Raw genomic sequence first — 273,212 nt, forward strand, 5'->3', positions numbered from 1 at the left:
GGTTTCTTTTTCATTAACCGTCAATCAAATTAGCTGTACCTGAAATCAATTTAGAAAAGGAATGCTTGCGTAAATGAATGCACAGGTAACGTAATTGGCCGTCTGTTTCTCAAAACCGAATGCATGGACAATGAAAACGAGTGAATTTTCGTTGAATTGAAATGGGATTAAAGACGTTCATTCAAATTCAGACGAAAAGAATGACCGATTTTCAGAAGTGATTGAAAATTTCAGGAAATTGGCCGGGAAAACCTATACTTTGCTGTCGCAAATTTTCTTTTCTTTAGTGACTCGTTGTTGTGTCAGTACATGGCAGTAAGCCAATTAATGAGCAAACTTTTCTCACAAATCTTTTCAAAGAACAGGTTCACAATTTGAACAGAAAACACCTAAAACGAACAGTATCTTCCTGAAATGACATCATAGCAACAGCGCCCTATTGTCCGGAAAAGCATAGACACTGTTGAAAGTTTAAAGAAATGCACTTTTAATTAACTTTAATCAAAAAGGGATGTCAAATAGTATTCAACTATTTAAGAGGATTAGAAAAGTTGCACAAAATATTTTACTTAGAAAAAGTCTCTTTAATGGCCCTTTAAAAATAGATCCATGCAAGCGGAATAATGTAGTAGGCCTACATTCCATCCGTGCATCTGTACTGCTGCTGACACGTATACGATCGGCAAACGCTCTATCGGATCACGTTGCAGTTGTCGGTAACTGATAGATGGAAGGATTAGCTCTGTGTTATATGACGCACACTGCATCTCGTCCAAACAATATTGCCTTTGCAGAAGTCTATGAATTTTGTGGATGATTTTTTTTTAATTCTAAAGTAAGTTCTCCCGTCGTGTTGTAAATGCCAATTAATGCTGATGAAAAGATTATTTTTTTAATTCCTCTTTATTGCTTGCCGGGTTTATAGCTGGGTTTATTGTGAATGTGAGTGTCAGCATTTAGGTCTAGAAGTAGAACGGTACATGTCAAACTTTTCTCCCATTTCGAAGCACTAATACACACAATTTAGAACTTATTTTGCAATATAGGCCCCATATATATTTGTTATACCCCTGCCTTGAATACTGTATTTGCATTGGCCTACTATAAAGATCACGTGTTAAGTTTACAAAAAAATCATGGCACACTCCCTGTGGGACGTGATATCCCACAGGGAGTGTGCTATGACTTTGTACGTACGGTGTGAAACGCTTCTATCGTTGGCACCCTTGCTATTTTCACCATGTTTTCACATTATATGAGTGGGAGCAGTGAACTAGCGGACTATTAGCTGTTTCGAGCACGCGACATGCATGTGAGTTGTTCGATTGTCATGTTTGTTGTGTTCCTGCAGTGCTGTTTGTTTTCGTGATTTGTACATACAAATCGAGAGAATCCAAGACAGAGGTATAGGCTTCGCCTCGGGTGCTTTGCGTACCTCGGGTGTTCAAAACGACATATCCACGCCACAGCAGTCACCAATTGTTAAATATGTAACCAGGAATTTTCGTTCCAGTGAATGACTTCGTTCATCTGCTACACGACTCATGAAAAGCACGACCATCGAACTTTTTTGATCAGAAGGTTTCCTATTTTGGATATTTCCATTTTCAGATTTCGAATTTCAGATATCTCTATATTTACACCCATATTTTTCAGAGATTGCTTTGTGCATCAAAACCTCGTTCCCAGACTGTGGCAATCAGTGCACCGGACACAATGGCGCCGAGACATTAGTTGCCAGGGGGAAAAAATCAATTACGGAAAATAAATCACTGAAATTAGAGTTCCCGTCGCCATTCGGCGGATCGGACACTTGAAACGTTTTCCTTGATCGGAAAAGCTGATAATCATGAATTATGATAGCCTTACGAGCAACTAACCTATCTATATTTTATTTTTTTTTCTCTCTCTCTCTAAAAAATATTAGTCCGGTTCCCTGACCAGACGATCCCCTGACGTAAGTTGTTAGAATACTCAAAATCTTTTGATCTTGGAACCAGACTATCAACATGTTTGCAATTATGTACCATGGTTTTGCAATTCGTAATCTTAAAATTGATATTGCCCGTATAGAAAAATCATGACATAATCCCTGCACGGTATAGGTTCAGTGGCACTTCCCCCTTTTTTTAATAAGTTGGTCTATTCGAAGGCCATGCATGAATCTCAATGAATGTATATATTAAAAAATACAATACATAATGTTAAACGTTGTAGTTCGTTCCCTTGTTGCAAAAGTACACGGCTCTAGGTAGTCATGACATAAAGGGAGATATTTTATATTTTATTCTATTCTATTCGAAGATATTTTAATTGCATGGAAAATGATACGGAATGAGCCAAGGGTCTCTTTTTTTAAATCGAGAAAAAAATAAGATTGGAAATTTGGCTTCTGACCGCATCACTGAAATTACGAATGCAGAGGTCATCATAAGGTGTGTGCCGATAATAGGGGACAGATGAGAGACACTTGCGAATTAGGAATATTTTTTTGTCAATTTTCTAAACGAACCGCGATCATTTCCGCACTTTCTAAGGCCACAGATGTCTGGTTTTCATCCTTATTTCTTCTTTCACAAGCGGCGTCCCGATTGGGGAAGAAACTGTGATTAATTACGGCAGGCGAAACGAGCGATCTTTATAATGACCCCAATCAGAACCGTTGTATCGGATTGTTCAGAGAAAGGGCATGAAATTGGCGGGCTGACGTCATCCGATGAAAATATTCATTTGCACACTGGGAGTCGGTTGCAATGTGTTACCATCCAGCACTTGTCCCGACTCAAGAAACCATTGAGTTTCAAGTACATAGGTAGGTCTAGGATCTGGATAAGCCAATGTACAAGTTCCCTGATGTCCGTAACCATCTTTACTACTTTTTTTTCTTTTCGTCGGCATTTGCATAGTTCACGCTGGTGTTCTGCGGTCAAGCAAAATTTAGAAATTAAAGGGTTTTTCCCCCTAAAAATATAGGTTTTTATATTTCCCCACAAATTAACTGAAGACTGCTTTCACCATGTTATTAGGTCGAGGGTTATCTCCGAGTCAAGACCCAAAACCCTTACACCAATGAGTTAATCTAAAGTCCCGGGACAGGATTGGGGTCAGATTTGACCTGACACTCCTCCAGGTCAAAGTAACACTTCTCTGAGTGACTTATCTATGTCCATTTGACCCGGGAAAAAAGTAATTTTGACACGAAAAAAATGCAATTTTTACCCCAAAAAGTGTCAATTTAACTCTAAAATATATTGACCCTTTAGAGTGTCTGAACAAATCTGAACCAGATTCCGGATTGAATCTGACCCGCAACTTTTTTTGTTTATAGAGTATAAGGTTTGAGATGTTTTTCCCCCAATGGACAGCCCCTTAAATGCTATCCAGTGATCCCAAACCCTTTCGCAATGAATTGACACAAACGTCCAGATTCAGGGTCGATCCGGAATCGAATCCGGACTTCTCTGAGTCACTTATCCATTTATGCCATTTGACCCGAATATGGGACCACAAAGAGTGCCAATTTGACTCTAACAATCGTCTTTTTTTATCCAGAAGATTTCCAGGTCCAGTCTGACCCTTACACCATCGAATTGATACAAAAGTCCGGAGTCAGGGTCGACCCGGAATCGAATCTGGGCCAGACTTGACCTAACACTCTTGGAGGAGAAAATTATGACCCGGGTCATTTGCCCCGGGGAAAAAAAGTAATTTTGACACAAAAATGTGTAAGTTGACCCCCCAAAAATGTCAATTTGACTCGAAACAAAAGAAAAAAAGAGACCCAGAAGGGTGTCGGGACAAGTCTGACCCAGATTCAGGATCGAATCTGACCTTTTTTTTTAATTTTAAAATATAGTGTATATATAAATAAAAAAAAAGTGTATATTTTGAAATATTCTACTTCCCGGTCGGCAACCTTCAAAGGTTAGCCAATGCAGCCATGCTATCCCGCGCTATGGAGTTTACTGTTTCACAGCATGACTCATATTCTATTGAATTGAAGATATATCAGGGAAGGTATGTGACTTGGTGTAATATGTTATGCAAAGCTAATATACGAGTTAGACTTCACCTGTGGGAGATTAATACCCCACGGGAAAAGAATCGCTTTCCAGGATTATGATCTCGAACATTTTCCTTCCGATGGTTAATTTCCCACATCTGGCGAATCAATTTGCTGGAACATGCGTCATGAAATGGTGTTATTAACTTATTCCCGGCTGTGGATGGACCGGAAGCCTCGAACGCATGCCCATATGCATACAAGGTGTTCGAGACGTCCCACGCGTATACCTCCTTCCCGTCTGTGTTCATCAATTTGTAATTGCGCCACAAATCACAAGGGAACCGCCGCCAATAATCGGGGAATGACTCTTTCCTGAGAAAGACGAACAGTCGCCATTATTTTTTACGGTACCCAAGGGATCAGGGATAATTGTTTTTCCTCGGTTACCCGAGACCAGACCAGACTAAAAAAAAATGTTTCTAATAAACTGGGGCGCGTAATCAATCACTGAAAACAGAAAATGAAGAAGAGCAGCATAACGAAGATCGAGCAGGGCCCGTCGGGCTCAAAATTGAACCATATCTATAACGTGAGGTCAACACTGTGCATCGATGCTATAGAAACAATGATCCGTGCCTTTTTTTGGTCGAGATGTGACGAGTTCGTGCTAAAAATGGACAATCGCGCACGATCATAGACGTGTCTGGAGGGGTATTCGGGGGAGGATACTTGCCTTAAGCGCCAATTTACCATGTTTCTGCCATTTAAATTGATTACATTATAGACCTGCTTATTGTAAAGGACTTGAAAGAGCCTACACCCCCTATCCGGTGTCATGTTAAATGTTGAGTTTGTTGACTCCTATGAAATATTGTTTCTTTTACCTTATGGACTCTATATAGTTGTCACGAACGTGACTCGCCCTTGGTCCAAATCTTTTCACTAAAGCATGCCCAATACAAGCAACGAATCTGTATAAGCCTCTGTACTGCTGACGTCACATTTTGTTTACATGTGCACTTTCCTATGGAGCCAGTGGGGGCCCACGGTCCACTGAGCACCATAGGAAAGCACACACGTCAACAAAGTGTGACGTCATCAGTACAGAGGCTTATTAAGAGTCCAAATTTCGCATTAGCACACTACACAACCTCTTTTAAAAAATACTGTTTTGGACGCAGACAATAGGCTTTTTTTTGTAGAAAAAAAAATCAAATAAACTTTATGTGTAGCGGCGGCCACCTTAGACTGGCATCTGTTGCTATATTTATTCAGTGACAATGAATGCTCAAAAGTTTCACTCATGCATATGTTTGCCCTCTATTAAATATGGCCGCCACGCATACGGTCTAGCCACGGAATCGAATCCATTGTCCACCACTGCGCACGAATCAATACCTCAGAGTCTACCTGACAGACTATTCTTCCAATGCCACTACAGTTAGCCGTACTTTTGCTACAAAACATTTTTGAATGCTTTTCATGAGAAGATTTCGTAAAGAATGGTTATGTAACACCGTAAAACAATTGACGTAACTCCTTTGTGCGTTTTGGGGGAAAGTAAGGCTAAGAGTCAGTTCTCATTGGAGCGTGTCATTTGAACAGAAATGAAATAACACGTAGGCCTATTAGTTTTGTGGCGCTATCAGCTCGGTGCGCCATAAGGGGCACAGATTGCTATCATGGCACATTGCTCTTACACAAACTGCATTATGGGACCAATTTGGGGTGATCAAGGCAACTGATTTCCGTCTGATTTTACTGGTGTAAGTACCCGAACCAACATGGAATTAATCTAGTATGGATGAGATACCGGGAGGTGTGCAGTCACCACACGTGGAACAGGTTAGGTGGCCGCGCCCATCCGGGAAGTTTTTACACTGGCTTATCTGGCTCCCAGACCTATATGTTCATGAAACTCATGATAGTTCATGAGTTTGGGGAGCAGAATGGTGACACAGCAAACCGATGAAAACTAGGGTGCAGATGATGTTTTCATATGCCGTCAGCCCGCCCCCACCAATGGAGGTTGTCAAGAAAAGCACGAAAATGTAAGTTCAAATGCAAAGCAAATAGGCTTATCAAACTGTGCAATGGTCTTTTGGGGTCTGCTATAACGTAAATAAATTGAAGTACTCCCAGTTTTTCTCTCAAGTTTCAATATTTTGTGCTATTTGACGTCACACATTTTAATATCATTTCGGTCAGAAACATCGTTGGTAACAGTTTATCATAAACCTTTTTGTAACATGGACATGTAATGTGTTATTGATATTTATGTCCACATTATATCATCCTATAATAAAACATCCTACGCTGTCTGTCTGTCTGATGGATGTCTGTGTGTCGCGTTTTTTGCGGCCTAAAGAGTATGCGCAAGCACAAAATACAATGGTAAATGGATAGGCTTGGTTTAGCCCCATAAATGTGGCCTATTTACTGGACTGCCTCCGTAAACATAGGCCACACATCCACATGTACAAAAACGTGTCGACTTTGCCAAATTTTGATTTTCACATTTAGGCTTACTTTGTAGGTTTTTTTTGCTTTAGAAGCATTCTCACCCTCTATATAGGCTAATCAGAAAGTGCTGCCTTTTTCAGATGTCCATTTTTCGTGAAATTTCCAGATACATTTGCCCACGTTTGCGTATCAAAATTTCAACATGAAATTTCACCAAAATTAGACATCTGAAAAAGGCAGCACTTTCTGATTAGCCTATATAGAGGGTGAGAATGCTTCTAAAGCAAAAAAAAACCTACAAAGTAAGCCTAAATGTGAAAATCAAAATTTGGCAAAGTCGACACGTTTTTGTACATGTGGATGTGTGGCCTATGTTTACGGAGGCAGTCCAGTAAAATAGGCCACATTTATGGGGCTAGGCTTGGTTATGCAGGTCCTTAAATAGCATCTAATATATGCTCATATTTCACTACCCTCTGAAGTCACGGTTAGCACATGAAAAAAAAAACAGGTTTTTTTTTTCTTTTTGCTTTTTTGGCATTTTTTTTCTTTCAGACTTTGAACAGACTTATATATTCAAATTGCATACCCCGTGCTCTTCAAAAATGTGTTTGATTCTTCTCACGAATTTTCCAATACGGGGCGTTTATAGCGAGAGCCGAATTGTTGTCTCGCAACTAATACAGTAGAACGCCACTATGATAACGAACTTGATGGGGTCCATAAAAATGTGTTCATTATAGTGGTCGTTCGTTATAGTTTATTGTGCATTGCAATATAATTGACTATTTCGAGATCAAAAGGGGATGTTCGTTATAGCCAAACGTTCGTTATTTAGCCAACTGTTCGTTATTTAGCCAAAAGTTCGTCATAGCCAAACGTTCGTCATAGCCAAATTTTCCTTATAGCCAAATTTTCGTTAAAGCGGTGTTCGTTTTAGCGGGGATTTTGGTGTAATTCAAATTTTGTAAAGAACCAATTCAATAACTAAACGTCAGTTGATTTGTTTTCGTTCGATGTCTCATTCAAAAGTGAATATTGTTATATTGAGGAAAAAATCTGAATAGCACAGGGAATTATCTTTAAATCGTCAGTGCCAGAAGACATGCTATAGGCCTATAATAACGCTCGAAAATCTTTTGAAATAAGATGCGAAATAGATTCAGGCTTAATATGATTCGGGCAAACTTAGGGGGTATATATACCAAGTGGACCCAATAGACAAAAAAATGCATAAAATTTTTGCCCAGTGGCTCTCGGGGGACATCTCAAAGAATAAGTCACCATGCTAAAACGCAGTAGACGGATGCGAGGGCGTCTACTTAATGATTAAAGATGGCACCGTAATGGCAGCATGATACGGGGAAAGGTGTCGGCGAGTGACGGGGCGAGACCGGTCAAGGGGCCCAGGCATTAATAATGGACCTGTTTGTGGCATGGCTTAGGCCTACTTTCCCCTTGAATATGATACAATAATTCATATAACGACAGTCATTTATCATCGTTTCTGACGACAATCCGTGTATAATACATTGTGTCTTATCGGCATTAGCTCAACAGTCATCGTCCACTGCGAATGCAGCAATACCATAACGGTGCACATGCTTATTTTATGACTTAGAGGGTGTCTAATGCGAAAAATGGTTAGTCTTTCGAATTCAGATTGTTGCATTGAACATAATGCAAGTTCTGACCACTTTAACCATTTTTTTTTGAGGAAAAGATGACAGTGTCTGCCTTTATTGCAACGTCACTTAAAAAAAAGAAAAATTGGGTTCTTTTTTTTTTTGGGGGGGTGGCCCCCGTTGCCCCCCCCCCCTGCGATCCACCCTTGTAAATTAACAGCAATATGACTTCGCAACTATCCCCCCCCCCCCCTTTTTGCCCTTTTTGTCCTTTTGGGGGTTGGGATGGCTTTTCCAGGGGGGAAAGCGCCCCCTTGCACCCCCCTCGCGACGCCCATGCCTTTAATCATGTTACAAGCGCAACTCACAGCATGCATAAAATTTAACTTGTTTACCTCGTTATGTTTTGTTGGGTATTATTTAAGCGAGTTGGGCTTTTTTGCTCTAACCAATGACGCGTGCATGACCTAACTCACAGATAGATTGTTTTTGCTATCAAAAACTTTGACAAAATTTCGAAGATAATGCGAGGATAAGTCATTCTGTCTTTAAAACCATACAATATATGACTTTCAAACTTTCAAACACGAAAAGAGTGCCCTTAATATGCCCAGAAATGTTTTATCTATAAAACAAAACCCTCAAATTTTCTAGTTAGGCTGATTCGCCAGCCAATGGCCGGGCTGGTGTTGCCAGACACCTCCGTCACCCAACCAGTAAAATAAGATAAATTGGGGACCAAAATTTCACTTTTGTTGAGCAAAGAAACTTTATTGAAAATTATTCCGACAGAAGTCACAGTACGACTTCGTCATTAAAACTGGACAACTTTAAAGTATATTGTCTCTCATACTAATTAAACAAAAATGTCATCACATCTGTCAAACATAAGTATACATGTAGTTTGGATCAGCTCCATTTTCTTCCAGAGATGTTAACGAACAGATCAAAAGAGAATACATTTCCAAAAACTGAACTTCTAGTCAGAGATTGAATAATTTTGTTTATGGCAGAAACATCTTTTGTAGGAAAATAAATATTGAAATTAATGACATTTGACACATACACCATACATTCTCAACCAAGTGGCAAATGTCAACAACATTAAAGGCTTTTTGGTTCAAAACAACATATGCATATTTGTTAAATAAAATTACTTGATGTTTTTGAAAACTTTACTCTGACAAAAGGCTCTTTTTACAGGTTTCATATTGAAGTCAATCCGACCATAATATGCACTTTGCTTAAACAAACTGGTATTTACTTGAAACTCTTCATGCAAATGAATCTTTAATTTCACACATTTCCAACTTTTCCAAATATAGAAACTTTTCTAAACAAAATTTACTTGGTATGAGTAGTTTTTTAATTTAAATTAATATTATTTTCAAATCCTGTATTAAATAGTTACCTGTAAACGAAAAGTCAAATTCTTTTTAAAATCTGTTTATGGGCAATAATCCATTTGCGAGTGACCAATATCCTTTGGGATCTAATTTTGAAAAACATCTGGTACACTGACTTGCTCAGAATGCTTGGCACATTTTAACTTTGAATTCTCTAGACCAAAGACACTGTTGCTAATCACATGATTCGGGGCAAGCTCTTGCATAGTTACGTACGAGACGCTCAGCACCAATACATTGTTCACAATGGGTGAGAATGGCACAAAGACGCCAGACCATGCCAGAGCTGGGGGTTGCTAGCATAAGGCTTGCCCCGAATCACGTGATATAGTAACAGTCTCTTTGGTCGGGAGAATGCAAAGTTAAAACATGCAAAGCATTGGATTAAGTCAACATTCCAGATTTTATTCAAATTTGACTCGTAAATGGCTTATTCCATGCGTTACGTAATGTCTGTGACAGAGTTTTAAGAACTTGGTGAATAAACCTGAAAATGCAGTTTTCAAATCTTATACTTTTACATCCAGCATCTAGTAATGGTCCAGGAGATTACAGACTAGAAGTTTCCCATCATTTCTCGAAATCATTAATTAGATATCGCTGTTAATTGGCTCTGTCACGGACATTACATGTCCTTTAATAAAGCTGGAATAAACCACAAAGGAAACAGATTGTGTTTACTTTATAACAAACACTTGTATTGGGTTCAGCAAAACAAAACTGAATGGAATAAGATTTTAACTCTGGAGCACCGTACGACCGTTATGGCATCCGAAGGCTGCGGGTTCAAGTCCAGCAAAGTTTATTATTTAATAATCATGTGTACACGTACTCAGTAGAGCAACGAAATTGCCCCCAAACACTATTTGATCCTCTGCAGCGTCTCAACGCCAGATAGCTGGAATCAGTATTGTAGTCTGGTCCATCACAAGTCCAGTCACAAGTCCACTCACAAGTTCAGGCACAAGCAACAGTGGATGAACAATAACAAAAGGATGTCTTAAGCAAGGTTCATTTGAGTAGTTTGTGATTTGAACAGGGACTTGGGGACTTGTGATGGACATGTGATGGACATGTGATGGACATGTGATGAACATGTGATGGACATATGGACATGTAATGGACATGTGATGAACATGTGATGGACATGCATGTGATGGACTTGTGATGGACATGTGATGGACTGGTGATGGACATGTGATGGACATGTGATGGACTTGTGATGGACATGTGATGGACTTGTGATGGACATGTGAAGGACATGTGATGGACATGTGATGGACATGTGATGGACATGTGATGGACATGTGATGGACATGTGATGGACTTGTGATGGACATGTGATGGACATGTGATGGACTTGTGATGGACTTGAGATTGACTCGACTACAACACTGACTGGTATGGGGTCCCAGACGTCGCAGGTTCAATTCCTGCTCAAGTTCTTTGTCTTTGCTTACACCAGTATTTATAAATCAGTAAACTGTTTGTTAAATACACAAGTAAATCTCTGAATCTAAATAAGTCTTGCTGTTGACATCTACATTAGCTTGGCCCAGTTTGACTGGAGTTTCTTCTCTTCTCTAGAAGGTTCTTCAAGAAGAATTCACCTGTAGAAAGACATTTAAAAACTAGACTTAAGTTTGTGGACAAACACAGGGCTGTTTCGGCAACTTTTTGTGATATTTGACATGTAACATTTTTCAACCTACTGCTAGAAGGCGCTCTAACATATGCTGTTCCTGGTAATTTATTTGGTAAAGTACAACCTAGCCAGAGACTGACATCGTTGAAAGTAAGTTCACATCTTTTTCCACTTTCAAATTATAACGCACTTCCGGTTTGGTCAAGGAAGGGTCATGTGATTTAGCACACATGAGATAAAATGAAGATCCTGGATTACCCAAAGTGCCGGGAACAAAAAAACGTGTACAAATGCTATGGGCAAAAAGACTGAAAAAGAAAACAAAAATCTTAACGAAAACAAAGGCTGTTTCAGCAAATACATTGTATGCCGAAAAACCAATCAGTGCAGATCAAAGAGATATGTTCATTGTGAACTTTACTACAGTACTAACTCACTGCACTTTAGCCTGCAAGCACATAAGAACAATCCCAGTATCATGGACATTACAAATCAGACATTTTTTTTTATTTCAAGAGCTTAGTGAATAAACCTGAACATGTCTTTTTTCAAATCTTATACATCCATCATCTAGTAATGGTCAAGGAGATTACAGACAAGGAGTTTTGGGGTCAATTCTATAAATCAAATTATATTTTCTTCCAAAACGCTTGATTTGCCGTACATATTTTTCCATAAACAATTCAATCTTGGAATTTAGTACGGTTATCTGCATAGCTGCATTTGTAATTAATGCCATAATTATTAAAGCCAGTATGCCCCACAGCAAAATGCGATCAGTACAGGATAAATTAGCAAACACTTGCATTGATCTCTGCTGTATACGATTGTTGCACATTGCAAAAAGGGCATATTACAAGTATTCATAATTCCATTCATTGTATAAATTATCATCTTTGTTTTTGTGCGTTGGACGCCTTTCTAAGTATTTTTTTTGGAAGGTTAAAATTAATCGGTCCTTTTTATTACCAAGAAAAATGCTCAATGCAGTACCAGCACAAATCTACTTTATGGCTTAATTGTCAACTAATTAAAATGCCCATGGCCATACTGAAATAACAGGTACAGGCCATATACAGTTCAGAAGGTGAAATTGGACACACTAAGTGCTCCGACAAAACGTAATGGCACAATCAATTTTGATCTGTTATATGATCAGCTTTTGATCTCTTTGTATATTGAGGGTCGTGTGCAGTTTCAATTTTTTTTTTCAATTACCAACCGGTAGCTTATATGCGTATGAAACCGAATACAAATTAAAGGCACTAAACGATAAGGGAAGAATACAAAACTAAACGAGTGGTAACTTGAGGTTAAACCCAAAGGCACCCCATAACACCTCATAAAACCTCGGATAAACCGAAAGGTTGAACCCTGAGGTACCCCTTAACCCTAACCTCACCTGTAGTAGAGTAGAAACCTGTAGTATGCATTTCTTTCCATGTAAGTGCGCACAAAACATGTAGTATTCTGTGGTATTTTGTCATTGACCCCAAAAGAGCCTTTGGGATGTTAGGGTTAAACCCTGTAAAACCTCACAAGACCTCCATAAACCTTGATGTTAAACCCTGAGGCACCCTGCAAAACACTGTAAAACCTCATAAAACCTCGGATAAACCTTAGGGTTGAACCCTGAGGTACCCTGTAAATCCCGTTAAAACCTCACAAAACCTCCATAAACCTTGATGTTAAACCCTGAGGCACCCTGCAAAACACTGTAAAACCTCATAAAACCTTGGATAAACCTTAGGGTTGAACCCTGAGGTACCCTGTAAATCCCGTAAAAACTCATATAACCTCAGATAAACCTGAGGTTAAACCCTGAGGTACCCTGCAAAACCTCATTAACCTCATAGAACCTCAGATAAACATTGAGCTTGAACCCTGAGGTACCCCGTAAAACCTTGGATAAACCTCACATAAACCTTGTGTTTTTGCCTATTTAATTAAAATTGCAATCGCCCCTAAATTGGCCATTCAAATAAAGGCTGGTGCCACTTCACAGGCAATTCGGGCGATTCACAATGCAGTGCACCATCAAGAGTTTGCCACGGAGAGTTCATTTTTCCCAGTGCATTGTGGGAGATTGTCGACAAATTCGCAGCGCGGGACATTTAAAAATTGTTAGTTTTTCCGGTCAGTGGTTTCTTAAGCGTATGATTCGAGGATCTGTTTGCCCATTTCTTTTCTTGTTATCAATATGGTGTTTTTTGTAAGGCGGCAGAACGCTATCCTCCAATCTATGACATATTAGCTCAAGTTGTCTACCGACACTCATTCAAATGAGCCACGTTTTGTCCACCGTAAACTTGAAAAATGGACTCTCCGTTGCAAACTCTTGGTGGCGCACTGCATTGTGAATCGCCCGAATCCATCCCACTTTTAGCGCATTAATTTTAGTAATTCTTTATGTGTGTGTGAAATGAACTTAATTAGACAGTTCTGCCGTGATTATTTGTAAAAAAAACAAAAAACATTAAATTCAATTCATTTTTCAAGGTTAAACCATTTGCCGCAAGCGCTTTACGTTTGTACGACATTCAGACTATTTTAACAGAGCATTTGATCTTTCACCTCACCTGCTTTATAGGACGATCTGACCAGGGGCCCGCTAGCCGTGTAGGCAAAGCCCAGTTTGTTGCCAACTTTCTCCCAGTAGTCAAACTTGGCCGGCGTGACGTACTCCGACACCTTGAGATGCCTGCGTGTGGGCTGCATGTACTGGCCGAGTGTGACGCACTCCACGCCCACTGCTCTCAGATCTGTGTGGGGCGGACAAGAAACAGTAAGCCATTTTTGTCTCTCCACTGCATGTGCGCACACCAATAAGTGACCATTTCTCTTTTGGGGATGGAATGTTTCGCCGTACGTGTGCGAAATCAAGGCAATTGCTGCTTAAGATTTATAACTTTGCATGACGGCAGTGGCGAGGTGCTATGGCCTCGTGGTCTGGGGCACTGAATTTGAGGTCTGCGGGTAATTCTTCAGGTTGTGGGTTCAAGTCCAGCCTGCGGCTGTGGTGCGTGTGCCCTTGGGCAAGGCACACTGTCACAATGCTTCTCCCCACCCAGGAGTATATTGGGTACCTGTGAGGGCAGAGATGGTTATCGTGGCTGATTTTAGCTGCTTTGCGCCAAAATGGCAGCCTCGACCTGCATACTCTCCATGGAGCTGAGATGGTATTTGGAATGTTTCATTGGCCCAATGAGCAGGGTAATAATGATGTAGCGCCTTGAGCACCAATACTGGTGGATACGTGCACTTTATAAATACACGTTATTATTATTATAAACTCTCAAAACAGCGCTATCCAAGAGACGAGAAAATATTTTTTTCACAAGCTTGCTCGTTTGAACATTCCAACTACTTCCAACAAACTGACTAACCTTTCATTGTTTGGAAGACTTCATCGTCTGTCTCCCCCATCCCTAGCATGATGGAGGATTTGGTGATGACGTCGGGATGAACCTTCTTGGCGTGAGACAGCACCGCCATGGACTGCTGGTAGTTGGCACGCGGATCCCTAACAAAACTAACACACAAATGGCAACAAGAATAAGTAACACGTATCAAAATGACACCCCTTTCATGTTTAAGCTCAGGGGTGTGGCCGAACCAATTTGAATGGGGGGTGTGGCAACAAATGTGCAGACACATACCATCCGTGCTGAAAAGTATCCAGGATTTTTTTGCCGGTCATCCGGCTGCCGCAAACTCAAAAAGTGGGGGTGTGGGTGGAGTATGTCGATAGGGAGGGGAAAAGCACCATTTGGTGGACAATAAATGGTACTATTTGTTGAGGAATATTTACCGACTGACACATGATTTTACCGACAGAAAAGGATGATGATTTCACCAAAAAACAGAAACCAATTAATTGGGGGGGGGGGGGAGGTGTTGAAATAAGGCTTTGTACAATAGTATTTTTTCAGTCAGCACCACTAACATGTACATGCATACATGTAATCAAACTGAAGTAAATTACAGCAGCTGATATTTAGATGATGAATCGTGCCCACATTTATCTGCATGTAAAGCTTAACCCTAACTTACCTCAATCCTCCAAAATCTTCCAAAATCCTCCAAAATCTTCCTGGCGGTTTTGGAGGATTTTTGGAGGATTGAGGATGAATGGCGTTGGAGAAACATGAGGATTCTGGAGGATTGAGGATGAATGGTGATTGAAGCACATGAGGATTTTGGAGGATTGAGGATGAATGCATTTTGAGAGGTAGGACTGTCCTACGATTTTGAAGGATTGAGGTGCTGGGTATCCTTCATTTGTACACAAGTGCACACATGTGTTGGGTTTTGGAGGACTGAGGATGGTTCCCAGCAAAAAGGGACTGGGGGTTAGGATTAAGCAAAGATAATTGATTTGAGTGGAGTTTGATTGACTTAAGTGAAGTTTGAATCTGCGACCTTTGTATTTAATACCATACCAGTGCTCAACCGATATAGCCCTCCGTTGGCAGTCTCCTTATTTGCAAATTGATGTTCTTTGGCCAAATCTATAGAGGAAAAGCAACTATTACTGCTTATTCCCTTGAGTCTGGAGTGGGAGATGCGGTATTCACTCACATTTGAAGTCTTTCCACGGTTTCAATGTTGTGGGCGTAGACGTCTAGTCCCGACAGCGCTACCCTCTCCACTGCTTCCATATCACCCCTGAAGTCTGGGGTCAAACACTCCACTAATATGGAGCTCCTGTGGGTGTGGAAACATTGGGGAATCTGATTGGCGCAGAAGTACGTTCTTCGCCTTCCACCTCTGTGGCTGCATTTCAGATCCAGGCCACCATAGGGATTGGGTTCTCAGGCTCTATCTGATTCCATTTTTTGGTTTTTATGGGAGGTTTTCCTTCTACCTCTAAGATTCAACCATTTCTTTTCTTTTCCTTACAGGTTTCTTCATGCATTATGGAGGAATGTGTTTTTTATTGAATTTGGATTGAAAAGAATTTAAGTGGAGTTCTGTGGCCTCGTGGTCTGGGGCATTGAATTCGTGGTCTGCAGGTAATATTCTGCAGGTTGTGGGTTCGAGTCCTGCCTGCGGCTACGGTGCGTGTGCCCTTGAGCAAGGCACTTTGTCACTCATTGCTTCTCTCCACCCAGGAGTAAATGGGTACCTATGAGGGCAGAGATGGTTATTGTGATTGAATTAGCTTCCTTGCGCCGAAATGGCAGCATCGAGCTGTATACTCCCCAGGGAGCTGAGATGGTATTTGGAATGTTCATTGGCCCAATGAGCAGGGGTAATAATGATGTAAAGCACTTTGATACTAATTAAAAGGGCTATACAAGAACCCGCTATTATTTACATATTCAAATTTGCAGAAATTTCCACTCGCTTTTCCGCTTTGTTATTTATTGATCATGGTGCTGATGTTCTTAAGCAAGGCAGTTTACTACAATAGGCCCTCGCTACACGTACCTCTTCTTGAGTTCAATGACCGTATTTGCAAAGTGGGTGGAGCCTCCGTCTGGTAAATCTGTCCACAACACAAAATTTCAACTTTCATCAGTCAAGTCAGTATAAATATCAGCATGAGTACAAGTAAGAATAAACCTACAACTTACAAGGCATTTTTTAAAAATTGAATGCGGTGAATAAGAGTATGATGTCCCCTTACATGGCTCGGCCAAGTTGTCCTTTCAGTCAAAATCAATCAAGTGACTGTTTTCAACAGTTAAGAGCTCCCAGCCTACATAAAGCAGGATTGACTGGCTGTGACTGTTAATGTAACTTGATATAGCTGTGCTTTGACTGTAGCTGATTGATAAGACAGCTGATCCACCAGTTTCTGCTTTTTGTCTGTTGACTGAATTTGACTGGTCACAGTGCTTGCTTGACATATGATCTGACTGCTGGTGACTAGCCTGTGTTAAAAGTATAGCAGGGGAAGTGGATGGACTGTGTGTGACTGTTTAAATAGTAGGAGGGTTAATCTGAGTACTACAGCACTGTTTCATACCATCTCTGTCTACAGACGTCAGCACCACATAGTCTAGTCCCCACTCAGCGATGGCCTTGGCCGTGTTGGCAGGCTCGTTGGGGTCTGGAGGGGGCGGCTTGCGGGCCGTCTTCACTGAACAGAACCTGCAACCTCTTGTGCATGTGTCTCCTAGAAGCTGTTGAGTAGAACAATAATCAGAGACAGATTCAGGTGTAGAATGGGTATTTGAATAAATGTGGACTACCCGCTCTGGTGTTCTATATGTGCATTAAAGCCAGAGTCCATCATTTGCAGCTATCCGAAAAGTAACTGGCGTAATTATTGTTGAAAAACATACTAGATTGAAAGATAGTAAGGGGACTAAACTCCCTGTGAAATTATTCTTTCTGGCAAGCTGTCATTTTGAAGTAATCAACGAAAGAAGGCCTTTCCAACGGTGCTTCTTAAGACGCACCGTAGGAAATTTAAATTAGTAGTTCGTTTTGTTATTCGGCGAAGCGCACGCAAGCATTGGCACGACGCACACGCAGTTGCTGTAATTCGTCGGATCAGTGCGCGACATCGCGTAGCTGCAATCGGCTCAGTGAGAACGCGTCTCGGACGCTGAACTCAGGCCCAATTCAAAACATGATTCAGCAACTTTTGATTTGAAATTGAGATCCTAGAATGTTGTTTTTCTCGGAATATACAGCTGAAGCTGAGCTGAAACTTCATCAGGTTAGTTGTTCAGTACCCTTCTTTAGATTTTGTGCACTTTTGTTGCTTCAAACGAACAAAATGCACAAATTACAAATGATGGACTAAATCTTTAAATTCTATTCTAGTACTGTTCAATTGCCATTTTGAATATCAAACTTGCTTCGAAAGCATAACAGTGTAGTATGAGTAACTATTTCCAGAGTTTTAGCCATGTCCATCATAAGTTAAAAAACAAGTCTATCACAAGTCAATCACAAGTCAAATACAACTAGTCACCATAATGTCTTCACCCGTTCTTTGGAATAGCTTGCGATTTGGCTGGAGACTGATCGACTTGTGACTGACTTGTGATCGACTTGTGACCGACTTAGGATAGACTTGTGACTGACTTTTGATTGACTTGTGATGACTTGTGATCGACTTGTGATCGATTTGTGAGCCACTTGTGATCGACTTGTGATTGACTTGTGATCGACTTGTGATCGACTTGTGATTGACTTGTGATTGACTTGTGATTGACTTGTGATTGACTTGTGATTGACTTGTGATCGACTTGTGATCGACTTGTGATCGACTTGTGATCGACTTGTGATCGACTTGTGATCGACTTGTGATCGACTTGTGATTGTCTTGTGTGTGACTTGTAATTGACTTGCGATTGACTTGCGATTGACTTGCGATTGACTTGCGATTGACTTGCGATTGAATTGAGATTGACTTGTGATCGACTTGTGATCAACTTGGGATCGACTTGTGATTGACTTGTGACTAACTTGTGATTGAGTTGTGATCAACTTGTGAACGACTTGTGATTGACTTGTGATGGACTTGTGATTGACTTGTGATTGACTTGTGAGCGACTTGTGATTGACTTGTGATTGACCTGTGAGGACTAGACAACAACTCTGCTTACTTTTACTTTTCAAAACAGATTTTTCGTTTTTTTTGGAAATTGTTTACCTCGTTCCAATTTTATCACAAAAACATAGACATTAAAATTCAGGTCAACGTTGTTCATGCATGTATTTGGATGTCGATAGTTTTTTTTTCTGCTACCATCTTTGTCCGGTTGCCTGACTACGCAATAATGATCACTTTGAGCATGTGAAAGGCACCTGACTCCTCAGAGCAACTTTTATACATTTCTCACCATGATGGTTGCCGTCGCTGTCTGATGTTCCCCTCCTCCCCAGCACTCGCCAATGTTGGGACACCGCGCCTCCTCACAAACCTGGCAAGAAACCATGAACGAATTTGTTAAAAGGTAAAAAAAAAAAACAAGTACCAAGTGGTACAACCCACAGCGGCCGGGTAGCAGCGGCGCTGGGTAACGTGTGAAGACGGCCATACGGCACTGTCCGTGCATCCGGGCCATACCGGTACCTTGAGAGTACAGAAAACGAAAAGGAATGGGGCGTGATCTAATAAATTCTTTCAAATGTTAATGGCATGCAGGGGAAATCCAAAACAAGACTATCAGTAGATCCAAGGAAAAGTTCCATGCCTGCAGTGACTAAAACCAGGTGGTAAATTCGAGTGATTTTAGAGGGTTAGTGATACTGCAAAGTTCTGCTAAAAAAATCGGCTGTAGTTCTCACTTGAAAGTTTTGGCAACTACAATTTCATGAAAAGCCTCTCCCATTGGTTGATGCAATATATCGTCACGTCAGTGCAAGAAGGTCGTAACTCCTCTCTGCAACAAAGTCGCATCTCGCGCGAATACGCTCCGTGCAACAAGGTCGTATCTCAACGTCCATTGACTTTGCATGTACATCCGGGTTAGTTTAAATGAAATACGACCTTTTAACATTCTGAACCTTGCGTTTCACATACGGCCCATGTTAGCAGATACGACCTTGTTGCACGAACATGACGATATTCAATAAAAATTCAGGATTGCAACATGTTATAAAAGACTGAGCATGCACTCGAACAATTCATGACTAAAGTTTCCGACTTTTTATGTTCTACGCACCAAATGTTATCAGTCTTGGTGTGTTTCAGAAATTGATTCAAGTTTGACTTACAGTGGTCAGGTTCAGTCCCCGCAGGCTCTCCTTGATTTTGCTGTAGTTCTTCCCGACTGGAATTTCCGTCTTCAACCACGGTGGCAGCCGTAACCTAAAAGTTATACACGCATTAGCACCGTCGATATCAGAATTTTCAATAATTAACATATCGGAAATCCAATATTGAGAATATCTAATACATCGATAATCCCATGTAAAAGTTAGAGACCATAAAGATCACGCTTTGATTTTAAAAATAAAAATCTTTAAGTCCCAATTTTCCACGGTTTTCTCTGGAGCATATTGCTCAAACTTTTTAATACAAATTTCAGCAATGACAGTTTGTCCAGAACAGGCAGTTTCTTTTGAGGTTTTACATTGGGGAGACCGCGAATTCCAGCGAATGCAGAGTTTTTGATTATTACATTAACCCTAACTCCCTAGGCCTTTTTGCTAGGATGTAGCCTCAATCCTGCAAAATCCTCCAATTGGCCTCATGGGAAAATAGCATATAGCCTCAATCCAGCAAATTCCTCCATCATTTATTGAATATGGTCCATGGAGGGGTGACCACTGCCTGAATCCTGCAAAATCCTGCAGCAGTGACTGTCAATATGTTGAGGCTTGGCCAGTGACATCCTGGAGCAGTACGGAGGATTTCAAGCATAATCCAGGCTTATATTTATGCATGGCTGAGCAAAACAACACAAAGTCCGGCCCAAGACCTTGACAAAGTGCATCCTACAAAATCAGTAACGCACTTTTGCCCACGTAACCTCAATCCTCCAAATTCCTCCACTTTGGCAAAGAGGAGTTTGAAGGATTTAGGGCGGTTAGGGTTAATATTGGCCTAAACAATTGATGTGCACTTCATCGCTACCTCTTCATGCCTTTTTCTTTGACCAGTTTGCCGCTGTAGCCATCAGGGGGGCCCTCTGCGGTGTGCAGATCTTCTGTGATGAAGTCGGCCAGGCTGGGTCCCTGTGCCAGTCGCTCCTTTTGTTCTTTGCTGAGCGAGGCGTAGTGACGACTGCCTGATGAAACCGAGGCCCATCTTTGCCGGAGAGGCTGAACAAAAACAGTAAGTTAAAGGTACAGTCCACCATTTGTAATTTGTGCATTTTGTTCGTTCGAAGCAACAAAAGTGCTCAAAATCTAAAGAAGGGTGCTGAACAATATAACCTGATGAAGTTTCAGCTCAGCTTCAGCTGTATATTTCGAGAAAAACAACATTGTAGGATCTCGATTTTGAATCAAAAGTTGCTGAATCATGTTTTGAATTGGCCTGAATTCAGCGTCCAAGACACGTTCTCACTGAGCTGATTGCAGCTACGTGGTGTCGCGCACTGATCCGACGAATTATGGCAACCAGGCGTGCGTGTGCATCGTGTCAACGCTTGCACGCGCTTCGCCGAATAAAAAAAACGAACTACTAACGGAAATGTCCAACGGTAGTTATTAAGAAGCACAGTTGGAAAGGCCTTCTTTCGTTGATTTTTTCAAAATGACAGCTTGCCAGAAAGAATCATTTCACAGGGAGTTTAGTCCCCTTACTATCTTACAACCAAGTATGTTTTTCAACAATAATTACGCCAGTTACTTTTTGGATAGCTGCAAATAATGGACTCTGGCTTTAAAAAAATCAAATGTAAAGGTGCATGTATTGCTCAAATGACCTGTTTGGTTGAAATGTTCCTGTTGCATCTTAGAACAGCAAAGGCATCAAGTGAACAAGAGTGGGGGTTATTATTTTTTTTCGATTCGGTAAGAATACCTTACATAGATGGTGTCTGTGGTCGGTTCCCAGACCAAAAGACTCTGATGTCACACCAACAACGCTTCGCGTGCGTGCACATTAAAACTCAAACTGTAGCTTCGGTACGGAAATGGTACTGTTTTCATCATTTTTTTTGCACCATCGGGGTCGATTCAACCCTTATATTTTTAACGAACAGAACGTGAGTATGTCAAAAAGTACTGGGCATAGTCTTGGGCTAAAATATACAGCAGCCACTCCAAAACTCAACTGTAGTCTTTTTGGTCGTTGCCTGTTTATTATTATTGATAAGAGTATACAGCATGTTCGCAATGATATGCCTACCTATGGGTATTGTGTAACAATTAGACCCATAGTTCTAGGGGTAGACATCACTCTTTGTTCTGTTGTCGATATATCATGAAATATGTTTACAAAAGTTGGACCTATCGTCTAACAATATCAAATATGTGCTGCCCAGCAAAATCTGGGTGATCGTGTACCTACCCTACGGGCCTGGTTCCTAGGGCTAGGCTATAATTTTAGGGAACAAAATCCACTTTTAAACTATTTGACCTACCAAACTAGTAGTCCGAGTAACTTGGACCCAACTTATCGCCTTTTTAAAAATTTGGACATGGTCTGGCGATCGCCAGACCATGTCCAAATTTTTAAAAAGGCGATAAGTTGGGTCCAAGTTACTCGGACTACCAAACTAGTACTAGTTGGCGACATTATTCACGTAAAGGTATCATAGATAAAGGGCAGGGTTTTGAATTTTTGATGGAAATTTGGGAGTAAAATGACGATAAGAACGACAAAACGCAACACCAAAATAAAGATGACGATCACTGCCCGATGTACCGTGAGCACGCAAGTCGCGCTGCACGGCTCCAACTACTGGCCCGTAAACCGCGCAGGAAAATCGTAATTTCTACGCCAAGAAACTGTTCAAAAATTACCAAAACAGCAAAAAGGTGTCAGTGCATTGAGAGAAGTCTGGGTTTTTTTTAGGTTGAATGACAGTCATTTTTTACTTATTTTAGTGTCACTATTCATGCTATAGGCAGACAGGGGCCCTACACTACACGATCGCCAAAATCTCAAGAAGGCACTCTGCTCACTTATTTTAGTCCAATTAAAAAGGAACATAAAATAAAGGCTTACAGTGACAAAATTGGACGATCGACATCCCGAAGAAATGACCCTGATACAGTGCCTGTGGGCTGCCATTTTTACATCATTAATAGTTATACTTTCATACTGTGGATTTTAAATGCCGCCCTCTGTTGATATAATGCATTATGACTTTTGTAACCCAGACGTATTCAAGTAGAAAACAACGAAAAACAAAATGTGGAAACCTGACCAGAATTTTTTTCACAGGTTCCTTGCATAAACTTGTGTCAGTCTTTTACTATCACGGCAATGACGTAAACTGAGTTTTCCGTTGTGTGAAGTGGGGTTCATTTTCCGAAACATAATACTAAAATGATTGCGTACAAGTTTATTATTGAGGGGATTTTTTGTGTGTGCTTTATTGTTAAATTTGGCAGAAGTCGTCTGCGCGTTGTTTGTACGTGTTGTGGGCCGGGTTACTCGCTGGCGGGCCGCTCGTTCGACCTGCCTTTTGTGCCACCGCTCACTTTTCTGTCGGTGTCACTTCAGTGATGACAAAAAACACCGAGACTGCTGATGGCGTTGCTGACTGACTGATGAGTTCAACATAGTTCAACCATAGAGCAACTTTCATTCACAATAAAGGTACGAAACGATGTCGATGCGATGGTTGAGTGAGTGAGTGAGGTCACTCAATCTCAAGACTCAAGTTGAGCATGTTGAGCCCTTGACCCTTGAACGTGGCTTGTACAACGCCACGTTCACGGGTCTAGTTGAGCCCTGGCCTTGTTCGGCGCAGATTTGGAACTTGCGCAAATTTATTGTCATTATTCCTTCTGTTCAAGAGTACATTATCTTAGGTCATGTATGTCATTTTTGTCAACACTGACTGCGCTTGCTTAGGACAATAAATTTGCGTGTGGTCCAAACTTGCGTTGAACATCGTTACTGTATGTTTAATAATGTTGGCCTATGACTTACATTTTTATTTACGTAGCCGCTATCGTTAGGCAGCTGTAATGTAACACCATTCATGCCATTTTCAACTGCCAATTTTTACGGCACTACAAAGTACAAACACGATTGCAAAGAAACGTGTATATCATTCATAATTCATATTTATAACTTAATATAACTGCCCTTCCAAGCAGGCTGCTTTGATTTGGTATTTTGATTGGTTAAACGTAATGTGTGACTACCATGCAGAAGGTCCCGGAATCAAATCTGCACTTTGTCAACTTTTTTGTCTTTTTTGTTCAAGAAAGATCTTATACAATAGGCCTATATTTTCTGTATCAAATTTTGTTTTTCATTGAAGTAGGCCTATTGTTTTTCTTGGTTACAAGAGACGAAGATCCTGACATTGATTATTATCAGGTCAGGAAACCAGACGGTCGACTGACGACCGTCATATTAAACGATAGCCACTGTGTCACTCTAATTGTAGGCCTAAAGCAAACCAAAGAGAGTTTTCGTCCAATATAGGCATAATCGACGTGTTTGTTATGATTTATGCCAGTATTCGTGGATTCGTCCATAGTGAGCATGTGTGAGTCGGTTAGAACAGCCATAGGTTACTCCCAAAACTTAGGAAATTCAGGGTATTCCTTAATTGCTCCTTGTTTCCTTTGTAAAATTGTGATATCCAAAGTGTAAACATTATTATTCCGTAAGCCGTTTCGGGGATACCGCCATCTTGCTTGAAATCGTGATTGCGCAATAGCCTCGGGGGGCACACGTGACCCACGCTGAAAATCAGTAACTTAAAAGGCATGGGGAGGTCAGACCAGTTCTGAAAAATCTATCTTTTTTTCCATGAAAAGAACACAATTTCGGATACAATTATTTCGGAAAAAAATATTTAAAAAAATATCACATGCAAAGGCACCAAGCTCGAAAAAGGAAAATATTATTTATCGCGAAAAAGTAGAGCTCTATCTTGTCTTGTCTTGATGAATACTGCACCAACACCCCTTCTCAGGGGTCACACGGTTAGCTTTGATTAACGACGACAGAGGCTTTGTGTTAGCAACCATATGGCCGTGAGGGCCAAGACCAGATGAACAAGTACACCAACCTAGTCAGGCTGTCTGGCCTAGACCGTTGACAAAGTACACATGTGTCGTCCTTATCCATTGTGCTCTGTAAATGTCAACAAAAAGTGGTATTTGTTGAGTAAACCCATTTTGCAAGGATTTTGTTTTGAACCTTGAAAGTCCATTTTTTTATTGGACAGCACTAACAGTTGCCCATATCATCCACCAAACATGTGAAACCACTGGAGTGTGACTTTACAAATTACCCTTCAACCACAACAATACAAAACGATACTGCAGTAGGTATTCACTACACACAGCACAGTGTGCTTACAAGTACAAGTTTGTATGTATGTACTATTTCATTATTCATACGGATACATGTGGGTTCAGATCTAGATACATTGTAAATGTACAAAGGTCCATTTTAAAGATATATAGTCCATCATTTGTAATTTGTGCATTTTGTTCGTTTGAAGCAACAAAAGTGTTCAAAATCTAATGAAGGATACTGAACAACTAACCTGATGAAGTTTCAGCTCAGCTTCAGCTGTATATTCCGAGAAAAACAGCATTCTAGGATCTCGATTTCAAATCAAAAGTTGATGAATCATGTTTTGAATTTTTTTGAATTGCAGCTATACGCGATGTCGCACACTGATCCGACGAATTATAGCAACTGCGTGGACCTGTGCGTCGTGCAAATGCTTGCGCGCGCTGCGCCGAATAACAAAACGAACTACTAATTTAAATTTTCCTACGGTGCGTCTTAAGACGCACCGTTGGAGAGGCCTTCTTTCGTTGATTACTTCAAAATGATGGCTTGCCAGAAAGATTAATTTCACAGGGAGTTTAGTCTACTTACTATCTTTCAACCAAGTTTGTTTTTCAACAATAATATGCCAGTTACTTTTTCGGATGGCTGCAAATGATGGACTATAGCTTTAAGCAAGAATCCCAAACCATTCAACCCTAACCGCCCTGAATCCTTCAAAATCCTCTTTGCCAGGAATTTGGAGGATTGAGGTTGCGTGGCAAAAGTGCGTTTACTGATTTCGTAGGATGCACTTTGTCCAGTCTTGGGCCGGATCTTGTGTTGTTTTTGCTCAGCCATGCATAAATATAGGCCTGGATTATGCTTGAAATCCTCCGTACTGCTCCAGGATGTCACTGGCCAAGCCTCAACAGATTGACAGTCACTGCCGCAGGATTTTGCAGGATTCAGGCAGTGGTCACCCCTCCACGGACCATATTCAAGAATAGTCAGGTTGCATACGGTTGGAATCGTGACCGATTGGTCCAAAGCACTAAACTTGGCAGATATATTCTTATGGCCCCAGAGAAGATATTTAGAAGGGGTGACACCAGAAATTCATTTGGGAAGGGTGCCTAATTTGCATAAAGCGTTAATCCCTGCCGTGTAATATATTTATTCCCATATTTGGTTAGATGTTAATTTTTTTATTTTTTGAAAAGTATATTTTGGGGATTTTACTTACATATCCTTACTTAAATAACATTTTTTAAAGCATATCAGAGACTTGAAGATTTTGAGGACATAATAAAGATCCAAAATGGCTGCCATTATACCCAAAAGTTGCGCGCATTTCCTTTTCCCTCTTATATCACCAAGTAGTCTTGCCAAACCTCAGTATTGATGAGCTTCAAATTCACAAAGATACTTACTGGCACAGTTACCCCAACAAAAATAAATGGGAAATCATGTGAAAAATTATATCATCTTGATATTTAGCCCACAAAAACAAAGAGAGGGGAAATGAGGTGTCCGTAAATAGGGCTAAACATTAGGCGAAGCCTGCCTAACGTGAGGGACTTGATCGTTTTTGTTTTCTGGGTTAAATATCACAATTTTATCATTGTTCACATGATTTTCCATGAAGTTTTAATCGAGTTACTGTGCCAGTAAGCAACTTGGTGAATTTGAAGCTCATCAATACTAAGGTTTGGTAAGACAACTTGATGATATCTGGAGACAAGATAAATGCGGGCAACTTTTGTGGTATAATAGTAGCCATTTTGGATAGTTACTTTGTCCTCATAATTATTCAGTCAGTCTTAAATGCTTTAGAAAATGTTAGTGAAGTAAGGATGTGTAAGTGGAATCACCAAAATATACTTTTCAAAAAATAAAATAATTAAAAATATACTCAAATATGGGAGTAAATATATTACACGGAAGGGATAAATGATTTATGCAAATTAGGCACCCTTCCCGAAAGAATTTCAGGTGTCACCCCTTCTAAATATCTTCTCTAAGGCTATAACAATATATCTGCCAAGTTTGGTGCTTTGGACCAGTCGGTCACGATCTTGTCAAAAATTAGGCCTAAGCCACCTGACTAGAAATAATGGAGGAATTTGCAGGATTGAGGCTATTCTATTTTTCCATGAGGCCAATTAGAGGATTTGCAGGATTGAGGCTACATCCTAGCAAAAAAGCCTAGGGAATTAGGGTTAAGAGTAAGGATCTAGGCCTGGGATGGCACCTTTTTTTCTTTTGTTAGCCTCGTCTAGGTCGAGACCTTGGATTTCTTTATATTTAAGTTGTACCCAATCGCCCAATTGTCAATCAAACTACACTGGGGCCTGAATTCACTTGAAATCGACCTCCAATCTTTGAATGGCCAGAACCAGACATAGGCCTACAGGTACACAATACAATAAACAATACGATAAACAATACAATAAACAATACAATACATGCATACTATAGTGTATAGTACAGTACAGTGTACAAATTGTATTACTCTTTAAAAAGAGTGTGTTTACAAAAGGTTGGTTGTATACCGGGTGAGTAAAAAAAAAAAGGAAACCCAAATGATTCACCCCTATTTTGTAAAGAAGGTCTGCATGCAGCGCTTTTCAGATATGAAAGCCCGATTAATAATCTTTCCTTTAGTACAAGAATCATTCAAACCACTCATGTACTTTTTCAGTTATGGAATTTTGAACACAAACACCGTTTAAAAATTATGTCCACAGATCACATAAAAGGTACTGGTACATGATATTTCAGTAAGATGAAACCTTGTAGTATCATGGAAATAATCCCATAAGTCTGTGGGTAGCCAAGTAGAAGGCAGGGCGAGACTATAACTAAGTGACATTATAATGCATGTTGTTTTAACATTGGAAGCAGACGGTGTTGAAATAAAGGTTATGATAAGTGCCAGTTATCATGGTTACATGACTGTTATGAGAGTGTTCTGATGTGGTTTTTTTTATATGTGAATTGTTTTCAACTTATTAATTTGTTTCAACTTATCATTTTTTTTTTATCTTCGGCTTCGGCTTTTAAAAATCATCCCTCCATCCTGATATAACTTCAAACTCTTCGCTTAATTAATGCTTTTACTTTGCTTTTACAATACCATTTCAGGGGAGTAATTTCACAGGGTATTTGGTACCATCCCTAACGGTACATGTATCTTTACTTTGAGCGAGAGTTTTCTTATTAATTTAAATCAGTAGTGTTTCCTGGTAAATGCCTATGTTCCTACTTGCCATTAACTGCATTTTGTACAGTACTGTTGTCAGATTTGTTGTTGGAACACAATTAATCTTTATTTACTACTGAAGTTGTAGGTTTCTTGCCAAAAGCCTCTCAATTTCTCCAAGAAAAATGAAGGACAGAGCACAGAATAATGAGGACAGATAGTATAGAGTACCGAAGTGTGACGTCGGCTGTCATTGTTCTAGTTCACTCTGGTTCGCGCGCTGACGTCTTCACACATTTAAGCTTTGCGCGCGGAACAGAATACGCGGCGCACTTCGGTACTCTATACAATTAATAAGACAAACAGCGATCACATTTCTGTCATCAGATACCAAATTGAAATTCTTTTCCAGCTGATTGTAAATGTGATTCTAGAAATATTCCAGAGATGAGAGAAAAGAAAACAGGATCAATGCTGTAACTAATGACTCTATGTACTCTGTACTTTACTGTTCTCCAACATTACCAGTTTTTTTGGATACATTGTTTATGTGATGATTTCAAAACTAATGCCAAATTTCTCCAGCATCTTTTCCTCAAAATCGTCTGGATGCAAAACTTCCACAGCCGATTTGCAGTGAGAAGATTTGTTGTCTTTAGATCAATATGCTTCATCTGCACCTCTGCAGCCGTCCGCAACAGCTGCTGTTGTTAACAAAGACTGAAAGCATTACATTGTATGTCACAACACGTGTGCGCTGGTCTACGCATCCTGCATTCAGAATTAAAGTGCGGTGGTGCATGAGCGTCATTCATTATGTGGCTTTTGTTGTACTGTCTGAGGAAATGTACTGTTTTTAATTTGAAAAAGTGCCAATTGAAAATTCAGTGATGGCAGGTGTACATAATGTATCCTTGTTGTATACAGTAATGTACATGTAGCTCTAAATAGCAGAGATTTTGCCAGATTTTTCCTGATTTCATGATATTTTTGTCAGGATTTTTACTGACTTTTAAAGAATCAGTTTTGAAATCCGGGATTTCTGAGGATTACTTCAAAGATGTTTTTACCTATAAAAAGATTATATAGTATACAAATACTGAATGCTTTGAGTGGTGTAGTAAAAACTAGCCTTACGAGGTGATCCATCGCCGAGGGAAAATAGAATGCTCCATGGATCACCGAGGGAGGCTAGTTTTACCTCACCACGAGATAAAGCATTCAATATTTGTTTTATAACACTTCACCCACAGATTCTGCTTGGTTTTAATATTTTAAATTATTTAAATCTAAACACAGTTGAAATAAACTTTAATTTCAATACAAAATTGGTGGAAAATGTATTTCTCTATTCCAAACTACCCCTTCACGAAATGTTTGAACCCAACTCTGCGGCGCGCTTTCTTTGGAACAAAATGTGCTACGCGCAATGCGCAACACACACACCAGCATGCATTTGCACACAAATACCGCGCCGTGGATATAGTACTTTGGTTGGTAATGGTATAGTACTTTGGTTGCTACGGGTATAGTTCTTTTGGCCGTGCACAGAAAGATAGGAAAAATAGAAAGTATCATGTGACTCGCTCTTGGCCAATCAAGACACAGAATCTGTGGGTGAGGTGTTATAAAAGAAAAGGTTGCAGACTAGTAAATAAACTGCCATATAGCCCAGTGATAAATATGCCCACTTCCAAAATTCAAGACAAAAATACTCAAAAACTCTCCAAGGTGTTTGAGACACACAAATGTACATCAAATTAAAGCGTATTTCATCATCTTTCACTTTCTGTTCACTTCAATTTTTTTTTGGGGGGGGGGGGGTAATCCAGTGACTTTTGGCCAAAAGTTACATCCAAAGATGATCACCCCTAAAAGTAGTCCTGAAGCCCATGGCCCACAACATGCTCTAATAGCAGGAATTTTGAGGGCATGCAGCTGATCATGATATGGCCGGTGTAGGCAGTCTGGGGCAGATTTTTTGCTTACTGAGCCTCTGTTTATTATAGAGACCGTAAGCAGTAAGTAAGCAAAAGCATGCTTAACCCCAGAGGAAAAAGTTGCTTAAATCAGTGACGTAACAATAGAAATCTCCATGCACACGCAACCATTAGCATATCCATGCCATGAAATAGTGCTTAAGCAGCATGATTTTCTGCTAAGCACAACTTTTCTGCTTACTGTTAAGCAGCGTCATGAACTTGGGTCCTGGTGTGCAACCAAAAGAAATGGGTATTTTAAAGGTTGCCTTTTAGGCACAAAATACGAATAGACCCTATGCTGCATGCTCTGACTGAGCCCTCTGCAAAACCTCAAGCCCTCTGCCAATTATTTCATGGAATTTTCATTTTCCCCAAATCTCACCCTCTATGTAAGAGTCCTGTATAAAGTGCTTTCAAATAAACAGCATTCATTTTTGGGTGCAGATATAAACATGATAATCCATCTAGGATCAGTACCACAGGACCCTAGACTAGAAATTTATACTGTGCATGGATTAGCATGCAGTTTTACAAAGTAGCTTATTTACAATTCAATGAAGACTGGATTCTCTTCATCCTTGTATAAGTACATGCAGAGCACTCCTTTTATCGATCACCAGAGGTTCAGGCAGACAAACAACATACACACCGGAATAAATGATCTTGAATGCTTCCAGCTGTGGACATACGGTAGAGTGTATTTGTGTGACAGAAATTTAAGTACAATCACATAGTAAATTATCGTACATGTACAGTGACTCATTGTTGAGTTACTTTGCTTAAAAAAGAAGAGGATGTTTTGTCTCCTCACTCTGTTGGAGATCTCTGTGTGTTCAGAAAAGGTGTATGCAAACGATCATCTTACCTACCCGTGTTAAAATCAACACCGATCCATCATCAGCAGAACAGGGTCCCTTGGAACACGGGTACTTAGGCAAGGCATGCCGGTACCATCCACACTTACACCGGTGTGTGCAAGAATCAGCATAGATTTTGCATTTTCTACCCGGGTAGAGCCTCTTAACAACCAGGGTTTCATGTAGAATGCTGGACTCTTGTAGAAGCCTGTGCCCAATTTCACGGCGCAGCTTAAGCAGAAAAGTTGTGCTTAACCTTAAGCATATATTTCACGGCGTGGATGTGCTAACGGTCGCGCGTGCATGGAGATTTCTGTTGTTACATGTACGTCATTAAGTTAAGCAAGTAAGCGTACCTTTTGCTGTGCTTTTGCTGTGCTTTTGCTTATGGTCTCCATGAAATAGACGGAGGCTCTGTTAGCAGAAAATTGTGTGCCTAGCAGCGCTGTGAAATTGGGCCCAGGTTGGATTCTTTCTAGCGTGAAAGGAGTTCCAGAAGTCGCCTTTGGACCCTGGTCCAACACTGTGAGACAGGCTCTAAGTTGTTAAACTGCATCTCTTCTATCTCTCGATTTTACAGCTCCAGTCCACCCATGCACTGCCAGCATTTCTTCTCACAGATGCCTGAGGGTACTGTGTCCTCACCACTGCATGGATGAGTGAGCGCGGAGTGCCGATCAGCCTGGCCTTAGCGCCCTAGGGAGGTCTCCCCTTGGCCCCTTCCCCTCACCCCCTCCCCATGGATCGCCAGACTCAGTCCGTCGCGTTGGAGAAGCAGCACGTGCACGATGTCTACGAGCGGATCGCCCCGCACTTCAGCGACGCGCGGTACAAGGCCTGGCCCCGGGTGAAGGAGTTCCTGCTGAGCTTGGAGCCGGGCAGCATCGTGGCCGATGTCGGTAAGTAACACAACCTGCAAACCATTTTCAAGTGATCAGGAACATTGGGATTAACCCAATGGGCCCCACGTGTGAATAATGGATGATGCTTTGGACCACTGTCGAGAGTGGGACACACGGTGTGCGCATACTGGTGTGAAGTACGCACAACTTACTTGTATTTTATTCTGAAAGTGCACAAAACTGTAACATCTTTTGTGAGCATCAGGTGCTAATTTCACGGCTGCTAAGCAATAAAATTCCCTTAGCACAACACAATCTTGCTTATAAAAGCAGGTTACCAGCCAAAAACAAGTGCACGTATATTGCTCGTGATTAGTATTCAGCTGTTGTTTGCTAAGCATGAAAATCACATGGAATTTGGCTGATAACCTGCTTTTATAAGCCAGAATTTTTTTGTGCTAAGCAAATTTCTGTGCTAAGCAGCGCCATGAAAATGGGCCCAGGCGCAGTCGCAAATGCCTTCAAATGTCCCTCCCTGTGGTCTCATTCAACTTTCCCATGTTAAAGGGGCACTAGGTCCTGAAATCCCGAAAATGTTGTGTTTTGGATTGTTAGCCTATTTCAAACATCTGGTTGAAAGGAAACCAACCTAATGTCTTACCGTTCCCGAGAAAAAACCTGCTTGTTTACATCGGACATGACAGAGTACGAATACGTTTTTTCGTGTCGTTCTCATGTACGCTACGCGTTGTGTGTCTCGGGAACAGCGCGCGGTGACCAATCACCAATGCAAAAAATTGTGGTTTCTTCAACGTCCGCAAAAGGCGAACACTTTACGCATACGAATGAAATCACAACTAGCATCCAAACAGCTCGAATTTTATGGGGTCGCAAAAGTGGACCCCGAAATTCGCATGCATAATACAGGAATAACACAAAAACGCCCAGTTTGAAAGGATAGTTGTGAGGATATTTATATCCTACTTTTAAATGTTATTTCCGATTATCATCATCTCGTTCAAAGCACGTTTTGTAGCCCAATTGGGCTGTTCCGGGACCTAGTGTCCCTTTAAACGTTGAGAAGGTACAATGTACAGTGTGCGTGTGCATGGAATCCCAATCACTGACCCTTCCTCTCTTTGTGCATGTTTTGTTAGAAACCTTCCTGCATCCTCAAAAATCCTCCACTGAACAGGAGATCAATGGCACATTCTCTCAAAAGTGCTCCTTTAAAAGTAGCACATAGGCGTACCGGTACATGTACAAATGTACGTACATGTACATGTATGTAGCTCTGTAATTCTAGGAGTTCATGCAGATTTTCATTCAGTCTCATAATAATGTATGTGTCTTGTAAGACCAATATATACAATGTGTTTGACTGGAACACATTGGAACCTCTAGAAGACAACTTACATACATCATGGAGTATCGAGCAATTGCCTGGATTTGTTTACATGTAGTATCAACAGGGTTGCCTGATTTAAATCACGTTGATTTAAATTTTTAAAATCTGATTAAAATCAAATAAATCCGATATTTTAAAAAAAGAAGATTTTTAAACAATACAAAAAAATCACCAAGCTTGAGTAGGTATTAAGTGATTGCCTGGACTTGTTTTTCTCCAAATGATATCACATCAAACATTGTTTTTGCCTTACAGAAAAATCAAAGCTTCACAAACACAGAGTACATAGACCATTCCCAGCACGCTATCACTGTACACTCACGGCCCCTTTCAATGGCGTAAGCATTGTGTCAGCTGTTGTTCCAGGTAATCCCTCATGAGGAAGTTGCTTTGTACAATGGCCAGCACAATGCTGAAGAAGGCCTCGGTGAATAACACACTCAGAATGGTCCATACACAATGAATTACTGTATCCATTCGACCATAATATAAGGTTACAGTTTCAACATAAAGATGTGACAATGCGGAAGCTGCTTTTCAAAAAGGCCTTAAAAAGTCTGAGATTTATTTTGAAAAGCTCCGGGAAAAAAAAGATCGTTTCCTGCACTCTAACTAGTATAATACGTTTATTATCATTTCAAGAAGTCGCGGCGTCGGATTTCCTTCTCAATTACAGGAGCTCATTCAGTCGGGCGCTTCCTCTTTCAACATCCTTGTGTCCAAATGCTGCAAAATCTAGGCTGATGATAACGTCTCAAAGAAGCTTTTCATAGGCCTACATAACTTGGCCATCGGAAATCTCATCGGAGCAGAAGACTCTTTTCTGTCATCATTCTAAATCCTCTTCAGCGGTTTGCACTTCTTAGAATCATTTGGGGAGAGTGGGGGGGGGGGGGGGTGGAGAGGGGGGTAGCGTGCTTCAACTTTATTGGATTTCTGCTCTGTCCGTGTTAATACACAAATATAACCGACACCGAGAGGACCTTGTATTTCATAAAGCCTGTCTTCTCCCCTAGGGGTTGGATTCTAGGTGCTCATTTCAGCGGTTTTGTGGGAAATTGCTTTCCGAGGAAGTGGGCCGTGTTTAGTTACAAAATATTGAACAGCACAAAAATGTTGTCATTCGAAATGTACGTTGCAGTTTTCCACAGGAATTGAACATTGTAATGCTTGAAATCAGCTGTAAATGTACATTACACAAATGTATGCATACATGTACCAGTACAACATGTACAATGTTCAATCTCATAACAATTTCACCTTAATGGCAGTTTTTCCCTTAGAAATTTCCTGTGAGGAAAAATCACTTCTAGCAATTTTTTAGTCATATCGAAATATCTAAATTTTCAATACTGAGGAATGATATTGAAAATATGTCAGATTATCGTCAAAATGAATCTCCCTTTTGTGCTTTTAGTTTTACTTTGTGTTTAACGTAATAGAATAAACCTCGGCGGCAACTTGTGCTTGTGACTCAAAATAAACACATCGCGAAATGCCAAGCGGCATCGCTTTGTGCGCTGCCTTCGCTGGAATTCACATTCTCCCCTTAAGTAAAACCTCAAAAGAAACCGCCAGTTCTTGACGAACTGTCAGTGCTGAGATTTGTTTTAAGAAGTTTGAGCAATATGCTCCAAAAAAAACAGTGGAAAATTGGGACTTCAGGTTTTTTCTGGTTTTTGGGGTTTTTTTTTTAACTCAAAGTGTCATTATGGTCTTTAACTTTACATGGGATAATCGATATTGAATATTCTCGATATTGGATTTCTGATAATAATTATTGAAAATTCTGATATCAACGGTGCTTAGTTAATATACTCGTGTTGTACAAACATACCCGGTATGTGTACAGACACTCTTGTTTTACTATATTCTCGAGGACAATGCTTTGTGTTTCCCTTTGTCCCTGTAATATAACACTCTCCCATAGACTAAGCACTCAAACTTACTACAGAGGACCATTTCAAACAAAAGACCCAACTCCCGAGGACTGAAAGGATCTGTTGTTCTCCCTTTGTGTGTCGGTCCTCGGGGGTTATGTAGAACACGTACATGTACCGGTACATGTATGCAAAGAGCAATTGGTGCGTGGCACAGGTACACATACACGTTGGAGTTACATGCACCCTTTAATAAAAAGTACATGACCAAAATGTTTTTCCTTACCATGTATTATTATTAATTCGCTCAGTTCTACGTTATAGTAAACAGGTTATTACAGTCATCCGGCTCGCCCCCGCCAAGGCTTTAATCTGAAACCCTACGAGGCGAAGGCTTTAATGAATCCTGAAAGCAAGATGTGTACTAACCGACCCTAGAAACCTAATAAGAAGGGAAGAAAAAAAATCAATTTGTTCTTAGCAGGGGAGCAAGAGACAACATCGCCGGTACGTAATTTTCTTCTCAGCATCCTTGGGATGCTTCCAAACACCTTGGGCCGCAGACGAGATAATTAATCGTTGTCACAGCAACTGCATCCTGTATCTCTGCGCCGTTCGTAAGCTTTCGCTGCTGCCCTCGTCATTAGATGATACCTCATTTCCGGCAGATCTGTTTTCCCCCTTCAGGGAAAAGGGTTGGGGGGGGTGGGTATACATGTAGGGCCTCCTTGCATGCGTGCGTGTGATTTTGTCGTATCTGTTTACGCAAGAAACGGAACCCAGTCTACATGCATGTACACGTACTAGGTCTCTCTCGTTGTCCCTGTGTATTTGCAGTGATATCCCCCCCCCCCCCACAATGTAAGTGATTTTTCTCGTTTGAGTTGCTTGTGCTGATTGAGTCTGTGATTGAATCCGTCCTGGCTTATCAGATTTGTTCACCTTCAAGGAAAAATGAGTTTTTTTTTCCTTTCGTGGAAAGCAATCCATACAATGTAGTTATGTATCATTATTTTTTTAATAGTACGCACACATGTAGACGTATGGCAGATGCCAGACTGTACATGTGTATACAATGTAGATCTACATGTATGTATTCAGTGTACATACTTGCATACATTACATAACTGCATAGCACTGGTCTGCACTTTCGTTTCTGGTGATTAGTTTTAATGAGTCTTGTGTTATTTGATTAATACTCGCGAAGTACTATTGTGGCAGACATTATCACAAGTGTTACTACTGGTAATAACGTTTACAAGCGTCAAGGTTTTAATGATTTGTTTTTTTCATCGACAGTCTGCTAGTGTGATAGCTATTGATTCGCACTGCATTTTAACACCGATCCTACACACAAGGATTAACGACTCGGCCAAACGCCTGATTAGACGCCTGATAACGGCCTGCACAGGTGGGAATACCATGAACACTTGTCATCAAAGACCCCTGCGCCTGGCGGCTTTCAGATTTGGCTCTGCACCCGATCTGGTGTCGAAGTCAGTCAAGCCAGCTAATTATATTTTTGAATATTCATGATCCTACGCTTTTTGCCTTTATTGTTGAATTCTGATAAGTGATAACTACATAACCATGTTAATGCCGAGCACAATATCTTTAGATTTAAAATAAACCATGAAATGTCGCATTGTTTCAATCGGTTCGGGACCACATCTCTCTAAAACTTTTTAATGAAAGCCTAATTAAAAACATGATTTGGGTAAACGGTGTTCTCCTCAGAAAAGGTGTCACATTTGACGTTTATTTCCTGGGTATGTACTTCATCTTTGACGACAACAACTGCACAATACCATCTGCCCAAAGCCAAGAGTACTGGACATATATGGGCCTACATACAAAATGTACAGATTTTGTGGAGTGCTGTGGCCTCGTGGTTAAGGGCACTGATTCGTGGTCTGCGGGTGAAGCCGCAGGTTGTGGGTTCGAGTCCTGGCGGGGTCATGGTGCGTGTGCCCTTGGGCAAGGCACTTTGTCACTCATTGCTTCTCTCTACCCAGGAGTAAATGGGTACCTACATTGTATTTGCGGGCAGTGATGGTTATTGTGATTGAATTAGCTTCCTTGTGCCTAACAGGCAGCATCCAGCTGTATACTCCCCAGGGAGCTGAGATGATGTATATGGAATGTTTAATTGGCCCAATGATTAGGGGTAATAATGATGTAAAGCGCTTTGATCTTAGTTAAAAGCGCTATAAGAACCTGTTGTTATTATTATTATTATTATTATTACAGATTACCACCAAAAAGGTAAACAGTTAAACCTGTTTATTCCTGTCCTGGTTGTGTTGTCCAGTTGATTCATCTCTCAAAATAACACAGGATTTTTTAGGTTTGTAAGTTTTCCAGCAGTTGCATGGTGTTGGACATACATTTTGGACAATTCAACGGTGTGCATTTAATTACTTAAAATCGTAAAGTGGATTTTAACTCTAATAAGACATATCTGATGCGCGTAGTTACTAATGACTTAAAAAAGAAGTCATTTATGCAACTTTTTTTGCGGTAGTAGAGATCGGCTCAAGAACACTATGGTGTCAGACTTACTTACTCAGACAAAGTGAAATTTGTGTGTACTTATTAGGCCTAATTTTTCAGTTAAAAGTAACAGCTAAACTGTTGAACATTGGCAGGAGAAAACTTTATTTCAATAAAATACAGATAATAGGCCTAAGTTTCAAAATGATACATTTTTCATTTGTGGCATTTGGATTTTTTTAAGTTTGGCAATGAAGTTTATAATTCTGTGGAATTGCCCATTTTTTGTGGGGTTTTTGTTTTGTTTTAGAAAGCAGATTTTAATAATTTGCGTTGCTCATTAATGTCTCCAATTTCCATGTACATGTATTCATTGTGCAGTACATATGGCAGATCTTGTATGTATATATGCAGCAGCCTTGTTCACCACTGTTCAAGTGAAGCTTGAATAATTTTTAAAAGCATTAACACTGCATTCACTGTTCCTGCATCTACCGGTATGCCCATTACAAAAAAATCAGCTCATCTGGATGAACGATTTCATTAACAAACACGCTCAAGTTTGAAGAATTCTGCCCTGACCCAGACAAACACACACAGCATTTGTTTGTGCTGGCTGGCTGACCATGCTCACTCCCCATAAATATTCGACTTTGGTATGCCCGGGGCAAAAAAAAAAAAAACAACTGTCTGACCAAAATTCATGAAGAAAGAATTGCATCTGTTTGGCCAGCAAATTAAATTTGTGGTGTTATTCAGTTACACCGCATCGCAGTATCACACGTTTTAGTGCATGGCAATTTTTGTGCCAGTAGCATTGAACCCTTTAAAGGTGGGGTACACCATTTGCAAACCAAACAAATTACTGTTAAAAAGCTTTTCTTGGTTTAAAGACACGCACTTCACTCCCTGTGAAATTGTTCCTTCTGGCATGCTGTCATTTTGAAGAAAGCAATAAAAGACTGTCATTTCCAAAGATGTCATTTCCAAAGATGTGTCAAGTGACACACTTTTGGAAATTTCCTCTGGCAGCATGTTGACACAACGCGGATGTGGTTGCTGTTATTATAATTTGCGAGAATTGTCAGTTCAGTGTGTGACATCACGTACTTATGTAGCAACAATCAGCTGAATGAAAATCATTCTCGAAATGTAACGTTAGTTACGGCGTCAACTTATACGTTAGTTACGGTGGCCACTTTATTAGTGAATAAACCTACTTTTCAAGTTTTTTCTGCAAGAAATGGATCTTGACAAGACTACCGGGGTACAAGAAGCCCACAATTGCCTTGTTTGATACTTGCAGAAGATTGCAGCAGTGGAAAGTGGACACCATGTAAAATACCATTATAATCTGAAAAATATTTGGCCTATTGTCTTTTCAATGTTGTTTTCCACTTAAAGGGATGTTTCTCCCAACAAGTTAAGTTTCTCACAACAATTTAAGAGAAAACTAACAGCACGCAGCTTTCATCTTGTTTCAGATCTCTAATGTCCCACTTTTGGTTGGCAATATTGTGAGTGTTGTGACCATGCACAAATGCATTTGAAAAAAACTTGGTGTCTAATTAGGCTATGTTTTGATTTAACTGAACTTGGTGCATATGTTTGATTTTTTGCCATGGGTGCCATGTAAATAGTTTATGACCTTGGCCCATGCTTAGTCCTGAATTATTTAACGATAAAAGACCAGGTCAGTCACTATTAGAATTAATGACCTTACCCGGCCAGTCTCACCTTTATTCCCGGCCAGTCACAGCTGGTCACTAACCATTTAAAAATAAGACAAGAAACACTGCTTTCAAAAGATGTACAGTTCAGTGCACGTAAATACAGAAAATATAATGGAAGGCTACTGGCTGAAAAATTAAAATTCCTGAATCAGAATTTCCCATCCACTGAAGTTCATGTAGGTTTCCAATTTTTTTTTTAAATTTCTCACCATCAGGCTCGTATGGTCTGAGGTGCAGGGGCACTCCTCCTCCACCTCAATATAAAGCCAACATTGATGATGTACCGTAACGTGGCGCGGCCCCTAACATGATGCACTTTGATGTTTTGCCTTGCTATAGCAAAACTCTTACATTGTGTACCTCAAATTTCACAGTAAGTGAAATTTCATCAAGCTCTAAACATTTAAATCTTGAGTTTACGTACCAGCTACAAAGTTCCAGAGAAATTTTATTTTGGCGTGATTTTCCGGTTTAATTTTGAAGTGCAAAATTAACACTTTTGAAATGCCCACAAATATACGAAAATAATTTTCTGACAAACTTGTACTTTGGGTATGTGATTGGAGATAATAATGATTTAAGTCAGATTTTATCAACTTTAAAGAAATTCTTAAATGTTAATGTGGGATTTGGGTTTGTTCACTTTATTGTCTGTCTACGTAGGGTGCGGTAATGGCAAGTATCTGGGAATCAACAAGCAGATCTACAAGGTGGGCTCGGACTGCTGCTCCAGCCTGGTCAGCATCGCCCACCGCGCCGACCACGAGGCCATGGTCTGCGACAACATCCGTCTTCCCTACCGCGACGACAGCTTTGACGCGGTCATCTCCATCGGGGTCATCCACCACTTTGCCACCACGGAGCGCCGGGCCCAGGCCCTGACGGAGCTGGCCAGGATCTGCCGGCCCGGCGGGCAGATCATGATCTACGTCTGGGCGATGGAACAGAAGCTGAGAAAGGTAATAGTTTGTGAGGTTTTGAGGGATAAAAAAGGCTTATCAGTTCTTTCTTCCCCTGTCTCCACTGTCACGCTATTGTCTACCCTAACGATATTGAAATCAACATGGATCAACCTTTACAGGAAGAGTATGTCATTTGTCATTTGTGCATTTTTTTTTTTATTTGAAGCAACAAAATTGCTCATAATCTAAAGAAGGATGCTTATTAAACAAAACGTGATGAAGTTTTAGCTTGGTAAATGCTGTATATTCCGAGAAAACAATATTCTAGGATCTGGATTTCAATTCAGAAGTTGCCGAGTCATGTTTTGAATTGCGCCCGAATTAGCGTCCAGGACATCTTCTCATTCAGCCGATTGCTACGCGATGTCACGCACTGAACCGACAAATTATAGCAAGCGCTTGTGCGTCGTGTCAATGCTTGCGCGCACCCATTCACAGCTTCGCCGAATTAAAAACTAACTTAAATTTCCGAAAATGCCTCTTTAAATGCATCTTGGGAAATTACCTTCTTTTATTGTTTTCTTCAAAATGACAGCATGCCAGAAAGAATAATTTCACAGGGAGTTTAAAGTGCCATTACTATCTTTAAACCAAGAATGCTTTTCAGCATTAATTTTGTCAGGTTTTTTTTGGATAGCTGCAAATGGTATACTCTACCTTTAATAAGTGGAATCAGGTCCCATCGAACATGGGCATGATGGGTAGACAAGGCGAACTGTTCATGCCGGGGTGTACATGTGTCGGCTGTAGTTTTTTTTTGGATTTTCTACCTGGGTAGAGCCTCTCAACCCTGGTCCAGACCAGGATTGGATTTTACTTGCGTAGAACCCCGGAAATTTGGAAAAGGCGGGTTAGATTCTTGCTAATATGAAAAGGGTTTCAGAAAAATCTCGGTGTTGGACCCGGGTCCAACACTGAGATTTTGGATACGTGTGAAAGGACCTCTTGATTCTGTGGGTTTTCTCCAGACATTCTCTCGGTGTTTCCTTCCACATCTAACTGTAATTTCCATCATCTCATCCTTTCCACATTCTACCAAGGGACCCAACTGGGAAGGATTTGATATTCTTGCATGGGCTTTCCAGGTCAAATGCAGTAAAATCCAAGCCCTGTGTTGAGGCAGAGCTTGATATATTACTCACTGGACCAAGACCAGGTCTGGTGAGTTTCAGGTCTAGTGCTTTCTATGGCTGAAATAGACCAGCAGTCAGGCGGTTTTGCACACTACTGATCACCAACAAGTGTCCCGTTCAACAAAGTCGCAAGTTTATATTGACATTGTACAACTAAATTCAAGGTTCCTCTGTACTGCAATTGTTGTCATTCATTTACATGTACCATGTAAAACAGAGCAAAAAAAATGTTCTTCTAAATCACTTGAATGGAATTTTTCAAACAGAAATCTTTGCATTTGCTGATAATTTCTCTTTTTTTCACAGTTTGATGCACAAGATGTGTTGGTCCCGTGGCACTTGCAACCGAGAAAGCTGAAAAACAAAGGCAAGCTTTGATGGTCAAAAACTACAAATTGTCATTTTAACCCTAACCACCCCGAACCCTTCAAAATCCAACTGTTTTGTTTTGTTTGATTATGTTGGAGTGAGGACTGTACTAGTAAACTGACAGTTAACACTATCATAAGTAAGATGCCCTGCTAAATGCAACAATCCAGCACAGCTGAATAGAGAGCACCCTGCAACATGTAAATGAAACCAAATGCAGTGGATTCTTAGGGCCGGATTAAGTGTTCCGTAGGCCCTAGGCACCAGTGATCGGTACGCCTTCGCTCGTTCCCACCCCCCCCCCCCCCAGAAAGAACCATTAACTAAAGCAAAGTTTTAAATATCTTTTCTCCTTACAGAAGACTCAAGAAAATATGCACCTCATCATTTTGTGAGCAGCGGCTCTCCCACCGAGGAAACTTCCAGAAGAAAGCTCCACCAGAAGTCCAAGATGCACTCTGCTGGGAAGGGCATCTCCTCACATCAAGGAAGAGCACCATTCATCCCTCACCAGCACTCTGCCGAGTCCATGAATGGGTCCGGCAAGGCAAGGGCCAACCACAGCAAGGGGCTCCTCAGGACCCAGTCCGATCAGAGTAATGATCAACACAGCTATGCAGAGAAGAACCACTTCAAGAGGTTGCTTCTCCCGAACCGTTCTGCCTCCGTCGACGAGGTCTTCCTGAACATCAGCCGGGAGGAGAACGGCATCTCCTGCCGAGAGGTCTGGATGAATAAAACCAGGAATCTGGGATCTAGCAAACCGGGCCGCGAGATTGCCGGCCAGAGAAAGCGAGTGCTGCCGAGGATGTTCTCGTTTGACGAGAACCTACCCAGAGAGACGGGCGAAGCAGTAGAGGAGACATCCCTGATTGAGAGCCTGGCTTCCACAGCCACTCAGTTACTACGTGCAATATCCAGGCAAAACAGCCTGGACATGGACAGACAGCCACCGGTCAAGGAGTTCCAAGGTAAGGGGGTGGAGATGTCCACATTCAGTAAAAGTCTAGTATTTCGGGAAGAAGAAAAACCCACACCATGCAGTCAAAGAGATAAAGCTGTGAACTCTTGGTGTGATGGTGATATCCGAGGCATGAAGAATGGTTACTCTCAGGGAAATAGCAGAAGTCGAAAAGTTGATGTAAACAGGCATGCGTTGGTAAATGGCGACAAGGCTCAACCACTTAACAGCGACTCGGAGGACAGAAGTGACACCCAGAATGACACCAACAGGGTGCAGCCTTCTGACTATGACGTCAAGACCTTCAACTCAAAGGCCTCTATCCAACTGAAACCCTATTCAAATGCACAGCCCGTCGTAGGAATCAGCTGCCTGACAGCTCAGGGCGAGCTCTACCACAAATCCCGTCCCTCGCATAGTCTCCCTCGCAGGAGCATCAGTAGAGAGCGAGACTCTTCCCTGGACTCTGTCTCCTCCTCTGACGACAGTCTCACTGCCTTCCCCGTGGAGTTGGCGAATCCGGACGCCTGCGACAGAGACCACACAGGCAAAACCTCAACTCATGCACTCCCTGACAATCCGTCCATGAAACCCAGCAAATCACAAGTTTGTAATGGATCCAAGCATACCAATCCAGGTGCCTCAGTCACTGATGGTCAAGTCCACGCTGAGAGTCCAGTTTCATCAGATAGCGAACTGAAGTCCAACAGTACGCTAGCTGAATACGTTCTCCTATCCCAAGATATGACACAGTGCAACGGCTGTGCTTCCACAGTTCCAAAATCCAACTCTACCACTTCCCACAGACATCAACACCCTAAAACAACAGAATCAAGTCCAGCAGAAACAGATAGTGACCACAACTCAGAATCCAAACCGACTAGTAGTGGACCACTCACTGGGGAATGCCAGGATCTTAACTCCTCCACGGATGACAGTTCAACTCCAAATGGTCCTCTGGACGAAGACAAACCTCACCCTACGAGTCCCAAGGTCCGGCCCTCTCCCACCACTAAGGACGACCCCTCGCTGTATCTACGCTACTACCACGTGTTCCGGGAAGGCGAGCTAGCTGACCTCATAGAGGAGCACGTAGACAGTCTCCACATCTTGAGAAGTTACTACGATCACGCCAACTGGTGTGTCATTGCAGAAAAGGTCCAAGTATGGACCATATGAATGGGCAACTTGAGAATCAGGACCTAATACCCTAACCCTCCCAGACCCTTCAAAATCCACTGGTAGGTTTTTGAGAGGACTAATGAAGGTACATGTACATGTAGATCCCAGCCACTGTTACTGTACCTTAAGCCCCAGTCACACGTTTACGGTTTGGAGCTACAAATATCCACGGTTTACCAAGAATCAATCGATCTTGATGAACCATCGAGATTCGTGGAGAAATCGACTTTCTAAGAATGCACTACAGTTTTAGGACGGAAAGCCTCGACTGTCCTACGGTTTCTCTACAAATACACCACGGTTTCCTGCAAATAAAGCGTGGATATCCGTAGTACAACCTTTAATAGCAGAACCCTAGAGCATCCATGCATATCCGTAGGTCATTCATACCAAATTCGTAGAGATTTCTACCATGAATGAGCTATGAATCTCCAAGAATATGTACGAATAGCCACGAATAACACTACGAATCAGTACGGTTGTCCTACAGATATCCCATGGTTGTACTACGGATTGATTTTCATGACGTTTCACCACGCAAGTTTTGAACAGTTTAAAACTTCCGTAGCCCCTCCACGAATACCCAAGGAAGATGACGGATAACCACGGAGGTACTAAGGATGAATACGGTACTCCCAGGGTTTATCACGAATTTCAAACCGTGGAGATCCGTAGCTTCAAGCCGTAATTGTGTGGCTGGGGCTTTACACTTTTAGCCTTTTGAAAATTTAAGTTCAAAGAATGTGCCACTGGGTTCCTCCATCATGGTGGATATTATGGAGGATTTAGGGAAGGCACCTAGACGATTCCCAGGTTTCGTTGCAGTCTCGGCACAAATTTGTTCTGTAGTTGGACCAAATGATACATTCCTCTTTGCAACATTTATACTTGTTGTGAATATCGTTTGCATACAAATTGTATATCCATGTACATTTTGCATTTTGTATGGACTTACCATGTACAGGTCTCCATACAAACAGGTGCATAATTAGTAAATTTGTCTCCAGAAAGTTGGCGATTTTAATAAAGCAGGACCATCTGGTTAACAGAAAAAATCAATTTGGCAGGACCACTTGAGATTTTATCAGGAGAGATTTTCTGCTGATATCTGAAATCTGAACAGTTCCCACTGTATATTACCTCATTTGTATACCATCATTGTTTATTCACTAAGGCTTTTAGTTGGTGACAGATGGTTTATGTTATTGTTCACTGTTAACTAAAATGCTCATTTGAGGAAAAAAAAATTCAGGGTATGTACACGTACAGTACATCAAACTGAAACGTTCACATTATTAAAATAAACAAGGGGAAACTGACTAGGCGCATTTACAGCTCGTCCCAAAATACCCGCAACATTTGTTTGTGAGGCTCTAGCGTCGCCGCGGAAACACGTCCCGCCGTTGTTTTTATATCACTTTAAAGCTTGGAATCTTAAATTTATTCCTGGTAAGTATTGGTTTGATTTTCAAAAGGGTTTTGAAATTATTCGTGATCAAATAAAGACATGTCAAAACAAACTCAACCGATTTCAAGGAAAATCAATATCATGTGCATTTTTTCTAATATGGAAATGCTTCATCATGTTCATGATGTGACGATCTTGTTGCCTTTTACTTTCGGTGCTGCCTTTTCTTTATGATCAAATAAATTCACAACATTGTTCTTCGTTTCAAGTTCAATGTGTTTTGAATATATATCAACTTTTTTTGTGTTTTTGTTACTTCAACAGCTTGTTGACTTGAGTTTGCATCTGATGTTCCGCATCATCAATTTTCCTTGAAATCGGTTGAGTTTGTTTTCAACATGCCTTTATTTGAACATGAATAATTTTAAAACTCTTTAAAATACCAAACCAATACTCGCCAGGGATAAAGTTAAGATTCCAAGCATTAAAATGGTATAAAAATACTGACGGTACATGTTTCCGGGCCGACGCTAGAGCCTCGCAAAAAAAAGTTGCGGGTATTTTGAGACACGCTGTGCAGTATAATAATTATTGCAATTGAGTGGAGTGGGCATTGAACCTTGGACCTCTGGAGGACCACACAGGTGCTCTACCAACCGAGCTATAAGCAGCCCTTTGTTGACGGATCACCAGTTACTCAGTTCCCCTATTTGTACTAAAGTATTTTCTCATGAGTGATCCCCTATTTGCTATCCGCTCCGTTCACAAGTACCCCCTCGCCGGCAAAGAAAGTACAGTTGGGGGTGACCGACCGACGCCATCTTGCCTGACTGCAATTTTGCCACAATGCGCGGCCGTACCACTACGTGTACCTAGTACAAATCCCCTGGTGTACATGCGTCACACACAAGGAACGGTGCACGTCAACCAGCTAAATGTCTCGCCCATGGGACGTCGTTGCTAGGTTGGCGCATGGAGCCCATAAATGTCCTAGGTTTGTAAGCATTGGTAATGTTGCTAGCATCGTGGCTTTGGGCGTGAGCCCTGGCTACATGGCTGATATGGGTTAATGGCTTCGGACTAGCGGCCGTGAACAAAGACATTGACAAACTGGGGGACCGCCAACATAGGGCTTGGATAGCTTAGTCAGTAGAAAGCCGCTACGGTATTCTAGAAGTCATAGGTTCAAACCCCTCTCCAGTCAATGGTCAATTTTATAATTTTGAAATTTCACAATGTGATGCTGGTCGGTACATGCATACTGTCGGCCACTATTTTTTTTTTTATATTTACACGAAATTCTCAATGATATATTTGGTGTGTGATTCGGTGCTATATACTCTCGCGTATCAAGTTTCGAAATGACATCATGTCCGCCCCTCCAGAGTTGATCTGGTTTTTGATAACGCTTTATTTGAAATCATGCAATTTTTGTGTGGCGATCTGAAGTAGTCATTTTTTCCATGCAGCAAGATTTGAGAAATCTTTTAGTATACGTGAGGAGCCCATGAGCTCTGCCCTCCCCCAGTCTGACGATCAGACATGCACGTGTGCAGAGCAACACCACAATGTCTGATGTATCCGTGCATGTTAATTTTATGCAAAGTAACGCTGTGCGCCAGCCAATAGGAGCTGCCTTCAGAAGTTGTGACATCATTTAGAGCAGAAATTCATCCAAAGCTGTTGATTGGTCAATATAGCTGCCATGACTTTTGTCATACAACATCAGGTTACCGAAAACATGATAGAAGGTGCCTGCTGAATGGTCAAAATCTGGAGGTCAAAGGGCAGTGTTGCTTTGCATAATCTGCATGCATACATATCATAGACGCTTGCCATGCAAGTGTCTATTCCATATACCCCCCCCCCCCCCCTTCACTTAAAAAAATGTATACAGACTTTCATTTATTTTTTACTGGAAAAGATTTGATACAATAAACACAGTTGTTCCCAACAAAAGAGGGAAGGAATTGAATTGGCAAAAAATCGGCCAAATACATCAGTCATATATGAAAAGGTTACTGCACACATCCTACATGTACCGCATGTGTAGTGTTTTTTCCCAACCATCAGTTTGTGTGTTCCTATTAGGCCGAATAAAAAAAACAACATGTTTCTCGTCCGGGTTTTCGAAAAAAGGAGGAAACGGGGCTTTTTATTTTTTATTTGTTTCAAGATGGCCGCCATTTAAAAATTTCCTGCAATTGTTGGTGTTTCCACTGTTCAAAGACACTTTTAAAATGAAAGATAAGTTGGACAAAAGAACTGAACATATTTACAGTGTCATTTAGACTTGTATTGGTCTACAATTTATTTTCCGATGAATTTGTGGACTTTTCCGGTGTTTTTTTTACTGCATTTTTCAAAAATAAAAAATAATAAAAAAATCCAGGCGGCCTCCAAAAAGGAAGCGGGCGGGGGCGAGAAACATGTTGTTTTTTTCACTTCGCCTTATCAGACGGAACGCCCTCTGTGTCGAGCCTTAGTCAGTGAATTTGTTTGATTCTATAAAAGTTGGACAAGGTTAAAGTCACTGAACCAATTTACAAAAGATCCCATATCAGATACACAAAAAGAATTACAGGTCATTGCCTTGTAAAAGTACACAAGATGCAATAATGTACATGTAGGTCGGGGTTATAGGGGGTCATAGAACTTCGGGTCAGAACAATTGCATATCAAAGTAGTTCGGGGTGAGCTTCTTCACGAAGCCAACTCCAACTATCTATAGAATATAATGAATTTCTTTTTTAAAAACAACACCACAAAAAACCACCAAAATTTAAACTGCCCTGTGACTGCACAACCAGCCAAAAAGGTATCACTGTGGATGTATTACTGTTTTTGGTAAAACGATCCACCCAAAAAAAAATTGAAAAAAGAAAACTGCCATTTTTATGTACAAATATCCTCTCTAAATAAAATTGATGTCAATGGATATATATTTTTTTTCTGTGTGATGAAAAATCAGAAGTAAAATTGTCAAGCTGGTGAACATCTGCGGCCCATACTTTGTATTTGTGTAAATATTGATTAGACTTGAGTGTGCTGATCTTTATGCATCGTTTATGCAAACCAACCTATGTGTATTTGGTTTTTTTTACCTTTTGTATAAAAACGCTGACAGTGATGTTTTTGAAGACCTTTTTTGCCTTTCTCAACTTTTGACGAAAAGCAATATCGATCCACTTCTTAGGGTGTACAAAACTGTATTTTGGGTACCAAAAGGCGTTATGTCTATTACGAGAAATGGTGCTGGAAAGGACTGACACAATGTCTTCACCTGTACATATTTTGTTGAGACCACACTACTGTGATAATAGACCATTATCACGTTGCGGCACAAAATGGGTTTCTTAGCTTTGCCGTTATTCAAACATATCTTTGGATTTACAGAAGTAATCTCAATGAAACAAACGGTATTCTCAAGCTAAATCTATTACCTTGAAGATGGTGTAAACATTTTGGTTGTAAATTAGCAAAAATGGAGGGTTTACATGCACCAATTTTTTTCAGGACGCCGTGTATATGATTGCCTCACACACATTTGTACATCATTGTAATGACTGTGATCATCAGTGCTTCACTGCGCACAAATTTGTGAAAAAAAATGCCATGTGCATTTTGATCGTGAACAATCAAGTCAGTTCCTGCACGAACAAAAAAGCAATCTAAATGCAATGCTTGATCGCTTATGGGAATTCTGATGTGGTATTGAGGATGGTCCAAATATTGTCTTATATTGGAATCAGATTTAGTTCTACTGAGAAACTACCGGTAGGCCTACAGTAGGAGGGAAAACACATTTGTCTCCCGTATATGCCTTGTTTCCATGGTAATATTTTCTCTCCTGGGATGACTGGCATTGTTTTTACATGCTGAGGATCACATTGATGAGGAAGTTATAGAAATCGGTTTGAATATTTTTTTTATTTTCCAGGAGGTATTTTGTAAAACTCGTTCTTGTGATGGTTGATGCTTCAGCGAGGCTGTTTGTCTGAAGTAAGTAAGGCTGGTGTAGTGTGAAACTTAGACTCCATGGAATACAGACTCATTGATTGCATTGCACATGCCTTCTAAAGTGGACATACAGTCATTAGAACAGTGTGACAATTGAAGTCTGTATTAGAAAAAAGAGACCAGATTTCATGGGGTCCAAATTTCATACCGCACCAGTTCATACTGCGTGCGAATGCGAAGCAACTTTTGACGTCACAAAGCATTCGCTGCCAAATTTGCCGGAGTCGAAATGCGTTCGACCTCTGCAAATTCGCAACATGGAAAACTTAACGTGATGTCACAAATTCGCCTGTGCATTTGCTTTCGCGCCGGGTACGAACTGGCCTTTAGATTGGAATACTTGTTTTAGATTTTATTTGGTTTTATCTGCGACAAAAGTGTTCCTGTTTTGTTTTAGATTTATTGTGCAATGATAATGTATTCAAGTCTATGTTTGGTCCTTCTTAATTTAAGTACATGTATGTCTGCAAACTATTGGATTTATTGTGTCTGAGTGGTTTTTTTCTGCATTTGCCGTAGAATTATTCACATTGGTGAGAAGGGGCAAGACAAAAACTGTAAAAGCTGCATTAACATTTTATGAAAGTACTTAACTTTTCCCCAGCGTTATGGTCATATAAAGTTAATATTGTTTTAGCATGCTGTTTTTTGTGTTCTGTGTTTTCAAAAAAACCCCTCGTATTTTTATTACAACTGCTTTAAAAAAAAAACATACGTGAATGTTTGTAGGTATAATTAATAATTTTTGCCTGGTTTTTGGTGGGTTTTTTGGCTACTGAACATAAAACTACAATATGAGGTTGAATATTTAAATATTCCTTTTGGGAATATAAGGCTCTTTAGTTATTTTGTATGAGCCCAATTTTATATCTCTGCTTACCATTAGTGAAAAAAATCCTCTTTTACTGTAAATTTCCGTGCCAACAATAAGCATATTTCACAGGTTAGTGAGGATTTTTGCTTGTGTGTATGCATACATTGTGTTGACATAAAGATTCTGTGCTAACTGGGTTAGGCCAAAAAAAAAAGTCTCCGGTTTCTGGTATGGAGCTTGTCCAAAAAGTGGTGCGGCGACGCGGCTTTTTTTTTTTTTTTACCTGACTTTTTTTTTTTTACCTGACTTTTTTGCTTCAAATGTCGGCTGGTGACTGCAAATGGTGCCCTACTAAACTTAGCGCAAATATATGGGAGTCCAGAGAGGCCACATAAAGCTTATTCTCGATCATAACCCAATCTAAAAACACGTTGAAATTGCGCAGCAGCAGAATTCCAGTCAAACCAGTGAGTTTGGCGGTTTTGAGGCATCATCTTTCATTGAAAAAAAAACTTTTTCATTTTGCCGACGCGCATGGCTACGGCGACGCGCGCGCATACCAGAAACCGGAGACTTTTTTTTTTGGCCTTAGCTCAGATTTTTTTTTTTTTTTATTTGCTGGCACTTTTAGCACACACTTGTCTTCTTAAAGGGGCCATGACATGAATTTTTCTTAGGAACAGATTTTGTGCAACTTTCTTCACCTCTTAAATGTATAAAAGCTATTTAACATTCCTTTGGGGGGGGGTAATCTTATTGAAAAGTGCGCTTTTTAAAACATTTAAAAGTTTTCATGCTTTTCCTGACAATGAGGGCGCTGTTGCTGTGATGTCTTATCAGGAAGACACTGTTCAGTTTAGGGGTTTTCTCAGTGTTCAAATTGTGAACCTTAAATTTGCTCATTAAAAACGTTTGTGAGAAAACTGCTCATTGGCCTACTGCCACGTACTAAAACACCCAATCACCAAAGAAAAGACAATTTACGACAGCAAAATATCCGCAATTCTGGCAAATTTTGGTGCTGAAATAGCTGTAACATGGCGGTTTCTGCCTGAAATGACATCACACTTTTGCTCATGAATACGCAAATTTTCATTAGCATAAAAACCCAAAAGGTTAACAAAATGCCCTTAAAATGGCAAAATGAAAATTGAAAATGTGGTTAAAATGGGACACAAAGGTGCATTTACAAGGACTGTGTTAAAAAAAAATACATTAAATGACCCCTTTAAGCACGGAACTCTGTGGTTAGTAGAGCCATGAAATTGGGCCCTAGGGATCGAGGAGATGTACATGTAGCCCCAGCTGGAGACGAAACCGAGATTTGAAAAACACCTGAAGAGCTTAGTTAATGTAGTACTCAATGAAATCCCCACTTTTTAAAAATGGGAATTTACAGTCTATAGAGATAAATATACATTCCATGGTGTGAAACAGTACTTTGTCATTTTGCAATAATTTGTATGTGGGGCCATTACTTAACGATGCACAACAATATATTGACTTCGTTAAAGTGTGTTTGTATTTTGTTTTCTAACTTTGTATTTAAATGATATGGGGATATAACATGGTGCTGTTGCTGATATAAGAACAATAACAAAGTCATAACGTGGAAAGTGTTTTTCCCATTTGCTACTTTATATAAATCTTGAATGTAAACGAGTTCTATGAATCAAATATTTATTCTGGCTGTTTACGAATTTGCTTTCTTACGTATTGACAAAACTTCAGGCAATTTACGGTAAAGGTGATTGTTTTGTTTCTTACCAAAAGAGTGCCCAAGATCAAAATATTACCCAATATTGTTAATGAAAATATGACCAGGTTGTACCAATTCATGTTATGGATTAAACTTGGGAACAAAATGTGAAAAATGACTTGTGTATGAAATTGTAATTCATGTAGCACCCAGAATCTGTTGGCACTTTAAATAATATTGAAAGAACTGAGTGCAAAGTAGCTGATCATTGTTTTGCATTCTCTGTAAGTTGTTGTTTTTTTCTGTGACTTTTGTGACTTGTTATGAATGGTCATTAAGTTAAGTTGGTTGGCTTTTTTTTTCTCAACACATAACCACAGGGGTGCTTGTGTCCCTCAGCAAGCGAATCAGCCTCAATCATGCTGTGAAAAGAGGAAATGCTGCCAATACAAAGTGGACTTTCCCAAATCTTCCAAAATCCTCTTTGCAATTTGGAGGGTTTTGCAGGATTGAGGCTATTTGGCAAATGTATATGTGGCTGATTTCTGAGGATACACTGTGCCAAGGTTTTGTGTTGTTTATGCTCAGTCGTGCATACATTTTCGACTTTATGGTACTAGAAAACCTCCGCACTGCTCCAGGATGTCACTGGCTCTGCCTCAACATATTGACAGTGATTTCCGGAGGATTTTGTAGGATTGAAGCAGTGGTCGCCCCACCAAGGACCACATTCACGAAATAATGGCGGATTTTGCAGGATTGAGGTTACATCCTAGCAAAAATGACTATAAGGAGTTAGGGTTAACTTGCACGGTCCTGAGGTTTTTTAATCAATCACAAAATAATAATAAAAAATATCAGTGCTACCCTACCGTACAAGGCGATCAGTAAAAAACAAATAATGAGATGACACAAAATCAGGACCAGTGCTGTAAAATTGCCTGATCTTAAGACTACAGCTGTAGTACTGTTCACAGTAGCAGGGTATTTGTACTAAGTTTGTAGTTTTTAATGTATCTTTTGTACCTGTTGTTTTTGTTACTTATCCGTTTCATTGCATGTTGTGAGGCTTATTAAATATGTCACAAGCTCTTGACATCACAAGAACTTTCCTCCTTAGAACAGATATCCGGGTATTACATCATCAAATTTCTGATAAAGTGTTAAAAAGCACAATCCTAGTAACAGATCGATACACTAAAATATGCATAGACCTTGTTTATGACATTTTTACGACCTTTTTCCTGCTTTATTCATGACAACTCATTGTTTAATGCATGTGTAAGTAAAATTGTAAGAAAAGTTTAACACTTATTTTGATTTCCAATTCTGAAATTTACATTGTCATATTTAATCAAAACACGACCACACATAATTTTATGTAAATCTAAGTTGATAAAGAACCATTCGTATTGTATGTCATGTAAATAACGTCACTTTGTTGTTTAAAAGAATGGGAATTAAAAGTGTGTGAAATTTCAAATGACGTCAGTATTAACTTCTTCCTTTCATTTCCAGAAGTTTTCCCTTTAAAATCGAAAATGCAGAACGTTGCATTTTTTCCCAGTATTGTTCCGGTACCTCATCGACGTTTTTATCGCCGACATCATAAAAATAAATGGTAATTTTGTCATTGATATTGAAGCCAAAGCGTGCGAGACGCCATCGTTTGATTTAGTAATTCGCCACAGTACTGAACTTTCCAGTATTAAGGTGCGTTGGTGTTACGGTCCTAACACAAGCCATAAATAAAAGGGTATATATGGGCAGAGTACTCTGTATATATTTCGTCAGTACCCGTGCGGAAAAAAGTTACAGTTTTATCTCCCTGGTTTTTGACCCCCCCCCCCCCACCACCACAACTAAACAGCCTGAGGCAACACGTATAGATAGCTAAAAAGGATGAAAACCACCTGCTTCCAGGCTTCAAGACTGGTCCTAGTGACAGGGTGATTGATGTCCTTGTGATAACAGCAGCTATACTTCACAAGCCTTGTGGTTGGAGCTGGACAAAACAAATCCTATGTGAGTTGGCCTGGGTCTGATCTTTGCCTCCGAGATTCTGGGTTTAAAGTTCAACCAGGTTAAGGGGGCACTTTTACGATGCTTTTAAGCTATGTCTCAATAGAGAACATGTGGGGTATGAATATTTGTTGACAAAAATTGACGGAGTAATAAAAAAAATGATTTTAAAATGTACTGACAATGTTAGTAGCCTAATGTTACACACTTAAGACTTAATATCGGTTGTCGTCTCACAATCCACACGGTATAGGACCCTCATGTCTGGTGTGTAGAACCCTGAGGAAAAACATTTAAGTATTTTGTAGCCTTGGTCAATGCTCTCGTTGTTATTCGTCCCGTACGCGGTCAATCGTCGGCATATATCCTCACGCGCTATGCACATGCATGTAAAAAATACAGCGCGAACAGCGACCTCATGCGGCCACTAATTTTGTATGCAAATCAGTTGGGGACGATCTCGAGCCTTGGTTCAATCGTCGGCAAAAGTTTATGTTTTTCTTTATTTTGCGCTGGATTTCTGGCGCACGACCTCGTATGCGAATACAGATAAGTGTAGGCGGGGCTAATATGTGGAGTGTCCAATCACACCTTGGTAAATCCGGACGTCATCAAATTATTTGCAGCTATTCGCCTTTTGCGGACGTGACAGGAACCACAGTTTTTGTGCATTGGTGCCGTGTGCAGAGACACACAACGTGTACGTGTATGGATCATGTACGGTGCACGTTTCACTATGCAAGTTTCCACGCAACGATCGACCAATAAGAAAACGACATTTAAGGTCAGCTAAGGCTATTAACATAAATGAGCACCACCCCCAAAACCTCACATGGACGATTGAACCAAGGCTCTCGATCGTCCCCAACTGATTTGCATATAAAAATAGTGGCCGCGTGAGGTCGCTGTTCGCATGTGCATAGCGCATGAGGAGGATATATGCCGACGATTGACCGCGTACGGGACGAATAACGACGAGAGCATTGACCAAGGCTAAGTATTTTGCGACATTCGAAAAACAAAATGTGCACCCCTTCGTTTGAAAAACAAAATACATGCGGAGTTCCCTTATGTGACGCACATCGTTTCCTGTTCCCGGATTGTTATAAGTCATCATTCAGTTTGAAAACAATACAAAAAAAAAGAAAATTTATAAAAAATCGATATCATCATATTTTCTTGAATTGTGTGACTTTTTGAGTGGTCGGGCACAACCCGACCACTGTTAAGAATTGGTCTGATGAATCTTCTTTGTTTGGTTTCTTTCTTTTTTGTTCCGGACAATATTTCTCTGGGGGTTTTCTCCTAAACGGTTTATGGTATATATTAACTTGTAACGTTTAACACATATCGACCCTTATCCCTAGTGGTGCATATTACTCTGACGTCACGATGACGTAATCAGGTATCAAATAACAAGCGATTTTGTTCAAAATATGACAATTTTCCTTCATGTATAACTCATGAACCAAATAAACGATCACGTTGATACGTTGTGATCTGATGGACCAAACCTTGATAAAAAAATTTGTCTTGAAGTGAAAGCCGTTTGACCTTTACTTCCGGGGCTACCGGAAGGTCAAAGTAAGGTGAATTCAAAATAAAGGCATTAGCCTGAAATCAAAACAAAGCAAGCTTTCTTCTGATCGGTTAAGGGATGATCATAAAACGGACGTCATCATAACGTCATCAGGTATCAAATTACAAGCGATTAAAGACTTCTAGATTTAATCTTTGAAAATCAATATAAAATCTACCGTGAGAGACCTGAAGTCGGCTTTTGCGGGAATTGATAGAATAATCCAGTATCTTCATTTTATCTCGTGTGTCTAATCACGTGACCCTTCCTTCGGTCGAAATCGGAAGTGCCTTATAATTTGAAAGTGGAAAAAGATGTGAACTTGCTTTCAACGATGACCTCACATCTGAAATGGATATTATCATATTATGCGTTGTTTTGAATCCCGGGACATACCGTTATTTCGGTTTACCGTTTTGCATTTCCTCAAAACAAAAACAGTAAACAAACCATTGACCGTTTTGTCGTTTTACAGTTTTGTAAAACGGTCAAACGGTATTAAGATAAATACGGTTTCTCTGTTTTATAAGTTTAATAAAATTTATTACAGCATAACGATCAATGATTTTTGTGTTACAGTTTTACACAAATAACTTTGAAAAACAGCAAAACGGTCAGTATTGAATACAGACTGGTTTTTTTTTCTTCAGTGTCATAGTGAGCAGTCCGTGGTGCATTTTGTGGTGCTGGGCAAGGGGGATGGAGGGGGACCATGCTTTACATGAAAAGTGTTACCTCGGCATAATGCGTGGTGTGATTCCTGGCGTGACCGTGACCCCCTTCTCACGCGATTCAGTTGGTGGGGCTTAAGAGTTGCAAGCAAAAACGGCGCTGGAAAACTTCAAGGGGGACATTACTTTTTACAATGGATACAGGATGGTAATACGTTTGAAGAAGTTGCAAATATTTGAAGGAAATTGGAGTTCGGCGCGGCTTTTCAATAGCCAGTTCGAAAACTATATAAGTCGTGAGAACGAAATGTGAGGAGGGTAATTTGGGTCCCAGGCAATGACTCGATCCCACGAGGACGCATTAACATTCATAGGTGCATTGCTTAATTGCCGAACCTAAATCAAAAAATGGTCGACAGGACTATTGACCGTTTTTCATTGTCATGTTCTTGTAAAACAACACTCTGAAATGAAGCAACTAACCGTTTATCGCTTTCAACAATCAAGAAAAACATCAAAAAGTTCACTGTGTTTTGTGACCTAATACCGTTTGACCGGTTTACAAAACTGTAAAACGAAAAAACGGTCAACGGTGCGTTTACTGTTTTTGTTTTTGTTTTTGAGGAAATCCAAAACGGTAAAACGAAATAACGGTATGTCCTGGGATTGTTTTGTGGCCCCTACACTTTCACTTATACAGTGTCGTCTTTTGTGTTTAAAACAAAAAAAATATTTTGTATATCGTACATTTTTGTTTAGTTTTTGTTTTTCATACCGAGTTTGTTCATTGTGTATTGTTTTGGTCGAATAAATAATAATAATAATAAAAGATGCCAGCCCGACCACTCTGCGTTTGTAACTCAACAAACGCTAATCTCTAGTTTCATGTTTTTTCGTTTCATGACTGTAATCTCGCATGGTTGGGTCGAGTTCAAATGCGGAGACCCTGTTTTACAAACAATTTGTATGGATGACTACGTTTCTATTGTATTATTTTCTATACTCGATAGGGTTGTGTATACTCACAACTATTCCAATACTCCAACGCGTTATACGCCCGTCGCCATTTTTGCATCCTTAGTCATCATATATAGCTAGTACATGTACATGTATACACCAATTGATATTGCAAAAGTGGATATTGTGGTCAACGGATGCAAGCTATCTGCGAAGCGATCCCATCTGCACAAGTACGTAAATCTCTTGAAGCATTGATCCAAACGTGTTGACATATTTTGTCATAAGGAGTAGTTTTGCTTACATTTTTATGAATATTTCCGTTTTAGATATCATGCAAAAACCCGACACAATGGCACACCTGGAAAATTCGCGATAACAAGCCAACGGGTATTCATGCCGGATACGCCTCTATGTTCCGACATTCCTATGTTTCGACAACTCAAATTATGTTCCGACACCCCTATGTTCCGACAACTCAACCTATGTTCCTTCATCCCTATGTTCCGACACCCCTATGTGCCGACACCCCTATGTTCTGACACCCCCTATGTTCCAGCACCCCTATGTTCCGGCTGCACACATTGTTATCCCTATCCCTAACCCTAAACCTAACCCTAACCCTAACCCTAACCCTCACTGGGAGTAACACAATCTTATGTGCAGGTTGTCGGAACATATGGGTGTCGGAACATAAGTTGAGTATAGTCGGAACATAGGGGTGTCAGAACATAGGGGTGTCAGAACATAGGGGTGTCGGAAGATAGGTTGAGTTGTCGGAGCATAGGGGTGTCAGAGCATAGGGGTGTCAGAACATAGGGGTGTCGGAACGTAGAGCAGTCAACATTAATGCAAGTTATCACGCCTCTAACCAATTAAGGCAAGTCCGCTCAAGTAGAGCTCAGGACAGTCGTGTAGGATCTTTCTTTTTCATTAGCGGTTCTTTCGTTTTAGATAACCCGAAAATTGTCGGTGATTCGGATTAACAGGGCTTTTGAGAAGATGTGTGATTCTGAAAAAAAACCGGTTGGATGTGAAAATCGACGTTCCGATCAGTATGCTCTGATCGTCTTTGGGAGGTAGCCGGACTATGAGGCTGCCTGTAGTAGGGCTGAATGATTGCCGCGGTGTGGAGTGGAGGATGCTGAACGCTGATATTGCGATGAGGATGCTGCTGGAGGTTGATCGCTGAGGCGATGCTGGAGCAGGCGCGGTCCTCCGGGGGGGGGGGGGGGGGGGGCTATAGGGGGCCTTAAGCATCCCCAATCATTTTGTCTAGCCCCCCCCCCCCCAAAAAAAAAATCCATAAAAAAATGGCAGTAGGAAATGTTAAAAGGTGACGTCATATGCGAACGGTCACCCCCCAACAAATACACTGAAAATTATATTTAGTCAATTGACCAAAAAAAAATAGTCATGCACAGTGCCTGGACTAATTATTAAATAGTTTGTCATTGTGGGTCTTTTTGACTAATTTGTGAAATGATCAGTAATGCAAGAAAATTAATTAGTAAGGGGCCATTCAGAATTTTCAATGTTTTAAAATTTCGATCTTTTTTCCAAATTGTGGGTGGGTGGGTCAAGCTAAATAATTGAAAATCGAAATTCATTTCCATGGAAAAAGAAAAAAAAGAAAAAAAAGAAAGATAGATCTTTTGACTTGCCTGAACTACGCGCAAGCGTTCCGATATCGCGATGCGTGTTTCTTTTCCAACTTCGTCCCCTGTATGTACTGTCAGTGGGGGAGGCGACTGGGGGGGGGGGGACAAGGTTTCATGGGGGTGGGGCTGTCGCCCCCCCCCCCCACCCCCCCCCCCCCCCTGGCTACGCCACTGCAGGTCATACAGTTAAAGTTTATGTAAAGTTGTATGAAAAGTCAAAGAAAAGTAACTCCCATGATCTATTTGACACCAAGTTTGTGTTAACTTGCCGGCCTAACGCCCTAAAAAATTATCCAGACATCTTATGTTCGTCTGTCGGTCTTATATGCTGTTATGTTTACTTTTAGGTACCTTCAATGGTACTATGTTTAATTAACCTGTTCATTTGTTTAATTAAACTAATAACGCACATATAGTTGCCAAATATGGCACTAACAAGTTTGAGGTCGGCAATTTCGTCTTTAAAAATCCGGGTACGTCGGGTTACCGTACACACAATTGTCCTGGAAACAACAGTACCAAAGTACAGAAAGTCGTACGCAAGAGCTCCCCAGCAAGTATCGCTGACGCCATTATGATTCCAACATTTCTCACTGTGTCACACAGTGAAATAACTAAACAGCGTCGTTGTATTGTGAACACATAAAAGCATTCAAGTCGCGTTCCTGCACACTTTCTGCAAGTCGACATAGATATCCTTGAACCACTGCCCCTGCTTTGCATAACAAGTGCACATGAATGAACGATTCGACTTTTATTCAAGGAAATTTCTATGTACAGTCACCAGACTCTATTCAGTAAAGTCCCACGTGCATAACGCACGGCTACACCATCGTACAGTGGCGGGGACACCAACAAGTAACACAACAACTAATTTTTTTTTTTAATTGATAAATATTCTGATTGAATTTCGTTAAAAGATACTTGTTGGTGAGGTATCACATATTCTAGCAAATTGATAAAAATGTACAATATTACAATATGCAATTTTGAGGGAAATGGGCAAAATACTGCATAAATAATTTCACTTGATCATATTCATAATACACAAACCGACAATTTTCAAAAGATAAATACCCCAATTTAAACAAATCGGGGAACATACTCTGAACCCTCACAGGTGATCAAAATATACATCAAATGAAAGCTGAATTAATCCTCTTTACCTTTTTGGAAATTTTTTTTTTGGGGGGGGGGGTTGACCTATGACTTTTAGGTGATTTTTCCCTCCAACGATGATCACCCCATCGCCATTTTGAAAAAAAAAAAACAGATTCCTTCCACTCCATATCAATATAGATTCCATTCAAATGTTTTGTTCAGAAATCCAAATTCAGGAACATGGACCCTTCACTTCTACAAATACAGACCCTCAAGTGCAGGGGCCAAAATTCTTTATTATTACAGATAAACTAGTATACAAATCGTAATTTGGCCGGATTAGGTCGCGCCTATTCGGGCTGCCTCTCATATGTACTGCGATCGGGAAATCTCCAGCGTAATAAAGACTTGAAGAAACTTTATTTGATTTATTTGATTCAATTATTTTATTTTAAATCTTAAAACATAAAATAAAAGCTAAAAGTTGGACAGGCTGCCACGGATATGTAAAAGTAAAAAAAACCAATTGTCATCAGACATTTATCCAAACCCCTGCCAATAAAACAGATTTAAAATTCCATTCATAAAAATTAAAGTACTATTGAAAAGTAAATTGTACAAATCATACGAGACGAGACATGACGAGACATGACGAGACGAGACAAGACGGGGGAGATGAGACAAGACTCAGCCAAAAAATCATAGAGTGAAACATTGGACAAGCCAGACAGATACACAAATACAAAAACGAACTAATAAATAAATACTCTTACAACCCAACAAACAAACTAACAAACAAAACAAACAACCAGACTCAATAACGGGAATGAATGACAAACGGGCTAAAAAGATTATTACAAACAAAACAAAACAAAACCGAGAAACAAAAGCAATCCCATTCCCCAGAGAGAAAAATGCAAACCATAAAAACAAACAACCTAGTTGACATAGATAGGTCTACACTCACATTAAATACACACACTAAAGAAACAACACGAAAATACCCGGGAATAAAAATGAAATAGACACAATTTTACATTGACGATAAAATAAATATGACTGCAATAATTCCTCCCTCACTTTTGAAAGAAAAGATTCACAACCTTCCATAGTTAAAACTTTTTCTAATTTTAACACGGTGACTTCGGAGAACATCAATGAGGCAATTGAACAGTTCTCTTATCTTGTAATCCATGTGTCTATCAGTTCTAAGTTTCAAGTGGTGAAACGTTAAAGTCTGTGCGACGGAGCTGCCCTGCTATTCATTCCTGAAATTATTGTTGCATTCCCTATTAGTTCATTAACTTTATATTAGAATCAACATTATTATCTATGATAACGAATTTGGCGGGAAACAGAGCTTTCACACAGTGACTTTAGTGGTTTATTTAACTTCGTGGGGATTCCTCCAACGTCAGGCTTTTCCTTGGTTTCAACACCGGTGTCGGAGTCTCACAACACTAACTGGGGGAACCAAGTATGCCAAAGATTCTAGCTGAACCGAGTGGGCACGGTACGAGCTATCGCTTCGCAGAGACGGCCGGACTGAAGCGGGAGCGGACCGCTACAGAGACGGGGAAGCAACAGCTGGACGGGGCCAGCGAGTGTACCGGATCACACTATAGTTCGAGCCATATGGTGTGCATGGTCAACCTGGGCCAGTGGCGTAGCCAGGAATTTTTCAGTGGGGGGGGGGGGGGGGGGGGGGGGCGCTGGAACATTTCATGGGGGGGGGGCGTCATATAGATCAATGATAATTTTTTTAGAAACTCAAAATCTCAGTGGGGGAGGGGGGCCACTGGGGGAGGGGGGCGACAAGGTCTCATGGGGAGGGGGGGGGGCTGTCCCCCCCCCCCCCCCCCGTGGCTACGCCACTGTGTACTGTACATGTACGTCATGTAGGCCTACGTGTATCCAATCGCTATAAAAACTGGACTTTTCAACCACTGGACTCCAAGACTACGAGGACCGCAGCCTGTGATGTGATGTCTGATGTTTTCTTTCGCTCGTACCCCCCGCCCTGCAAACAGGGCGGGGGGGGGGGGGTACGAGCGAATGTTTTTCCCAGCTACCTCACATGACAGGCACAACCTCGTATGTCACATGTCATCCACCTCATCCAGAAAACGACAAAACCACGGTCATCTTTGTGGCTTCCAAACTGCAACCTGTCATTCCCAACAGCATATCAGCTGGCAAAACACAAGAAAACTGAAGGTCACCAGTGCAAAAGAGGAAGACCGACAACTTCACGCCGTCACTGAACTAGACACACATGTACATGGTGTTCAAGTACATGTACATGCAAGTGCAAGTGCATGTACATGTACATGTTCAGTTTTTTATTAATCGAAATTAGGGGTGGGTGGGTGGGTCAAATTAATTTGGAAAAAAGTCGAAATTTTAAAACATTGAAAATTCTGAATGGCCCCTAATGCGAAACAAAATTAGTAATGCGAAAAAAATTAATAAGTAATGCCAGAAATTCAATTAGTAATGCAAGAAATTCAATTAGTCACAGTATTTATTTGTCAGCATCCACGGTGCCTCGCAGAGTACCAGCTCTTTTTTTTTTCGTGTTGTGTTTTGTCGTCTTCATCGTCGTTCACCCCAGCATTTCCCTAACTGCCCTCATAAGTCAAATGTACAACATTCCGGGTCGTTTTAAACATCACCAGTTGTTGGGTGAGTCGAATAAGCTAAAAGTGGACTTGTGTTCTCTTATAGGAACGGTGCACGCTAAATAGTCTGGTTCCCAGACCAAAAGATTCTGATTTCCTGATGAATCTTAGGTCCGGTAGCCTCCGGTAATACATTGTATTACAATTCACATCACGTGACTAAAACGGGAGGAAGTGCTCCTTTTTCCGAAAATTTCCGAAGTTTGCCGAATTCGTTTCGTCGACAATCGGATAGCGCCCCGAGTATTTCCGAGTTTAATATAGGTTTAATTAACTGCTAATTGTTTATTACAATTTTTGTAAATGAGTTGATAATTAATATTCATTGTTTTCATTTAATAAACTTGAAATTCAACGACGATATTTTGCATCAAATATACTCGGATCGTATGGGCGAACTTTTTGCTGCGTCATGTACAATTTTGAATTTGACGACCGTTACCGAGATTTTCCAAAACTCGGTCTTCATTCGGCTCCGCCTGCTAACAGTGCTATTTGGGTGCCTAATTTTGAATATTCCAGATCAACATTAGACAATGTTATCTTACAGAAACATCAAACTGTACTATCATAACTGTATGATATTACGAAGCAAGTGATTTATTTTAAAATTTGATCAGAACATTAAAACCTAAAAGTGATAAAGGGAAATCGGAAACGAAGCCGAGCTTCGAAAAATGGCCATCAATGTTGTCGTGTTTATTTTTAGCCACGGAGGCTGCCTGTACGGAAGTGTATTTAGGACATGACCAAACAAAAATATTCCGGCCCTCTATTTCGCCCGGGCGGATTAATAATTCGCCCGGGCGGATTACTAATTCGCCCGGGCGAATTACTATTTCGCTCGGGCGAATTACTATTTCGCCCGGGCGGATTACTAATTCGCCCGGGCGAATTACTATTTCTCCCGGACGGATTACTAATTCGCCCGGCCGGGAGAATAAGTAATCTGCCCGGGCGAGCAAGTAGTCTGCCCGGGCGAAATAGTAATCCGCCCGGGCGAAATATTAATCCGCCCGGGCGAAATAGTTATCCGCCCGGGCTAAGTAGTGGGCCTAAAACATATATTCGGTCATGTCCTAAATACGCTTCCGTATTACGCCGCTTCCGTATGCCTGACCTACAATTTTAGCGTCGGGAATAATTGTCAGGTCTGGGAACCAGACTACACGCTAAATACACAATCGCCTTTAGCACAGGGTTTACTCCAGTGCGTAGCCATACAGTAGAATACTGGTGTGACCGTGTATACATAGCGGTCTGTTTAGGCCTAGCCCTAACTATTCTTTAGGGCACATTAAATGATCAATCCAGTCTAGGTATAGGCCTTTATACTGGCTAGTAAAATCATGGTGCTTCGGACTATATTCCTCATCTGCAAATTAATCAGTAATATTGAGATTTTGCTTACCTAATTGAAAATCAGCTGCGCACGTACATGTATACGTCGAGCGGGTGTAACTAATGACGGCTCATATACAGCTAGATTAAATCTGCCTTTATTGCGACTTCACATCAAAAAAGGGTTCTTTTTGGGAGGGGGTGGCCCCCGTTGCCATCCCCCCCCCCGATCCGCCCTTGCCCAGGGAGCTGATATTGTATCAGGGGTAATAATAATGTAAAGCGCTTTGATCTTTGTTTAAAGCGCTATATAAGTACACATTATTATTTTTCATTAAAAATACTTTAAAAGTCATCCAATCGATTCGTCTCCAATCTTAAATCTCAATTTTTTTCCTCTGTGAAGTATAGGCCAATGTTTCCCTTTCATGGATTGCGGTAAAATGTTAAACCATCCGTAAACGCACACATTGGAGATGGAATTTGATATGCTCTTTCAAAATGAGGCTTGGAGCCATGGGCGTCGCCAAGATTTTTCTAGATGGGGTCAAAGCACATTTTTTCCCCCCCAAAAAATCCCGGTACTTTTCTAGCATATCGAGGGTGGGCACGGGGACATGTACCCACCCCACCCATGAAATTAACAGCAATATCAATGCTTTTCTTTCTTGTCTCCCCCCCCCCCCCTCGCGACACCCATGCATGGAATTTTTTCCAGCGGGGGCAAAGCAAATTGTTCCCCCAAAATCCTTGTACTCTCTCTAGCATGTTCTCAATTGATCATTTTGTTTTTGGGTGGGCGGGGGGACATTTGCCCACCCCACCCCCATTGACACCCCTGCAGACGCCCATTTTGTTAAATGTGCATTAAACTAATAGCAAATATGACTTCAAACCCCCTTTTTTTTTCCGTCTCCCCCCCCCCCGCCCCCCTTTTGGCTTTTCCAGGGGGGGGGGGGGCAACCCACCCCCTCGCTACGCCCATGTCGAATGCAACAACAATGGAAACTGAAGCCCGGTTGCTCACTTTGAATGAGATTATAGGCCTATAGTGCGGTAGTTTCTAAAGGGGTGCACGAGGCGCATACCGCGCGGTGTGAGATTTATGGTGTGGACATTTCAAACTAGGCAGGAGGCATATGTCGCGCAATGTTTAGAATTCTGAAAGAAAAGAATTGCGAAAAAAACCTCTTTCATGCAGGCACTGATGAAGTCGCACAGAAAAATGAAGGATTACGGGGTGTATTGCAAAAGTGGCATTTTAGTGTTTGAATCCACATGTACGTATAAACACATGCACTGGGTTCAAACTACATGTAGTGGTGAAAGTTTGCCAATTTATTCTCGCAATAAAAAAAACAAGTCATGTATACAATATTGCCACAATTCTGGTTCGGAAATAAAAGGCTTATAGAGGACCTCGGTACCGTAAGTGAATCCGAACCAGAGACGTTTCTATTGTATTTTTTCCATACACCATGGGATTGTGTAAAATACACACAATAAGTCACTTGCCAGTTAAATTTGAATAACATCTGGAACACTGACTTAATCCGGTGCTTTGCACGTTTTAAGTGTGCATTCTCCCGACCAAAGAGACTGTTACTATATCACGTGATTCGGGGCAATTAAGCCTTATACGCTAGCAACCCCCATCTCCGGCATGGTCTGGTGATGGCTTTGTGCCATTCTCACCCATTGTGAACAACGTAGTGGCGCTGAGCGTCTCTTACGTAACTATGCAAGATAGAGCTTGTCCGGAATGGTGTGATTAGCAACAGAATGGGGTACACCAGCTCCGGCTCTTTACCCATGACCATCTTTCAGGCAACAGCTAGTGGTTGGCCGTCTACAGGTGTGATACAGGTGAGTGTCTTTGGTCTGGAGAATTCAAAGTTAAAATGTCCCAAGCATTCTGAGCAAGTCAGTGTACCAGATGTTTTTCAAATGTAAATCCCAAAGGGTACAGGTTACTCGCAAATGGCTTATTATTCCACTACTCCAACGCCCGTCGCCATTTTTGCATCCTTGAGTTATCGAACTATGTGTACATGACTGTATTGATAGTGCAAAGGTGGATTTTGTGGTAAACGGATACAAACTTTCTGCGAAGGGATCTCGTCTGCACTGTACGTAATAGACTAGGCGATATTTAAACAAATGTTACATGAAGAGGCATTTTCGAGTAGAAGTTGGTAACAGCTATTTTACCTAATTTTGGGGTGCTAAATCTGAAAATGATGGTTACCAAGCTGTATTTTTAGTGGAAACATGCCTAATATGCATAAATCTTTAATACCTGTCGAGTAATAGCTGTTAAGAACACCGGACTCATGCTCTGGTGTTTCAGAGGCAACAGTGGCGTGGGTTCGAGCCCGGGCCCGGACACTTGTGCCCTTGAGCAAGGCACTTAACCATTATTGCTTCGTCCTTCGGATGGGACGTACGTAAAGCCGTAGGTCCCATGTGTTGTGTAATGCACGTTAAAGACCCCAGTAACAGTTATCGCTACGAGAAGGGGTTTGCCCCGGTGTTTCTGGCAGTGGCCGCAATATGCGCCGCAGCACCTTGTAACCCTTAAAGGTGCTACATAATGGGTCTCATATTTCTCATATTGAGGGCCTCCATGGAAAGCAGTGCCCTGCACTGATCGGAGCTACCCTCACTAAAGATGACGTAATATATTTGTTCCCATATTTGGGTATATTTTGTATTATTTTAATTCTTGAAAAGTTTATTTTGGTGGTTGTACTTACACTTCCTTACTTCATTACCATTTTCTAAAGCATATTAGTGACTGAATGGTTATGAGGACATAGTAACAATCCAAGAAGGGCTACAATTGCACCCTGAAGTTGCGCGCGTTTACCTTGTCTCCAGATATCATCAAGTATTATCTTGCCAAAACTCATTATGGATGAACTTCAAGTTTACCATGTTGCTTACTGGTATAGTTACCGTATTAAAACCTTATGGAAAATCATTTGAACAAAGATTACATTGTGATATGAAACGGGGAAAAACGAGGTGTCCGTAAATTGGGCTAAAAAGTAGTTGAAGGGTTGCATGCCGCCTAACGTGGGAGATTTGAACAAGTTCAAGGAAATTCCCAAAATAATACGTAAGAAAACGTTTTGACGTTGACATAATTATTGTAAGCAGCAATAATCTTTTATTTTGGGGATTTCCTTGAAGTTGTTCAAGTCTCCCACGTAAGGCAACCCTTCAACTAATGTTTAGCCCAATATACGGACACCTCATTTTCCCCCGTTTCCTTTTCTTGGCCTCTTTGGCCTAAATATCAAAGTGTTATCATTTTTCACATAATGTCCCATTTATTTTTGTTAGGGTTGTTGATGTACCCTAATGTGGCGCGGCCCCTAACGTGGCGCACTTTGATTTTTGGCCTGTAGCGCCTACCTAGAGCAAAAGTTTTAATTGAAATTTCCCAGAAAGTGACATTCCATCAAGTTCTAAACACTCCTGTTCATAAATCGCGAGTTTATTTACCCGTAACAAAGTTAGAAGAAAAATTAATTTTGGCGTGGTTTTCCGATTTTATTTTCAAGTGCAAAGTGAACCCTAAGATGCCCCGAAAAATAAGAAAATAATTTTCTGACAAACATCTGGCTGGGTTTGTAAGTAGAGATAATAATTATTTATCAGAAATTATCAAGTTTACAGAAATTCTTAAATGTTAATTTGGATTTTTCCGAGATTTATTTTAGTGCGCCACGTTAGGGAACACTCCGCCAATTTGTGCCCAATTGCCGGACGCCACCGTTTTTGAATTTCGGATTAAAGTTTATGAAACTGAAATTGTTCACAGAGGTTAAATAGCAAGCATTAATAAGGTAAAAGTACTAGTGTTTTACTGCATGAATTTGAGGTTTGTCAACAAAGAGGTTTGGCAACACTACACGAGGAAAGTCGGGTAGGCTTCGAAGTGCGCCACGTTAGGGAACACGACTGTAAGTAACTGTGAATTTGAAGCTCATCAATACTGACATTTGGCGAGACTACTTGATGACATGTGAGGAAAACTAAATGTGCGCAACATTAGGGTGTAATTAGCAGCCATTTTGGATTGTTTCTTTGTCTTCATAATTATTCAGTCACTTATATGTTTTAGAAAATGTTATTAAAGTAAGGAAATGTAAGTAAAATCACCAAAATAAACTTTTCAAAAAATAAAATATAAAAAATATACCCGAACATGAGAAAACAATATATTACACGATTTATGCAAATTAGACCTATTTCCACTTAAAATCCTGCTTGGTAACCATTATTTTCGGATTCGGCACCCCAAAATTAGGTAAAATAGCTATGTTACCAACTTCTACTCAAAAAAGGTCTACTCAAAAATGCCTCTTCTAGCCCTAAATGGGCTTTTTTTTTTATTATCGCCTAGACTATAAATCTCTTGAAACATAGCGACTGCCTGTCGCCCCACGTGTCGGCATGACGTCAGAGGCCAATTCTCTATTTAATTGTTTTTCACAAAACATCTAGGCTTTCATTCACGCAATATGCTTCAAGTCCTAACTTTCTTTTTCATTTCAAGTTAACGATTCCGGCCAGCTAGCGGAAGCACAGCATCCCGGCGGTAGTATACGTTATTAATTAGCTGTCATAAATCCCTGTGATGATATGATAATGCCCAATCAAACAAACATGGTGAGACAGCAAGGTATAGGTTTGCGGAAACACCATGTGAAGTTCTTCTGTGATTTTGTGATGGTTTTGTGATTGTTCTGAGAAGAACCGGTTTGGACTCAACGTACTAAAATAATCCCGACTCTCCAACTACGTACATACGTACGTGTATCGTGCACACATCGTGGGGGTTACGTTACCACACCACTGATGATGACTGTGGAATATGGAGTTGTCCCGGCGGAGTATAGTTCTCGGACAGCATGCTAGTCAGCCTTGGAGTAGGCTTGACTGGCTTGGCCCTGCGGAGAACTTCATTGATCTTAATCCGGATCCCATCTGCACTGGTCTTGGCAAGTTACCCGAGAGCAAGTTCCGTGGACTGGATGATGTCTACCTTTGGGGTGGACCGAGATGGGTCGGCGAAGTTCATGCCTTGACATGACGAGAATATTGGCGATGCCCGAGGGTTTGGTTTGCATTTTGTTTTGTTTGGTTTGAAATTTCTTGTTTTGGTGCGTTGGTATCGAAATATTTTATTGTTTTATGATTGTTCTGGAAAATTATGCTTGCCGTGATTTTGTTTTATTTTGTTTCTCCAAAAGTTCAACGCGGTGAAAACCACATGTGTGTGTACATCCTCGTTTATATCCATCAATACACACCGATTGCTTGCTGTTAGCACTCGTACACGTAAATTTTAATCTTTAATTTTCATTTGAAAAGAAAAATCAGGAAGGCCGGATGTCAAGTAGGTAGGGATAAAGTTCACTATTTGCTACTCTTAGGTCGAAACAAAAATGGGATCTACTTCAGTGGCTCCATACTGACTAAAAAGACAGATCTAGCCTTCAGATTTAACTCTCTTTAGCTTGGGGATAGGTGGTTGGATAACTTGGACAAATTCCTTATCTTCTACTTTAGATGTGGGTTGCTATACTTACTACCAGTTGTGGTTGTGGTCTTCATTGTGGTAGTGCAGTGTGGTGTGGTTTGGTTTGGTTTTGTGCGATAAGTGCTTATGAGTTTGGACCTACCACCACTCTTGAAAGTTCCGTCTTGTTTGGCAAAAGAGTCCAACTGTTCAAAGCGAGCCCCTTGAATTTGGGTAAGTAGCAGACTGAGAAATACGCGTATAGGCCTATACCGAATAATTTCCGAAAATGGGCTAACATTACTCACCAACAGCGAGCTAACAACATTTTCCCAATTTGCTTTATACAACGCATGTACTCGGTAATTATTTCACTGGTCCAGTTCGAGGTCTCAATTCGAATTATAAAGTTGATTTTTTTTGGGGGGGGGGGGGCGAGGGGGAGGCATCAGATGTTGTTGTAAAGTGATCGAAGCCGAAGCTTTCTTTCCCCCAGAATATTTGCGATGAAGGAGTACTCCGCTTTAGATGTGTGCAAGGACGAGTCCAATCCACCAACCGCCGGCAAGGCAATCGAGCTGGACTCGGAAACGACGCCAGCTATCGCCCACGACCAGCGAGATGGCGAGGGGAAAGGCGACGGGGCGAGGGGCTCGTGGGGCGGCTGGTTGGAGTTCATCCTCTCCGTCCTGGGGTATTCCATCGGGCTTGGTAATGTGTGGCGGTTCCCGTACCTGTGCTACGAGAATGGTGGAGGTAAGGCAGAGGAAATCCTTCGATTACCAAACTAAAGACCTTTGAGCTGAGATGGTATTTGGACTGATTCGTTCGCCCCATGAGCAGGGTAATAATGACGTAGCGACTTGGGCACCAATTCGCTCTTTTCACGCTCCACCATGGGCGTGCGGAGCCTCGATCTGGCAACTTTGCACAATCAAAATAGCCGGTTCAGTGATCTGAACCCCGACACGGGAATCACTGAACCGGCTCATTTGTGTACAGTTGCCAGATCGAGGCTCTGCATGCCCATGGCGGAAGTGTGGATTAAAGAGCGAATATTGGTGGATACGTGCGCTTTATATATAGACCTTACATATTATTATTTTTTGACTTGATCTTTATTTCTCACCACTATTCAAAATAGTCTTACACACAAGTAGAGTTCTCCCTATTAACCTTTTCCCTTTTCTTTGTTCCTGTTAAGAAAAAATCACCACAAACAAACGAACTTACACCCCCAACAGCCCAACGAACGAACAAGTTTCACACCCGACGTTTTCTCTTCCAAGATGGACCATAAATGATCATTTACAGAAAATCACGATATTTCGAGCTTTTGAACAGGATGGTTGAGTTCTGTTAGCATAACAAGAAATGCCCTAGCAAACACGTATGTTGATCCTCCACATTGGCCTCCCAAATCGTCGCACCTTGACTCGGTAAAGAATTTTTTTCACACGACTCTTAAACAGGATATAATTATCAATGAACATATATCAAAGGTCTATTTTTAAACAAAAAAAAACCAAACAAACGTAGGAGATTGCCTCGTGCATTGATATTGTCAAGAGGTACAACAATACCGATTGTGTCTAACCCAATTATTCAGATAAGCGATTTACGTTCAAACTGTGTTAGTTTAAGGGCAGCGGCATACTTTATGAAGTGCTGAAGTGCAGCAACTTTATACTGCGTACACGCGCTATTAAGGTTTCTCAATTTTCAGGACAATTTTACATTAATTTTTTTGAACATGCGGTTTTAGACTGAAATTATAGGTTTGGCGGGCAAACGGGTCGCTAGGCCCCCCGGCCCCCAATTCAAGCGTACTGGTCGACACCATGGGGACGAGGCTGTACCCCTATACGATAGCACTGCCCAGCTCTATTCACCATTCTACAACCAGTCTAAAGCACATATGACAATCAGTCGGTCGGTCGGTCGGTCGGTCAGTCCGTCAGTCAGATGAGACAGTATACAAAGAGGACACTAGCTTGGCCCTCTGGGTCCAGCAACAAATTGAATATGTTTGTTTGATTGTGCTCTTTCGCAGGGGCGTTCATCATTCCCTACTTGATCATGATAGCATTCGTGGCGCTACCTATCATATTCCTGGAGATGAGCTTGGGTCAATTCTCCAGTCTTGGCTGCATCAGCGTATGGCGCCTTAGCAGGTTATTCAAAGGTACGTGTAGCCCGTCGCCAAGGCCATCGTGGCTTAGAGCGGCGGAGCTGCGAAAGCACGAAGCGACTGGAGCAAACATTAAGTTAGCACGCACGAGTGGCGAAGCCACGAGGCCTTTTCGAACTTGATTTTGTATAATTATTCATTTTTTTATGCAAATAAGTAGAGTGCTGAAAGGTTAACCAATCACAGCGCGGATTTTGCCATAGTTGCTTCCATTTTTGAAAGAAGGGTGAGTAAAGAAAACGTGAGAGCAAATAACTATATGTTCAGATGAAAAAATAATAAGTTCACCCACTCAAATAAATTCTTGAAATACATGTACTTCAATAAGTAAAATTAAAATAAGATTATGAAAGAACAATTATTACACGGCCACGATCTCGTGGAAAACTAGACTCGCATTTTTTGTTTTTAAATTTTGTGCAAGTATCCAGGCGCGTGGACGCGTCCTGGTAGTAGCCACACGCGCCCTGAAAAGCTAATGATTGGTTGGGATTTTGCTATACCCTTTTGGGGTAGCAAAAATCGACATTATAAAGAAAAACATAAGAAATGTTTGACAAGTTGGAAAAGGCCTCGTGGCTTCGCCACTCGCGTGTGTGGTCTCCCGCTCCAGTCGCTTCGCTTCTATGTCGCTTTGTCGGCAAGTTAAGCCACGATGGCCTTGGCGAAAGGCTAATGTACGTGCCGCACGTAAATTTTCTTCTTCGGGTTATTAAAGTCGTTTACTTTAATGCTCATGGGTGAAACATATCGCGTGAGTGACTTTTCTTTCTAAATTGTGTTTAATCAAGTCCTATACTGGTCGTGGAAAGAAATTTCACGTTTCCACCCTTATTCATGTCTTTGGAGATTATCATTTTTAAGTCAGAGAACCATTGCGTTCCTAACTGACGCATGGGCGTTGTGGTAATTGACTATAGGTGGTTGCAGAAAAAAATAATAGTTGCGTGCTGCTCAGACTCGTATGCATTGATGAAAACAAGTGCGAGTGCACAGTAAGCTCTGTTCGTGTTGTAAGAAGTCTTGCATCAAAGTCTTGCATAAAATCGATCATAATTATCCCTGCCAGAGCTTACAAATGCGACGCCGACGGCACATAAACGCCACACTTCAATTCTGACACGACTTTTGTAACAAAAGCTGTCTCTTGTTTTCCTAACTGTACACGTCACACGCAGGCGCGGTTCTACGGGGGGCTTTAGCCCCCCCCCCCCCCAATTTTGTTTTTGTCTAGCCCCCAAAAATAAATTCCGTAAAAAGAAATTGTATTAGCAAAAAGAAGGATTGTGATGTACATGCGAACGGTCTCCCCCTAAAGAAATAGTCGTGACAAGGGTGCATTTGTAGTTAATATAGTGTGAAAGATTTTAGGATTTTATTGGCGCTCCCCATTGAAAATATGGCATGAGCCCCCCCCCCCCCCCCCCCCCCCCACCTCCCCCCCCCCCCCACCCCACCTATTGATTTTTGGAGGCTTAAGTGTCTGAAGAAAATAACCGGTCTACATTTCAGAACCCCTCCCTGAAAAAAATTCTGGAACCACCCTGCTAGCCCCCAACAAAATATTGGTTCTAGAACCGCGCCTGGTCACACGTGACTTGTCACTATTCCAATTCTATCCACTAAGACGTACATGCACAGTACAAAAAGTGAGTCCACATTACATTGTGTCTTAATTACTACATCGGGACTGTTGCTTTTCACGGGAGTAGTAGATTTGGTTGTTGATGAAGTTCAGATGTTTTTAAAATGCATTTTGGAGGTATTTTTCGTCCCCTTTTTTGTTTCAAAAGGGGTTGGTTTTGCAATGACGAGCATATCGGCATGTTTCTGCCTGTACTACAACATCGTCCTCGGCTACTGCATCTACTACCTGGTCGTGTCCTTCTACGACCCGCAGCCCTGGGTAGGGTGCGACCACGAGTGGAACACCGAGAACTGCTTCGAGAGAGGGTCTCGCGTGGACGAGGTGGACGGGCCGCTGGCCGCCAACTCCTCCGCGAGCACGCTGCCGCCTTACGCCACGGCAACAGCAACGGCGATGTACGGTTGGAACGTCACCACGCCAGCAAATATGACCCGGACCCGCGTGCGGGCAAGCGAAGAATTTTGGAAGTAAATTGAAAGCTTTTAATGCCATTTTTTAACATGCTAGGTTTATTTCGTATGATGAACACAATTATGCCACACAAGTCAGATAACACAAAAAATATATATCATGATACGCTTGTCTCTGATTTAAAAAAAAAAAAGAAGGTTAAATGCATCATCAATACTGAAAGTATTCTCGAACAACTAAGGTCGGAATCTGACAAAAGTTGCTTTTAAGGAGGAGTTTTTTTGTAAATCAACAGATGTTGTGCTTAAATTTTTTTTGCGCGAAATTCAACTTTTAAAGTGATTTTGCCTAATGGCTTTCGTCAGATAATAACGGGGTTTTTTTTGGGGGGGGGGTCTAAAGTTGCTTTTTTTGCCATTTTTTTCCCGATGTACATTGGGATAATTTCGAGATTCAAGTTCAAAAATATAACTTACTTCCCCTTTCCTCCCAAAGATTAAAGGGAGGCAAAGTGGATGCTGTATTATGATCAAATCCCCACAAGTCATCACAATTGATGAAGTAGAAAAGCAAGTCACAAGCTATTCAAATGAATGTTGACACGGCAAAACGTTGTCAGTCCTCATCCCGTGGGGCTTTAGTATCGACCTTAGACTTGTGATGGACTGCGAATCTGCAATTGACTGCAAATCTCCTCTCATTCTATTCAATCTGCACGAATTGTATTGTACCCAAGACGACAGGTACTCGGAAAATCGGACGGTCTTCACGATCTGGGCGCCATCCGCTGGCAGCTGCTCCTTGCCTTCCTCGCCGCCTGGGCTCTCATCTATGTGTGCGTCTCGAGGGGAATAAAATCCTCTGGAAAGGTATCGGCAATGTTGTATAGTCGAGGCATACTTGTGATGGATCAGAAGTCATCACTAGTCCATCACTAGTTCATGTCTAGTTCATAACAGTCCATCATTAGTCCATCACTAGTCCATCACTAGTCCATTACTAGTCCATCACTAGTCCATCACTAGTCCATCACTAGTTCATGTATAGTTCATCACAGTTCATCACTAGTCCATCACTAGTCCATCACTAGTCCATCACTAGTCCATCACTAGTCCATCACTAGCCCATCACTAGCCCATCACTAGTCCATCACTAGTCCATCACTTGTCCATCACTAGCCCATCACTAGTCCACTAGTCCATCACTAGCCCATCACTAGTCCATCACCAGTCCACTAGTCCATCACTAGTCCATCACTAGTTCATCACTGGTCCATCACTAGTTCATCACTAGTCCATCAGTAGTCCATCACTAGTCCATCACTTGACCATCACTACCCATCGCAAGCCATCCAGTGTTTAGTCAACATAAAAAGGCCCTTCCAAATGAACTGCCACTAAGGCATTCCTTTGTATGTTTCCCCATCCCTTGTTGCTTGTGACTAAACTTGTGAAGTGACTTGTGATTTACTTTGGACTTGACTTGTTATGCGCCTGTGATTCATCACATTTACCTCGACTAATCGTCAGACCTGAGTAAAAAAAACCACACACATGCAACAACAACCTCTTATTAAAGCCAACCTAGTTCTCCAGAATCAGTTATAGATGAATTCAGGTGAAGTTTTTCATTAGCCATGTTTTGACGGTGTCAATCTTTCTGAGAGTTTTCTCACTACATTCAGCGCTACGGTGATCTAAAGTTAAAGCGTAAGAATAGACTTGTATACATGTCCAACTTTATTTCAAAAGTTGGAGCGTTTTATAGTGGCTTGACTGTGAATAAAATGTAAGAGTAAAATAGAACAAGCACTTCTAGATGCTCCTTCTGATACTCTTTACTTATGCTGTACTATAGTAGTGGTGGACTAGTTGTTTTATGCGCCAGTCTATTTTCTGGTTTTGCTGTTTTTTAGTATCGTAGGTTTTTAAAGTCTCCATACAGTCATTTCCATTTTTCAACTTTTAGGCAGTGTATTTCACAGCTACCTTCCCCTACGTGTTGCTCTTCATTCTTCTGGTGCGCGGCGCGACGCTGGAGGGCTCCATGCAGGGAGTTCTTTTCTTCATCACACCGGACTTCAAGAAACTCGGCCAGGCAAAGGTATTATACTTCAGGGCGTTATTGCAGCATTGTACTGCCTGAAAAGGAGATAGCCTTTGGCGTGGATCCCAAACAAAACAATCCTGAAAATATCTAAGACAAGCCTAGCCTCGAAAAGCTGGTCCCGGAGTACACAATATTCTATTCATTTTGTTTGCAGAATGGCATTTTACTGGAAGTCATCTTTTCATGGTCTGCACAATAAATCGGATTTAACAGGTAAACCTGTACAATAGCACTACCCGGTTCACAAGTGACCGTCAGTAAGGCAGTGAGTCGGTCAGGCACACAAAGAGGATAGGCTGGCCCTCTGGTGCGAAAAACAAAAACTCATGAGTTTTCTGTTTTCATTTCCCCAACATGTAATAAATTAAGGTATGGCAAGCTGCAGCCAACCAAGTGTTTCTTTCGTACAGCCCCGGCTGGGGCGGCATGCACACGCTGTCAAGCTACAACAAGTTCAACAACCGCTGCTACAGGCAAGTACATACAAACACCAAGCAATCAGAGATGTACATGCACGAAATGTTTCATTTTACAACTTCGTACGTGCCCATCTAGTCCATGGTACATGTATGTCCCCTTGCACAGCAAGGGTCTATGATAATGCGAGCAGATTCGACGATTAATTATGCAAAACAAGACTGCGTCTTGACCTCGAGTTTCTGACCATTCAGCGGGTGCCTTCTATCGGGTCTTCAGCAGTAACCTGTTGTTATACTTACAAAAACGTGGTAGCCAAATTGACCAAGCAACAGCTTAGTCCACATTTCTGATCGAAATGACGTCACAATTTCAGAAGCTAGCTGACTCCATATTAGCTGGCGCGCGGGGTCGCATAAAATTGGCATGCTAAGATTATCAGACGTTCGTGGCTCTGCACACGTGAAATTCATGGCTGACACTCACAGTGCACATCAAGATTTCACAGTTTTCCACTTTGGGATGAACAGAGCAGATAATAAATACCCGCAAGTCTAGGGGAATGATGGTTACCGAATGTGCAGTCTGATGTTTAAATTAAACAATAAGTTGAAACACAAGACATAGACCGATTGTCAATAAAACATGGTGGAGTCCAACGTTTTCAGCATTTTGTACTTAAACTATTATTTTTTTTATCAAAAACGTTTGTTCGATTTATTTTGCATCCTGTATCACTTACGAATTCGGATGATGCAGCAATAAAAATCGTCGCGCAGTTTATAACGAACTAGCTTAATGTGTCTAATTAACAAAAGTTAGCATAATATTTACTGATGAATCTTATGTAAACGCAACTCTGTATCTGGGATGATAAATGAATTTTGCCGTCTCGATTTCCATTTTTTTCTCGTCATGCAGGGATGCCTTTATTTTCTGCATCTCGTGCTTTTGTACAAGCATCTTCTCCGGATTCGTCATCTTCTCCATTTTAGGCTTTATGGCCTACGACTCCAACACTAACGTCGAAGATGTGGTAGACGCCGGTAAGTGCCCGATCAATACATTTTTGTTTATATCTCACCAATTTTCATTTACAAAAAGGTATTGACAGCTATTTAACAATTGTTGACTGGTATGATGTGGGATATGACGTTTTGAACACCCTCGGGCGCATAGCACCCGAGGCGAATGCGCCCAAAACGTTATACCCCACATCACACTAGTCAACAATTGTTTTGTTATACCTCTGTGTTGGATTCTTTGGATTTTGATGTAAAAATCACGACAACGAACAGCAGTAAACACAATCGAACGTCAACTCACATGCATGTTGCGTGCTCGAAACAGCTGATCGTCTGCTAGTTCGCTGCTCCCACTCATGGGTGAAAACATGGTGAAAATAGTGTGGGTACCAACGATACAAGCATTTCACATCGTATGTATACCGGTACCGTACGTACCAGGTCATAGCACACTCCCTGTGGGATATCACGTACGTGATATCCCACTATAGGGAGTGTGCCATGAGTTTTTATAAACTTCACACATGATCGTTCTAGGCTTATGAAAATGCAGTATTCAAGACGGAGGTATAAAAATCCTCGTTGTTTTCGTGCAGGTTATGGTTTGGCATTTGTTGCGTTTCCGGAGGCAGTCACCCGAATGTGGCTCCCGCAGCTGTGGTCTTGTCTTTTCTTCTTCATGCTCATTATCCTGGGAATGGATAGTCAGGTAACTAGACTCAACTTGCACTGAATCCATTATACCGATTGCAAATCGTTTGTACTCTTTCTCGATTAATTTTTTTTTTACAGAATTTTTGGTATGGTATATAGGCCTTTTCAGAAGTATAAAGGCATATAGGATCATTGTTTTTTGCAAAATTCAAAAACCAAACTGCTACAATAAATAATGAAATATCCTACTTAATAAGGGGAGTGTGGCCTAGTGGTTAGGGTTCGTGACTCATGATCAGAGGGTTATAGGTTCGAATCCAGCCGCTGGCAATAATTATGTTGTGTCCTTTGGCAAGCCACTTCATCTCCACTTGCCTCTCTCCACCCAGAAGTATAAGTGGGTACCGGCATTAGCTGGGGAGTAACCTGCGATGGACCAGCATCCCATCCAGGGGGAGTAGAAATATTCTCTGTCGTTTCATGCTACTGATACCGGAGATAAACGCCGGCCTGATGGGCAAAATTGGCTCCTGACAGACTTGACTTGCTAAGTTTGTTTTTACTACTTAATAAGTAAATAATAGGATCAAGCAATCTGTAAAATCCTTTGGCGTAGCGTGCTGTCATTTTCAAGCAAAGAGGAATAAAATCATCATTTCATCTTGATGGTTATGACCAAACCTTCGCGCCGTCAATAGAAACCTATGCTTTGCGTCCAGAAAATGAAGATGCATTTTTGCAGGTTTTTTTTCAAAAAGTGTAATATCCACTGAGCTGAAACTTCAACAGGTAAGGTTTTCAACTTTCTTCTTTTGATTTTAAGGGGTGTTATTATTGGAATCGAACAAAATGCATGAACAGCAAATGATGCTATATGCATAGTAACCAACGGTCGGTTGAAGTAGGCCTTTAAATGACGATTTTTCAACGAAAAAAACAAAAAACACACTGATATTCGTTTGATGCTTGTAGTGTGAACGAACCGGGACTATTTTTTTTTCAAAAAAATGTTGACCTTTGAAGTCAAGAATCTCCACTTTTCAGTCTTTACACTTGTTTTGATTGCAGTTCGTGTGCTTGGAGACCCTGATTACGGCTATTATTGACGAGCTAGCGGATGTTTGGCCCAATGCCAGGCGATGGAAGGGAAGGTTGATCTTCGCAACGTGCTTCGTCATGTTCCTTATTGGTCTGCCTCTTGTGACTGAGGTGCGCATCTTCAAATCTGGGCTTTGTAAACCATGTGTGATCAATTTTACCCCCCAAAAAGGGTATAGATTTATCCGACATCCAAAATAAGAAGCCATTTTTAAGCTCTGGCTAGAGCTTCTAAATGTCACTTGGTGGTCGGTCGATCAGTCGGTCCCCGGAACATTGGCCAAAATAAACCCCCTAAGTTTCCCATAAAATATAACTACCAAATTTTAGTTTTCAAAAAAGCAAACGAAATAAATTAAATACTTAACAAACATTGTTTGTAACAATTCGGAAAGATATTTATGAACAATTTGTAAATGGAGGCAAAATATTTGCAGTAAGGTTATAGTCACGTGGTATTTGTCACAAATCGCTATAAATCTAGGTATAAATCTAAAGTATGGTGTTCCACATGTGCCATCGGCGTCGCATTTTTGGGCGGTGCATTTTTACGTTCTGGCAGAGATCATTTTGATAGATTTAAATTCAATGAAGACTTTTATGCAAGACGGCCAGAGCTTATTGTGCACTGGCACGTGTTAAAGTGGAACCTCGCTTGTACCCATGTCGCAGGTGTTAAGGCGATGTGCGAGCACATTTTGATAACATAGATAATAATGAACCCTGTTGATCTCAGGAGCATGCGCAGTGCGTGCGTACAACCTTTCGCTCGTACCCCCCGCCCTGCAAACAGGACGCTGGGATACTCTGATGAATTCACGCTCTGATTGGTTGGATTTTGCGTGACCAGTGACCTGCGCGTCATCACGGTCATGACTCTGCAAGGTTTGAAACGGCCGTTAAGACTGATTCATTACTCTTTTATTCCAGTTTAGAGATGTTTTTTTTTCCTTGAAAAGCGTAATAATGTAGGAAATTCTGTAAAACTTATCTGTGTTGTAAATTTACAATTCCCGTCACTTGCTCAGGCTCCGTTTCGACTCACGAACGGTCGGATTGCATTATGCGACGCTCAAAATTTTGTCCACATGGTCCGCAACGAAACAGAAATCACATCCGGTATGGAATGTGCGCAATTCTATAGGAAGTTTTCGGATAGCATTTGCGCACATTGTCTTACTGCGGTCTTGAACAGCTGCAGCCAGATGCTTTATACATAGGTCATGGACCACTTCCTTCACAAGATTCTGTGAAGCTCATCAGAGTATCCCAGCGTCCTGTTTGCAGGGCGGGGGGTACGAGCGAAGTACAACCTAAGCTCGAACGTTGCTGTACATCACAGTAATGACTTTTGTTTACCAACCTCGTTCCCAAACTGTCTTTGGCAACTTATTTGTTGACCATCATTGCAGAAAAACATAACCAAACAATTGACTCGGTACCAAATAATTATGCAACTATCAAAAACGTAATAATCAGGAGGCACCTTAAAAAAAATCAATGAAGATATGGCAAAATCCTTGGGCTAAAATGTGCAATTTCAAGCTTTTGTCATCCATGGTTGACTAAGAACGCCACTATAACGAACACGATGGGGTCCATAAAAAAAAAATGTTTTCTGATAGTGGTCGTTTATAGTGATTGTGCATTATAATAAAGGATATGTTCGTTATAGCCAAATGTTCGTTAAAGCAGTGTTCGTAACAGCAGCGTTTCACTTTATACAAACTTAATGTTGCCCATTCAAAAGGCTTTCTTGTTCTGTCAAATTACTCTGATTACTTTCTCCTTCGTTCTGTAAAGGGTGGTATTTACGTGATGGAACTTTTGGACTGGTACGTGGCGGGCTTTTCGCCGATGGTAACGGCGATGTCTGAAGTTCTGATTGTATCCTACGTCTATGGTGAGTTCATTGAAGTTACCAATATTGGAAGATGTATGGTAGGTTTATGCGGAAGCTGTACAAGGCAAATTGTTACACGAGTATAATGGCAGTCATGAGCAAGTACGGACCATTAGAAAATGGTGCGAGTACGGAAGGACGTATGCGGCTCGGGATAAAGTTGCCGATCATCGCTTATGTGTGGTAATTTCATCAGGTATACACGCTATCGACAACTCAAGATATTCACATATACATGGTGGTTCAAAATTAAAGAAATCCACTTTTGACAGCATTTTCACCCGTTATTTTAAGCTTTTATTTAGTAGCTATTAATAGGCGTAGCCAAGGGGGGGGGCCAAGGGGGGCCACGGCCCCCCCTGCTGTAAAAAAAAAATGACATTTTACCAAAACCCGACGTTAATTACGAGTACGAAATACGAGTATGTGTATTTGATTGTCCGAAAATCATGTAATGCCTTTTTCTATAAACAAAAAAAGTCTTAAAAACTTTTGCTCAAATAATTCAGGGGAAAGGGACCAGAAATGGCCTCAGACTGCACCACAGAGCATGGAGGATCAAAAATGTCCCGGGGCCCTGAAGCGGGGCCCTTAAGCGGGCCCCGGATCTCATGCCGTATTAAACACGTTCTTGACCAAGTTGAATACAATGAAAACCTCTTTATACTGTATTCGAGGTAAAATCAGTCAAAACAAAGGAATACCAAAAACATATAAGGCCAAATAAGAAAAAAAAACATGTTTCTCGTCCGGGTTTTTGAAAAAAAGGAGGAAGAGCGGCTTTTTAGTTTTTATTTTTTTCAAGATGACTGCCATTTAAAAATTTTCTGCAACCGTTGGTGTTTCCAATGTTCAAAGACACTTTCAAAAGGAAAGACAAGTTGGACAAGAGAACTGAACATATTTACAGCGTCATTTAGAGTTGTATTGGTATTGGTATTTATTTTCCGATGAATTGGTGGACTTGTTCGGTGTTTTTTTACTGATTTTTTTCAAAAGTTAAAAAGCCTCCAAAAAAGGAAGCGGGTGGGGAGAGAAACATGATTTTTTGTTTTACTTTGCCTAAGGCAAAAGAAAAATGTATTTCCAACGCAACGCCTTTAGCTGAGAATATAAATAGGCCTAGCTTATTCAATGAATTCAACCTCGAAAATGATGTTTAAATAATATTATTATCTTTCGCTAAGAAAATATTGGTTAAAGTAAATTGCCGCAGATCGCAGCACAGAGCATCTATAGAATCAAATTTTGGGGGGGCCCCGACCCAAAGCCTAGCTCAGAATAGCTGATTCAATGACTCGAACATCGAAAACGATGTTCAAATTATTTTCTTTTGCTAAAAAAATATTGGTTAAAGTGGTCAGAAATGGCTTCAGATCACACCACACAGCATCTAGAATCCAATTTTTTTTCGGGGCCCTTGAGCGGGCCCTGAACCCAACGCCGTAAGGGCTTCGCGCTCACATTAGTTCTGATCAAGGTATGTCCCCCCACTTTTGAGAAACAATTGACGCCCCTGCTTAAAGTTGGGGTATCGTATCGTTTGTCCCACCCACTTTTTTTCATCACCGAATAAATCTTGTAGCCTACTAGTACTACAGTTTGATTTTAGAGTTTTCAGGATAGCTGATTCAATGACTCCAAACTCGATGTTTAAATGGTGATCTTTTGCGAAAAAAATTGGTTAAAGTGGTTAGATATTGCCTGAGATCGCACCGTGTAGAATCTAGAATCCAATATTTTCCGGGGCCTTTAAGCGGGCCCCGGACCCCACGCCACGCATTACTTTTCATCACCCCCCCCCCCCCCCCCCCCCCCACTTTGGCCTTCAGCGTAGGCGACACAACTTGCCTACACCACTTGCTGCTTGTGACATTTCACACACCCCCTTTTTGGACAATCCCAGATCCGCCCCTGGTTGGGGTTTGTACAGGCCGGTCGGACTTGGCCCCCCCTGCTCCAAATTCCTGGCTACGCCTGTGCTTGCCTTTAAGCATAAGTGACGAAGAAATCGTTGCAGTTGCCTATTTTGTCTCCGAGCTATGGTAGTTTTGAAGATTTCATGTGCGTCCATGGAGGTATACATTCCATCCGCTTGAATGCGCTCAACACAAAATGCACCAATGCATGCTTGAACATTACCAGTTGAAACCCACGCTACATATATAGCCATTTTAACATTTGAAAGGCTAACAACCGTGACATTTGATTGTTATAATATTATGCAACAATGAACTTAAGCCTAACAGCTCCTTGGGTAGATGATCTTAACACTGACATGAATAATCGGACAGCCTCAATAAAAGTTACCAGGTCAAAACATTTTGTTGGCAAGGTTTCTGCTTTTTGTTGACGTCCACTGTACATAGAATAATACGTGGACAAGACTGATTTGGGGGACATGTATTCAAATTAGCTTAGGCTAATTCACTATTCTGGCGACTTTTACTAAGCTTTTTTTCACCATGGATAGTTAAAGGGCTACACTTTACTACTGTGTGAAGAAACAATTGAAATTAGTTAACTAAGTAGGTGAAAATCGCCGTCAAAAGTGGATTTTCCTTTATTTTGAACCATCCTGGAGTTTCAGGTATACCTCTACGGATAATACGTTATGGTCAGTTACTTTAGTGTTCGCTATAGCGCTTTATACAACACCTGAATAAATCCCCGTCATCTGATTGGTGAATTGTAGATCACGTGACATATTATTATTCGGTATAATGCACGGTGCGACCATGTGTTATACCCATGTGTTATACCGTTTCACTTTGCGCTTGTTCCATGACGCGGTATTTACGTGCAAAATGCATGCTGGTGTGGGCGTTCAGCGTAGCGCGTATTGTTCCAAAGAGCCAGCGCTACAGCGTTGGGTTCAAACAATTTCGTGAAGGGGTAGTTCAACATCTTTAAAATCAAAATAAATTGTAGTTTATAATTTACCAATCACATGACGAGAATTTATTCAGGTGTTGTATAAAACAAATAACGAATGTTTTACGTTCGTGCGATGGAAAGAATAATTTCATTCGGTGACAGATTGAATGTTCTATTCCACTCGGCTTCGCCTCGTGGAATAGAACATTCAATCTGTCACCTCATGAAATTATTCTTACCATCGCACTCACAAACATTCGTTATTTGTATAATGCAGTAGTTGAGATCGGATAGATGCTGTACTTGACATTGTTCTTGTATTTATATTCTGTGTTCTCCAGGTGTCAAACGGGTCGTGCGTGACATCGAAGCGATGCTTGGTTTTACCCCATCGATGTACTGGCAACTGTGTTGGATGTTGTTTTGCCCGGCGTTGCTGACGGTATGGTTTATGGCTGTGGCATAGAGAAGCCATGTTGGAGCCTTCCTTTCTTTATATGGTTATTAGCAGATAATTGGATAAGTTCAGTGTTGCGCATGTACAGGCCGAGTGGGAGCCTTTTTTTTGTTTGCCCGTCCGGTTCGTATTCATCATACACTCTCGCGCACAACTGATTACTAGCGCCCATTGGATAAAACTCAAGTTGTGTTAACCCTAAGGGCCGGGTTATTTTGACCATCTCACAGCCGGGGGCGGATTCGGGTGACGAAAGATTATGAAACTCGGTACATGCATAGAACAACTTGATATGAATACCCCAGAAATGTCATGACTATAGGTCAAATGGTTTTGGAAATAATTATGGCTAATTAATATTATGCACCAATGGTAATTCTGCTTTGTGTACCCTGGGAAATTCAGTTTTCACGGCACGTAGCGCCGGAAAAGTTTGTCGCTGCGCGGCAAGCCATGGTCCGAATCTTATGCTTTTGGTATTAAAAGATGCGCAAGACTCGAGGCTAAAAAGTCAGGACAGCTTTGTTCGCGAAACAATGTTTGCAAGGGTATCGCAAATAGTAGCGCGCGAACCCGATACTTAATGTGCAGTGGGCGTGCTTTAAACTGAAGTGACGCGCTAACAAACCGGATATATAGACGAAACTGGCTATGTGATCACTGTACACTCACGATGGAGAAACCATTGTGCACGACATTGTACAAAGCTATAGTGCCCCATGTCAGATTATTTGCTTTCGCCATTGAAGGAAGCCTTCGTGATATAGCGTGTCTGTGGGTTGGTCTACAGGCGGAGCAAAATATACCGCCCATTTGCCGACCACGCCCACATTGTAAAAGAAGTTTGACTGGAACCACTTCAACACCGTAATATCCCCAAACGTGTCTTTACCAAGATAGCCCTGTATATACAGTGTCCCAAAAAGATGCAAACAAAATATAAAGGAATGCCAGACGTAGAATAAGTAACCAACATAGATCATATAGGTATGGTTTGAAAGATACATCTTTCCACTTTAAAATGAGACGTCAAACGTTCAAGTCTGAAAATTTTTGACAGAGTTATGTGTAACTTCCCGAGAGAGGTCAAATTGACCATGGGACCAAGTTTTCAATGTTAGGAATTGGGACAAAGGTAGCCTAGTGTGGGTAATTGCCTGGCCTACAAAAAAAGTGTGTATACGAGTAAACACAATTCTAAACAATTTCTTGCTATCAGTTTGTAAACATGTTTACATGCTAGACATGTTAGCATGAGAGACGTTGTCGCCTGTGTATCGAGCGAGATACGAGGGAGGTCATGTTGAGGGGGGAAGAGATGTAATCATCCACAGTTCATACACATTGCAACACTTGCACATCCAAACAAAATCGATTATCACTGCATTTAAAACCACGCATACTGAAATTTGTATCCTTGTGGAGACATTCCTTTGTTCTCATGTACTAAAGATTTCGAGTTTGAAAGTGTAGTTTAAAAATGCTCTGGTTTTTGAGTAAAATGTCGTGAAAACCTTGTGGGGACCTATTCACCTATAGAAATTGCCCTGTGGAGACGTATACAATCTTTTGTTCCCTATTGTGTGCATGTCTCCAGAGGGCACGGTGCATCAGATCACAATTCTAAAGATTTTCTTGCTGTCAGTTTGTAAACATGAGAGACGTTGTCGCCTGTTCATCAAGCGAGAGGGAGAGCATGTTGAGGGGGAAGGGATGTGCATGTAAGCATCGACAGTTCATCCGCATTGCAACACTTGCACATCCAAGCAAAATCGAATAACACTGCATTTAAACACTTGGTCCATGTTGGTTACACACTCTATACGTCTGGCATCCCGTTATATTTTGTTTGCATTTTTTAGACACACTGTATATCAGTATTATAGATCTGTTTTTTTTCCCCTTCAGTTTATCGTTGTGTTCGCCTTCGCCGACTACGAACCTCCTAAAACCGCCGACTACACGTTTCCGCCATGGGCCGATGCCATAGGCTGGTGCCTCGCCAGCATTGTATTGGTATACATCGTCGTCTATGCCGTATACTACCTGTGCAGGGAAAGTGGCACGTTTGTTGAGGTGGGTTTCCATGCGTTATGAAGTCCACACCGGCAACAACGTCACATGCAGATTCGTCTCTGAAATCCGGGTCAGACTTGACCTGACACACTAGTGGGTCAAAATGGCAATTTAGCGAGACTAAATGACACTTTTGTGGGTCAACACGACACTATTCTGGGTTAAAATGACCATTTTTTCCTATTAAAATGGCACTTTTTTCCTTGTCGAAGTTTTGAACCGGGTACCGTCAGGTCAAATCTGATCCGGATCCGGGTCGAATCTAATCCGGTGTCATATGGAATATGGACTCCGATGAAATTTGGTATCTTTTACGTAATATGGACACTAACCCACACACGTACGTGACCATGTCCTAATCTTCACCTAGGCATGAGCAATACCGTGCATTTCATAGTCCAAAATGTCACACTAGTGTACACCCTTACTTTTATTGAAGAGTGTGTGGACAAAAAATGTTAGGATAGGTCTTTCAACTTTCTTCGTTTTCGTTCACCTCTTAAAATTTGTCCTAATTGCAATGCTGAGCTTTTTTTTTTACCCCTGTGAAGTCGACAATGGCGACATAACTCCCATTATTTTCTTTACAGCGGCTGAGACGTGCAGTACAGCCATCGCCTGACTGGGGTCCGCACCTGAATGTGAACCGAGTCAAGGCTGGTTACGCCCCGCTGCCCGGGCGTGGACCGTATCCGAAGATTAACACCAGTGACAAGGAGGACGCAATATGCTTGCCTGCCTCTGACCTGATGACCAAGCAAATGACCAGTGACATAGACCTTGACCACCATCAAGACGAGAGCATTGTGTGATTAAAGATTGGACTGATAATACATGATGACCTCGTGGGGCGTTTTCCAAACCCCGGGTTCGTTTCAGGTTCGGATTCACTTACGGCACCGAGGTCCTCTAGAAGCCTTTTATTTCCGAACCAGAATTGTGGCAACATTGTAGATACATGACTTGTATTTTAGAAAAGTACCCTAATATGATAGTATTTGGTATTCCTGAGGCATCCGGAGTGCCCAGATCAGGGGCCTAAAAGGCGAACCAGGGGACGAAGCTTAGACGAAGCTTAGACGAAGCTTCGATTTGGAAAACCTTCCCTTACGGGCAGCGACTTCAGGGCATAATACATTTTGGATTTCATTGGTTGCTAAGCACCGTGACGAATCTTCCCAGTATTAAAATCATTGGCCAATTAAGACTGTAAATATATTGCGTATTCTCACAGGCCTGCTGCAGATCATGCAAATGTACATACTGGTGTCATATCGAAACTGGTCCTGCTATAAAATCTGGTCCCGTTTACATTAGGCTACATGGACTCTAAGACTCACACGTAGCCGGAGTTATGCATCATTAAGGCATGCGCAATACAACCAATGAGTCCGTATTTCCAGAGTCTAATTTTTTTTTTCACATACACCTATTGTTAGCTCTTTGGGAGTTGTGTGGTTCTGAGAAGAACCAGTTGATTTAACTCGACGTTTCGAGTAGTATGCTCTGTTCGTCATCAAAATACCTACCCTATCTTTAGGTTGGAACATTTTACTGAAAAAAAAAGGAACAGTGCAACCTCATCCCCAGGGCCTACCTTAGTTTTAACCTAGAGCAGTTAGTGGGAGCGTACTGGGTTATATTTTGGAATTAGATTTAGATGTAAGTAATAGCAGTACATGTAGTTTTGGTCTGATATTTGTATCTTTATATTAAAAGATGAACCACGTGCCAGTAAGCAGCTGGTTACATGTCATATAAAAAAATTGTATTCAAATTTATTTTAATAAATGGGGCTATGGGTATTGATATCGTTTAGTGCCGATGAAATAAAGTTAGAATAGAATCATCGGTTTATATATATATATAAGCTATCAATATAGTATTAACTTAAGGTGAGATTTCACGCATTCGCTGGTAAAGGTCCACTGACAGTTTAAGTTGTATGTTTAACTTTGTTTTAATATTAAAGGGAATATACATCATTTGCTTTTGCTGTAATTTTCAGAAATGGATGGAATTGGGGGGTTGGAAATATATAGCAAATATATAGTTACACTGACTTTTTTGAGGTTTTAGGTTCGAAAATGCTATAAAAACCAAAAAAACAATCATTTTCCTGTAGTCTGGTTCCCTGACTCCATTTAAGAAGAAACAGAGCAGTTTACATATATTGGGGAATTGTAAGGTCAGGGAACCAGTCTAGCTGGCTTGTACCCGTTCATAGGTGTGTAATCGATTGCAAACAAGTGCGATGGTCAACTGGGGCCAGTATTTGAAAAAAAGCCAGTTTTTTTCCAACGCTGATCGGCCGATCAGCGTTGGAAATTGATACAAAAATACCACTTTTCTTGAAAATGACAGTATACCAGGTGCCATGATTTTACAGGATGCTTTACACTGTCATTCACTAACAGTCCAGCAAGGTATTTCAAAATGATTTGGTAGTTTTATTTTTTGATGTTTGCAAATGTTGTATTTTCCCTTTAAAACTGCCGAAAGGTTTCTGCTAAGAAAAGGTTGTTTGATGGTACAAATTATTCTTTCCAAATATTTACGCTGTATATATTTTCTGAGCAGGTCTCGGCTAGCGACTTGTCCTCACGTCTAGGTTGATGAGGACTTCTTGCTTGTTACTAAACTTTGTTGCGCAAATCCCTAAAGAAACAAGAGAGGGCGCACTTTACTTTCACTGAAATTCCCGAGCAAAAAGTTAAATTTGATAAGTTAACGCATGGAGTTAGGTCCAAGGTTAACGTGACGGCAGCGTGATAGATTATCATAGTACACATTACGCAAATTTTGCCCGTGATTGTAGATAATATTTAGGGTAAATTTTGTACACTTGTGATCCTAAAAACTGGAAAATGCTATTTATATTAAATTAATTAATTGTGGTTATACATTATTGAAGTTTGCACGCACTGTGGCTCGAGTCCCACACGAGCGATGTTTTTTCTCACAGTCGCTCGGGACAATACTGAGTGACCATCGGTGAAGGGCAAAAACCACAATATTGAATTTACATCATGCACCCGACGCAAATTCTATCTTGTGGAAGCAACTGCTCATGGGGAAGGGCGCCATCGCGTTCCTGGTAGGTAAAAGGCAGATTTGCTCCAGTCACTCCATGTGATAAGTTAGTTGTGCAAAGCAACTGAACGTCTATTTTTTTCTTTAGTAAAATAATCTTTGAGATATGTTATATTTTAAAGCAGTTTATTCTCTGATTTAGCGCCAATCGGGTGCTTCAGGGGGAAATGCCCAAGTGCCTCATTTGAAATTGACAGTGTAGAGTATATGCTGTAGATTACATGTAGCCTAGTGTAGTGGGTTATTTTTTTTTGGGGGGGGGGAGAGGTTTAAACAAGGCATATCTGGGCCTTAACAGCTAGAACATTGTTAATTAATAGAGACTGCTGATGGCTTGTAGCCCAGATACCGATTCAAATCCCTCTTGAAGCTGGCCAGATTCCTGTTAGTGGGTATGTGGGCAGGAAGAGAGTTCCCTTCAATTATTTGTATGTATAATAATCAGAATAATGACAGTTATTATTAATTATTTAAAAGCAAAAACGTTTTTCATGTCACTATGAATCAGAGATGGGGGTGGTGATGTGAACAGTTTTACGGCTTATTCTCAACAACAAAAATTTAAAGTAAAAAGCACAACAGTATTTTTAAATAATTAATTGCTAATTATTTTTAATTAACTTTTTATTAATGACTTATATATTTTTTTCCTTTTTAAGAATGTGTGTAGTTTGTTTAATTGTACAGCGCTTGTGATGTTCTAGTGACATGAAAACGTTTTTGTTTTTAAATAATTAATAATAATTGTCATTATTCTGATTATTATACAAAAAAAACTAAAGGGATCATACAAGTATTCTATTCATGTTATTAGCAATGGGTTCTACTAGGAAACTGATTGTATTCATAACTAAAAGAATGCGGATTTTCTTTTTTTCACAACGAAATTACTTGGTGTGTCATATTTTGTTATTGACTGTCTGAAGTAGCACAATGGACCGATCCAGTAAGCCCCTCCCACTGCGCACGTGGGCAAATTAACACGTGCTCATCTCCACAGCCACACTGCATTTTCCTGCCGCGCGCATCATACGCGCGTGCACGCGCATGTCGGACTTTTGTGCACGCATGTCGGACATAAATCACGGCTGTGATTGGTCAGAATACCATGGGGCGGTGCTTACTGGATCGGTCCATTGACGGGAATCCACAGGGGAACACGTCTTGAATTGCCAAGTTCAGATTTCGTTAATTTTTTTCGGTTGCTTCGTTTCCCTAACAGTTCATTCAATCGTTCAAGTTTTACTTTAGTCCAACATGACTGTTACTTCATCATTAACTTAACTACTTTGGAGATAATTATCGTGGTAAAAAACAAAGGTGCGTTTTCTTTTTGAGTGTGTTTTTTCCTTCACGGTTTTCCACTTATAATGGATGCATAAAATCTGAAACCTGCCTACTCAGCAAAACCAATTTTACATGATTTGAATCGGTTTCCACGTTTGAACAACTTCCGGTAAGTTGTGGACTCTTGATGCAATATCTGCTTTAAGTCCTTAATTCGTTGCATTACCCCGTCTGGAGCTTCTCCCCTCAATAACTAATATTCTCTTATTTGATAAACATTGCAAAATCTCAACATTGCCAAATCTCAACATGTTACTGTCTTCACTGACAGGTCTACTTTTATCCCCCTTTCATTATTTATTCGTTCATTCATTTACTCCTTTATTCGTCACTTCATTTCTTCATTTCATCATCTGTAAATTTTTGTTGAGTCGATGTATAATTCTCGTGTTGATTCTCTGTAGCCTCTCACACGCGTTTACCTACCCAACGTTTGGGCGCCCTTTCCCATAGCCCAATGACGTTTAGTTTCATCGGGCGCTGTACAAAAAGATACTCATGTGTCCTATCTTCGCCATATACGATTTGATATAGCCATCTCATTAAGTATGAATTCTCCTAAAATTAAAGTTGTAGTTTGAAGATTAAAAACACCATGAAAGAATGATAGCACAGAAAAAGTGTCAGAAAAATATGGCAACTTATTACTTTGTCCTAAAACAGATGACACAAGGCTTCTGCTAGCTTATGAAATCGTCACTTTGGGGAAATATGAATATAATATAATGTTTTTATGAACATTAAAACATGGAGAAATAAAATGTATCCATAATGAAATTAAAATAAAAATCATGCAAATATGATCTACTAATTATGCGCGTGCGCTTGGGCCGGGGCCGGGGGGGGGGGGTATTGAAGACGTCACAGCATGACGGTGTTTTGCCTGTACTTTACTATTCTCAAGGCCAAGACTCCGTTCAAGCTTGCGCTTGCACATTCTCTAAATTACTAAGAGTTGTACTCGTGCTATGGAGTATATTGGAATTAACACTTGTATCTGTCAAGTTAGAAAAACTTATGAATAAAAGTTTAAAACGCCCTAGTTTTCCTTTTCGTCCTTGAAATCTAGAGCAATATTCACTAAGAAACTCAAACGTTTTGAACTAAGTCTAGTAAACGATCGTCTTATGAATATACCTGCCTAATTATTTACGTTCGCATAATACGTACACGTGCGTGATGTTTATGCATGATGCGCGAATGATATGCGCGCATACGTGACAAAAGACAGATCCGCATATCACTTTATCAGGAATTGCGGGAACGTTTGGTGAATTATTTTCCTGCTTTATTTACTGTTTCAGAGAGTCGGATCGTCTTGTCTGGTGTTTCCAATAGAGTTTGGTAAGTTGGTAGGTGAAGCAGGGATGTCTTTTTCTAGTTGAATCGAAATGAAAATGCTGTAAAGTGCGATAATTTAGAGCATGTTTAGAGGTGACTCCGTTCTAATTTTAGCACGTGCAAGACTTGAAAGTGAGAGCGCAGTGTGAGTATAGTGACCGCGGGTACCGTGTGGTCATTCACATGCATGTTGTACGGGGGGTATGCGCTGTTTGCGCATTATCGTAGACAGGATGGAATTGAAAGGGAAAGGTTTCCCATATCTGACCATCACAAATTTTTGCCTTCAGTGATCTATCAGCCATCAGAAAGTGATAATAAAATATGGGGAAAAATGTTGCAACTTGACGCCACTTCAGCGGTTGTCATGGTTGTGTACAAAGTCTATGAAAAGTCAAGAAAAAAAGTAGGCCTACATGTATTTATTTCCTAACACAAAATTGAAAATGTTTCTCAGTCAAAAATTCATGTCTTAATCTTATCATCATTTTTGCAATGATAGTCCTTCATCATGTTCATTGAGATGATATATGAAGAAAAAAAAGTGGCGTCAGGTTGCAACATTTTTTCCATAATATCCTTAAAAGTCAAAATTAGCAGGGAAAATATTGAAGTACATGTATTTACTGAGAAAACACTTGAAAATGTTCAGGCCAGTCTCATAGGGTTTGTGCACAGGCATGACAAGGTGACAAGCGATGGCCAGATATGGGAATCTTTCCGATGGAAGAATTTAGTTCAGTTTTTCTTTACTCTCTTTACTACGTAACCATAGCTGTATAGTCGTATACTTTGTACATAACCACGAAACCAAGAAGGTGTGCTTAATTCATAATTGGAATGTTAATGTTTGGGTTGAATTTTGTTGTTGTTGATAACAGATATTTGCAATGCATTTTGGGTCTAAATGACAAACAAACCAGGCAATTTGTGCACAAACGTGCAAACCTATGGGCAGATGGGTGCTGAGTGCTAGTTACAACTTTCATTTGATTCCCTCCTCATTTCATATGAAAAAGTCAAGAATTTAGCGGTTCTCAATTTGGAACAATCATTTTAAAAATCATTTTTTAAGCCTAGGGCTAGGCTAGACCTGTGAACCTGGCGTCAATAACAATGCCACGAGTAACTGTGTAATAAAAACCTTTGACGTGTTCCAAATTTTCTACATATGTGTACATGTCATTTGTCCTATGATATTACGTACTTACATTTTGTACACATCAATGTATAATTTAGCATTCAATTTATTCTAACTTGAACTTGAACGAATATTCGAAATGCACTGTAATAAATCAATTTTACAACATGCTCCAACATAAAATGGCTGCTGACTGGAGTTTGGTTGTGAAAAATTGGCAAAGAGCGTATTAAAATTATATAAATAACACGTAGCAGGATGGCTGATACTTGACTGATCAATAAAAAAAAAAAACGTGATCAATACTTCATGGCTCCTCTCACTTCAAGGCTTTCAACAAAAGTGTGATTTGACAAACAAAAGCACCACGCAACTTCACTGGCTTCCCGTCCAACAAAGAATTCAATTCAAAATGGCTCTTTTTACAGTATCTTCAAATGTATTCACAGCTCCAGGCTCAATACCTTGAACACTGAATCAAGCCCTACATGTATGCATCCGGTCGACCTCGCCTTCGTTCCAACTGTAATACCACACGCTATTAGTACCGAAATTGAAAAACAGCTTGAACGACAAAGCCTTTACAATTGCTCCATTGTTACATGTAGATCTGTGGCAACTCTTTCGTCATAAAGAGCAGCTCAAAACTCCCTTATTTACAACAGAAATATTTTGTCTGTTCCCTTTGTTACTGTTGAGCGGTTCCATATACACTGTAGATAATGGCGCTCAACTTGAGCGCCATTATCTACAGTGTATATGGAACAGCGCTAAAGAAATCCTGTTTAACACGTTGGACCAAGTTCTATGCAAACATACATTCTGTGCAAAGTTGTCCTTTCAGTCAAATTCAATCAAGTGACTGTTTCAAGTGACAAGTGACAGTTAAGAGCTCCCAGCCTACATACAGCAGGATTGACTGGCTGGGATTGCTTACGTAACTTGATACAGCTATGCTTTGACTGTAGGAGATTGATAATCCAGCCGTGCCTACAACTTGCCCGCTTTTGTCTGTTGGACTGAATTTGACTAGTCACAGTGCTTGCTTGAAATATGAACTGACTGTTGAAGGTGACTAGCCTGTGTAAAAGGCATGGCAGGGGAAGAGGATTGTTTCTCTTCACTGTCTGTAACTGTTCAGATAGCAGGAGGGATAATAATGATAATAATACACTTGAAAATAATATAGTCAACATTTTGTTGTATATTGAGGGGTCATTATCTTCTCGACACCGCTCACTATTTCAAATACTTGTATTGAAAAAAGCGCCGTTTGGATATTCGATTGAGATCAAATTGAATATATTCGACACAACCCTAGGCAAATTTTCCCCCTTCGGCCTTTGCAGCGATTCCAGTAGGAAGTAACGGCAGCTGCTTACAAGAATCGCCGTGGCAAATCAATAAATTTCATCAGAGAGTCCATCTCTTTGCCATGTAAGTCCAAGTGGACATTTGCTATCATTAACTGCATGACCACCAGTGAAGACAGTGGACTTGTTTGGGTGATGCCGGACTAAATGTCAAGAAGAAAGGAAAAATCAATAGACCTTGTGTGTTAAGGCGGATTTAGCATGTTTAGAGGGCAATCGTTTTTGTGTGGCCGGGATCGGCATGAGTGAAGCTCCTGTGCATTTATTGTTAATGAATTAAAATAATTGCATAAAATTGGATGGCTTTGAGGCTATATTGTTATAGCTCGTGCAATATAGTCTTGTATCCCCCGAAAAAAGCCATCCAATATTGTAATTATTAATTATATCATTATCAGGCTGACTTGATCCGTAAGAAATAATTTCGAGACACTGTCTTTATTTCTCAAATTTCGTCGAATATTCTTCGCTTACCGAAGCAAATTTCGCGCCGCTCAAAGCTGGCATGATGGTTGTTGATGGGCGTATACCCTGCTGCGTCTGCGTGTGACAGTACAGAGCTCCGTTGACTGGTTGACCATGTTGGCAACTGAGATTCTATGCTCTTGATTGTGCGGGAACCAGTGAAATTTGTTAAAATGCCCGGATGAGGACAATATAATATTAATATTGTCCCCATCCGGGTACTTTTACTGACATAATATTGCAGTCATCCAGGTACTTTTTGTGAAAGCATACAACACGCTGATTTCTTTTTGTGGCCACTGAAAAACTGATATAAACAATACATTATAAAATCGAATATTCTCTGAGAAACCCGCATATACAAAAGGTCTTTAAAAAAGGAAAGGACGTGTCCTATTTTATACTTGTGACTTAATTTTGAACTTGGCACCCGGTCCATTAAATTTATGAGGGGAAAAAAAGCATGACGGATGAAATGGATAAAAGTAACACATGATTTTTTGTTTTAACATGTTTAAACTGACTTGTGAGATTTAATTTAAAAAAAAAAGGGTTTACGATTGTCCTAAGCCCTAAACTCCTACTGTCATGACTGTAGTCCTTTTTTTTGCCAGGATCCATCCTCAATTCTTCAAATCTTCTGACTGGCTGCATGTTAAAATTGGATATGCATCAGTCTTCCAAAATCATCTGTTATTTCCTTGAATTTGTTCAGTGGAGGGCCGACCACTGCCTCAATGATCCTTCAAATTCACCAACAATCATTGTTATACATTGAAGTTCCGATGATATCCAGATTCCAGAAGCAGTGTGGATTACATGTATGTCCTTATAATGATTATGTCCGTTAATTTTTGTCGTAAAGTTTGTTGATTAATGCTATAAGACATTTTTTTGGGTAATTTTTGTAGTTTCTTTCTTTGTATTTTCAATAGAACTTTTATCATTTCAATTCATTAATTATTTTTTTAAAGTGTATTTTTTAAAGAATGTTAACATGAAAAGTGCATTTGAACATGTTTTATGATGGAATTTCAATACAAATGAATAAATAGTTATTCATAAATATCTCAGACAGTCTCAAAACCGCCAAACTCACTGGTTTGACTGGAATCCTGCTGCTGCACAATTTTAACGTGTTTTTAGATTGGGTTATGGTTGAGAATAAGCTTTATGTGGCCTCTCTGGACTCCCCTATATTTGCACTAAGTTTAGTCGGGCACCATTTGCAGTCATCAGCCGACATTTGAAGCAAAAAAATCAGGTAAAAAAAAAAAAAAAGCCGCGTCACCGCACCACTTTTTGGGCAAGCTCCATACCAGAAACCAAAGACTTTTTTTTTTTGGCCTTAGAGTCTGGGTGCTGATAATTACCCTCGCCTCCGGCTCGGGTAATTATCAGCACCCAGACTCGAAGCAGTCTTAAACAGAGTGATAAAAACCTCCGGAGCACACATTTATTCCCTTATTATAATTTATTATAATGTACTGTATAAATGTATGCATGGCTGAACACGAACAATGCAGATAGGACGTAAAACCTTGACACGTTGCATCCTTCAAAATATACCAACACTTTTTGTCATACTGTACGTACAATGCACGTTAGTAGTAAACAGTGTACATGTATGTATTTCCCAATTCAACAAGCCTAAAACCATTTATGACATGGTATGATGTAATATACCTGTATTTATGTATTTCTACTTGCATTGTGTTTTTCGTGAGTGATTTCAACATGGTCAGTAAAAATCATGATACCTGGTGGCAGGCGGAACATGGGTGGTTCCAGAATTTAGAATAACACATTCGTAATTCAACTGATGCAAACAAAATGTCGGATTTTGTTACTTTGTTCCCCTTCATATATTTTTTTCCTTACTAAATTATTTCACTTCAAGACTAAAACTAAATTGTATTAACCCTTACTCTCTGAGGGTAGTTTACTGCATGTCAGTTGGTTATGCCAATGCCCTCCAGCTGCAGTTTATTGGCAGATAGTTTGTCTTAACAGTGAAGGCTCCAATTGGCAGGAGTTGGAGGCCCTGGAGGGTGCCTGATACTGACCAGCGGGGGGCACTCACTTTGTTATCAGAGGACTCTCATTGTTCTCTGTGGCATGTATTGGAGTGCCTGTCCAGTTACCCTTGAAATGACATGGCAGATATTGGAGGGCCATGCAAAAAACAGGAGATTTTCTTGAGGCACATTTTGGCATGCGTTGGAGGGTCTAGTAGGGTAAGGGTTAAGCCATGAAGTGGCTGGGGTGCATTCCACTAGCACGAATATATTCCCAATATTTGCAGTCTTGTGCATATTTCTTTGGAAATTGTGTGTACATATATGTACATGTACATATGTACATGTACATGGAACACACGCCCACCTTTTCCGTGGGTTGTCACAATTAGGGCTGTAGGCCTACCCTATTGAACAGTATTTTTCCAGTTCCAATATTTGAAAAGTGAGAGCAGTCTTTAACCCTAACCTTCTCAAATCCTCAAAAATCCGCTTTGGAGAAAGGAGAATTTTGCAGGATTGAGGCTACATGTACATGCATACTGTATATACATGTACATGTACATGGCTGATTTTGGCAGATGCACTGGGTCAAGGTCTTGGGCCGGACCTTGTGTTGTTTATGCTCAGCCGTGCATAAATTTGGGCCTAGATTATACTTGAAATCCCCCGCAGGATGTCAGTGGCTCTGCCTCGACATATTGACAGTGACTGCTGCAGGATTTTGCAGGATTGAGGCAGTGGTCACCCCTCCAAGGACCATGTACAAGAAATGATGGAGGATTTTACAGGATTGAAGCTGTATGCAATTTTTTTGCATTGAGGCGGTTGCAGAATTTTTGCAGGATTGAGGTTGCATCCTTTAAAAAATGCCTTGGGAGCTAGGGTTGAAGAGAAATAAATGCCTGTGATGTCATTTTTGTTGTATACAGTATAAATTTGGATCTGTCAAATCTTTCAGGTATTAGCAAGACAGCTGTAGTGCATCAAAATATAAAGACATCGATACATACATGGCGTTTTTAACATTGTATGTAAAGCTCTCATTGTTCATGCAAATCCTCATTTAATCCTGTTTAGTGACTAAACAGGATTAAATGAGGATTTGAAGTGGACCATTTAATTCCTGAACGATGCGCGCAAATTTCAACCAGGGCATTACGTGTGCATTCACTTCCTGACTGGCACATGTGATTTAGGTTGGCGCATGTAGCACTTGTCTGATGCACGATTGGATCCAAGTTCAAATAATCAAATGCTAAATTATTTGAAAATGCTTCTACATTTGTATTGCCCTTCTCCTGTCGAATCCCTTTTGTAGGTAGAACTAAAAGGGGTATTGTTATAAGCTATCTACAATTTCCAGAAAAAAAATCAATCAATCGTGAACACAAAAGAATTCTGAAGAAATATTGTCACAAAAGCTCATTTGAAGCATAACATATACTTTACCCCCTAGTCAGGCATGCAACTTTTCCTCGGATCAGCGATTTTTTCTTTGTTTATTCCCATTTCTGTCATTCAATATAAAAAAAACACTGTACAAAGTCTTCTGAATTTTGGAATTTCCTCTTTTTTGGTGAATGTACAGTTGCATGCCTGCCTAGTACATGTACTTCCTCAGGACTACCCTGCTAAATCCAACAGAGTCCAACCGGACTTTCCTGTTCAATCCACTGTGCCTCATTTTCAGTTGTCTGCTGAATCCAACAGTGTCCAACAATGCGTTATAATGCGGTTCAGTTGCCTGCTGAATCCAACATTTTGCATGAGGAATGTACACAAGGGGTTTACTGCTCATTTCAACAGGCTCCATCGGGTATGTGACACAGTTGGATCCTGTTGGATTCAGCAGGGTTAGGGTGAAAAACTCAACTTTTCTCCCACCCATCGCGCACGTTGCCATCTTTGGTCTTCTGAACCCAACTCCCAGGCAGGATCCGTTAATACGTGATCCACAGCAGTTATCTACTCGTTGGATCACTGATCCCGATCAGGATCTGCGCAAAACAAACAGGCCCTAAATATCTACATCCTATATCAGTGTAGTACTTGTAGGACTCGAGTCACATTTTTCGTGACTCGGACTCAACTCGAGTAACACAGGAAAATGACTCGGACTCAACCATGATGACTCGGACTCGAACTTGGTGACTCGTAACTTGAGTCACGTATTTTCATCAAAAGAGAAAACTTAACGTTACGTATTTGTGCGACGAACATAGCATTGTTTTTTTACTCCATAGACAAAACACGGCACCGTGGAAAATCGTATCCAGGGGCCGCGCACGGGGTAGGGATGGGAAAGGATCATTGAGGAATAATGTTTGGGTGATAAAACATAGAGGGAAGGGATGGAGGAGGTTTTTTTAGGGATGGGAATTAAAAGGAAAACACATTTTGGGTCTAAAAAACATGTACACACACAAGGTACGATGTAAGCTATACACATGGGATTTACTTAAAAGACAATGGATGATTGAAAAATAATTTTACAAAAAATTTGATTAGTTTGGTGAACAACTAAGAACAAGTGACTCGGACTCGAGGCTTGCGACTCGGACTCGGACTCCAGGCTTGTGACTCGAGACTCAGACTCAGACTCGAGGCTTGTGACTCGGGACTCGGACTCGACGTTGGTGACTTGACTAAAACACTGTCCAATATACAGAACTAATCTGAATTTTGAAACACCCCCCCCCCCCCAACAGATTCCAAGTACCATTATGACGAAGAAAAGCAAAAAGCTGTCGACTGAGGGCAGTTCTCGGGACACCTGGGGCAGTCATCTGGAGTTCATCCTGTCCAGCATGGGCTACGCCGTGGGGCTGGGTAACGTCTGGCGATTCCCCTACATGGTCTTCGACAATGGCGGGGGTGAGTTTTGCAGTTCCTTTGGACCGTTAACCGTAACTTTCCGGGTGTTTTTTGTAAGGAATTTCCCATAATTGTCTGAACCTTACGAGTCTCATTGGGAGGGACACGTTTCGTGGGCGCACGTAAGACTTTTGGTTGCGTGCGGTGGGCGTGAAGTACGCATGAGTCATTTCTTCAATAGGACCCATGACATGAATTTTTCTTGGGAGCATATTTTATGCAACATTCTTCTCATCTTAAATGTATATAAACTATTTGACATCCCTTTTTGGTTAATTTTATTGAAAAGTGCACTTCTTGAAACATTTTTAAAAATGTCCATGCTTTTTTTGACAAAGGAGGGCGCTGTAGCTGTGATGTCAGTTCAGGAAGAGGCTTTCAAGCGTTGGAAATTGATACAAAAATACCACTTTTCTTGAAAATGACAGTATACCAGGTGCCATGATTTTACAGGATGCTTTAGGCTGTCATTTTCTAACAGTCCAGCAAGGTATTTCATAATAATTTGGTAGATTTATTTGTTGATGTTTGCAAATGTTGTATTTTCCCTTTTAATGACCCTCCTCGTTTCGATTCACCAGGAGCCTTCCTGATGGTGTATTTCTTGATGCTCATCCTGGCTGCCATACCCGTCATGTTCCTTGAGCTCAGCTTTGGTCAGTTCTCCAGCCTGGGCTGCATCAGTTGCTGGAAAATCAGCCCTCTCTTCAAAGGTAGATTTTTATATTTCCTTAATCATATCATTTTGTAATTAAGAAAGGTTCAGTGACTGGTCTTTGTATCTTAGCAGAAGTATCTCGATGTCTCAAAGTGCCTCGATGGCAAAGAAAATATTCGGCCAAGGAAAATAAATGTTTGTGTTTCCTATTACGTTGAAGAAAAAAACAAACATAGAATGAGTGGTTGGGTAAACCTTTTTAGCTGGGTACAGCAGTCTGACAAATCATCGTGTCTCTCCGTTACTCCGTACGTTAGTTAGTTCGTTAGTTAGTTAGTATCAAACGTTCTGCGCAGCCACAGCTGAATGAAAGGCGATAATCCGGGGGACAATAGCCGCATGGCCGCTGCATAGCGGCTCTCGAGATCTCATTCATAGACAACGGCCGTACACATTCCCCCCAAAGTGCAACAAAAATTCGCTGGGAGTCCGCAGCTTCTGAGATCATGTCCAGCTTGTTGGTTTTGCTCTTAATTTTCATGGCCTGAACCATTCGGAAGGGATGATGGTTGATTCATTTTTATTATTTTGTTTTCATGCATTTGTATTTAAATTAACTGTTTATTCTACATTTGCTGTGAGATTTGTATGCTTTGTTGTGTGGTGTGGCAAAATTGCATTGCCTAGCAGCTAACAAAAATTGAAATAAATATTTTTTTTAAATGTCGGCCAAAACTAGGATGGCAGTGTCATCATACATGTAATTTTGTTTTTTAATTACAATATTAAGTTTCTGAATGGTTTGGAGCATGGGCCGGGTAATCGGATGCACAGGTATATATTTTATTTGGCCTTAAAAATGACCTTCCCTTTACAGACGGTGGTTTTCTGATGGCTCGTCTGACATTTTCCCATCGTTTACATATTTGTCTGAGCAAAAAGTGACATGATAAATTAGAGAACCCTCTCAGTGTTTGTCAGGTTTTGAGGTCCGCGTAGAGTGTAGGTTTTTGTGAGAATGTTCTTTTTTCAATCTATCTGCAAACATCGATACAAAAATTCAAGGACATAGATTACACTGCAAAATAAATACATGTACCAGTATGCCGTGCATATTACCGTGACTGATGACTGATTGTACTGCATGATTAAGCTTCCGGCATGGTCAGTGTCCATTCTCTGCCTGCATTGTCTCCAACCTTCATGGCCTTGGTCATCGTCATTTTGTCCACCATGTTTCCTTCAATGCTAAAATTGAAGGTGTGTGACTGTTCACTGTTCAGTGTACATGTTATACAATAATTTAAAATACATACATGAAACAGCCATGCAACTTTTCCTCGGGTGTTCTGATTTCCTCATTTTTTACTTCTCATAAATGCCATTACAAATTGAAAAACACTGCACAAAGTCTTGTGTGGTTCGGAGTTTCCTTGTTTTTTTTGTAAATTCCCAGTTGCAAGCCTGATGAAAGAAACCGTAAAGTTAGATGTATGCATGCTTTTCCTGAGACTGAAGCATACATTATTTTAAGTAGAGTTAAGATCGAAAAAGTAGGAACTTTGGTTATGTCTAAAATAACGAATATGTTAGGTGTTCTGGCAAAATGCGATGGAAGTGGGCACAGGCCGCAGTGGAGAAAAATGCACAAAAAATTTGTGGGCGTAATTTTTTTGCGGGTTTCAGGTTTAACGATATTTGTAATCTTTGATATGTCTGCTGCGTATATTTTAAAGAAATAGTATTAGAATCGTGGAATATGCCTAAAAGTGTTTTTAAGGAAAACCAATCGGCAACTTTCATTTTCACGACTAAAGTGTTGCCAACAAAAATCGAACTTTAGCCCTAACAGTCCTGAATCCTCCAATTATGATTGTTCACACTCACTAGGGGGTTGGACCTTTTTCTCAGCATTTAAATTTTTTGACATGTCGATAAATGCAAATTTTAAACAGCCATAACTTGTCAACAGAATTTTGTAAGGAGAAGTATTCTCTCTCCTAATACTGATACGTGCCAGGGGTCGATTTAGAGGGGTTTTACATGCACAGATGCATGTAACTTTGGCTCTGTGCATGCACAATTTTATGTTTTCAGCCCATTTTCAAGGAAAAAATCTCAGTTGTGCATGCAATTTCTATTTTCTAAATCACCTCCTGATACCTGCCCTAACGTACCAGGGGTGCCGGTACGTGTACATGTACCTGAATCCATCAAAATCCACGACCCTGTTTTGGAGGACTTTGGCGGATTCAGGATACCTCCATATTGAAAAAGTTGGGATTTTGATGGATGCAGGACAGTTAGCCTAGCGGTACTGCAGGATTTTGATGGATTTGGGATACCTCCATATTGAGCAGTTGGGGGACTTTGATGGATTCAGGATCTCAACAGATTAACTCCTGTATGTTTGGTGAGAACGAGGTACATGTATACACACTGGTGGATTCTGATGGACTCAGGACACCAACATTTTTTTACATGACGGTTATCCGGAGGTTGCAGGTTCAAGGGGTTTAGAATTAAAATCCTTTAACCCTAACCCTGCCAGACGCATCACAGTGCATCAGGTGGAAAAGTCTGGTGCACTTTGATTGAAAATGCTACCAACACCAGTGCATAAACCGGCCACTTCTGAGACACTGAGGGCTAGTCCCATAGAACAATGCCAGAGTTGTATCCTGCTGCGTTGGGGGACCACAGACTCTGAGGCGGTTTGGCCTTGAGACTTTTGGCCTGATGGATCTTGCTACACTGGGCAGGCTTGTCATTTTGACAAGTGTGGCATGTTGCTGCGTTTGGCAGGGCTTCAAGCCAATATACCCTGGAGGGTTAGGGTTAAGGATCAGCTGCATCAACAAGAAATATATTGATACATGTTTACCTGATGTTTTGAATATTCATAAGCTCATTGTTCATGCTAATCCCGATCAGTGGACCAATTAATTCCCGATCGATGAATGCAAATTTTAACCATGGCTTACGCACGCATGTCTTAACTGGCATACGTGTGCAATTTTCGACTGGCGCCTGCAGTTCAAATGTGCCGGCTGTCATGTAAAACTGTCTGGTGTGTTTTGAATATTCATGAGGTGATTTTCCCTTTTAAAAACATTGGACTTTTCATACCAGGCTTTCGATGTTTATCTTTCAAGAGTCCAGTGTAAGGTTATCTGGTTAATCCCTTACAGCAATTACCGGTAGTTGCACCATAGGAGGCCAGTCCAAATGGAACTGTTTTACTTCCTGATTGATCTACATGTACCAGGGTACCTTTTGGAAACCCCATGTGGGTGTTTACATAAATGTGGAGGCCAGTGTGTGACATTAGGGTCAAATTTTCAAAATAACTAAATTAAATTCAGCTTCACATGGTTTTGCAGATAAGGGTCTATATTTTGTCAAAAACAAAACCATTTTTCTGTAACATGACCCTTTTTAGAGTAGCAACATGATGAACTGGCATATGGGACACAAATTTCACCTGTAACAGTGACACCAAATTGTTAATTTCTTATAGAGCTCTCACCAGGTTATTGTTCAGGTATAATAAAGACATGTTGCTTTTTAAGCAATTATTTGCAACACATATAAGTTAAAAAAAACTTTAACACTATCCTTGTTCAACATTTGTTGAAAATCAAATATCAAGTTTTAGGAAATTTGACATACATGTATTATGATGATTACAAAAATGTAGCTCTCACTTGACATGAAATTATATTATTTTAAGACAAACACTCACTTGTTCTCTAAAAGCAAGTTTGACAGCCAAAACTGCAACTATGAAGAACAATGAAGATTTACAAACACCACTAGAAAGCATGTTATTGTAAGTTAAAGCCTGGTGTTAAAGGGAATATACATCATTTGCTTTTGCTGTAATTTTCAGAAATGGATGGAATTGGGGGGTTGGAAATATATAGCAAATATAGCTACACTGACTTTTTTGAGGTTTTGGGTTCGAAAATGCTATAAAAACCAAGAAAAACGATCATTTTCCTGTAGTCTGGTTCCCTGACTCCATATTAGAAGAAACAGAGCAGTTTACATACATTGGGGAATTGTAAAGTCAGGGAACCAGTCTAGCTGGCTCGTACCCGTTCATAGGTTTGTAATCGATTGCAAACAAGTGCGATGGTCAATAGGGGCCAGTATTTGAAAAAAAAGCCAGTTGTTTCCAACGCTGATCGGCCGATCAGCGTTGGAAATTGATACAAAAATACCACTTTTCTTGAAAATGACAGTATACCAGGTGCCATAATTTTACAAGATGCTTTAGACTGTCATTTACCAACATCCTATTAAGGTATTTCGCAAAAACTTGGTAGTTTTATTTTTCGATGTTTGCAAATGTTGTATATTCCCTTTAACCAACATTTCACCTGTAACGCTGACACCAAATAGTCACTGTTACTGAGTGACAATCCTACAACTAACTAATAATAATAGTAATAAATGGTATCAAACCATTTAAACCTTTCTATTTAGTGATAAGCTTGATGGTTTCTACATCAGATACTTGTTTCTGAGACTGGAAGTTTAAGTATCAGAGTTTGTTATAATAATCATTTCACCTGTAACGCTGACACCAACACCAAAAACACTTTTATCACTTTTCTTCACTGTACCGTAGTTCTACTTTAACCTGTCCTATGCCAAAGTTTTCATTGTATTAAAAAAACTAAGTCATTATTTTAGCTAAAAACTCATCATCAATCAAACAGGTGCTTTTGCTTCATTGTTTCAGCTGAAAATAGGTATTTCACCTGTAACGGAGTCAGTGTTGACACCAAACCTTTATTGCCTCTTATTTCAAATTCTAAGAGAAGGATTCAAAATTTAATGACATTTATATTCCAAGCCAACATCCAGGATATATTTTTACCTAAACTTGTTGACAAATACAGTTTGACAAATTCAGAGTGCAGCTGCAAAGTATCACACTGTAACGTTTTTTGAAGACACCAAATTGATCTGCCAATATTTAAAATTGGTATATTTCTTGTACTTCTTTGAATTTCACTTTTGGTCTTCTTTAGTCTCTTTATTTAATAAAAGACTTCAATAATCACTTAAAATTTAGAATAGTTGACAGTTTCTACAAATATTATAATCAATGGTAAAGTTCACTCTGTAACAGGATTTGCTGACACCAAATGTTACAGAGTGATGGTATTTTTAGCGGGCATGTCAAAATGATACAAAGTTGCCGATGCACGAACGTTGTGTTTATTATTAAGCTTTGGGTTATCATCAATCATTTAGAATTAAAAAGGACCAAATTTATCAATTGAAAGAATGAAAACTGTGCACCATTGGACAAGCTGTAAAAATGTCACGCAATTTTACCTCATAATTCTGGCTAATTTTTGATCAAAATTATTCAAATGCATTGTGGTGATTTAATTTTTTTTTATTTCAGTGGGTACATAGTGATATGGGCAATAAAGTAAAAACACAAATATTAGCAAGCTGGTTATTTTAACATGGAAATGCCCCATGAAAGGAAAGAACATGTGAATTATACCACTGGCCTCCACATTTATGTAAACACCCATGTACATGTACATGTTACATGTACATGTTACATGTACAGGCACAGTCCGACAAATTCATGATTTCCGTTGTTTGTGCATCAATTTCAATGATCAAAAAAAGAAAACAGGGTTTCATTTCTGGGTAAAAACGAATATTATGTTGGATATTTAATTCATGAAAAGAGAGATAAGAGAGATCGCTAACCCTGGTCAGAAAACCCAAATTGAATGGCCCAATTCGGGTTTTACTTTTAAAGAGGATTCACGGCATGTCGAATATTTGATTGAATCCCAAGTTCGAATAATCAAAGACTGAAAATGCCCAACCCTAGTGACAAGGCCAAAAAAAAATGACATGCTTCCGATTATACATGTACATGGCACTTGAAAATAGGGTTGATAGTAGGCACTTCAGTGGGGTGTCAAATTACAGGAGTCTTAACCTCAACACATGCACACGCGGAACCAAGCACACAGCCTCAAATGTCCTGATGAACTTTGAAAAATCATAACAAAAAAAGTGCTCAACCGATCGTTTTCAAATTTGGAGACATTCATTCTGAGTATTTCATGTGTACTTCCACCGAAATTCATTGTCAAATTCTTCGTTGATCTGGTTTTATGGCGACAGAAGTAACGCGGTGCCCATACTTCGCGATCACCTTCTCGTGCCGATCTTGAAGGTCATGACGCGGCACCGCTTTTCGCGGCACTTCGTATGCACTCGGTTTCGGGGTGAAATTTTCCGGAGGGAAACCGGGCGTTCTGATTGGCTGGAGAGTTTCATCGTGAGCTTTTCCGAATAGATCCGAAGACATGCTTTCACATGGTGTGTGTTCTAGGTCGATCGGTTCACAAAGAGTGGAGATACGAAGTTTTGAAAAATTCAGCATCGTTTTTCAAGATGAAAATTCATGTTATTTACCAGGGAACAAGGTGTGTGTAAAACATTGATATTCAAGCTTTATATTGATATAAATGACAACGATCTACGATTTGAAAAAAGTCAACGGAAAGGGAAACGAAAATGATAGCACTTTTGGAGAGTTGCCTGTACGCACGTAGTTTGTGTGTACGGCGTGCGTGCACACGGCGCACCGTGGCTTTCCACTGCATGCCTGCCTGGATGCGCTGCGTTGGTCGGCCCGTCACTGGGCCACGTGGTGCCGTTTTCCCGTGCCGTGGGACAAATGTTGCTTTAATGCTTGGATCGTTTCGTCCGTGTCTGCGTCCAATTGCGGAGCTTTATTTCAGTGAAAATGTTCACTGGGGATAGTGAAAAGGGCACTAGCTTATATTTTAGTGTAAATGAAAAACAAAGATGTAAAGTGACTATGTTTTTCACCGTTTGTGACGCGACCGTTCCAGTCATCTACTTCGCCCCCAAAATGGACTCTCAACCACTTCGCCCCATATTCAATGCCGTTATAGTACTAACAGCCATGTTGCCCCAATGTCAGTTCGCCCCAAATATTTCTCCGCGTATTAATTATCCGAAAATCATAAAAACAGAAGTCTATATTCCGCTATTAAATTCATCATGATCATGTACATGTCATTCCTACTTAAATATGGGTAGTGGTTTTTTGGGGGTAGTTTTTGGTATATAAACTGCAACTTTCAAGTTTCATAAGTTCTATTCCTCCATTCCAAGTCTTAAGCCTTTTTTAAGTTTATAATTATCATTAATTAATAACTCGTTGATATAATTATATTCAAATTACATGCTCGGTTGTGTTACATATGACAAACAAAAAGGCAGTAGGGGGCCTATATCTCCCATTCGAAGTTTTAAGTGTTCGTACACAGTCATGCAGGCCTACTTAGCTTTGGCTGTGCTTTCGCATCAGATTGATAACATTTTCTAATTAGAGGCAATTAATTAATAAGGTTGTGACTTTTTGAGCATGAGAACAAGTAAGGCACTTTTCCTTTAACATTCTGGGAATATTAAATAATGTGTACCTTGTATATCTTGTTAACAGCGCACAAGTTTGCTAATTTTAATTAATTAATATGCAAATAAGATGCAGGACTAATTAATTCTTTTGATTTTATGTGCCGAAAAGACAGCTTGGCATATGTAGATTATATTCTGAAAGTTTCATGTACATGCAATAAATATATTTCAAGTTATAAGCCAATAAGTGCATTTTCATGTGAATTCAACGGTGCCACCCTTAAAACAAAGAAAATAAAAAGATTGACCTTTGACACGGGACTTCTTTGCCATTGACAAAAAGTGGAACAAAAACGTCCGTATCTCCGTAACGGAAGGTGCCATTTCAAAAATTTAAAAAGATTTTTAATGCCATTGACCTGCCCTTTCATCCTATAAACATTTTAAAAACAAAAGAGCAACAACAAATTTTCACCTAAAGTGCCTATTGATAGGTAAGGAATTTTTTTTTGACAATTTTTTTTGTGTACGATCATATGGAGGTGTCGGCGTGTAGTCAAGGGTAAAAGGTAGTAATTGATGGTTTTCGGTTTTTTTCCCTCATTCCCCCCCCCCCAAAAAAAAAATTAGGTTAGGGGCTGTCTCAATAGGGTAGGTAGGGTACGGTACATGTAACCTGAAGCAGAACTATTATTTTTTTTGGCCCAAGACGTGGGGATGAAAATTGACGTGTATTCAAGTGGTGTTTTCGTACTGGATTTTAACCATAGTAAAAATACTTTTTTTTACAAGAACATCATTCAAAATATCACCCAGTTTTTTACATTTTCTTCTGACAAAAACCTTGAATCCTAATCTCATCTCATGCTTAATCCGGGATGGACGTTTCCGTGACAGTCAAGTCAAGGTCAGAAACAACATTGTGCCTTCAATGAATGCAAGGGAAGCAGTAAATTATCCTGCATGTGCTGCACTTGTCCGAGATTGACGACAGATGATCGCAAGAATTCCCCTAGTCCATTGTGTCAGATGTGAAGTTGTTAATGTTAAAAATCCCTATTTGTACTTTCAGTTCATAAAATCTTAAATGTTCAAGTCAAGGTCTGAATCAATATTGTGCCTTCAATGAATACAAGGGAAGCAGTAAATTATCCTGTATGTGCTGCACTCGTCCGAGATTGACGACAGCTGATCGCAAGAATTCCCCTAATCCAATGTGTCAGACGTGATGTTGTTAATGTTAAAAATCCCTATTTGTACTTTCAGTTCATAAAATCTTAAAGGTTCAAGTCAAGGTCTGAATCAACATTGTGCCTTCAATGAATACAAGGGAAGCAGTAAATTATCCTGCATCCACTGCACTTGTCAGAGATTGACGACAGCTGATCGCAAGAATTCTCCTAGTCCATTGTGTCAGACGTGAAGTTGTTAATGTTAAAAATCCCTATTTGTATCCAAATCCATTTATTGCTGAAAATTGCAGCAAAAGCAAATGTTGTACATTCCCTTTAAGATGGAGCAAACATTCAGGCAAAGTCCAAGCCAGTTACATTGAATAGAACGTCCTTTCATCCACCCGCAAACAGAATTGCGTTACGCTCTTGCGGTGGACATTAGCATGTCTATATTTGCTCCAACATAAATTGACCTAGATTTGTGTACGTTGGGTTTGCCATTTGTTTAACGCTGCATCGACCTTTAGTGTGCGTCACTTGCATGCCCTGCAGTGAGCATGCTGTACATGTACTGGTGTGTCCTTATACTGACCAAAAAGATGCCCATGCTCGTTGTCAAAATACCATCATGACCATTTGGAATTTAAGAAATTTATGTTCATTTGAATGGATATTTTGTCAAACAAAATCCATTTGCAATCCATACAAATCGGAAAAAAAAATCTACCTACATGTACATGTAGAAGTAGGGTAGGGCCCTGCGCCAAATATATCAAATGTACATGGGGAGTCAAAAAAAGCGGAACCCAAACCTCCAAAAATTATTTCATATTTAAAAAAATATGTAGCACCAAAAATGATAATGACTGGAAAGGAAATTTCTTAAGCTACATTTAGATGAAAAAATACTGAAATTGCTCAATCCGTTCAAAGAATATCACTTTTTAAATTCAATAAATTACTTTTTTTGCGTGTAAAAGTTGATTTTCTGTAAACGGATGGAGCAATTTCAGTAATTTTTTTCAATCATCTAAAAGTACATTTTTTGGCTTTCCAGTCATTATTTTTTGGCGCTACATATGTTTTTAAATATAGATGAAATATAATTTTTGGGGTTTGGGTTCCGCTTTTTTTTCAAATCACCCTGTACGATCATCCACCATCAGGGTTGCAAATTCCCGGGAATTTTAGATTGGAAAGTTTTCACCAGGAATTTTGGGAATTAACAGGTTTTTTTGATGATTTCGGGAACTTTGGATTTGAAAAAATAATAAATTATTCAAAATTGAAACATGGGAATCACTGTGTAGATTAGGGTACTAAATAACCGAAATACTTTATTATAAGAACATACAATCATAATAAACAATGGGGAATGATTAATAATCATGTCTCATTTGTTTTATTAAAGAAAAGACTACTTGTCTAGATATTGCTGCTCTGTCAAGTTTTTGTTGCGTAACACATCTTAAACGAGTACAATGATTTTTAAACAAGAACCACAGACTCAACAGTGATAATTATAATGATCTTAAACCTTATTTAAAAAGGCCATTCTATTTTAGTAAGTTAAAGGACTACTTTATCAACTATGTTGTGGTAAAATTCCAAGAAGAAAAAAAAAAAATCTTCAAAACCTAAACCAAAAAAACCCTATGGGCATGATGGGGGTAGCTCCAGGATGTCACTGGCTCTGCCTCGACATATTGACAGTGATTGCTGGAGGATTGAGGCGGTGGTCACCCCTCCAAGGACCACATTCAAAATCCTCCAACTGCCTCCATGTAAAAATTGCATACAGCCTCAATCCTGCAAAATCCTCCCAAATCCTCCGTTATTCCTTGAATGTGATCATTGGAGCCAGTGACATCCTGGAGCAGCGCGGAGGATTTCAAGTTTAATATATGCCTAAATTTATGCACGGCTGAGCATAAACAACACAAGGTCCGGCCCAAGACCTTGAAACAGTGCATCCTCCGCAATCTGCCACACACTTTTGCCATATAGCCTCAATCCTGCAAAATCCTCCATATTGCAAAGGGGAATTTGGAGGATTTTGGAAGGTTAGTGTTAATCAGTACTCTGCGAATAGAGTTGTCATTGTCTTTCATTTTTCGTATTTTATTTTTTGTTTTTGTTTTCAGGAGTGGGCGTGGCTATGGCGGTCGTGTCGGGCTATTTCTGCCTGTACTACAACCTGATCATCGCCTGGACCATTCGCTACATGGTGGTGTCCTTTCAGAACCCACTCCCGTGGGTAGGCTGCAACCATACCTGGAACACCCCGGACTGCTACGAGAGAATCTCATTAAGCCAAGGTAAACTTGATTTTTTGTCTTTTTCCCATTTCAAATCTATTTTTCCTTTCCCTTCATTTCGAAAACCATTACTTGACAATAAAATTCTGTCAGAAGAATTCCATTCTCGCTTCATGTGTTTGTCATATTAGCGGATGTCACCTGAAAATGACAGTGAACAAAAGTTTTCTTTCTAACAGTTTTGCTACAGAATATAAATAAAATAACATCATGCTTTGAATTGAAAAAATGTTAAGAAATGTTTCCTTTGTTAAATTCTATAACGTTACACTTGTGGGTTCCGCCTTAGTGTGGCTGAATGTGTTTTCAAAAGGGGAATGTAATACTGTTCCGTTTCATTGAAGCGAACAGTCATGCTTTACTGGCAAGAGTTTGAAGTTGTTTGTTGTTGCCGCCGGTCTTTGTGCTTAATCCCTCCTAAACACTCATTCATGTAGACATCCGGCAGCTTAAGCTGTAAGAATGGCACTGAAGGATCGCTGTTAGTCTACATGCATGTGTATATATATGTAGCAGCCTCAATAGACTGTATTAGACAGGCATGCAACTTTTCCTCGGATCAGCTGATTTCCTCGTTTTTCACTTCCCACTTATGCCATTCAAAATTGAAAACCACTTGCATTGTTGCTACAAAGAAACCCAATAGAATTTTGTTCTTATGCTCAAACAGATTCAAAGTGTCACTACATTGTAGGTTAAAAAAAATTATTCCTTCACCTTGGTTAATGTACAATGTAAGACACTGATCTTCGGCTAATTTCATGGTGCTGTTTAGCACAGAAACTTGTTATCGGCACTCTACCAACTGAGCTATCCAGCCCTATGTTGGCAGTTCCCCAGATTAGTTTTGATGAGCATGTAAGGAATTACATACATCCTTATTTTGATAACAGGAAGTGCATGTACATGAAAACATGTACGTACAGCAAAAGTGCTCCTAATTTTCATAATTAGTTGTTCCGTGTTTTCTTTGCAATTGATTAGACAACTGTAAAGGGGTACAAGCCTACTAGACTAACTCTCTGACCTTACAATTCCCCAAAGTCTATAAAGTGCTCTGTTTCATCTTAATTGGGGTCAGGGAGCCAGACTACCGGTACAAGAACATAAATGGTTTTCTTGGTTTTACCAGGATCTACAAGCCCAAAACGTGAAAAAAAAAGTAAATTTAACAATATTTGCTATAACATACTAATCCTCAAAATCCATTTATTTCTGAAAAATTGCAGCAAAAGCAAATGTTGTACATTCCCTTTAACAACCCTAGGACCATTGTAGCATCAAAGTCGTGCCAGCAAAGCAACCAACTAACCAAAAAACTTGACATAAACATCCGCCCATAATTGGAAAAGACTTTCGTGATTCATAAATTCCACCTTGGAAAAAAAAATCCAATTTGTCATTATTCATGTTATTCCAGGCTGCCAAGAATGCAGCAAGACCTGTTAAAAAATGTAAACGACATCAGGTGGGGTAACAGGCACATGATGAGTCATAGGGAACATGGTGGCGTGAGGCCAGAATCCTTCTAAACATGCACTACCAATTGCAGCAACATTCAATTCTGTGGCAGCTGTGGCACTTTTTGTTTCTTCTTCTGCGTGTTCATGTAGCTCCGGTACATGCGCTTAAAAGGGAATGTACATGTACAACATCTGCTTTTGCTTCAATTTTCAGAATAAATGGATTTGGAGGATTAGTACATGTACATGTATGTTATAGAAAATAATGTTGAACTGACATGTTTCACGTTTTGGGCTTGTAGATGCTGGAAAAACCAAGAAAACCTATCATGTTCTTGTAGTCTGGATTCCTGACCCCAATAAGATGAAACGGAGCACTTAATACACTTTAGGGAATTGTAAGGTCAGAAAATCAGTCTAGCAGGCTTGTAACCCTGCAGAGGTGTGTTATCAATTGCAAAGAAAATTCAGAAAACTAAATATGAAAAATTAAGAACAGTTTTTGAAAAAAAGCCAGTTTTTTTCCAACGCTGGTTGGCCGACCAGCGTTGGAAAATGCAGTTTTTCTTGAAAATGTCAGCACACCAGGAGCCATGATTTTAAAGGATGCTTTAGACTGTCATTCCTCACAATCCAGTAAGGTATTTCATGATAATTTGATCATTTCGTTTTTTGATGTTTGCAAATGTTGTATTTTTTCCCTTTAATTTCAAATTCTAGATTTCCTATGAATAATCAATTGGCTTACTGCAAGATGCTTGAATTGGACGGTCAAAAGATATGCAGTGACCTTCCGCATTTGCCATCAAAGATTAATAATTAAAGCAAATGAACTATTTTACAAATTTGTGAGAAGAGTTTTTATAAACCAATGAATCAAAAAATGTTAAATTTTAAACAAATTTTTCCGGGTCCCTTATTTTTGTATGCAGGTACTCATTGATGTTTACAAATTTTGTTCCATTGTTAACAGTCTAAAGATATCGATATCATTGCATGTTGACAAAGAAACAGATAATCTTCATTTTCTTGGTAGAATAAGCCTTTTGCGGAGTTCCAACTTCGCATTCATAACCTGTGACAATGCGCATTGTTTGTCTCAAATGGCCTTTGACAACATCGCGCCACTGACTTTACAAATAGGCTGTTTGTGCATTGTGGGTACTGTCAAAGGGCATTTGAGACAAACAATGTGCGTTGTCACAGGTTACGAATGCGCGCAGTTGGAACTCTGAAAAGGCTTATTGCATTTTTGTTTTATTTTGAAATATCCACAAGTCACAATTTAGTACACTGTATATCATATGTACATGTACATGGTTGTATGTGTTTTTGCCAGAACAAAAACAGATAGGAAGACAGTAGTACCAGTATGGTGTTCTAAAATGGACAGGCAAACGTCGTGTGCGAGAGTTTGAAATGTTGTGTGTGTGGGCTTGTTAAACGTCGCGTGTGAGCTTAAATGTCGTGTGTGTGAGTAGGGCTCGCGCACTCGCTGTTTGCTGCCGGTGATCACTTTGTGTACAAAACATCAAACCCCAACGGCATGTTTTGTTGGAATCTGTCAGGATGGGCACAGTACCCCTAAAACTGACAGTCTTTTACAATGGGTTGGCACACCTCCAGAAACTAAGTCAGAAATATGTGTGCACAGTTTCCCATATGGTGTTGGAATTTGCCAGGATGGGTATGGTTCCTAGTAAATCATGCCAGGGAGTTAGGGTTAATACAGCTTTGAACAGTGCTCCCAAGCGTCAAAGATGTCAACTTTGCCCGTTCTTTCGATACTTCTTCTCTCACTCCCCCCCCCCCTCCCCCTTCCACCAAATCCTGGCTGGGCCCATGCCTACTGGACAACAAAAATAAGCTGGGTTGCCTACCCTCCTTAAATCCCTTGTGGAGACTAACATAAAGAGGCTTACATAAGAAATATTTGTTTTTTCTCCACTTCCTCTTCTAAAGGAAACGGAAGTGTCCCGTCCGATTATCTGATGACCTATGACCCTGAGGACCTGAACGAGACATCCACACTGGACAGCTATGACCTGTTCGTGAACGGAACGGGCAACGGAACTCTGAATGCAACGGCGCAACCAGAGCAACGCAGAGTCCGGGCAACTGAGGAGTTTTGGAAGTAAATTTATTCATTTTTTTCCTCACCAATTCTCCAGTTGTTACACAACTATTTCTATATTTCCTTACTTTTATTTATAACGGCATTATTGGGCTAGCATAATTCTGTCATTCTGTCATATGCAGAATGAAAAACTCGCGCTAATTTGCAGTATGAAATTTCCGTTGAGGCGTTGGGTAAATCATCAGAAACGTTCTATGCCCAAACATAATTTCATCATGTGGTATAATGCTTAAAATAACCTTCCCCAATCCTCCAAAATCCTCTTTGCAAAATGGAGGATTTTGCAGGATTGAGGCTTAATGTTAAAAAGTGTGTTGCTGATTTCCGAGGATGCACTGTGTCAAGGTTTTGGGCCAGACCTTGTTATGTTTATGCTCAGCTGTGCATAAATTAAGGCCTAGATTATACTTGAAATCCTCCGCACTGCTCCAGGATGTCACTGGCTCTGCCTCAGCAAATTGACATTGATTGCTGGAAGATTTTGTAGGATTGAGGCAGTGGTCATCTCTCGAAGGGCCACATGCAATAAGTAAAGGAGGATTTTGCAGGATTGAGGTTGCATCCTGGCAAAAGAGGGAGTTATGGTTAGGACTTTCAAGCCTAATGAAATTGGTATGAGAATGTGTTCAAAATATGCGCATATTAAGAAGTCTTTTTTTGCACGTGAACTGCAGTTTGTGGTACAAGCATTGTTTGGTCTTTTTAAAACTTTTCTCTCATGATTCTGTTTGAATATAAAATGCCTGATTAAAGCTAAATAAAAAATTTGCTTTTGCTGTAATTTCCAGAATTGGACGGATTTGGGGGTTAGTATTTTATAGCAAATATCGTTCCACCGACCCATTTAAAGTTTTGTGTTCATGGATGCCGAAAAAAGAAGAAGAAATAATGCTGTTCTTGTAGTCTGGTTGCCTGACCCCACGCTTCAGACGAAACAGGGCAATTTATAGATGTCGGGGCAATTCAGGTCAGGGAATCAGACCAGCTGGCTTATGGCCATTCATGGGTATGTTACCAATTGCAAACAAAATGTGGACTAACTACAATCGGTCTATTGAGGGCAGTATTTGAAAACAACAACATTTTTCCCCAATGATAGTTGGCCAAAAATGATACAAAATTCCACTTTTCTTGAAAATAACAACACACCAGGTGCAACGATTTCACAGGATGCTTGAGACTATTTACTTTAACCCTAACCGCCCTGAATCCTCCAAAATCCTTTTTGCAAATTGGAGGAATTTGCAGGATTGAGGTTACATGGCAAAAGTGCGTTGCTGATTTCGGAGTACGCACTGTGTCAAGGTCTTGGGCCGGACCTTGTGTTGTTTATGCTCAGCCGTGCATAAATTTAGTCCTTGATTATACTTGACAACCTCCATACTGCTCCAGGATGTCACTGCCTCTGCCTCAGCCTATTGACAGTCATAGCCGGAGGATTTTGCAGGATTCAGGCAGTGGTCACCCCTCCACGGACCATATTCAAGAAATAACGGAGGAATTTGCAGGATTGAGGTTACGTGTATATGCTATTTTTCCATGGGGCCAATTGGAGGACTTTGCAGGATTGAGGCTACATCCTAGCAAAAAGGCCTAGGGAGCTAGGGCTAATACAGTCAAGTGATGTAGGCCTATTTCATAATCATTTGGTAGTTTCAATTTTTAATGTTTGCACATGTACATGACCTTAACAAGCTTTTTAATGCAATACATCAAATTGTACAACTTTCTGTAGTCTTGATTGAAAATCAATGTTTGTCAAGTGCTACTGTATCTGTTGGCAACGTGCCAAGTCAACATGCTTATCTGCATTTTATCTGTTATTTTTTGAAAGTAAACAACCACCTCACGCTAAAAAAAATGTAAAATCTGAAAAGCTAAAAAAGTTTCCTGACATTGACTTCAATCCTTTTGAACAGTTCAATACCCACCCAGTTTTAAACTGTTTGTTTATTTTGAAGACATTTGTTATTATGTTTTCAGTTGACCTTTGAAATTCTAAAAGTTTTCACGACATTCGTTTAAAACCTAATATTATCTGTTTGTTCAGGACCTGACCTAAATCTATATGTACATTTATAATATTGGACTTGTTAGTCAAATATAAATATGTATGATTGCACCACTTTTTGCCTACCGGGGGATTTCTGTGGAAGCTTGTTGAGTGAACAGTCAACAAAACCCTTGTGATCTACATGTAGCTGAATAGATCTGTTTACATTTTTTATTACCATTAACCCTATTCTTCTAGAGTGATTTACTAGGGACCTTCCTTACTCCTACAAATTCCAACACCATATGGTAAATTGTACACTTGCACTCCGATTATGGTATAGGCCTAACCCCATGTAAAGCATAATCAGTTTACTAGTGCAGTACCCACTCCAACAGATTCCAACAAACCCTGGTGTTGGAGTATGATTGGATGGGGATTGTAACGGTTAATAGAAAGAGAAAAACCAAATTTGTTCAAGAGTGTGGGGAATGCAACATAAATGATAGGAAAAAACTTGTTGGTGGGATAACATTTTGTCATTTCCATTGTTACGGACTTTACGTGTACATTCAGAGGCTACTGACCAAGTTGAAAAATTGTAGTGGAAGCAAATTTTATTGTTCGGCACAATTTTAGTTTAGGCCATAATGTACAACAGGACTTGGTTAATTTGCAGTTTAATAGCTCAATTAATTGATGAGATATTTATATAAGCACTGTAAACAACTGTTATGGATGTCACACATTCTGACATAGGTTTTGATGGTCAGTACTCATTGATAAAAGTCTGTGACGTTTCTTGTAAGAATTCAATGAAATAAATATGTTGTGGTAGATGGCTTCACTCTATTCAAACACCAATGAAATTTGGTGGATTTTGAAAGATGTTGGAAGATTAGGATTGGAACTCAATTATTCTGCCAAAGTTAGTGTCCGAGCTCTACCTTCCTCAATCTTACAAAATTCTCCAACCTCTTGATTTATTTTGACGGATGTTGGAAGATTGTGGTTGGAACTCAATTATTCTGTCCATATTATTAATAGTGGCTGTTCTCTACCTTCCTCGATCCCACAAAATCCTCCAATTCCTCCTGGTGGACATTGAAGGATGTTGGAAGATTAGGGTTGGAACAGGAATTTTGTTAATCAATTGTTCATTTTGAGTGGTTTGGGGTTTTTGTTGCAGATACCGCGTTCTGAACATTTCGGAAGGACTAGACGACATTGGCTCCATCCAGTGGCCGTTGCTGCTGTGTTTTGCTGGAGCGTGGGTCCTGGTGCTCTTCTGTATCATCAAGGGAGTCAAATCCTCAGGAAAGGTATTCCATATACACACATGTTTATATGCAACTGTCCTTGAGCAGGATGTTTTATCGCAATAGACCTTATTCACAAGGAAGATATTTTTGATCATGTTCCCTTAATGTATTTTGTATACTGTAAACTGTTGAATAGGATTGGTGCCCGACTATTTATGCGTTCCACATGTTTTTTTAAAATGTTGCTTAAAATATAGGTATTTTAATCACATTTTAAATTATTCATCAAAGCAGGCTGGTTTTAATTTGTAATTAACCGTATGTCATTGCTTTCGTTTACATTCGCAAGTTCCAAAAATGAAGATTTTGACCTTACTTGCAATTTGATATGGCCGACATTAAAATATTGGTATTTTGATCACATTTTAAATTATTCATCAAAGCAGGCTGGTTTTAATTTGTAATTAACCGTATGTCATTGCTTTCGTTTACATTCGCAAATTCCAAAAAAGGAAGATTTTGACCTTGCCTTAAATTTAATATGGCCGACTCGTGAAAAAGCCTATTGTACACGCGGCTTTCCACTAAGGAGCAATTGTATAATGCTTCATTATATGCGCATTGGCATGGCACTGCTTCATCAGTGGCACTGCCATATGGTTTTGACATTTTACTGCAATTGTACAGCAAATTATGTACATGTAATACTGTTTAATTATGCGTGCTGCCTCATGGTAGCATTGTGCATTATAACACCTCGCCCACAGATTCTGCGTCTTGATTGGTCGAGAGCGAGTCACATGTTACTTTCTAATTTTGCTATCTTTCTGTGCACGGCCAAAAGTACTATACCCATAGCAACCAAAGTACTATACCATTAGCAACCAAAGTACTATTTCCACGGCGCGGTATTTGTGTGCAAATGGATGCTGGTGTTCGCATTGCGCGTTGTGCGTAGCGCGTATTGTTCCAAAGAGAGCGTGCCGCAGAGTTGGGTTCAAACATTTCGTGAAGGGGTAGTTTCAAAGAGAGAAATACATTTTCCACCAATTTTGTATTGAAATTGAAGTTTATTTCAACTGTGTTCAGATTTGAATAATTTAAAATATTAAAATCAAGCAGAATCTGTGGGTGAAGTGTTATAAAACAAATATTGAATGCTTTATCTCGTGGTGAAGTAAAACTAGCCTTCCTCGGTGATCCATGGACCATTCTATTTATAGAATGTCCATGGATCACCTCGGGAGGCTAGTTCTACTACACCACTAGAAGCATTCAATATTTGTATACTATTCTCAGAAAGGTGAAAATATTGCCATAATTTCCCCGAGATATTTCTGCATTTGTGTTTTCCTTCAGTGAGTTTGCTTCAATAGTTTGCATAACTGGGCCACCGGAATGCATACTTGCAATGTATATTTACCCTCCAGATAACCTCTGATAGATAATGTAAACATTCAAGAGGTGTATATTTTTGTTAGTGAATAGGACTTATCTGAAAAATTGGTAATCTGTGTACATGTACGTGTACGTACCATGCATTGCATTGATAATATGTGCATAATGTGTATTGCTTATGTTTATATGTTTGGCTCGGTTTTTTTTGTTGGGGGGGGGGGACCACAGGGGAAAATGAGCTGTTTTCAAGACTTATTTTTAGAGGATGAGCCTTCTACACATTGATTTCTATGTGGAAAGTAATGAAAAACAGAAAAGAAACACACATACTGAAATTTGTATCCTTGTGGAGACATTTCTTTGTTCTCCTGTACTAAAGTTTTCAAGTTTGAAAGTACAGTTTCAAAATGCTCTTACCGGTATTTTATAACCAGAATTACATATGTACCGGTAATTTGCTTGGCTGAAATTCGGACTTAATATCCCTTTTCGAAAACTCTACCATTTGCGACAGATCAACGTACCTTGGAAATTCCTAGTTTTTGAGTATAATCCATATATCTATTTCGTGAAATCCTTGTGGAGATGTATTCATCTACAGAAATTGCCCTGTGGAGACGTATACAATCTTTTGTTCCCTATTGTGTGCATGTCTCCAGAGGGCATGGTGTATCAGATCACCCCTCCTCCCCTTACTTTCTTACCTTGCAGGGGATACCTCTGAGTGGAATCCACAGCGGCCTTCTCTTGAAATAACATCAGAAGTAGGTTTTGTTTTTGTGCACTTTCCCTCATGGCGGCTTGACTTGTCTCCTTTCGCAGGTGGTGTACTTCACGGCCACTTTCCCGTTCCTTGTGCTGTTTGTTCTCTTCGTGCGCGGCGTGACGCTGACGGGAGCCAAGGAGGGCATTATCTTCTTCCTCACCCCCCAGTTTGACAAGCTGCTGTCTGCCAATGTAAGTCTGCAATATTTCATATTGATACCTTATTTTTTATTGTAACCTCCTTTGCAGTTAAAGAGGATGTGGAATGCTCGAAGACATTTCCGTCATTTTTCGGGTATATGTAGCCTAAGGTGTGATGAAATAAAAACGACTATTGTTTCTGTCATGAAATGAGTACAAAAGGTACTTTTGAGAGCTGTTTTTCAGGTCCAGTTTCGACCCGAACGTGCAACTGTGTAAATGTCGTCGTTGCGGGCAGCAAGTCGTGACGTAATAAACAGGACTCCCGATGCACAGTAGCATACACGAGTCCTGTTTATTACGTCACGATTTACTGTGTTTTGTTTGCTGCCCGCAACGACGACTTTTACACAGTTGCACGTTCGGGTCGAAACTGGACCTGAAAAACAGCTCTCAAAAGTACCTTTTGTACTCATTTCATGACGGAAACAATAGTCGTTTTTATTTCATCACACCTTAGGCTACATATACCCGAAAAATGACGGAAATGTCTTTGAGCATTCCACAACCTCTTTAACTTCCTTTTCAACTTTAGGCCAACCCGGTGTTTATCACAGCTTTTTGTTGACCAAGGTTTTGGGGCTCATTAAATGTAAAAAAAAGAAGTAAAAGTGTATCTAGCAAGGCCAACTCATGAACCATTATCCCTAACTCCCTAGGGGGTGTGCAAAATCATATTAAAATTGGAGGATTCAAGACTGTTAGGATTATTGCATGTCTTTGTATGTTCATGTGACATGTACTCTGTTGTTTCTGTATGGTGTGTTCCGACTGATTTGGTGAGATTGCCTCACAATGAAGAGATAAAGATTGAAGATATTGGGAAAGTACATGTAAGGTAAGAGGATGTTTATGGCACTTCTGAAAGTCATTCTCCAAACCATCCATCCGAATCCTGTGGGTTGGACTGCCACTGGACCGGCACTGGTACCGTCCTATTGTCTCCATCCACACATGCACCATCCATCAGGCATAGTTTCATTGACAACCTCGTTTCCATGGGTACGATCTTGCTGCGCCCTGTTGGTTCCCGTCATGCATTGTGCGATCTTAACCCTTGGAATTGTGTCATTTAAAAATGTGCCAAATATTGGCACATTTAAATTAGGACCGCAGTCGATGTATCGCAGTGCTTGACATTTTGGAAGTTTTGTTTGTGTAGAATTAACAATCCTTTCAAACATGAGATTTCGACGTCACATTATTTAGCAAGGATTTATATTAAATGTACGTACCTCTGTCGTCCCTTTACAACCAAGATGCATGTTTTTTGGGGTGAAAAAAAAGAGATTTCCATAATCCATTTCGTACAGGCATCGCACAGTCTTTTTAACAAAAATGCTCGTACGTAACGTGACGTGCAGGAGATAACGCACGAGTACATATATGGAGTGCAGTCTTCGAAATACGCTTGCAGTACGCTCTGAATAGCCGGTTGTTGTTGTTTACATGCTCCTCACGGCCAGGGTTTAGTGAAGGAACGCGCACGCGCCCATTTGTCGAGGCTGGTTCATTGAGATCTAATAAATGCATCATGGTGTCAAAGGTGAAACTGAGCCTGCGGTCATGAACTGTGACCTAACGCAAACACCAAGGATCAAATGTTACAACCTGGACCCAAGGTCGTGGCGGGCGACACCAGTGACCCAAGGTCATGACATGTGACCCAAGGCCATGGTATGTGACTCAAGGTCATGACATGTTTAATTCAAGGTCATTACATGTGACCCAAGGTCATGACCTTTAATCCTAGGTTACGACGTGACCGAAGGTCACAGCGTGACTCACGTTATGACTCAGGTTATGACATGGCACCCAAGGTCATGACATGTGACCCAGGTCAAGAACAGTGATTCCATGTCACAACTTGTGACCTTGGGTCGGTCACAGGTACTGTTTATCAACAGCTACTGTTCATCAACAGCTACTGTATCAATAACCATCTGACATTTGAGTGCATTGTTTTGATTTCCATGTACCAGGTCTGGAAGGCAGCAGCCACGCAGGTGTTCTTCTCCTACGGGGCCGGATGGGGTGGCATTCACACCCTGGCCAGCTACAACAAGTTCCACACAAACACCTTTCGGTAGGTATCCCGTCGGCGGGGACCTGTGCAATGTTGGCTTGAGCAGGAAGAAGTTTCAAACCAGTAGTGGAATCAGGGTGGGGATTCTGGACAAGAAGTCTAACTTTTGAAAATAACTTTGATACTTTGGTGTTGTTCTGCTTATTCTGGAGTCGTCTAAGAAAAATTTTAATTTTCAAGGCAGAGAAATTTTTGAAGAAAATAGGGGGAAAACCTAAAAAATTGTTTTGAAATGAACTAAATACATATTTATCAACTCGGCCAAATCCATTCAGTCATTAAAAACCCTCATGACTGCTGCTGGTATGAACGCATGCATGAACATCATGCCTCCTCAAATGTACGGTATGTCGTCAGAAGAAAAAAGCGCATGGAAAAGACGTCAATTTAAGGAGAATGATTAAAAATTGCGAAAAGTTTTGGAGAAACTTTTTTAAAAGAAAATCATCTCATAATGCAATCCTTTTTTTGTAAAATTGTCACGGAATTTTACTTCACACATTTTTTTTTTTTTTTTTGAAGACATACCGTACAATCAGCCCATCCAAAAACATGTCAAGGTACTTCTGTTGAGCTAATAAGTTGAAAAAAATTGTTTACGATTCACACTTTGGGGCATACTGTAAATATGCCATCATTTGGGGGAAACAATAGAATTGAAGACAAACAAAAATATCATGAGATTTTACTTGTGGCGCAAATTATAAAGACGGGCGTTAGTCACTCCAAAATTTTTGGACGGAACAATTTGTTCACTGGTAATTTTTTCATATATGCTCCCACAGGCATCCGAAGTACTTTTCACATGTTTTTGTTTTGTGTACAAATTTGTCATTCCAGTTTGACATTTTCAGACGCTTGAGAAAAAAAACATGTCCAGTTTTCGCGGCGGAATACTTAAATCGTTTGCTTATTCTTTTCATTGGTCATACAACCAATGCTTCAGTCATATTCTCCATAACCCAACAGAAGTGATTAAAAATCCTCATCACCATGGTTTGATTATCGCAAGCAAGACGAATATAGAATGTCACAGATGATTTTTTTTTTCCCACGTTGACAAGATTGAGTTTTATTCACTGGAATATTTTCAAAACATTTAGCGAATACTCCCAAAACTGTCCAACCAGTGTGTTTTTTTTGTTTTGTTTAAATAAACCAGTAACCCATAAACAAATGATTGCAATCATGCGATAAGTCGGTCAAAGTTGGAAATGGCGTGATTCGTTCTGGCATGTTGCCATTTTAAGGTTCAACTTCTGAAAAGGTCAAACTGCAAACTTCAATGTGTTGTTGGTAGCTGTTGAAAGTCCAGAAGGACTCTTGTAATGTATGGCCAAAAAATTGTGAGATTGCGTTTGAAATGAGCCGCTACATGAAACAGCCGTCTGGCTGTTGAGAAATTCTGTGCAGTTTCATGCGCGTCCAAATGGGGAAACATTGTATCGCCACGGGTTTGCGCAAAAATGACAAAAGAATTGCGATGTGATCTAGGTGTACATGTGAATCTATGATTCATTAACTTGATGGTTCTGACATGTTTGCTGTTTGGGCCCCAAAAAAAATATGACAGGCAGTGTTTAATTGTAGTGCACAATTTGTATAGACGTTTTTACAGACTGCACAGAATCTTGGTAATTGTTTGAAGCTTGGCTTTATGTGCACTATTTCAGTCAGTAAGTAGTTCTTTACTTAAAAAAAAATATTGAAAAGCAGGAAAACAAAAAATTGTTGATTTGATTAAGGGCCCGTTTTACTTCGTATCCGGGACGACTTCCGAACAAGTTGCGGACATTGTATTTGTATATAAGTTGCAGGATTCCGAACAACTTCTCGGCAATCTTCCAGCAATGAAGTTGTCAGTCACGAGTCCAGCAGTTATGAGTCGAGCAGTTGCTAATATTTGATGCAATCAAGTTAAATAAGTCCTTTGTCGGGAACTTTCATTTGGAGATTCAGGCCAAAATAGGGCCACTACATCACATTCGGGCCAAAATAGGGCCACTTCATCACATCACTTCATCACAACTCTTGGTGTTTTCCGACTTCCATAATTTTTCAATTAAAGATGGTATCAACATGCGGTTTTCACAGCAGTAATGCTGAGATTGTGCTCTTTTCAAATCTGTAAAAAAAACAAAAACTAAAAAAAATTACCAGGGTCGATAAACGACTTAATTAGGTTGATTGCATCACATATATGTTTCTCCGGAACATGTCCGGGACAAAGGCAGAGCTTCCTTCGGACAAAGTGAATGATTCTACCCGCAACTTGTCAGGAACTCGTCCCAGATATGAATTGAGAGAAGGGCCTTAAGGAAAACTAAATCTCCGATTGTACAAGTGAAGTGAAAATGCCTGCAATATACAGGGCACAATTCCATACAAGTTTCAAGCGATTGTTGTAGCAGCTCATTTTGAAGGCAAGGCGTTTTGAAAACTCTCTACTAATGAATTTTCAAATTTATATCTTCTTGAAGACAGGCAGGACAACTTTGGAAGACAGCCTACGTGTGTGTTTTGCCCACTTACATAAACAGTCACGCATATGATACTACAAACACTGGTATATATTGAAGCTTTTCGGGTTATTCACACAAAAAAAACTTTTAACAGATAAAACAGATTCTCTCAACTTTATATTAAACTTTTTTAGATTTGAGTGTGGGTATACATGTAATATATAAAAAAAAATGTAATGAAACCTTATTTAATCATTGGGCTATCTAACCAACCAAAAGGAAATCTATGCTTCTCCGCTAAAAATTTATTTTATTGTATAATTAAGTATTTACTAAAAACAAAAACTATGCTGATATATACTGTTTGTAGTATCATTCACAATATAACAAACTATAACACATAACATTATTACAAAACTGAATGATTTCCATAGGATCCGAGCAGTCAGGTAAGAAAAGAAACAAAAAAATATTTCCGACCTCAAAGGAATTGGTTGCGTGGGGATTTGGTTGAAAAAAATTTTTTTAACTAAAGTTTGTACAAAGCCTTGAAGGATTTTCTTCGTGAAAAACTTTATAATATCCAATTTGGTTTACTTTGATTATTTTTCGTTTTGCCAGATTTGGCATTCTTACTAAAATCCCCTGCAAACATTGAGTTTTTGGTCCGCAGTGACATTTGTACACACCACTGTGAAATATGCCCTTTAAATTTGAGTCAACTGGAGCATGAATTGTTTTTCTCTTTTTTCTTTTTTCTTCTGCGCCAGTCTATGGTTCGCCATGGAGGCCATGCTTTGGTTGACGGTTTAAATTTAAAAAGTGCACGGCTTGTTCACATACAAAGCATAATGATGAAATCGCGTACGACAGAGTGCAGTGTTATCCACAAATTTTGACTAATTCTTGTAAAACTCAGATCTATAATCCATCGCACAATAGTCGTTCATCTATGCACCGCAAAGAACATACAAAACTCGCATTCAGATAATCACTACATGCCATCTACATTACGAGGCATAGATGTGAACTGGGGAAAAAAAACGCTCACCGTTTTCTTCATTACGGTCATTTACATGTACCGTACATGTACATACATGTATGTCATATGGCATAGGTTTCATCATTGTGCGTTTTGGCTTCTTACAGTTGATGATAAAATGCAACACAAAATCACGAGCTATCTTGGCAACTCCTTCAGTACATAATCATGCTATTCATTTATTTCCTATTCACATGAAAAGTCGGCCACTGAAAACTAAGGTTACTATAAGCTGTAAAAAAAAAAAAAAAAAAAAAGTGCTGAGAAACAATGGAGTAATAGTTCCCTGTGTTTTGTAATGCAAATTTGTCATCAGCTAACCTTCCATGTGGACAGGCCAGCAGACAGACACAACATCAAACAAATACAATGGGCAGTTTGCAACAAGTGACGTTTTGCGTCTGCCCATTGGTTGCAAACACAAAAAAAGAGAAAAGTGTTCTGCAGGGTGCTTACACGGTAAAATAAATATCTCTTTGATACGGCAGAAGGCTATAAAACCCTGTGTCTGCAAGGCCGTGCTGTGCCGTCTACCACGACAATGGGACACGTCGATCGTGCCTTTGCGATTGTTCCATTGTGAGGTAAAAACCACCATCAAATCAGCGACCCCTCTTGTTTAACAAAAATTGGAGACGCACGGGCTCCGGCGGCGGCTGTATGGATCAAGACTTGTGGTTTTTTGCGTGCAAAGGATAAGAAAAAAGGAGGACAAATCATCTGGATTTTTCACTCAACAGGTTTCCTGGACACTTCCTAAAAGCTGGCCAAAAAAAATTATGGACACTAGACTTGGAAATATTTCACACACGACACACTTTTCACTGTTGCGTTTGTCCCAAATGCCCTGTAGTAGTTAGTTTGTTTTTGCACATACGTGTCCGTGTATGAACTATGAAGGACTTTACACAACTTACGAAGCTTGCCTTGTTGCCATCGTCTCACAGAAAGTAGCTTGGAAGCTGTTTCAAGATTTCAAGGGGCAACTCTGTGTCATGCCATTTGCTCTGAGCTATAGATCCTAAAGCACAGTTTTCTAAAACATCTGCGATCATCAGTGACCAAAACTCTGGGAAATCTCCCTTTTCTTCCTATTCTCTGAGAAAGCTTATTGGAAGGGTCCAGGAAACCATTTTGAGAGAGAGCGAGAGAGAGAGTGTGTGTGTGTACAAGGTTCGCATGCGAGTGCAGCTCTATCAAGCTTGTCCACAGGACTCCAGGAACTACCCCGCCAAGCTCCCAGATGCTTCCAAGAGACCGTCGGAGGGGAAATCTCAAGGGAGATTTTCCTGGAAGCATCCACCACAGCTCTCCAACAAATGAAGCTCATCAGAACATTTTTCTGTTTGGTGCCTTCAAGCTGCCACCAAATTTACGCGAATCGCCTCCCCTCCCCCAATTGTTCCCAAATCCAGCTCTCCTAAAAGGGAAGCTGAACGGAAGAGTTACTCCTTGTTTCAGCATCTTCAAACTATGTCTTGGAAGCCTCTGGGAGGTGCGCCTAGTTCCTCGGTAGTCTTCTGGAAAGGCTTTTGGAGTCCTTACAGGATTCTGCGACCCAAAGAGTTTGTAAAGCATACAATCTCCGGGCAGTCTGTTCCATCTTCAGAGTAGAGCAAGGAGCTTCGCGGCCTCCAAGTATCTGCTTTTTGGATTTACATTTTTTTTTTGTATCTTTCTTTTTTTTTCTAGCTGGAAACTCAAAACTTGCATTCTCCAAATTTGTTTAAAATGTTTCTTTTTGAATGAGATTGTTTCCTTGCACTAATCGATTCTTTTTTCTGTTTCATCACCTGCCCTCCTTCCTCCGATTGACTAAAAATAAAACAGAGATACCTTGGTCATCAGCCTGTCCTGTGCTTTTACGAGCGTCTTCTCGGGTATCGTCATCTTCTCCATCATTGGGTTCATGGCGGTGGACTCCAACCTAGAAGTCAAGGACGTAGTTGCTGCAGGTGAGAAAGAATAATAATAGTAATAATAAGGGAATAAATATCTGCTTGGGAGGTTTTAATCACTCTGTTCATGACCGCTTGGAATTTGGGTGCTGATAATTACGCGAGCCGAAGGCAAGGGTAAGACCAGCTAGCCATGTCTTTATCATCCGTTTAAGACCGGCCACGTGACGGTCTCTCGACCAATAGGAATGGGTAAACTGTCTAAGGTATTTATGAATGTGTATTATAAACACATATATCCACAGGTATTGGTACTTAAGGCACTACATCTTTATTACCCTGCTCATTGGGCCAGTGAACATTCCAAAGACAATCTCAGCTCTCATCGAACTAGATGAGTATATAGCTCAATGTTGCCATTTTGGCACAAAGCAGCTAAAATCTCTGTCTCTAACAGAGTTGTAACAACTCACTGATTCTTGCGACTCGAGTCCAGTCGAGTAATTTACCCATAGGGACTCGAGGTGATTCGAATCACCAAAAATTGTGACTCGGGTCAGACTCGAGTCAGACTCGAGTTGAGTCATTGACTCGAGTCATTACAACTCTGGTCTCTAATGTCATTTATCCTGCTGTATTAAAGGGAAGTGAGGCCTAGTGGTTAGGGTTTGTGAATTATGGTCAGGGGTTCGAGTCCAGCTGTTGGCCATATGTTATGTCCTTGGGCAAGCCACTTTATCCCCACTTGCCTCTCTCCGCCCAGTAGTATAAATGGGTACCGGCATTAGCAGGGGAGTAACCTGCGATGGACTGGCATCCCATCCAGGGGGAATAGAAATATTCATCAGTCTTTTCATGCCTAGGAAAACGGTGATGAACGCCAGCCTGATGGGCCACCTTGGCTCATGACTTACGTGACTACTTACATATACTTATCCTCCTGCTGTACAGGTCCTGGTTTGGCATTCGTAGCGTACCCGGAGGCAGTCTCCCGCATCTTCGCTCCTCAGTTCTGGGCCTTCCTGTTCTTCTTCATGCTGTTGACTGTAGGCATTGACAGCCAGGTAAAATATTGTCTTATATTTTTTTCTCAATTGTAACTTTCCACTTGTGTCATTTTTAAAAAAAATTGCAAAACTCAGTAGAAAATCTCCTGCGGCTTGAAATGTCCTTGTCTGTGTCTTCAGAATAGGCCATTTTTGGAATCACGTCAGAATCGGGTCAACGCAGCTTGTGAAATATTGTCCAATTGCATGATATACAAATGGACGCGGAACGCGCAAAATCTGAGACAAACAAAAAGTTGTCGAGACAAACGACAAACATAGGGTTGTCTATGGGGCGTGGCCAACTCGCAAACGGCGATAGGTCAATTCAGCAACTTGACTTAAATTGTCAAATTAAACATCGAGTAAAAATATTTTGTCTGAATTTTAGCAACGTGTGAACTTGCCTCAATAGATATCTCTCAAATGACGGCCCTGCCTACAGATTGTCACATGCATCCGCATTCTTGGAGTCAAATTTTCGTGACACGCATCGGCTGTGTCGTACTTCAAGTAACTTTGAGCAACATGCGCGCATGTTTGGAGCATTTTGCACACTACGCATACGCGTACCTGATGGTGTTGAACATGCATTTGTAGTTTATCTTGCGACTCACCAATAAGACTTAAGACGAGTCCCTGCTCTAAGATCAATCTTAGCTAAGATGCGTCCTAAGACCAATTTCACTAACGTCATCTTAAAGGGAAGATACAACATTTGCAAACATCAAAAAACGAAACGATCAAATTATCACGAAATATCTAACTGGATTGCTAGGGAATGACAGCCTAAAGCATCCTTAAAAGTTGCGGCTTCTGGTATGCTGACATTTTCAAGTAAAAGTGTATTTTTCCAACGCTGGTCGGCCGACCAGCGTTGGAGAAAACTGACTTTTTTCATATTTCGCTCCTAATTGTTCATATAGTTCGTCTACGTTTTCTTTGCAATTGATTACACACCTGTGAAGACTACAAGCCTGCTAGACTGATGCTCATGATCTTACAATTCCCCAAAGTCTATAAATTGCTCCGGTTCATCTTAAGTGGCGTCAGGGAACCAGACTACAAGAATATGATTGGTTTTCTTGGTTTTTCCAGCATCTACGAACCCAAAACGTGAAACAAGTCAGTGTAACAATATTTGCTATAACATACTAATCCTCCAAATCCATTTATTTCTGAAAATTGCGGCAAAAGCAAATGTTGTACATTCCCTTTAAGCAAGACGCATCATGTTTCATGTTTGTTTTCACCGCTTTTACGAAACAAGTTTTACTATTAGCTTGCCTGGTCGTTTTTTTTTGGTTCTAGTTTGTGACATTGGAGACGTTGATCACAGCCTTCATCGACGAGTTGGAGAGCATGTACCCTGGCAGGGTCCGCCGCTGGAAATCTTGGATCATCACCTTCGTCTGCTTGTTCATGTTCGTCATTGGTCTGCCTTTCGTCACGCAGGTAATGTGAAGTCAAATTCCGTATTTTTTGTTCTTGCCCTCAGGCACAGAAGCAGCCAATTTTATTTGGCTTCAAGGCAGAGGAAAGCTTATGCATGTATCCCGTTCTTAGTAAAAATGTCAGACGCGCCCTGATTACTAGCGCCCATTGGGTACACATGTAAGTTGTGTTTAACTCCCGGTTCCAATGGTTCCAATGGTTCCAATGCTACTTAATGGGCAGTGGGTGTGGTTTAAACTGAAGTGACGTCACACTAACAAACCGGATACTAGTCACAAAATGTGGCTTCAGTGATGTCTTTTTTTAACCTGTTCCAAAAGTTAAACAAAGAAATTGACTGGAGCGGGGATTGAACCTGAGACCTCCAGATTGCCATTCCGGTGCTCTACCAACTGAGTAGCCAGCCCTATGTTGGCGGTTCCCTATTTTGTCAATGTCTTTGTTCAAAGGAAGCTTTGTTGACCTGTTAACCAACTTCAATCATTTCTCTTCCGTTTCACTAGGGCGGGACCTACGTCATGACCCTCTTCAACTGGTACTCTGCCGGCTTCGCTCCATTACTCCTTGCTTTCGTTGAACTGATCGTCATCTCCTATGTCTATGGTACGTTAACCCTCACTCTTTTTTTATATTTGGCCAGGTTACTTTTATTGAAGCTGTCCAATTATTCATGTCAGTGTTCAGATCATCTACTCAATGAGCTGTCGGCTTAAGTTCATTGTTGCATAACATTACATAACATAACAATCAAATGTCATGCCCTTTCAAATAAAGCTCCGATAGCTGAGCTCAGTCAAGCGAAGGGAATGTATACCTCCGTGGACAAACAGGTTTCGCACATGAAATGTTCAAATTAGCATAGCTCAACGACAAAATGTGCAAATGCAATGATTTTTTTCGTCACATTTGCTTAAAGGCCAGTACTTTAATAGCTACTAATCGACAGTTAAAAATGATTTTTAAAAATAGGTGAAAATTGCTGTCAAATGTGGGTGTCCTTTTTTTGGAACCACACTGTAGTGTAGTATAGCATTTTTTTTGTAGAGCTTGTTGAAGCTGTTTACTTGAACAGTGAATTTTTTTGGGTGCTTTTCAGGTGTGGACAATTTCTTGCATGACGTGGAATCCATGCTGGGCTATCCTCCTAGGATGTACTGGAAGATCTGCTGGATGGCCGTCACGCCCGTCATCATCGTGGTATGAAAAAAAACACCTGTTATATTTTTTTATCATAATCAACCTCGTTCCCCTGGGTACGATTTTGCTGGGCCACGTTGTTTCCCACCATGCCTTGCACTATCTTAACCCCTGGAATTGTGTAATTGAAATATCCAACTATTAGGCCAAAATAAAATAATAATCGGTCTCTGGTCAGACCGAAGTTCCGGAATTGATGCGGCGATGTGGGTTTTTTGGGGGTTTTTTTGGTGTTTTTTTTTTTTTTTCAAGCTTGAATTGTACAGACAAGGTGGTACTATTTTGCTTTTTTGTGTCCTCATTATACATTGGTGTCCTCCATAATTTGCCTTGGTGCAATTTCCCAATTCCTTGGTGCTCCTTGGTACAAAAAATTGAGGAGGTGCGGCAATAGAGGGTGCTGTTGTAGCTTCTGTGTTAATTTGAAGGGAAAAAAAGGTTGACGCGCATGATTAAAATCGACGCGCGCGCTGACCAGAGACCGAGTATTTTTTGGGGGGGCCTTAGGGAGATGAAGTAGTTCTGGTCAAAGGTCATTCGGGGATAACATCGCTTACGTGATGTGACGCGAACGCCCATTCTGCTCGTAAGTCACATGCGAGCGTCGTGCGCCCGTCTCCCTGCACGTTAATGTGCGTTCGATGAGTCCTCGATTATCCCGATTGACCCATGACCCATATCATTCTGCGCATGCGCAGTTGAAATGTTGAACTGGCTTATTACAAGTCAAGTCACCAGTGTTCGCCACGAGGGGTTTTAGCAGGGCGGGCCGCCCTGCCAAAATTCTATGCCGCCCGCTAAAGTTTTGCCGCCCCGCTAAAATTGTCACCACCCTGCTATTTTTTTTTCTTCATTGGGGCGCATAGCACCCTCGGCTTCGTCTCGGGTGCTATGCGCCCCTCAGGTGTTCAAAACGTCATATCCCACATCACAGCGGTCAACAATTGTTAATTGCACGCCAGTGTATATTCACATGTGATGTATATGTACATGTAATATGTAATGTACATGTACATGTATATATTGTGTCTGCCGCCCTGCTAAACTTTTAAGGCCGCGGAGAACACTGAGTCACTAACGAGTCATCAATCACAATAGAAACCACAAGTTCAACCACAAGCCAAATCACTCTTCAAATCACAGTTCACACCAAGAGTCGAATTACAAGTCACATCGAACAATGTCAGAAGGAACTGGGTCATTCCACCGGGTTGGGAAGCAGTGAATGTTACATCCATATATTTGGTTATATTATTAAAAGTATCAATGCATTCTAAACAATTGCTCAACATAATATTTGTCATAGGGTGTTTCAATATTTGAGAAAGTTTGAAATCATTTGAAAGTACTTTGACAAAAATATGAGCAAAAATGTATTAATTTGGATGTAACATTGACACCGTGTCAATGTTACATCCAAAAATTCGGTTTTTTGCCATATTTTACACGTACACATATGTAAAATGTTACCCAAACTGACATTGCATATTTACAACTGGACACCTAAGCATGAAGAAAAACTTTTGTTTTGGTATAGTCAGGGTTCAAATATAGCAGAAACAATACCTCAAGTGTGGATGTAACGGTGTAAAAATCACTCAATGGAAGTGTGACATTTGGGTTTTACACCGTGTCCATGTTACATCCACACAACCAAGCTATTATTTCTGCTCCATTTGATGTCGGACTACCATAACAAAAGCTTTTCTTATTGTGTTGCATCTATAGTAAGAAGTACGCAAAGTAAATTTGGGTAATATTTCGCAGAATTTTTTTTAAAAAGGTACAAATTCATATTTGGACATAACACTGACACGGTGTCAATATTACGTCCAAAATGACATTTTTTGCTCATATATTTGGCAAAATACATTGAAATGATTTCAAACTTTCTGCAGTAGTGAAACACCCATCAACAAATATTATGTAGAGCAACTGCTAGCAAGGCATTCATACTTTTCTTAATATGGTCATATGTCACACTTTGTTCCCCAACCCGGTGGAATGACCCAACTCTGGCATTCTGTAGCTTGTCACTTGAAGACCTTTGATTGATTCATGACGACTTGCGATTGACTTGTGGTATTTTTTTGTGTGCAGACTTGCTGAGAACTTGGTCATTCAAAATAATTTGTTAAATTTACTGTCAGTTTGAAAATAATCGCGCAAGTTCAGTTTCAAAACCTATTTACCTAAACGTGAATGTACAAGTGTTCACCAGCCCAGGCCAGTCAAAGTATACCACTTCTAAGCAGTCAATATTCTTTATATTCCCATCCCTGCAGGCCATCTTGGTTTTTAGTTTCATTGACTACACACCGGCCGTCAACGGTGACTACGTATTCCCACCGTGGGCCGAGGGCGTTGGCTGGACGCTGACGTGTTCCTCGGTTGTCATCGTCGTCTCTGTGGCCGTGTACCAACTGGCGACGACCAAAGGAACCCTAGCCGAGGTGAGTTGTTGCATTGGTGTGGGTAGCTAGATAGAGTCCAGTAATTGACTTTGCGTAAAAAAAGAGAGGGAGTTTCGTCATCTAGCAACGATATTGTGTGTGAAGGACATGAATTGGCACTCTGCTTGGCTCAATTTCATGGAGTCACTAAGAAGAAAACACCGCTTCGCGAAAAGAAAAAAAAGAAGCTTAATCATAGTTTTGATCGTTTGGTACCTTTAACTATGATTATTTTTGTCAAATAAGTCAAATCTTTATTCCAATTGCACATGTGCATCAGCAAGATTTGATGAATTTTACTTTGAGATAAACGCGGCAGGAAAATGCACACGTCTTGTTCACGAGGAGGTCATTTTTGATCTTGTTCCCTGAATGTATGTTATACATGTAAATTGTAAACTGTTGAATGGGATGGTGCCAGACTATTTATGCTATCAAAGCCTCACTTTCAATTTTTTTTTAAATGTTGTTTTAAGCACAAGGGTATGTTTTATCACAAATTAAAAATTATTCATCAGAGCAGACTGGTATTAATTTGTAATTAACTTTATATCATTGCTTTTCTATTATTTTTATTTCTTTTATTAGGCAAAACCTAATTTGATTATTTCTATTCGCAAGTTCCAAAAATGAAGATTTTACCTCGCTTTCAATTTAATATGGCCGACTTGTGACTAAAGCCTATGGGGGACGTGGTAACCAAATCTGCTTTCTGCAATTTTTCATGCAATCAAAAAATACAATGGAAACTTTCGTTCGCCCAAAAGTTGGGGCATACAAAACACCTAAATCCCTTTGCTGATCAAGCTTTTTGAAATGTGGGGCCAACTTCACAACCAGACAATTTCTTTAATTTTGTTGGCAACCACTATATAAAATTTTGAGCACAATTGGCAAATTGTTTATCCCGAAAAAAAACTTGATGAGCACATGCGTAGTTGCGATACCGTTCTGGCTTATTATATTAATTTCTTGAAGTTTAAATGTTTTTTATCTGTATTGACATAACTTTGTTTTGTTTACCATATTAATCATATTTGCATAAACCATTTTCATAATAATACAAATTTCATTTGTAATTATTCACAGCGCTTCAGGAAATCAGTTAAATCCACCAAGGACTGGGGCCCCGCCCATAACGAGGACCGGCTCACCGCCGGGTACCGGCCGCTCCCTGGGGCAAAAGACGACTTGGAATTGACCAATCTCCAGGCTGAAGTGGAACCACCTGAGTACACTGATAAGCCAGTGGTACCTGAATCTGTGTGAGCTTAAGACGTAAACCTATTTAATGATTTTACTTTGCTTTTTTTTTTTTAAGTTAAGGTCCTTTTTATGACGAAGGCAATTTTGAGCCCGTAGAATTGCAAGATAGTTGTGGATAGTTCTGTTAACAAGTTCCGTTCCCAACTTTGTCAGTATTCATTGTTATTGTACCTCAAACATTTTTGTAACCGCCCACTCCAACATGTCAGGTTCAAATTTTCCCCTTTTTTGAGGTCGATGCAAATGTGGAAAGAGTACCTATAAAAGGATAAAATGATACCAAACTCGATGCAAAGTCACTTTTTTTTCGCAAAAGTCGACCAACCGTTTATATAATTTTCCATAAAAACCTTATTTTGTGATGTCACAAAATGCGTAATGTGTATATTACTTTTTTGCCCCCTGCGCCGCCACGGAATTAGATGTGACAATAAGTAGATGACGGGATGTCGTGAAAATTAGCTCTATAAATAGGCTTTAAAGTTCACCAAACCCAAATTCACCAAATAGGAGAATTGTCAGTCGTTCATAAATGTTCAGAACGTTAGAAGAATTCTACAAACTGTCTATTTCTGAGAAGAAAAAAAAAAAAGTCAAATCGGACAACGAACTGATTTTTCCACGCTTATGATGTCATAGTAGAAAATCATTTATCTGTGCAATGTTACATTCCGTCGGTAGTGGACGGGCAAATTTATGATCCGAATGAACTTCGTTCATTGTGCCAATGTTCCAAATTGTCTGTGGAGCGAAACTTGCTTTCAACCAGATGTGTGACGTACGAGGCACGTCCCGGTTGGTCAGTAGTACCCAGGATTAACTCCTAGACTCCCCACCACACAGCACTGGCCAACACAAGCCAGCTTGTTAGTGGTACCATTCTAAAAAATACAATCTTCTGTCAAAGATGACAATTACACTCTTAGCGGTGTGAACATTTATTACAAAATTTTGTAAACTTTTCAAATTACTTCATATTGAAGTGGATGAGGTGTAATGAAACTTTAAATTGTTTAGTTTGGAGTAGAACATATAGTGCTAAATTTACTGTTTCTGATGTGAAACGGAGGAAGGTAGCCCGAATCATCATACAACTCAAAAACAGTAATTTTACACAACTCTTCCTCAACGTTGTATTTGTGTGCTTGTATCAGTAGTTTAGAAATAAGTGGAATCCCGGTTTCCAAAGTTCGGAAATGCATTGTTGTATACAGTTTGGTGTTCCGTGTGTGATTACATTTTTGGGGTGAGGGGAGACATGTAGAAAGAGTAAAGTTTATGAATTACCTTAAAAGTTTATTCACTTAGATTTTATATTCCAGGTAAAATAACCTTTGGAAAGAAGTATCTGTCCTTACCAATTTTTTGGGTATTATTTATTTCAGTCTGTATTTTTTTTTTTGTATAAGATTTGTATATCTGATGGCGAGTACAGGTTATCCCACAAAAAAAACCCAACAGTCGAAAACCAGTTAAAAAAGGTATATTGCATGGGAGTTTTGGAATATTTTGAAATTACCTCTTAAAAGTCAGATAACTGATCTACCATACAAACTTTATTTCATTCAAATCGATGCATTGGAACAAACGCTATGCTTCATCGAACTCAAGGGTTGAAAATCGTCTTGGGCCACTTTCCGAGAAAGTGCAGTTAGAGAAACACACAAAGCATTTATTTCCTTTGTTCAAGACTAACGTGAGACTCGTTCTACCGGCTTTGATCTGTTAACTTGATAAATTAAAAAAGTGGTCCAAGTGGGCGAAGTGAAAAAAAAAAATCCTAATGAAACCAACTAAAAAGCATATGGAAGACCAATTATTGTACTCAACAATACATCAAACACAATTTTGAATACTACCCCCACTTTTCTGAAAACATGCCCGATGCGACTGTTTTTTGGTGGGACAGCCTGTATATAAATTATAAGGGGAACCTTGCCAAAGAAATTAGTTTAAAGATTTTACTAAAATACCATGCAGTTTCAGACTTGAAGTAAGTGTATAATGTGAATTTTATTTTGTGAGATACTTTAGAATTACAAAGTTTTCTCTTTAAAGTGAATGATTTGTTTACTACCCAGTATTGCTGTATATTTAGCGTTCTTGTGGCGCGGATTATTGCGTATCGCGATGTATCGTTAACCCTCTAATATTCTTACACGTTCAAATCGTTGCGGTGTTTTTTCCGCACACTGCATTTGGCAGGAATGTTTGCAGGACCTAATCAAAGAATCACTCGTGCCGATTTTGATACCTACACAGTTGCCAAACTTGAATACAAAAGCTGCATTCAGACTAAAGTGCTGGGCGAGTCGTGAATTTTTTACCTTGAGTATTCTTGACATTCGCCTGGCGGGATGCTGAGATAATTTTATCCAAAAAATTGGCATGTCATCGGACAAACGTCTTTCTGGCACTGATCTGCATCATTGTGTGTATTCTTCCTTTTCGACTAAGTGGTGCTAAATACAAGTTTGTACAATCGTAAATTTGGGTACTTGTATTTTTGTAACTTAAAAACTGACATTTGCTGTGTAGCAAAAACCCACAGTTTTCTTCTTAGAAGATAAGGTTTACAAAAAATCTTTTGAAAAACTAGAGATATCAGCCCACCTTTTCCATACAAGTTTCAAAAATTTCAAAAGAAAAGTACACTGTGGATCACTGTGCCATATTTTGCTTATGTCTTTAACACTCGGTTTTCTGAAAAAAATTAGATTTGTGTTGGTGTCGGTAGGATTGTGGACATTGGTTTAGCATTGTGAAGTACACAAATTGAGATGAGAGGGCTAGAAACATAAAAAGAAATGCTCGCTTAAACGTTAACGAGTTGCAAATATGATAATGGAAAACGGTGAAAAAGTAACGTAAAAATAAGCTCATTTCATTTGTTTTGCTTGGAAATAAGTATGTCGGATGATAAGTGTTAGAAGTGTTCTTGGGTAAACTTGTCGATTCTTGGCGAATTAACAACTGCACTCTGCTTATGTACATGTACATTCCTTCAATCGTAAATGCTTCCAAGCGATTAATCCCATCGGTTCCGCAATAGCGTTGAGAGTAAAGACGTCACGCTTTGCTTACGTGTGTGCTTTCCTATGGGAGCCACATGTAAGCAAAACGTGACGTCACTATGTCCCAGGTGTAAATAGCATCTAGGGATGTGGCCTAGAAGATATGTTTTGTGCCTCATCGGAACAAAATTTGGATTTTTTTCTTTTTCAGTGATTGAGGCTTTCCTTTTTTCGTCTCAAATTGTTTGTGTTGGTATTTAGTTGTTCAAAAGTGTTTGTAGTTCACATTGTACATATTGCTTTTACATACATTTACTTAAACTTGCCGCTTGGAAATGGATCAGTTAGGACTTTACCTTGCAATTGTACATAGCTTCGCTAAAACGCTGTATTAGTTTAGTTCAAAGTCTTGGAAATTTTTGTAAAGAGGATGTCTTTTGCTTGCTTATAGAACGCGAATGTCAGATCAATGCAATTTGATATTGTTTCCAAAATACATTAAGCGTTATTGTTTACTGTCGTTATGTTAATTTTTTATGACCATTCAGCCACATTGCTTAATGCAGACACAGTAGACGAAGACACTTAATGCTGGCACATCCGAGACAGATCAAGCGATCTGTTGAGGTTTGCTGCGATATGGGACACCCAAGGGGCGCATGACATTTTCTGATTTGCCTTGGGTGTCTTGCACCCCCAACATGCCCAAAGCTTCTTAAAAAGCTGTGTCAAACATCCCAGCAGTCATGATGTTATGTGTACCGTGTCACAGCATTTAACAGCCAAGTTTACGTCAACAAGCTTATGATAGGCTCCCATAATGGTTTGGTCCTTGAAGCTTGAAGTCGGCAAGTTTTTGGGCTGCCATTTTGCTGGTCCCACAAATTTACCATTGTCAAATTGCAGTATTGGAAATTAGTGCGGGTACCAGTGACTCAAGATTTTCTCACGGTGTGTAAACAGCTGATGTCATTGGTATGCGAAACAGCATTATGTTCTCCGAAACTTGTCACATGACTAACGGGACCAATGAAATCACAGTATCTGAGACACGCCAACAAAACAGTAGCTTTAAAAATGAAAGGAATGTGCTGTATGGTCTGGCGATACTGGAGCATCCAGTTTTAGAGAAAGTTGAAATGCTTTTTTTCCTGTGTAATATTTTTTTTTCAGCTACTAAGCAATACAGTTATCTATAATAATGCCATTTATTTTGAAGTTTATTTTGTTTTAAAAGAGCTGACCCATTTCAAACAAAAATTTGACTTGCTGTAATGGAGCGGAAATAGTTTAAAACCAGTCATGACACGTGTGTGCTTTCTTCAAAACTGTTACAACCATACCTCAAACAAAATAATTTCTCAGGATCTGCCAATCCAAACTTAGTGCACACAGGACCAATAAAGTATTCACATTTTGTTCTATGGAACACGCTTGACTCCAGACACAATTAGACAAAGACAGATGTTTCACATCTTAGTGCTTTTTTTTTTTACCGTGGACCACTGTTTTGCAGAGCTTTCTCGCGAAAGTGTGCTTCATGACATTGTAGTGCTGAATTGTAAATGTGTTGCATAATAATAACAAATAACTACACAAAATGACTTGCATCAAGTTAAACTAGACCTTCTTTTTGGAGAGTTTTGGTCTAAAAATATGGCAAAATATTCTGCTTAATTTGACAATCTGCCAGATTTTGGAAAAGAACACTTCAGTAACGTTAAATGTCTCTCTAAGTGTGGAATCTCAACTTCTATAGATTTCGTACGTGATATTTGTTTCTTCTCGGTATTTTCTGAAATAACTGTTTGGTGTTCCCTCATACTTGATCAACTGAGACTGCAAAATAAAAGAAAAATAAAGGCAATAATTCCCAAGCTTGAAGAGTTAAACAAAAAAGTTTCGGATTTTTGAGCAAGTGACATTTTGAGAGACTTTTAATGTTCAGGGTCATGAAATTGTTTCAGTAGATTTTTTAAACCCACTTTGTAACATGTTACATGTGTTTTTTTGTTTAATTAGAAATTGTTTCCTTATTTATTTCCCTGATTTTCTTTGACCTTCTGAGGTAGTTTATGTTGATAGGAGAGCTGAACACTGATACAGGTTTTATGAGTCGTTCGATTTTGTAAATCAAAACGAAAATACTTTTCCATTTAAGCAGTCAAGTATTTTTCTTTGTATTATTTTGTAGAAATTTTTGGTATTTATATTGTTTGAACAGTAAAGGCCTTGATAAACGGGATCCTAATTTTTATAAGCTATGGTACACATTTATTTCTATTTAAAAAAAAGAAAGATTGAATTCAACAATGTTAAATTGATGATTTTTCTTTGATTTTAGCTTTTTTTGTGTAATATTCGTCCAAAAATGTCAATATCATGTTTTTCACTTTAAGACTGTGCAAACCATTATTCAGAATGCAAATGATATTTTGTAAATATCTATTAATTGCAATGGTGTATGGATCTCATACCACAGCTACATGTAGTTGACTGATCGATTAAGCCAACGCATGATGATTTGCCGCATCCCAGCCATGATTTAAGTACGACATGTGCCCATGTGCTTATGACGCGTGCGCATTGGTTATGGCATTGGAGATAGGTGCATGTGTACATGTATGTTAGGCGCATAATTTATGCAAGTCTCTGAATTATTTAGTGTTAAGAAACAGTATTCTGCCTATGATTAAATAGATGTTGGCCAATTTGAATGGTGTTTTTTTTTTCAATCAGTGGAAAATAAACCGGATCACATTTGTGTAAGCAAAATCATTTGGAGTGCTGTAACTTAATAAGTTTTCTCCTCAATCTCCTTAAAAGTCCATGGAGTTCAACTCGCACAGCTCTATGGTGAAATTGGACTGTTATCCACAGAGTTGTAACTAGTCACTGATTTTTGTGACTCGAGTCGAGTCATTTTAAAGAAGTGACTCGAGTTGAGTCTAGTCATTAGGTCAAGAAAGTCAAGTCGAGTCAAGTCAAATTTTTAGCTCGAGTCGAGTCAAAAATATTTGAACACTATACAACAAATAAAAAAATAGAGAAAGTCATATGTATGCATTCCAGAACCACAAGGTTGGAGTCTGTGACACATATGTTTGTACACGACAAGCGGCCGTTGTATCAAAGTGTATTCGCAAACGACGTGTTTATGAACATAACGCTAACGTTTGTACCGTAAGTCATTGCAAAAAATGTCATTCACAAAGTTTTGCTTTTATTTTTAGGACTCGAGTCTTATTAGCCCTGACTCGAGTCCAGTCGAGTCTCCTGGTGAGGGAGTCGAGTTGAGTGGAGTCATTGACGTACTCGAGTCATTGACTCGAGTCATTTGACTCCAGCCATTGACTCCAGCCATTGACTCCAGCCATTGACTCCAGCCATTGACTCCAGCCACTGACTCCAGCCATTGACTCGAGTCATTGACTCCAGCCATTGACTCGAGTCATTGACTCCAGCCATTGACTCTAGCCATTGACTCGAGTCATTGACTCCAGCCATTGACTCCATGCAGCCATTGACTCCAGTCATTGGCTCCGGCCATTGACTCCAGCCATTGACTCCGGCCATTGACTCCGGCCATTGACTCCGGCCATTGACTCAAGTCATTGGCTCCAGCCATTGACTCCAGCCAGTGACTCCAGCCAGTGACTCCAGCAATTGACTCCAGCCATTGACTCCAGCCATTGACTCCAGCCATTGACTCCAGCCATTGGCTCCAGTCATTGCTCCAGCCATTGACTCCAGCCATTGACTCCAGTCATTGACTCCAGCCATTGGCTCCAGCCATTGACTCCAGCCATTGACTCCAGCCATTGGCTCCAGCCATTGCTCCAGCCATTGGCTCCAGTCATTGACTCCAGTCATTGACTCCAGCCATTGACTCCAGCCATTGACTCCGGCCATTGGCTCCGGCCATTGACTCCGGCCATTGACTCCGGTCATTGGCTCCAGTCATTGACTCCAGCCATTGACTCCAGCCATTGACTCCAGTCATTGACTCCAGCCATTGACTCCAGCCATTGGCTCCAGTCATTGGCTCCAGCCATTGACTCCAGCCATTGACTCCAGCCATTGACTCCGGCCATTGGCTCCGGCCATTGACTCCGGCCATTGACTCCGGTCATTGGCTCCAGTCATTGGCTCCAGCCATTGACTCCAGCCATTGACTCCAGTCATTGACTCCAGCCATTGACTCCAGCCATTGACTCCAGCCATTGACTCCAGCCATTGACTCCAGTCATTGACTCCAGCCATTGACTCCAGCCATTGGCTCCAGTCATTGGCTCCAGCCATTGACTCCAGCCATTGACTCCAGCCATTGACTCCAGCCATTGGCTCCGGCCATTGACTCCGGCCATTGACTCCGGTCATTGACTCCGGTCATTGACTCCGGTCATTGACTCCAGTCATTGACTCCAGCCGTTGACTCCAGCCGTTGATTCCGGCCATTGGCTCCGGCCATTGGCTCCGGCCATTGGCTCCGGCCATTGACTCCGGCCATTGGCTCCGGCCATTGACTCCGGCCATTGACTCCGGCCATTGACTCCAGTCATTGACTCCAGTCGTTGACTCCAGCCGTTGACTCCGGCCATTGGCTCCGGTCATTGGCTCCGGTCATTGGCTCCGGCCATTGGCTCCGGCCATTGACTCCGGCCATTGACTCCGGCCATTGACTCCGGCCATTGACTCGAGTCATTGACTCCAGCCATTGACTCCAGTCATTGGCTCCAGTCATTGGCTCCAGCCATTGACTCCATGCAGCCATTGACTCCAGTCATTGGCTCCGGTCATTGGCTCCAGCCATTGGCTCCGGTCATTGGCTCCGGCCATTGACTCCGGCCATTGACTCCGGCCATTGACTCGAGTCATTGACTCCAGCCATTGACTCCAGCCATTGACTCGATTACAACTCTGGTTATCCAAGAGCTCTTCAAGTTGTAACTTGTCTAAGATAAGATTGCACCATTTAGTTATTGCAAACACGTGGTGAAGAGTTTTATGTACATGTAGATACCCATACTCTTTAGAGGCAAGAATTGATCATGCGCAAATTCTGTATTTTGTGAATATGGTGAATTGGGGAGGGAGGGATCGATAAAATGTATTCCTTTTATTTCTTGAGGGTCATCTACATGTGGAGACCCATTATACTACAAACTGCCGTGCAATCTGTTTGAACCAAAAAACGAAGCACCCAAATGAAACATTCGGGGGAGGAATAAAAACATCGACTATGCATTCTGACTGAGATCTTATTTTCAAATACATGACATGTGTAGACGACATAGAGCTGTATAATACAGCTCTATGGTAGACGATGTTAAGTTTTTATTTAGAACGTGTAGTTGATATTTGTACTGTTGTTGAATGCGCATCGCGTCGAGGCACTCACGTCAAAGTGACGTCAACAGAGGGCGCTATTGAAACTTCTTTTAAAGACTGGTCCCGCCGTACACTGATTAAATGCGGTTCATTGATCACATGGGTATACAGGGTACCAGGGATACGTGTGGCAGACGACGTTTGCGAGTAGCGATTCCCGTCAAAAATCTTATTACAAAACGACCGGAAAATGATACCGTTCAACGTTTTATCGTGTTACTGGATGTTTTGCATCGTAGTATTTTGTTCGATGTTTATAATCCAATATGTGCCTCAAATGCCCAGTTTCTTGTGGAACCTCATTTCTTACGGCAAAGTGAGAAACCTACAGAAGGCAACAGAACCGAGAAAGCCAAGTTCGCTGGATAAATGGCTCGACGTTCCTAAACAGTGAGTGGGCGTGTCCCAATTATTCTGTCCCCACTTTGCACTTATACAATCGACCTCAATAATATTGATTTTGCAAGTGTCTTGTCGGAAAGAATGTTGCATCCTGACGCCACTTTTTTTTCTTCATATTATCTCCAAAAAAAAGGCAGTCATTGCAAAAATGTTGAAAAGACATGAATCTGGGAGTGGGACTGAGAAACATTTCCAATTTTGTTTGGAAATATGCAACATTCTTTTTGTATTGTCTTGTCTTTGTTTATGTTTAGGCCGAGGGAATGAAAGTCATAGAATACCGTCCACCGCCCGCATGTGCCGAAAGGTACCGCCGAAATTTTTCATTATTTACAAAAAAAAATCATTATTTACCCAGAATATTAATCTGCCACAACAGTTTACTTCTCATTTTATCAGAATCCGCTCTACACAATTTTTCTAACGCAGAATAGTCGTATTCTGTGTACCACATTGGCGCGAAACCTAATCTGCCCGCGCGTACAGAGTACCGTGAACATGCGGTATATATACACAATACGTGCATACCATGTATAGCGCGTGGTTACCAGCACTAGCGCTGCATGATACCAATGACTGCCTGTTGCCGTTTTCCCAAACACTTTCTTAATGTCTACATAGTGACATCATGTACCTGATTCTGGTTAGTGCTTCAGAATAATGAATAATGAATAATAAAAAAAAACCTCATTGTTTTTCAAAATCAGCAGGACGGTATTCTATGACTTTCATTCCCTCGGCCTTATGTACTTTATGTAGTGATTATAATTTATGTTAATGGAAGCCAGACACTTTTCCATACAATGCCCGGACATGCCAGAGGCTAGAGGCTCATCATATTCATAAACAAAACAGTTACTAATTCTACATTTGTCATGTTTGTCATGTTTGTTTCTGAGGTTTTGTAGAGAAAGTCATAACCCCTGCCAATAACCTTAACTTCTATGGTGGTCTGTCACTGGGAATACATTGGGTAAAAATTGTTGGACACATGTTCGAAGAAAATTGTTCACAGCTTCCGTTGTACGCAATCACCAAAAGAACATCAGCATCCCTCACATTTTCCGATATTCCAGAACCTTTAATGAAATTTGAAAGACTTATAACACTCGGTTAACTTCCCCAGGAAATTTTGTTCTTGTCTTTCAGGTGGTTCACTCATTTCTATGCGGTGTCGGCAGTCTGCAACGGTTTCTTGTTTTTCAAATTGCTGCAAGTTCTGTTCTTCAATGGCCAGATGCCGGGATGGTACATGGACCAACTTCGATTCCTCACTGACTATCCATTGCAGATTCCTAATGGTAGGTATTGCTGGCCAGAGATCCTAAACTTCACGCAACGTTTTAGTGCGACAGTTTTTGAGCCTAATTATTCACCCCAAATCCCGAGTTGTTTGAATCTTGCTATGAAAGTTTCAAAATCATCTTCTGTGCAATAAACCAGTGGCACATTCTTTGCACTTTCACCTTGTGTTACACTGTACTGAAGATGTTCTGTTAAGGAGAATACACGAGAAAGTGTGGATTCGTAATTTAAGAATTCACGAGGCGCGAAGCGCCGAGTGAATTCGTAAATTAAGAATCCACACTTGCGAGTGTATTCTTCGACTTAAACCATTGCGTCAACAGAAGTATTGGAAAGAATGCTGCAACCTGACGCCACTTTTTGCTTCATATATCATCTCAATGAAGGTCATTCGTTGCAAAAATGATGATAAGACATGAATCTGGGACTGAGAAATGTTTCAAATTTTGTTAGGAAATACTTGAAATGACTCTCCATAGACTTCGTACACAAGCGTTGAAGTGGCGTCAGGTTGCAACATTTGTCCCTGGCATGTTTAGCATGTGTATCGCCACACCCGTACAACCAAGCCATTTTGTGTGTATAGGCTCCTTACGACAAAATGGATAATTCAGACGACGATTTCTTTCTGATTTAAAGTAGTTTTTGCAGTGACGGCGGCGAATGTGACAGTGAAGATGCATTGGTAATTTTCGGAAAACAAATTTTCACGCAGACGGTCCTATTCAGGCTCATTATGGGGAACAATAATTGTCCGACATGTTCAAAGTGTGGATTCGTAATTCCGAATCCACACTTTACGAAAGATTCTTCGTTCCGAATCCACACTTTGTGACCGGTGTAAGAGATTCGTAGATCCGAATCCACACTTTTAACAATAGTGTGACGTCATAGCAATGGTTTAAGTATTCAGATCAACTTGAAACTTGGCACACACAAAGACCACCTGGAAAAGGTGTGCATTGAAAAGTGACTTCAAGATGACATCATTATTATGTCTCACGTGGCATTAGCTTTTAAAGGTGCATTTTTGAGGGCACCACAAAAACTATATGCATGATATACAATGTAAAACATCATACAGCATCAATCCTGCAAAATACTCCGTTATTTCTTGAATGTGGTCCATGGAGGGTGACCACTGCCTCAATCCTGCAAAATCCTCCGGCAATCACTGTCAATATGTTGAGGCAGAGCCAGTGACATCCTGGAGCAGTGCAGAGGATTTCAAGTATAATATAGGCCTAAATTTATGCACAGCTTAGCATACAAAATGTAAACAACACAAGATCTGGCCTATTAAGACCTTGACACAGTGCATCCTCAGAAATCAGCCACACACTTTTGCCATAATAGCCTCAATCCTCCAAAATCCTCCATTTTGCAAAGAGGATTGTGGAGGATTTGGGAAGGTTAGGGTTAAGGAATGTGCTGTACTGGTACAATGTACCTTGATTAATTCTTCAAAGTCCTCCAAAACCATCTGGAGGGTGTTTTGAAGGATTTGGGAGCGTTAAGTTTATTTGCGGTATTGTGTAGACCAATGAATTTGAAAATGTATCTACATTTAAATACCCTGCCAAAAGCAACACAGTATATCAGGTGTAAAAGTCTGCGGGACCTTGCTGCATTGAGCCATCAACACCAGTGCACATAACGGCCAGTTCTGAGACTACGAGAGATAGTCCCATAGAACAATGCCACAGTTGTATCCTGCTGCATTCGGTGACCACAGACTCTGAGGCAGTTTGGCCTTGAGACTTTTGGCCTGATGGATCTTGCTACTTTGGGAAGCCTTCTCATTTGGAAAAGTGATGCAAGTTGCTGTGTTCAGCAGGGTTTCTTGTCAAAATACCCCTGAGGGTTAGGGTGAAGTACAGAAATGAAATTTAAAAAGACAGAAAGGAGGAGGAACAATTTTTTTTTTCCAAATATTTTTTTGTTTTACTCTTCATGACTGTGTTCTCTGTTTCAACAGCATCCCATCTGTCAGTGGTCATCACCATCGCCTTGCTGTTCATCCAAGGGACGAGGCGATTGTATGAGTGCCTGTTTGTCAGTTCGTACTCCAAGTCCACCATGCACGTCGCCCATTACATACTGGGCATCTTGCTGTACTCCTTGATTGGCATGACCATTTTTGCTGAAGGACCTGATCTCCAACAACCAGGTAATTAGGAAGCGATGTTCTAAAACATGGTCTTATTTATTTATTTATTTTATTTTTGGTTTGGAAGGTGTGAGAGGTCGGAAACTTTGGTTGAAAAAAAAAACATTAAACGTTATTTTGTATCTTTTGCCCTATCAGCTCCCTTTGATAATGTATGGCAGTTGGGAGAGCAGCTACAGTGGTTTAATGTGGTGGGAGTCGGCATGTTTTTCTGGGCGACTTATCACCACCATGTCGCCCACAAAATATTTGCAGGTCTACGCAAGGGAGACAAAGGTAGGGTAAATAAATGATGTTAATTGGGTGCAGGGGCTCAACCCAAAACACCTAGTGTTTCTGTTAGGATTATTCAATGGAAGCGTCGGGACACAGAGATTTTGGATAGCACTTGCCCCCCTCCCCCTCCCTCTCCCCCAGATGACCCAACTGCCCCTTTTGCGGACATTAATATGCCCCCTCGAGCATAAATGTGCCCCCTCGCGAAGAAAACAAAACTCGCCTTAACATTTCATAAAATCTTTCAGTAACAATTTCCCAAGAAAGTTCTGATATGAACGAGGGATATGACAACCAAGCCCCAAAACCCTTTACAATGCGCCCTGAAAATGGGAACAGTGAGCCCCCTATTTTGAAAGACGGTACGAGGGCCCCCCCTCCCCCCCCCCCCCACTTTGATTTTACGGAGGCCAAGTGTCCAGTGAGAAAAAAAGTTTCGACATTTCAGCACAGATGTGCGCCCCCCCCCCAAATATGCTGGATACGCTGCTGCACCGACGGAAAATGCCTTTTACTGAGCATGTGCCCCCTTTTGGGTGATGTGCCCCTTTTTGGGTGATGTCCCCCCCCCCAGTTTGAAAACCGTTCCGCCGCCGCTGATAGTGTGAATTTTTTTTCCTATGGCCCTTGCAGATCGCAGCCACAAGATCCCACGCGGTGACTGGTTTGAGCTAGTGTCTTGCCCCCACTACCTGGCCGAGATTCTCGTCTACGTCGCCATCGTGACTACCCTGGGTTTCGGGCACACCATGAGCTACCTCCTGTTCGGTTTCACCGCCTCCAATCAGCTCTTTGCCGGCTACTCGGTCCACCTCTGGTACCGAGACAACTTCCCCAACTACCCCAAAGGTAGAAAGGCGGTCATCCCGTGGCTCATTTGAAAACCTACTCCAGCACTTGTCAAACAGCACTTTGTAATAACACCAATCAAACTCATAAGAAGAATATTCAAGCCTGTTTTAAATTCAGCTCAGTGGATACATGTATTACCCTTTTTGAGAAATCAGTGCAAAACCATGCACAGGCTTTTTGATCACAAAACACACTTTTGTCCATAAATCAGTCAATTCGGGCAATTCACAATGCAGTGCGCCACCAAGAGTTTGCCATGGAGAGTCAATTTTTCAAGTTTACGGTCGACAAAACACGGCCCATTTGAATGAGTGTCAGTAGACAACTTTGCGGCATAATGTTCTGCCGCCTTACAAAAAAAACCATATTGATTAAAAGAAAAGGGCAAACAGTATACGCAAATCATGCGCTTACGAAACTACTGACCAGAAAAACTTAACAATTTCAAATGTCCCGCGCTGCAATTTGTCGACCATCTCCCACACTGCACTGGGAAAAATGAATTCTCCATGGCAAACTCTTGTGGCGCATTGCATTGTGAATTGCCGAAAGAATGATCGTTGAAAATTACATTTCTTGATTTTTTTCTAAAATGACAGCAAGCCAGACGGAATAATTTTTACGGGTTGTTTAGTGACCGTACAATCTTTAATCCTAAGTAAGCTTTTTTGACAATAATTTGGTAGATTACTGTTGAGACAAATGCAAATGATCCTGTAAGAGTTGTTAAAAATTCACACTTGTTTTTGTGTGTGACTTACAATCAGCTTTGTAGATTTGGACAATGCAAGCCAGTGCAATGAAATAAAGATTGATTTAGATTTCGACGAGAACATGAAGTCTTTAATTGTTTAATTAGTCTTTTTCACAATGCAAGTAATTTGTAGCATTGAAAGGAAATAAATTTTGTTTGGTTTTTGTTGGGTTGTTGGGGTGTTTGCTTGTTTGTTTATTTTTTGATTTGCAAAGCAAAATTTTACACTGAAATGTTAAGGTGATCATACCGTACGTTATATAGACGTAACTTTGCATTCTAATCCTAATCCTTGCACAAAGCACAAATAAATCATTAAATTGTAAAATAAATTTTAAATGACAGAATGTTTTACTTGAAATATATATTTGTATATGTTGTATCGTTTTGTGTTTGTTTTTTGTTTTTTTGATTGACAGCGTATCCTAAGTGGTTGATGGTACGTTATTGTATATAACTTTGCACTTTAATCAACGAACACTGTACAACTCATTGAATTGTAGCGTTTGGGTGGTGCAACCGTTGAAAACATACGTTCCACCATACCTTCACATCTGACAATACCATTGTTTTTATTTTAAATAAAAAGTAGGAATTGTTAACAAAAACATTTAGTGTTACAGGTTAAAAAAGAATGTGAATATTTCTGAAAATAGTGGTGAATGGAGGAGAAATAAAGAGTTTGGAAGATTTTCTTTCATTAATTTGAGACTTAGACGAGAAAAAGCTTTTCTTGTGCTGCATTCCCTTTTGCTCTGCTCGTTGTGACATCATCAGCAAATTTAACACACAGCTTGTCCGCCCTGATGTGTAAAACTCATTGCGTTTATTACTGCAGAGTCGGGAAAGTTTTCTTATTTCTTGTTTAAGCAGGGTTCGACCTTAACTTCTTTTTTTTCACTAGCCAGCCGAGCTATTTTTGTTTCATAAGTCTTGTTTTGACGTAGTGGTTAACCTTCTTAGCTCCCAAACGTTCGCAAATTCACCGAAATTCCCGACTGTGCATCAGGTGTCAGACTGACAGTTTTCTCTTGAGTTTATCACATTCAACCAAGTGCACAGTAGTAAGAAACAACAAACCAAACTCATTTGGGTTTTTTTAAAGGTAATTCTTTCTCATTGCTTTTATTTCTTCAAATATGGTACATGTACAATTGCACCCATTGCACAATTTCTCCTCTATTTTTCAGGTAGCAGCCCAAAATGAGAGGGGAAAAGCAGCTGGATCTCGAGGCTCAAAATATATGTTTCCAGATTCCAAACGATCACTATACTGTAGTCTTGGTTAAAACAGGATTTGAGAGATACATTTTTTCAATAAACGTTGGGCTTTTACACGGCCGCCGGTAGAGGGCGCTATCCGTGCCAGCAAACAGTCACAATTTGTTGGTTCAAGTGAATATGTTGATTCACCCTTAAAGGTACGAATTCCCAAGGACCGGTATGCATTAAGGCAGTTGGGGGAATAAAATTATTGATCAAATCCTGCCTCAAATCAAGACTACAGTCGACTCTCGTTAGTACAAACACTGTTAATACAAACACAAAGCCTTGGTCCCGACTGTGCATAGGTGTGCACAATGAATGGGACAGTAGCCCCACTTGTGTGGCATTGGTATTGCTGCGCTGTACGTTAGGCCACACGTCTGGTTTCCCAACCTACTGAGGAGTTTAGTTAAAACACTGGCGCATATTGGACATTAGAAAGATGTCTAAATTTCTCGAAAAATTTGAAGAAAAATTACCTAATCTACCCGGAGGGCAAAAGATGAGACATCATAGAATACAACCGTATGCAGTGGTATGTGAAAAAAAGGCCCAAAAAAGGTGCGCCAGGCTTTGGACTAAACTCCTCAGTAGGTTGGAAAACCAGGCGTGTGGCCGAACGTACAGCGCAGCAAAACGGAGGCCACACAAGTGGGGCTAATAATGGGACTGATGCTCTTCTTAATACAGTCGAATCCAGTTAGTACAAACTCTGTTAATACAAAATTCTGGTCATAACAAACAAAGCCTTAGTCCCGACTGTACATGTATGTGCACAATGAATGGGACTGATGTTCCTCTTAATACAAAATTCTGATATAACAAACAATTTGGCTAGGTCCGAACGAGTTTGTATTAACGAGACTCGACTGTACAAAATTCTGATATAACAAACGTTTATGGCTAGGTACGGCCGAGTTTGTACTAACAAGAGTCGACTGTATATATTCTACTGTTTGACTCGTACTTCTCATGGGAGACTTTTCGAGGCGCCTGGTAGCCGCTTGCCACACCGGTCCTTTTCAATTGTTTGCGTCATGTTTTATGTGCCCATGTTCAAAATAATGCAAACAATAGAAAATGACTGGTGTGAAATGTTTTATGTGCGAATGTTCAAAATAATGCAACCAATAGAAAAAGACCGGTGTGTTTGCTGCCACCAACATCTCAAAAGTCTCCCATTTGTGTCTACAAATTCAACCTCTTCCTCGGAGCTACTAATCTCATAATTTAACGATGTAATAAGGTAAAATACATGTTGCACAAATTTCATCGTGCCAGGTATCCCCAAACACTATTTTCAGAACAGTTGTTTTCAAGCACTTTTATGACAAGAATAGCGAAAATAATTAAGTGCACCACGATTAATTTATTACCGTACCAAAGTATCAAGAAGAAAAAAAAGACATGTATTAAAGTCTCAAATTTGTTTATTATTAGCAATTATACAACACCTGATGGTAAATTCCCGTCATCTGATAGGTGGGTCGTTGATCACATGTTATTGAATTATTCGTCCAAACCCACGGACCGACTGCACCGCAAAAGTAGAACTTCCGTTCCACGGTAAATGGAAGTTCCACTGCACGGTCACGACTGGTGGCTCTGACCAATCAGATGACAAGGATTTATTCAAAACAAATAAAGAATGTTTTATCATTCGTGCAATGGAAAGAATAATTTCATTCGGTGACGGATGGAAGGTTCAATTCCATGACTTGGCGACTTTCCATCTGTCACCTCATGAAATTACTCTTACCATTGCACTCATTAACATTCATATAATAATCCAAACTTTTTCCTACACCACTAATGAAACCCTTCAAAACCCTCCAGTATGCTGAAAACGAATGTGTACTTTTTAACCTTGAAGTAGCAAAAAAAAGTGGCTCTGTTGTACCGTCCTAGTGGATTTTGTAGGACGCAGGACAGTTGAAGGTTTAAATGGAAAAACTGTTGCAACCTGACGCCACTTTTTTTCTTCATATATCATCTCAATGAAGGTCAGTTGCAAAAATGACGATAAGACATGAATCTGGGACTGAGAAACATTTCCATTTTTGTTAGGAAATACTTCTTATGGAAATTTTCTTGACTCTCCATAGACTTTGTACACAACCGCTGAAGTGGCGTCAGGTAAAAACATTTTTTTCCGTTTATATTACACAAATATAACACCTTTTGAGAATGGATAGTCGATAACCATGCTATATTTGTTTTACTATACCTCATAATATCGCGCTACCCCCATGCGATAGTTCCACGATTGCTCAGTGTTAAGCGCCATATGTGTAGTAGTCCACCGACTGCGCATGCATATTTACCTAGTGCGTGTATCATCGGGTGTGCTTATAGCAAAACTAGCGGCTGACGTGACTGTGAATGGACCAGTGAGAATTCAGTTCTCACTCATGAATATGTATGAGGTGTAGTAATACAGGCTCTGCATCTGTTTTCCAGGTTGAAGTAATTAAAGCATGCGCCATAAAACAACACAAATGTGTCCCTGGTATACTACAGAAACGGCCAGGACTCTTATTAAATATTCGGGATAACTTTGCGAACAATTTTATCCGCAATAGGAGCACTGTATTTTGAACACTTTTCCCGCGATCTTCCCACACTAAAGTTATTAGCATTGTTTACGCACGGATAACTTCACTGCAGGAAGATTCTGGGCAAGTTGTCCAGAATGCTGCAACTAACACCCGATACAAACGCCCCTACTGCGGACAATCTTGTCTTTAACTTATCTTGATTATTTCATGAGACGGCTCGTTAACTTGAGCCATGCATATGAAAGACACTGAAACTACAAAGACACTAGTGATTTTCAACCGTAATACCCACTAATCCCTGAACCTAGGCTTCAAATGTCTAAAAAAAAAATAGTCCAAATGCCATGTCTTTACTAAAACAAAAAAGTGAAGGAATTTAAATTGTTCCAACATTTGTACCAAGTACTGCAAAATTTGAAATGGAATAAACTATTACATACACTGACATTAGGCACAATATAAAACAAAAAAACAAATTCATTGAGTCTATGCTCCTTGATTCCTCTAAGCACTTTTAACCAATTTCATTGAGCTGTTACAGTTACATTCCCGTGCTCTTCAACAAATCTTTTTTTTCTGTTAATAAATTTTGAACTTGTATGTTTTATTCTGACCAAAAAAACTCCTTTTCCCCCCTTTTGTTTAGACACTGCAAACCTCTTGGGAAAAAAGCTCTTGTTTTGGGGACAAACAGATCCGCTTTGCGAGCAGACTGGCTCCCAATCCGCACATTATCGATACTGATTGTGGGGCGGGAACCAGCCTACCCTGTGAGAACAAGAATTATTGTCTGGCACCCAATAATTCGAAATTGTAAAGTAATAATTCAAATTATTCAATAACAAAACATTAGCCACATTTTTTTTCGGTCGATGTCTCATTCGAAAGTGAATAACTATTGTATTGCTAGAAAAATAGCAATTTGGAAAAGGAGTCTACTTTTGGGGATGAAACATGAAAACAGCACGGGTAATGCATCTTTAAGCACAGAAATTTGCTAAGCACGGAAAGTATGCGCTAAGCAAAAACGGTTTACCAGCCAAAATCACTAGTAATGTCTACTGCTTGTGACCGGTTCCTGGCTTATTTTTGCTAAGCGCATAAATCTGCTTAGCATCTCATGTAATTGAGTCCTGTACTAAATTGTTGTGAAGAGCTTGCCACCTCCATCTACTTGATCAAGAAGCTGTGTGGAGAAACAATGGAATACAGTCAGCTATCAAAATTATACCAACTTGAGTAAAACGTCTTTGTTAAAAATGGTGCAACACTGTATTCTATGTGCTTGCATGCTGTTGATGTTGATGTTCATCGTTCAACCACTGCTGTTAACCATTTTGCCACATGCAAGTTGTTTTATCATCACTGCACAATAACACTAACATAGGTCAAATGTCTGCAATTTTTAATACAGGCAGGTATCCCAATCCAATAAAATAACAGTGAAATTTTAAAGAGAAAACAAGGTCTAGCTCTGTGAATTTCACATCAGTGAAAGCAGCAAAACAAGAGCTTTCTGATAGTATGTAACCTAGGTGGCGTCATATGTTGTAAATCTTGGACATTTTGGAAAAAAATCTGGCACTTGTAAAGCATTGTATTACATTGTACATGTACTTATTTCCGGCAGAATCCATCAACAAACCAAATTCACTCTCAAAATAATCTCTCATGCGCATCTAACCATTGTATGCATTGAAAAAGGCCCAACCCTTTCCATGAGAACTGCTACACACAAACAAATTTTCTTTAGTGGTTTGCGGCCAATTTTCCTCGGTTTTCAAATAATACTCGGCAAATGGCAACAAACACACAAATCCTAATAATGAGCAAGAAACATTTGGCATGTTTGGTATCAGTTTTACTATTTATATTTAAAAAAAAAATCATTTTTGCTGAGACTTTTCCCCAGATGCTTACCTGTATGGGTAGCCCTTGTACTTGGCCCTGAATACCGACAACAGTAGACTGAAGAAGAACACCACCATAACCAGACCGATGACCGTCACGACTAGGAAATAACCAGAGAAAACGAGGTAAGGTCATTTTCATAAGTTAATAGTAGCGCTTTATATCAATGTTATCCAACGTTTTAACAGTTAATAAGCCTGTTAATTGGCCCATGCCATTAGTATTCTGCAGCGTTTGAGATCAACGCAAACTGGTCTCTACCCTCGCAGGTACACACATACTTGTTCCGTAGTTGTGTGGACCACACACGAGTTGTCCCATGGTACTATGGGAATCGAAGACGCTGTGGGGGCAGCAGAAAGTCCTCATAACTCGGTCCTAATTTGCCTAACAATAAAGAACTTCCCCCATAACGCAGTGACGGCCAACCCATTAACATGTATAATCCTGGGTGGAGGAAGGCCGTTGCAGTAAAGTATCTTGCCTAAAAACACAAGCATCATGACCCATGTCCGGGTTTGGACCCATGCACCAATACATGCGAGTCAGACTCTGTAATTTGAAAAACAATTTGAAGAAAAAATATTGCTTTTGGTCTATTATATGGGTTTCTATTTTTTACTTTGAATCTGGCCTCTAATTCTGTTTTACAAGGGACATTTTTTTTGGTGTGTTTATGCCAAGAAAATCTAGATTACCTCTCCGTTTTCTGATGTCGCCCTCCGTGATGGCGTTCTTGTTTAACAAAATCACACCAACAGTCACAGCGGCATCTGGAAGTAGTTGTTAAGGATATATTGCAGAAAATATAGGTGATTGCACAAAAAAATTGTGCAATGCAAACGAATTATGGATGCTTACAGTGACATACACAGATGCCCCATCCCAATTGACTATGGGATTCATACACAGCATTTTCCCCGAAATATAGTGCATTTTACTTCAAAGAAGCAAAGTTATCAGTAAGACTTCACTCTACACTTTAAAGTTATAGTCCATCATTTGTAATTTGTGCATTTTGTTCATTTGAAGCAACAAAAGTGTCCAAAATCTAATGAAGGATACTGAACAACTAACCTGATGAAGTTTCAGTTCAGCTTCAGCTGTACATTCCAAGAAAAACAGCATTCTAGGATCTCAATTTCAAATCAAAAGTTGCTGAATCATGTTTTGAATTGTTTTGAATTGCAGCTATACGCGATGTTGCGCACTGATCCGACAAATTATAGCAACCGTGCGCGCCTGTGCGTCATGCCAATGCTTGCGCGCGCTGTGCCGAATAACAAAACGAACTACTGTACTAATTTAAATTTTCCTACGGTGCGTCTTAACGTTGGAAAGGCCTTCTTTTGTTGATTACTTCAAAATGATAGCTTGCCAGAAAGATTAATTTCACAGGGGGTTTAGTCCACTTACTATCTATCAACCAAGTATGTTTTTCAACAATAATACGCCAGTTACTTTTTCGGATGGCTGCAAATGATGGACTATAGCTTTAAGGCGTGGTACTTTCACACAAAGTCTTTTACTTTGAGTCATATGACAATAGAAATGCATTCACAAAGTTCTGTGATACAATGCAGTTTTAGGAACAAAGATATTGATCAAGACTTTTTTTTTTAGAAAAAGTAGTCGTGAAGGATACGCAGCAAGATGACGATGTGAGTCTCGGCCACAAACTGACCCTGACTGCTACCATGAATGTAGCTCTGCAAGGAAAAAGAGCAAAAAAAAATTAAATAAATACAATACAATAAAAAGAAATAAAGACAAATTTACGGTAATTAAGTGCTGATTACTCAAGCAATACACATGAATGAATCACTCACAACTGTATTACGCTCGGGAAATGGCATCGAAATTAACCTAGCATGGCTGAAAACCCCGAAGATATTTCATTGTTCTATTTTACGCCATCCAACATGTTATGATAATTCTCAAGAAATCTTTGGATCCTTCTCTTTGTTTTGATGGATTGGAGAACTTCCCGGTTCAACAAAATATCAAAGAACTTGACATGTCAAGAAGTTCAAATCTGCAGGCTACCTACCACTTGGCCTGTCTGGGGGTTCCTGTGGGCGTACGGTGGGCCTCGGATGTGATTCCACATCTGACCAGACGTCATGGCAAACACAATGCACTGTAAGAGAAAACCATCAAGACACAGAACGAACACAAACTTAGCAAGCGATTCTGGTAAAACATACCCTGCAATCCCCTCACACCATGTAGATAACAAAACCCTGATCACTGACTTCTAATCAGAACCTAAATCTTGCCTGTAATATTTTAAATGTAATTGTGAGTTTTCGGAAAAGTCACTGACTGTGGTACCCACTGGTTTGCTTTGAACCAGCCAGACGAATCCGACAAGCATGCGGTCAAGACGTCTTAACTCAGGGTTCCCACAGAAATCTGAAAACCAAATTCCAGGACTTTTTCCAGAACTAAAATATGACAATTTCCATGACATCTAACGCCATTTTGCAGAGAAAAGTTGTTTGGTATTATGATACTGATGAACCGCTGATGTTGGGCCACCATTTGCTAGCTTTTGAAAATAAGTTTTCATTAATAATGGCCTCCCCTTACAGCCATCCTTAAAGCAGCCCATCAAAAATTACCCTTACATGATCTTGATTTCCATGACTTTTATTTTGTCCAATTGTCCAATTTTCCATGACTTTTCCATGACTTTGATTTTGTCCAATTTTCCATGACTTTTCCATGACTTTGATTTTGTCCAATTTTCCATGACTTTGATTTTGTCCAATTTTCCATGACTTTGATTTTGTCCAATTTTCCATGACTTTTCCATGACTTTGATTTTGTCCAATTTTCCATGACTTTTCCATGACCTTGATTTTTGTCCAATTTTCCATGACTTTTCCATGACTTTTATTTTGTCCAATTTTCCATGACTTTTCCATGACTTTTATTTTGTCTAATTTTCCATGACTTTTCCATGACTTTTATTTTGTCCAATTTCCCATGACTTTTCCATGACTTTTATTTTGTCTAATTTTCCATGACTTTTCAATGACTTTTATTTTGTCCAATTTTCCATGACTTTTCCACGACTTTCCAGGACAACCATTTTTCAAAGACTTTCCATGATTTTTCCATGACCGTGGTAAGCAGCAGGTCTTGGGTTCGAGTCCCACCCATGCAAGCTTGCAAGATTTGTTTCTGGATTACACTGAAAATATGGTGCCACTGAAATTATGTCAGTAATAGGCGAACCTGATTTTAAATTTGTAATGATTGAACTCACAATTCTGCATATGTACAATGAATACTTACCAGAGACACTACTCCCCATATGGTCTTGTTGTACAGGAACTCCAGGTTGTTGCGTCGGAAGTAGAGAAAGCCGGCGACCATGCTGAGCAGGATACCGAGCGCAATGGTGCCCGAGTAGTTGGGAGGCCGGAAAATGCGGATCTGTGGCGAAAAACAAAGTCTCGATAGTGTTGGTAACATTTCAAATTTGTTTTCTTTTATTAGGTAATTTTTATGTGACCACCTTTGTATAAATTTTGTTTCAAAGTTTTTTCGGTGACTACGTAAAACTTTTGCCTGATTATCACCCTGCGGAATTTCCCAAATTTCATGACGAATATTCTCACTTTAACGAGGTTGCTGGCAAGTCAAGATGTAGTGTAGCGCAGCTAATTGTCTGAAGATGTGTGTAAATATTCACACTGCATAAACAGTGAAAAGCCACACAGTCGTGAATTTCTATACGCCCGGGGACAATGCTTTGTTTCCCTTTGTCCATGTAATACAACACTCTCCCATAGAGTAAGCACATAACCGTACGATCGAGGACCGTTTTCAACAAAAGACCCAACGTTCGAGGACTGAAAGGATCTTTTGTTTCTCCCTTTGTGTGTCTGTCCTCTATCGTAAAGCCATACAAATACACCACAGCTAGTCAGTCAATCGCAAATAACTCTGACACATGGCACAAGACGCACGGACACCAAAGTGGCCAAAACCTGTCCCTTCTGGGTCACTGTTAAATTCCCTGAGTTTTCCCTGATTTTGTTCAGGTGTTTTCGCCAAATCACCTGATTTTTCCTGACAGGAAAAATGGAAATTCATTTTCAAGGTTTCCCTGAAAATGAAGCTTCTTTTTGGTAATCAAAATAATGCTTTAATTTTCTGAAACTGTTTTAAAACTGTTGTTTCGTTTAGAATCCCAGATTAATTGGTGTTAAACACTTACGTGGACGTCAGTGCGTTCCCCAACCCATTTAGCCATCTGCTCACTTTGAAATCCAACTCTGAAAGAAAAGAAAAAGAAAATAGAAAAAGGTCCATTTACTCCCAAACATCTGCAGTATCTTAAAGGGTCTATGACATGACAATTTTACATTGGAACATATTTTGTGCGCATATTTCTCTGAAATGTATGAAAACAATGAGGCATGTCTTTTTGGTTAAGAGTTTTATAAAGTGCACTTTTTAAAACAATATTGTCTCATGCTTTTCATGACAACAGAGGGCGCTATTTCTGTGATGTCGCTTTAGGCACCCGCTCATCAGTTTAGGTGTTTTCTGTTCACATTTTGGTGAAAAGAATTATTCCTCGTAATTTCTATCGTTAATTTACCCTCAGGAACTGTCTGATCTATTTCTGCTTGACCATAAAATCTTAAGATATTGAATGCAAATGGGTTGATTTTCTACATGTCTGTCTCACCTTTGAATGTCAAACGTATCGCCCTTCTTTGCTTTGCCCTTAGGTGGAAAGTGGAGGATGCTTGGCGCCGAGGTTGTCTTCAGCTGTAGACATACAACAATAAAATGAAAGAATCTGTGTCCAAGTTGCCAATCAACGCTGAAATACCAAAATATTGAAGGACAGTTTATATACACACACCCTGTTGTACTCTTTGAAGATTTGCCATGAGCCTGGTAACCGGTGTGCACACTACCAAAGTTTCAAGTTACTTTCCTTGATAAATACTGTTTTCTTGATAAATAATCATGGAAAGATGACTCAGATAAAAGATGTTTATATTTTTATAGTTTTAATACATCCTTCCCTGAATTTGTATCTCCAAAAAGACATATTAGTGATATTCATGGGTTTCTCTGAAATGATGTGATATCTCTAAAGTACAGAAGCTTAAATTGACCTTCATTGATTCCTTGATAAATTATCACAGAAAAGTGGGATACCAACATCACTTTAAGCCTCCGTACAAAAGACGTCTTTCTTTGATTTGGAATCTTTGAAAGTCATCTCAGCTGCACTTTTCGTGATAATAAATCACAGCAATGCAGAATCCCAGATGGTCACTTTAAGCTTCCATAGCACACACACTGCTTCCTTCATAAACTGACTCTCACAATTGTAAGCCATACACCGTTCTTTTACAGGGTTCAGACCTATGGAAGGATTCTCACCATTTTGAAGACGTCCTGCCCCTCGTCGTAGTCCACACTCGCAAAGAACAACTTGTTGGAGTAGGACTGGGAGTAGCGCCAGGAGTTGGCCACAATCTGAAACTCGTCACTCACTTGCCTGAAATATTTAAAAAACCATCTAAATAAAGGAAAAAGCTGATCAAAATTTGCATTAAGTTTACGCAGTGGATATTGTGCCGTCATCGGCATTATATTTCCTACCGCTAATTAACCCTAACTCCCTAGGCATTTTTGCTAGGATGTAACCTCATCCTGCAAAAGTCCATGTGAAAATAGCAGACAACCTCAATCCTGCAAAATACTCCGTTATTTCTTGAATGTGGTCCTTGGAGGGGTGACCACTGCCTCAATCCTGCAAAATCCTCCAGCAATCACTGTAAATATGTTGAGGCAGAGCCAGTGACATCCTGGAGCAGTGCGGAGGATTTCAAGTATAATCTAGGCCTAAATTTATGCGCGGCTGAGCATAAACAACACAAGGTCCGGCCCAAGACCTTGACACAGTGCATCCTCCAAGATCAGCAACACACTTTTGCCGTGTAGCCTCAATCCTGCCAAATCCTCCAATTTGCAAAGAGGATTTGAGAAGGTTAGGGTTAATGTCTCATTTTAATTATTTAATCATTTTATTTTTTTCTTAACAAGTAACTTTAAGATGGTATTAAAAAATCACTTTTGAAATAGATGGTCAGAAATATATGGAGGCAATAAAGTTTTCCTCGGATTGGCTGATTTTCTCCTTTTTTCACTATTCTTGTATGCCACTGAAAACTGAAAAACACTGCAGGAAGTCTTGCAAAGCTTGAAATTTTCTCTTTTGCTGTGACTTGCATGCCTGACATAAACAGGAACAAAAAACCGGATAATATTCCAGAGCCGCGGCAACTTTGCCCCAGACTTACCGACACACGGTGCACTTGCGCTGGGGTTGCATTGCAGTCAGCATGATGACCATGGAGTAGTTGCGCGGCGTGGACTTCACGTACTGTCGGAACTTGTCGCCGTTCATGCGGATGATGACGCGCTTGGTGCTCCAGTCCATCAGCTGTTTGACCCTCTCACCCAAAGCCTCCTGCGGTAACGAGAAAGTATGATAACTTTACGGTTAAACGTAACGTACATAAGATCATTTGCTACTTGTGCATTTTTTTTCATTTGAAGCAACAAAATTGCTTAAAATCTTAAGTAGGGGACATATTAACAACTAACTTGTGAAAGGTTTAGCTCATACATTTTGAGACATCAGGAATTTTACAAAACGTGTTGGGCTGATATGCTAAGAACCACTTCGGCCGCCTTCACGCTACATTTCCATGGGTTTCCAAATTTATTGTGACAGCACTGAGCAGGATGTAACGGGAGGCCAAGTGGGCAGTTGGGATTACTTTTGGCATTATTTATATGTATGTTTAAGTTGAAATTGTAACATTAAATGATTATTAAGAAACGATGTCCCCTTTTTAAAAATCTTGGGGGGTTTTGGGGGTCAGATTTTTCAGTGGTTATATTCCCAAGTCATCATCATAAGTATCGCGATACACATTTTTTTATTGTGAGTATCAAAGCATCAGCCCTATTTGAGGCAATATTACCATATGCGAAGTTCACTAATTTTCCTCTGTATTGACTAACAACCCGCGCCCCCAGATAGCAATTTCATGTCATCAAAGTCAATTTGAGCAGTGAGAAAATACAAGCATTTTCTTAGAAAACACTTAGAATTTTTCAGTCCAATCTCATAGGGTTTGTACACAGGGTGTTGAGTGAACTTCGTATATGGAAATCTTTCCCTATTTGACAATATGTACATGTGCAAAATATATTGCAAATGTATACAATAAAAAATGGCAGTGTATATTTTGCCGGAGACGGCAAACCTTTAGTAAACGTTAGTTTGCCGGAGGGGCAATAGGGGTCAGACAAGTCGACCGTTGAGACAACTCGACTCGGGACAACTCGACCGTTGAGACAACTCGACCGTTGAGACAACTCGACCGTTGAGACAACTCGACCGTATGTGCGATAAATGGAAAGACAAGTCGACCGTTGAGACAAGTCGCCTCGCATGTTTTGGGCCTAGTTTCGGGGATAGTACCGGGGATTTTGACAGCGGCTGATCGCAGTTTGGGAGTGATGACACATGAGGTTTTTTTAGTTGCATATAACAGAGCCAATATAGCGCAGTGTGATTGTCCGTGCACATCGTTCGTTTTTTTCAAGGCCACGTGCGCGCATCCCCGGTCAACGTGGCCGTACCGTGCACGGTGGCATCGTTTGTGCCGGGCCTGTGCGCCCATTTGCCGCGCCGGTCGACGTGCCCGCGTGCCGGGCCCGGCTCGGTCCTCGCAGCCGGGCGGGGCGCACCGGCCCGACGCGAGGCCCTCTGTACATCGAGTATGCCCGCGCCGCACCTGGGATCGGTCTTGCCACAGATTTGTGCAACTTTTTCTGCTCCACGTGTATTCATTTCCATTAAGTCGAGCAGTCTCAACGGTCGAGTTGTCCCGAGTCGAGTTGTCTCAACGGTCGACCTGTCTCAACGGTCGAGTTGTCTCAACGGTCGACTTGTCTGACATTCTTGCCAGATATGCACTGAACATGCGCAGTTACTGTTTTTTTGTACTTAAACATTTTCCGGTGACAAGTTTTAGTCTGGCTCCATGCCAAAATTATCGTTGTTACCTCGTATTCACAAGATGGGATTCAGACCATTTTATAATTTCGGACTTTATTTCCCTTTTAAAAAAAATCCTCCAGAGCCACAAATCTGAAAAAGAAAATGTAATAGGCCTACTCTGCAAAAAATGTTTGAGACATGTTAAAATAATAAAAGAAGAATATTCTTATTTATTTGGGGATGAGAAAAAAACCCTTAAAAATGTGGTGCGGTCGGAATCGAATGTGAGTCATCCCGCTTACTAAAGCCTTTGCTTAACCATTACACCAAACGTGCTACACAACTTTTGGTGGGAATTTAATACATCTTATAATTCAGCCCTATTTTAAAGAGTACAGCGCCCTCTGTTGATATGGATTGCCGCCGGCAAACCTTTAGTAATCGTTAGTTTGCCGTCATTACCTCCGGCAAAATATCCACTTAGCCCACTATCTTTATTTTACACACATTTTGACTTTTGGTTCGTCTATAAAATACAACGCAAAAGAGGTTAAAATAAATGCAAAGATTGGCTACTTACATCCTTCTTTTTACCTAATGCTGCAGGTGACAAAATCACCAAAATCAGGAAAATACATCCAGAAATTTGCATGATTTTCCAGAGCGGAAATTTTGTGCAGCCCTCCATGTTTTTCAGTCGCATTGAAGGACCGGTCCGAAGCCGTGTTTAACGTCCACTCTGATTGGCAGTACGCGGAGCGCTGCCCACGAAATGTCCAATAAGCAATCGTTTTGTTTGGCCTTTGGGAGAAATAGGCAGGGATCGTCTACTTGTGCTAGTGTCGGTAGCTGAGTGGCTAGCTAGCAGAAGTCAGGGATCTTCTTCAATCTTCGGATTCGAAAATTAAAACAAAACACCATCTATTGTTATTAATGGTTTATTTTATTAAAGTTTCAGGGCCAAAAGGCCAAATTGCAGTTTAGGTTACAATCAGTACTTAAAAATCGTTTCATCGGCACGCAACCGTAAACTCCCCCCCCCCGTTTCCCGAAATCTAGATCCACCCCTGAAGAAGTGAAAGCCGAATGGCGCGGCATGGTGCTTGGTGTGCGCGCCCTCACGCGATCAAAACAGATTTTTCTTCAGACCGGACTGCGGTGAACTGTTCGCTGCAGCTGATGAATGATCAAAATATTGAGAGAATCGTTCTATAATCAGCGGTAAGTCACCTTTTCCCCACTGTATATGGTATATCCAACAATCGTATTTCCTGCTGATCTGGGTTTTTGTAATGTGTGTTCATGGTTTTGTGCATCTATTCTTCCCTAGAACCATCCGTGATTGGAATAGGCTACCCCTTGAGTTTTGACATTACTACACGACCGACCCTTGTTAATTTTAAAGCTGCCCTCACGAACTAGACATCGTCTACACCCCGCGGCGTCATGGAACTTTTAGTTCTGTTGCCGTGTACCAAGTGATGATGATGAAAATCAGAAGCTACGGGATCGTCAGTCCCGGCCCAAAGAAACGACGAGGAGGGATCTAGGCCTATTTCGGCGCACTCGCATTCAATTTGCTTTGGACAACGCGCGCGTGTTGCAAGCGTTACCTGCGCCGATTATGGTGACTCGAGGATACAAATACAATGGTTTACGTGCATGGTGTAGGAATCGGCCTACGGTACGGGAAACAGAGCCCATGGATTCGAACACGTACAGCGATCGTGTATCTACTCTACAGGCCCGGTTCAGTCAAAATAAACTTGCACGGATTGGTCAACTCGTACGCGAGAAAACTCGTATGTGAACCAACTCGTACGCGCGACAACTCGTACGCGCGACAACTCATACGTGAACTAACTCGTACACCAGCCAACTCGTAAGCGGGCCGAAATTAGCCAATTTAAAGAAATTGAACGATATACACCGTTGCAAGATAGGACCGAGTCAAGAATTGTCAACCACATTATAATTTTGACAGCAGGCCGCTGTAGTTTTCAGTTAAATAATGTTATAGAGCTGGGAAAATTTATCAAATTTGTTCTGGCCTTGACATGATCGCCAAAATTACTGTACCGGTAGCTTGAGTAACTCCACTCTCCAGCTGACATGCTCATATTCATTTACATGTGAATGAATATGAGCATGTCAGCTGGAGTTACTCAAGCTACTGTACCGGTATGATTTTTTACCTGCTTAAATTTATACTGTACGATTTTTTTGAATGACTGTACATGTATGATATGATTGTAGCCATATGTGTTTTCAACAATTTCAATTCCAAATCCAATAAAGCTACCATGTTCAAAAGTTTTGATGATAATTAAAAATAAACGATAATGTTGCGACCGATGTGTCAGACTCGGATTTGGGCAAGCACGTCAAACCACGCGACTAGTGTGGAGAATTTGTCAAGACATACAATGATTCGATTTACACAGCGCGGGGCTCTGTTTTTAGCAGTGTACATGGTGTATTGTTGGAAGTCTACAAATGCAGCAGACATTATATGATTTAAATTCTCACTACAAGTGGAATTGTCTTGTCATATAGTGCACGGTGTTGACCAGGACATGTGGTAAAGAATGTTGCAACCTGACGCTGCTTTCTTCTTCATATATCATCTCAATGAAGGTCAGTCATTGCAAAAATGATGATAAGACATGAATCTAGGACTGAGAAACATTTCCAATTTTGTTAGGAAATACTTAAAAAATGTTCTAGACTCTCCAATGACTTTGTACACAACCACTGAAGTGGCGTCGGGTTGCAACATTCTTTCCGACATGTGTTTGATGGTCCGGGGAAAAAGTTATAACTTTTTGTTACGACCAATAACAATCTGATTTGAAAATCAACTACACCACTCAGTAACACAAAATACTCCCCTTCAAAAAAAATTGTGCCACATACTGAACTCATCACATACTGACAGCCTGGCCCAAGTCACTGTTCAAGGTGTGATGGCGATAATTGAGTGTTAGGATAAAGTCCTGGGTCTAATCACTCGTTACACGCTTCATTAAATTTGGATAGCCACTTTATATCAGTTGCATCATGATTCATGACTGCAACCGTTATCATTTTGCCAAATTATCCTGTAGACTTTTAAAGGGACAAGGGTGCAAGGTTTTGGTTTTAGTGGGAGAGAAGCACACCAAATACACCATAAATGGCTATTTTGTTGGACAGTCAATATTGTTACAAACAAATTGTTACAAACAAATGTAATTTAGCCATCCTGCTGTCTGAACAGTCACAGACAGTCAAAAAAATAAATCCTCTTCCCCTGCCATACACAGGCTAGTCACCAACAGTCGGATCATATTTCATGCAAGCTCTGTGACTAGTCAAATTCAGTCAACAGACAAAAGCAGGCAAGAAGTACATGTAGGCACAGCTGGCTTATCGATTACCTACAGTCAAAGCATAGCTGTATCAAGTTACATAAACAGTCACAGCCAGTCAATCCTGCTTTATGTACATGTAGGCTGGGAGCTCTTTAACTGTTGAAAACAGTCACTTGATTGATTTTGACTGAAGGACAACTTTGCACAGAATGTATGTTTGCACAGGAGAGTTAATTTATAACATTTAACCCTTCTTCTATTTAAACAGTGACAGACAGTCAAAATTCACTTCCACTTCTCCTGCTCCTACTTTTAACAAAGGCTAGTCACCAGCAGTCAGATCATATACCATGCAAGCACTGTGACTAGTCAAACTGGGTCAACAGACAAAGCAGGCAAGTGCAAAGTAGTCCTTTCAGTCAAAATCAATCAAGTGACTGTTTTCAACAGTTAAACATAAAACAGCTGTTTCATCACTCTCCCGGAGTCAAAGCATAGCTGTATCAAGTTACTTAAACAGTCCCAGCCAGTCAATCCTGCTTCATGTACCGGCGCGGTAGGCTGGGAATTCTTAACTGTTGAAGACAGTCACTTGATTGATTTGACTGAAAGGACTACTTTGCACAGAATTATGTTTGCATAGGAGGGTTAACCCTAACCACCCCAAATCCATCAGAATCCATCCCCCCATTTTGGTGGATATTGGGGGACTTGGTCCAGTAGGCCTGGTGTGACTAAATGTTGATGGAGTATGATGGACTTGGGCCTGAAGGCCTGAAGCAGTGCTAGGGGTATCCGATTGATTTTGCCTAGCTTCCTGATGTACTGCTATTATAAGCCATGCGTATTTTTGTAATTGATAGCACAGCGATTGATGGATTTTGATAGACTTGGTCCAGTTCTTAACAAAAGACACTAGGGAGTATGGAACTTAAGCAACTTGGACACTGTGTTTTTCAATTCACGACAAATTTTGGACACCCCAATTTTCTTAAATGCTAGCTCAAACCCTGCTCTAGTTTGTACACATAATACATGGACCATGTTGTACCACGGACCATCTGTGGTTGTACCCAATTTGTATGGTCTTGGATCGAGGTTAGTTGAGCTTCATTGTTAGTTTCCTGCTGGGTACTAGACCAGGATGTGCTTGATCAGAGCTGACTCACAGCAATGCTTTTCAAGATTTTAGTTACAGCATTCAGTCTGTGGTCTGTCGCCAGATAGACTGAGCTACACTAGTACACACGTGCAATAGGCCTACTGTTTACAGGTTTAGTCAGAAATTCAGGTAGGAACCGTGTTTTAATGTTCAATTAACCCTGAACATTGTAACTACCATACCATTTATGATCTACAATGCTCCAGATGGCAAATTGGATCAATACATGATGATGTATCTTGATGCTGTAATGTTCAGGGTTTAGCTTGGTCCCCACATGTATACATGTATCTATACATGTACATGTGTGTATACCTCTTTTTGTTTGTTCTTCGTATGCATTGGAGTTTGCATGGATGTGAGGCGTTCTAGCAAAATGAGACAGAACTGGGCAGAGGTTGAAGTGATGGTTTGCGGGTATTAGGAAAGAGAATAAAATTCTCTTTGCAAAACTGTTTGTTGCACTTCAATCATTTTGTCAGTCGGACATTCTGTTGACAAGTTATGGCTGTAAAAAGTTTGCATTTATCGACTAAATCTCCTGACGACGGGCAGAGCATACTGTTCGAAACGTTGAGTCCCTCCGGTCCTTTTCAGAACCACACATACTCACAAAAGAGATTTATTCACATGGTGCTACTGCAAACTCATCTTGGCATAAACTAAATACTGAGAAAAGGGCCTTTAAAGTTTCGAGTTTTGCATATTTGTCATGTTTGTGAAAATGAAAGATGACAATTGTTTTCTTCTTAAAAACACCTTTATTCCTGGAATTCTCTTAAATATATGTGTAGACATATCAAAGACCACAAATATCAATAAATCTTAAAATCAAACAAAATCGCCCACATTTGTTTTCTGGTGGTTTTTTTTGCATTTTCTCCACAACAGCCTGTGCCCATTTCCGTCTTATTGTGCAAGAACGCCTCACATATCTGGTAATAGCTGTACATACATACATGTATATATATACCGGTGGTATCTGGTAAATAACTGGCAAGTACAAATCAATGGGTCATTGTTAAGTGTTGGCGTGACTACAGTCGGACACCATAAATATTCATGAGCTTAACCCTAACCCACCTCACTCCTCCAAAATCCTCCTGGCGGTTTTAGAGGATTCTAGAGGATTGAGGATGAATGGTGATTGAATCAAATGAGGATTCTGGAGGATTGAGGATGAATGGTGATTGAAGCACATGAGGATTTTGGAGGATTGAGGATGAATGGTTAATGAAGCACAAGAGGATTTTGGAGGATTGAGGATGAATGCATTTTGAGGCAGGACTGTCTGATGATTTTGAAGGATTTGGCATTGGTTATCCTTCATTTAAACACGAGTGCAAAGTTTTGGGATGAGGAGGATTTTGGAGGATTGAGGATGAATGCATTTTAAGGCAGGACTGTCTGACAATTTTGAAAAATTTAGGCGGAGTTGCAAAATTTTGGAGGATTTTGGAGGATTGAGGATGGTTGTAAGCAACAAGGGCCTAGGGGGTTAGGGTTAATCCAAATTGTGCTCAGTGTAACAATGTGACGTCTACACTTCTAAACATTTAATGAAAACAATTCTAAACTCATTACAAATTTTCCAAAAAAGTGTGATAAACGGAAACCCTAATTATAAAAAAGGTTAACCTAGCACAAATAATTAATTATGTTTTCGAACCTATTTAATTTACAAATCCTTCGAAGCACTTCAATACTTTACTTAATATCATTCGGGTCACATGTAGTTAAGCCTTTACTTTTTCATTGACTGCCATTGTTGATTTAGCATGTCAGTCACACCGGTCTGCAGACATAATGAGCATGCGTCAGCCTCTGTGAATGGCTAAACGTTTAAACGGTTCGTAAAATATTTGCTAAACGTTTACAAAATTAAATGCAAAGTCACATCCTTAGCTCAGTGCCAATCTGTATATTTTTGTTGACACGGTCGAGTACATTTCATTTCATTTTTATAAAACAAGCGAAGCACAGTTTTGCTTATCACAAAAGAGGTTACCATCCAAAACGTTATTAATCCTAACCGCCCTGAATCCTTCAAAATCCTCTTTGCCAAAGTGGAGGTACATATGTGGAGGATTGAGGTTACATGGCACAACTTGTGTTATTGATTTCGTAGGATGCACTTTGTCAAGGTCTTGGGCCAGACCTTGTGTTGTTTTTGCTCAGCCATGCATAAATATAGGCCTGGATCATGCTTGAAATCCTCCGAACTGCTCCAGGATGTCACTGGCCAAGCCTCAACATATTGACAGTCACTGCCGCAGGATTTTGCAGGATTCTGGCAGTGGTCACCCCTCCACGGACCATATTCAAGAAATAATGGAGGAATTTGCAGGATTGAGGCTAATCCATGAGGCCAATTGGAGGTATTTTGCAGGATTGAGGCTACATCCTAGCAAAAAAGGCCCAGGGAATTAATCCAAATTGTGCTCAGTGCCACTCTGCATGTTTTTGTTGACAAAAATTTTCATTTAATTTTTTATTGCTTATTACAAAACAGGTTACCATCCAAAGCGTTATTAATATTACATGTGACTGGTACCCTGATGGCGTTTCTATTTAGCAAATAAGAGAGCGGTGTTTCTCTGCTTAGAAATTCTCCGTGAAAATCAGGCCCAGGATCAGAGCCAGATCTATCTGCCCGTGCCTAGCGCTGTATATCTCAATGATGAGCCATGGCTGGTGGTGTTGATGCCCTATCGTTATCACACAATTGGCATTCTCCATAGGTTTGGTCCCCCGAGGGGGCCAGCATTGATTTGATGAGGGTGGCCCTGGATTTGACAGCTTGCATCTTCCGTCTGGGATTGAAGCATCTATCTGTCTCTAGTGCAAGGCTCTAATGGTGTGAACCATTTAGGTGCTCCGGTGCTGCTCATGTAGAATGATAATTGCACATTTTGTAACGCACAGTGTACTTTGCCAAAGACATTCATCCGATACAAGTATGGTACATGTCAAAATTGTCAAAATCACATTGATTTCCTCTTCATGACAGAAATGAAAAAATTGTTATAAGCATTGAAACAAAATATAAAGGCCACTAGAGGTGGCAAAACCTTAAAAGCTTAGCTTGTATCAGGCATGCCATTACACAAAACAGATGAATAATAACAGAAGAAACACAATTACACACATGAAAAAGTTATGAAAAATAATATTAAAAATGGGCTACGAGTAGGCCTTGCCGAGCATACAAAGTTTAATGGCAGAGGCAAACTATATAAAATATATCACATTACAAAAAGTACAATTTAAGTTTGTGTTGGAAAATATTATAAGACCTTAAACATCTGAGAATGGTACATTATTCTATATTTTAGGAAAATTCCTATTTTGCAACTACATTTGTAAATTTACATGTAGTTTGAAATATTCAAGGATTGTTTCTGTAATTTAACCTAACCACCTAGTAGTAGTTCCTTAGGACTACCCTGCTAAATCCAACAGAGTCCAACCGGAGTTTCCTGCTCAATCCACTGTGCCTTATTTTCAGTTGTCTGCTGAATCCAACGGAGTCCAACTTGGCATTATAATGCAGTTCAGTTGCCTGCTGAAACCAACAGTTCAATGCGTTATAATGCGGTTCAGTTGCCTGCTGAATCCAGCATTTTGCATCAGCAATGTACACAAGGGGTTTACTGCTGAATCCAACAGGCTCCATCGGGTATATGATATAGTTGGATCCTGTTGGATTCAGCAGGGTTAGGGTTACAAGTGGGTCTGTCATTGATTGTAAGTGCATCGGCCATTTTCACTCTTGAGAACTGATTTTGCTTGTAGTTTCGTTGAATGTTTTCTAATACACAAACTGTATTTTTGTGTTTATCTATCTTAGTTGCGGGCTGCACCTGCTCATAGTGGAGTAGATGCAAAGATTTGTCTTAGAAATACTGCCAAAGAGGATATTACATTTAAGCTGGAACTGGAAAAGGAAGGTTAGATAATTGGTTCTACGTAATTGAAAATTGCAGTTAGCATAATTGAAAATTGCTAAAGTACATGTACGTGACTGCTGGTATGTGTACATGTGCACTTCAAAATTCCATAACATAATAGTTTAATTTACAACTGCTCTTCCATTTTGTACAAATTTTGACTCTCACTTAAAGCCAGAGTCCATCATTTGCAGCTATCCAAAAAGTAACTGGCGTAATTATTATTGAAAAACGTACTTGGTTGAAAGATAGTAAGAGGACTAAACTCCCTGTGAAATTATTCTTTCTGGCAAGCTGTCATTTTGAAGAAATCAACGAAAGAAGGCCTTTCCAACGGTGCTTCTTAAGAAGCACGGTAGGAAATTCAAATTAGGAGTTTGTTTTATTATTCGGCGAAGCGCGCGCAAGCATTGGCACGACGCACACGTGCGCGCGGTTGCTATAATTCGTCGGATCAGTGCACGACATCGTGTAGCTGTAATCGGTTCAGTGAGCATGTGTCTCGGACGCTAAATTCAGCCCAATTCAAAACATGATTCAGCAACATTTGATTTGAAATGGAGAACCCAAATGTTGTTTTTCTCAAAATATACAGCTAAAGCTGAGCTGAAACTTCATCAGGTTAGTTGTTCAGCACCCTTCTTTACAATGTAGATCTTGAGCACTTTGGTTGCTTCAAACGAACAAAATGCACAAATTACAAATGATGGACTATACCTTTAATTTACAACTGCTCTTCCATTTTGTACAAATTTTGACTCTCATTTAAATACTTAATGACCTCACACTCTTCAACACCGACTGCTACACATGTAACTATGAACTTTTGGGGCATGTACACTGTACATGTACACTGTACCGGTACCAGTAAATATTCATGAACTTTTGGGCATCTACCGGTACATTCAAACCAACACAGGTTTTGAAAGGCAATTTAGTCGAGGCAAAACTGTTTTGGTGTACCGTAGACCTACATGTACATGTACAATAGGAATTTATGATGAATGTACATGTACATGTAATATGAAGTATAGCAAACATTACTAAGGGAATAAATGTGTGCTCCGGAGGTTTTATCACTCTGTTTAATACCGCTTAGAGTCTGGGTGCTGATAATTACCCGAGCCGGAGGCGAGGGTTTTATCAGCACCCAGACTCTAAGCGGTCTTAAACAGAGTGATAAATACCGACGGAGCACATATTTATTCCCATTCATAAATACCTTTTAGGTAAAAAAAATCAAATAATTCGTTCAAAAAATCCTGATTTTGTTCACAACAAGTTCACTTCATGCTTTTTGAAACATCCCTCTAGCAAAATAATGGAGTGTTCAGCTGGCGAGTAAGATGTAAACAACCCTTTTATGGAGATTGACATGCGCGTGACATGTTCTGCGCGATGTCGTGCAGAACGCACCTGGGGCGTTGCATTTTGAATTTAGAACTATAAAATTCTGACTCACTGGTAGTGTTGCGCATGCCTACGTGAGGATTGTGAACGTTCAACCAATGAAACGGTAAGAGGCACTGGATTTTTAGGAGTCCACATTTTATTGTGACACTGGAAAAGTGTTTAAGACCAGCTAGCCATGTCTTTATCATCCGTTTAAGACCGGCCACGTGACGGGCTCTCGACCAATAGGAATAGCTAAACTGTCTGAGGTATTTATGAATAAAATATAATGAAAAGTGCCAATGTTAACATTTTTTAGTCATCTTCCTGTACACCCGTGCTCAGCTTTAAGGATTTTATTTGCAGTACTTCAAGCTCGAGACCTGTTTTCCCAATTTTCTGATGGTGCTTGCCCTCACGAATCCTGTACTCATGCTTACAGCATAGATCAAGGAACAGACTGTTCCTTACTCTGTGCTTACGGGGCCTTTGCGAAAATTTTGCCTGAAAGGTTTTATTCAGAAAACATATGTGGACGATTTGCGAATGCCTTTACTAACCCGTGAAATATTCTACGCATGAAAAATCTCTCCGACAAAGCGGCCGACTCATTGCTCGTGGCGCGCTCAAGCCAAAATCAGCTTTTTTTTTCTCTTCCAGTGCATCGCTGCAGTGAAATCATCAGCAGTAAGCCACAAGCCCTGTGTAAATGAAAAACATGTCGGGATTTGCACTCTGCAGTGCGGTGCGGTTCACATACTCATTGGATAATCTACAAGGAGAGTAATGAGATCACAACCACTCAGCTGTGTTAGCATGTATTGACTTTCCACATGGGAGCGTCTTTATTTCTCCCTGTGCTGCATGTGTTATCATTGCATAGTACGGTATGCAATCTACATGTGCAGGTCCTTATCTTATCAGCCATTTCCAGACACCAGGTTTCTTGGTAATTTGATTTAGTGTGATGTCCTGGTCTTGCATTTTTTTTGGGGGGGGGGTTGTTGTTGTTAGTTCTTTGTTTTGTTGCGTTTGAACAAAATCATGAAGTAAGATTTGAGGCTTTGCATGGTGGAGATACTAAATAACGAAAAGTTTGCGGAAACACCATGTGCGAATAATTTCTCAACTAAGAGAATGGTTCTAAAAAGAACCAGAGGTATAAACTCGACGTTCCGGTCAGTATGCTCTGACCGTCTTCAGGAGACGGTCAGAGCATACTGACCGTCTTCAGGAGAAATTATTCGCACGTGGTGTTTCCGCAAACCTTTCGTTATCTAAAATCATGAAGGAGTACATGTACGTACCAGATAAGTGCACATACGTAGTGTAAACAATGGTATACGAGTACGAGTAGACTACATGTACGGTAGGATTATATTATTCCTGGTTAGTGTGGATCATATGTTTACATCTGGTAAGGTTTGTTACATGTACATAAATATACATTACATGTGCGGGCATAATAAACTGAGCGAGTTCTTGTGTCCTGCATACGCGTGCACTCGGCTGGTATTACTAAAGCTTCAAATAAGCAACTTGAACTGCCTGTGTCCTACATGTAGTTCCAGTGCAGATATCTGAATTGTTAATTTGTAATGCATCAGTTGTGGATGGAATTTCCACGTTCGCTGAACAAACAAAGTACCCGGCACAATGTACGTAATTTATGGAAATCAAGTTATTTAAAGGGAATGTACAACATTTGCTTTTGCTGTAATTTTCAGAAATAAATAGATTTGGGGGAATAGTATGTCATGGCAAATATTGTTACACTGACTTTCATGTATTGGGCCATAGATGCTGGAAAAACCAAGAAAACCAATCATGTTCTTGTAGTCTAGTTCCCTGACCCCACTTACGGTAAGATGAAACGGAGCAATTTATAGACGCTGGGGAATTGTAAGGTCAGAGAATCAATCAATTGCAAAGAAAATGCAGAATAACTGAATATGAAAAATTAAGAACACTTTTTGAAAAAAGCCAGTTTTTTCCAACGCTGGTCAGCCGACCAGCGTTGGAAAATGGAAATCGATACAAAAATGCCGCTGTACTTGAAAATATCAGCACACCAGGAGCCACGATTGTATGGGATGCTTTAGACTGTCATTCCCCACCAGTTCATTAAAGAATTTCCTGATAATTTGATCAGTCTGGTCTTTTCCCTTTTTGTACCAGAACCTCTAGGGTGGTATCTTGATGATTGGCTGCATTGTGTGACCTTTAATTCTACCTGTCTCCACAGTGTAGCATTCTGTTACATAGCCACTCCACTCTTGTTTCTGTCCCCGATGATGCCTCTGTGCTAAAGGCTGGGTGTTATTTTATGCCTTGGAGAGCTCACTCGATCTGAAAATCAATCACTTGGATGCATCTTGTCTTGGTTGTCACAGATAGACACTGAATTCATTGACTGTTAGTCTGGTTCAATGTATGCAGACTCTAAATATTTTTTAACAGAAGCACATGGTAAGGATGTGACGTTGAAAACAATTCTAAATTCATTTACAAATTTTCCAAAAAAGTAACGAAACATGAATTGTCAAAAAGCATGAAAAGGGACATACATGTACAGTATGTACGTTCACGCAGTCGTTTGAGTTAAACCTACATGTACATAGCACAAATAATTAACTACATGTACATTGTATGTTTTCAAAACTATTTAATTTACAAATCCTTCGAAGCACTTCAATGCTCTACTTCATTACATTCAGGGCACATTTAGTTAAGTAAGATTTGAGGCTTTGCATGGTGGAGATACTAATGAATGAAAGGTTTGCAGAAACACCATGTGGGAATAATTCTCAAACTAAGAGAATGGTTCTGAATTGAACCAGAGGTATGAACTCGAGGTTCCTAAAGACGTTCAGAGCATACTGATTGGAACGACGAGTTTATACCTCTGGTTCTTTTCAGAACCGTTCGCTTAGTTTGAGAATTATTCTGGTGTTTCCGCAAACCTTTCATTCACATTTAGATAAGTTTTTACTTTTTCAATGACTGCCATTGTTGATTTATCATGTCAATCACGCTGGTCTGCAGACATAATGAGCATGCGTCAGCTTTTGTGAATGGCTAAACATTTCAACTTTTAAACGGTTCTTAAAATATTTGCAAAACATTTACAAAATCAAGTCACATCCTTCGCTACATGTACGGTTACGTGTACATGTCGCAGAACACAGAATGTCTTGACAGCAGATGTAGATGATTTTGCGTTCATTTGACAAGACTTTTTGTATATGGTTTGCTTTGTATATGTTGAAGAATGTAATTATCATATATGCAGGACTGTTTTGTGTTTCGAATTACCAATATCATGTATACAGTAAATTTACGCTTGCTCGCCCATGCATAGGCCTACATTGTGTACATCATCGTGTACAAGTGAACATGTGTCTGGGCAAACTGACTTTGCCTACATTGTTTAACAGAAATGGTTGAAGACCCCGGCACAAGATCAATAATTGTAATTTAGGTGAAGACGCCTACATGCATACCGGTACATGCAAGCTGTATGCTTTATCTGTGCATTTTGGATGTACATGTATGAGAGTAGACCTGTTAGATTGACTACAAATAAGCATGTACGATGTACGGTAAATCAGCAAATAATGCTATATACAGCAATCACATTCATTTTCCATCGATTGACATTGCTCATGGCGTTGCCTTTTTTCACTTGAAAATTTTTCAATGCAGTCAACGAAGTCGGGAAATGGAACAGCGTGTTACTGCTTTTTTTTACGGCCAAAGTGATTCGAATCATATTTAAAAAAATCATTCATTATAGAAAATTCAACAGTGTGCATACGTGTAATAGAATTTATAATTATATTCGTAAAGTGGATTTTAATTCTGATAAAACGTCATGTACTACAGTAATTAAAAAAAGAAATTATTCATCCAAATTTTTTGCTGTGGTAGAAATCGGCTCGAAACACCATGTGCTGGATGTATGCAGACAAACAGATTTTTGCTGTTTCATTCTTCAGTTAAAAGTACCGTAGCAGCTGAGGCCAAGTTCGGGCAATTAGGACCATTAGTCGACTAGTGGTTGATTTGTGACGTACCCTTACCCCTGCGCACTGATAGCAACGTGTGAACGTCTCTAGTCAAACGCTGGTCAAAATGTCATCGCAAAACTTCTGGATCCTGGCTTTCTGCTAGCGTTATGAATGCGCGCGGCTATTGGTTACCAGCGATGCAACCAGCCCCAGTAGGTTGGTTCCAAATAGTCGAATAGCGTTGTCAACCACCGTCGACTAGACAGAGTTCGGGCAAGCTTTAGTTGAACTATGGTTAACCATTGGTCAACAATAGTCCTTGCGCGAACTTGGCCTCTACTGTTCAACGTGGTTAGAAACTATAATTCAATAAAATACAGATGATAAGCCTAAAATGATATTCATCTTTCGTTTGTGGTATTTAGTCCATTTTGAAATTTTGGCACCTTTTTGATTATAATTCGGTGCACTTGCCCACTTAAACTTATTTCAGGATTTTTTTAGAATTGCAGAAAACATACCAGATTGCTTTCTCGCGCCAGTACGGCATCTCGGGTGTCCTGCAAAAGTGTCAGAGCCCACTTGAACGCATCCCTGTGTTTATTTGTTTCTTTGTTTGTTGTATATTTCTGATTGACACTGCAGGCACCGGTAGCCATGGCTAGCTACTCCAACATGACCCCCGGCGCGTCCCGCCACAGGCACCAGGAGACGGTCTACAAGGTGGGCATCTACGGCTGGCGCAAACGCTGCCTCTACCTCCTCATCCTCGTGCTGACCTCCGTCATCATAGTCAACGTGGCACTCACCATCTGGATCCTCAGGGTTATGAATTTCACAATGGTGAGGAAAAAAATATCACATTTTCACTTAAAGCTACAGTCCATCATTTGCAGCTATCCAAAAAGTCATCTTCATTAGCCTAATTCAATCCACTGCTGGATGAAGGCCTCTCCACTAACTTTCCATGCTTTTCGGTCCCTTGCCAGTTGTTTCCATTTCTTCCCTATGAAATCGGAGATTTCATCTCGCCATCTCTTAGGCTGTCTTCCTCTTCGCCTCTTCAATGATAATGGCGTCCAATCCATTACTTTCAGGGTCCATCTGTGGTTGTCTCTTCTCATGACATGTCCTGCCCAACTCCACTTTTTCTTTTTGATCTCAACTATTATGTCTTGCACCCCTGTCTTTCTTCTAAGATATTCGTTCCTTATTCTGTCTCTCTTTGTGACCCCAATCATTATTATTATCCAAAAAGTAACTGGCGTAATTATTGTTGAAAAACATACTTGGTTGGAAGATAGTAAGGGGACTAAACTCCCTGTGAAATTATTCTTTCTGACAAGTTGTCATTTTGAAGAAATCAATGAAGGAAGGCCTTTCCAACGGTGCGTCTTAAGACACACCATTGGAAATTTCAGTTAGTAGTTCCGGTTTTTTTATTCGGCGAAGCGCGCGCAAGCGTAAGCACGACGCACATACTCGCGCAGTTGCTATTATTCGTCGGATCGGTGCGGGACATCGCGTAGCTGTAATCGGCTCAGTGAGAACGTGGTTCGGACGCTGAATTGAGGCCCAATTCAAAACATGATTCAGCAAGTTTTGATTTGAAATCGAGATCATAGAATGTTGTTTTTCTCGAAATTTACAGCTGAAGCTGAGCTGAAAGTTCATCAGGTTAGTTGTTCAGCACCCTTCTTTAGATTTTGAGCACTTCTGTTCCTTCAGACGAACAAAATGCACAAATTACAAATGATGGACTATATCTTTAATTGTTTTTGGAAGAATTAAGGAATTTCAAAAGTTTACTGGAAAAGAATGGTAAAACAAAGGATTCTGGCACAGTGATCAAATACATTTTTGGTCTTGTCTTGCCCTTCATTATCCTTACTCAACTGTGTGAAATTTATGAATTTGCTTCTTTCATAAATGCATCCTTTTCTGTCCCCCCCCCCCTCCACCCATGCTACCTAACAAGTCTGAAGGACTATATTTTCCATTTTGTGGGTCTTGCTCTTGTAGTAAATGAGAGAGTGAGATGTTAACCATCACCATTCATGACATGATCATGTACTACTGTGTTTGCAGCATACATGTACATGTAGCATCAACCTTAGTCAGATCCAGGGTTTTTGTTTAGTATTTAGAATTAGTAACGATCGGTCAGATTCTGCCTCCGGTCGATTATACTCCTGCTAAAGGTAATGAAAGGGGGAGAATTGGACTGGAATAAGGAAAACCAGCACTGCCTAGTGTAACAAAATATAAATAAATTACATTAGGCCAACAAAAAAAAATAGTCGGTCTATGGTCAGACCGAAGTTCCGGAATTGATGCGGCGACGCGTTTTTTTTGGGTTTTTTGGTGGCTTTTTTTTTGTCAAGCTTGTATTGTACAGACAAGGTGGGTACTATTTTGCTTTTTTGTGTCCTCATTATACATTGGTGTCCTCCATAAATTGCCCTGGTGCCCTTTATCATTTGCCTTGGTGCAATTTCCCCATTCCTTGGTGCTCCTTGGTACAACAATTTGAGGAGGCGCGGCAATAGAGGGCGCTGTTGTAGCTTCCGTGTTAATTTGAAGAAAAAAAAGGTTGGCGCGCATGATTAAAATCGACGCGCACGCTGACCAGAGACCGAGTATTTTTTTTTTTTGGCCTTAGATCCAAAAATTTAAAATATACTGGTATGGGTTTTAATACTGTTTCCATCATATTTTTTTTTTGGGGGGGGGGGGGGAGGGGGTGTATGCGGGCCCAGACAAGCAATGTTGTATTCTATCAATGTTGTTTTCTCTGTCATGGTCCTCCCATCTCCAGTCTGGTATCGGCAAGTTGCATTTATCAAGTAAAGGCGTGACGATAGGAGGCGAGGCTGAGTTTCTGAAAGCGCTGTATGCTGCAGAGATCAAGTCCAGACAGGTCAGTATGTGATTAAACACAGAATTTCTGGTCTACATGTAGGCTGCAACGTAGCCTAGTGGTAATAAGGTTTGTGGCTTCTGATTAGAGGGGCAGGAGTTCAAATCCAGCTGCTGGCCATGTGTTGTGTCCTCGGGCAAGCCACTTTACCCCACTTGCCTCTCCGTGATGGACTGGCATCTGATCCAGGGAGAAAAGAAATATGTTTAGATTACAATTTTTCTGATGGGAGATTGTAAGTGGTCGATGTACCTTTTTTGGGCCCAATTTATCACAAAATGGGAAATCAGTGTGGAAAGGTCCCTACAGAGGGAGAACGATTTCTGACCAACATTCTTCGGCAGTACTTGGAACATCACTCACATTTTATTTGAATAGAAAACAACTTGCAAAGTGTTTCAGTTTGTGAGATTCTCCTTATCAAGCAAAAAATAAAAAAATAAAAAAAAAATAAGCAAAAACACAAACAATTTTGCATTTTATGTGCTTGATGTTATATTTCAGGCAGTTTTTTGGTCAAAATTGTCATTTAAGGATTTAGCGTATTAAACTGATTTTGTATAAGCATATGAATTTTATATTTTCAAAGGGGAAACATCCACACACAAAATTACTAAAGTTTAACATAACTTTTGTAATCCATTTCTTTAAAACTTGACTTGGACAAAATCCACATGATTGGGATCCCTTTTGCCATTTAATTGTACAATAAAGCGATTTTGTACTCCGCAGTCAGTCACTGGTCACAGAAAGCATGCGTTTGAATACAAAATTGGCGTTAATTTCCTTGCGGGGGGAACAGTCTGTAAAGGTTAATTGGATTTTAGAATCCAAGTCGAAACACGACAGGAACATGTTAGGGAGGGTGATTGAATAGTCCTGCCTGTATGGGGAGACGTTGGGATTGCTTAGAAATGCCCATCCTGCGTGGGCTGTGATTCTGGTGGGAAGTAATTTTGATGAACAATTTTTAAAAAGTGACGCTCCCCCCCCCCCACCACAACCGAAATCTCACAGAATAATGCAAATCCATCTTGTAATAGTTTCATTGCGGTACCCGCTGCTATATCAGATTCGAACTGGCTAGCTGACCCTGGCAAGCTTGGTGGTCGAGTGGTAAGACGTCTGCACTATCAAGCCGGAGTCGTGGGTTCGAGTCCCACCCGAGTACGCTTGTGAATCTTTTCTTGCAAGCCCTTGGACAACACTGAGTATACAGTGCTTATAATACATCGGTGAAGGGCAACACCCAGTAGAACCCAATATAAAATTTACATTTCCCCGACGAAAATTCCATCTTGTAATAGAATGCAAGTCCAGTCGTTCAGTCACATCCGAGACAGGAGTGAAGTTTCCAATCATCTGATGTTGAAGGCCCAAACCTTAAGAGAAAAAATTACACCTTGAAAATGATTGCCGACAAATTTAGTATTGAAACCTGTGTATGCCTTTTAGGCCAAAAAAAAAAGTATTTAGTCTCTGGTCAGCGCGCGCGTCGATTTTAATCATGCGCGTCAACCTTTTTTTTTTCCAATATGTTCCGCGGTAGCTCCAACAGCGCCCTCTATTGCCGCCCCTCCTCATTTTTTTTTACCAAAGCGCACCAAGGAATAGGAAATTCCACCAAGGCAAATGATTGAGAGCACCAAGGCAAATTATGTAGGACACCAATGTACATGAGGACACCCAAAAAGCAAAATAGTACCTCACCTTGTCTGTACAATCCAAGCTTGAAGAAAAAAAAAAAAGCAAAAAAAAAAAAAAAAAAAGCCGCGTCCCCGCGTCAATTCCGGAACTTTGGTCTGACCAGAGACCGATTTTTTTTTTTTTTGGCCTTACTTGTGAATTTTGAAGCTGATCGGAATCGATGCAGAGAATTCTGATATTGACCTTTTGAAGAACAAACAAAAAACAATTTTAATTTTGACTGAGGAAATTGATTTGAGCAGTGTTTGAACCTGCGACCTCCGTTCTGGTGCTCTACCAACTGAGCTATCCAGCCCTATGTTGGTGGTTCCCCATTTTGTCAGTGGCTTTGTTCAAGGGCACTAGTCCGAATGTAGAAATGCAATACTATGTGGCAGTTTTGTAAGGTACACGTGTAGAGATTGTGCTCTAAAACTAAAATAAATCAACTGTTTATTGCACAATGTTGTCGTAACAGCTTTCTTTTTCTTTTTTTGTACAGGATAAAAACCTTGTATTACAGTCAGCCAGAAATGTAACGATAAATGCCAGAAACGGGTTAGAAAACACAACAAAAGGACGATTAATAGTTGGTAAGTCTATGAGTCCTTGAGTGCATTCTGCTTGTTCTTGATTTCCAAATTTGAAAGAAATATCATCTGTGATATTTTCCCATAAATGACAGTTGACAGTTTTTTTATTCTTAGGATTATTGTTTAATATTTTCTGGCATTGTCTTTGATGCTCATAAAAAAATAGCTAGGGTCACAATTCACAATTTTGGTGAACAATGTTATTCTGTGTTTATGATCTCCAGATAAGCACAGTATTTCTTTGGGTTGTAGACATAAAGTTAAACCTGTGCACATGCACATAAACCAACACATCCTTGCTAAAATTTGAAATACAGGGTGAGTAAAAAAAAAAAAAACCCAATTGTCGGGACTACTGTTTTATTGAAGTTCTGCATGTAGCACTTTCAAACTCTAGGATATGAAAGCCCAATTCATCAGCTTTCTTTTGACACAAAAATCATTGAAATCACTCATGTACTTTTTAAGTTACGGAATTTTAAACACAACCACCGTTTTAAGGTTCTGTCCACGGATCACAAAAAAGCATAGCTGCCAACTAGTCTGATTTTTTCGTAATTATTACGAATTGTTTGTTAAATTACGAAAATACGATTTGCCACTAAAACATTACGAATTTCCCATTTTCTACCTAACGAAAAAAAAAATGTAAAGTATCGTTTTTGACCGAAAACCTCTGGCGAAATGTCGCGATAATGGATGGACTGGTGACAAGTCTAATAAGAATGCAGTCAAGCACCTGATAGACATCAATGCAGTGTGCACAGTGGAGTACTTGAGGACCAGACTAACATGACTAAAACTATTTTTCAATGGTGTGTCATTTGTGTGCATCTCGTGGATGTGTGGTTGTGTGTACTGTATGTGATTCCTTTTCAGTGACGATCGTGAGCACATTTAGTCGCTTATTACCGGGATGAGACCCATTAGTGCGAGATTTTAATCATGGAATTTAATAAGAGTATGGTTGGAATAATTGGTAATAGAGTTTGAGTTTGTCACAACAGACAGAAAAGATAAATCAGCATGCGTTTGCAAGGTATGTTGGCGGCATATTTCTATTGCATACGGTGGCCATAGATCATTGTGTGTAAAAACATGATACGAACTCGAAACTCAACATCGATAGCATGCATCTCCAAAAAAATATGCGCACATGTTATTGATGTTATAATTTATTTGACTTCAACAAACAAATACAGACATTAAAACAAAATTAATTAAATTTTTCTTTTTTAAATTTTTTTTTTTTTTTAAATTATCTGTTGGCCTACAGTACATTATTATCCACAACAAGAAGGGTATGCACATGTATGTGTACATGTAAACCATGTACCTGTACTCGATGTTGGTAAAGCTTTTGATAAAACGAGAAGTTGAAAATGACCGGGCGGGTTGATTACTAATTGGGATTTTGAAATGTTGGCAGCTATGAAAAAGGTGTGCGTTCTTTCAGCAAAATGAAAACAATTCACACACATCCCTATGTGATTTCTTTTCATAGAACCTTAAAATGGTGGTTGCATTTAAAATTCTGTAACTTGAAAAGTACATGAGTGATTTGAATGATTCTTGTACTAAAAGAAAGTTTAAGAATTGGGTTTTCATATCCTACATTTTGAAAATGCTACATGCAGAACTTCAATGAAACAATGGTCCCAATATTTGGGTTCGTTTCTTTTTACTCACCCTGTATGTTACTGTATTCTTGTATTAATTAGCACAAATGTTTTCCTACAGTTAGACATATATATTCATTCCTTATAGTCTTGGTCCAAGCCTGCATTTTTATTTCCCTATTTTGCAGCCAGTCCTGTGACAAACGTGGTTAAGTTGCCACGGCAGTGGAGGTCCCTATCAACTAGACGAATCAAATCTAGTCTTGGCAATATTGGCAGCGCTACCCAGGAAATTCCAAGCATACCTCACGCGCATGCATTAGCTTGAATACACATCGCGTGTGAGGTATGCTCCGAATTTCCTGGGTAGCCCTGCCAATATTGCCAAGACTGGATTGGATTGATCTTGTTAACAGACCTCGCTTGTCCAGAACCAGCTGTAGAAGGGGAATAAAATCCAACTCCACTCTTGGACCAATTGTTTACAGTAAGCAGAGCTCTAAAATAGTGCCCCGATCTCGAAACTATTTTGACATTTTTTTGTCTAATCATATAAGTGCAGAAGGGTCATGACTCCCTGGAAATATCGCTGCTTAGCTTGAAGGGTAACAAAAAGCATTTTCTTTCCTTTGTGTTCTAGGTCCAGAAAGTTTAGTTTCCTACAACGATAGATTTGTTATCTACGACACCAAGAACAAAATGTTATTCTATGCAGACGAGAACGAGGTGGTCATTGGTGCCAAAAGGGTCACATTTACAGGTAGGTCAATGCAATGTGATCTATATCACCTGTTCTATCACCATGCAAGGTGCCAAAACCACCCTTGAATCTTAAAGGGAAGATACAACATTTGCAAACATCAAAAAACGAAATGATCAAATTAGCACAAAATACCTGTAATACTGGATTGTTAGGGAATGACAGTCTAAAGCATCCCATAAAATCGTGGCTCCTGGTGTGCTGACATTTTCAAGAAAAAGTTTATTTTTCCAACGCTGGTCGGCCAACCAGTGTTGGAGAAAACTGGCTTTTTAACAACAACTGCTCCTAATTTTTCATATTTAGTTATTCTACATTTTCTTTGCAATTGATTACACACCTGTGAAGGGGTAAAAAGCCTGCTAGACTGATTCTCTGACCTTACAATTCCCCTAAATTTCTATAAATTGCTCCGTTTTATCTTAAGTGGGGTCAGGGAACTAGACTACAAGAACATGGTTGGTTTTTTTGGATTTCCCAGCATCTACAAGCCCAAAACGTGAAACAAGTCAGTTTAACAATATTTGCTACAACATACTATTCCTCCAAATCCATTTATTTCTGAAAATTGCAGCACAAGCAAATGTTGTACATTCCCTTTAATGCAGTGTGATATATGATTACCGTACAATCACCATTCAAGGCGCAAAAAACACTCTTAAATCTTTATTGCTCTGTGCACCAACAAAAGAGGGCACTCTTTTTCTCCTAGCAGGGAGTGACTGAGTGAAGAACACCCACATTTCACTGTTTCAAACTTGAAAGGCAATGTTCATTTTCACCACAATCCCCAGCACTTTCTAGATATTGAAATTTGAAATGCATTTTGGCTTCAAACATCGTGGGTTCCCCTCCCTTTCCTGTTTTCCCCAAACCAAAGTAAAAACTTTGGTTGAAGGCAACTTTTTACACTTAATAAAAAAGTTGAAGGTGGAAAATGTGCTCTTCCACCTCATCAAAACTTTCTAAATTCCTTGAGGAATTTGTAACATTTTCACTCTATAAAACAGCAGCAGACATGTTATTACAAATTTGTTTTACTCACTGATTTGTCAAATTTAACAACACATTTGAACCCTGGTCTTGTTCCTTCCATTCTGTTCACAGGGAGTGAAGGGACGGCGTTTAAGGGGCCCATCCAGACACCTCATGTGACATCAGAGTCTGGACAAGATTTAAGGTAACCCACATACATGTACTGGTATAGATATGATATGAAAAGCAGAGTAGAAGGCAACATTTTTGATTCCAAGTTCCATACAAAACTATAGGTGTTAAAAAAAGAAACTGCTTTTAATACAGGAACTGTTTTAGATTTTAAACGTGCTTTTTTTTTATATTCTCCAATGGCATGAAGAGATTTTCTCCAAAGTCTGCTTCAACTATGAGCAAGTTCAGGCGCAAACTATAGTTAACGCTAGCCCCCTAGTACTTCCTCAGGACTACCCTGCTAAATCGAGCAGAGTCCAACCGGACGTTCCTGTTCAATCCACTGTGCCTCATTTTCAGTTGTCTGGTGAATCCAACGGAGTCCAACAATGCGTTATAATGCAGTTCAGTTGCCTGCTGAATCCAACATTTTGCATGAGGAATGTACACAAGGGGTTAACTGCTCAATCCAACAGGCTCCATCGGGTATGTGATATAGTTGGATCCTGTTGGATTCAGCAGGGTTAGGGTTAAGTTTGAATAACTGCGCTCGAACGAAGGACAGTTGGACTACTCTAGTCAACTATTTGGAACCGGAGCCCGGGGCATGGTTGCATCACTGGTTACCAATAGCTGCGGGCATCATGAATTACAATGGGGAGCCAGGACTTGAGACCATCGTTTGATTAGAGCCATTCTGGCGTTGTTATTAGTGCGCAGGTGTATGTCACAAATCAGTCACTAGTCAAGTAATGGTCTTCGCCCAAACTTGCTGTATGTTGCCATGCGTACCACTTACTTGTCAAGCAAACATACAAAGTTTCAAAAAATAAAAAATCTGATGAAGCAAGTTCGAACAGTTCACCACTCAACACAACCAAAGCCAACAGAAGTTGTTGTCCCATAGTTGGGTTTAGCACGGCTTCACCACTGTACTTTCTGTTTTGAAATTGTTTGTTTTCAGGCTGGAGTCCGTGTCGTCAAATTTAATCGTAGAATCCCCTCAAACCGTTAGCCTTACCTCACCGATTGGACAAGTTTCCGTCTCATGTTTTAATGACATCAACCTCCGATCCAGGCAGGGCAAAGTAAGTCCAATGTAGTGTTTGCTTGTGATTTGACTTGTGTTTTGCTCTTTTGTTGTGATTCCAGTGAAATTTACATTAAGATCAATTTGTGCATGATGAAAGCCTGTTCATTCAATATATGTTTGTAACCTTGAAAACTTACAGCATGTCAAAAACCTTTTGTTTTGAAGTGTCTGGAGTCTATTCTTAGGGGAACTGAAAAAGGCAACCACAGGGAGTTAATTCATCAAAAAAGTTGGAGAAATTCCAAATTGGACGTGTTTTGATTTGATTCTTAGCCTAGCTTAGTAGCACATGTATCCGGGTATTTAATATCCTCACGTTTAACAATTTAAAGATTAGCTTGGTGAAAATGTTCCCTTTTTTTTTGTCGGGTAACAAAAAAATTTATTCATGGCTCTTCTGTATAATTACCCTTCCAGATATCCCTGGACGCGGCCCACGTCGAGATCAAGAACCTCCAGGAGAGTGCCTCAGGAACCAGCAGCGATGCTGACGTCTTTGAACTGTGTGCCTGTCGGAACGGCCGCCTCTTTCTGGCCCCGCCCACGACAGGGTGCCAGGCCAGGGCGGAGCTGTGCGACTAATCAGTGTGCACGACTTGCCAGCGCTGTAAAAACCCAGGTGACTTTTTATACATTGCAAAATCGGCCGGAGTTGCTAAAAAATTATCAACTTTGCGAAACACTGACAAACGTGGAGGTACTTTCCTATTCGGTCAAGGTATGGCGGTTTTAAAGGTTTGGAGGTGGAAAGCAATTTTAAATTGGTTGTAAATGGTTGGTCTGTTATAGTCAAAGTGAAAGAAAGTTAGCGTGTACCAAGTCTTTCATTGTAGGACTTAGTGAGGGTGGCCATCTTTGCCTCCCTTCGTACAATGGCTGTTTCAGAAACCTCGGATTTGGCTGCAACTCTATTAAGGGCCTGATTGTTTCATTCCAGATCCTGATCGAGATCATGTAATCCAGCGCCGTGCGAAAACAAACAGGCGCACGCGAATGTCGTCTGCTTCAGAGTTTGTAGGCAGAAGAGCTATTTTTTGACAAGCTATCTATAATTTCCAGAAAAAGTAATCAATTGTACTATTTTTAATCACGAAAATACATTCTAAAAGATTTATGAAGACATATTGTCACAAAAGCTCAACTGATGCTTCAAATTTACTAAAAACCTCACTTTTTCTCTCAGTCCGTCGCGCACGCTGCCATGTTTGATCTTGCGAACACACCTCGCGAGCAGGATCCGTTAAAAGCGTTATCGCGATCCCGATCTGCACGAAACAAACAGGCCCTAAACTCTGCTTTAGCAACAGTTTGAAAGCTTCGATCAAGTTAGGACTATGGCTCTTTAGATTGTGTCATTCTGCTGTGCATGAAGCCATGGCGTCATTCAGTCTGGTGCATGAGGCAAAAGCCCGAAGCCAAAGCCGAGGTTTGAGAAATGGCCTGATTGTAGTCTGGCGACAGTGAGCTGCATCGGCAGTATAAGCACTGCAGTATTTTCTCGCCCTCGGGGAGCTAGACATCAAAATGGCCGCAGACTGGTAAAGGCCCAGCGGTTTGCAAACCTTCGCAATGGGTGAGGCAATAGTGTTTGGATAATGAACTGAAATGACCTGTTCACAGTTTACAGAGACTTACTCTTTCTGTTCAGAAAGAGTGCATTGTTTTAGTTTGAAAATGTTGATACTTTTGAAGAACTCTTTGAATACAGCAAGCATTCCATTGTGCTCACATAAAACTACAGTTCATAACTGTGAAACTATCATATTAAAACAGTATTATTATTTATGGTCATTTTTTATAGTCTTGAGATATTTTGGGGGTGAAAATTGAAACCTTTCCCCTTATAGTAATTCATTTGTATGAGAATTTTTCTCAAAATTGTATTTGAGTAATATACAATGTTATGTAGATGGCCCTATAAATGACATGGCTCAAAAACTGGACTTCATCCGTACTTAGAGCCACACAGCAATGCATGCTAAATTTAGTAATCAAAGGTAGAGTACATCAATCGCAGCTATCCAAAAAGCAACTGACAAAATTATTGTTGAAAAGCGTACTTCGTTTGAAGATAGTGAAATCACCACATCCAGTGAAGGTGGCCGTGTAACGCAGCTTCTCTGCAAGTGGGTGGAACCATTTGGCCTGGTTTTGGTTCTGCATCTGCATGGCGGGATTGACGAATAGGGTGTTGTCGTTGTTTTGGATGTTGATTCCCCGATGGACCGAACTCTCAATAATGTCTTCAGTGTTGAGGCAATCTACAGCTTAAGATGGTTCGTCCGCTTTATCCTTTCGCATCCATCACAAGGGCATTTCTCTTTACACTGTAGTATGACTGTATCAGAGTAGGAAAGTGGATTGTTTTTTTTGGTTTTTGACAGAAAATCAATGTTGGATATGTAAGACTCGCCAAAAAAACTTTCCACTGAGATTAGTTTTGTCAGATTGCAGAAAGTGAACGGAACTTTTTTATAGGAAAATGCAAGTTGAACAATGTAGGCTATATCTGGCTTGGTTCTTTGTCGCGTCTAGTTCCCAATCCTATTTACTTAAACTCAATGGTTCTTGAGTCTGGCGCTGGTAACTCATCACAACCAGTGAAAACTGGAGTGCAAATGAACAAATGCGCCAACGAAAGAGGGTGCCCTTTTACCTAGCAACGACGTCCCATGGGCGGGACATTTAGCTGGTTGACATGCACCGTTCCTTGTGTGTGACGCACGTACACCAGGGGATTTGCAGTGGAATGGCTGCACGTTGCGGCAAAATTGCAGTCGGGCAAGATGGCGTCAGTCGGTCACCCCCAACTGTACTTTCTTTGCTGATGAGGGGGTACTTGTGAACGGAGCGGATAGAATCAACTGCATTGCAGGAAAAGTGTTTTACATCACATGAACATGAGGTTTTGCCTGGAGAAGGTGCACCAAAGTTCAGTGTCTGACATTTTGACTCAAGGATGGTTGTTAAGATCAAGCTTCTTGATCGTGTTCTTTGTCCTGCATTTTACACTGTGATGTCAACATTTTTACAATGATCCACGTACAAGTTTTTATATTTTTGGTACAGTGGATCCCCCTGATCTCAATCTTTATCAAGAAAAGCCAGGGGCCAATTTCACAACGCTGCTAAGCACGAAAATTTGCTTGGCACAAAAAAAAGTCTGGCTTATAAAAGCAGGTTACCAGCCAAAACTCCACGTGATGTATATTGCTCGAGATTAGTATTCAGCGGTTGTTTGCTTAGCATGAAATTCACATGGAGTTTTGGCTGGTAACCTGCTGTTACAGTATAAGCCAGACTTTTTTTTGTGCTAAGCAAATTTTTGTGCTTAGCAGCGCCGTGAAATTGGGCCAGTTTGAGGAAAGATGGGCTCAATATTGATTGAGGGAAATCTGGTTGACCGTGTAATTAACTTCATTTTCAGAATCGGTGAATTCCGAGCTTTATTTGGACAATTAAACTCAGATAAAATTGTGGCCTTAGCTCGATGACCCTTGTGCCCTGTGACCTCATGAACTTTATATACAGCCCTTGGCACATTGTCCCTTACCCTATAAAAAATAAATTAATACATCTTGTTGCTTACCATCGAACTAATGAAGCGAATTTATACATGTAGAAGTTCCACAATTTATTGGCTAGCTGTTTTCTTGGGACATCTTACGAGCTCTTTTGAGAACTATTTCTAAAGACGTTGTATAGTGTATATAATATGCACGTTGGGGAGATATTTTATATGCACGTAATGGCATCCAGAATGCTGGTAAATTTTAAATATTTGTGTAAATACGTATAGCTAGAAATGTTTCTATATACCGGTAGGTTTGTAGAAATATAGCGCAGAAACCAGTGGATTCCATCACATATAGTTTTATGAGGTGAAGGGATGTACCATGAAACTATCAATCATGTAATATCACATGCACTACAAACCTCATGCTAGAATTGAACATACATGTACTTCGAACCTCATGTAATAGATAAACCTCGCGTAATAGATAAACCTCACATGCACTTCCCACCTTTCATGTACAAGCTACGTATCCTCACCTGCACTTCCCACCCAGTGTTATTTAATGCCAAGTGCACTTTCCATGTTTGGTAGCCTCATGAGCTCTGCACTGCAGACTCCATGATGGGTGACCTCAATCCTCCTGCACATTTCCCACCTTAAGTTCTAACTTCTAAGCACTTCCCACCTCATGCTAGATAACCTCATGCTAGATAACCTCATATGCACCTCCTGTCGGTAGCCTCATGTATACTTCCCATAGTAGGCATTCTCACATGCACTTCCCACCTCATGCTAGATAACCTCATTTGCACCTCCAGTGCTACATGTAGGTAACCTCATGTGTACTTCCCATAGTAGGCATTCTCACATGCACTTCCCACCTCATGCTAGATAACCTCAAGTGCACCTCCAGTGGTAACCTCCAGTGGTAACTGCATGTGTACTTCCCATAGTGGGCGATCTCACATGCACTTCTACTATGAAACCTCACATGTACAATCCATGTTTGGTATCCTCATGTGCACCTCTCAAGTTAGGTACATGTTCATGTATTGTCACAATGCAATAAGCACCTCGTGAGCTACGGTATGTTACCCCTAATGCACTTTTCACCTCACTGTTAACTTAATATTGGTAAGCTCAAGCTCAAAATACATGTAAGGCAATGGAGAGTTTAGTTATGATTTTTGTCAACATTAGAACATTTCCTTATAGAATTTTTTTTTATATCAATCCTTACTGATTTTTCCTGATATATTGCGTTCAAGTTTATCGCAACAAAGTGGTAACAAACCGACCATGCGATGTCTCATTATATTTAGAAGTAGTCATATAAAGGTAGGGTATTCCATTCATACAAATGTAGAATTTGTATGAATGTAATGTGTAAATTGTTATTCATACAGTTTTCCAAACAAAGTTTTCTAAAAATCATGCATGTTTTGATTCTTTCATATTTATTGTGCTTTCTGCACCTGTTTTTGTATAAAGAGAGTCCAATTTTTCACACAAAATTAGGGGCACTCTCATTGGCTGCATTTTTCAAGGCCAAACGGGCTGTTTTGCAATAGTTACATATTTTGAAATATTTTTTAAAAGGTCTTGAGAAATTCCATCGTAATCCTCCTTGTTTTTCTTGTTTGACAAATCAATTTCTAGAGTCCACATTTTCTGGAGTTGGGTTTAATACTCAAATATATGAGAGAAGTGATTGTTCAGTGTCTTTTCCATACAAGACTTTACCCTATACGGTGTATATTGTATTTTATGATGTGTTTCATTCATTTCTTGTGCTTTGAATTTTTTTATGGGTGTATATTTGTGAAGTAGGATAAATTATGTTTTAGCAAAGTATGAAACCCCTCATTTGCATGAGGTTATTGTTTTATATTTTTTACTTAAAATACTATAAAAGGATTTCACAGAATATCCTGTATGTTTTTTTTAAGTTGGTTTTGTTTTAGATTTTTTTTATGGGTGGTGTGTGTACATTGCCTACATTGGACTTTTTTGTTTAAAAATAACTTAAAATGTAATGGAAAGGTATTGTTTTATTAGGCGGAAGTTTTTACTACCATAAATTGTACATGAATAATTTGCATGTCCGTAGATGTTTTCCCACGTAGATTGTGTGAATGTTCAATTTTGTTTATTGCAATTGATTAAAAAAAAATAAAAGGCAAAATTGGGGATATGCAACCCTCCCCTACAAAGTTTCCTTGCTGAGAAACACTGTTAAAATGTACAGGGTTTTGGGAGAAAATATTTATTTGGCCACAAATAATTTTTTTTTTTAAATTGCCAAATTCTCACATGGGCTTTTGGAAACAATAAGCCATTTACGACTTAAATTTGAATAAAATCTGGAACGCTGACTTAATCCAATGCTTTGCACGTTTTTACTTTGCATTCTCCCGACCAAAGAGACTGTTACTATATCACGTGATTCGGGGCAAGCCTTATGCTAGCAACCCCCAGCTCCGCCATGGTCTGGTGTCTTTGTGCCATTCTCACCCATTGTGAACAGTGTATTGGTGCTGAGCGTCTCTTACGTAAAGTATGCAAGAGCTTGCCCCAAATTATGTGATAAGCAACAGTGTATTTCGTCTGGAGACTTCAAAGTTAAAATGTGCCAAGCATTCTGAGCAAGTCAGTGTACCAGATGTTTTTCAAATTTAAATCCCAAAGGGTATAGGTCACTCGCAAATGGCTTATTGTACAGTTTATACTTCTCTGTAGGACATGTTACTTAGTTCTTTAAAAGTTCAACACATTCCATGACTCAGTGTCTCAATTACCAGTAGGATAGTTTCAAATGATTGTTCTGTTGTTTTTACAATATTTTTTGGTCAATTTCTCTAGTTTACTCTCCTGTGATTTGGTGTAAATAATCTTACTTAGTTTCTGTTTCCTTTTAGCTTTGTTCCAAATGTACACATTACAGTAAATTGTATGAAAAGTAAAGAACAAGTTATGGAGGTACATGTATAAGTCCTGCAAATTTCACGAAATGCTAAATGTTTTACGTGTGGGTAACGTTCAAATGACAGATGCACAGATTTACTGAATGTTAGTACATTCAGTACATTTTGTTCCCAATAACTTAACACAGGAACAAAAAGGGCTATCCATCCAGAAGAGTTTGTGGGCCTCTGTACATGTAACTCAATTGATGAGTTTTCAACAAGTCTTTTGAAGAGTATAAATTTGCTGCAAATTGAAATGAGTGTCGTAATCATGTCACCAACAAGTATAAATAATGGTAAATAAGATATATAAATTTAAAAAACAAATTGTAAGTCATAACAGCATGTAATATGACATTATACAGGGTGGATTAAAAAAAAACCAACTGATATTATTGCTAATTGGAACAGAAGTAGAGCACATGTGAATCAAAGGGAGATATCTTCTGTTAGGGTTGAATCTCCTCTTTAAAATGACACCCTGGTCATGTCATTACATTCACGGTTGACTGAGCAGTGACCAATTTTATGAAAGAGTCTATTTAGAGACTTGTGCCACTTTTCAATTGTGGTTTTTGTGTTGTCAATTGTCACAGAGTGAAAGGCTATGGTTGCCAATCAAGGCAAGTGGGGGAAAAAAAGAGATTTCACCATGAAAAGTGGCGCAAGCTCCTAAATAGACCCTTTCATAAAATTGGTCACTGCTCAGTCAACCGTGAATGTAAGGACATGAGCAGGGTGTCATTTTAAAGAGATTCAACCCTAACAGAGGATATCTCCCTGTGATTCACATGTGCCCTACTTCTGTTCCAATTAGCAATAATATCTCCAATTTCTTTTTTTTTTATCCACCCTGTATAATGAATGACCTTCATTGTGGTCTGATACGTTTTTGTGAGCTGTATTTTTGCCACAGAGTGCTGTATTTTTATCACAAAATGAAAGCCCAAATTCCACCATTATAATCAAGTGCACAATTTTAATTACGTTTGATAAATGTATCAATTTGAAGTAGGCTTTAATCTGTGTTTTAAAAAGGGTGCATATCCATTTGTAATTTTCACCAAGAAAACTTTTTGGGGGCTATGTATGGCACTTTTCATGCTGTCACTATTGTTTTAAAGAGAAACAAACTTGCTTCTGGTGTCATTTTATGTCAATTTTATCAAATTAATGAACACATTTAAAACAAATCCTGGGTGTTTTTTTTGCAGTTGAAGGCATCAAACAGAAGACTAAAAGCAGCAGTTAAACAGTCATTAGTACATTTAAACAATTAGTACCAGTCTGTATATGGAATTCTCAGCTTTTGTACAATTTTTGGTTTTTTTCTCCATGCAATATCTTTTAAAATTTTTCATAAAAGAACCCAAACAAATTTTTAGGATAGCTAAGTTGAGACCAGAAACATGCTTTTTTAATTAACCTAATTAATATGTATGATTGTCAAACGTTTTTGTAAATGATTGTTTTAGCTCTCTTAACCAAGTTGGCAATTTCACTATAAGTTGCATTTCAAATGATTGTATTCCAAGCACGTAATCCAAGTAACGTTCATTCAATAAAACACCTTGGGCAGCATGTAAATGAATGCATTTGTCAAACTTTTGTGTTTTGTTGTTAATTTTGTACATGAAAATACCATACCCCTATCTTAAAATATTAAGTCTATGGAATATAGCCAGATGTATTTTATATGCAACTTTATACCCCATATCATATTATGCTAGTACAAGCCTGTGTACTTGTATTGCTTTGCCCATAGAGAACAGTACCGGTACATAAAAAAATGTGAGGTCCCTCAAAATATAAGCTATAAGATTCAGTACTGTTTGGAGTTTTGGTTAAAAATTTGTTTACGTCCCTTTTTGATAAAAATGCAAGGCTAATCCCTTTACCATTTGGATTTTTGGTTAACTTTTTGTGTTCGTCCCTTTTTGATAAAAATGCAAGGCTTACCTCTTACCGTTTGGAATTTTAGATAAAAACATTTTTGTTGTCTCTTTTTGATAAAAATGCTAGGCTAACTCCTTTACCATTTGGATTTTCGGTAAATTTTGTGTTCACCTTTTTGATAAAAATGCAAGGCTTACCCCTTACCGTTTGGAAGTTCAGATAAAAAGTTGTCTCTTTTTGATAAAAATGCCAGGCTAACCCCTTACCGTTTGGAATTTCGGTTAACATTTTTTCGTCTTTTTTGATAAAAATGCAAGCTAACCCCTTCACCATTTGGATTTTTGGTTAACATTTTGTGTTCACCTTTTTGATAAAAATGCAAGGCTTACCCCTTACCGTTTGGAATTTTAGATAAAAAGTGTTGTCTCTTTGTGATAAAAATGGTAGGCTAACCCCTTTACCACTTGGATTTTTGGTTAACATTTTATGTTCACCCTTTTTGATAAAAATGCAAGGCTTACCCCTTACCGTTTGGAATTTTAGATAAAAAGTTGTCTCTTTTTGATAAATTTCGGAATTTCGGTTGACATTTTTTTTTCTCTTTTTGATAAAAATGCAAGGCTTACCCCTTACCGTTTGGAATTTTGGTGAACATTTTTCGTCTCTTTTTGATAAAAAAGCAAGGCTAACCCCTTTACCATTTGGAATTTTAGAAAAAAAATTGGAATTTTGGTAAACATTTTTTCGTAACTTTTTGATAAAAATGCAAGGCTAACCCCTTTACCGTTTGGAATTTTAGATAAAATTTGTTGTCTCTTTGTGATAAAAATGCTAGGCTAACCCCCTTACCATTTGGATTTTTATGCCCCGCGGCGAAGCCGAAGGGGCATACTGTTTCCGCCTTGTCCTTCCGTGGGTGGGTGGGTGGGTGGGTGGGTGGGTGGGTGGGTGGGTGGGTGGGTGGGTGTGTGACTACAAATTCGTATCCTTGTGGAGACACACACACAATAGGGAACAAAACATTGTAAAGGTCTCCACAGGGCAATTTCTATAGATGAATAGGTCTCCACAAGGTTTTCACGAAATAGATATATGGGTTTTACTCAAAAACTAGGAATTTCCAAGGTGGGTTGATCTGTCGCAAATGAAAGAGTTTTAGAAAAGGGATATTAAGTCCAAATTTCAGCCAAGGAAACTAATTCTGGTTAAAATAAGAGCATTTTGAAACTTCACTTTCAAAATTGAACACTTTACTACACGAGAACAAAGGAATGTCTCCACAAGGATACAAATTTGAGAATGGGTGTGTGGGTGTGTGTGTGGGTGGGTGGGTGAGTTTGTCTTACATACGCAGTGTGGACTTCCAAACAAAAGACGTCCACATAATGTAGGTAGCACCGACGTTGTGTGGACTTACCCCACGTCCACACAGTGTTTCCCCATTTCTGGAAAACAGGTTTAGAGGCATTTTTGGGTTAGGTTTATCTGTAGCAGAATGAAGAGAAACACTAAAGGGAATCATAGAAAAAAAAATGGGTTGAAAGAGTTTTCACAGTTTGAGAAAAATGAGTTTTTTCACTGGTTTTTCTTAACTACACGAAAGCAATGGAAAGTCCACACTAGTCATGTGAAACAAGTATGGGTGGGTGTGTGGGTGTGTGTGTCCGGACAAATCTTGTCAGCGCGATAACTTGAGAAATACTTAACATATGAACTTCAAATTTGGTTTGTGGATTGTTCTTGGTAATCCTAAGAAGCCTTTCGCATTTGGGGCCAAAAGGCCAAAGGTCAAGTTCACAGTGGCTAAAACAATAGAAATCTTGTCAGCGCGATAACTTGAGAAATACTTTACATGTGAACTTCAAATTTGGTTTGTGGGTTGTTTTTGGCAATCCTAAGAAGCCTTTCGCATTTGGGGCCAAAAGGCCAAAGGTCAAGTTCACAGTGGCTAAAACAATAGAAATCTTGTCAGCGCGATAACTTGAGAAATACTTTTCATGTGAACTTCAAATTTGGTTTGTGGATTGTTTTTGGCAATCCTAAGAAGCCTTTTGCATTTGGGGCCAAAAGGCCAAAGGTCAAGTTCACAGTGGCTAAAACAATAGAAATCTTGTCAGCGCGATAACTTGAGAAATACTTTACATGTGAACTTCAAATTTGGTTTGTGGATTGTTCTTGGCAATCCTAAGAAGCCTATTGAATTTGGGGCCAAAAGGTCAAGGGTCAAGTTCACAGTGGCTAAAACAATAGAAATCTTGTATTTATTCTGAGATTATAGGGATTAGGTATTAATTCATATAAAACCTACAGAAGACACTAATGCTGTCAATGAATGTTCCATGTGACCAAGGTACATGTAAGTTGATGTTAAAAGAGTGGTGTTATGTCATGGGAACAGTCACGGTTGCGGGGCATTTGTGTTTGTAAACACACCTGACTTGTTTTTTTTTAATTTTGTGTTCACCCTTTTTGATAAAAATGCAAGGCTTACCCCTTACCATTTGGAATTTTAGAAAAAAAATGGAATTTTGGTGGACATTTTTTCGTCTCTTTTGATAAAAATGAAAGGCTAACCCCTTTACCGTTTGGAATTTTAGATAAAATTTGTTGTCTCTTTGTGATAAAAATGCTAGGCTAACCCCTTCACCATTTGGATTTTTGGTTAACATTTTGTGTTCACCCTTCTGGATAAAAATGCAAGGCTTACCCCTTACCGTTTGGAATTTTATATAAAAATTTGTAGTCTCTTTTTGATGAAAAAACTAGGCTAACTCCTTTACCATGTGGATTTTTGGTAAATGTTGTGTTCACATCTTCTTTTTGATAAAAATGCAAGGCTTACCCCTTACCGTTTGGAATTTTGGTGAACATTTTTCGTCTCTTTTTGATAAAAATGCAAGGCTAACCCCTTTACCATTTGGACTTTTTTTTTTAAATTTTGTGTGCACCCTTTTTGATAAAAATGCAAGGCTTACCCCTTATCATTTGGAATTTTAGAAAAAAAATGGAATTTTGGTGAACATTTTTTCGTCTCTATTTGATAAAAATGCAAGGCTAACCCCTTTACCGTTTGGAATTTTAGATAAAATTTGTTGTTTCTTTGTGATAAAAATGCTAGGCTAACCCCCTTACCATTTGGATTTTTGGTTAAAATTTTGTGTTCACCGTTTTTGATAAAAATGCAAGGCTTACCCCTTACCGTTTGGAATTTTAGAAAAAAAATTGGAATTTTGGTGAACATTTTTTCGTCTCTTTTTGATAAAAATGCAAGGCTAACCCCTTTACCGTTTGGAATTTTAGATAAAATTTGTTGTCTCTTTGTGATAAAAATGCTAGGCTAACCCCCTTCACCATTTGGATTTTTGGTTAACATTTTATGTTCACCCTTTTGGATAAAAATGCAAGGCTTACCCCTTACCGTTTGGAATTTTATAAAAAAAATTGGAATTTTGGTGAACATTTTTTCGTCTCTTTTTGATAAAAATGCAAGGCTAACCCCTTTACCGTTTGGAATTTTAGATAAAATTTGTTGTCTCTTTGTGATAAAAATGCTAGGCTAACCCCTTCACCATTTGGATTTTTGGTTAACATTTTATGTTCACCCTTTTGGATAAAAATGCAAGGCTTACCCCTTACCGTTTGGAATTTTAGAAAAAAAATTGGAATTTTGGTGAACATTTTTTCGTCTCTTTTTGATAAAAATGCAAGGCTAACTAACCCCTTACCGTTTTTGATAAAAATGCAAGGCTTACCCCTTACCGTTTGGAATTTTATATAATTTTTTTTGTCTCTTTGTGATAAATGCAAGGTTTACCCCTTACCGTTTGGAATTTTAGATAATTTTTTTTGTCTCTTTGTGATAAAAATGCTAGGCTAACCCCTTCACCATTTGGATTTTTGGTTAACATTTTGTGTTCACCCTTTTGGATAAAAATGCAAGGCTTACCCCTTACCGTTTGGAATTTTATATAAAAATTTGTAGTCTCTTTTTGATAAAAATGCCAGGCTAACTCCTTGACCATGTGGATTTTTGGTAAATGTTGTGTTTACATCTCCTTTTTGATAAAAATGCAAGGCTTACCCCTTACCGTTTGGAATTTAGGTGAACATTTTGTCGTCTCTTCTTGATAAAAATGCAAGGCTAACCCCTTTAGCATTTGGATTTTTGGTTACATTTTGTGTTCGTCCCTTTTTGATAAAAATGCAAGGCTAACCCCTTACCGTTTGGATTTTTGGTTAAAATTTTGTGTTCACCGTTTTTGATAAAAATGCAAGGCTTACCCCTTACCGTTTAGAATTTTAGATAATTTTTTTTGTCTCTTTGTGATAAAAATGCTAGGCTAACCCCTTCACCATTTGGATTTTTGGTTAACATTTTGTGTTCACCCTTTTGGATAAAAATGCAAGGCTTACCCCTTACCGTTTGGAATTTTATATAAAAATTTGTAGTCTCTTTTTGATAAAAATACTAGGCTAACTCCTTTACCATGTGGATTTTTGGTAAATGTTGTGTTCACATCTCCTTTTTGATAAAAATGCAAGGCTTACCCCTTACCATTTGGAATTTTGGTTCACATTTGTTCGTCTCTTTTTGATAAAAATGCAAGGCTAACCCCTTTACCATTTGGATTTTGGATTAAAATTTTGCGTTCACTTTTTTTGATAAAAATGCAAGGCTTACCCCTTACCATTTGGAATTTTGGTCAACATTTTTTCCGTCTCTTTTTGATAAAAGTGCAAGACTAACCCCTTTACCAGTTGGATTTTTGGTTAAAATTTTGTGTTCACCCTGTTTGATAAAAATGCAAGGCTTACCCCTTACCGTTTGGAGTTTTTGGTTCACATTTTTTCGTCTCTTTTTGATAAAAATGCAAGGCTAACCCCTTACCGTTTGGAATTTTGGTTAACATTTTTTGGTCTCTTTTTGATAAAAATGCAAGGCTAACCCCTTTACCATTTGGATATTTGGTTAAAATTTTGTGTTCATCTTTTGGATAACAATGCAAGGCTTACCCCTTACCATTTGGAATTTTAGATAAAAATTTGTTGTCGCTTTTTGATAAAAATGCAAGGCTAACCCCTTACCGTTTGGAATTTCAGTTAACATTTTTTCGTCTCTTTTTGATAAAAATGCAAGGCTAACCCCTTTACCATTTGGATTTTTTGATAAAATTTTGTTGTCTCTTTTTGATTAAAATGCAAGGCTTACCCCTTACCATTTGGAATTTTGGTGAAAATGTTTTCGTCTCTTTTTGATAAAAATGCAAGGCTAACCCCTTACCGTTTGGAATTTTAGATAATTTTTTTTGTCTCTTTGTGATAAAAATGCTAGGCTAACCCCTTCACCATTTGGATTTTTGGTTAACATTTTGTGTTCACCCTTTTGGATAAAAATGCAAGGCTTACCCCTTACCGTTTGGAATTTTATATAAAAATTTGTAGTCTCTTTTTGATAAAAAATACTAGGCTAACTCCTTGACCATGTGGATTTTTGGTAAATGTTGTGTTCACATCTCCTTTTTGATAAAAACGCAAGGCTTACCCCTTACCGTTTGGAATTTTGGTGAACATTTTTTCGTCTCTTTTTGATAAAAATGCAAGGCTAACCCCTTTACCGTTTGGAATTTTAGATAAAATTTGTTGTCTCTTTGTGATAAAAATGCTAGGCTAACCCCTTCACCATTTGGATTTTTGGTTAACATTTTGTGTTCACCCTTTTGGATAAAAATGCAAGGCTTACCCCTTACCGTTTGGAATTTTAGAAAAAAAATTGGAATTTTGGTGAACATTTTTTCGTCTCTTTTTGATAAAAATGCAAGGCTAACCCCTTTACCATTTGGAATTTTAGATAACATTTGGTGTCTCTTTGTGATAAAAATGCTAGGCTAACCCCTTACCATTTGGATTTTTGGTTAAATTTTTGTGTTCACCGTTTTTGATAAAAATGCAAGGCTTACCCCTTACCGTTTGGAATTTTAGATAATTTTTTTTGTCTCTTTGTGATAAAAATGCTAGGCTAACCCCTTCACCATTTGGATTTTTGGTTAACATTTTGTGTTCACCCTTTTGGATAAAAATGCAAGGCTTACCCCTTACCGTTTGGAATTTTAGATAATTTTTTTTGTCTCTTTGTGATAAAAATGCTAGGCTAACCCCTTCACCATTTGGATTTTTGGTTAACATTTTGCGTTCACCCTTTTGGATAAAAATGCAAGGCTTACCCCTTACCGTTTGGAATTTTAGATAATTTTTTTTGTCTCTTTGTGATAAAAATGCTAGGCTAACCCCTTCACCATTTGGATTTTTTGTTAAAATTTTGTTGTCTCTTTTTGATAAAAATGCAAGGCTTACCCCTTACCATTTGGAATTTTGGTGAAAATGTTTTCGTCTCTTTTTGATAAAAATGCAAGGCTAACCCCTTACCGTTTGGAATTTTAGATAATTTTTTTGTCTCTTTGTGATAAAAATGCTAGGCTAACCCCTTCACCAGTTGGATTTTTGGTTAACATTTTGTGTTCACCCTTTTGGATAAAAATGCAAGGCTTTCCCCTTACCGTTTGGAATTTTAGATAAATTTGTTTGTCTCTTTGTGATAAAAATGCTAGGCTAACCCCTTTACCATTTGGACTTTTTAAAAAAATTTGTGTTCACCCTTTTTGATAAAAATGCAAGGCTTACCCCTTACCATTTGGAATTTTAGAAAAAAAATGGAATTTTGGTGAACATTTTTTTCGTCTCTTTTTGATAAAAATGCAAGGCTAACCCCTTTACCGTTTGGAATTTTAGATACATTTTTTTGTCTCTTTGTGATAAAAATGCTAGGCTAACCCCTTCACCATTTGGATTTTTGGTTAACATTTTGTGTTCACCCTTTTTGATAAAAATGCAAGGCTTACCCCTTACCGTTTGGAATTTTAGAAAAAAAATGGAATTTTGGTGAAAATTGTTTCGTCTCTTTTTGATAAAAATGCAAGGCTAACCCCTTTACCGTTTGGAATTTTAGATAAAATTTGTTGTCTCTTTGTGATAAAAATGCTAGGCTAACCCCTTCACCATTTGGATTTTTGGTTAACATTTTGTGTTCACCCTTTTGGATAAAAATGCAAGGCTTACCCCTTACCGTTTGGAATTTTAGAAAAAAAATTGGAATTTTGGTGAACATTTTTTCGTCTCTTTTTGATAAAAATGCAAGGCTAACCCCTTTACCATTTGGAATTTTAGATAACATTTGGTGTCTCTTTGTGATAACAATGCTAGGCTAACCCCTTACCATTTGGATTTTTGGTTAAATTTTTGTGTTCACCGTTTTTGATAAAAATGCAAGGCTTACCCCTTACCGTTTGGAATTTTAGATAATTTTTTTTGTCTCTTTGTGATAAAAATGCTAGGCTAACCCCTTCACCATTTGGATTTTTGGTTAACATTTTGTGTTCACCCTTTTGGATAAAAATGCAAGGCTTACCCCTTACCGTTTGGAATTTTAGATAATTTTTTTTGTCTCTTTGTGATAAAAATGCTAGGCTAACCCCTTCACCATTTGGATTTTTGGTTAACATTTTGTGTTCACCCTTTTGGATAAAAATGCAAGGCTTACCCCTTACCGTTTGGAATTTTAGATAATTTTTTTTGTCTCTTTGTGATAAAAATGCTAGGCTAACCCCTTCACCATTTGGATTTTTTGTTAAAATTTTGTTGTCTCTTTTTGATAAAAATGCAAGGCTTACCCCTTACCATTTGGAATTTTGGTGAAAATGTTTTCGTCTCTTTTTGATAAAAATGCAAGGCTAACCCCTTACCGTTTGGAATTTTAGATAATTTTTTTTGTCTCTTTGTGATAAAAATGCTAGGCTAACCCCTTCACCATTTGGATTTTTGGTTAACATTTTGTGTTCACCCTTTTTGATAAAAATGCAAGGCTTACCCCTTACCGTTTGGAATTTTAGAAAAAAAATGGAATTTTGGTGAAAATTGTTTCGTCTCTTTTTGATAAAAATGCAAGGCTAACCCCTTTACCGTTTGGAATTTTAGATAAAATTTGTTGTCTCTTTGTGATAAAAATGCTAGGCTAATCCCTTCACCATTTGGATTTTTGGTTAACATTTTGTGTTCACCCTTTTTGATAAAAATTCAAGGCTTACCCCTTACCATTTGGAATTTTAAAAAAAAATTTGTGTTCACCCTTTTTGATAAAAATGCAAGGCTTACCCCTTACCATTTGGAATTTTAGGGAAAAAATGGAATTTTGGTGAAATTTTTTTCGTCTCTTTTTGATAAAAATGCAAGGCTAACCCCTTCACCATTTGGATTTTTGGTTAACATTTTGTGTTCACCCTTTTGGATAAAAATGCAAGGCTTACCCCTTACCGTTTGGAATTTTATATAAAAATGTGTAGTCTCTTTTTGATAAAAATACTAGGCTAACTCCTTTACCATGTGGATTTTTGGTAAATGTTGTGTTCACATCTCCTTTTTGATAAAAATGCAAGGCTTACCCCTTACCGTTTGGAATTTTGGTTCACATTTTTTCGTCTCTTCTTGATAAAATGCAAGGCTAACCCCTTTACCATTTGGACTTTTTTTTTAAATTTTGTGTTCACCCTTTTTGGTAAAAATGCAAGGCTAACCCCTTACCGTTTGGAATTTTGGTGAACATTTGTTCGTCTCTTTGTGATAAAAATGCTAGGCTAACCCCCTTACCATTTGGATTTTTGGTTAAAATTTTGTGTTCACCGTTTTTGATAAAAATGCAAGGCTTACCCCTTACCGTTTGGAATTTTAGAAAAAAAATGGAATTTTGGTGAAAATTGTTTCGTCTCTTTTTGATAAAAATGCAAGGCTAACCCCTTTACCGTTTGGAATTTTAGATAAAATTTGTTGTCTCTTTGTGATAAAAATGCTAGGCTAACCCCTTTACCATTTGGATTTTTGGTTAACATTTTGTGTTCACCCTTTTGGATAAAAATGCAAGGCTTACCCCTTACCGTTTGGAATTTTATATAAAAATGTGTAGTCTCTTTTTGATAAAAATACTAGGCTAACTCCTTTACCATGTGGATTTTTGGTAAATGTTGTGTTCACATCTCCTTTTTGATAAAAATGCAAGGCTTACCCCTTACCGTTTGGAATTTTGGTGAACATTTTTTCGTCTCTTCTTGATAAAAATGCAAGGCTAACCCCTTTACCATTTGGATTTTTGGTTACATTTTTGTGTTCGTCCCTTTTTGATAAAAATGCAAGGCTTACCCCTTACCGTTTGGATTTTTGGTTAAAAATTTGGATTCACCCTTTTTGATAAAAATGCAAGGCTTACCCCTTACCATTTGGAATTTAAGATAATTTTGGTGAACATTTTTTCGTCTCTTCTTGATAAAAATGCAAGGCTAACCCCTTTAGCATTTGGATTTTTGGTTACATTTTTGTGTTCGTCCCTTTTTGATAAAAATGCAAGGCTTACCCCTTACCGTTTGGATTTTTGGTTAAAAATTTGGGTTCACCCTTTTTGATAAAAATGCAAGGCTTACCCCTTACCATTTGGAATTTAAGATAAAAATTTGTTGTCTCTTTTTGATAAAAATGCAAGGCTAACCCCTTACCGTTTGGAATTTTGGTGAACATTTGTTTCCTCCTTTTTGATAAAAATGCAAGGCTAACCCCTTTACCATTTGGATTTTGGGTTAAAATTTGGTGTTCACCCTGTTTGATAAAAATACAAGGCTTACCCCTTACCGTTTGGAGTTTTTGGTTCACATTTTTTCGTCTCTTTTTGATGAAAATGCAAGGCTAACCCCTTACAGTTTGGAATTTTAGATAACAATTTGTTGTCTCTTTTTGATAAAAATGCAAGGTTAACCCCTACCGTTTGGAGTTTTTGGTTCACATTATTTCGTCTCTTTTTGATAAAAATGCAAGGCTAACCCCTTACCGTTTGGAATTTTGGTTAACATTTTTTGGTCTCTTTTTGATAAAAATGCAATGCTAACCCCTTACCATTTGGATTTTTTTGTTAAACTTGTGTGTTCACCCTTTTTTGGTAAAAATGCAAGGCTTACCCCTTACCATTTGGAATCTTAGATAAAAATTTGTTGTCTCTTTTTGATAAAAATGCAAGGCTAACCCCTTACCGTTTGGAATTTTGGTGAACATTTTTTTGTCTCTTATTGATAAAATGCAAGGCTAACCCCTTAAAAGAGATTAACAGCTCCCTCTGTTGGTTATGCTTGTCAGAAAAAACACTTGGTGTATTTGTCTGGTCATTCGTCTAGTTTCATGGGGGAAATTAATTCTCATTCAAGACAATCAATTTCCCCCATGACAAATACACCAGACAAATACACCAAGTGTTTTTTCTGGATTTTGGTTTGCCACATTATTAGCACTGTATGGATATGTGGGCCAAATTTCTCAGAGTTGCCATTCGAAAAGCATAAAGGGTGCACCGAACAACAGCAGAAAAATTGTGGGGCCTAGATTTGCTAATGCATACATTTCTGCATGGTAGTAGTGTTGTGACATCATCTTAAAGGGAATGTACATCATTGGCTTTTGCTGTAATTTTCAGAAATGAACTATTTGAGGGGTTAGTATAATAGATCAAATGTTGTTGCACTGACATGTTTGAAATTTTGTGTTCGAAAATGCTGGAAAAACCAAGAAAAACAAAAATGTTCAAGTAGTCTGGTTCCCTGACTCCACTAAAGATAAAATGGATCAATTTACAGATGCCAGAAAATTGTAAGGTAAGGGGATCCAGTCTAGCTGGCCTGCACCTGTTCATAAACATGTAACCAACAGCAAAAAACAATTGGACTGAAAAAAGGTTAAATTTGGAGCAGTAGTCGAAAAATAGTTAGGTTTTCCAACGGTGGTCGGCCGACCAGTGTTGGAAATGTATACAAAAATACAATTTTCTTGAAAATGACTTCACACCAGGTGCTATAATTTTACAGGTTGCTTTAGACTGTCATTTACCAACATCCTAGTGAGGTATTTCGTAAAAACTTGGTAGTTTAATTTTTTGATGTTTGCAAATGTTGTATATTCCCTTTAAGTGTATCTGTTGTGCTCGGCAAAAACCATGAAATTAGTCTTCATGAGTAGTCACCATGAAAATGTAAAAAAATTAATTTCTTTGGACAGGGCCCAATTTCACGGCTCTGCTAACCACCGATTTCCAAGCTTATCCCCTCACCATTTTGCAGTGATAGCACTAGCATAAGCATTCTAAGCCAATTCTGTAAGCACAGTCAGTTATGGGATGTATGCATGCGCAGAAGCCACACTTCCACACTGACCTGTAAAATACGCTTACCGTAAGCATGAAATTTTCTGCTACAGTAAGCAGGCATTTTTCGCTAATGGTAAGCAATTCGGGCGATTCACAATGCAGTGCGCCACCAAGAGTTTGCCATGGAGAGTCAACTTTTCAAGTTTACGGTCGACAAAATAGGGCCCATTTGAATGAGGGTCCGTAGACAACTTGAGCTATTATGTTATAGATAGGGCATAGCGTTCTGCCGCCTTACAAAAAAATCACCATATTGATACAAAGAAAATAAAAGGGCATACAGATACTCCAATCATACGCTTACGAAACTACTGACCGGAAAAAACGAACAATTTCAAATGTCCCGCGCTGCGAATTTGTCCACCATCTCCCACAATGCACTGGGAAAAATGAACTCTCCGTGGCAAACTATTGGTGGCGCTCTGCATTGTGAATCGCCCGAATTGGGCCAGGTCTTCAAGGAAAAATGCAGTAAATTTAATGATTAGGCCAATGGGTCATTTGCTAAACAAAAATAAAATAACTTATCAGGCCAAAGGACATTTTACATGTACGTCAAGTGACTGCAGTCTAGCTAAATTTGCTGTTTTTGTGCAAAACTTAAAATAGGATTCTGCAAATTGACGGCAAAAACAGAAGAAAAAAAATTGGCTTCTAATTTTGTGTCAACAGAAATTTTTTTGAAATTGACGAGTGTAGGGGGTGAGTCGGAATGATCTGGACCCAAGTTCACCATTTTTGTTGTGGAAAATAGAGTATATTGAGAAAAAAACCAGCGTTTCAATTTAATGGTTAATACCTTGTCTTCCACAGACATTTTGAATTTTTCAAATTAGTGGCTCTGGTGAGGAGTTATGCCATTTTCATTGAAGTGGCTCATTTTCCAGTCTGCACACAGAATTGGTTTTGCCATGTTTAAATATGTCAATAACTTCTAGTGAGTCAGTCATCATGACTAGATTTTTATTCATTACACTACGTCACATCAGTAGCGATTTCAATAAATTTGTTGAAACATGGTGTTCTTTGCTAGCCCTTTTCTACAAAATAATGCAATGAATATTCATGAAACTTTCAACAAATATGTCAAAAAAAAAACCAGCCTATAACATATCTCATTTGCACTTGTTTGCATAACTGCTACATATTTTTAATATTTTCTTTAATTGGGTCCAGATCATTCTGACTCACCCTGTATTAGAAACTAATCCAGGGTCTCTGGTTAGCGCGCACGTCGATTTTAATCATGCGCGTCAACCTTTTTTTCTTCAAATTGTCCGTGGTAGCTACAGCAGCGCCCTCTATTGCCACACCTCTTCAAATTTTTGTATCCAAGGAATGGGGAAATTGCACCAAGGCAAATGATAGAGGGCACCAAGGCAAATTATGGAAGACCCCAAGGTATATGAGAACACAACAAAAGCAAAATAGTACCCACCTTGTCTGTACAATCCAAGCTTGAAAAAAAAAGAAAGGCCCCCCCCCCCCCACAAAAAAAACGCGTCGCCGCATCAATTCCGGAACTTTGGTCTGACCAGAGACCGAATAATTTTTTTTGTTCGCCTTATGAGAACTTTTTTTTTAGGTTAGTGCATGGGATAAAACAATGGTACAAATTGTACATATACAGAGTTTTAATCCAGTCAATCAGGAAGTCAATCACCACCCGAAATGGATGACATATGACAATTTGATTAAAACTCTACACTTTACGATATCAAAGACACTCAAAAGCTTACCACTTTCTGAAGACACAACTGAATCCAGAAAAACACACGTTTTAATCATATCCATTGGTACAATGCCTTTCAACATTTTTTTCTCTCTTTTTTTGTTTTGTTTTTTTAGTCCTGTACAATTTAACAAACTGCTTAATAATTTACAATTGAAACTCGATTTGTCACAGAATCTCTACAAGTACTTGAAAAAAAAAAATTGCGTGGCACAACTCTTTGAATTTTTACAGCCACTGTTATTAAAAAAAGAAAATGAAAGAAAATTGAACAGTTCCATATGGAACTTGCGATTTTTTGAAATGCAAAGAACCGTTTTGGTTGCTGCTGCAAATTCTGGGTGTGTAAAGTTTTGTCTAATGTTCTTAAATACCTACGACAGTTTACCCGTTTCTATTGGTCAAGAGCCCATCACGCCGGTGGTTTTTAACAGTTGATAAAACACCAACTGGGTTAAAACACTTTTTACGACACCACTGCATTCTGCGCCACATTGTGTGCGTGCAATCTCCATAAAAGGAGATTTTTGGTGCTAAGCACGCGAGGCACATACCATAGACATGCCAAGAGGGGTGTTTCACAAAACATGAGGTAAAATTGTTGAACAAAATCGTTGGAAAATTGTGAATTTCTGACTTGTTTTGAAATTGTGACCGAAACAGTATTTATGAATGGGAGTAAATATGTGCTTGACCGGTATTAAACAAGTGCGTTTAAAACCAGCTAGGAGCCTGGTTGCAGATACTGGCGAAGTCCAGGCCTCAAGTCGGTTTTAAACGTATCTGTTTAAAACCGGCCAAGTGCATATTTATTCCCAATAATAAAGCAAACCAAAATGTCTATTAGCAGGAACACGAACAAATGCGAGAATTTTCGATGTTAAGTCAAGAATGCCAACTATCAACATTAACACGTCAGGAGTAGGTCTTCAAAACACTGGGATTACGTCTTTCCTACGGAAAGCAACCAAAACTCTTTGTGAAGTCTTCACACATTTGCTACATACATAGAGTTGCCTGCACCCTACTACACGTAAATTGCAAAGATCTTAATTTCGGTTGTTAATTACAATATGTACATGCCCGTACGTCCACATTCATTGCCCAGTGTGTTATTTTACTGCACAACTGAATGATTTATCTGCTTTTTTCCTCACTGAATTTGTAATTAGAGTTTACTCAATGGAAAGAATGTTGCAACCTGACGCCACTTCAGCGGTTGTGTACAAAGTCTATGGAGAGTCAAGAACATTTTCTAAGTATTTCCTAACAAAGTTGGAAATGTTTCTCAGTCCCAGATTCATGTCTTATCATCATTTTTGCAATGACTGACCTTCATTGAAATGATATACGAAGAAAAAAACAGCGTCAGGTTGAAACATTCTTTCCCACTTAACTAATACTCTGCTGGTAATTTCGTGGATATACGTTTACGACTAGCCAAAACCAAAGAGGTTTTTATTAAAGATACATACATTGTACAGGTACATGTATAATTTTCGTTGCAATCAACTGCTTTGAGCGTTGAAAGAAAAACCAACAATTTTTTGATATAAAAAACACCGACCCAAATTTTTTCACAAAGTCAGATCTATATTTTATTCGCTATCTCACACTTTCTGAACGAGTCTAATTTCGATTCTTGCGTAGCATCAGTAAACGACCATCACACTCTACTAATGAGAAAAAAAACAAAGTATCGTCTGCATATTGACGCTCATATTGAAGATAAATTCATTGATTTACCGTACTCTGTAAGTTTTTACAGAGTCACAAAAATGGAGCTGAATATCGGCTATGCTACCCCTACATGCCCGACAAACTGTACATAACAGCATGCAGGATCGTAAATCGGTACAGCTACCAATACGGCTTACAAAACACGACACATCAACTACGAATCCCGAAATCAAAATTGACCCCCAAATTGACTTTATATAAACCGTCGGTATTTAAAACTCATAGTATATAATCTAGTCACATTATAATATTTGATTTTTATTTATTTTACTAAAATATACACACTCTCAGTACTGCATTTATTGCCGACTACCATACCTACAAGATAGGCCCATTTGAAGGACGACGATGCGTAGGGAAGCTATTGTATTTATTTACTTATATGTTTATTTATTTATTTGTGTGTGTTTTGTTTATGGGAAGCCAGGCAAGGGATAGAAAGTAGGGTTTTATTTTTGCACCTCTGCCACAGTTCCAGAAAGTTCCACAGATCTAAACAAAATTGCAAACACTAAAATGTTCGTATTTGCAAGCTTTTTATCTGCAAATGATCGTAACCGCTAACATTGCAGATCTGCCATTATCACATCATCTGAACCAAAAGACTGAGAGAAAGAAACAATTACAGCAGTTGTTGACTTGATGAGCCAGCACACCTGTTCCTTTTGTGTTTTGTTTATGGAAGGATGTCCAATCCAGGAAGCCATTTTATCATCATTTCGCAATCCTGCAACGAGGGAAAGTGCAAAATTTAAAAAATTTAGTTCAACAAAACTTTCAGATTCTTCATGAAACACATAAACGGAAAAGTAACAGTAAGTGGTGGTGCTGATAAAACACAAGAAAGAAGAAACAAGAAAGAAGTGGAACAACTTAAGAAGGTCAGTAATTAGGAAGCATCCGTCATAAAGACCATTAAATGCAGAAAAGAGCCCTCTGTTGATCAGATTGGGACAATTCTGGTTTGCAGCAAAATGGTCCAAAATGGTACCAAAAATTGCTGGTTTTTTTTCTTCTGGACATCAGGAACAAATCAAACTCAACTAGCCTATTTGAGTTATGCAGGCATGCAACTGGAAATTTAGAAAAAACGAGGGAAGTCCAAGCGTTTCGTATGCATCACGGACGATCGGCACAAGCACACAACGTATACGTCCATATGAAAAGGCAGTGTGCTACAATATGAAGTCTATTTTTGTGTCCATAAAAATGAAACGCATGAATGCAGCGCACACTCAACGTGTGCGTAAAGGACCCCAAAAAAGGTGCACATGGAATGACGTCAACATCTCAACGCCCACCCCAACCATCTTATGAAAAATCTTGGGTTTGCCACTTCAACCCAGTGCAGCATATGACTGGAGGAATACTAAGATGATGAAAATCATGCCAGGTAAGGAACTCACATATTCACAATTCTGTACAATCACCTCCACCGTCTAATACCCCCAGCTAGCGTCTCATACGTTAGCCTCCTCAGATTCCCATGGCGGCTTGTCGGGCTTGGTGACTGCGCACCGAGTGGCCAGGTCCGTGTACGTCGCCCCCTGCAGAAACGTGACCAGGACCACCGTCATGTTGTCGCAGCCCAGGCCGCCCATCTGGCAGTCGGGCGCCAGGCACCGCGTCATCAGGTCCTCGCAGATCTGTAGAAGGTGAGGCAATGGAGGTAGAAAGGAAGCTACATGCAGTTACCAGACCAAAATTGTGACTGCCATAGTATAATGAGGAATAACCCCCACCTTTGACTTTTCACGTTATACACATCGTGTTAAAGGGCAAATCATTGGCTTTCCAATAATACGAAATTTATTTATATTGAGGCACATATGTGAACATGCATATATTTAGATGCCATTTGCTTAGAAAATCCAAGTTACTAGCCAAGATGTCACGCAATGTATTCAACATACATTGTACGATAGGTTTTCTGATTTTTTTTGCTACACCCTTGCTTGGCACTCATTATTTTCTCAGTAGCTCTGTGAATTAAGCCTGCAAAATGTGGAAAACAAAACCCTGAACCCACAAATTAATTTACCAAACTAGGTGGGATTTGAATGAGCCAATTCACTAAATTCAACTGCGCATGTGCACAATGATATGGATCACGGTTCACTCGGGATAATCAAACTCTCGAAGGCACATGAACGTGCAAGGAGGCGGTCGCATGACGCTCGCTCGCTAATTAGGAACAGAAAGGGCGTTCACGTAACATTGCATCAGCGATTTTATCCCAAATGACCTTTAACCTGGACTACTTCATCCCGATACCGAACTGGCCTATATAGGTCACAATGATAGAAGCACTAATGGGGGCGCAATCCAACTGATCTGTCTGTGAAGGCCCTAGGGCAACTTTGACCTCCAACAAATATCATCATCGATGGTTCCATCTCTGAACTATGACCTATAACCTGTACCTTTTCCGGGTCCATTTTACTGGCTATTCTCGTCCGGCAGAAGTCCACCACCTCCTGATTGGTCAGTACATCCCAGATGCCGTCGCAGGCCAGCACCAGGAATTCATGGTCTAGTCGGATGTCGTTGATTGTCACATCGGGCAATGCTGATAACAAAAAAAAAACATACCAGGAATACTCAAAGTAAGATGAAAATTTGATTATTATAATGATATTTTTTTTTAAATGTTGAAAACATTAAAAAACTTCCCCTACTTGATGATCCAATACACTTTCCTTAGCAGCTCCCTGGGAAGTACACAGCAGAGACTGCTAATTAAAATGCAATAATCATCTTTGCTCTAACAGGTAGCCATTTTTACTCTTAGTTGGGAGCAGCAACTTGTGACGAAGTGCCTTGCCCAAGGACACTCGTAAGAACAGACATGTTGAGATAACGATACACACGTACTGTGGGCCTTCTGGTATTGCACTATTTCGTAGCCACTGTCTCACCTATTACTATCTGTTCCTCTGCTGATTTACTTTCGTTCCTCTTGAAGACGAAATCCCCTAACGCTCTTGAGAGTGCCAAATTGCCTGTTGAGGAATTGAATTTCGAACTGTTCCATTATTACAATAGGAAAAACAAACAGCAAAAACAATGACATACGATGACAAATAGTCTCCCCAGAAGAGAAAGCCGTTGAAACTTTTTTGGAAATATCTTTTTGTTGGGGAATGGGAGCAACAAGAATACAACAAATCAACTGTCTTTGACAAGGAAAATTCTTTTGATGATTACTGCACACCTGGTCATCTCTTAACCAGTTCGTGCCGGGATTATTTTGACAAGAACGGAACGAGGTGCGGGATTACTTTTCACTCGACCTCAAGCAAGGTGGGTTGAAGCCATCACCTTTGCTTTTAGTGACCATTGCTTTTTGTGAATCTGCTTTTCATCTGGAGCAACAAAATTGCTCAAAATCTGAAGGGTGCAAAACAACTAACTTTTGGAAGTTTCAGCTCAGTGGATGCTATGCATTTTCGGAAAACAGAGAAAACGTATACACAATTTGTTTGGGTCTGGATTCCATTGCTAATGCACGCAACCGGGCACTTCGTTCTTAAACCCCATTCAATGATTAAACCCCATACCATTTCAGGCAGGATGCTTTCTCATGGTATTTGCTGCCAGTCCTATCTTTACTTTGAGCAATGATTTTCTCGTTAAAGCGGTAGGTACATTTCCCAGTGATTGCAAACGCTCCTACATACCTAAGAAAACGAATAGATGATACTTGCATTGAACTGTCAAGACAGAGAGCAACTGAACCTACCGTTGACTCGGTTGAATTCCACCCATCCACCGGCCGCTATGATCCGCTTGGTCTCCTCCTCATTGCCAGGCTTGTGATCGTAGGACAATGCCTGCGCATGACCGCTGACGCTAGCTACTGCTCTGGAGTCTCCAACATTACCCTGAGTGTGAATCACACAGGTCAAATATTTCATCAGGTATTTTTAAATGTAGCTTTTACCCTAACTGCCTAGGCCTTTTTGCTAGGATGTAGCCTCAATCCTGCAAAATCCTCCAATTGACCGGATGGAAAAATAGCATACAGCCTCAATCCTGCAAATTCCTCCATTTATTTCTTGAATATGGTCCGTGGAGGGGTAACCACTGCCTGAATCCTGCAAAATCCTGCGACAGTGACTGTCAATATGTTGAGGCTTGGCCAGTGACATCCTGGAGCAGTACGGAGGATTTCAAGCATTATCCAGGCCTACGGTATATTTAAAACAACACAAGGTCCGGCCCAAGACCTTGACAAAGTGCATCTACGAAATCAGTAACACGCTTTTGCCATATAACCTCAATCCTCCAAATTCCTCTACTTTGGCAAAGAGGATTTTGAAGGATTCAGGGCGGTTAGGGTTAACCTTCTCCAATATTGTTCTTTTGAAACATGTTTCAATCTTAAAAATGTCATTTTGATTCCTGTATTCTTAAACGTTTCTCTTATATAGGAAGGAGAAAACAGCGCCATCAAGAGAACTATTCAGGTTGGCAAAGAGAGGAGAGAATCTTTGGACTTACGCAATATATTTTCTCGTTTTTTACCATCACAATCAGTGCTGTTGTTCCCGCAAGTTCATCCTTCATTGCCTCATCTGTAATAACAAAGACAAAACTTTACCTTTAGATCGTACATTTGTAAGATATCCTGTGTTACACAGAATTGTCCAGTACAGGCTGTGCCGTCATACAGGGTGGATAAAAAAAACACGAAACCGAGATATTATTGCTAATTGTAACAGAAGTAGGGCACATGTGAATCAAAGGGAGATATCCACTGTTAGGGTTGAATCTCCTCTTTAAAATGACACCCTGAACATGTCCTTACATTCACGGTTGACTGAGCAGTGACCAATTTTATGAAAGGGTCTATTTAGAAGCTTGCGCCACTTTTTATGGTGAAATCTCTTTTTCCCCCACCTGCCTTGATTGGCAACCATAGCCTTTCACTCTGTGACAAATGACAACACAAAAACCACAATTGAAAAGTGGCGCAAGCCTGTAAATAGACCCTTTCATAAAATTGGTCACTGCTCAGTCAACCGTGAATGCAAGGACATGATCAGGGTGTCATTTTAAAGAGGAGATTCAACCCTAACAGAGGATATCTCCCTTTGATTCACATGTGCCTTACTTCTGTTCCAATTAGCAATAATATCTCGGTTTCATTTTTTTTTTATCCACCCTGTAAAGGTAATGTTTGCTTATATTGGCTACTTTTCTAACATTGGTAATTTTCCTACATTCAAATATATACATGTAACTGGTAAGTCAGGAATTATGAAATTATGTGGAACATTAACCCTAACCCCTTGGGTATTTTTACTAGATAGTATCCTGAATCTGCCAAAATCCATCAATTTTGCCATGCAAAAAAATGTTGGTGGCCAGTGAGTCCATCAGAATCCACCAGTTAGCCGGGAGTAAATCTGTTGAGATCCTGAATCCATCAAAGTCCCCCAACTGCTTAATGTGGAGGTATCCTGAATCCATTAAAAATCCTTGCTGTACCGCTAGACTTCATGTCCTGAATCCATCAAAATCCTCCAACTTTTTCAATATGGAGGTATCCTGAGTCCGCCGAAACCCCTCGAAACAGGGGTGTGGATTTTGATGGATTCAGGTACGTTCGGTTAGGGTTAATAAAAAATGTGTATTGTACACAAACATGCCATCAGCCAATATGGCAAGAAAAGTTAATTTGTTAATACGAATGGGCATAATTTTGTTGGCTATATATCTTTGCTACTGAGATTCAGCCCGATGAGGTGAATACGGGCATGAATTTATTAAAAACTAATAAATCCAGTTCAAAATGAATGTTACATATTTGTATGTAATTGGACATGGCAATTTATTTATCTGAGAGAACCATGTACTCCATGTTAGCTACTTCTCAACAGCAAAATGGACAAGGTTTTACAGTTAAGCTCTCGTATTTTATCTGACTTACCACTGAGCATGTCCTCGTCCAATAGGAGGAAGGATTTCTTGATGCTGTCGGCGATGTCGCCTTTCTTATACGACACCTGATTGGTCAGTTTTGTGTGGAGATGCTGGCCGGCGTACTGTGCGACTTTGGCCCCTGTATGAAACATTTAAACCAAAAAAAATTTCAATTCAATTTAATAAATGAGCATTAAAAGCTTTGTGAGTTTTACGTCAGGTGAGATCTTTTTAAATTTCAAACGGCAGCCTTTTCGACAGTTTACAGGATGCGTGTTCAAGTACCGTGAGAGCAATTTCGCATGTCAACTGCTTGATTGATTGAAAAAAGCAGTTGCTGAAGTTGCGCGCCGGGGACGTGATAAATAAATCATCTCATTACACGGTGGGCAAATTTCACGTCTGACAATTCAGGTACCAGTTAAAATGTATCATCACGAGACTGTAATTGGGTTAGATAAGGTGGAATCTCTGTGCATGCGTTACAAAATTGATACTGGAACACGTACATGTACATGTACGTACATGTACATGGGTCATTCTATAAATCTGGGGTTCATTTTTTTTCCCTGTCCCTGTTACATCTGACATTATGATTTTATAACGCTGATGTACCGGTACCGGTACTCTTCATTGCAGTTGTCCTCCAAGAATGACTATGACTACATTTAGGAAACTACCTTCCCAAAAATAAAACATTGTTTAAGCAGTTCATAACCTCTGTATGTAAACATACATGTACATTCTGTGCCAAGTTGTCCTTTCGGTAAAACTCTATCAACTGACTGTTTTCAACAGTAAAGAGCTCCAAGTTTACAGGATTGACTGGCTGTGACTGTTTATGTAACTTGACACAGCTATGCTTTGACTGTAGGTGATTGATAAGCCAGCTGTGCCTACTTCTTGCCTGATTTTGTCTGTTGACTGAATTTGACTAGACACAGTGCTTGCTTGAAGTAAGCTTCGACTGCTGGTGACTAGCCTGTGTAAAAGGAAAGGCAGGATTGATTTTTTGACTGTTTGTGACTGTTCAGATAGCAGGAGGGTTAATGATACTTAAATGGCAAACTACAAAGTTCTGGTACCAAAAGTCACAAATGACCCATGTACATGTACATGAACATTTAAAACATATGTGCGAACAATATAACGGGCACATATAAAAAAATACTCCCTCAAAACCTTCACAGAAAGCATCAAACTAATCAAAGCTTGTGTTTCGCCTTCCTGGTTCATTTCCATTTCCTGTGCTTGCCGATCTTTGTCTAAGACTGCCTCTTAGAAATCCCTCTCCCCCAAATAGTTTTTTATTTTTTATTTTCTTATAAACTGACCCACATGTACACGATGTACAATTAATGTTTTTGTGCGAACAAAATAACGGGCGCTGATATAAATAAAAAGCTCCCTCAAAACCTTCACCGACAGCATCAAAGCTTTTGTTGCGCTTGAAATCCTGGTTCATTTTCAGTTCCTGTGCTTGCGATTGCCTCGTCTTCGACTGCCCCTTGGACATCCCCCCCCCCCTCAATAATTTAATTCTCTGATATCAAGGTCCTTTCACAAAGGACAAACATTGGCCTGACATTGACAGAACAAAACCACAGGCCTCATAACAGGTCCACGGCATTTTATTGAGTTCTTTCAAGTAATCATGTGTAAAAATGTGTACAATGAACTGCCTGATCTTTTTATGCATTGTAAAATAGATTTTTCTTGTAAGTCAAGTTTAATCATTTTTGAATGAGACGTCAACCAAAAAAAAAAAAAAATTTGTCGCCGACTTTTTACTTATTAAAGGGAATATACATCATTTGCTTTTGCTGTAATTTTCAGAAATGGATGGAATTGGGGGGTTGGACATATATAGCAAATATAGTTACACTGACTTTTTTGAGGTTTTGGGTTCGAAAATGCTATAAAAACCAAGAAAAACAATCATTTTCCTGTAGTCTGGTTCCCTGACTCCATTTAAGTTTACCTACATTGGGGAATTGTATGGTCAGGGAACCAGTCTAGCTGGCTTGTACCCGTTCATAGGTGTGTAATCGATTGCAAACAAGTGCGATGGTCAACTGGGGCCAGTATTTGAAAAAAAGCCAGTTTTTTCCAACTCTGGTCGGCCGATCAGCGTTGGAAATTGATACAAAAATACCACTTTTGTTGAAAATGACAGTATACCAGGTGCCATGATTTTACAGGATGCTTTACACTGTCATTCACTAACAGTCCAGCAAGGTATTTCAAAATGATTTGGTAGTTTTATTTTTTGATGTTTGCAAATGTTGTATTTTCCCTTTAAATTTGCATTATATGAAATATATATTTGCGACAAAACGATAATTCTGTTCGCTAGGGGTAGACAGTCAAAATTTATGGGGAGAGAAAAAATGAATTTGTTGAATACTGGTCCAGTGCACCATTAATGTCCCCTCCACACTGAACAAATATACAACAGGTTCGTGAATATAGTGCACATTGTTGTCGTCATTCACAGCTCAGTACAGCTGTGCATGCAGAGACATGTACTTGCAGCAACTTAAGCGCCTATTTTTGGCTGCGTGTATCCTGTCCTTATTGACTTTTCACACTGGTGCATACCAAGGAGGTGTACGGGTGCATGTACATGTATTTACCACGGCGCGACATCTGGGAATACGTGTGGATGAGCCTGGGTATCGAGAGAGACAGGAAAACACACGCATCTCCTGATCGTTACAAACGTCTGTGCTAACAGTTTTTGTGATCTGTCTTTCTCATGGGAATAAATCTCAAACACGCACACAAGTGTGTATTTGCCTGCAATCGGGGACCCCCTATTGTCCCTCTTTTGTTTGTACTCTTTATAGGAAGACCTCCCTTATGTTTTGTACACGAATCCAAATTGGGGACCTCTCGAAAATTGGGGTCCCTATTGTCCCCTATTGTCCTCTATTGTTCAACGTCCCCTACGGAATGCGGAAAAAAACTCACCCACACTCCTACATTTCATGGTCAATAGGGTAATTCTAGCGTCACACGGACATTACATCATTTATTTTAGGAGCTAAAATATATTTAGAACTAACCTGAAATGCATTTTTTTCAAATCTTACACATCATCTAGTGATGGTCAAGGAGATTACTAAAAAAAAAAGTAACGTCCGTGACAGAGCTAATTGACCAGGATATCTAATTAATGATTCAGAGAAATGATCCAAAACTCCACGTCAGTGATGTCCTTGACCATTACTCGATGATTTATATATCAGATTAGAAAAAAAAGAAGATAGTTTATTCACTGAGCTCTTAGACAGTTAAAGTAAAAAAAAATCTGTCTGATTTGTAATATTGTCTATGGCGTTGGAATTGCCTAAGTGTTCTGTCATCAAAAGCAGTTCACCCACCAGGCCTGCTAAGACTTACGCATTTCCGTGATATTTTCATGCTCACACAGGATTTCTCATGCTAAAAAAAAATGGTTCAGAATAGCTGACTGACTCCAAACTCGAAAATGATGTGATGATCTTTTGCTCCAAACAATTGCTAAGGAGGTAAGAAATTGCCTTAGATCGCACCACAGAGCATCAAAAAACCACAATTTCTCGGCGCCCTTATGCGGACTCTGAATCCTACGCGCTTCGTGTTCGAATTAGTTCTGCGTGATCAAGCTCCATCACCAAAATCTTACACTCTCAGCTCTCACTCCAAATTGGCAGCCCTGTCACCCACTAATAACCCCTGCGTATTCATATTTGAAGTCTAGGACTCTGCAAATTTAAGTTTATTTTCATGTTTGAATCCATTATCAATGAACAATAGATATAGAACGGAGGTAAAATGCTGAACAAAGACCTAACATGTAACATGAACCGGTACATGCATTGTCAAAAACTGCTTGTCAGTACATGACCTTGATGCATTGTAATTTGCCATTCACAAATCATTACGAATGACTGCAAACAATTTTTGTATTTGTTGGGTAGGAATGCCATTCATAATTCTTGGATAGCAAGTGCATTAAAGGGAATATACACAACATTTGCTTTTGCTGTTATTTTTTTCAGAAATCGATGGATTTGGTAGGTTTTTTTAGCAAATATTGTTTCGCTGACTTGTTTGAAGCTTTACAGCCGTCGATGCTGGAAAACCAAGAAAAACAATCATGTTCTTGAAGTCTGGTTCCCTGACCCCACTTAAGATGAAACGGAGCAATTTGTAGCATTTGTCGACCCCAGTCAATTTTTTTTTATTACAGATTTGAAAAGAGGACAATCTCAGCATTACTGCAGTGAAAACCACATGCTGATGTGATGCTGATGTTATAATGAAGTGATGTGATGAAGTGGCCCTATTTTGGCCTGTATCTCCAAATGAAAATTCCTGACAAACGACTCATGTAGCTTGATTGATTACCATGATTTTACAGGATGCTTTAGATAGTCATGACTGTCTAGTAACTAACAGTTTGTAAGGTATTTCATAATTAATTTGGTAATTTTGTTTTTGGTGTTTGCAAATGTTAAATTCCCTGGAGCTACCGGTAATATACATGTTTCCGTATACATGTTCATTGTAACTCAGATGTAACAGCGACGGGAAAAAGAAAGTGGACCCCAAATTTATAGAATGTTCACCCATATCTAAATGTAATAATGTTCAAATAGATTTCTGAAGTTCCTTTATGTAATCCTAATTTTATTTTCTCCAAAACTGGACACTTAAAAGGCACAGTCAAACCATACATTGTATGTGTGCGTCACATGGGTGAAGTGCACACGTACGTGTGGGTGAATGTCTGTCAAGAACCTCGGAAACGAATAGGTATAACAATACGCTCGAGGCACATACATTGTAAATGTTCAATGTTCACTATGTATTCCCGTTCACGTATGAGCGCACCCAACTGACGACACAGATCGCATCGCGTCTCGAAACTCAAATAAAAACTTGTGTCCATAATAAAGATTCGGAACAGCATTTCCCCATAAAAAAAACCTGTGTGTTGACACAGGTCGAGGACATGTTTACACACAATGTGGATACACAGCATGGGATAGATTGTTTTCACACCAAATACCGTACAGGGAAGGGGCTGAATTTGGAGGATATGAGGTTATAGCTTACCGCCGTGTCCGTCATAGACGGCAAAGAAAGCTGCGTCTCGGTCCTCATCGATGTTTAGCTTGGTCGTGTGCGCATCCTCCATATCTGTCACGGCCTGGTCAAGGAACTCATAAAATACGTGCAGTACTGTCAACTGTGAAGAGGGATTGTTTTCGAACCATGCATGCATGACACTTATTATGCGTCTTGTGTTGACACTGATCAAACTTGACATTGTAGGCAGAGGTACAGATTTTAATAAAGTGTTTTAAACTGAAATCCTGTTCATGACAATTAATGCACCAAGTTATCAGTCTGTCTCCTCACAGTGGAAATGCAAAACGCATCAGGGAGATATAAATATTTGGTTTTTCCCTCCTACTTAACTTTAGGCCAAAAAAAAATAATATTCGGTCTCTGGTCAGACCAAAGTTCCGGAATTGACGCGGCCACGCGGCTTTTTTTTTTTTTTTTTTTTTTTTTTCTTCAAGCTCGGATTGTACAGACAAGGTAGGTACTATTTTGCTTGTTTGGTGTCCTCAAGTACATTGGTGTCCTCCATAATTTGCCTTGGTGCTTTCGATCATTTGCCTTGGTGCAATTTCCCATTCCTTGGTGCTCTTTGGTAAAAAAAATTGAGGAGGTGCGGAAATAGAGGGCGCTGTTGGAGCTACCGCGGAACATTTTGGAAAAAAAAAAATATCGACGTGCATGATTAAAATCGACGCGCGCGCTGACCAGAGACCGACTTATTTTTTTTTTTGGCCTTATATATATTTTTTAAAGTTGAACAAAGAAATTGACTGGAGCAGGGTTTGAACCTGAGACCTCCAGATTGCCGTTCCGGTGCTCTACCGACTGAGCTATCCAGCCCAATGTTGGCAGTTCCCTATTTTGTCAATGTCTTTGTTAAAGCTTCACTAGTTACAGGCATGCAACTGAGAATTTTTAACAAAATGAGGAAACTCCAAACCACACAAGACTTTGTACAGTGCTTTTCAATTTGTAAAGGCATTCTCAAGTTAAAAAACGAGGAAATCAGTGACGGTGGATCCAAGGAAAAGTTGCATGCCTGTAGTTAGAAACACGGGTCTAAGTGACCACTGATAAAAATAGCTGAAAACAGCTGAGAAAGGTGAGAAACAGCTGAACTTTGGAAATCTCCTATATTTTTGTACACAGCAAGTGAGGGAAAAAGCTGAAAAAAAGCTGAAATCCAACACACAAAAAAGCTGAAATCAGCTTTAAAGCTGAGATTTCACACCCCTGTAGAAACCATAAACCAGTATAAGCCATGTAGCCAGGAATCATGCCCAAAGTCATGGTGCAACCTGGTCAGTGTCCCTTTATGGTAAATTTCAGAATTGAATTTATTTGAAAATATATTTGGCAAACACCAAATACATGTATATGTGAATGTTCATGTCCGATTTACCAAATATGCACATACACATGCACAATACAGTGTATGCATTTACACATGTGGGTTCGTATACACTTGGCTGGGTTAATTGCACAGGTCCAGTGCTGACCCCATTCACAATGCATCAATAATTATGAACGTACATGTACACTCCCCCTAGGCACTTCTTCCATCAGAACGAATTAATAGAAAAAGTAATTAAGTTCAATCATCTATACGCTATCGCTAGCTAATGCATTCCTGTGTCATGTGTACATACTCCAATATTTGATGAATTACATTTAAGAAGCCAGAACAGCAACATTGAAAACTTTCACAAAAATCACTGAGGCACTTTTTGTAAGACAATGACGAATTACCGCGATATGGGGCCTTATTCACGAGTTAGCCATTTTGGTCGAGTTCCCTGAAAGTATTTCATTAATTGTTAACTGTTGAATGGGATGGCGCCAGACTATTTATTACAGGCTCAATGCAGCCTTATTTTACTGCCATTTTTTTTTTAATCTGGCTTTAAACATTAGGGATTGTTTAATTACAAATTTTAAATTATTCATTGAAGCAGACTGGAATTTATTATAAATTAATTTCTCTTCAAAAGTTCCAAAAAGTAAGATTTTACCTAATTTTCAATTCAATATGGCCGACTCGTGAATAAGGCCCATGAAAATTGGACTCATTTGAAATGTCCTCATCCCGGAGTGAAGCACATGATTTTGACGACACATTCGATTGCCTCGCATGGCAAATAGACACGATGCTAACCGACTTGATCTTTTTTTAGTCTCATCAGCAAAGCCATGCATGCCACACAGAGAAACCATTTCGCTGAAGCTATATATAGAGAGACATATCTAAGAGAAAGAGTAAAGCTTGTTGAATGACTGGCAGTTGGCAAGTGGCATTTAATATATAAAAAAAAAAAAAAATGGTTGGATTGTTCCGGGCAGCCAATTAATAGCGCATCACCGCGTCCAACGGTAAAGGGTTAAATAACTCCGGGGGAGATACCATAGATCTGGCCAATATTGGCTGAATATGAGCTGCGCCTGAACCTATAATTGCAGGGAGATGCTCAGCAGCAAATATTTCTCTGCAAATTCATCTGAAAAGCAAAAACATTAGTTGGGGACCATCAGTCAAGAGCAATGTGTAACATTGCTTTGAGTATTTACATGTAGTGGAATTATCATTCCAGAAGGCTATGGAAAAGGTGATACACACTGTGCATACATTTGCATGTGTATACATGAAATGATATATGCTGGATCCTAATTACAGCAGCCAGTCAACATGGCTGTAATCTGGCCCATATATGTGTACTGTACATGTAATTTATTTCGGCGGGCACAAATCGGATTGGGGTGTGAATTTGGTTATGAGCGGCATATACACATACATGTACATGTACATTTCATGTCATTTATTATTTCACAGTTACATGTATTAACACACATAGACACAGAATACAATACAAACATTTAAGGTAACATGCCAGTATAACCAAAAAAAACCCCCAAAACAAAACAATTTATTGATAACACCGGCCCCTGAAGGACTGCCAAAAGCGAACTCAATGCAGTATCTGATGGCTCTCCCTAAAATGCCATCAAGTACAAAGAAAACAAAAACACGCATATACATGTATATAAAATTCCCAATCTATCAAACAAAATTTTGCTGTTAGAAAAAAAACCACTGAGACCAAGACAATGCAAGACTGGAATATCAAATCTAGGATGCAAACGCTTGGCAACAGATAAGACAATTGACAAATACTTTTGCAAATAAGAAGACTTTAAAAATTGATAAAAAAAATAAAAATTGATTACATGTAAGTTAGCCTACATTTTTACCACTTGTCCACAGCCACAAGAATTAAGTTGCAATATTGTACATGATGTGCTGCTGGTCTTTATTTAAAAGTAGGGAGAAATTATGCATTGTGCAAATAGCATTGTAAAACATGGATTCATAAATTTATGAGGTATGTGTGCATGTAAGATTACACATGAACATTATGTCAAATCTTACATGCACATGTACCTCATAAATACATGAACATTATGTACATGTACGTGTATAATGTACCAGGGCTGCCAACTTTGAGTAAGGGCTGAGAGTGACAATTTGGCGATGGAGCTTGATCAGAAGTAATCATATGCTAAATGCGAGCGCGATGCCCTAACGGCGTGGGTGTGGGGCCTGTGCTGATGGGCCCCGAAAAAAGTTTGGATTCTATCATTCTAGACGATCTGACTGTGGTGCGATCTGAGGCAATTTCTGACCACTTTAGCCAATTTTGTTTAGCAAAAGAATATCATAATTTAAACAATTATAGTTTTATTTGTTCAATTTTTATTTGCGTGAGAAATCCTGAGTGCGCGTGAGAACAAGATGAAATGCGTGAGTCTCACGCTCAATGCGTGAGAGTTGGCAGCCCTGATAATGTAAATTTGTAAATTTATGTGCATGTGCTGTGAGTGTACACGTTCTTATTTGCCGTACCTGCAAATTAAGCTTTTATTACCCTTGTTCATACATTACAGAACATGGGTTATTAATTATGTATACATTTACCTGCATACTTGTATACTTTTCTTGTATATTTTCAATATACAGTATATTCAATATATAGTGGAGTGACGTGGCCTCGTGGTTAAAGGGAAAATACAACATTTGCAAACATCAAAAAATAAAACTACCGAATCATTTTGAAATACCTTGCTGGACTGTTAGTGAATGACAGTGTAAAGCATCCTGTAAAATCATGGCCCCCGGTATACTGTCATTTTCAAGAAAAGTGGTATTTTTGTATCAATTTCCAACGTTGATCGGCCGATCAGCGTTGGAAAAAACTGGCTTTTTTTCAAATACTGGCCCCAGTTGACCATCGCACTTGTTTGCAATCGATTACACATCTATGAACGGGTACAAGCCAGCTAGACTGGTTCCCTGACCTTACAATTCCCCAATATAATGTAAACTGCTCCGTTTCTTCTTACATGGAGTCAGGGAACCAGACTACAGGAAATTGATTGTGTTTCTTCGTTTTTATAGCATTTTCGAACCCAAAACCTCAAAAAATCAGCGTAACTATATTTGCTATATATTTCCAACCCCCAATTCCATCCATTTCTGAAAATTACAGCAAAAGCAAATGATGTATATTCCCTTTAAGGGCAGTGAATTCGTGGTCTGCGTGTAATTCTGCGGGTTGTGGGTTCGAGTCCAGCCAGGGGTTATGGTGCGTGTGCCCTTGGGCAAGGCACTTTGTCACTCGTTGCTCCTCTCCACCCAGAAGTAAATGGGTACCTGTGAGGGCAGAGATGGTTATGTGATCGAATTAGCTTGCTTGCGCCTAACAGGCAGCATCGAGCTGAATATATACTCCCCAGGGAGCTGAGATGGTATTTGGAATGTTTAATTGGCCCAATGATCAGGGGTAATAATAATACTGTAAGCGCTGTGATTTAGTTTACTACTAAGAGCGTTCTTAAATGCCGATTATTATTATTATAATATATACATGTACATGTACATGTACATGTGTATCTTCACAACTTCATTGTACATTACCGGTTTTATACACATTAAAAATATTTAGAGGACTTCAGTTAAGACCTGCTAATCTTACCATCGCAAACCAAGACAAAAAAGTTAAAAAGTGATACAGCACGATGCGCCGATCGATCATGAAACCCGATACGCAAATCTGAAGGCCTGTCAGTATCTTAGTGCAGAAACAACACATCATCGGCGTATACATTACGTCTGTGCCTACATCTTGTTCTATTTGTATATATGAAGATGTGTACATTATAGTGCAAGCATTACTGATTAACTAAGGCCCTCCAAGTAGGTCAATATTGCATGAAGTCTTCAATTTAAAGGCATATATACAGCCTGTCTCAAAAAAAATGGTACAATCAGAAAAAAAAATTGGTTAAATATGAAATTTCAAAATAAGACATTCTTAATACTTGGCATAATATTAAAGAACAAAGACTGGGCTTTCCAATAGTGTTTGTTTGATCTTATTTGCTTTTGTCAATTCAGAGATATAATCAATTTAGTGCGATACACCAAAATCGATTTTGTGCCACTTTTATGCATGGGCAGAGTTGTTTCCGAGTACTGTGCCATGCTGTCTTGAAGCTCACAAAAGATTGCAACTTGGCAAAAGAAACAAACTCGATTTTTGTGTTCCGCAGTAAACTGGAGTTATCTCTGGATTGACAAAAGCAAATGAGATGAAACAAAAAGTATTGGAAAGCCTGGTCTTTTTTCTTTAATGTGATGCTCAAAACGACTTACTTATGTTGAGATTTAATATTGAAAAAAATAATCGTTTTCGATTGTACCATTTTTTTTAGACAGGCTGAATGGTCGTTCTCATATTTGCGTGTGCATCCCAAAACTAACCTACCAAATTAGTATCAAAAAGCTTACTTGGATCGTATTGGTACTAATTAACATCCCGTGAAATCTGGCTTGGTGTCATTTAGAAGAAATCAAGAAAAGTGGGTGATTTCCAACGATCAGTCAGTTGACTGAGTTTTGGAAATAACTATTGACAAAATCGTGTTTCGTAATCAAAAAGTTGTGCATGGTTTTTCACTTTTTTTCTCGAAGAAGTGTAATGTCCACTGAGCTGAAACTTCAACAGGTTAGGTTTTGAACATTCTTCGTTGGACTTTGAGTGGTGTTTTTACTCGAGACGAACGAAATGCATGAAAAGCAAATGATCCTATATGCAATTAAGCTTCATACAAAGAGTTAAACTTCCATTCTGCATGACATAACCCTTTTTGCTGTGAGCCCATAAAAAAATTTGAATGCATCAGACAAGATGCTCCATCCTCACGGGACATCAAGAAAAATTGATCAATCTTACGAAGATGAATGCTCAATTCGTTGTACATGTACAGCGTTTTTCAAATTGACTGCTGACTATGAGTTCATAGTACGGGCGTATCAGATTCTGCCACTGTGCGAGTATTATACTCGTGGGAGTTGCAGTAAATCTAATGTTATTGTACGTGAACTGTGCATAGTGCAACTGAGTATACTGGAAACTAACGGTTATTGGCCTGCGCACTACTAGTAGCAGCACTAAAAGCATTCGATCGGCAATAAACATGTAGTCTCAAGAAGGTACTTCGATGTGTCAAATTGGATGATTTACAACACAGTTCCCCGGGAATGCAGTGACTGCGTACTTTTCCTTTGATTTCAACCTTGGTCTCAATAGTACATGTACATGTACATGTACCTGCATGTGCCCTGTGCCTGTGCATGTTTAAATCAACTGGTCAATGCTTACATGTGCTTAAACATAACACTAAATCATTCCGACACGAAAACCAGTTTTTCAAGAAAATTGCAATGAAAGGCTCCAATGTTCCTCATGCGTTTTATGAATCCAATATGTTCTCCCACGCGTATTTTAATCATACCAATGTTTTATTTGTCACACATATGAATCATAATTTTTGGAACAACTTGTGTTAATTTCCGATGGAAATGTTTAAATTTCATTAAAATAGAGGCAGTTTTCTGGTAGTCATTTGCTGGGAACATGTTGGTGATTACGCGTTTGCGCGTAACGGTGTACGCACATACATTGTACATTTGTATGCCCTTCAGCCAGGTACACAACGAAAAGATAATATGTGTGGTGCTTACATACATACATACATCTTTCCTATAAAGGTAGGTCTCAAAGGCACTTCACAATTATTACCCCTGTTCATCAGGCCACGAGACCACCTTTCTGCAGCCGATAGCAGCCCAGTCTGGTCTCTACCCTAACAGGTATGGTACCCAAAGTACCTCTCTTCATCCCTGGCTGGAGAGAGGCAATTGTAGTAAAGTGTCTTGCCCAAGGACACAAACACCACGTTCTCCGTCAGTGTTTGACCCCACGTACCATGGCACATGGGCCAAACACTGTAACCATTAGAACACGAGGCTAATGGTCACACAGGCTTGCGGCTTTGCTGGCTTTCCAGTGTGGCCATTATCGATCACCGTATCAAAGCTGTTTTCCTAATTACATGCAAATGCAAAAACCGAGTACCCTGGGGAAATTTAGTTATGCATGCAGAAATAGGTAGATAATATGCCCAGGGAACAAGGTTGGATAATACCTTAATTGGTCAATTTACCTTGTACACATACACACACTGGAACTTGTATCCTTGTGGAGACATTCCTTTGTTCTCGTGTACTAAAGTTTTTGAGTTTGAAAGCGTAGTTTAAAAATGCTCTTATTTTAACCAGAATAAATTTCCTTGGCTGTAATTGTGACTTAATATCCTTTTTCTAAAATTCTTCCATTTGTGACAGATCAACATAGCTTTGAAACTCCTACAAAATGTACATACATGTACATGTACATGTACATAGTACCACATTTGCTAACATCAGAATCAAAACTACGAAATTATCACGAAATACATGTACCTTACAGCACCTGATTTTATCAAACTCTTCGTAACTTACGATGCATCGCAGCGCTGCGACACGTCGTATCTCTACGACGCGTCCTGCGATCTATTTCACAAAACACGTTGTAATTGCGACGTGTCGTACCTGTATTTATAGCACAACTCGGTGACTGTTTTATGTATTTAGTCAGCGTACAGTAAATAGTCGTCTGATATTCAACAAAGAGTCGTCGGATCTCAGCTCGATATTTGTTGAAACGTCAAACAAAATGGCGGTCGTGCGATGCAATTTTGAAGGAAAACAAGCTCTCAGTGGACTGTAAAGCTGCTTTGAAATTTCAACTGCAATATTCCAGTCTAATTCATAATTATTCAATGAATTTTCTATTTACAACTTTACACACATTGCCTCGGTATTATAATCTCGTTTATGTAATGTTTTGGCATTAAACTGGCTAAGAAAGGGACTCTTCTTATTTTGCGATGACCACCAGACACGTTGTAATTTGCGACGTGTATTAAGCCGTTTTCAAAGAAGCTACGATGCGTTCAACACATTGCAACTTTTGTGAAATGGATCATACGACGCGTCGCGAGTTGCGACATATTACACATCGTAACTCGAGTTGCGACGCGTCGCAGCGCGTCGTGAAATCGGGTGCTGGACAGTTATTGAATGACAGTCTATAGCATCCTGTAAAATCATGGCACCTGGTGTGCTGTCATTTTCAAGAAAAGTGGTATTTTTGTATCAGCGTTGCGTTGGAAAAAAAACTGGCTCTTTTCAAATACTGCTCCCAATTTATCATATTTACATGTAGTTGGTCCGCATTTTCTTTGCAATCGATTACACACCTGTGAATGGGTACAAGCCGGCTAGACTGATTCCCTGACCTTACAATTCCCCGAAGTCTATAAATTGCTCTGTTTCATCTTAACCAGTTCGCGCCGGAGTCCTTGTAATACACGAAAAAGTTTTGAGGTATTTGGCACCGATGACAGATAAATATGCTGGGAGCGAGGCCGGAAATATCTGTCAGCGACCCGCTCGCAGCGAGCGAGGCCGGAAATATGAGTGTGCTGCCCGAGGGTGATGGCTTCAACTGCCTGGCTTGAGGTCGACATGGTCGAGTGAAAAGTAATCCCGCGCCTCGTTCCGTTCTTGTCAAAATAATCCCGGCATAAATGGGTTCAGTGGGGCCAGGGAACCAGACTAAAAGAACATGAGTGGTTTTCTTGGTGTTTCCCGCATCTACGAACCCAAAACTTCACGCAAGTCAGTGTTACTGAAAATTTGACAATTTTACGAAAATGACAGAACCAAAAGTTTTCAGAATTTGGCATCGGAAAGTTTGCAAAATATTAGCAAAAATATTATAAGGCTACATGTATATGCCAGTTTTAAAGAAAATCCATATTGGTGTTTTCATACATGATGTACATGTGCATGCACATGTATGGCCATCTTGTACAAGCACAAACAGGTACGTGTACAAGTAAGTGTACATGTACACACTACAAGTACATTGTACACGTACGTGTACTTCTCTGTGTGATTGCAGGGTGTCATTTGCATCATTTCAGCTGAAGAGTGAAGAGTGTGCGCCAAGTGAAGCCACCTGAGTACCAACGCATGATTGATTTCTCCAATGCCATGTGCATGCTTGCATGCATACCGTACTGCTGGAAACAGCACTATATGAATTTATTTAATCTGCGGTGTATACATTTTCTGATAGTTTTCGCATTAGATCAACACTTACTCAGTGCATATATGGTTTCGTACATGTATAATTTGTGTTTTTAAAAGGGCCCATACAATGTAATTTTTAAAATTTTATCCTTGAAAATGCACCTTTGTGTCCGATTTGACCTTATTTTCAATTTTCGTTTTGCCACTTTGAAGGGTATTTTGGTGCGGTTTTTAGTTTTTAATGCTAATGCAAATTTCCATGTTCATGAGCGAAACTGCGATGACATCCCGGGCAGAAACCTCAATGTTACCATGGTTACAGCTCTTTCAGCACAAAAAGTTGCTAGAATTGTAGATATTTCGCGAGAACAATGATACCCCGTGTCAAGGTCAGGCCACCCGAATTCGGCCAATGTGTTCCTAAAAGAAATTCATCGCACGGACCCTTTAAGGCATTATTAATATTTATTCAAAAGGTAAAATATAGGCCTCCATGTTACACTATGGCACAGGTTAAATTGCAGTTTTGAAATGATGCAATTTTGGTTTACTGTTTCAATGGAACTATAAGTTTCGGTTGCAATGTACACACTAATTGTTAAGAATGCACACAAGGCTATCAATGCACTATAAGGAACAGAGACGCATCTTCTTGAATTCAAGGCACCGGTACATGTACATGTACATTGTACTACAGTCATGTACATGTACAGAATGCATGTACTTGCATGGGCCTTATTCATGAGATGGCCATTTTTGTCGAGTTCCCTCATTAATTGTTACATGTAACTGTTGAATGGGACTATTTATGCAGGCACAATGCAGCCTTATTTTACTGTCATTTTTATTTTAAATATGGCTTTAAAAATTAGGAATGTTTAATTACAAATTTTAAATCATTCGCTGAGGCAGACTGGAATTGATTATAAATTAAGTTGCTTTCAATTCTCTTTGCAAGTTCAAAAAAATAAGATTTTACCTCAATTTCAATTCAATATGGCCGACTCCTGAGTCCTGAATAAGGCCCATAGAAGATCACGGAAGCTGCAGCCAGAGTTCAAGCCAAAACTCAACCCACTCTAAGATATTGGGATGAAACCGATCAATCACTGACTGGATAAAGTTTCCACACAATACGAATCCCTGTGGTGCTTCTGTTGGACAAGCTGTAAGATGAGCGAAACCACATACATGTACTGCATGTGAACTGGACAGTTTTCAAGACAACATGGAACACGGGCTGCGCTAGTGAACCAAACCAAAACAAAAATTGACGGATGTGTGACGTTGAACAACAAGTCCATTTCCTTCACACACACAAAAATTCATAATTTTGCAAAAATCTTTTAATTTGAAGTCGATTTTACTGAACACATAAATTTCATGCCTACAGTGTATAGGTACATATTATGTATGTACCTAGGCACATATTCAAACATCTGTGTGCATGTACATGTATGTGATGCCATCAAGCTAAATGAGTCGTTTGTCGACCCTGGTCAATTTTTGTTTTACAGATTTGAAACGAGCACAATCTCAGCATTACTGCTGTGAAAACCGCATGCTGATACCATCTTTAGTTAAAAAATTATGGAGGTCGGAATGCTAAGAGATGTGATGAAGTGATGTGATGAAGTGGCCCTATTTTGGCCTGTTTCCAAATGAAAGTTCCCGACAAACGACTCATTTAGCTTGATCACATCACATATTGTAATTTGTACATCGTTCACGTACTGTAGGCCCTACAATTGTACAATATGTTTAACTGTACTGTACACATTTTGTACACGTATACAAATTTTGTACATGTGTGCACATACATCATGCAAGCCAAGGAGCAAAACCTGCATATGTGCAAGTACTACCATGACTGCATACATGTACATGTACATGTACAAAACAATGATACACATACATGTACACCAACATGTACATGTACATACACACTAAGCAAACAGAGCGGAAAAACAAACAGTATAAAAACAGCACAGATTATTGAACTCAAATCTGCGGTTGCTATGAATGCATCCAATATCAACACAGCCTATCCCACACTTTGGTTGGACCACAAATCAAAGTCCTGCAGTTAGTGGCGACAGGTGCACGATGTCAGCCGATTGGTGCATGTAATATCAGATGAATACAACTCGTGTTCTGTTACATACTATGTAGGACAGAAAAAAAATTATGCCAAGGAAATATTGTTGTACAATATACTGTACAGTATGTTATAGATTCTTTAGGCATGGATGTACCGGAACATGAAATGTAATCTTTGCACATTCTCGGCAGTAAATGTTTAAAAGTATAAATGAGAAGTGGGTCACTAAAAGACACTTGATGAGAAACAGCCCATTCCAGATGAAATTTCGCTCACATTTCTATCATGTAGGGATGCGCAAACCGGTTCAGAATGCCAGTGATGTTTCCTACACCACAGATCAAACATAACATACGAGCTGCAGTTCCTACACCCAATCCGTTACTTTTTACTTTTCATATGACCAGTTCAGTGCTCAGTGAAAAAAAAAACATGTTAGATGTTGCCAAACTGATTTGCGAGTTGGTTTTGTGTTATCGGAGAATGTCAAGTGCTGATGCAATATGCAATCATCCGATGCATCGCAAAGTTACAGACAGTGTATAATGTACACACGATACATCAGTTTGAGATGGGACAACTATACGTGTGCGTTTGTTTATGGTGTAAATCGAGGACACACACGTGCAACATCATCAGTGAATCGAGGACAGGAACCAAATCGAGGACGACCTTGATTAGAAAATGTGTACAAAACCAATGAGAGCTGTTGCGAAAAAGTTACAGTACAAACAAAGGAAAAGGGAAGAGGAACAAAAGAAAATTCTCGATTTACACCACAAACAAATGTGGGTGTACTGTACATGTACATGTTTGTCATTTCTCGGTAGTGCTGGAAGTGAGCCCTCAGGATTGGTTTAGGTTTGGTTCAGGATTGGTTTAGGTTTGGTTCAGGTTCGGTTCGGAAATTTTACCCGAACTTTGGTTCGATTCGGGTTCAGCAGCAAATGAGAACGTAAAAATGAGTTGCTGCAGGAGTAATATCTGTTAATTGTCTAGGCATGCATAATAAACCTTTTTAGGAACCCTTTGTAGGACCCAGTTCCGTGCCAGAATAAATGGTCCCGTGTGTTGTGTGATGCACGTTAAAGAACCCAGTAACACTTATCCCTAAGAGAAGGTGTTTGCCCCGGTGTTTCTGGCAGTGGCTGCAATATGCGCCGCAGCACCTTGTAAAGCCTTATAAGGTTCTACATAATGGGTCTCATATTTCTCATAAACTTCATTTACCTGTCTTTAACAATAGACATAATTTCAAGCACTTTGAGTACCTAATTGTTGGTAGATACGTGCGCTATATAAAACTCCCGTATTATTATTTATTATAAATTGCAAGTGTAGGGTTAAAAGTAAGGAGTTGCCGCTGCACAATGTTCTCAAAGGATACTGATGCGCCATCCTTGCATGCAGGAGGAGCCCACTTTGAACATGTGGTTCTCACATGCCGAGGTCTCCTTGGCTGTCACGGGCTCGGAGAGTGTCTGCCCCATCCCAACTATCTGTCAAAATAAACAAAGAAAGGATCAGAAATTATAAATGTCATCTGGCCTTGTACTATGATAAAATATTTCCTGTAATAGGATATTGGAGTTAATTCTTCTTTTCATGGATTTAGGGGTTTAAACCTCCCTCCCCTACCTTCCAAAGAAATCGGTAGAAAAGGGAAATACGGAAAACCTTTTTAATGGACCTGGAAGTTAACCTGATTTTAACCTAACCTTCCCAAATCTACCCCCTCTTCACTTTGGGGATTTTGGTAGACAAGCAATGAGTACCAAGTCCATCGAAATCCACCTAACGTAGTGGTGGTCTTGTGGTGGATTTCAGCAGATTTGGTCCCATATTGTGTGAAGCAGGGTCAGTGATGGGTTTTGGCAGACTTGGTCCATAAGTAAAAGACACTAGGGAATTAGAGTTAATGTAAAGTTCACAGTACACATTTGGTACGTGTACATGTATGTACACCACGATATGGTATTTTGCATCATGACCACCCCCCCCCCCCCCAAAAAAAAACTCCCCCAAAACACAGTGTTTTTCAATTTTTAATGACATAAGTGTGAAGTGAAAAACGAGGAAATCAGCTACTCCGAGGAAAAGTTGCATGCCTGCCCTATCCAATGATGTCCAGAGTCCACTCCCTACCACTTTTCATAATCTTTCACAGCCAGATAATTGTTTCCCTGTAAACCCTCCCTCCCTCCGATGAAAACATTTTCTGTTTTTTCTTGCTGTACTGCAAAAGATGAAAGCATTTAAACTGTACTTACATGTACATACATGTACCAAGTGCATAAAATGAAATTAAAGTCAGACATCAGACATTTGCTGACCATGCACTGTATTCTTTTTGACAAATTCTGTATTGCATTGGGTTCTATGCACATGTGTACAGGTCCATGTACAAGTTGTATGTACATGTACAATGTATGTATGCATCTGAAATGCAGATTTCTTGGGCCTATCATTTCACCATTTGCAGTGCATGATGAGGACTCCGCTCAAGAGTACATGTACATGCACACCTACATTGTATGCATGTGTTTTCTGCTATGCACATACATGTATATTGTGCAATTTCACATACGTACATGTACAACATGCATGCAGCCTTTAACGGCCCGGCCCCAGTAATATAATCAGTACACGTACCGGCACGTACATGTTTCCTACAAGAGAAACTAATACGAGGTCAGAAATCTTTTCAAATTCTTCGTTATTGTGGTATTGTTCAGTGTCACTGAACCACTGTCAATGAATATACCCAGTCTTAACTGGTACCCAATATATTTGATGGTATTCTCAATATAAATTTGTCTAAAGAATAGTCCTATTCATATGTGATCTGTGTGCATACCGGTACTGTGTTGCGTCAACTTAATATCCGTGTAGAAAAAAAGTTTTTCTGTTTGTAAAGAAAAGAATCACACCCATTTGAATGTAAACCCTCTATGCGTGACCTGGCAGGACAAACATCAGTAATTTAGGTAAGTATGTTTTCATGCATGTAATACCTTTGTTAATTTGAAAAGCAAACCCCGCTGTACAGGAGGCTGAGGAAAAGTTGGGCATGAAAGTTATTGTGTGCAGGAAAAACTCTAAATAGGATATACAAATGTAACTCTTAACACATGTGCGGTATGCATTGAGATCCAATCAACTGAGTTTGAACTAAAGATCTTGAGAACCAAACAGTGTACATGTACATGCACATCATGTACATGTATTGTACTTTGATTGAAGATTAAATGCAGAAACAATTGGATGAATATATGTACACTAATCGAGAAAGTACATAGTGCACTGACCCTAGATGTACAGTGCATGTTCATGTATGCTGCAGAATTTTAAAAATTCAGTACTGTAGGACCCAGTACAAAATTCACATGGAATCGTGTACATGTACCGTACTTTGATTGAAGATTAAATGCAGAGACAACTTGATGAACATGTACCGGTATGTAAAATAATCCAATATGTACAAAGTGCACTGACCCTAGATGTACAGTACCGTACATGTTCATGTACTTACAATGTATGTATGTTTTTGCAGGATTTTAAAAAAATCAGTACTGTAGGACCCAGTACAAGTTACTTTAATTGGAACTTCCATGTCTTTTTTTTTTTTTAACCCTAGGCATTCTTGCTAGGATGCAACCTCAATACTGCAAAATCCTCCAACTGCCTCCATGTACATTTTTGTAAAAATTATATGTATACAGCCTCAATCCTCCAAAATCATCTGACTTTGAATGTGGTCCTTGGAGGGGTGACCACTGTCTCAATCCTGCAAAATCCTCCGGTAATCACTGTCACTGGCAGAGCCAGTGACATCCTGGAGCAGTGCGGAGGATTTCAAGTATAATATAGGCCTAAATTTACGCACAGCTGAGCAAAAATAACACAAGGTCTGGGCTATTAAAGACACAGTGCATCCTCCAAAATCAGCCAGACATTTTTGCCATATCCTGAATCCTGCAAAATCCTCCCTTTTGCAAAGAGGATTTTGGAAGGAGTTAACCCTAACTCCCTAGGGGGTATGTAAAATTGTATTAAAAATGGAGGATTCAAGTCTGTTAAGGATGGAGTCGGGTATTATGGATTTTAATTCATTACTCAATTACTTTTTTTTTTTAATTCTTCAATGTTTCCTTTGTTTTACACTTTTGCTTTCCACCACTTGCCATTTTCACAGACGCCTGACTGATGCTGATGTTACAATCTCAAGTCACTATGGCAACATCATCTGACCTTTTCCCCACGGAAGATCTTCCATCTACCATGCTTTCCACTGGACAGACGATGCTCGTAGATGGTCGCAGCTTTCGTTTTGAGGACTACACCCAACGAGTGATCATCGCCACCGTCACCAGTCTGGTCACCGTTTGCGGTATCTTCGGCAACTGTTTGACCATTCTAGCAGTCGTTCTGTCCAGGAAACTCCAGACCAAGACCAACGTGTTTGTGACCAACCTTGCAGTGGCTGACTTGGTGACGTGCCTGAGTGCGCCTTTCACGGTCGTTGCGCTACTCAGTAAAGATGGCTGGCCGCTGCCCGAGCTCGTTTGCTCCCTGGCGGCCGCCATTGGGTATACCTGCCTGTCGTGTAGCACCATTACGCTGGCCGCTATCGCCATTAACCGATACATAATCATCACTAAGCCCATGCGGACCTTCCAGGCTGTCTATACGCCACGCAAGATAGCTGTGATGCTGGTTCTGATATGGGCGTATCCTATCCTCGTCTGTTGTATTCCCTTGTTTGGCCTTGGCCAGTGGGGCTACTCGGACAAATACAAGACCTGCACCCAAGACACGACGCACGAAACCTCCGACTACTTCAGTCTCGTGGGGTCAGTGCTGATCTTTCCAATTCCCTTGGTGGTTCTATTCGTCTGTTACTACAAGATCTACCGGCACGTCACCGGGCACGCCAAGAAAATGCAGCAGATGGAGGTGGAGCTGACGACAACGGAGAGCGTGTCTGGCCAAAACGTGGGTGGCAGCACCCACGAGCTTAGGAAGAGGAGCAGCAGTATGGCCAGCAGCATCAACCGAAGACAGGTGCAGATCACCAAGAATCTCTTCATGGTGGTGTGTGCCTTCGTGGCCTGCCTGGCACCCTTCGCCATCGCCCTGGTCATCCCGCCCAGCGACCCCGTCATCCCCTGGACGGGGATGTTCATCATCTTCAACAGCATGGTCAACCCTCTCATCTACGGGTTCAAGCATCCCCACTTCAAGGAAGTCTTCCGTCGGATGCTGCGGTGCCAGTGCCACATGATCTCCGAGCCTTCCGGTATCTTGAGGAAGATGCGATCGACAGTGCACTGAAATGACGTCTTGGAAGGTTCAAGGTTTGGGATGCACAATGCAGTGATGCTGACACTAGTTTAAGACTGCCACACGTGTGCACATCTCAAAAGGAGAACAGTGAAGGACAAGTACAAATGTACGTGTACACAAAAAAATTAACCTACAATGTAATACTACCAAACAATACGAAGCAAATGACTACAGGAGTGTGTTCAAAACGGAATCAACACCACTGAACACTAACAAAATATAGTTTTCATAGTTCATGCAAGTGGAATATAAGTTAACCTACAGCTTTATTAAATTACCAGAGCGCTGACTTGATGTACAAAGTGATGCGTGCTTTGTGCATCCATGTTTGTGCACAAACCTATGGAAAGCTCAAAATTGTGTACGGCTTTTGTACGGCTATTTGCACATCTGCGTCTGTATTCTATAAAGGGGGAATTTTCGAAGCCGATGCGCCCAAAACCGAAACACACAGTAACCAAAATCAGTAAATGAGCGTTTCATTTTGCTCTGCGCAAACAACGCAAACAGGTGCGCGTATCCACTGCAGATAATTTTTGCCTTGGCGTTATTTAAAGGGAATATACATCATTTGCTTTTGCTGTAATTTTCAGAAATGGATGGAATTGGGGGGTTGGAAATATATAGCAAATATAGTTACACTGACTTTTATGAGGTTTTGGGTTCGAAAATGCTTTAAAAACCAAGAAAAACAATCATTTTCCTGTAGTCTGGTTCCCTGACTCCATATAAGAAGAAACAGAGCAGTTTACATACATTGGGGAATTGTAAGGTCAGGGAACCAGTCTAGCTGGCTCGTACCCGTTCATAGGTTTGTAATCGATTGCAAACAAGTGCGATGGTCAATTGGGGCCAGTATTTGAAAAAAAAGCCAGTTGTTTCCAACGCTGATCGGCCGATCAGCGTTGGAAATTGATACAAAAATACCACTTTTCTTGAAAATGACCGTATACCAGGTGCCATGATTTTACAGGATGCTTTACACTGTCATTCACTAACAGTCCAGCAAGGTATTTCAAAATGATTTGGTAGTTTTATTTTTTGATGTTTGCAAATGTTGTATTTTCCCTTTAACTGTCATGACGTGCTCAAGTTGTTTGCGTGTACGCGTTGCATTTAGACTACACTACGCAAAAGACTACGCAAAATTCACTCCACCTAACTGCATTATGTTCTTCAAACATGCACATGAATTCAAAATGTCTACGCCCAGGACGGCTTTAAAAGGAAAATACAACATTTGCAAACATAAAAAAAATAAAACTACCAAATCATTTTGAAATACCTTGCTGGACTGTTAGTGAATGACAGTGTAAAGCATCCTGTAAAATCATGGCCTCTGGTATACTGTCATTTTCAAGAAAAGTGGTATTTTAGTATGAATTTCCAACGCTGATCGGCCGATCAGCGTTGGAAAAAACTGGCTGTTTTTTCAAATACTGACCCCAGTTGACCATCGCACTTGTTTGCAATCGATTACACACCTATGAACGGGTACAAGCCAGCTAGACTGGTTCCCTGACCTTACAATTCCCCAATATATGTAAACTGCTCTGTTTCTTTTTAAATGGAGTCAGGGAACCAGACTACAGGAAAATGATTGTTTTTCTTGGTTTTTATAGCATTTTCGAACCCAAAACCTCAAAAAAATAATTGGGCAATTCTTTGGTAACGGAATTACGGAATTTTGTCACTTTGTCAAGGATTATTCTTTCCCAAGAAAATATGTTCAATGCTAGGCAACTAATCTAAACATGGAAAGGGAGCCAAGACCCAGTAGAATTGATTGACCGCTAAAAAAAAAAAAATCCCACAAGATTACCCTTTTAGGGGCGGAGCTTAATATCGGTAACGGAATTACGGACGGAGGACAAGCATATTTGAGTTCTCGCATAAATTAATAAAAAAACCCTCTGAAGTTTTGAAATTTTAAAATTGGACACAACCTGTTATTTGTAGAGTTCAGGGGTGTTGTTAACTACAATGCAGAACAAAGTTGAAAAAATAATCACTCTTTTCATAATTTGCATTTTAATCACGGTAACGGAATTACGCCTGGGCGGTAACGGAATTACGCCATAGGTTTACATGTAATAGGTAAATGCAATACATTAACATTGAATTCAACATAAACTCATCACAATACAAATTTTAGAAGTATGTAAAATGCCACAAGGGGAAAGCTCAGTGAAAATAAGCAGATCAAAATGTAAATGTAGGCCTAAACATGTCTGGGCTTTATTTTTTAGGTCAAAGGTCAATGTCAAATGAAAGCAGTCTGGTGATGGCTGCATTGCCTGTTAGCAATGTATATTTATTTTTTAACGAAAATCAAATTTTACTATGAACAATTGTATTATCGTATTTCACTAGTTTATCGTGGAAAATACAATAAAACTGTACTGGTTGGCATCTCTGAGCAAGGGAAGATGTTAAGTTATGCCAAGTAGAAGTACAAGTACAGTCTGGTACTCAACTTTCATATACCTGTTGTGGAATATATTTTCTCTGGGTACCAGACAACGGCTTTGGCAACATATTTAAAGGGAATGTACATCATTGGCTTTTGCTGTAATTTTCAGAAATGAACTATTTGAGGGGTTAGTATACATGTAATAGATCAAATATTGTTACACTGACATGTTTGAAGTTTTGCGTTCGAAAATGCTGGAAAACCAAGAAAAACAAAACTGTTCAAGTAGTCTGGTTCCTTGACTCCACTAAAGGTAAAATGGATCAATTTATAGATGCTGGAAAAGTGGAAGGTAAGGGAACCAGACTAGCTGGCCTGCACCCGTTCATGAACATGTAACAAATAGGTGTAGCAAACAAAATTTGGACTGGAAAGAGTGTAAAGTTGGAGCAGTAGTTGAAAAATAGTTAGGTTTTTCCAACGGTGGTCGGCCGACCACTGTTGGAAATGTATACAAAAATATCATTTTTTTGAAAATTACTTCACACCAGGTGCCATAATTTTACAGGATGCTTTAGACTGTCATTTACCAACATCCTAGTAAGGTATTTCGTAAAATCTTGGTAGTTTTATTTTCTGATGTTTGCAAATGTTGTATATTCCCTTTAAGCATCCAAACAATTAGCATTTTTTAAATAGTAAAAAAGAAATAGTAAAAGTAAAAAATATCAATGGAACACCTGATTATTTTTAATTGTATAATAGCAATTAAAGAGGGAAATGATTTAACAAGTAATTTAGTATTTAAAGTTATTGTCCAAGGTTTACATGCAAATCTCCTATTTAATATGTCATGTATATATATGTACATAATCTGGGGGAAGTGTGCATACTTTGTGCATGCGTAATTCCGTTACCGTAATTCCGTTACCGTTTCGTAATTCCGTTACCACTTGGAAAAATGCCAAGAAATTACTATTTTAAAGTTTTTATTTTTCATTTATGTTTATAGTAGGGTCTTTTCTCAACATAAATGATTTGTAGAAAAAAAACAAGAAAATTTGTGAAATAAGTAACTTTTGCCATTTTTTCGGTAACGGAATTACGTGCTAATTTTGACATTTTTAAATGAAGGCCTACACTATATATATATATATATTTAGATTTTTAGATTTTTTTTTTATGACTCTGAGTAATGTTAGTAACTTGTAACATCATAAAATAAATCAAATCTTTTCCCTATAATTCAGAAAGTAATACATACACAAAATTTTATTTTTTTACCAAATCTGAACGTTTTTAATCATAAAATGCAAAAATCACTGTTTTTACCAGAAATATGTATTTTTTTTTAATTTCGTTTTTTGACCTGAATTCCCCATTTAATTGAGGTCTGAAAAAAGTACAAAAAAGGTTTAATATGTAAATATTTATTTTTGACATTTTTTGCTCTCCCATGGAGAATTGCCCAATTGTAACTTTATTTGCTATATATTTCCAACCCCCCGATTCTATCCATTTCTGAAAATTACAGCAAAAGCAAATGATGTATATTCCCTTTAAAGTACATGTACATGTATCTCTGCACGTAAGAACGCGGAGTTAGCGCTCTAGTAATTTAATAAACATGTAGCTCTATGAATGCAACCCAAATACATCCCACTTACATACATGCAGCTTTGTTCGGTTTGGACTGGTAGTTCCTTTAAAGTTGTTTTTTTTAAAGCAATTTGGTTGTAAACAGAAACGGTCATTCCCTATGGGATGATCAGCAAAAAGGCCGACACGAGTTTATGTGTACTTTGTCCATTGTACGTACATTTATACTGTATACAAAAAAGAGAGAGTACATGTACATGTATGCACAATTCACTTTTTGTAAACCCAGTATACAAGCAGGAATCACAATGTACCAGTACGTGAGATTACGTTTGCTAATATAATAGATCCAACTTTCCGTACAATTTCCAACGTTGCATTAGGCATTAGCACATGTTATCAAAGTGTAGACTTAAGTTTTCTGCAATGGAGAACACATTTTGGAGATCACGTTTACAAATTACAGTTTCCCTGGACCAAATTCTTCCACGCAGGCTGTACAGTCTAGGCTTACGAACCTTGACTTTAAAAATAAAAACATGTGCCCGCGTATATGACACAAATGGTAATTGGAAATCTAAGATTGGCACTGGCTGATCGAGTTTCATAAACATATCGCGTCGATCACAACAGTGTGGAGTTCAATTTTGCTTAAATACGCATTTGGGTGAATAACGATCAGTTGTAATTTTTAATCAAATACCGTATATTCTACGCTTAACCCTCCTAGATGCAAACATGCATTCTTTGCAAAGTTGTCCCTTCAGTCAAAATCGATCATTTGACTGTTTTTAACAGTTAAGAGCTTTGATCTCAGCCTACATAAAGCAGGATTGACTGGCTGTGACTGTTTATGCTTTGACTGCAGCTGATGATAAGCCAGCTGTGCCTACCAGTTGCCTGCTTTTGTCTGCTGACTGAATTTGACTAGTCAAAGTGATTGCTTGAAATATGAAGTGGCTGTTGGTGACTAGCCTGTGTTACAAGTATAGGGAAGTGGATGTTTAAATGGAGGAGGGTCAACCTCGTCCCCAGTGCTTACTTTATTTCCAACCGTGTTTCCAATAGTAAACCCTGGATAGGAAACTTTCTTCCTGTATCCTGATTGGATACCGCAATTGGCTAGTAATGGATTTTTATCGTGTACTTGGTGCTATATTATTCACAACGTGCAGTACGTGTTTTCGCGGTCATTCGTCCACGCCTTCTCGAAAATACTAATTTCCTTTCCAATTTGCTCATATTAATATGAAATATGATACTGCATGTTGTCTCGATAAGATCGTAACAGTTTGATTTCAAAAATCGTGTTTTCAGAATTCACGCCGTGCTCGCGCTGCTACGAATCGACTCTGTTTTTACCCCAGACACCGCAAACAAAAACAAACGCTAATGTGTAACGCATAGCCAGGCACCAGACTGTTCCTCATTTGCATACGTGTGCAAAAATCTTGCACATGCAAATGATCCAATACCAGGGTGAGAGAGCAGGTAGTGGTGGGCGCGTACTGCTCGACACCCTGGGTACGAGGTTGGGAGGAGGGTTAATACAGGTATTTTTTTAATATGTTTCAGTATTTAAAGGCTTTACATACATGTAAAAAATTGTTTTACTTTTTTTTGTAGAATAGCTGTAGCACAAAGTATTTTTAGCTACATGTAGATTTGTAAAGAATAACCGAATTCATCCTGAATATTAAGTGTCACTAAGGTAAAATACATTTTTAAATGACTAGATTAAAAAAAAAAATTGTATTCTTAATTTTGTGGATCCGACACAGTTTGTGTGCTGCCATGTACAGCACCATATTGAAAAACAGAATTGGCCTGGAAAATTATCTTGAATGTATGCATAAATGAACATGTTTACTGGAGGTGTGTACATGTACATTTGTGTACATGAAGTCCTTTGTACTGTGGGATGATCATTACATGTTTACTCACGTACATGTACATGTACACTTCACATTTTATACCATGTAAAATACAAATGTACATACATGTACTATGAACATGTACCTCAACCATAAATGTACATTTCTACATACATGTACTGTACATGTAAATGACCATGACTACAGACATGACAGAGGAGAGTTTGTTCTAAGTACCAGATGTCAGTAGGTGGATTTTCATCAGCAAGATCAATATATGCTAGTCAGTGATCTGTGTCCTAATCAGATTGACCTCATAAGGTCACTTACTTGAGGATGTCCAGTAAAGATGATGACCTTCAGCATTATGTGAAGGCTTTGTGTATACATGTACACTGACATCATTGATTACCCCCTGCTGCTGTTTGCTGCTGGATGCCATTTCAAGCCAGTCATTTTGCTTTGCATACTTGTATACACAGGTATTGCTGCCCATATATTCTGACAAGATGCAGGTGTACATTCAAATGTACATTCAGTACATGTGTACATTGTGTACATTCAGTACATGTACATGTAGTTCAATGTGCAACCTGTACAGTAGCCTAATTTGTACATGAAAGAATTGATGTACATTTGTACATGATGTACATGTACATGTACATGTACATGTACATGTACATGTACATGTTTATACACCCTTGCTGGGAGTGGGAGATGCATATTGTACCGGTACCTTGTAGAAACTAACATTACGATACATATAAGTACGTGTACAGTCTATACACCTTGCATGACTGCACCATGAAGGAAAATGATAGATCTGCACAAGATTACAATATTCTTATTTTTACTTTTGTATCCAATCATCCAATGTACAAATGTGCATCTGACAATTTAAGACACAAGACAATGTAAAATGACCGTTTCTAAGCTTGGCTAGTTATATACATGTACATAAGTATACTTATGTAACAAATTGTTTTTCTATAAAACATGATACACACATGTACACCGTGACATTCTCATGATTAGCTACCGCATGTTCGTCAATGTGCAGGCCTGCAGATTATACGTAATTGCGTAGGTTTTTTTTATGAGCAATAGCCACCCATCCAAAAGAAATGTTCATAATATATGTTTGATGGCCATATGAATGCTTGCCAGGAACAACTTGTAACAATTTCCTGTTTAAAAAAAATCTGTCTTCCTTTTATAAATATCTGATATCATTTTAACCGTAACATATTCCAGACACAAAATTGCAACATAATCCCAAAACAGTTTCATGTTTCATCGTGTTTTCAATATCATGTGTACATAAAAGGCTTTATAACCAACTGTTCTGCGAAACAATTCTGCTGCATCAGCAAAATCATCACAATTTTAAACAATGCGTGAAATAGATACAATTTGTACGGATTGGAGTATATCTAATGTTTTGTACATAAAACACACATGCCCACTGCACTACCGGCCGGTATCTCTACAAGTGAAGGATTAGCTAACTGTCCCTAACTCACCTCAATCCTCCAAAATCCTCATGGCACTTTTGGAGGATTCTGGAGGATTGAGGATGAATGGTGTTTGAGAAACATGAGGATTTTGGAGGATTGAGGATGAATGGTGTTTTAGCACATGAGATTTGGGAAGATTGAGGATCATGTTTGAAGAAGAAGATGATTTTGGAGGATTGAGGATGAATGCATTTTTGAGGCAGGACTGTCTGAGGATTTAGAAGGATTGAGGCGCTGGGTATCCTCCATTTGTACATTGAGTGCAAAATTTTGGAAGATTTTGGATGGTTCTTAGCACAGAGGCCCTAGGGGGTTAGCTACATGTACATGTACATGTAACTTTAGTAAATTAGTTTCGCAATCTCAATTTTTCCAAAAGAGGAATTTTGTTTTGTTCTGTCCAAATTCTACAGTCGAGGGACTAATAACAATTATACCGGTACATGTCTGTATGCGCATGAAGTGCACATAGACAACTGCGTGAGCTACATGAAGCTGACGTCCTACAGAGAAAAGGGAAATCATTCGATCCTGCTCCCATTGTGGGCATCCAGCCTGCCTCCGCTAGAGGGTTTCAGAAATGTTTGTAAGTGATCCATAAGATCTGCTGCACAGGCATCCCTTTCTGCCCGGAATAGCGCTGGCAGCGCCTCCAGCTGTGTGCATACCACAAATCGTTTCCGCGGAGGAAATATGCGACCATTCACAGTTTTAGCAGCTCCAACTGATGACGTCTTCAAGAGAGGGAAATGTGTGTTGCCTACATAATGTACATGTACACTCATACATGTACATTTTGTACATTGTACATGTACATACGTGTACACACATACATACATTTGTATGTACATGTACATACAATGTACACTGTACATGTACAGTATCGTGTCCTCAGTGAATGGGGTCATGCGTACATTGTGCATGCATTGCATTAGTGCATCCTTTTCTGCATCGGCCCAAATTAACAAGTAGAATTTACTGTGATGTACACGTGATGCCACTGTTGAATGCACAAAATTCATAGGAAACTGCAGAGAGTTCAAAATTTTACATTGTGTAAACTGCAACTTACCTACATGTGTTCATGAAATATGACAACTTACAATGTACGTGTAGTCAAGGTCTTTATGCATAACAGTGCAATACATTGAACATCAAACTTGGCAAGTTACATTTTAGGTACTGTAGGATCTGAGGTTAAATAAACATGTACACATGATGCTTAAAGCAATGCTGGGGTACATGTACGCACATGTACATCTGTAATTCCGTATTGTATGTATTGACAGACTAAAAATAAAACTGTTCCTTCTGAAATGTTGCCATTTTGATGTGAAAACTGGGTATGTTGAAAAATCATTTTCCGACACTAAGGAGCTAAAAGATTTTTGGGAAACTGCAAACTGGCAATGAAACAAAAATTATATACATGTACGTGTACATAAAACTAAAATGTAAATTAACTGTTAACCTGTATCGTTTCGGTTTGCGGTAACACCATGTGGTAATAACTACTGCTTAGAAGATATTTGTTCTGAAAAGAACTTGTCCTGCTTATTATCAACTTTGCTAAGTAGTTTTTTGTTCTGATAAGAACAGTCCTGCTGTAAGTTCTAAACGAACTTGTCTTTGGTCTCAACGTTTCGACTAGCCTGCTCTAGTCATCGTCAGGAGACTGAAGAACTGTTAACCTGGTTAAATCGTCAGGAGACTGAAGAACTGTTAACCTTGTTAAATATGCCAGTAAGTTTCATGTATCCAGCATGCATCTTTCTCCAAAAATACATGTACTGTAGAAGTTTGAGTATACATTATGTATGTAAATGTACATGGACATGTACATGTATCAACCAATGGTGTACTAGGTACGGTACCGGTACCTGCGATACATGTAAATGAATGAACTTTGCCAATTTCTGTGTTGATTAGAAACTGTGCTAACAAAGAACAGCAAACACAAATCGCTTCAAGGGGGTGCAAAATCCACATTAAAGTGCAGCTCTGAGCAGCAGAATTGGGTTACACACGTACACGTATGCATAAAACACTGTGAACTAATACTAGTAGAGCCTCATAATGCTGTATGGCATCCAACTCGACAGTTTGACGACCAAACTATTGAGTGCCATTGCAGTGTGGAAACAGCATCCAATCCAATTAATTAAAACCAGGAACAAATTTTCAGCTTTTTAAAAAAATACAACACTATTTTGTTTTTGTAATTTTTTTCCCATTGTATTGATCCTCAAGTTTGCTTTGGGAATATTAACTTGCAATGGGAGGTCCAATTTATGAAGGACTGAAATACAGGTAGATTATAGAACTACCAAATTATTATGAATATACCTTACTAGACTGTTAGTGTTATTGAATGATAGTCTAAAGCATCCTGTAAAATCATGGCACCTGGTGTGCTATAATTTTCAAGAAAAGTGGTATTTTTGTATCAATTTCCAACCCTGGTCGGCCGATCAGCGTTAGAAAAAAACTGGCTTTTTAAAAAAAACTGCCCCCAATTTACCATTTACATGTAGTTAGTCCGCATTTTGTTTGCAATCGATTACACACATGAACGGGTACAAGCCAGATAGACTGGTTCCCTGACCTTAATATTCCCAGACATCTATAAATTTGTCAGTTTCATTTTACGTGGGGTCAGGGAACCAGACTACAGGAACATGATTGTTTTTCTTGGTTTTTCAAGCATCTATGATTATGAACACAAAACTTCAAACAAGTCAGTGTACATGTAACAACCTTTGCTATATACTAACCCCCCCCCCCCCAATCCATTCATTGCTGAAAATTAAAGAACACACACAAAAAACACAAGATACAAGATACAAGATAGTCATACAATTATATTGGGAAACTACAGTACATGTATGATGTAAACCAACATGTACATGTACACGTATGATCATGTAGTGAAATGCAAAGAAACATGAAAATAATCGGCCTAATTCAAACAAAATTCAAGTTGGCCTGCAAAATGTTTTTGGTCTCAAGAAAGGCTGTATTTATAACTTGAATGTACATGTGCAATATTGCCAATGTACTGATATAAGGCTTATCATTTGTAAACATTGTTTTTTGTAGATCAAATATAATTGGGTAATATTATTGGCAATTGTGCAGTGTACATGTGTAGGGCCCCTGTTTAGTTTTGATGAAATTGGAGTCAAGGGTGTTATTCATTACTCAAAAATGAACTTTTCAACCTAGAACAGACTTCTCTCAATTCTAATGAAACCTTTTGTAATTTTGAACAGTTTCTTTGGGTAGAAATTATGATTTTAAATAATTTAAAAGTGGATTTTGTTCCCTTATATAGGGAACCGAACCTTTACACGATCGCCATATTATTAACTGGAAAACACCAGAAAACAACCGGAAAATAACAGGAAAACAACCAGAAATCAACCAGAAAACATTACTAAGGAAACACCGGAACACACTGGAAAGCAACCCAAAAAAACACCAGAAAACACAGGAAAACAACTACACACTGCGAGTTGATTTCCAGTGCTTTCCGGTAGGCCTAATGCCGGCGTATGAAATTTGAAATGTCTTTCAAATTTTTTCAGTCCTGAATTTGTTTTAAATTGTTTTTTTTTGTATCCTTCTTATTTGTACAAATTTTGCAAAGCACCGACAACAACTAGCAAAAATTTTACTAATCATCTAATCTAATCATCTGTACATTCATTTACTAGGCCAACTTACAATACATGAATGTGTGAAGTGAAGTTCAAATTATGAAGCAAAGTTGCACCCGTTTGCAGACGCATGTAGGCCTAGGCCTACAGCGCCATTGATCGAGCAGTAAAACACGGCACAAATCCACTCGTGCACGTATGCTCTTTGCCTGCGCAAAAAGCTCGCAAGGTTCAGACATCATATTTTTCACGTAGCTGAAACGAACCTAAGTGAAGTCACAGACCTGAATATTAACAAACAAATGGTGAACACAAGACACAATTTTCGAAATGTCATGAAATTACGGTCTCACTTACCGCTAATGTGGTCTTTTTAATCGATTTACATTGACGAATTTACCCGTTAGCGTACATCCACGAAATAACCAATAATCCAATGTGGAAATTTTTGCAGCGCCCTCTGGCGGCGAAAGGCTGAAAGGTCGGTAGATGCCACCGCGGCCACGCCCCCTTGAGAAACTTGCAAACTATAAACGGGATGGGATAACCGGTTCCCGCCCCAATAAATAAAAATATCAACATAAACGGTAATACATTTAATCCAGAAGCCCAACCGATAACGGAGGTACCGAGAACCAGTTTAAACTTGACACGTACACAGGAAACTATACAACACAAGAAATATTGATAAAGCTACAGGGTGGGTCAAAAACAGGGGAACCCAAACCCAAAGAAATATTTTTCATATTTTAAAAAAAATGTAGCACCAAAAATAATTATGACTAGTAAGCCAATTTAATCCACTACTTTCAGGTGAAAAACGATTACTTCAATTGCTCAATCCCTTTATATTATATCACCATTTAAACGAAATGACCCTGAAATCTGTTTCATCCAAAAATGTAATTTCAAGAATTGACATTACAATTGTCTTCAAACATCACCAGTGATAACATCTCAGTTTATAAGTTAAAACTATTCAACAAAGTCTTTCGCTATTAAAGGCCCGTCTTTTAAAAAAGAAGAATTGGATTTTATAAATTCTATTGTTAGCCAAAGCAGGGTTGTTAATAAAGATATCGTGTACTACAGTTGTTGAAACAAGTGTTCTGTGTCATCTTCTTTATTGTTCCAGAACAGTCAGAACTCACAATAAATTGTTGTTTGGATGAAACTGATTCCAGGGTTACTTCGTTTAAACAGTGATAAAATGTTAACGCGAAGAGCAATTGAAATAATTTCCTCACTTAAAGGAAGTTTAATAAAAGGGCTTCCATGTCATAATTAATTTTGGTGCTACATAGTTTTTTATATAAAATATATTTCTTTGTTTTGGGTTCTGCTTTTTTTGACTGGCCCTGTAGTAGATTGAATTTCATGAACACAACAAAATCTGAACTTTTTAAATATTGCATACATTTGCAAAGGGTCAAAGAGGATTTAAAAGAGCACCTTTTTCTGCCAGGTTTTTTTTAGTTGCCAACAAAAATAAAACAGCTTTACTGAGAGTCTTGCTACCGAGTCTTAAAGGGAATGTACAACATTTGCTTTTGCTGCAATTTTCAGAAGTAAATGGATTTGGAGGATTAGCATGTTATAACAAATATTGTTAAACTGGCTTCACGTTTTGGGCTTGTAGATGCTGGAAAAACCAAGAAAACCAATTATATTCTTGCAGTTTGGTTCCCTGACCCCACTTTAGATGAAACGGAGCAATTTATAGACTTTAGGGAATTGTAAGGTCAGAGAATCAGTCCAGCAGGCTTGAACCCCTTCACAGGTGTGTAATCAATTGCAAAGAAAATGCGGAATAACTAAATGTGAACAATTAGTAGCAGTTTTTGAAAAAAGTCAGTTTTCTCCAACACTGGTCGACCGATCAGCTTTGGAAAAATACATTTTTTTCTTGAAAATGTCAGCACATCAGGAGCCACGATTTTACAGGATGCTTTAGACTGTCATTCCCTAACAATCCAGTAAGGTATTTCGTGATAATTTGATGATTTCGTTTTTTATGTTTGCAAATGTTGTATCTTCCTTTGCGCTTCAAACATAAAGTTCCACCATTATGGATTCAAGTAATGCATTGCTCATCTGTAAAGTTAGCAAAATTATGAGCACTTTCTTTCAACAAAAATGATCTCAAGTGCAACTTAGATTGTCCAAACACAGAGGTACATATCACATGATGTAATAAATTTACCTACAAGTAAAGTAAGTGGACACATGTTTTATTGGAATGTCAAAAAGGATGCGGCAAGATATTTGTAAATTTGAAATTTGTTATACTTTTATTACTTCGTACGATAGCATTTACAACAGTTTAATGTTTTTTAATGATGGTAAAATACATGTCTTATTAGAATGATTTATCAAAAGTGATATACCATACTATACTGAACCACTCTGCAGAACACACCATGTACCAGCAGAAGTACTCAAAAGTTGCTTAAAATAAACTATTCAGAAATCACATAGATTAATTATACCAGCTTCAGAAGCATAATAATATATTTCAGATAAAAAAAACTTCTGTACATTGACATACAAAAAACTTCAATCTTTTGAAAGTCCATGGACTACAAGGATTACGATATGAAGTCCAAAGGCTACAAAATGTGACTGGTTCTGGCAAAATGAGACAGAACTGGGCAGAGGTCAAAATGAGGAAATGCGGGTATTAGGCCAAAAAAAAAAGTCTTCGGTTTCTGGTATGCGCGCACGTTGCCGTAGCCATGCGAGTCGGCAAAATGAAAAAGTTTTTTCTTCAATGAAAGATGATGTCTCAAAACCGCCAAACTCACTGGTTTGACTGGAATCCTGCTGCTGCACTATTTTAACGTGTTTTTAGATGGGGTTATGATCGAGAATAAGCTTTATGTGGCCTCTCTGGTCTCCCATAATATTTGCACTAAGTTTAGTCGGGCACCATTTGCAGTCATCAGCCGACATTTGAAGCAAAAAAAAACAGTTAAAAAAAAAAAAAAGCTGCGTCGCCGCACCACTTTTTGGGCAAGCTCCATACCAGAAACCGGAGACTTTTTTTTTGGCCTTAGGAAAGCGAATAAAATTCTCCCCCTTACAGTACTGTTTGTTGTACTTCAAATTCAATCGAACATTCTGTTAATTGATTCGCATTTATCAACATGTCAAAAGAGTACAAATCTGAGAAAAAGGCCTTCAAAGTTCCTTAAAGACACTTTCAAGTCCACAATTTATATACTAGTTCTTTAAAATATGCGTAGTAGACATATCAAAGTTTACAAATCTGAAAATTAAAACAAAAACACCCCTAATTCACTAACTAGATTTTGACTAGTCACAGTGCTTGCTGGACATATGATCTGACTGCTGGTGACTAGCCTTTGCTAAAAGTATAGCAGGGGAAGTGAAAGTGAATTTTGACTGTCTGTGACTGCTTAAATAGCAGGGGACAATTTCATAGAGCTGCTTAAGCACAAAATTTGCTTAAGCACAAAAACGTCTTTCTTAATAAAATCAGGTTACCGGCCAAAACTCCATGCGATTGTTATGCTAAGTAAACAACCGTAAAAATACCAGTCACAAGCAATGTACATCGCATGGAGTTTTGGCCGGTAACCTTATTTTACTAAGCACTGTTTTTTTCGTGCTTAAGCAAATTTTGTGCTTAAGCAGCTCTATGAAATTTGGCCCTGGAGGGTTCACTTGACTAGACTGCAAATCTGGGAGCTTATAACTTTAAGTTTGAAGTGAGGGAGAGCAGGGAGCAGATTTATGGGCAAGTTTTGTGTTTCTTTGTTTCTTAATATTGCATCAGTTGAAAACAAAACAAAGAGGATAAATTTATTATCTGCATTTGTTTCCGGCCAGTATCATTTCTTCGTGGTGTGTTTGGAATGGAAGATGTCGACCGTTGTCTCGTGGCATTTGCGCAGGTCCATGTCGCAGAAACCGATGCTGAACTTGCCCGTGTTCTTGAAGTAGTCGAGACCTCGACCGATCTTGATTATCCAACCGTTGTTTAATCTGAATAAATTTTCCAAGACAAAAAAAAAGGTGAAAAGAAACACAGAATCAAGGTAGAGCAGTGGTAACTTTTACTTGTCATAATTTTACTTGGATCATAAGTCCTTTTCACTAACGAGTTGTGACGTCATTCAGAGGTCAACTCGGTGCAACCATGATTACTGGTTGACGTGCACTGCAACGGCCCAGTGAACGCCGTCGTTTTGCTATGGCTGTTGTGAATCCGTTAAAATAAGCACGCCTGTGGTTGTAACTGACAAATCTGCTGAAAGACAGTGAACCATTGCAGGTATTAATTTGTGAAAAATGTTCTATAAAAGCAGGATGTAAAATGTGATCGTGTGTGTTAAACGTACGTGTAATGTGTCGTTAATGAATGTGCTTGAACCGTGGTCGAGGAACTGAGCGTGACTTACGAGCGAATTTTTTCTCCCAAACGACATCCACATATGGGTGTACGCTATGGCGTTTTGAACTTAACTTTTATAAAAAAACATGATAAGAAAATATAAAATTAGAAAAAAAAAAGTGAATTTGAACGTTATGAAATTCGGACTTTATTTCCCTTTAAAAAAAAATCCTCCAAAGCCTCGGGTTAGAAAAGGAAAAAAATTCGGGTGCTAAGCCGAGAGATTCGAACCCGCAACCTCGCGGTGCAAAATCTTACCCTAGACCGACTGAGCTGTGGCACTGCTCGCCAAAAGATGGGGAAACAAATTATGATATACCTGCGTGCGTATCATAAAAGTATCGTAGAGGGCGCTAAACAACCACGTACGCGGATGTCGTTTGGGAGAAAAAAAATTCGCCACCTGGGGAGGAGATGACATCACACTTTCTTGGTGTATAGTAAGTGGATAATTGTTTTGAGAACTTTACCCCAAAAAAGTTCTTAGAGGTCACAAGGAACCTGTGCTATACCTGATCTCTCTGTCGTGTAGCGTCGATGAGTAACTGATATCTAACGTTACACTATACTCGGCCAGGCTTCTTTTCAACTCCTCAAATCTTGCCTCTTGCTGTTGCGCCGTTCCCTGCAATCGACAAGAAAGAAACCTTCCTACTTATCACTTTTATTTACACCAATGACCTCAAACTTTCCACATACGTTGAGCCGCTGTATCTGCTCGAGCAATTTTGTCTTATGCAGGGAATGAACTGTGTATCCAACCTCCAGTGTCTTTGCTCACCTGGTCTTGTCCCGTCAGCAAGCTTATCCTCTTGACTTTTGTCTTGCCCCCAAGAAGGAGTTCGCACAGCCTCAGGAAGTTGTAACACTGGTGAGGATTCCGGATGTAAGGATCCTCAACGTGGACCTCCGTCACAAACTCGTCTAGGAAACGGCCGAAGGTTCGGCTGTAGCTGTTGTGGGTGGAGTCTGCCGCTATGTGGATTTGTTCGTGGTATTTGCCAGCTGGAATGCAAGAGTGCTCAGTTAATTATTTCTTAAAGGGTTTTCCCAAATTCATTTGCAAATTAAATGGTCTTCACAATAGGGTTCGAAACTTCGGTCACAATGTGAAAAGGGCCGGGAAATAAAAGTACATGTACAAAACTAGTGAAAATATGGAACTCTTAATACTGTGTATGAGAGTTCCAAAACATAAGGTACTGAAAACATGCAACACAAGAAAAAAGACTGGCACACGAAACAACCAGTCCAACAACCCTTCAGTACTGCATCAATCAACTGTGCCAAAAGGAACATTTGGTACCGGTCTCTATTTCTACACACCTCTCCATAGTCTGCCACCAGACTACTGAAGAAGTCAGTCTTTTTCAAACAGTTGGACATGCACCAGTCTAGTCTTTGGCCTCAAGTTGATATCACTTGACTTCCCTCTCAGGTGCAAAATATTGAGTCTGCTTTAACAATTGAACTGAGACTTCAAACTTGGCTGGTGAAATACTGAGGAACTTGTCTTTGCCTCATGAAGATGTTTGGAGAATTTTGTCGGCCAAAGAGTGAGCAAAGTTGGCCTGATTTCGTTTTACATGTTTTTCAGCACTCGAGGGCCCAGTCTGAAAATCAGGTAGGGACTGAAAACCTAATCCCTGTGTTGGCCTCAATAACGATTTAACCTGGGTCACACAAATTATGGAAGGTGATGGAAGTGCCACAGCGCCATCGGCTGAGGATTAATCACCTTCTTTTTCTTTCTCCACGTGTTGCTTTATTTTCTCTGCTCTGTCCATGTAGTCGCCCAGGCGGGTGCGTAAAGCTCGCTTCTTTGCGTCGTCTGTTGTCACTGCCAGCCAAAAATCATAGGAAAAGAGAATGCTGTTATTAATTTTGCATGCTGGAGAGGGGAGACTACACCTTGGGATAATTTAATTCTGAGAATAAACCAAAAATGTAATTATTTCTAAACATTTCAGTCACGATACCCTGGTTATGAATCTAGTCTGAGTATCACCCGTTATTCACGCAGCCCAGTCTCCTGTTTAACATCTGATATATCTAAGCATGCGTGACATCATTTCATTCAGAAACCAAGACTGAGATTGTGATTGGTCAATTTCGATGCCGTGTTTTCGTAATAGAACCTGTCCAAAAATGCTACTCATTGTGGGCGTGTGTTCATGCACAAGTGGAGCTCGAAGTATGTGCGCATAGAAGGCGCCTGCTGATTGGTCAGCTTCTCGAGGTCATATGCAGTTTAGTTGCATAATTAACCGTTGAATCTGTTTATGTATCATAGATCATGGTTGGCTTCGCCAGGCCAGGGTCTATTACATACATTCTGTAGACTAGGTTATGAAAAGTACAACACAAAATACTGTTTAAAACAAAGCGCAGTCCAAATTTTCAGAAATTTGTAGGCCTACTTGCTTCAACTTTTTTTCATATGTCCTTTTCCCCCCCAAATTCACGTACACCCAGTTCTCACTACCAACTATCATACTCATATGCTCTAGTGATTTTGTACACAAAAGCCAACGGGAAAGTCACTGAATTGTTATGTGCCCTTGTAAATTTAGAATACTGAATATTGTAATACCTTTTAAGACCTCCATGAGTAGATTCAGTCCTTCCTGGTAGCAGACTAACGCTTCAGTGAAGCGTTCTTTGCCATCTAACTCCACTGCCCGTTTAATCACACTAACCGCCGAGGCTTCAAATCCACTGGTGCCAGCCATCTCCTCAACAGTTTTTATTTTTTTACAAAGTGTCCAAATGTATTTAAACACAGTTCATTCTTGAAGCCTGCATCTCATACACAACCTCGATGACCAGGACTTCACTCGTGCTCTGAAAAGCGCAGATAAACATGACAAACACGTGATAAATACATACATGATATGTGATCTGATACACCGTGCCCTCTGGAGACATGCACACAAAAGGGAACAAAAGATTGTATACGTCTCCACAGGGCAATTTCTATAGATGAATACGTCTTCACAAGATTTTCACAAAATAGATATGGATTTTACTCACAAACTAGGAATTTCCAAGGTACGTTGATCCGTCGCAAATGGTAGAGTTTTAGAAAAGGGATATCAAGTCCGAATTTCAACCAAGGAAATTAATTCTGGTATGGTTAACAGTACTACTACTAGTCATGCTAGTTCTCCCTAGTTGAAATATCCAGCTTAGTCAAGTCACTGCACAGACACTAGCTCAGTCATGCCACTCATTAGCCCCATAAATGTGGCCTATTTACTGGACTGCCTCCGTAAACATAGGCCACACATCCACATGTACAAAAACGTGTCGCACTTTGCCAAATTTTGATTTTCACATTTAGGCTTACTTTGTAGGTTTTTTTTGCTTTAGAAGCATTCTCACCCTCTTTATAGGCTAATCAGAAAGTGCTGCCTTTTTCAGATGTCTAATTTTTGTGAAACTTTTTCATGTTGAAAATGATACGCAAATGTGTGCAAATGTATCTGGAAATTTCACGAAAAATGGACATCTGAAAAAGGCAGCACTTTCTGATTAGCCTATAAAAAGGGTGAGTATGCTTCTCAAGCAAAAAACCCTACAAACTAAGCCTAAATGTGAAAATCAACATTTGGCAAAGTGCGACACGTTTTTGTACATGTGGATGTGTGGCCTATGTTTACAGAGGCAGTCCAGTAAATAGGCCACATTTATGGGGCTAGCCACTCATGGGCAATGATTGGGAGATTCGCCAGTCTCCCGAGTACCATGGAGGTAGAATTAGACCTCCATGCGAGTACCATGTCATGAGTTGAGCTGATAAGCCTAGCCCCTAGTGAGCTGGATATTTCCACCTAAAACCAAATAAATAGTGCTTTTCAGTCCAGGAGACTGCTCCTATACTTTGGCCATGGATTAACGCAGAATAGGATACCAAGAAACAAACCAGTTTAAGTTTAAGACAAAAGTGAAGAAAGACCAGCGGTAAGATGTGTTCCTTCCTCCATCATTGTCCATGGTCAGGTTGACCTGATGTGCAGACATAATGAAAAAAAGTCAGACATGAGGGCGCTATTTAAGAATTACGGTCAAATTTTGACCGATTTTTTTTTATTTATGAGGGCGCTATTCAAGAATTACGGGAAAAAAATTAATATTAAAATCTTTCTTGAGGGCGCTATTTAAATCGTCAAGCAATGTTAATATAGCGCCCTCAAGAAAACAAATCAAGATCGAAAAAGTTTCCAGATTTCTTAAATAGCGCCCTCATTTTTTTTTTATAGTTAGTTGTGTGGGGTTTCTTTTGGTTGAAGCACCGATCTAAGATATTCCATTAAAGTCTAAAGCAGAAAAAAACAAAAACAATTTAACAAATAATTATGGTACAAACCACCACAGGCAGTGAAATTTATTTGCTGTGTTTCTCGATCTTTTAATGATTGTATTAAAAAGGAAGGGTTTAATTACAGGCGAATTTCAAATTATTGCCAATCCATGACATGGCATATTATTTGGATCGGACCATTTCTTCTTTTCCTTAACACTTATACTTCATCACAAAAGAGAATATCAATGATTTCTATTATTTCTATTTAGAAACTATAGACCGCTTGCAGACGCGATCGATAATTGACGCGCTAAGGTGAGCGACGCCATGTTCTGGGACAAAATGTGCGTGGATAGATATACGCCTGTCCCACAACATGGCGTCGCGCGCCTTCGCGCGTCGATTATCGAACGCGTCTGCAAGCGGTCTATTGGAGATTATTGTTTTAATGCTGATTTGGGACAAATATTTGTACAGCGCGCGCTGTATAGATCGCTTGCATTCAGGCGCCATCTTTGATGTGTGCTTTGCTATGTTAATTCGTAAGCAATAAATGCACAAGAGGTGTTCATTTTTAGACAAAAGAGCGCTTCTCGCAACTGATGGTGCAATTATTATTCACATCCATCTCACGCGAAAAAGTTTATAAATATGTGCGCGCGGTGTAGCTGCTAATCTTAAATAGCTCCCTCATCCGTCGAGATTTTACATCAATTCTTGTGTACGAACCAACGAACGTTCGATGTTATTGACAAATTTACATGTAACAGTCGTCCACATTGACTGTGTAACCAGGAAACCGTGCGTAAACACTCTTGCATTGCGAGTTGATGCAGGCGGTGTGTGGACGATCAAGAGCAGAATCGATGCGGGAAATCATATTTATTTTAATTGTTAAAAAATCTGGTTGACTTTTACTTTTAACTTTACTTTTAACAAGTTGCAAGTGCTAAGAAAAGAGCATGACGGCGCTTCCGAGGGAGGTGTTCAAATGGTTGCAGAGTCTTGATCTCACATTCCCCATCAGAAATATTCGAAGGTGAGTTTGTGCGAGCTGTTTGTGTTTGTGCGCCCCATACAGCAACAGTGCATTGGTTATGTGGTATTAAACTTAAAAGACCGACACTAGTAATAAAGGTTGAATTCGCTCAAAAAAATTCTGTCTTGATTATGAATTACAAGAGACAAAATCCATGCTAAATATTGTCACTTTCCATCCATCAATATTAAGTAATTGACAAGAGAAAGATGCTAATTAAAAATTCAAGGCAGTGGATATTTTGCCGGAGACGGCAAACCTTCAGTAAACGTTAGTTTGCCGGATATGCACTGAACATGCGCAGTTACTGTTTTTTTGTATTTAAAAACATTTTCCGGTGACAAATTTTAGTCGGCTCCATGCCAATATTATCGTTGTAACTTTGTATTTACAAGATGGGAATCAGACCATTTTATAATTTCGGACTTTATTTCCCTTTAAAAAAAATCCTCCAGAGCCACAAATCTGAAAAAGAAAAAGTCATACTCTGCAATAAAATGTTTGAGACATATTAAAATAATAAAAGAAGAATATTCTTATTTATTTGGGGATGGGAAAAAAAACCTTAAAAATGTGGCGGGGATCAGGATTCGAACTCGGGACATCCCACTCTCTAGAGCAATTGCTTAACCACTGCACCGATTGTAGTGCACAACTTTAGTGGGAATTTAATACATGTTATAATTTAGCCGTATCTTAAAGAGTACAGCGCCCTCTGTTGATATGGATTGCCGCCGGCAAACCTTTAGTAAACGTTAGTTTGCCGGCGTTACCTCCGGCAAAATATCCACTACCAAAATTCAAAGAAAAAAGTGAAGCGATCCCAAGTGACAGCTGCGCCGTCGCCTTAATTAGTAGGGCCTACTGTCAATTAAATAAGGTTGAAGTTTAATTTTTTTTGTATCAGTGCGAACATTAATAAGTTTATCATGGATCAAAACAAAAGCACTCTTACTTGTAAAAAAAACTTGTCTGTCTGTGTGCATGAAATCAAGTTTTTTCCAAGTGTTTCGAATGTTGCGCAAATGTCATGTGGTACGGGGCAGCCTTTAATTCCTTTAAAAAACCTTTAATTCCTTGCAAAACAGTATCTGTTTTTAGTTCTGCTTTCACTTCAAGAGAATCTTTAATTCCAAAACTGACAAAAGGTTTTGGAGCCAAATGATTATAGACAAAATAATGCATGGACATCATTTGATTTCTCTTCCAATTAAAAGCGTAATTCTAATCTACTTCTTAAAATTTAATGTTCATTCACTCAATGATGTTTTACTACATTAATGCCGAATTCAATAAAACTTTTTCCCCTGTGTTTCTTTACTTGCAGAGATTTCTCCAGCGGTTACATTGTGGCCGAGATCTTTTCCTGGTACTACCCCCAGGATATCCAGATGCATAATTACGACAACTGCAGTGGACTGCCGGGCAAACTAGGAAACTGGTCACAACTCCAAACGGTAAATGGATTGATGTTATGCTATTTTGGGGGATAGGAGTCTTTCAGAAAATGGTGGGATGGATGTAACGTTTAGAGAAATTTTGCAAAGAAAAGCAAATTTATCAAATTTCAAAATTCATGCGTATAAACAGGCCAAATTTATTTTAAACGAAAAACAAAAAGTTGAAAAAAAAGTGCACTTAGTGATGAAGCACGAGTGGAATTGGTGTAGAACTTTTAATTTTCATGAAATGACTAAAACAAATTTAAGGCACGTAACAATAGTTTTGTAGTTTCAGTTTGTATTCCCTTAAGTTAACAACACTCTCGGTGAAAGTGGTAGTTGATTTTCAGTGCAGAAATCACTCATTGCTATGCTTTTTGCACAAAATGATCTGAACTAATCAGTCAAAAACTGTAGTTTGGGGAGAAATATCCCAAAATTAGTCCCAAAATATACATTTTTTATTTTCCATTTTTACAGTTTTTCAAGCGGCGGAACATTGAGATACCAGAGGAGTTGATTGAAGGGACGCTGCACTGCAAGACAGATGCTGCAGAGCTGCTTGCACAATACCTGTACACAAAGCTCACCAACAGGAAGTAAGTCCTCGTTATGGTAGATTCCTACCAGATGGAAATCCTGTAAAGATTTTTTACAATGACTTGTGAATAAATCCTACAAAACGAGTCTCAAGGTTTTTCATTTTGGCAACATTAAGTTTTTTTAGCTCTTTAGAAATCAGCGTACCGCTCTCAGATCTAAAAATGTCCAATTTGATTTATTCCTATTAAAGGCATATAGGATCATTTGCATTTATCCCAAAAGTAACCTACCAAATTATTATCAAAAAGCTTACTTGGATTAAAGATCGTACTGGTACTAAACACCCCGTGAAATTGTTTCAGCTGGCTTGCTGTCATTTAGAAGAAATCAAGAAATGTAGGTGATTTCCAACAATCAGTCAATTGACTGATCTTTGGAATAAAAGGCGCAATCGACGAAATCGTGCTTCGTGATCAAATGTTTGTGCACGGTATTTCACAGTTTTCTCAAAAAGTGTAATATCCACTGAGCTGAGAGTTCAACAGGTTAGGTTTTGAACTTTCTTCTTTGGATTTTGAGTGGTGATATTATTGGAAACGAAGAAAATGCATGAAAAGCCAATAATCCTATATATGTGCCTTTAATCACATGCAATTTTGGTTTTCTTTTACAGAAGTAAAGGTTATATAATCTTCCAAATAAATTTTCTTCCGATGATATTTAGAGTGAAAAGACTTGCCCTGGATCACGACATAGACTTTACAGACCACGCCTATCAGCTGCAGCTACCGATGCATGCACGATCTACAGCATCCACAGCGGTCAAGAACAACCTGAAGATCACGGAATTCCTGACTGCGCCTAATATCATCACCTGCCAACAAAAGGTATGTATAGCGATGTACGGACACGATAAGAACCCGCTCAACGATGAAATTAAGAAAGAGCACCCATATATGTATGTTGGTATAGTCCCTTTGCATGTCGGCCATTTTAGGGGTGCAGTGCTTTTGTTCCACAAGCAGCCGTTTTGCATGGCAGGCATCTCGAAGGCATATTGGATTTGTTAAGTAGGCATATGCATGAGTTGACCCGTGATTATTTTGACATTGACCGCACCCAGGCGTGGAATTGTTTTTCAGGAACCTCGATGTCAGACGGGTTAAGGCTTTCATCTGCGGGTAGCACACCCTGATATTTCCGGCCTCGCTTGCTGAGACCGGGTCGCTGACAGATATTTCCGGTCTCGCTCGTTGCGTGTTTATACGTCGTCCGTTCGGAATACCGCAAAACCTTTGCGTGTATACACATCATCCAACGTGAACTGATTAATAATTGAAAGGCAAATCACAAAGTTCAGAGGTAGTCAAATAAAAATTATGGTCATGAGTAACAGAATGTAACATGTCGCAGTTCATTTGAATAGCTTTTCACTGGATTTCAGATTTGATTATAGGACTTGACTCAAACTCACTTCATGCAGAACAACCATTTCTTCCATGTCTACAAACAAATTTCACCAACACAAGTCAAACAATCCCCGACACTAATTTTTTTAAACCTCACCAGGCCCAGGACATCGTCCACAAACACATACAGCACCGGCAGGAAGAGAGACTGGAAGATCCCGAACATTTTGACATCAAGGCCACGATTGGTCAGCGCTGCGTCCGGAGACCCCCGCCGGCCAATACCTACACGGGAGAGGACATGGGATGGAAGGACCAATCACGGGCCGCCAGCCGGAAACAAAACACCTCCACAAGTAGGTTTGTTAAACGATTTTGGCGTAGTCATAGAAGTCAGAAGGCCGGATGTTTTTAAACCAAGCGGGTTCCTCAAAGGCAAAATGGCATTGAAGCAGTAACGGAAAATCGAGACACACAACCGTGGTTGCCTTTTAGAAGTACAGTGAAATCTCGATAAGTCAACTGTTAAGTCAAAGAATCCATTGCCTTCAGTAGTACTACAATGATATACAACCCTGCTGAACTCAAAACTCTGCTTAAGTCAAATTTTGAACCTGTTCCCTTGAGGTTTGACTTATCGAGATTTCACTAATATCCTGCTAGGATTGAGACATTAGGCGCTTTGACTTTTATGATTTGTATATTTTTGGGTGAATCCTGTCAGTAAGCAGTTTGCAGCGGCCGTTTATTTCTCAGTTTTGGTGCAGAAATCAAAACCCAATTTGTATCCACGGTCAGTCAGTTTTGCTCATTCGCGGAACGTGGGTCAACGTGTAGTTGATTTGTAATGTACTGATAATAACAGTTGATGCCAGACACGCGGCGTCCGGAGTCCAAGGGGCTCTCAAAAGTGGTTAAAAAACGCCCTCTTTTGTTGGCGCACGGAGTCCATAACAATACGTTACATTGGAACCAATAGAATGGATAGTCGTCTCAAGCTGGTGTAATGTCTCGGATTACAATACACGCAGAGTTAAGCAGTTACAGTTTACAATCTTGCTAATTTTTCCATGCATTTGTCCCCAACAGGGAAACCTAGCCCAGAGATGCAGTCCCACGTCAAATCCTCTTCCACCAGCAACGTTACCTTCAGAGAGATCCGTGTCAGCCAGCTGGATCATACCTCCCAGCCGGCATTACGCCCCGCTGCTAGTCTCTCCTCCAGTCCTGTACTTCCACCCATCGGTAGCCAGTCATGATGACGTCTCAGCATTACCAACACCACCACGTCTGTGGCTGTGGCTCTTTCTCATACTGGGTCCAATTTCATAGTGCTGCTAAGCACTCGATTGGAATAAATGTTGCAACCTGACACCACATCAGCGGTTGTGTACAAAGTCTAAGGAGAGTCAAGAATATTTTCTAAGTATTTCTTACGAAATTGGAAATGTTTCTCAGTCCCAGATTCATGTCTTATCATCATTTTTGCAATGACTGACCTTCATTCAGATGATATATGAAGAAAAAAGTGGCGTCAGGTTGCAACATTTTTTCAACACGATTTTCTGCTAACTGAGCCTCTATTTCATGGAGACCGTAAGCAGTAAGCACAGTTAAAGGTACACTCCCCCCCCTCCCGGAAAATGTTGCTTAAATCAGTAATGTAATGGACATCTCCATGCACGCGCAACCATTAGCACATACACATCATGAAATAGTGCTTAAGGTTAGCACAATTTTCTGCTATAGTAAGCGCAACTTTTCTGCTAACTGTTAAGCAGTGCCATGAAATTGGGCCCTGGTACCAAGCTGTCAGTAGCCACAGCCCTGGACAGATTTGATCGGAAAACCGGATTCATCACATTGGCTGCATTGGCCAACTCATCAGGCAATTTGTTTTTTACGTATGGCTGTGGCTGTCATTTACTGCAGGGGTCAATTTCACGGCGCTGCTAAGCACACAAATTTGCTAAGCACAAAAAAGTCTGGCTTATAAAAGCAGGTTACCAGCCAAAACTCTGTGTGATGTATATAGCTCGTGATTAGTATTCAGCTGTTGTTTGCTTAGCATGAAAATCACATGGAGTTCTGGCTGATAACTTGCTTTTATAAGCCAGACTTTTTTTGTGCTATGGAAATGTTTGTGCTTAGCAGCGCCGTGAAATTGGCCCCAGCTGGTGTCCACCTATCAGAAGTCGCAGCCATAGACAGACTAGACAGATAATGCACAATGGGTAGCACTGTAAATCTTTGACTGGTATCATGTCGGTTGTATTATGATGACATCAGTATTACCAAATTGCCATTGTCTATGGCTCACTGTCAATGGTGCCCAGCTGTCATTAGCCATAGCCATAGACAGACCTCCCAGTTGGGTAAAACATATCAATCATTGAAACTGGTATCACATTAGCTAAATCATAATGTGACATCGGTAACCAAACAAGCCTTGTTCAAATCAGGCATTTTGTTTTATCTGTGGATATGGCTCACTGTCACTGGTGCCCATGCACTTCTCCTTAGCCACAGCCGTAGAAGGGGCATCCAATTTGGGTAATATATATGCATGCCAGTGACCGAAAGCTGAAGTGTCGAGTTGTGTTTAACCACGTTACAACTTGACCAAAATTCTGAGTGGGGTGGGGGGGGGGGATATCTTTTCAGCTTTTCCAAGATCCCTGTCAACACAAGAATTCAATTTACATACCTTAATTATTGATTGCAAACATTTAAATTAATTAACGTCATTATATATTTACCCTGAATGTTGACGGAATTTGGTGCCTAGAATTTCATGAATGGTATTCAACCTGTAAATATGGATATTTGGGTTTGAAAGCCTGATTATGCATGTAAATATTATGTACATATATTATTATACTAATTCAGTGTCTGTCCTGATTATATCAAAGACATTTTAGAACCAACTATTATTTGTGCATGCTTTCAAAATAAGAGGTACAAGAACGACTTGAATTTACAAGAGTTGACACGTGAAGTTTTAAATTCTTCCTGAATAACGTTTTTGCTATATATGTTCATACTGGTATGTCAGTGTCCAATAAAGTTTCTTTTATATCGTACTTGAACAATTCGTTATTACTGTTGCATTTCTTTAAAAAGTTCAGTAACTAAAAAAATTGACAAAATAATTTGATTAACATCAACATTTTCTAAAACTTCATTGGGAGTTTTATTGTATTCTCTCCCCCAGAAATTGCAGCTCTGCTGATGAGTGAAAATAATGTTTCATCAAAACTAACAGTATTAACTTTGCCAACATCTACTGGAAAAAATCAAGATCCTTCAAATTATTTTGGGATGTGTTCAAGACAATTCAAGTAAACCTAAACTCAAGCCGAGTCCAATATGGCAATTTAACACAAACCAGAAGTTAAAACAAACACAACTATCGTTCGGTGTAGTCTTGCCACTTTTGAACTGGTGAAGCGTATGGGCTCCGTGCACAAGTACCCCCTCAACGGTTACAAAGGGAGAGTTCGGGGAGACGACCAGGAGGGACATTCAAACTCATTGCTGACGACGCAGATCTGAATAGAGTTAGTCTGAACTTTATCAACCTACATGTGTATTTCAGATATGGTGGACTCAATTCGGGCGATTCTCAATGCAGTGCGCCACCAAGAGTTTGCCACAGAGAGTTCATTTTCCCCAGTGCATTGTGGGAGATGGTCGACAAATTCGCAGTGCAGGACATTTGAAATTGTTCGTTTTTTTCCGGTCAGTAGTTTCATAAGCACATGATTCGAGTATATGTTTGCCCTTTTCTTTTATTTGTATCAATATGGTGATTTTTGGTAAGGCGGCAGAATGCTATGCCCAAATCTATAACAAATTAGCTCAAATTGTCTACTAACACTCATTCAAATGGGCCGTGTTTTGTCGACCGTAAACTTGAAAAGTTGACTCTCCATGGCAAACTCTTGGTGGCGCACTGCATTGTGAATCGCCCAAATTCAAGGGCCCTATTTGGTTTGGATAAATACAACATAGACGATCTAATAAAACCTAGACACCACATTGGCTCTAGAAACTGTTAGCAAAATGCTGCGCGTACAGAGTATGTCAATTGAGCGAACGCTCATCTTGTGGGCATTACATAAATGCGCAAGAGAACGTTCACGAAAACGTGCGTCATTCCAATGTGCAATCATCGGAAGCCACAGGACATATGCGCATTGTGTAACATATCGTAACAGGTTGTCTGACATGGCCTATTTTTGACAACACAACTAACAGCGTAAAAGCAAAACGGTAGTGTCTAGGTTTGATTAGATGTCTATGAAATACACATGAGTTTACCCAAATCAAACAGCGCCCTCCTGTTGTGTCCTCCATATTTCAAATAGGCTAATGTCATACATGCGCAAGTCAGCACCAGCGAGAGGTGCGCCTCTCCCACTGGGGCTTTCGAATGCGTAGTCATAAAGCGCCCTCTATTGTTTGTGCACGGAGTCTATACGGACACCGACTAAAAAACTAATGAGAGCATGAAACCGCCAAGGGAAAACAAATTGATAATAAAATTAAGTACAACTTAAAAAGAAATATTCAAACACAAAATTGCATTGAGAAAATACATAATTTCAAAAAGGAAAAATATATCTACCTCTACTTCTACCATAAAATGTTGTTTTTGCTTTTAACAAAATCTCAAAAGATGAAAATATCTCTAATGCCAGTATAGGCCAAAGATAGTTGGCATTTTCAACCATCATATTTTTGGGGACATTAACCCTAACTCCCTAGCATGATTTACTAGGAACCATACCCATCCTGGCAAATTCCAACACCATATGGGAAACTGCACACACATATTTCTGACTTTGATTCTGGAGGTGTGCCAACCCAATGTAAAAGACTGTCAGTTTAGGGGTACTGTACCCATCCTGCCAGATTCCAACAAAACATGCCGTTGGGGTTTGATGGGTTGAGTTCTGTTGGGGTTAATGAAAACTTATAAAGTTCAGGTTTATCAACAATTTTGGGTTACACTATTGATGGTTGCATGTTATTTCCATAAAAACAAGTTTTGTAAAAAGGCCTTTTACTCAAAAGTAGTTCTTGGAAATTAATTTGTTAGATTGGAACCAAACATCAGCCAAACTTGAGGTTTGAATTGAAACTTGGTTTTATAATAAAAGGTTTTGAAAACTGGACAGGATGTTAAAATTGTGTATTACTTTCTACACCCTCCAAATTTTCTATAAAAACTTAATATACAAAGTTCTTACACTGAATGGTCCTATTTCAGACATGTCAGAAATTTCTCATGTTAACTAAATGGTGATTTTACCTTTTAAGTGTACCTGTGCATTAAATTTTATAATTTGATTCTTGATTCAAAAGTATAAAACTATTTGAATTTACATCTCCATACAAACTATTTATTACAATATTTTACATTTCGTACAGCTTGTTCATTTAATCATTGTTCTGACAATCATCAGTATTTTGTATAATTTTCCAACAGCAAAATGTACATTCAAGTCAGAACGATCTTCACTGCAAAATATGCAATAGAGGTGTCACTCATTTAAAGAACATTCATAAATACCTCAGACAGTTTAGCCATTCCTATTGGTCGAGAGCCCGTCACGTGGCCGGTATTAAACGGATGATAAAGACATGGCTAGCTGGTCTTAAACACTTTTCCAGTGTCACAATAAAATATAGACTCCTAAAAATCCAGTGCCTCTTATCGTTTCATTGGTTGAACGTTCACAATCCTCACGTAGGCATGCGCAACACTACCAGGGAGTTAGAATTTTATAGTTCTAAATTCAAAACACAACGCGCCAGGTGCGTTCTGCGCGACATCGCGTAGAACATGATACGCGCGCGTCAATCTCCATAAAATGGTTGTTTTCATCTTACTCGCCAGCTGAACACTCCATTATTTTGCAGGAGGGATGTTTCAAAAAGCATAAAGTGAATTTGTTGAACAAAATCGGGATGTTTTGAACGAAGTATATGATTTTTTTTTACCGAAAAGGTATTTATGAATGGGAATAAATATGTACTCCGTCGGTATTTATCACTCTGTTTAATACCACTTAGAGTCTGGGTGCTGATAATTACCCTCGCCTCCGGCTCGGGTAATTATCAGCACCCAGACTCTAAGTGGTATTAAACAGAGTGATAAAAACCTCCGGAGCACACATTTATTCCCTTATTAAAATAATAAAAATTTGATAATTTCTTAGGTAGATCCTTTACCTAAAATATTATGACTGTATCCATAACGTTAGTTCTGGTTTTAGACTGAAGTCCCAGATTTGCGCCAAACCATTAAGTATTTGGAGCAATTCACGACCACACAGATACATGTAGAGTTTGGTTTTGGACAGGCAATCTTATGTATTAGTTTGCCATTTCAATAGATGCTGAAGTCATTCCGATTAACTGCAATAGTCAAACTTTGATGACCTGTAGTTGACCCATGTGCCTAGTAGGGACCCATGTGCCTAGTAGGGACGCATGGTGCTTGTGTTCTTGGGCAAGACACTTTACCACAATACCTCTCTCCATCAAGGAGTGTACATGGGTACCTGTGAGGGTTTAGACCAGGGGCCGATTTCACGACGCTGCTAAGCACAAAAATTTGCTTAGCACAAAAAAGTCTGGCTTATAAAAGCAGGTAACCAGCCAAAACTCCATGTGATGTATACTGCTCGTGATTTAGCTGTTGTTTGCTTCGCATGAAAATCACATGGAGTTTTGGCTGGTAACCTGCTTTTATAAGCCAGACTTTTTTTGTGTTAAGCAAATTTGTGTGCTTAGCAGCGCCATGAAATTAGGCCCAGATTGTGCTGATCTCATGCTGCATAAAAATGGTCTCATGGCCTGTTTTCAAAGATGCATATACGGTAGATATCAGTTGTTATTTTTTATAAACTATTTCAAATGTTGAACTTATTTAAATCTTTAGAAAAATTTACTTGGTTGCTACTTTATTTGGCTGGAAAAGTTGTTAACCAATATATAAGTCAAAATACATAAAGAGTTAAAAAACAACTACCCTTTTTCGCTCAACATAATGGCACAGCACATCAGTGGGTACATGTAAGTACACAATCCAGGCAATTTCAGGACTAAATTCTATTCATTTTGAACAATGTCGGCAGTTCAGTAGGCGAGTTGTTTCACACACAAAGTAATAAAAGTGCAATCATTTTTATACCTTATAATTCTAATTGCAAAAGATAAACTTGTACAAGTGCAATCATTTGATCTGAAGTATTTACAACCAACTTCAAGTGATGTGCATTTGAGATAATTTCTTTAGTTTCATTCTTGAACTTAAAACGTTTATTTATATAAACTATTGAAAAGAACTTTATGGCCGGATTTTGAAAAATTCTGAATAAATAAGTATCTCATTATTTTCTTTAAACAGGAGGTTATCCTCCAAGTATCAACAAAATTACTAGAAACTATTAAACTATTTTTCACTAGAATATATATATGCAACTGGTAATCGTAAACCATAGAGCTATATTAAATTACTAGAGCGCTAACTCCTCATTCTTGCGCGCGGAGACGCTTTGAAGCCACTCTGGGCGCAGACATTTTGAATTTATGTGCGTGTTTGTAGAACACAATAAAAAAAGATGGATTGAATTTTAAAAGTGTACTCTAAATGCAACACACAAGTAGAAGATACGCAAACAACTTAAGCGCGTCATGACGGTTCAAAATACGTCACGGCGAAAAGCATCTGCAGCGGAGGGACGCGCACACGTTGTGCTGTTTGCGTAGAGCAAAATTATTATTATTATTATTATTATTAATCATTTCTGGTAATGAAACCAAGGATTCCTCAAAAGCGCCCTAGAAAGAAACCTGTCGAGAGAAGACAATGAGAAGAAGTTACAGTTTTAGAGGTGGGAGGAAAAGCCCAGAAGAATATTCTGGGGAAAACCCACGGAATCAGGCAGGGACTGAAAACCCAATCCACATATTGGCCCAGGCGGGATTCGAACCCGGGTCACAGCGGTGGAAGGCGAGGAAAGTACCGCTACGCCAACCTGACTCCCCTTAAAATGAAACACATTTGCTAATCGCGCGTTTCCGTTTTGGACGTATTGGCTTCGATGACGCACCGGAATGGAATACAAATGCAGATATGCAAATAGCCGTACAAAATTTCAAGTTTTCCACAGGTTTGTGCACAAACATCAGGAATTACTTTGTACATTGAGTTAGCGCTCTAGTAATTCAATATAGCTCTATGTCGTAAACACAACAGTGATATTCAGGAGATGTTTATTAGTACTACTCTGGGGGGCTGTGGCCCAATGGTTACGTTGCTCGACTCATGTGCCGTGGTACATGGGTTCGAATCCTGATGGAAAACATGGTCCTTGTGCTCTTGAGCAAGGCACTTTACCATTATTGCTTCGTCCCTCGGATGGGACGTAAAGCCATAGGTCCCGTGTGTTGTGTTATGCATGTTAAAGAACCCAGTGACACTTATCGCTAAGAGAAGGGGTTTGCCCCGGTGTTTCTGGCAGTGGCTGCAATGTGCGCCGCAGCACCTTGTAAACCCTTACAAAGGTGCTACATAATGGGTCTCATATTTCTCATAAAAACTTCATTTACCTGTCTTTAAAAATAGACATAAATACCAGCGCCTTGAGTACCTAATTGTTGGTAGATACGTGCGCTATATAAGACTCCGGTATTATTATTATTATTATTACTTCTTGCGTATCAAAGAACTTTCCTGGGAGACAAATTTGCCAAAATTTTAAGACCAGAGTTGGTACTGAGCAAAAATACGCCAAAATCCAGTCATTGCAATACTGCATAGCATTTAAAGTAGTTTCCTGTCTTTTTTTTTTACAATGCTATACATGTACCTTGCTTTATTATTAAAAATATACCTTGTCATTTTCTGAAATTGTTTACATTCCAAAAATGTACAGAAAGCTGAATTCATACTTTGAATAGTAACACCAATTATTAATTTTTTCAAAAATATTCTCAAGATTTAAATTTGATAATAAGAAAGGAACTAAATTATGTTATTAAAATATCACTTTAGTGCTGCCCTTCTTTTCCTACAAGTAAAAGCTTCAAAAGAAACAAAATAACTAGAACGACAAACAACATGACAAAATAATTACAAAGAATAAACCTGACTTATAATGACATCACACTTTGTTTACATGTGCGCTTTCTTATGGGAGCTTGGTGGCTCTCATCTCCACCTGGCTCCCATAGGAAAGAGCACATGTAAAAAAAAAGGTGCCGTCATTAACACTCATTGCGTCTCAGAGCTATTTCCCTACTCACAGCACACATACTTTTACTAACTGATTGCAAATATCCATTTCAAACGCTCTATTTCAAACGTCTACTTAAAGAAAACGAAAAGCAAAGCATTTTGAGCCATTATTTCAAAGGTTTAATTGCCTGTTTAAACATGGATACAAACATTGTTATCTTCAAGCAAACTGGAATCCTCGATCCTGATTGGTTGATCCATGGCAACAACAGTCTGGCATTTTCCTGTATACCAGTATTTTCCTGTCCATGTCACACTCCGTGTATTGCGCTGTTCTAATTGCTCGCACTACAGTCGAACATTCGGCTATACCAAACATCGTCGGCTCCCGATGTGTGCAAAACGTACCAAAGATTGTTGTTGAAAAATGTCAACCGAAGAGCAACAAGTGGCTATTATTTCCCCAAGGAATAGAAGGGGAAAGGCACCCATTGCCGTAGGTACATTGTAGCAAGCTGAAAAACTGTGTAATTACATGTTGTTCAATAGCCGGCACGTGTTCAAAGTCGTCTTTCAATAACTACCAGGGCGTGCAGGGTGAAGTTACGAAGGGCGCTATTTTTTGAAAAGTGAGTACCAGAGCACCGGCAGCTTAAAATTGCTATACTGAATTAACGATCGATATTACAAACAATTTCTGTGGATCCCGCGATGTTCGTTATAGCGGCGTTCCACTGTATTCCTATTGCACGCATGTGTAAAAGGAAAACCGTTGCAAAGTTCGTGGGTACAGCATGCGTGTTCCATGTTTACAGTATGTCAAGTTTGCTTGAAGATAAATTCGTTATTTCGGCCTCGTGGCATAGGAGACACAGATGTACTACATAAATCCGTGTTCTTGGGATAACTAATATTGTAACTGGTCAGGCTTAAGATGAAACCATTGAGCTTAAAGAAAAGATTTCACTGGTGGAAAAAAATCCTGTCGCAAGCAGCAGCAATACAATTCTGACAACTGAGAGGTGTTGTGCCACTACAACCTAAAAGTTAGTTAAATCTAAATGAAAACTGTACATGCGTAGCAAATATATTTCGCACTTTTGTAAAAATGAGCTCATCTTTGGCATATCACTTGCAAACTGGCTGCAAATTTAAAAGGCTACAACTTAAAGGTAGTATATAAAACATTTGCAAACATCACAGAACAAAACTACCAAATTATTATGAAATACC

General features: G+C 39.6%; 11 protein-coding genes across 17 annotated transcripts; 7 read left to right on the forward strand and 4 right to left on the reverse strand.

Annotated features, from left to right (window-relative positions):
• Positions 1–10,782: 10,782 nt before the first annotated feature.
• On the reverse strand, positions 10,783–22,815 carry LOC119733803 (lipoyl synthase, mitochondrial-like). The gene is made up of 10 exons (XM_038207173.1): positions 22,733–22,815; positions 20,690–20,877; positions 19,828–19,921; positions 18,951–19,031; positions 17,120–17,276; positions 16,579–16,636; positions 15,727–15,852; positions 14,532–14,677; positions 13,725–13,907; positions 10,783–11,110 (listed from the first exon to the last, which is right to left on the reverse strand). Exons 1-10 carry the CDS (start codon positions 22,796–22,798, stop codon positions 11,046–11,048), a joined length of 1,164 nt encoding a protein of 387 aa, XP_038063101.1. The 5' UTR covers positions 22,799–22,815; the 3' UTR covers positions 10,783–11,045.
• A 125-nt stretch (positions 22,816–22,940) lies between these two features.
• On the forward strand, positions 22,941–45,424 carry LOC119733804. Its single transcript, XM_038207174.1, has 5 exons — positions 22,941–23,329; positions 31,598–31,916; positions 40,037–40,332; positions 41,775–41,835; positions 42,197–45,424. Exons 2-5 carry the CDS (start codon positions 31,757–31,759, stop codon positions 43,975–43,977), a joined length of 2,298 nt encoding a protein of 765 aa, XP_038063102.1. The 5' UTR covers positions 22,941–23,329; positions 31,598–31,756; the 3' UTR covers positions 43,978–45,424.
• A 20,228-nt stretch (positions 45,425–65,652) lies between these two features.
• LOC119733965 (sodium- and chloride-dependent glycine transporter 1-like) lies at positions 65,653–87,304 on the forward strand. 5 transcript variants are annotated; one of them, XM_038207337.1, is made up of 15 exons: positions 65,653–65,800; positions 69,518–69,701; positions 69,964–70,223; positions 71,521–71,652; positions 73,452–73,773; positions 74,454–74,586; positions 75,686–75,820; positions 76,196–76,299; positions 77,165–77,289; positions 77,865–77,977; positions 78,991–79,131; positions 80,824–80,923; positions 84,142–84,242; positions 86,166–86,333; positions 86,924–87,304. In XM_038207337.1, exons 3-15 carry the CDS (start codon positions 69,974–69,976, stop codon positions 87,143–87,145), a joined length of 2,046 nt encoding a protein of 681 aa, XP_038063265.1. In that variant the 5' UTR covers positions 65,653–65,800; positions 69,518–69,701; positions 69,964–69,973; the 3' UTR covers positions 87,146–87,304. The 5 variants fall into 5 exon arrangements, with proteins under 5 accessions (XP_038063265.1, XP_038063263.1, XP_038063264.1 ...); XM_038207335.1 differs by lacking the exon at positions 69,518–69,701; XM_038207336.1 differs by lacking the exons at positions 65,653–65,800; positions 69,518–69,701 and adding an exon at positions 65,883–66,063.
• Positions 87,305–92,003: 4,699 nt separating this feature from the next.
• Positions 92,004–141,492, forward strand: LOC119734077 (sodium- and chloride-dependent GABA transporter 1-like). The gene is made up of 15 exons (XM_038207441.1): positions 92,004–92,117; positions 99,823–99,988; positions 100,570–100,701; positions 111,406–111,579; positions 115,005–115,176; positions 118,362–118,494; positions 120,655–120,789; positions 122,781–122,884; positions 128,219–128,343; positions 129,238–129,350; positions 130,644–130,787; positions 131,291–131,390; positions 131,884–131,984; positions 134,270–134,437; positions 135,527–141,492. Exons 2-15 carry the CDS (start codon positions 99,838–99,840, stop codon positions 135,704–135,706), a joined length of 1,932 nt encoding a protein of 643 aa, XP_038063369.1. The 5' UTR covers positions 92,004–92,117; positions 99,823–99,837; the 3' UTR covers positions 135,707–141,492.
• A 2,701-nt stretch (positions 141,493–144,193) lies between these two features.
• On the forward strand, positions 144,194–149,423 carry LOC119734093 (polyprenol reductase-like). Its single transcript, XM_038207462.1, has 5 exons — positions 144,194–144,498; positions 145,660–145,811; positions 147,794–147,985; positions 148,124–148,261; positions 148,895–149,423. The coding sequence occupies exons 1-5, from the start codon at positions 144,299–144,301 to the stop codon at positions 149,140–149,142; spliced, it is 930 nt and encodes a 309-aa protein (XP_038063390.1). The 5' UTR covers positions 144,194–144,298; the 3' UTR covers positions 149,143–149,423.
• A 5,212-nt stretch (positions 149,424–154,635) lies between these two features.
• On the reverse strand, positions 154,636–164,704 carry LOC119733805 (tumor suppressor candidate 3-like). Its single transcript, XM_038207175.1, has 11 exons — positions 164,239–164,704; positions 161,944–162,113; positions 161,021–161,138; positions 160,311–160,393; positions 159,834–159,891; positions 158,906–159,046; positions 157,653–157,742; positions 157,248–157,311; positions 156,301–156,375; positions 155,612–155,702; positions 154,636–154,877 (listed from the first exon to the last, which is right to left on the reverse strand). Exons 1-11 carry the CDS (start codon positions 164,359–164,361, stop codon positions 154,862–154,864), a joined length of 1,029 nt encoding a protein of 342 aa, XP_038063103.1. The 5' UTR covers positions 164,362–164,704; the 3' UTR covers positions 154,636–154,861.
• Positions 164,705–164,815: 111 nt separating this feature from the next.
• On the forward strand, positions 164,816–189,525 carry LOC119733806 (delta-sarcoglycan-like). The gene is made up of 8 exons (XM_038207176.1): positions 164,816–164,879; positions 178,171–178,368; positions 180,344–180,445; positions 182,634–182,724; positions 184,984–185,103; positions 186,211–186,283; positions 187,217–187,340; positions 187,763–189,525. The coding sequence occupies exons 2-8, from the start codon at positions 178,183–178,185 to the stop codon at positions 187,925–187,927; spliced, it is 861 nt and encodes a 286-aa protein (XP_038063104.1). The 5' UTR covers positions 164,816–164,879; positions 178,171–178,182; the 3' UTR covers positions 187,928–189,525.
• A 19,241-nt stretch (positions 189,526–208,766) lies between these two features.
• Positions 208,767–250,028, reverse strand: LOC119733957 (probable protein phosphatase 2C T23F11.1). 2 transcript variants are annotated; one of them, XM_038207322.1, is made up of 10 exons: positions 249,928–250,028; positions 234,550–234,661; positions 221,515–221,598; positions 216,416–216,547; positions 214,984–215,057; positions 214,223–214,364; positions 213,399–213,482; positions 212,904–213,049; positions 211,887–212,126; positions 208,767–211,207 (listed from the first exon to the last, which is right to left on the reverse strand). In XM_038207322.1, the coding sequence occupies exons 2-9, from the start codon at positions 234,650–234,652 to the stop codon at positions 211,941–211,943; spliced, it is 951 nt and encodes a 316-aa protein (XP_038063250.1). In that variant the 5' UTR covers positions 234,653–234,661; positions 249,928–250,028; the 3' UTR covers positions 208,767–211,207; positions 211,887–211,940. The 2 variants fall into 2 exon arrangements, with proteins under 2 accessions (XP_038063250.1, XP_038063251.1); XM_038207323.1 differs by lacking the exon at positions 249,928–250,028 and adding an exon at positions 244,632–244,650.
• Positions 237,388–238,819, forward strand: LOC119733956 (alpha-1A adrenergic receptor-like). The gene has a single exon (XM_038207321.1). It carries the CDS (start codon positions 237,396–237,398, stop codon positions 238,494–238,496), a length of 1,101 nt encoding a protein of 366 aa, XP_038063249.1. The 5' UTR covers positions 237,388–237,395; the 3' UTR covers positions 238,497–238,819.
• Positions 250,029–253,301: 3,273 nt separating the features above from the next.
• Positions 253,302–257,970, reverse strand: LOC119734116 (MIT domain-containing protein 1-like). Its single transcript, XM_038207474.1, has 6 exons — positions 257,913–257,970; positions 256,581–256,831; positions 255,726–255,827; positions 254,769–254,992; positions 254,500–254,612; positions 253,302–253,578 (listed from the first exon to the last, which is right to left on the reverse strand). The coding sequence occupies exons 2-6, from the start codon at positions 256,717–256,719 to the stop codon at positions 253,425–253,427; spliced, it is 732 nt and encodes a 243-aa protein (XP_038063402.1). The 5' UTR covers positions 256,720–256,831; positions 257,913–257,970; the 3' UTR covers positions 253,302–253,424.
• Positions 257,971–259,093: 1,123 nt separating this feature from the next.
• Positions 259,094–264,064, forward strand: LOC119734079 (spermatogenesis-associated protein 4-like). Of its 2 annotated transcripts, none has more exons than XM_038207443.1 (6): positions 259,094–259,332; positions 260,660–260,789; positions 261,255–261,373; positions 262,042–262,204; positions 262,887–263,082; positions 263,816–264,064. In XM_038207443.1, exons 1-6 carry the CDS (start codon positions 259,256–259,258, stop codon positions 263,983–263,985), a joined length of 855 nt encoding a protein of 284 aa, XP_038063371.1. In that variant the 5' UTR covers positions 259,094–259,255; the 3' UTR covers positions 263,986–264,064. The 2 variants fall into 2 exon arrangements, with proteins under 2 accessions (XP_038063371.1, XP_038063372.1); XM_038207444.1 differs by having other exon boundaries at positions 262,887–263,086; positions 263,816–263,958.
• Positions 264,065–273,212: the final 9,148 nt, after the last annotated feature.

Source organism: Patiria miniata, unplaced genomic scaffold, assembly GCF_015706575.1.
Source record: "Patiria miniata isolate m_02_andy unplaced genomic scaffold, ASM1570657v1 HiC_scaffold_26, whole genome shotgun sequence".
NCBI lineage: Eukaryota > Metazoa > Echinodermata > Asteroidea > Valvatida > Asterinidae > Patiria > Patiria miniata.

Bases quoted from the DNA above. Each gene is read 5' to 3' on its own strand.
- LOC119734116 (XM_038207474.1), bottom strand. From the start codon at position 256,719: ATGGCTGGCACCAGTGGATTTGAAGCCTCGGCGGTTAGTGTGATTAAA. The intron at 254,993-255,725 runs GTGATTAATCCT...CTTGCATTCCAG, and splicing joins CGTGGAGAAAGAAAAAGAAG to CTGGCAAATACCACGAACAA. The intron at 253,579-254,499 runs GTATAGCACAGG...AAATTTATTCAG, and splicing joins CTACACGACAGAGAGATCAG to ATTAAACAACGGTTGGATAA.
- LOC119733957 (XM_038207322.1), bottom strand. From the start codon at position 234,652: ATGGGGCAGACACTCTCCGAGCCCGTGACAGCCAAGGAGACCTCGGCA. The intron at 215,058-216,415 runs GTAAGTCAGATA...TTGTTATTACAG, and splicing joins GGACGAGGACATGCTCAGTG to ATGAGGCAATGAAGGATGAA. The intron at 213,483-214,222 runs GTAGGTTCAGTT...ATTCCTCAACAG, and splicing joins GGAATTCAACCGAGTCAACG to GCAATTTGGCACTCTCAAGA.
- LOC119733804 (XM_038207174.1), top strand. From the start codon at position 31,757: ATGGATCGCCAGACTCAGTCCGTCGCGTTGGAGAAGCAGCACGTGCAC. The intron at 31,917-40,036 runs GTAAGTAACACA...CTGTCTACGTAG, and splicing joins CAGCATCGTGGCCGATGTCG to GGTGCGGTAATGGCAAGTAT. The intron at 41,836-42,196 runs GCAAGCTTTGAT...TTCTCCTTACAG, and splicing joins GAGAAAGCTGAAAAACAAAG to AAGACTCAAGAAAATATGCA.
- LOC119733965 (XM_038207337.1), top strand. From the start codon at position 69,974: ATGAAGGAGTACTCCGCTTTAGATGTGTGCAAGGACGAGTCCAATCCA. The intron at 75,821-76,195 runs GTATTATACTTC...TAATAAATTAAG, and splicing joins AGAAACTCGGCCAGGCAAAG to GTATGGCAAGCTGCAGCCAA. The intron at 76,300-77,164 runs GCAAGTACATAC...CTCGTCATGCAG, and splicing joins TTCAACAACCGCTGCTACAG to GGATGCCTTTATTTTCTGCA.
- LOC119733806 (XM_038207176.1), top strand. From the start codon at position 178,183: ATGGCTAGCTACTCCAACATGACCCCCGGCGCGTCCCGCCACAGGCAC. The intron at 182,725-184,983 runs GTAAGTCTATGA...TTTGTGTTCTAG, and splicing joins AAAAGGACGATTAATAGTTG to GTCCAGAAAGTTTAGTTTCC. The intron at 187,341-187,762 runs GTAAGTCCAATG...TTACCCTTCCAG, and splicing joins TCCGATCCAGGCAGGGCAAA to ATATCCCTGGACGCGGCCCA.
- LOC119733803 (XM_038207173.1), bottom strand. From the start codon at position 22,798: ATGGCAGCCCACAGGCACTGTATCAGGGTCATTTCTTCGGGATGTCGA. The intron at 20,878-22,732 runs GTAAGCCTTTAT...GTTTTTGTTCAG, and splicing joins GATCGTCCAATTTTGTCACT to CCTCTCCGGCAAAGATGGGC. The intron at 15,853-16,578 runs GTACGTGTAGCG...CCACACCCACAG, and splicing joins GTCATTGAACTCAAGAAGAG to GAGCTCCATATTAGTGGAGT.
- LOC119734093 (XM_038207462.1), top strand. From the start codon at position 144,299: ATGATACCGTTCAACGTTTTATCGTGTTACTGGATGTTTTGCATCGTA. The intron at 144,499-145,659 runs GTGAGTGGGCGT...CTTGTCTTTCAG, and splicing joins TGGCTCGACGTTCCTAAACA to GTGGTTCACTCATTTCTATG. The intron at 147,986-148,123 runs GTAATTAGGAAG...TTGCCCTATCAG, and splicing joins ACCTGATCTCCAACAACCAG to CTCCCTTTGATAATGTATGG.
- LOC119734077 (XM_038207441.1), top strand. From the start codon at position 99,838: ATGACGAAGAAAAGCAAAAAGCTGTCGACTGAGGGCAGTTCTCGGGAC. The intron at 99,989-100,569 runs GTGAGTTTTGCA...TCGATTCACCAG, and splicing joins GGTCTTCGACAATGGCGGGG to GAGCCTTCCTGATGGTGTAT. The intron at 115,177-118,361 runs GTAAATTTATTC...TTTTTGTTGCAG, and splicing joins GCAACTGAGGAGTTTTGGAA to ATACCGCGTTCTGAACATTT.
- LOC119733805 (XM_038207175.1), bottom strand. From the start codon at position 164,361: ATGCGACTGAAAAACATGGAGGGCTGCACAAAATTTCCGCTCTGGAAA. The intron at 162,114-164,238 runs GTAAGTAGCCAA...TCGTTACCGCAG, and splicing joins CATTAGGTAAAAAGAAGGAT to GAGGCTTTGGGTGAGAGGGT. The intron at 156,376-157,247 runs GTATCCTTCACG...AACTACTTCCAG, and splicing joins TCACATCGTCATCTTGCTGC to ATGCCGCTGTGACTGTTGGT.
- LOC119733956 (XM_038207321.1), top strand. From the start codon at position 237,396: ATGGCAACATCATCTGACCTTTTCCCCACGGAAGATCTTCCATCTACC.
- LOC119734079 (XM_038207443.1), top strand. From the start codon at position 259,256: ATGACGGCGCTTCCGAGGGAGGTGTTCAAATGGTTGCAGAGTCTTGAT. The intron at 260,790-261,254 runs GTAAATGGATTG...CCATTTTTACAG, and splicing joins ACTGGTCACAACTCCAAACG to TTTTTCAAGCGGCGGAACAT. The intron at 261,374-262,041 runs GTAAGTCCTCGT...GATGATATTTAG, and splicing joins ACAAAGCTCACCAACAGGAA to AGTGAAAAGACTTGCCCTGG.